The following is a 243,493-nucleotide window of genomic DNA, read 5'->3' as shown; positions in this document are numbered from 1 at the left end:
GGTAGAAAGAGAGAGAGAGAGAGACAGAATGGGAATAGCAGAACGTAGATAGGGAGAAAGAAGAAAGACAAGAAATGGGAGAAGAGCAGAGAAGGGGAGAAAGCGAGTGGGCGGAGCAAAATATTACGCGTTGCTATAAACGGCTGATAGCTTCAGCCGCGTTTTTTCCCCTCTGACGCGTTCATTGGTCGAGCCCTCTCGCGTCACTTCTTGCGTAGAAACTTGTTTTCGTTCGCTTGCTCCAGAGATTCCCGGACATTGTTGTATACGGGATATAAAAATATATGTTCATTCCTGAACACCCCGTGGGTAGTTTGTCTTGAAAAGAAGCACCAAGTACTGTATTTCATTAAAGTAAAAGAAATAAAATGACAAGCGGTTTGAAAGGGTGACTTAATCGCTGTCATGATACGTTTTCTGCTACCATGGTGAGAATCAAGATCCCATCCAGTTTCCTTTGATTTCAAGGAACTCAACGTTGTTGATAATCGTCCTACGGCTGACACTCCTGTAATGAATGCTGGGATTTAAGGAGGGGAACGTAGGAAAGAATAATGTTGACGGAATGTCCTTAATTGCTGTCAACAAGTAGGATACGGAAATGAAATCGCACAAAGGAGCAGAGAGCAAAGAGGATTTCATTTTAAGTGTGTCGGAGAGGAAGACTCATAGGAACACTGACTGGGGTAATAGGAAAAGGAGAACGTTACAAAAGCAGGAAAACGAGTGATGAAAAGAGAGCAAAAATTTTAAAAAGCCTATAAGGTGAAACGATCGTTATTAATTGCAGTGAAAATAAAATGTAAATGGATTTGTATCTTCTTAATCACTACCAAAGTGAAAAATAATTTGCCTTTCATACATTAGTACTTTCCTTTTTTTAAATGAGGCATACTTTGGCGCCTAAATTTTTAGTTTGGCGACTAGGTTTAATTTATTAGGACCGAACAGTACTTCGTTGCTACAGAAAACCAAGATGATGCGGACATTGTCTCCGATCTTAAGTCTTGTCGTTCTGCTGAAATACAAACCAAAGGTAATATTCGACAATTTGAGGTCAGCTTAAGATAGCACCGAGAGATCAGGAAAAACAAATATATAGCAACGCGAAGCCCTTTCTACCATATTTAAAAATCATGAAAACGATACGAGCACTCGCATCTTAAAGCTTCCATGTTATTTAAATTAGTAGCAAATCTTCGTAAGAAATATTACAGCACTGCATAACAGAAAGGTCCTTCACAGGCAAGTATCAGATTCGTAATGTAGAAGCGAGAATTGAACAAAGTAAAAACATGTCACATTCATCAAGATGATAGTTCTCCATATTAATACGTTCGGCAGGAGGTGAGTAAACAAGTATAAACAATTTTAAACATCATTAAAAATAATAATGAGGAATTACAGTGGCTCGAGCATGATCTCTCTCGCCAATTGCTAAATAAAATATGTGAGTTAAGGAGAATTCACACCGAAGAGACACGCGACACGCGAGTTTCACACCGAAGAGACAAGATGCACGCGACACGCGGCAAGCGACACTGGTTTTCTTGCTCAGTTTCCATGATGGTACCGATATAATTGCATTAATCAATTTATTAGTCACCCGAAAAAAACATAACAAGAGACATTGTTAAATTGCGTTGTAAAATTTGTGCAAGTTATTGAAACTTGGGAGAGGCATGTTGTGAATGGGAAAACTAAGAAATAATATGCACTGACCTCAAATATACCTCAAACTGTATACGCTAGACTTTTCAGCCTGAATAAAGCGAATACCTAAACACTAGAGAAATGGTTCTCAACCTTCGTGAAACCATGTCACGGTACTTTTTTTTTTGTAAGTCAATGCCCTTAGCCCAAGAATTTTCCTCGTAAATCTTTACAGTATTTAAGATTTTATGCATGAATTAACAGGTACCTATGAAACTAAATATTGATAATAAATTCTAGCATAATAGTTTGATTACGTGTGTAGGATTGTTGACAAATACAGTGTGTCCGTAAAATAATAGTGGGGTTTTAAACAGCTATTGTTTTGGAACAAAGCATGGTAGAGAGATGAACGATACGTCAAAGCAAAGAGAAACTCTCCAAGTTTATGTATGCGAAAACTTACGTGTTGACACCTACAAAAACTTTATCCACAGGACAAAGTTAAAAGATGTGATTATGCTAAAGAAATTCTGGAGAGGTTAGAGCAAGATGAGGAGTTTTTCAACAAGTTTAATTGTCAGTGATGAAGCAACGTTTCATGTTTCGGGATGGGTACATCGGCATAATGTTCGTATATGGGGTAGTGAACCTCCACATGCCGTTATGGAACATGAACGTGACAGCGAAAAAGTGAATGTGTGGTGCGCTATTGGACCCTTCTTTTTTGCTGAACAAACCTTCCTGGATATGTTACAAGGTATACAATGCCCCAAATATCGGAGAATTCCATTTTCCAGTTAGATGGTGCTCCTCCACATTTTTCCACAATCGTGCGGGATTTTCTTAACGAAACATTTCCTCAGCCATGGGTCGGACAAGGAGGATGGATTGCCTGGACCCCACGGTCTCCAGACCTTACACCCATGCAATTATTTATATTTGTGGGGTTATGTAAAAACAGAAATGTTTACCTGTCATGTTCGAAATCTGGACAATTTAAAAGCAAGGATCACTGAAACTGTTTCGTCTATCACGTCGGATGTTCTCTGCCGTGTATGGGAAGAGACTGAATATCGTCTTACGTCTGCAGGGCAACTAAGGGTTCACACATCGAAGTCTACTGAAGAGGTACGAAACTTGGAGAGTTTCTCTTTGCTTTGACGTATCGTTCATCTCTCTACCATGATTTGTTCCAAATCTATGACTGTTTAAAACCCCAACATTATTTTACGGACACACTGTATAAAAATATGGAAGACAAAGTGGTAGCGTCGTCTCCTTGTAATTAAGTGATCCCGGGTTCGATAACCGGGGAGGCACCAGTTCTTATTAGTCTATTTGTGCATAAAATGGACTTAAAAAACGAAAACTCACAACTCAAATTTGAAATTGGGATTATGATAGTTGTCAACCACTTTCAGCAGAACCTTTCGCTGCTCAGTATAGTTGATACGAGGGCACGGTATTGGGTCGCGGCCCGGCGTTGAGAAACAATTCACTATAGTACTTTACCATGTTTACTAATATATTTTGGACTAAAGTGGCTCCATATGCTGGCTTTTTCAAATAAAAGCAGTCAGATAAATGGCGAAAACACGGCCTTTTTACACGATGTTGAAGGCAAATTACAGCCGATAACTGAATCAAAAAACTTGATAAAGCTAAAAGAACGTTGTGTTTAAATCTTAAAACATTGTCCATATCGATACTTTATTATATCAGCAAATTAAAAGTTCAAATATGATCCCAGCTGGACTATCTTCCAGTCTAAATATAGCTCGTTGCAATGAAGCATTCACTGCACATATGCGAACAACAAACTGAAGCGACACGCTGTACGGTATGGAGAAAACGGCACAGTCCGAGAGACATGTAAGCGACACGCGACACGTGCATCTTTCCGTGTCTCTTCGGTTCGAAAGGTTGCATTGATTACTGAGTGTTGGCTTCCAAGCGACACGTGTCTCGTGTCGCATGTCGCGTGTCGCGTGTCGCGTGTCGCGTGTCGCGTGTCGCGTGTCTCCTCGGTGTAAATTCTCCCTTAAATGCAAGGAAAGGATACTTTCCTTAAAGAAATAATTATACCGAGCCATCGTCATCATTTGCAGTGCAATGTGTTAGGTCCCCTCACAAACATTGGGTGAAATAATCTGTGAAAATGTATTTCCATTCTTAAAGAGAGAGAGAGAGAGCACACTGGCAAAATAACAATATTGAAATATATTTCACTTGCACAAATTGAGTTTTTAGTAAGTTTCATTGAGATAAAGTATTGAGAATATGTACATTATATTAAATTAAAAATGTCCCCTTTTGGGCGAGCTGACTACCATTCACGATTTACGTCTGTTTAAATTTCAAAAAGAAAAAAAATTCAAAAGCCAATTGCACAATGTAAGAAAATGTAGTTTGCATTATTTGATGTTTATGTAAATATTTTAATATTTACATAATAATGTTTGATTACTGCATAACTACTGAACCTGAAAGTAATTTTATACGTTTGTACGAGTATATAAAATAATAATGCACGTTAATTCAAATTCAAATGTTATTTATTGACGGGCGAGTTTCAGCCTGTGGCTGTTCTCCCACCTAACCCAGTTTGAAAAATTATTTTTTTGAATTTTATTTTAAATCCCTAGAAATGGAAATAAACATGTCTGGAGCCCTTTCAAAACTATCTGCCTAAGCCCTTGGCATCCTACTTACATATCGCGTCAGAGGTGCCCATCCACCCCCCCCCCCCCTTCCCTTCCCCACAAGTCTAACGCAGTTGTGCATTGAACATGGGAACACCGCATGCGCTGTCGTTTCCGACTCGTAGTGACAGCATGGTTCAACGCTTAGCAGAGTATGATGTCGTTTACTGCCTTAATATTTTTGACTTGAAATTTTCGTTTTCACTTTTTTTATTTGTTATTATTTCCCGTGTGTTGTGGATTTGATTGTTCTGACAAATTAAGCCAACGGTCAAATTTCAAGTCAGTCAAGCAATAAATCCGCTGATCATACACAAAATAACAATAAGGAAATGTATTTTGTTTGCATAAATTGATTTTTGAATAAGCAATATTAAGACAGAGTATTGGGGATAGGTACGTTTAATTCAAATATTTTCCCCGGTTGGGCGAGCTGGACTACCATCAATGATTTCCGCCTGTTTAAATTTTAAAAAGGGAAGAAAACTCCAGAGACTCGTGTCAAATGTATATGATACTACTTGATGTTTATGTAAATATTTTAATATTAACTATTATTAATTGAAACACAGGGCATCATGTCACTAGTCGTTATCACGTTGATCTAGTAGAGATCAAAAAACGAAAATAAAGCGTTCCGTTTTGTGAAAATTTCCATTTCGAGCCCTGATTGTATTTAAAACCTTTGTGCCTGCACTCTATTCAAATTTCATCACGATCAAGCCACAAGTTTTATATATATATATATATATATATATATATATATATATATATATATAGATATAGATAGATTTTAAGAGAACAGTAGTTTGGAAAACACACAAAGACACAGCACTTTGGTTTTGTTCTCGCGACCATAAAAATTCGAAGGCATACTAAAAGAAATTAATTGGATTAACATAGAATTGAATAAGCAAAACTTTAACTTTGATGTAACTCGTTTTTGTGTAGGCCTACTGGCTAATTTTTGATTGAAGTCCAAACTCGAGTATCCATAATTTTTAATCGGATAGTAGTTCAAGTTCCCTCAATTTTTATAAGGCTACCTCGGTAGCATTCCTGTTAGGGAGTATTGAGTCAGGGGCGGCTCAAGATACAATTTTCACCAGGGCGAGATGGATTTTTTGGTTCCCCCTACTTTCCACCACCCCCCACAATCTTTCTACCAGGGTACTCCTACTTTCCACCTTTCTCCAATAATAAAAGCCGGCCCCATTGGTGGAGTGGTTAGCACATCGCGCTACGACGCCAGGGGTCCCGGGTTCGAATCCTAGCCTGGGCATGGATGTGTGTGAGTGTCCATTCATCAATTTTATCATATCATCACTCATCCCCATCTTCGCAAATTAGCCAAAAGTGGCACAAAAGGCGAAGTAAAATAAAGCAAATCAACCAATCAAAAAATCCAATAATAAAAAAACAGGACCATGTTATATATTTACAGTTTTAATGACGAAAAATAATACCCTTATTTTAAAAATACATTAAGTGTTACTGTTAAAGAACACGTTAAGTAGCGTTTACACCGAATGTTACCAACAAATGTTATCAACTTTTTTGTTACCAACACGGTTAACAACAGATGTTGTCAACAAATGTTGGTAACCAGAACACTAGTTTGACTTTATTTTTGTTAATAACTTTTGTTAACATTTTGTCTGCATGACCTCATTTCGCTGCAAGATGTCGACTGTGGAGGCCGACTCTGTGGCATTATGTGGAATTTTGACGCAAGAGAAAAACCCAAGAATCTGGATGAATTTGAATTTGAATTAAAATTCTTTGGGTGCGCCAGCACTGAGGCTATTTTGCACCCGTCACACTATACGGGGTCCAGCCCCTTATCATAACAAAAATAATAGTATGTATGAAAACTAAAATATCCTTACCTTGGTTAAAAGCTGAGGCTAAAAAGAGCGCTCAGCACAAATAAGGACAAAACACAGGACGACACAGAATTATACAGGCTATGGGGCCAGTCGTCAGAGCCTCGTTAGTTTGCAGTCCAGGGTGTACTACGTGGAAGTGAGGTTGACTATTGGGTGCACTACAGGGGTGCCCACAGGTGGGTTAATGGCGCGAATCAGGGAAAAATGCGCCCGGGAAAAATGCGCTCTCGCAATAAAAGTGGGAAAAATGCGCCCTCCCAAGAGTAACCACATTAGAAAGTGGGAAAAATGCGCCCAGCACACATGACCAGTCAGCAGAAGAAACTGACAGCGTTTCTTGACTACTTTGTGCAACAATGGCTGCAAAATCCAAATCTACCAATTGATGTGTGGCACTGTGGAATACAGCGGATACAAATATGACAGGGCTAGCATCGGTTTGGAAGGAACGAAGAGGAAATGAACGTACATAAAACTGGATGAACAGATTAGCAAAATTTTACATACTTACAAAACAAGCACACCCAAGGACCTTACCAAGTGCCTGAGAAGTCTGGTGTACATCCAAAAAATGGAGTAAAAGATAGTCAACGGAGGTCACAAGAAATGGAAATACAAATGTAAATAAAAACTTTAATGAAATAAAATAAAAATTACAACATATTAAATCAAAATTACAAAAGTAAAATTAAAAAAAATTATGACAACGGACATCATCTCCAGCTTCTAAACACGCCAGAAAAATGAATATTTTTACTGTACTTTAAAAACAAAATTATCTTTCCTGACAGTCCCAAACCTGTGTTAAGTGTGAGGAGAAGCTGCGTAAAGGTTGTTTTAATCAATATATTATCATATTGGTGAAGGTTGTGTGTGCTGGGCGCATTTTTCCCACTTTTCATTGTGGTTACTCTTGAGAGGGCGCATTTTTCCCACTTTTATTGCGAGAGCGCAATTTTCCCGGGCGCATTTTTCCCGACACCAATGGCGCAGGTTGCGCTATCCAGATTTTTTGGGGGGGGTGATTTTTCCCCTTCAAATAATATAAAATTCAACATTTATATATTTTCAAAAATATATGTAAAATTTTAACACCTTAAATGCACCATACTTAATCCATTAGATGAAGAAATGAAAGTGTTTAGGGCATTATCGAAAGGGAGGGGAATATCGAACTCATACATATTAAGCCTTAATTGACACGTGGGTTCTGAGGGGGATTCTGAATTAAACTTTGGGGGGACAGTATCCAACTCTATGTCTTAGATTATGGCGAGTACTTTAGTTAGAGGGGGATTGAGCATTAAATTGAGGGGTGTATCCAATTCTTGTTTATTAGTATTGTCTTAGACTGTTGCGGAAATTCTTATGTGAAGACTGGGAATTAATTTTTTGGAGGAGGCAATATCCACTCTTCAATATTAACAGTAAGTCTAAAATTGGCATGGAAATTTTGGTGGTAGGATTGAGTATGAAATTTAAAGGGGGAGATAAAGTGTTAAATCTTAGATTGTCAAGGGATTTCTGTAGTAGAGAGAGTTCGAACATTACATTTTGGAGATTGTATTTAGCGATAAGGCATGCACACGTTTTCAACCCCGAATGTGCGAAAGGAAAAGCTGGAAAAGGAAAAGACTAAATATCTCGGGATCTTAAGAAAGTATTGACACCCCATTAAATTAATATTCTTCAAAGCCTGCAAAGAAATGGGTGTAAAAATTTTCTTGCTCGCCTCTTTCTCAATAATTTGTTGCTACGATGTGTGTTTGGCTCTTTAATGAGATAAATATGAAGTTTTTATACTAAAGCTGCATTACAAGACAAGCGATATTCTCGATTGATTGATTGATTGATTTGGTGTTTTAAGTTCACTTTATGCACAGTAAGGCTAATCGGGACTGAACCTACAGTTTAAAGTGGGATTCACGCGATATTCTCGATTATGATGAATGATTTTAGGGGTGGTCATGAGCATGGCCGTAGGCAGGAAAAATTTTCGGGGGTGGGGGTTCATTCATAATTGTTCGCATGGGACTCGCTAGAAATTTGAATAATATAAATAATAACAATAATGATTATTAATTAAAATAATAATTAAAATTTCATAACTAATTGATTCCAAACCTATTATTATTATTATTATTATTATTATTATTATTATTATTATTATTGCTGTCCTTATATCCTTGACGAGACTTTTCTACTCTATTCATCAGAAGTGTGAACATGCAGCACAACTGTTTTTATTTTTTTTCTTACGTTTCATGCAGTGTGTACTGAAATGCATAGCTATTATATTTTGTTATTACATTTTACGAATACCTCAAGAAAAAGCTTTAAAAGTAAGAGAGATAAATTTTAGTCATAAAGTTTATGTTGTTTGACTATTCACATAAAACTTAATTTTGGGAATTTTGAGAACTGTGGAAACCAGTAATTCTTTGGATTAAATGGTAAAAGATAACCTGGTGCCTGTAATATAACCTCGATTTTTCGATCTAACGCGGTTTTTCTTTGGTTATTCTGTTCGAAAAATAACTAACTGGACTTTATTTCCGTTATTAAAAATAAAACTAGCAAACGTTCTGCAATTTTGTAACTTTCAATAAACGATGTCAATTCGGGGGGAGGAGGGCCTCCCCGATGGCGCAGTGGTAGCGACGTCGCCTTGTAATCAAGGGGTCCCGGGTTCGATACCTGGTGGAGGCACAAGTGGTTCGGATCCCACTTTAAACTGTAGGTCCAGTCCCGATTAGCCTTACTGTGCATAAAGTGGACTTAAAACAACATATCAACAACAACAATTCGGGGGGAGGGTCCTATAGACCAGTTCGATCCCATAGTCCGACGCTCATATTGTTCCTATACTTACCAAACAGCATTATAAACAACCACTATGCACACTATACAAGTATGTGCTTTATAGGACCACATATAGGTTAAATGTATGTACTATATCGACAACTGGGCGAAGGGTAGTGGATGTAATGCACTACGAAGCTGGATATCCTAGGTTTGAACTCTTATAAAGGTGGATTTAAACCCTTTCAAAAGTTGGAATGGGAATTTTGGGACAATCACAAAGGAATTTTCTGTCTGATCCAGGAACAGCACTGGAAAGAGGACAGCAGAAGTGAAAATGAAGGGATCGCAGGTGGGCTGCGATTCTGAGAATTAAACCTGTTTCGCTCAAATTTCAGATTCCAAAATGTTTGAAAATTCTAGCTCGACCATTTCAGAATTGTCTCTCTGTTGTATTTTTGTAAAACTGTGGATATTTTTTTTTGAAAATGTGTTACAAATTTTAGTTTCTGAACTCCCATTAATCCAACATGCTAGAAGTTTCGGGGGGGGGGGTTGAACCCTAAAAAAAACTCTAAATACGGCCATGGTCTTGAGTTTAGGGAGGAGGGGCAGATCAATTATAATGTTCAGTAAAGCTAAGCAAAAAGTTACTTTCAGTAGACACGCTGTCGTAATTAAATATTTTGTGGAAATTACGATATGCTTTAGGGCGCGAATGATATGATTTGGGGGGGACGCATGGCATGATTTTGGGGGGGATGCGCCATTGGCCTTTGGGAGGGGATGGACACCCCTGGTGCACTACGTGGAAGGAGCACCCCTTACACACCAAGATCTGGATGAGACCTTCACTGCGGGCAAGAGCTAATTATAGCGGAAGTGACCTGTTGTTTTTTGTCTTTAAATTGTGGACAAGTTTGGTCCCAAAGGACAGGTTTCTCGCGGAACATTTCAAGTAAGTTCAGCACTTGATCCTTTGACCACTCCATCTCACTCAAAAGATTTTCCATCATAAATAAATTACAGAACAAAACACACCTTGCACGAAACGATGCTCTCGCACTCGCTGGCTGGCTGTCACTGGCGTGATGGTGGCGGGAGGGAAGCGGGGGAAATGTTGCAAACATGGAAGTGGCTCTGTTAACATGTGTTGGTAACAAATGGTGCTAACATTCTTTGATCTTTACCGACTTCTTGTGGATAACAACATTTCTGTTGCCAATGTTGATAACATATTCACATGCGTTTTTCGAAATGTTACCAACATTTGTTGGTAACATGTGTAGGCAACCCCGGTGTAAACGCGGCTTTAGTTGTAGGTTTGTGTATATTTAATACCTATACAGTGACATGAAAATAAGAGTAATCTTAGCTTAAATTGCTACGAGATTTTGCAATATACTTATTATGTTATGCAGCAGTAACTTCAATTAATTCTACAAATGCAACTCTTATTACAACAAATAGCTACGCACCCGGTGGAGACGCATAGTGGTTCTTTCGCATCCCACTTTAAACTGTAGGTCCACTCCCAATTAGCCTTTCTGTGCATAAAGCAGACAGTCTTGTCCCCCCCCCCCCCGAGGAAGGCAGCCCGTGTAGTCGCCCTGCCCTTAAGCCACTCCTGTATTGAGTTGCATTTAGCTTAGTTGCTTTACGGCGTGATTTCCTTGAAACAACGCCTAGGAAACACACGGCATTCATTTGGGATCTTTCGACAAAAAAAAAAAAAAACTACGTGGAATATGGGTCACTGCGTACGTGCGACGTAAAACAAGCTAGAACTTGTTTCCCTGCGCGAACCGAATGGACGTGACGCGATGCCAGAGAGGCGATGCCATACAACACCATGCCGCCAATCATCCTGAAATCTGTGAATCAGTGTCGAAAAATGTATACTGCGATGTAACCATAGACAAACAGGATGTGACACTATTCTGTTTTGTATGTTCATGCTGCATTCTGCCTGCTTTATTTGTGATTCATGAGAACTAGTGTACATTGCACAATGAAAATATATTTTTACCTGATCTGGTGATTAGCCCAATTAAACTTAGTTCCTCACTTCACTGCCATTAGTATTTTGTAGTTTAAAGCACTTCAGTGCTATAATCGTGTACTCACGGTAGCAAGACTAACTAATTAAACTCTCTAGCCTTCTTAAACCCGAAGGTTCGTGGCTGCAGCAACACAGGTCTTCCATCTGTCCCTATCCTGAGCAAAATCTATATACTCTTTTCCATCCCTACCGATTTCCTTTAGGTCCATTTCAACGTTATCTCTCCATCTTCGTCTTGGCTTTCCTACAGGTCTCTTACCATCAGGTTTCCCAACAAGAATCCTGTAAACTCTTCTTTCCTCTCCCATTCGTGCCACATGGCCTGCCCACCTAAGTATTCTTGATTTAATCATTCTAATAATATCTGGACATGAATATAAATTATGTACTTCTAAATTATGTAACCTTCTCCACTCATCTGTCTCCTCATCCCTTTTAGGTCCAAATATTTTCCTAAGGATCTTATTTTCAAATACTCTCAATTTATGTTCCTCTCTTAATGTAAGGGACCAAGTTTCGCATCCATATAATAATACAGGCAAAATTATTGTTTTGTATACGGTACTTTAACTTTTAGTTTCTTAGATTTTAAACGAGAAGACAAAAGTTTATGAAGAGAAAAGTAACATGCATTTCCTAAATTAAGCCTGCTTTTTATTTCCTCTTTAATATCATTTTCATTTGTTAATATTACTCCTAAGTACTTGAATTTGGAAACTGGTTCAAACGGTAGCAAGAAAAGATGCTAAATTCTAACACAACACAACAAAGCTAAGCTGTACAGATCACTGGCGTGCACAGACCCTCTGATTAGGGGGGGGGGGAGGATTGATAAAAGATCAGTCAGTAAACAAAAACCTCAGTTTATTTCATTGTTTTGAGTTTCAATGCATTGATGTATACACACACACACACATAACGAATAAATAAATCAATTTTCTCTGAAATGTGCCGCGCTCCTTCAAACAATTGTGTTCATGCATTTAAGACAAAACTGTTTAGCATGAAGGGTCTGAAGTATACTTAGTAGTTCTAACTTCTCTCCCTGGTAATTTACAATGCATTACAAAAAACAACAAAATTGCGAGCGAAGTAAGCAAGAAAATTTTTAGATCCAATTTTTTGCAAAATCTGAAAACAATATTGATTTAATATGACACAACAAATATCATGGGGCGGCATGGCATTCTCTTTTATTTTTTTATTTTTCGTTTAGATCGTTCGGCGTCCAGGGCCAACTCCCGCCACCCCCTAGCTACGGCTCTGAACTTGGCATGACTGTAAGAAAAGCACATATTGCGAGCGAAGCGAGGAAGAAAATTTGTATAAAATTTTATATCGAGGGGAGCAATTGCCTATCTGTGATCCCCTGCAGCTGCTCTTGGCCGTTTGGAAGAAATAATGCAAGAAATACGTGAAAACTAATTCCATCTTGAATATCCTTTTGTCCTGCTACTCTTAGGTTCTACTAGTCTTGCGTTGTTTTACCTCAATGTTTGCCCCCTTGCCCCCCTAGAATTGATTTCCGTCCAAGGTTGGGGATGGGCCATGCTCATTGCCCCCTGTGGTTGCGCCACTACACCCCCTTCCCCCGTAGTTGCTTTGAACTTTAATCGGCTTGAAAATACTTTTTTCTTTAAGATTATAATATCGTTTAATAACGGCGATAAGATTCCACTAACTAAATTTCTCGGTGAAAGTAGCCTATACTATAGCTATATACTAAATACTATATAACATGGACCTCTGGAAAGGGGGGGGAAAGGATGCCACCTCCTCCTTAGAAATCGAATGTCAACCTAAAAAAATATATATTTCACACGTATAATTTGATTTCAGTCACAGTAATTTACATTAATGCGAAAGTTTCAAAATCAAGTGGTGTTTTTGAGGGAGGCAACCTATTATCGGGGAAATATGCCCCATTGAAAAATACCTTGCTGTCCCTCCATGGAAAAATCTGCGGACGTCCATGATTAGGGGGGCTGCCCCTTGCCCCCCCCCCTCCCCGTGTGCACGCCTATGGTACAGATATAATGTAATGAAGCATGATCACGCAGGCACACACAGCTACACCAGTCCAGAGACACGATTGTAAGAACGTAAATCTTTTCTACGACAAACCACCTTTACAAACAATCCACAATTATTCACTTTGCTCCAGGTGTGATGGGATTAACGAAATGAAAATATTGCACTTTCTGTAGTGTGCAACAAAACAGAACATCAATTTGACATTTATGTTATTTTTACCTGAACTACAGCGCCTTGAATAACGTAGTGTGGAAAACGACCCAAGAAACTGGTTCCCCGAGACGATGACAAGTAGATGGCAGTGCGATCGACCCAGGTGCTAATTTTGTTATGAAAGTAATGCGGCTTAGTTAGTTTTTGGAATATATTGTGTAGATTTGTTTCTCTAGAAAGGCGGTAAGTGAATTGATGGAAACAGTTATATTTGTGGAGTGATTTGCAGTCACGAAATGGCATAAATTTGGAAAGAAAAGTAAAATAAAATTAATAAATAAATAGCATGCGTAACACAAGAAGAAACATCGCAATGTGATTCCGGACGTCAGGTCTTGGACTGTGTATTAGAGTTTATTTTTCTATGTTATTAGAATATAAATAGTATCCTGAGAGATATTTCATACCGAGGCGACAAACCACAAATGTCGCTTGAAAGCGAGCAGTCGGAAATCAATGCAGCCTTTCGAACCGTAGGGACAAAAGCTCTGACTGCACCGTTTCCTCAAGGAGATTTTACACCAAAGCGACACGCGACAAACGATACGGGGATTTCACACCAAAGCGACACGGGTCATTTGGTCCAAGGCAACTTTCATACCGAAGTGACACATGTTGCTTGGAAAGGAGCCAATCAAGAGCAACATTTCACATCGTAGCGGCATGACGGGAAGCACAGGCCAGCGTTCGGTTGGTGAAATCCTCAAGCGATAAGTGTCGCGTGCCGCTTGTCGCTTTGGTGCGCAATCTCACTAAAGCAAGACACTCATTGCATCGCGTATGCGCGAACAACAAACCACGGCAACATGTTGCAAGCTATTGAGGAAATGACCCAGTTTGAGCGACGCAGAAGCGACAAAGCGACACGTATGGCTTATCGCGTCGCCTAGATCTGTTGTTGTAATGTGCGGTTTATCGTGTCGCCTATCTGTTGTTCGTAAGCAACGCTTGCTAATAGACTGAAGGCACCATGTCGCTTGTCGTTGGGAACTCCCCCTGTAGCGCGTCGCTTCGGTCTCAGCACCCTTCCTTTAAGGAGCTTTCCGACCGAAGTAATAAGTAGCACGCGAATACGCCATATGAACGTGTCGTTTGCTGTTTGGACCCTCATGTGCAATGAATACTGTTTTACAGTCTGGAAGTGTGTGTCACTAGTGTGACAGTGTGAACATCCCGTGTCGCTTGTCCCATTGGTTTGAAAGTTGCCTTACACTCATGTCGATGGCACTAAGAAAGTTTTGTGGGGTTCCCCTTGTCGTTTCATGCAATCATCATTATCATCATCGCCGCGATTAGTTTAAAGCGGAAGAAAAGAGACAGTAAATATCAAAAATACAAATGCTTCAGTGTGTATATCTTTACAAGAAATGATGATGATAATAATAATGAACCTAATTCACACACAAAAATTTAGTTGCCAAGAACATTCCACGCGTATTTTTTCTCCCGTATTATTAACGAAAGTATGACGATAACAGGACGTGGTCGACTGTCTAGAATGTTCGTTAATATCTTCGCGACCACTGTACCAAATATCATAGCAATTATCACATTCATAGAAATGCTTCATGTAAAAGAATCAGACGTTGCAGCGAAAACTCCATTTACTTCCATTATAAGCAGTCGAACACCAAGCACCGGGGTCAACACCAGCGCCTCTAGCGGATCATTTTCGAGTGGAACCAGCCTGAGAGCGCAGAAGCACGCCGTTTTCCACACTACGTTATTCTAGGCGCTGTACCTGAACTGATGATCTGAACGCAGGAACAACTTACACGAAATACGGGTATTTCTTGATCGATACACATGCACACGAACTTTTGCACATCACAAACATAATGCACACGGAGGGAAAATTATTATAGTCAATTTTGCTTAAGTCTTCAAATTAATGTGTAAATAGGGTTACCAGATCGCTGTAAGGGAAATGTAGGACATGCTGTCCCAAAATGCAGGACATTAAGTCAAAATGTAGGACACAAAACATTCTCAATAAATAATACATATTTCTATAGAGCACGTTAGAAAGTAGTTGAAAAATTACACTTTTCAGTTTTAAAAAAAATAACTCTTAATGAATTTTTAAATGCAAAATGTCAAGACTTGCAATCATACTAATCAATGCACCTCTTACCAAGGGCGCCGACTTTCCAAAATTTCTGTGGGTGCATATCAATAGCAGTTAGATCTGTAATTATCAAGTATTGTATACTTTAAACAACTTACATGCACAATGATTGCAAGAGGCAATGATATTATCAACACGTTACTAAAAAAGAAAATACCACATTCATACAAATTAAAATGAAAAAATCTGCATAAATACAAAAAATTTTAATTGTATTGCAGAAAGAACTATGCAAGGATTTTGTTGTGAACAGAAACTACAAAATGACTAACTTTATGTACCAAATAATAATAATAATAATCATGACATGTTAACTTTCAATATAAAACACATTCCTTCTTACGTCATTTGCACTTCTGAATTTGTTTGCAATTTTGGCAATGTCAATATTTTTAGTCATTTCTTTATGAACATGCAAAATTGCCAAATTATTCAATATTTTTTGGGTCACTGTTGACCGCAAAATCGTTTTCAATCGTCTAAGTGCTGAAAATGACCGCTCAGAGGTACAAGAAGTAACAGGTATAGTTAAAATCACCCGTACAAACTTCACAAATTCTGTGAGCATTTCACGCATGGGACCACTGTTTTCTCTACTTAAAATATTTGTAATGTCTGACAAGTTGGCCACTTTTTCTTTGTTCGTTCTGCACACATCTAGAAACATGTCCCTGTGCAATGTTAGCTTGTCTTTATCAAAGTCTGTCCCATCTCAATGTTTTAATTGCTTATTATTTTTTGATAATGGCAAGTGAGAAATATTTATTTTATTTCGTTTTTATCAAACTAAAAATCTTGTGGGTGCGGCGCACCCACAAGATTATTTATGTGGGTGCTCGAGCCCCGGAGCACCCACGTAGTCGGCGCGCATGCCTCTTACTACATGCATTAAGTGGTACTTCTCTGAGGAGACAATTTTTATCAAAATTTCAGGTTTAGTCAAACTATATTTATGTTAGAGTGGACAGTCAAACCCTTTGAAATTATAGGGACCAGACTTTATGAAAAAATAATTTCTCTCGTTAGTCTGTTGGGCTGATGGTAATAAAAGTACTCTCTGAACATTTGAATTATGACCTGTAATGTTAAACAAATATTCAGCAATTACCGTAATTTAAAATTCGAGAAGTTTGAAGTTCGAGAAGTTTCATCTTGGGTAGTCTTTAGTTCAATAACAGGGTGTCTACCAAAACAACACATCCAGAATTCTTGACTTTTTCTAGACTTTTCTAAATCTTTTTCCCGTCTTTCTTAACGTTTATTTATCCGACCCATACTTAGGTAAAATTGGAAATTAGTAATTAAGAAAATAAATATTTATTTATTGAAAACACCAACCAAAGGGCCAGTTAAGATGAAAACTGAAGCTTCATTTAAGAAGAGAATTAGATCTGCTTTCTCGTATTAATGCGTGCATCGTACTCACGCATGGAAGGGAGGGGTAGATTGGAACTGGCTTCGCCGTGGACCGAGTTGAAAGGATGAAGAGGAAGATGTGCAAAGGATTCGGTTTTGCTGTTCTCTGCCCCCCCCCCTTCCTCCCCATTCCTCCAGGGTAAGGGTGCACACTAGTTATTGCTTCATGGAAACACACCCCTACAAAATATGGTCGTACTCAAAAGAAAATTGGCGCGCTGCAACGCCGGGGTTTCGGGTTCGAATCGCCCGGCCTGGGGATGGCATTCTTTGCGAGTGTCCCTTCATCAATGTCATCATATCATCACTCATCCTCATCGTGGTGATTAGCCAAAAGTGGCCGAAGAGAGACATAAAAGAAGCCAAACCAATCAATCAAAGGAAAACACAATCACAGAACCTTCAGTGATCAAATTGGGCTGGTATGGCATACCGGTAGTAAATTAAGATGCCGAAAAGCATACCGGCGGCAAAATTTTAAAATTGGCATTTATTTATTGGAGCTGATCGCACAAGTAGCTAGGTCAGTGGTTCCCAGAGTGTACGCTGCGGCGACGCGAAATGGTCCAACATTCTCACTGAAATGACACTTATTCCAAATATGTGCTTATTTAGTAATTTTTACATATAAAATGTTTCTGAATATGAAATATGCGTTTATTTTTTACCTGATGCAAGCAACCTAACCACACTAACTGAGCTTTGTAAATGCTGATAGGCCTACATTCTGACTTGGGGGCAGCGGAAAAATCTCGAACACTGAGGGCACCGTGAAACGAAAAAGTGTGGGAACCACTCAGCTAGGCAATGGCCAACAATGTGCTCGCTCATTTCTCTCTATCTCTTCTCTTTCTTGCACGTTTGAGTTGTACCCTACAGAACTCTGCATTCTTCCCCCACCCACCGCCCTTGTCGATCATACGTCAACAATAGCGCCGCCAAGAATGTGCTAAAAAGTTCTAAATTGAACCAAAAGTAGGAATCAATTAACATAATCAAGAAGACATAGAATAAACCAGTGATGTGTTTAGGATTATGTATAATATTGGTAAGTAAGGACGGCCTTTTGCAGATTTACCACATGACATAATTTGCAATAATTAAACAGTGTATTAGTTGACAATATAAATCACAGTGATCATGCACGTTAATTTTGTGGCTGATTTTTGTGGTGTTAGGAACTTCTGCAGTAGTGTGTGGTTTAATGTCTAATACATTATTAGTTATTACAATTAATACATGGCAAAAATAAAAGAAAGAAGTGCAGTTTGTGGTGATAAAACAGAGAATGAGAATCGATGTAGCTATTATTTATTAATAAAAAAAATGATTGTATCAAGACAAGTCTGTGCATACGAAAGTAGTAGTAATTGATTGTTTCAACGCAATACTTTGTAGGTATTCTCTTTTTTTACCAATTGAATATCACTTTTTGACATATTTTGACAATTTTTTGTCGATGTTTTAGCGTTTAGCAATGTTTTTAGTACAATTTTCACTGCAAAACTTTTTCCCCCACTCATACTTGGTAGGTATATCACGATCTTACGTGATACAACTTAACCTATCCATTTTATTCGTGCTAAACTACACGAGAGCCTTTTTGACCTAGTTTAGAGAGTAGGTGGAATGCTTCGTTCTGGAGCTACCCTTTGACCTACTTTTTATTTTACGACGTTTTACGCACTAAACTAACCTACAATGAGAGAAAAATGGATAGAAAAAGCTCTGGCATCACTTTTTAAGCTTTTTTTTACCTCCTGCAAATCTTGCTCTTATGCTACCTCGCCTTTTGACCTACTTTTTATTTTACGACGTTTTACGGACTAAACTAACCTACAATGAGAGAAAAGTGGACAGAAGAGAAGCTCTGGCATCCCTTTTTAAGCTATTTTTTTACCTCCTGCAAATGTTTGCTCTTATGCTAACTCGTTCTTTGACCTACACTTTTGAAATGACTTACGACATTTTCCTATAAGTCTGTCTCCTCTTACTGTAAAAGGTCCCTCAGTGTAATATACTACGACCTTGTGCTCTCAGCGTAATCTGCTACGATGTTTTTTTTTTTAAAAAAAACTCATGTGTGTGATCTTCTGCGGTGTGTGTGTGTGTGTGTGTGTGATAATCAAAATTATTATTTTTGTTAAGGCCCTCAAAAAAAATAGAAAAAAATTAATATCCCCAGCCATAGAGAGAGTGGGGGGTGTGCGCGTGGTGCCCAACACAAAGTTCTATAATGGTCATGGCTATCAAAGCCATATGCCTCTGTAGAGAGTTTCATGAGTTATTATTATTTTTTTTATTTGCGCACCGAACTAACTTACATTGTATTTTATATAACCTTGTTGATTTTTTTTAGTATGTGGCAATTATTTTTTTTTTACGAATTATTTTTTAAAACTGCTCTGTGACCCTCTCGTTCTTCACGTCGTGGACGAAGGACTTCTCTGCGACCAGGATGACGCTGCATAGAGTATCCTCGGGCAACGGACTGTTGAACTCGCAGACGACCTTGATGTTGGTGCGATCGTTGACCACCACCTGCTTTCTTTTCGTGGTATTGATGACGAACATCGGCCTGCGGGTTTTGAATTCGCTGGGCGTGTAATACATGTCCACGCTTCCCTCGGTCACGCGTTTGTAAGCCGAGAACGCTTCGTAAAGTTTGAGGTAATCGTCTTTGGTCATGTCGAGGTTGTAATTCTCGCGCGGAAAGACTTCGTTCCTCCCATTCTTGAGATAAACGTTCTTGATCTTGCAGTCGTCGAATTTGCTGGAATCTTTTTCCTGATTGTTATCGCGCCCGGTCTGAAAAAGCACTACGACGAAATCTGGCATGTCGAACTGTATGTTGTTGAACTGCGTCGTCACGTCGAATTCCATGTGACTTCCCGACGCCATCTTCTGCACGCACTGGTAACCGTGAAAGTGAATCGGTACCTGCGGACTCTTCAAGATCTCCGCTTTGTACTTGAGGGCGTAGTTCGTTTCGTATTCCACGATCGGCATTCTCAACTCCATGCTCGGATGACGCACTTGGCTGCTTCGGGTAAAGTGTTGGCTATCGGCGTGCCGTCGGCGTTCAAGTTGGTGTATCGCATCAGTGCGTCGTTGTCGTTGGCCGCTCTTCGAAACGTGATCCTCAGTCCTCCCTTCCACATGATCTCCTTGTAGTCCGAGAAGAATCCCGGCAGCAGACGCATGGGAAAGAGTACCGTGTGACTTCTCGTCGATATTTTCGTCCCCGCTTCGAACCCCCCGGCCTGATAGTACGCCGCGTCCGTTTTGGATAATTTCAATGTTCCCACCGCCGTCGACGTGATGCCTGGATAATCTATTCTGTCGATGACGGTGTTGTGTGGTTCCTCACCTCCACCTGCGAGAACAGGTGAGGCACGAAGTTGTCCACGAGTATCAAGTTTGCTGCTGCTGGGGGGAACGCGTCTCCGCTTTCCTTCTTCACCACGTCGAATTGAAGGTAGAGGTCCGCTCTGTGAGGATGAACGAACCCGTCCCCTACGTCCACGTCGTATTCGATCTCCCGGTTCGCTTCGTTCAAATTTGCGAACGTGCGACGGTTGGGAGGAAAAGATTGCAACTCGTAACTTTCGATTTGCTCCATGATGTGTATGGTTATTTATTATACGTTGATCTCCACGATGGCAGTGGTCGTTGCACCTGCGAAATCCACCACCTCTCCTTTCTCGTTCGTCACCACCAACTCTATGTCGTCTATGCGGTTGCGACATACTGGAAAATAGATCGGCGAAGAGGGCGTGTAGATGATCGGTTCCATGAACTCGGAACTTGGTTTGAAAGTGGCTATGATTCCCGTCTGCTTGTGACTTCCCAGCAACCCCCCGTCCGAGGATTTCGTGATCATGCCTTCCGCTACGTTGCAGTGTACGTTCAGAGTCTCTATGGCCAAGAATTTAGGAATGTTTGCTGCCGTGTGCTTGATGCCAGCTTCGAGTTTTGTGTCGTTCTCGAAACCTAAAAGTTCTCCCATGGTGCCCAGGTCCACGGTCTCCGTAGCCGATAGGATTTCCACTCTGTGCGTGACCGAATTTTGAGAAAGGTACGTGCCTTTGGGTAATTGAGCTTGCAAAGTAGAAAGGTTGTATTGGCCTGGCGTGACGACGATATGTTCGCTTCCGACGCTAATTTTGTTGTTGTGATGCGTGACGTTAGGTATGAGGTACATGCTGTAGAATGCACGCAGAGCTACGGATTTAGGATAGACGATGTCGTCGTGCAGCGTGAGTTTCAAGATCGAAGATTCGCTCGTGAGATGGAACACGCCCATCGTCGTGATGCTGTTTGAGGTTCCACAGTGCTTTCTGGAAATCTTCGATCGTAGGGTTATTTATTTTAGAGAGAAACGCGAGCACGGAGAGACAGAGATGACCGCAGTTCACGTCTCCGAAATCTTGAATGCGTTCGTCGTTGTAGTATATAGAGGTTTTGTTCGTTTTCAGATAATGAACTAAATTTGTAGGTGGAACACCTCCGAAAGAATCGAAAACGAATGCTTTCTTATTGTCGTTTTTGTGGTAACATATCCAATGCGTGCCTAGATTTTCTTGACTGTCCAAGTTGACTACGCCGCATTCTCTATTTTTAACGGTTGAAGGTAGCGAGTCGGACATGAAAACTCCTCTGAAGTGTTTGATTCGTAACGGTTCGATCAGAGATTCAATGTCTCGGTTGGTGAGTGCTGCTGTTTCTTTTTTTAAAACTTCTTCATCACGCCCTTCCCCCCTTTCTTCTCCATGGCCAGGTTGTGACGTTTCTGTTCTTCCAACTCCGCCTTGTTCTTCTTCGAGTCGATGACGGTTTTCGCGATGGCGGCGCTTCCGCCGGCCAAACTTCCAACGGCCCCCAATGCTGCCAGGATGGCCGGGATGCTGAATATGAAACCTCCGATCTTTTGCTGTTTCCGCGAACGCTGCAAGCGTCTCAATTGAGGTGTGCTGAGAAGTAATTTCATTCCGTGTCCTTTCGACAAGCAAGAACGTTTCTTCTCGCGTTGTTTCTTGGTGAGTAACCCATCGAGGGCACCTAGATTTTTAAGATTCGAATATGGTATCTGGTACACGACACCCTTGGGCTTCATTTTTTTTTGATGCTATATGTTATCTGAGAAAGAGAACAACTTTTTTTTTCCCCGTTTGGTTTACGATGTGTGTTATTTATATATCGTCTCACTCAAAACAAACTGTGGCGATGTGTTATTTATATATATGTATTCTGGGAAAGAAAAAAAGTTTTTGCTTCGCCTAATGCTATCATGTGGTTTACAAGATCGTCAGTTTCAATGTTCGACGCGTACCATTATTTGGTAAATCTTCTTCTCCCCTGCCTACACTCGTGCAGCTCGTCTAATTTATCGTCAATTTTTTTGTTTGCGGCTCGAAAGAGAGTCTCTGGGGATCGGAACATTTTTTTCATTCCGCTTATTTCTCGGAGGTGATCCATGAAAATCATTTTGCACGGTGAACGAAATTCTGGCGTTACTTTACACAAGTCTATGAGTTTAGTTACATCCCCGTCGAACGTGAACGTAAATATTTTGTGCAATACTTCGGGAGGAGGTTGAGTTATAGAAGTTGACATTTTTTTTATGGTATGTTATTTATATATTCCGGGGGGTTGGGGTGTCCGTGATTAAACAAATTCTATTACGTGCTTCGTTTTCTTACCAAGAAGTTCCTTTGTCCCCTTGTACACGATTCGAGTTTTGTTCTCGATTAAAATAGATAGCTTCTCGTCCGATAACATGTTAGCGTATCGATCTGGTAAAAATAGACTGTATTGTGCGTTGAGCAACAGACGTACCTTGGGACCATACTGGGTAGAAACGATTGAACCGGAAGTTATCGTGTAAGGTTTGCCGACTTCCAATTCCTCAATTTTTACATACTCGACTGACAAATTTAGCATTTGTTTTAATGCTTGAAGATCACTCATTTTTTCAGTCGTCATATCGAAGAGATATTTCAGGGTGTGTGTGTTACAGAATTTTAATTTTTCACAATGTGTGTTATTTATATATACCGAAGAATTTTTTTTTGATCTCGTAGATTTTTTTTTCACGATGTGTGTTATTTATATATCAAGTTTTTTTTGTTTTGACTTGTACATTTTTTTTGGCACGTACATTTTTTTTGTCTTGTACATTTTTTTTGACACGTATATTTTTTTTGACATGTATATTTTTTTTAACACGTACATCTTTTTGTCTCGTATATTTTTTTGACACGTACGTTAAGGCAACTTTTTTTTTCTGACGATGATAATTTTTCCACGTCAACTTTTTTTTGACAAATTTTTTTTTGACGATAAAAATTTTTTACGATAAGGCAAGGCAACTTTTTTCTCACGATGATAATTTTTCCACGTCAACTTTTTTTTGACGAGACAATTTTTTTTGACGATAAAAATTTTTTACGATAAGGCAACTTTTTTTTCTGACGATGTCCACGTCAACTTTTTTTTTTGACGACAAATTTTTTTTGACGATAAAAATTTTTTACGATAAGGCAACTTTTTTTTCTGACGATGTCCACGTCAACTTTTTTTTTGACGAGACAATTTTTTTTCTGACGATGCCACGTCAACTTTTTTTTTTACGATAAAATTTTTTTACGATAAGACAACATTTTTCTGACGATGTTCATGGCAACTTTTTTTTGACATGTACATTTTTTTTGACACGTACATTTTTGTTTGACACGTATATTATTATTTTTTTACAGTGTGTGTAAGAGGAAGAAAGCTTTTGCTTCTGAAAACGAGATGACGTGCGTTACAATATCTGCCGCCTTCTGTTCAGACTTGCACCAATCATCCGTGTTCATCCTATCGTTTAATTTTTTCCCTGCGGCCGAAAGAAGAGTGTCGAGATCGCTGCACCTCAGACCGCTGATCTCCCGAAGATGGTCCTTGAGAACCATTTCACAAGGGATGCGAAATTCCGGCGTCGTTCTTGCTATGATTACAAGTTTCCCTACATCCTCACAATCTCCGTTTACTGCGTGTTTAAATATTTTACATAGTAGCTCGGGTGGCAAATCAGTTATACCAGACATGTTATTATTTTTTTTTTACCCTATGTTATTTATATACCCCACCCCAATTTTTGTTTCGTGTTCATAGCAATGGTGGTACCCAGTGCGGCGACCCGTTCACCCAACGATGCGTCTCTGCTCACGAACCTTTCGAAAGCTGCACGTTCCAATTTTTTGTCTGCTTCGTGACGTGCGTCCAGATCCGTCTGCGTGGTGTTGTAGGCGATGTCGTGATCTTTGCATGCCGCGTCCAACGGATTCACACCCTTGTCTCCTCTCTCCAATCTTTTCTCGAGTTTGGTACCCGGTCCGCAGTACTGGTAGCCAGGTAAATGCATCTCGAAAGGTAACTTGTTGATGATGTCGTTCACGAGTCCCTTTCCTTCGGCCACGTTCCAGAATCTCGGAGGCAGCGTGTTGATGATTTTGATGAGGTAACCTATGCCCTTGTCGTCGTTCACGATAAAGTTGGAAAGTTTCGTGCTGATCATGTCCACGATGCCAATCTTCTCGTTGTTTAAATTACGGTTGCCTGCATTCTCTTCGCCGGCTATCACCAACAATCGGTCCACGAGCTTCCTAACGTCGTCCACCCAAACGAATTCTTTGGGTAACGTGTTGTAGCGTTTGACGCCGCTGCCTGTTTTGACCTGGTTCCAAATCGGTTTGATGAGATTCCAGTACTTCTCACCGCTGCTCGATTTCACCCTATTCTGCGAGGCATCTTTGTTCTGGTACAAGGCATCCGTCATGATCAAAATTTCCTTGTAACTCTGGTAATCTTCGTCGGTGTAATCTTTCGGCTGCTTTTTGGCAACGAGTTCCCACAGTCCCACCGTACCCGGATACCTGGTCCAACTATCCTTCTCGCCTAAATTGACTTTAATGTCGTTGCCTTCGAAGGTCACCTTCGATTTTCCAATCTTCCAAACCACACCACCGCCTTCGTTGGTTTCCATGCTGGGATACAATCCGAACACTTCGTCCTTGTCGAACTTCCCCGTGCTCAGGTAGTCTCGTGCCAAAGGTCCCAACTCGATTTTATCCGAAGACGTGCTACCTATGGCTCGACGTCGTGCCGGTACGTCCTTCAGTTCGAACGGCGTCGAAGGAATGCTCGAAATGGGCGTGGGTACAGCGTAACTTTTAGCTGCGAGTGGTACGAGTTCGTTGATCAAATTTTTATTTTGTTCCGTGACACTTTTAATTTCTTTACCTAGACCGCTGATGGCGTCGATCACAGGTTGATTCTGACGTTTCTTCTCTTCGTAGGATCCGCGATTCTCGGATTTCCAACCTTTGAAGCGTTTCGCGAGGTAATCGCGAAGCTTGAGATTTTCGTCTTCGATTTTTCGTTTCGTCATAACGTTATTTATACACGTCGTTTCTCACAACGTTGCAACGTTTAGAAAGACGTTGATTTTGTTTCTGTATTTTCCGTCGTTGGGTTTCCTCGTCATGTCGATCGTCGCGAATCCGAAATCGTCACTGTTCCAGCAAGTAGAGCAGCAGCGTTCCGAAAATTGATTGTAGTTCATGTCTCCGCCTACGTAGTCATCGTACGCGTGCTTGAGGTTGGTGTGATCTTGACGAAACAAACATATGAAATTAGCGTTGTCGCGTAGTAACTGTTTTGGAATTTTGGAAAACGTTTGAGCTAGGTAAAAGCAATCCATTCCTTTGTGACGACCTTGCGTGAAAAAGTTGCGAATTTCATTTTGATTTTCCAGGATCATGTCGTCGAACACAACGACTGAATTTTCACGACAATCGTCCAGTGGAATGATTTCAGATGCGAACTTTGCAATGTCCAGACCATCGTACAGTTTCATCAGTTGCTGGTATTTGGATTGCTCCAAATTTTTCGAGAACACGTACAGGTGCCTGTTCTTCCAATCTAACCAATTCGGTGCGAGGAGAAAATTGTCCACGAGCAGTGTCGTTTTCCCACACCCCGAAGGACCTACGATCAGACAGCGGATGCTGTCGGGAAGCAACTCGCCGTTCTTTTTTTTTCTCGTTTGACTTTCCGGATCCGGTAGACGCTTCACCACGTTCCACGTACTCACAAGATCACTTCGTTCGCGTCGATCCAACTCTTTTCCGGAAGTCCCAGCCATTTGACAAACAGTTTGTCACCTTTCCTACGCAATACTTTCTCGATGAGGTACGTGTCGGGGTGTTTTGTTTTAGAGAGTTCCTCTTCGTAAAATCTTCCTTTCAAAATCTCGCTGCTACTATCTTTTATTATATACGTGTGTCGGTTTCCGGGTAAAACTCGAACCACCGTAAAGAGTTCCGTGCTCCATTTTTTTGTGAATCCCTTCTCGAAGGTGCGTTTGAATTTGCTGATCCTCACCTGGTCTCCAATTTTGTATTTAGCTTTTTTTGTCGTGGGTGTGTACTTTGGACAGTAAACGGTAGAAATTAAACGCTGCTCGTCGGACTTGGTAACGTCGGCTGGCTTCATGCCTATCGTTCTGTGCACCGTATCATTATAGGTGTCGACGAGTTCCGGCAGGATGTCGATCCATTTGTAATTTCCCCGAAGCGTGAATCGTTTCCACATGTGTGTTTTCAAGGTTCGATTAAATCTTTCCACGATGCTGGCTTTGATGTGACTGAAGGTCGAATAATGTCGAACGTCGTGTTTCCGAATAAACTTTTGGAATACGGCGTTGTAAAATTCTTTGCCGTTGTCCGTGTGCAAAAACCGTGGTCGTCTGCCGCCGCTTTTGCGAAAAATTAATTTGAATGCTTCCGTGACGCACGTCCCCGTTTTGGCTTTCAACGGCAGAGCCCATGCGAATTTCGAAAATGTGTCTATGACGGTGAGGAGGTACTTGTTGCCCTTGTTCGATTTATGTACGTTTTTTAACTTGCCGCTGCTCATCTCCACGAGGTCACTTTCCCAGAGGTCGTCGATTCCCTTGGTTACCACCGCCAAACGTTCGTAGTTGCGGCGTGCAGGTTTATGCAATTCTTCGACGATGGCTTGCCTAGACATTTCTTTCTTTTAGAGATTACGTTTGAAGAGAAGCACCAGCGTGATGGGATTCAAAGAGGGTGGTACCTCGCTCGTGTTTTGAACGATCAGCTTATCGCCGGCACTCACGTCGAAAACGGTAAGGTCTTCGTCTTCGTGTATTTCATATATGTTGCGCGTTTCGTTCCAACGTGCCAGAGGAATGTTTCCTGCTTTCTGGACACCACGATTCGATATCAAGGTCATGGTGGGAACGCTAGCTTTTCTGCCGTGAGACCAGTACGAAAATTCGTTTATCTGAATCGTGCCATCGAGGAGAAACTTGTAGTACGGATGATAAGGATGTAACATGTACAGTTTGTTACCTTCGACGAACGTGGAGATTCTCTGCTGATTGGGTACGCTGTTGATTTCGATGGCTTGCAAGGTGAACAATTTGGCGAATTTAGTGTCGACGCCGAGCAGATTACTGTGAACGTGTCCGAGTTTATTTTCGATGGGCAGCAAATGCTCGACTATGGTATCCGTTACGGCAGAAAACGACGGTTTGATTTTCACTTCCACGTTCAACTGCTTGTAGTTTTCGTTGAGTTCTTGCAACTTGACACCGAATGAGGCCAGCGTCGATTCCTGCGTGGATTCCAGCACTCCAACTTGATCTCTGATGTTGATGACAATGTTCTGAAGGTTCTCGACTTGATTCAATTTCGAACTTTTCTCGGTAAGATCGTTCACGATGCTTCGCATCTCGGTAAACTGCGTGTGTAGATCGGCGACGCTCTGCGAAGTGGGCAGCGTCGACACCAGCGAAGCAAGTTCGTCTCGAATCTGTTCCACGTTCGCCGTTTCCGTTTCCAGTCGTTTCAGCATTCGAGATATGTTTCTTTTTAAAGCGTGCAATTCTTTGGAGGTGGGGAGATTGGCCACCCTACTCTCGAGATCGCTCAACGAACTTTTGATGTCGCTCGAATCGGATAATGCCGTCACCACCGTTTTCAATTTTTCCAAATCTTCGCTCGAAGGCACGCTCGTCCGTAACGATTCCAAGTCACCCTGTAAGTTGTCCAGTACGTGATGAAAATGAGCAAGGTTCGATTCGACTTTCAAATTTTCCAGGTAGTCGATTTTATGCTGAACCGTGCTTAACGTGTCTTGAATGCTCGTCAGCGCGCTCGCTTGAACTCTAATATTTTTAATTTCTTCGTTGATCAACTCCAGAGACGCCTGAAGCGTAGCGATGGTGGTTTGAATGTGTTCGAAATCTCGATAAGCCTCCAATTGAATTTTTATGTTCGCGACGCTTTTACCGATGACCTGCAGTTCGTCCGAAGATGGTAGGTTCGTCATGGTATCTTCCAAAGTCTGTAACTTGGATTTGATTTCTTCCAACGTGCCGGTGAATTCTTCTTGTAATTTGGAAACGACGACGTGCAAGCGTTCTGCATCTATATCGTTCACGACGGTTTGAAGTTCAGAGAAATTCTTTTCGATTGCGGAAGTTCGCTCTTCGATTTCGAGTTTCAATTTTTCCAAATCTTCATTTTTCGATTGAAATTGCTGTAATTTGGCCAAATCATTTTGAAGCGAATCAACGCTCAACTGTATATTTTGAACGTTGTCGTAAGAAGGTACGTCGACATAATTTTTTATTAGCGTTTTCAGTTCGGAATCGATTTTCAGAATGGGATCGAGACATTGCGTTTGGAGCGTAGCGATCTCCGACTCTAAACTTTTTAAGGTCTCCTGCAAAGCGATCAAATCGCTCCTCAACTTCTTAACTCGAACGTCCAGCATGAGAATCTCTTCTGCGTGGTCTACACGCTTGGTGTTGCCGAAAATGTCGTTAGGCATTTTTTTGGTTAACGGTTATTTATAATAGGATAGACGATTCGTAATTCTACGAAGAGAGGAACGAGTTTGTCGTAATCTCCTAGGAGTTGAACGTAAAGATAATCTCCTGCAGAAACATCGTACGCCATGTTAGAAACCACCTTGTCGTGCTTCATTCGAAAAATGTTCTTGCCGGTAGAAATTTTGATTTCGCCTGCGTTCTCGGGATTCACGGTGATCCGATGTTTCCCGTCGATCGGAATTTCGTAGAAATGTAAATTGTTGTTGAAGACGTAAAAAATCTTGCCCACGTCCTCATCCAATTTCGTCCAAATACTGTTGAGATGAACAATCAGTAGACCGTTGAGTTTAGTTAACATGGAAGGTAGAAATTTATGATCTGTCGTCGTGCGGTGTACAGTCTCCATTGTTTGCTTTCGGAAACCAAAGAGATTCATTGTCCTTGCTAGTTATTTTATTGTGTATGTGAGACAGTTAAAGTTTTTTTTTTCATTTGCATTGCCTACAATTTTTACTAATTTCTAAACGATAGTGTCCCCAAGGCAACGTGTGGATTCCACAAGACAAAATACATCTTTTATCGTCATGCGGATCTAATGCTACTTTCCTAACTTTGTTTGTTGTAATCACATGGTCTACACTTTGGATTCTTTGTTCTATACTTAGTATCGTCGATTGTGAGTAAAGGCAATCGATGTAATCGTGGAAGGTGAGTTTGTTCTCCACCGTATTCTTGCCCACACCTTTTGCTTTCTTCGTGACGCTACTCTCTGTTCTCATGGCATACATCTTCGAACGCAAACCCGCGAACTCGACAATAATATCACCGTTACATTCATCTTTCAGTTTACCTAGGACTTTTTTGTTACGAGATGGAATTCCAAATCTGTTGGGTTGAGGATACGCAGAAGTATCGAAATACTCAAGCATGGAAGGATTTTTTATGTCTTCGTATAGGTTAGGTGTTTGTATGCTGTAAATGAAGCTGTCCGTGTCCGTGTACAAAAGTGATATTTTATCATTGTAGAAGGGTTTCATCACGTCGTAATGAAATTCGAACATGTAAAGTTTCGACAAGTCGAGAACCGTTGCGCCAACGTAAATTGGTTTTCTGAATTTCATCAATTTTATATCTAGATTGAAAAGTGCCAAATTCTCGTTGTAAATTTTTCTCGACTTGAATCTAGGATCGGCCACCCACTTCATGCATTTATTTTTATCCGAAACCAATTTCACGTCTACGTGATTCCGTACGTTTTCCATCGTCTTGCCATACACCGCGTTATTCATCAATTTAAAAAAATCTTTGTCTAAATCGGAAGTGGCAACCGTCCTATGTTGCGTGTTAGTTTCAATGTACGGTTTGAGCCACTCGGAATGTTTAAACCTGAGGACTCTTCTATTCTTCGCTACCTTAGCACCCTTCCCGATCAAGAATCGGAGATTCGAGTAATGAACAACGTATCTCTTTTTCCCCTCTAGAGTCAATAAAAGCTTGCATTGATTAGAATGAGGCGATGATTTGAACTCGGATGCCGGTGGTAAATCGCTGAACAGATCGTGTAAGTGGTCGGGGAATTCGATATCCACCTCTGCAAAGAAGCCATACTCACTATCGTCGAAATTTTCTATGTCTATTGATGCCCATTCGAATCCTCCGTAAGGAAGTTTCTGTACCATGGCATGTCCGTAGAGGTTATTAACGTCGGCGTAGAAGATGTAATTCGATGCTCGATTTGAATCATAATCTTCTTTCATGTGCACGTTGTTGGCTTTTGCATATCTCTGCACACATTGTACCATCCCGCCCCGAATCCCCCTCTCGATGAAAAGTAACATGTCAACGTCCGATATCAGTTCCAGCTTGACCTTTGTCTGGAATAACATCGCCGACCACGCTAATCCCGGTAGGCTGTAGAAATACGCTGGATCTAATTTGTAAATATTCGTTGCCGTTTTCCTGAACGCTTGAAAAACATCCGCGAGTATCGTCACGTCTAATTTTAAGTATGCGTCGTGGTAGTCTCCGAGTGTCCTACATTCTAATTTCTCCCACATGAGTTGCGCGTGTTGGTATTCTTCGTCCGTGATTCCTTTCTCTCTGAGTCTGCTGTAAAATTCTCTTGGAAGTGGGAGAGCGTCGTCGTTAAATTTAGAATCATCACTAACGTATTCGTAAGGATAAATCCCTTTACGTCTAACGAGTTCTATGTCTACGTTGGGAAAACTAGCTTTTGTAATTTTGAATTGTTCGTCTAAAAGTTTGCCGGCAAGAGCGTCCAGGCTGGCAGAGAGAAATCTGTACGAATCCAGAAACCTCATCTCGATGGTATTTTTAGTCTCGGGAATCATAACTTTCTTACTTATAGAGATGTATCGTTCTTCGTTTTGAGCAAGAATGTCTACTTTTTGAGTGTCGTATCCGAGTTTCCTAATTAAGGGATGAAAGTCGTAATTAGAACCATTGTGAAAGAATACGGGGACGAATTTTGGTTTTTGGATTTTGAGGTTGCATGCATTGCAGATTCCGCTTATGAAGCGACCGTCCGTATGCGAATGGTGAAACACTTTACGATTGTCGTCCGTGAAGTGGTTATCGCGAAAACAGGACACTTGACAGTGTCATAGTAATTTTGAAATTCGATAGCAGATAACGGAAGCATCGGTTTCGATGTTTGCAGCATGCATCCAATTTTCCCAACCTCCTCGATCATCTTTTCGAAGAAGCGTTCGATTGCATCGGGTCCTCGGTATACGTACGGTTCATCTATTTTATCCTGTCGCACGACAACGTAACCGAAACTGTTTGGTTCGTGAAGTTGGTAAGGTGTGGTGGAAGAAAGTTCGGGATCCGGATCGCAGTACGAGAGTGGTTTGAGGAACGCCTCGAAATCAGCAACGATGATGGCCGGATGTTCCAACAACGCCTTGTGCATCCTAAATTCTTCCACTTCGTTCTTTTCGGGCATCAACATTCGAACCGGTCTGTTGTTGCCGCAATATATTTTATGTTCGGCAAGTTTATCGGTAGCAATCTGACGTCCAGTGTATTTTCGATAATCGGATTGTTTTCGATCGTCGAACGTGGTTAGGCATCTCGGGCAAACTTCGATGTTGTTTGAATACTTGGTTGATTGACTTCTGACTAAGCGTGATAGTGAACGAATGAGACAGTAATGGTGAACACTGTCGTTTGAAATTAGAAGAAGATTAATCACACGAGCATCATCGTCATCGTCGACATCGCTTATCCTGACGGGATGCACGACATGTTTATCCAACGTATAGGAATACACGTTGATGATTAAGCGTTTTCCTTCTGCATCTCGTGCTCGTGTTTCGAATTTTGATATATCAGAAATGGTCACCGGGTATTCGATGCCAGCCATTGCATTTTCCAGTTCGGGTTCATGCTGCTTGTAATGATAAACCTGTTCTGGATGATTTGACCAATGAATCGGGTGAAGTTCCGCCAACACACACCAAAGAAAACACTTGTTATCGCTGTTCTGTATATTTAACACAGCCCTCTTGTGTTGAATGTTCGGTGGAAGAGGAACGTAGCTGGAAGCGCGAAGAGGCGAGAATCGGTTCACGTAAACGGTTAACGTGTGAGGACTTCCACACAGAGACCATCCCGACCCTTTAGCCTCAAAATCGTCATGTTTCTTAACCAGCTCGTTGGAAAGATCAGAATAAAATTCGTCCAAATTATCGACGTCCGCCAAATGAAGAGCCTGGTTTTTTGTTCGATGATAAAAAATACTTGTTGTACCATCGACTTTTTCGTATTCGGAAAATAGATCAACGTATACTTTTATGGAATTATTTTCCAATTTATTTTTTAGAATATTTATCACGGATGTTTTCGTTTCACGCAAGAAACTAAGAATGTCCCGGCCTGGTTCCGAAGTAAAAAAGAAATCCTGAATATGACGGTTGAATGCAGATCTAATCGGTTTGCGTTCATCAGATAATTTAACTTGTTTGGAAGTAGAAGCTTCGGTTCCTGGATCATCGATTTTTCTTTTCAATGTTCCTTGTTCGGTCGATGGTTTGCAAATTTTCAGGTGTTTACTTAAATTTGCAATGCTGATCATCTTTCCGCATCGAGCACAAGGCTTAGAAGGTAACGAACGATTAATTCTCGAACCTGTTTCGCTACATCTTGCCCTGTGTACCGATAAATTGTTCCTTGAGATTAGCTTCCCACAAGTAACACATTCAGTTTTATCATTTTTTCGATTGAAACTGATGGTGGATGCCATTATGCTTTCTCCAAAATCACAGAAATCAAAAAGTGTCTAGTATATATAGCGATACAATTTTTCAGGTATGTTATATTATATAGAATTTCTTGGGGGTGAATACAAAAAACTCAAGAATTCAATCTATACTGTGAATAGAATTTCAGGTATGTTATTTTATATAGAATTTTCTTGAGTGCGAATACAAAAAAAAAACTCAAGAATTCAATCTATACTGTGAATACAATTTTCAGGTATGTTATTTTATATAGAATTTCTGGGGGGGAATACAAAAAAAATCAAAATTCAAATCTACTGTGAATATAATTTCCAGGTATGTTATTTTATATAGAATTTTCTAGGGGTTCATGCGTCATGGTCGCAGCTGGACTCTCCCCTTTCAACGTGAACTTTGGGAGTGGCACGAATCCCACACCGGCTGCACGGAAGCAGATCTTCACGTGTATTTCTCACGGGACACGCTCAACGCCACGTGCATCCGCAAGATCATGGCCTTGCGTAAAAAATCAAAGAATTTAAAAACGATAAGACTTTACCGCCGGGCAAACTGCTCGAAATGGACGCCAAACAGAACACGGCTAAATTGATGATGAATAGCATGTATGGTCAGATGTACGAATTGAAAGACATTCCGGAAGAGATTCGCCCCCACGTCAATCAATTTTACGTTCGAAGGCCGTACGGAAAAACCTGGGGCTCGTTCGTTTCCAAGAACCCCGCTTGTGCTTCTCTGGTTACTTTTCTATCTCGGACCATCTTATTGAAATCGCGGGACGTGGTCGAAAATTTCCCCTCGAACCCACGTCCGCGCATGATGTACATGGATACGGATTCGCTTTTCATTCTCATGGAGAAGCACCATCAGGCTAACCTGATCGATTACCTGCATGAGCGGTTGGTTCCCGAACTGCGGGTGAAGGTCGAATTCGTGCTGAAAATTTTTTTCGCGCTAACCAAGAAAAAATACGTTGTGCAACTGGCCGACAGCAACGAGGTGCAATTCAAAGGGTTGAGGACCGCCATAGACGTGCGAGAGAGAAATTTTTTACTAACAATCTTGAAAAAAGCATGGGGCGAATACTTCAACACTGGATATCGTACCACGGACTCGGTGGAACAGATCGTCACGACAATTGTATGGCCCACGGCGAAGGTTTACCTGGAGTTCGTGGAAAGGCACGCAACGCAATTCGATCTGGGGAGGAAGCTCGATCTGTCCGCCCCGTCTGCGAGTTCAACAGTCCGTTGCCCGAGGATACTCTATGCAGCGTCATCCTGGTCGCAGAGAAGTCCTTCGTCCACGACGTGAAGAACGAGAGGGTCACAGAGCAGTTTTAAAAAATAATTCGTAAAAAAAAAATAATTGCCACATACTAAAAAAAATCAACAAGGTTATATAAAATACAATGTAAGTTAGTTCGGTGCGCAAATAAAAAAAATAATAATAACTCATGAAACTCTCTACAGAGGCATATGGCTTTGATAGCCATGACCATTATAGAACTTTGTGTTGGGCACCACGCGCACACCCCCCACTCTCTCTATGGCTGGGGATATTAATTTTTTTCTATTTTTTTTGAGGGCCTTAACAAAAATAATAATTTTGATTATCACACACACACACACACACACACACCGCAGAAGATCACACACATGAGTTTTTTTTTAAAAAAAAAAACATCGTAGCAGATTACGCTGAGAGCACAAGGTCGTAGTAGATTACACTGAGGGACCTTTTACAGTAAGAGGAGACAGACTTATAGGAAAATGTCGTAAGTCATTTCAAAAGTGTAGGTCAAAGAACGAGTTAGCATAAGAGCAAACATTTGCAGGAGGTAAAAAAAAATAGCTTAAAAAGGGATGCCAGAGCTTCTCTTCTGTCCACTTTTCTCTCATTGTAGGTTAGTTTAGTCCGTAAAACGTCGTAAAATAAAAAGTAGGTCAAAAGGCGAGGTAGCATAAGAGCAAGATTTGCAGGAGGTAAAAAAAAGCTTAAAAAGTGATGCCAGAGCTTTTTCTATCCATTTTTCTCTCATTGTAGGTTAGTTTAGTGCGTAAAACGTCGTAAAATAAAAAGTAGGTCAAAGGGTAGCTCCAGAACGAAGCATTCCACCTACTCTCTAAACTAGGTCAAAAAGGCTCTCGTGTAGTTTAGCACGAATAAAATGGATAGGTTAAGTTGTATCACGTAAGATCGTGATATACCTACCAAGTATGAGTGGGGGAAAAAGTTTTGCAGTGAAAATTGTACTAAAAACATTGCTAAACGCTAAAACATCGACAAAAAATTGTCAAAAAGTGATATTCAATTGGTAAAAAAAGAGAATACCTACAAAGTATTGCGTTGAAACAATCAATTACTACTACTTACGAACATACCAGCAGTAATTTATTCCCAATTCGGCCTCTGCTACGGACATGATTTTTACAGAGATGTTGAACTCTCCTCTTCTTGTGAATCATTGTGTTGCTTTTAGCAGAACCAGTGCTCGAAGTGAGGGAAGATGGTATTCCCACAGCTAGCAAAATTTTAGCGAAGCATCCCCCCAGCTAACACCAAGGCTTGACTAAAACCTTACACTTTCCACTTCAAGCCCTGAACACGACCTTGAAGAGTCCAAGCGCATTTAATTAGTACAAGTTACCTTCATAACCAAATAATAAATTTGGAAAGATGCAGTCTCAGTTTTTAGTGCTCGATGATGAGTAGAAGTCAAGTTTCCCCCACCCTACTCCCCAGTTCCTTGCAGCGTCCCTCTTCAACACCAAAATTCGCACACAATGTGATTATATGCTTTGGACACTTCCTCTTTTATCTCATCTCTCTGGGGAGGGGGGGGAGTAGGAACCCCTGCTAAACTCATATGTGGCAGACTATTCGTTTACATGTGTTAATTTGCTCTTTTTCCAATACTGGTATGCCAGAGTTTTCCTGCTTGCTTCTGCAGCAAAGCAGACAATGCATAGAATGCGTGGCAGGTAACCGACAGAGTTATGCCTGCCTAATGTTGTCCGTATAGTTCCAGAATTAACCACAGGCAATGCACGTATAGTTTCTGCACAAATAGTATCTAAACCATTATAGGAGTAACTATTCCCCTGGGGTGCCTGGATCCCTGTGCTTCTTGATGCACCTGTTTCACATTGGTGAATAAACTTCTGTTTGAATTACCCAATACCTTGAATTAAAGAGAGTTGACTGTATTATTTATTCTCATTAATTATTAGACAAAACTTACTTTTCTCTTTCTGGCATCTAAATGCTTGCTGATGTCATGTGGTGTCTTCTCCTCCTTGTAGCTTCTCTAATAGTGAAAATAAATTCAAAATTTTTGTGTCACGTTGATCGACTTGAAAACGGAATGTAATAAAATTAGTGCCCCTGTATACTAAAAAAAAACTTTCAGATGTAGGAAAAAATAGCAAAATATATATGAATGCTACAAGAGAAGAAGTCATAACACCCTTATTGTTAGATTCGTTCCTTGCAGAATTTCTGGGTATGGTACTGTATATAGCATTTACTCCTAAAACCACATGATGCAACTACCGTAAATGTGCCATTATCATACTGTCGTGTGTCTCATGATCATGATCCTCTCCACTTTCCTACAGCATGTCAAAATCTGGAGGCAGATTGTGAATATGCATACTCCTTCCTCTGGAATATGAGGATCTCACAATAAAACATGTTTTCTAGTTCCGAAAAATGCCAGTTTATAGACAAATAACTTAGAAATCTTGAATCCTTTTGCCAAATACAGATAAATAGTGTTTCACCAGAAATACAAAACATTAGAATTCAGTGATTATGGTCTGTAGTAATAGACATTCCTAAGTTAGTGTTCAATTCTCATTTACATCAGAACTTTTCATCAGTACATTGGCAACAAACGTAACTAACAATGATTATGTTACATATTCCCCTTGCCATTTTTGTGCCAAATCCTAACTTTTTGTGCAGTTAGAAAACTTAAATAAAATATGTACAATAAAAACCTGCAAAAGTACTGAAATATGGCCAATAACCCAAAAAAGGTTTTAAAATTAAATGCTACATTAGATATATTTTCTGGTTCTAAATCATGGGAACAGTGGAATCTCAATTTTACATTTTTCAGGAAACCAGGCTGAAAAACTTAAAATGCAGGAAATTGTAAAATTGGGGAAAATTTTATACCTTTCTATCACAATATAACACGTCTACATGGTTACCTAATATGGTATTCTAAATTTGGCTTAAACACCCCTCGTCTTGGAACCATAAATATTTAATATATAACGTGAAAAAATGTAAAATCCAAGAATATAAATTGGGGTTCTGTTGCATCATATTAAGCATCGTGTTCAAGCTTAAGAAACTTCCTGCATATCAGGTTACTTCATCAACTTCTTGGAAATGCCATGGGTTCAGGGTTCAAATCCCAGCCTGGACATGGGTGTCCTTTGTGAGTGTCCCCTTCATAAATTTCATCATATCCATTTCATCCATTTCATCATCATCATCCTCATCATTGCTATTAGTCAAAAGTGGAAGAAAATCAACGTTACATAACAAAAATACAAATACAACTTCTTTGTTGTTAAATACCACACAAAACACACAACCAGCATATGAAACACTTTAAAAGTTTGTCCAAGCTTTCGACTCCATCTCGGAGTCATCATCTGGGCTGGTCAAGAGACAGTGAAGAAGACACAGTTGACATTCCGATAATGCTGCTTGCTGTGTCTGTCGGAAGATGTCGTTGCAGTGTTGGTAAGTTCCTGGTTGTTATGTGTGGTTTTTAACAAGAATATTGCTGGCATGTCATACAACTTCTGTGATTGAAGATGTCACAGTAATACCATACCAAGTATAGGAAAAGAAAGAATAATATATTTGTTCATGTTTATTATGTCAATTTATAACAGATCAGAGAGCATGGACTTGTTATACACTATACATGCAATACAGGTTGCAGGTTTACAGTATCAGCTATCACATTCACTCACATACTCCTTCTTTGGGCATTTTGATAAATTTATTACTTGATATTATGCTAATTTATACTTCTTTGGTTAATACATACAGCAGCATTCAGTCCGAGTCTTTCGTGCTTTCATATTGTGCAGATGATAATATATTTGTACATTCTTTGGTAACTTCTTTTACAGCAGATACTGTACTAGTCAAAGTTCCAGTCTGCTTCACTTTGGTAACACACTTCACTTCACTCGTACCCGAGGTTTGCTGAACAGTGGACATGTGAAAGCATTCACTAGTCTGACTAGGTGCAGTGGATGCATCTCTTAATGGTAACGGTGGCAATGATGTACATTCCCCCAGTTCCAAGCTGTTACTTCTACTCTTGGCTTCCAAGATAGATGGTCCTGAATCACTACTAACATCTGTGGAGGTTTTGGTAACAGCTTCCTTTTCGGAATACAGCACAGACTTGCTGCCTTCGATATATAATGGACTAGGTCCTCGATGCTCCACTCCTCGATAGCATATTGTCTGCATTTTAGCTGCCTGTGCAACACTTTGGTATGTGCTTCTCATCCTGGATGAAGTGGTAACACTTTTTCCTGGCACTTGAATCTTCACTTTGTTCTCTTCAAAGCCCATCAGCTTCTGACCTTTTATCACAGATATTTCCTGACTTTCCTCAGTTTGAATTGTAGAAATTTTCGAACTTGATACTGACATTCCTTGACTCCGGACATCTGTGTGATAAGCTGGAATGTTGGTCAGGTAATCAGCATGGCCTGAAAATATAATTAATGTGAATGAAAATTATTCTAATTATTGTTTGAATTTTTGTTTTAATTCCACTTCATGTACAGATAGGCTAATTAGGACTGGACCTACAGCTTGAAGTGGAATCCAAATCACTAGTGCCTCCACCAGGTATCGAATCTGAGACACCTTGATTACAAGGTGATGACATTACCACTACACCATCGAGAGGCCCTTACATGTTCCAATTATTATGCACTTTAAAAAATATATATATTAAAATTGCTTACTGTACCTTTCGAAAAATTATGAGAATGTTAGGCTGTGGGTTGATTCTAAATTATGATTTTTCACAATTACATTTACAGTGGAACCTCCATTAAATTTTTTCAGATACCTATGGCTAAATAACTTGCAATCTGGAAAATGTAATATCCAGAAATGTAACATTTTAATTGACCTAGTTTTTAATGTATGAGTACAGATATTGTAAAAAGTGCAAAAGGAAAAGAAAACCAAGAACAGAAGGGCTAAAATATATTTTTAAAAAATGGGAAGCAAATGAAAAACATGCATCAGACAAAATAAAATTAAAATATTTCCCGGCATTGTATCACCCTTGATCCATAAAAGAAAGATACTCTTGGGTGAAAGAGCAGGGGTTTTTGATTTTGAGTTTTAAGAGTATGGATCATAATGCATATTTTGAACCATGGGTGGTTGCATCTATGGGTAGGAAGGTGATGGTTGAGAGCTGTATGATTATTTTAGACCAAAATGTTCCTTTGGTTAGAAAACCCCTCTGGGCCAGTTCAGAGGCCGAGCAAGTTAAATAGTAGACTCACAACCTTGCCACAGATATTCCCGAGTGTGAATACTGGCTTGGGCATGAGTGTTCTTTATCTCTCATCAATTTCATCTCGTCATCACTCATCCCCATCATTATCATTAGCCAAAAATGGCAGAAAAATGATCTTCAATAACAAAAATACAAATATACAAGAAAACTACTTGGGGCATATCCAGTAAACTGTCCATTGAAAACCTGGTCAATATGGAAGAGAATCTCTTCATCAAGAACTACAAGTTAGTTTTAAGAATCTACATTAATGTTATGAATGATGAAAATTTATTATAACAAGGCATGTTGATGTTCACTGAAGCTTAGTATCCATTTTTAGTACTGTATGTTCTGACATAGACTGCATATGACAACTTTACTGAAATAGAGCAGTTGGATCAATATTTCACTGCCCTCTTTTCTTTTCCATGAGACCATATAGGTTACCTTTCATCCAAACAATACCCTAAACTTGGTTGTTGTATTTTTTACAATGAAAAGGTCCTTTCCAAGTTGTGTCCACAAAATATAATTTTCCTGGTGTGTCAGTTTATAGATAAAATTACAGATAATTTTACCGATTCAATATATCTATAAATATCTTATACGTATTTAGTGCAATATTCTGCCATTTTGTTATAATTCTTATGGATATTATAAACATATAATCTCCATTCCATACTTTTACAAAGTAAATGTCTAAATATGCAGCATCTTTTGCATTGCAGTTATCTGGTAACATACATTTATTAAGGACAACAGTAAACCATTCACATTCTTCAACCATTTGAAATTTTATATCAGATCAGTAGAATATTGATTATCAGTATTGATAAATTTTATATCAGTACTTTATTGGTATCGGCCAAAATTTCATATTGGTCCATCCCTACAGTTTACTATTGTATCTTTCAAGAGAATAAACACAAATTTGCAACAGGAGAATACTGCATACAAAATTTTACCTGAGCTAGATCCAGTACTCGAACTTGTGGTATGTGCTGAGATAGATTTCCTCAATGAACCATCTAAATCATCAGCAGCATCACTCCCTTGGCTCTCATCCATAGAGTAGCTCAACGATGACGTAGGTGAAGTCAAATTGTCCAAACTCCTGGCAGCTGAAACCCGTTCTGAACCTTCCGATTCCCCCGACTCCTTCTGTCTTCCTGGCACTCCTCCCCTGATCAACCTCCTTCCTGATTGGTCCTGTTCTCCAATTTTTACACCTCCATCATCGTCATCATATTCTCTTGGGCTTCTGCTTTCTACGGAACTACTTGCATGAGATTCGAAACTGTAGTCTGAATCTACAGAACTTTCTGTTCTTCCTGCAAGTTTACTCATCTGACTCAACTTTGGAGAGTGTTTTCTGGACAGTAACAACCGACTTTCACTTTCTTCCGCTGCTGACAACTTGTCCTGTTCACCACCTCCTTCTTCAGCTGATGTTTTTTCTCTATCAAATGACATTTTCCCATCGCCAAATCCTGAAGTTTCACCTTCAATGCTAGCTTTTGCACTTACTGATTTTTTCAATTTTGTAATAGACTTAACAGAAAAATGTTCTCCTGTCTCACTAGCTAAGGTTTCATGCAAGGTCGTTCTGTCCTCTGTTACAAGATGCAAATCTGGTGTAATATCTGAAATGCTTTTTCTCAATTTTGGGTGTACATGTTCACTTGATTCTGTCGAGCTCATCATAGAAGCAAACTGTAAAACAAACAGAAAAGTATACATGACATTTCAAAGCTAAAACACTGCACACTAAATCACACAATTCTCCTAATATATTGAATATTATTTAGCTTAATTATAACCCACAGCTCATACCTGTAACACTGAATTAATGATAAATTAAAATTTCTAGTTCATAACTCTATCACAATATACATGACGAAAAAACAGTCTATTGCTTATTCATAAAATTAGGGTTTGAATCCCAGCCTGGGCATGGGTGGAGTGTCATAAATTTCATCATATCATCACTCATCCTCACGATTAGCCAAAAGTGACAGAAAAACTAGGTTAAATATAAAACATCAAATCAAACATAAAATTAGGTGCCCTCTAATCGACATTCCCTGAAGATGAGAGCAATGTGTGTGCTCAAAGTGTTGGAAGCTAATGCCGAATTAACCTAACTGGTAACCCAAGAACATTTGTTCAAAGGTTCTTTTCTACTACAATGAATAGGCAATATCAAGAAATACAGTCCACACAAATTGCTTTATGATACAATAAACAACTGGACAAGTACAGGAGATGGACAAAAATATGGAAACACCTGTAAAGAAAAGCCGAAATGTATTAGCTAATAAGGTGCAGGACCGCCTTTAGCTTCCAAAACGGCTGCAGTCTCCGAGGAATGGACAAATACAAGTCCTGGATGGTGGATAATGGGATGTTGCACCATTCTTCAGGCAAAACATGGTCACAATCCTCCTCAATGTCCTTCTGTCTCTGTCACTCGGTGTACATTTTCCTCCACGCTGGTATTTATCTGATGATGTCTTTCCAGACACACTATTGTGTCATCATGATCTTGGATAGAGTCCCTCTCGATATGCCAAAAAACATGGCTACTTTGGTAACAGAGGCTCCTGCAAGGCGGGCACCAACAATTTGCCCTCTTTGAAACACTGTCAGCTCAGACATGATTCAGTATCAACTGAACTGCATGCTATCTACAGCGCAACTGTCGACTCCTAGCAGTCCAACAGGCTCCTCTCTCACGGCGAAAAACAAAAGAATGTCGCACCGCATCCGATTTCAAGTGGAAAAATTGCATCAATATCATCCGTTCCGATGCCGTGGTGTTTCCATATTTTTGGCAATCCCCTGTATGTCTCCAAATATTGAATGGAAGTGAAAAGAAGACAAAGGAAACACAATGTCTTGTCTAGGATATTAATTAGAATGACTGAAAAGATATACGATGGGGTTTTGATAAGTTTCCGGCCTGACAGGGAAAGTATCAGAAAAGATGAAAATCCTTTCAGTATGTTGCGAGTCAATGTATCAGATCATGTTGTGCAAAATTTGAGACAGATACTTCAAGTAATACTTTTGTATTACAAGTTTAAAGTGGCCATGGCAACGCAGAGTGTGCAGTTTTCCAAAAAGGAGAACAGACTTGTCATCAAGTACCTCTTCTTGAAGAACATGGGAGGCAAGGAAATACAGGATGAATTGACACAAGCAATGCTCAGTGACTGTCCTTCATACAGCACAGTGAAATAGTGGGTGGCAGATTTCAGGAGGGGGAGAACAAGCACAGAAGATGAGGAAAGGCCAAAAAGACCCAGAACAGTAGTGACTGAGGAAACTGTAGATAGTGTCAACGACCTGATCCTTGAAGACAGGAGGATTGGTCTGTAATGTATAGCAGACACCCTAGGCATCGGTTTAGAGTGGGTGCACTACATTGTGCATGAAGAATTGGAGATGAAAATACGAGGGTGAATCAAATATGAACGAGCCTTGATTGGCTAAGCGTCGGAATGGGTAGCAGGGTGTGATTGGGCATGTGCGGCTGGTAGGTGGGGCTGCCGTGAGTCAGGAACCAGAACAGCCAGCGTGTCGCATGCTTCGTTTAGTAGCTCTCACAATGAGTGAGCAGTGTGTGCCAGTGTCTGTTGCGCAACGCATAATCATCAAGTTCCTCAATCAGGAAAACGTCAAACCGGCCGAAATTTACCGGAGACTGCAGGCCCAGTTTGGGAATGGTACCCTCTTGTAGGCAAGAGTGAAGGTGTGGTGTAAGGAATTCCAGCAAGGCTGTGAACGTGTTGCAAATGAAGTGCACCCCCGTCGTCCTCGCACCAGTGTGACGAATGACAACATGGCTCGTGTTAGTGAGCTTGTCGAACAGGATCGCCGAGTCACTGTGAAGCAAATTGCGGCAGAACTTGGTGTGAGTTATGGAAGTGTCCAATCAATCATCACAAAGCACTTGGGCGTCCGCAAAATCACAGCTCGGTGGGTTCCCAAGCTGCTGAATGTTGCTCAAAAAGATGACCGAGTTCGCATTGCTCGCCAGCTTCACACTCATTTTGACGTGGAAGGGGAAGCATTTTTGCATCACATCGTTACCTGTGACGAGACATGGGTGCATCATTACACCCCAGCATCCAAGCATGCCAGCATGGAGTGGAGGAGGAAAGGCGAAGGAAACCCCGTGAAGGCCAAAGTTCGGTTGTCTGCGGGGAAGGCGTTGGCCACGGTGTTCTGGGACTGGAGGGGGATCCTACTGGTGGATTTCTTACACGAACATCGGACCATCAACGCACCCTACTACTGCGGCCTCCTGGATCAACAACGCACCCTACTACTGCGGCCTCCTGGATCAAGTTAAGGTCCAGTATCGACGCAAACGACGAGGCTGTCCCATCTGCCAGGTCTTGTTCCTCCACGAGAACACCATACCCCATACAGCAGGTGTTACGTGGCAGACACTGGTGGAAATGCACTGGGAACTGCTTCCGCATCGACCGTACAGCCCAGACCTTTCACCATGTGATTTTCACCTGTTCGGACCCCTCAAAGAAGCACTTGGGGGCGAGCGATTTGCAACCAACGATCAGGTGGAAACCTTTGTGCGCAACTGGTTCGCTACCCGCCCAGCTTCATTCTACGAGAACGGCATCACGAACCTACCACAACATTGGGAAAAATGTATCACTAAGGGTGGAGACTATGTAGAAAAATAGGATGTGGCAACGTCTCTGTTTCCTTCAATAACTTTTGTTTTTCCGCACACGGTTCGTTTATATTTGATTCACCCTCGTACTTTCTGCCAAGTGGGTGCCCAAACTCTTGACAGCTGATCACAAGAGGAGAAGGGACAGTGCTAAGGCACTGTTGGACTGTTTTTCATGTAGTGCAGTCAGTGTTATTGAATGAATAGTGACAGTGGATGAAACTCCATTGCAGGTATGATCCTGAGACAAAATATCAATCCATGCATGGTCCTGTTAAATGAATTACATTCAGCTTTGAAGGAAAAGAGGCAGGGGAAACTGTCAAAAGGCATCCTCTTCCTCCAAGACAATGCTCTTTGCCACAAGCCAGGCATTACAATGCAGAAACTTCGTGATTTAAAGTATGAACCCCTGTTATCTCCCCGATCTGGCCCCCTAAGACTATTATATTTTCCACAAACTCAAAATGCACTTCAAAGGTACTGAATTTAGAGACACCAGTGACATCATTTCATCAGAAGAGGCAAGGTTTGCAGACCAAGATATAACCTTCTATTACCATAGGTTAGAATAGAAATGTTGTGCCAAATGTGTCAACCTGAAAGGGAACTATGTTGAATAAAATGACATTCATTTGCCACTGATGCCATTATTTCTTTATGAGGCCAGAAACTTAAAAACCCCCTCGTACAACAGTACCATGTACTCACGTGACTTAGCAGAAAACATGGAAGCCAATAACAATGATAAACAATGAAATACTCCTTTAAATAAAACTAAGTGATCTTTATGTATTCAGATGTGCTGATAACGAATATCGCATCCGTTTTCTTGTATCACCTAAATTTTTGGCAGAACGCCCACATTTTATAGATTTACGGTTTCAGGTCTCCGCACCCTGCTCCGCATCTGGCTTAACGTTTGGTTCCTAGCAAATGGATAAGAACCTTTTGGCGACCTTGTGTGTTTATGACTGGCACTGAATATTTCGTGGAGGAAACATCTGGCAGTAGAGTAATTTCCTGTTTCTCTGTTAAAATTTGTTCTTTTGTGGGTTAGTCGAGTCTTAACTTCCTTTCCGATAACTTTGCGAGTAGCCGTATTTTATGTTTGTGTATGTTCGTGAAATTGTGAATGTAATATTGTGTATAGTGAAGTGAAGTGTAAGTTGTATTTTAACAAAACGATCAGAGCATTGTTTTTTTAAAGAAATATATTATAACTCAATTAATGAGTTCGCCATGTCACGCAAATGTGTGAATAACCCGAACTTGTTTTGTTATGTTTGCGGGGAATTTACTCCGAAGTCACAGAGAAATATTATCACTCCTATAGTGAAAAAAGCATATGAGTATTTGGAAGTAAAGTAGATGAGGGAAAAAGCTGGACACCAGGTAAAATTTATTGTAATTGTTCGCAAATTTTACGTGGTTGGCTTAATGTCACTCACAAATCTATGCCCTTCGGAAACCCTGTAATATGGAGAGAACAGAAAGATCATACTACGGATTGTTACTTCTGTTAACAAACATAGTGGGATATACTTCTAAATCAAAGTATTCTATATTTTATCCTGATATTCCTTCAGCCAAGAAACCTATGAGTCATGATTTTATACCAATTCTTAAGCCTCCTAAAGAATGCACAGTGGATGAAACAGAACCAAGCAGTGCTGCTCCAGATGACGAACCTGGACCCTCATATTCAAACACCAATCCAAATTTTTCTGATCCAAATATCCCTCACTTTATTTCCCAATCCGAACTAAATGATCTAGTCAGAAACCTCAACCTTTCTAAAGTTCAAGCGCAATTATTAGGTTCTCGTCTCCGAGGGTGGAATTTATTACAAGATGGTGTTAAGGTGTCATATCGGAAACGCCAACAATCACTGACACATTTCTTTTTTTTTTTGTTAGTAATGAGTTAACTTACTACAATGATGTAGAAGGCCTTCTGCAAGAACTTGGAAGGAGTCACAACCCAAACGAGTGGAGACTATTTTTAGATTCATTTAAGAATAGTTTAAAAGTAGTATTGTTGCGTAATGGGAATATATACCCATCAGTACCCCTTGCCTATTCTTCCACCATGAAGGAAACATGTGAAAATATGGATACAATATTAAAAGTTATAAATTATGAAAAATATGGTTGGCAGATATGCGGAGACCTCAAAATGATTGTTATACTGTTAGGCATGCAGTCTGGGTTTACAAAATGTTGTTGCTTTCTTTGCGAATGGGACAGCCGGGCGAAAGATAAACATTACAACATTGTGGATTGGCCCATATGAAAAAAACTTAATTCCTGGAGAGAAGAGTGTTAGGAATCACCCTCTACTTGAGAAAGGCAGATTTTGTTACCACCGTTACATATAAAGTTAGAGCTGATGAAAAATGTTGTTAAGGCTTTGGATACACACGGTGAGGGTTTTGGGTACTTGAGAAAAACATTTCCTAAACTCAGTGATAGCAAGTTAAAAGAAGGCATATTTATTGGGCCGCAAATCCGTGAGATCATTCATGATGACAACTTTGTGGAATTGCTAACAGAAAAAGAGAAATGCGCATGGTTAGCTTTCAGACAAGTATGCTGTAATTTTCTTGGAAATGTGAAAGCTGACAACTACAAGGAACTTGTTAAGAACTTGTTGAAGTGTTATCAGCGCATTGGGTGCAATATGTCCTTGAAAATTCACTTTTTACATTCGCATTTGGACTTTTTCCCCCCTAACTTGGGCGCGGTTAGTGACGAATGCGGCGAGAGATTTCACCAGGATATTTCTGTCATGGAGAAACGATATGCAGGAAAATCGGTACAGAACATGTTAGCAGACTACTGTTGGAACCTCAAGGAAGAGGTTTCTGGTGGCAGTTACAAACGCCAGAGTTCAAGAAAGAAATTTTGAAAATGTGAGTAAAAATGTGTTTTTTTTCCTTTTTTTGCATGAAATTTCTTCATTGAACAGTCAAAATCGGCCCTATATATTTTTTTTAATTGTTTTATATTTCATAGTTATTCATTTCAATATTTAAATCTTATTTCATGAGCAAACAAACAAAAATAATTTCAAATTTCGATGTATTATTACAAAGGGAATTAAATTTTTATTAAAAACAAAAAATGAAAATCCAGGGAAAACGATAGGTGATACAGCATTTCTACTTTCAGATTTGGATTCAGCGGGGTCGAATTATAAATAATCACCTACTTCCGTTCAAAGGAGCAAAAAAAAGTTTGAATTTGTTCATCAGTGTAATTAGATGATGTTGCATGCATAAATATTTATCACAGTGAAGTACACAGATTCAGGGAGGTCATTACTATCTCGTGAAGAATACCCTCAAAGTCCACTTTAAGAAGAAATGATTCAGTGGAGTTCATTTTGAGCCATAGGATAGTCCCTGGAATGCAACACTTGAAGAAAGATAATTGCAGAAGATGAAGGAAGGGCAGAACATGTGGCACAAATGGGAGAGGAAAGAAGAGTTCACAGGATTATTGTTGGGAAAACTGATGGTAAGAGGCCAGTAGGTAGGTCAAGACAAAGATGGAGGGATAACGATGAGATGGACCTAAAGGAAACCGGTAAGGATGGAAAAGATTAGATTGACCTTGCCCAGGATAGGAGCAGATGGACGGCTTCTATTGCTGCAGCCATAATTCTTCAGGTTTAAGAAGGCTAGAGAATGAGTGAGTGAGTGAGATGATGAAGGAAATGATCTTTATATCTAACTTCTCCATGATGAATGTTGCAAAATATTTTGATGAAGGAAGAAAATGTTGGTTGGCTTCACAAAATCAGGCCCTGTACCAAATGTACCCGACTTAGCTTTGGCGAATGTAATAGCTTCAGAAACTGTAACACATTACCAGTCTAAGACTAGATTCATTTTATTTTTATTTTTTACCTTCGCTTTTCTGCTACTTTTGGCTAATCACAACAATAAGGATGAGTGATGATGGGGTGAAATTGATAAAGGGGCACTCACAAAGAATAACCAAGGAGAGGTTGAGATTTAAACCCAGGACCCCTGACATCGTAACATGCTATGCTAATCACTTGACCATGGAGGTTGGCATCAGTCTCAGAGTCAGCCAATCAGGTCGCAACACAGGTTCAACAAAAATCATCAAATCTCACTTGCCTATAGCACTGTGCCATGAAGACAAATTTAGGAGATGTTGGGGGTAGAGCCCCACACATTCTCGTTGTCAGCCATTTTGGAGGTGATATGATCAGGACCATGCTCCAGCTGCCTTTACCCCACACATACTTATTGATTTAAGGCTGGGAGAGCCCCACAGCCACTTTATGCGGGAACAAGGCTGGAAAAATTCCAACCTTAGATTACCCACCCAGGGAATTGAACCCGGGTCTCCCACATGGCAGTCAGATGCCCTACCAACTAGACGACAATGGAGGCAGTTTGATCACAAATGTTATGGTGTTTGGTAAATCAATATTCACATTCTCTCCTATACCTGTAGCATGTAGAAACAAAAATTTTGAAAGATGTCCTTGTTTTATGAGCTTTTAACACAGAGATTACTCTTATTCAGATCTCTGATATAACCATTAGAACCTTTCCTTGTGAGAGCAAACAAACATACTGAGGCAAATGACAACCTTTTCCCACTAAGATAAAATGATTAACAAACTGGTTCTTGTAAGGTAAATCAGTAAATCAATTTTCTACTCTCTATTAGGTGTACAAATAGACTCATATTTTAATCACCAAAGTAATCTCCATTGGAATTTATACACTTTTGCCATCTTTCAGGCAGCTTGCAAATCCCTTGGTGATAGAATGATTGCAGTTTAGGCTCTAAACTCAACAATGTTATTTTCCATCTCTTGAAGGTTTAGGTGGTAGCCTGAAAGGTCCAGGTCAGGGGAATAAGTTGCACGAGCCAGAACTTTCCAACCCAATAAACAGAATGTCTCCTTAGTTCCTTTTGTCATGTGCAGCCTGGCATTATCATGCAGCAATATCATCTGCCTAGTCCCACTGTCAAGAATTAATTTGTATGCCTAATAGTTTAACAAGTAGGGAAAATAATCCATCCCAAAATTTTTAACATATTTTCTTGGAAAATGCCATGGACCAATAAATAATACAGTGAAACCTCGATTATACATTTTTTTTCAAGAGGCTGGGGCTAAACAAAAAATGCATGAAAATGTAAAATTAGGGAAACACTTATCATGATTTGTTGTATTGCAACCAAGAAGAATAAGTGAGTAGTTCTGGAGTAAAACTTGATAAAGCACACTCCATTGAATTATTATCATTGGATTAAGTTGCTGTGGAACTGTGAATGAAGTACATTCAGTACTCCATAATTCATAGAAACAAATGAGAACATTTGGTAACCCATAAGTCACAACATGATTGACAAACTTTCTCTTGTGTTTTTCTCGCTTGCATACTTTTGTGGGTTATTAAGTTTTACTCCTGAACCATTCAAATGTTACATGTGAGAAAATCAGGGTTCTCTTGTACATATTAACCATGTGACATATAGGGATGGGACAGATTAATCGGTACTCTATCGGTATCGGCCAATATAGGCAGTGCATCAGTTTATCAGTAAGATTACAGACCATTTTACCAATCCGATATATCTATTAATATATTATAATTTAATGCAAAATTCTTCCATTTTGTTATAATTTTTATGGATAATCTCCACACCCTCCTTTTCAAAAAAGTAAATGTCTAAATATGCAACTTCTTTTGCACTGCAGTCACTTCGAAACATGCATTAATTAAGGAGGTCAGTGATCAACTCAGGTTCTTCAAGGGCCATTTGGAATTTTATATCAGATCGGTAGAATATTGGTTATTGGTATCAGCAAATTTTATATCGGAGCTTTATCGGTTTCAGACAAAATTTCATATCGGTCCAGTACTCAAATACTGTAACCTCCTGCACAATATCATCATCTTCCTTCGCAGTTTCCTACCTCTGGCTAGGTCGGCATTTTATTCAATGTCCCTATTCGTAGCCCATGTCGTCTCCAATTTCTAGTTTGGCTTGCTTCTTTTCGTATCTCGTATTGTTTATGTTTTCAGCTGTTGGCTAATCAGGTCTGTCACAGCCTACACCTGAGTGGTGGGGCTGCCACCTGTGGGTTCTCAGGTACACCCTTGTTTTCTGTCAGGGTTGCAACTCGCTTAGCCTTTCTGGATCCCTACAGGCCCGGTTCTAATGTATCTATTATTCTCACAGCTATAATACAGTGAAACCCTGATTTTACATTTTCCTGCATTGCACACTGAAACTAGAGCTCAGCCGATACCAATGCTGGTGTATCGGTATCAGAAAGTATCAGTTGGATTCTGCTTGCTGATACCGGCTGATATTTTTCCAGCATTTCGGTCTTTTACATTCGGGTCCACAAAAATCTTGTGCACACTTTTGCAGAGTCTAATTATCCTGGGAATTATGCAAAATTTAAACTTTCAATTAAATTTGCACCAATATTGTGTGGGGAAACTGTATTTTGTGATTACTCGAGAGTCAGATGTAATTCTTGAATATTTTGAAGCAAAGCTCTGATAACTGATGCTTATAATTGGTTTTTCATTGATTGATTGAGTGGGTGTTTTAAGTTCACTTTATGCACAGTAAGGTTAACCGATACTGGACCTACAGCTTAAAGTGGGATCTGAAATACTATGTGCCTCCACCAGATCTCGAACCTGGGACTCCTTCATTACAAGGCTACAATGCTACCACTACACCATCAGGGACGCCCCACTTATAATTGGAGTGGAATATCCACACACTAATATTAATTAATTTGAACAGCTTTTAATTCCTCCAATCTTCAAGCATCAATATTGGTATTGGTGCGAATCAGTACAAGTATCGGCATTGGTGTGTGTATCAGTTCAAAGTTGTATCAGCTCAACCCTAATTGAAATGGGTCTCCTTTGTTGCACAACACTATGGCAACTTTGCGTTCAGATGTCAGACGAGGATTGCCTATGTTGTTAGGTTAGGTCTGTTAGGTTTGCTTCTATTAGCATAAATACATTGCAAATTTATTATTTATGCTATTAGAACTAAATCTAGCTAGCCTAACCTAACAACTCAGGCATTCCTCATCTGATGTCTGAACACAAGGTTGCTGTAGTGTTGTGTGATAAAGGAGACCCATTGAAACCTTATGGTCCCAGTAGAGCAAAATGGTACAAATTTCTCTTGGATCTTAAATTTTTTTTTAACCTTCCCCCACTGAGAAACGTAAAATTGAAGTTCCACTCTGTTAGGGATGGACCAATATGAAATTTTGGCTGATACCAATAAAGTACTGATATGAAAGTTACTGATAACTGACATTCTACCAATCCAATATAAAATTCAAAATGGTTCATTGATTACTTTAATAAATGTATATTACCAGATGAACTAAGCTTTTGCAATGCAAAATAAGCTGCTTATGTAGACATTTACTTTTAAAAAAGTAGACTGAAAATTACATGTTTATATCCATAAAAATTACAACAAAATGGCACAATATTGCACTAAATTGTGAGATATTCATAGATAAATCAGACTGGTAAAATTATTGGTAATTTTACCAATAAACTAATACACAGATATGCCTATATTGGTCGATACCAATAGAGTACCGATTAATCTGTCCCATCCCTACATTATACATGTTGTTGCCATTAGATGAAAAGAAACACTTACTCCTTCCAAACCTTGATAATCCCTCAACGATCCTTTAAAAATTTTAGCTGGTACTGACACTCCTCGAGACATGAGAGGAGATTTCTTGGTATGAGTCGAGTCATCAGGTAAAAGAAAATCAGGAAGCTCATCATCAGATGTTGGGCCAGATAGAGGATCATCGCCTAAAAAGAAACCAATGTAAATTGTTTGCTATTACAATGATCATCATGTGAAAAATTTTGAATTTTATGTCAGACAAGTTTCAGTCAATTTTCTTTAACATTTGCAATTGCAAGAACATACTGAAAAATGAATATTGAAATAGATTTTAATATAATTGTACCAGATGCATCCACTGTAAAGTCATTTACTTTTTCTATTCTTTCTATTTTGGTTATTTACTTAATTTTTCTAGCTCTTGGGTGAATCAAAATGAGGATGATGATTAAATGGATAATGGGACAAAAACAGATACACCCAGTGTTCAAAGTCATAATTTCTGACTTTGCTGAAGTTTTAAAGTCCACTTTAGGTACAGATAGGCTAATCAAGACTGAACCTACAGTTGCAAGTGGAATCTGAACCACTATGTGTCTTCACTGGGTATCTAACTCTGGACTACTTGATTACACTATGCCATCAGGGAGGCATATAACACATTATGCTGACCACTGTACCATTGGGGCTGATGTAAAGTAATTTACAATTGTTGAACTCCATATTAAGAAATCTATTAATGTAATAAGGACAAAATAGACAAATCACAAATCCTCAAGAAATTGAGGATACCAACTATAGTATGAGGAACACAATAATGTGAAAGTAGTTTGTCATCACTTTTTAGAAACAGGGAAGTTTGGATTTCCCAATTTTGAAGATCAACAATTTTGTGAAGCATGCAAATTTTGGGTGATATGTCATTTTTTAAAAAATGCACGGACTGGACATCTAGTACCAAGCAGGTCTCAGTCATTAAGAGTGTATTTTAACAATATGTTGCCATCTAGTTGTACAATAATTTTGTTTAGTGTGTTTGCATTTGGTTATTTATCATCATTTCTACTTCTTGAGATTGGTTACACTAATGAGGATGAATGATGATGTGTATTCATATTTGGTTATTTTACATTGTTTTCTTACCTAGGTTAAGCATGATTATGTGGATGAATGATGAAGTAATGAAATAGATAAATAAAACCACAATTAAATGTCCATGTCTTAACCAAGATTTGAACATTCGACCCCTGGATTCATAGTGCACTATTGTTAATCATTCCATAACAGAGATTGGCTAGAATAAATACTGTTTAGATGGAAATAAATTAAATAATGAACACAATGAAACATAAATTCCCTCATCAGGACTCTAACCCAAATTCTTTGGGCATGTGGTTGAGTTGAGAACTACTGAACATACTTAGCTTCAGAGATTGTAATACCACAGTACATCACACATTCCTACAACCTATGTCTGAAGACTGATTTTATTAATATGCATATCAACACAGATTATTTTCCATTCTTTCATTGTGTAGATATTATCTGTTAGTCCCACCAGAAAAGTCAAGACTGGAATTCTATGCACAAAATTTTAATTGATACCTACCTTTGCATTAGACTCTCCAAATTATGCAGCGTTAAAGAAAAACAATGTGGTAAAATTAGAATTGTTACGACATTGAACTTCAAATGCAATTCCAGAAATTTACTATTACATAAATTTAACAAGACATCTCAATTTTGACAATATACCCGTGATTCAAATTGTCTATGAAATAATGTTGTTGCCTCAAAATGCTGTCCCCTTTTATCACTCTCTAATACTTGTACAAAGTAAATAAATGTGAAAAAAAAATTCAACACTGTAGATTGATAGATAATTGCAACAGGAAGATAATTCTACAGCAATCAATTTGAAGTTATGTTTACAGAAATTCTGTAAAAAAAACTATAAAAAAACAACTTTGTTCACACTTTCTCACCAATGAATGGTATAAAGAATAAAAACATTTTGGACAATTCTAGAATAGTTTAGGAATCCGAAATCAAAAGTGATTTTGCAAGTTCTTCTAATGGCAATGGTGTTCACGGTGCCCACAAAAACTGTGTTGTGGACTATGAACTCTCATACTTTCCACTCTTCCACACCTACTTAAGGATGAAGCTGCAAAAGCTTCAAAAATTCTAAAAATATTGTTGTTTTTTAATTTGGGTTTTTACAAGGTAAGCCAAATATGGCTTTGTCAGCACATTGATGTTAGATACATTTTTAAAAATGTAAAATAATGAAAACAGAAGTTATTTAAAATATTTCTCTTGAACAGACCACAATAGGTCAGGTGGATGATGTAGAACATTGATGTGAACCACAAGTGCAAGTGCCTGAGCCAGACACAACTGATATGGAAATAGACACTAAGAGCCTAAGGAACAAAAGAATGATTGATTGATTTGGTGTTTTAAGTCCACTTTATGCACAGTAAGGCTAATCAGGACTGGACCTACAGTTTAAAGTGGGGTCCGAACCACCATGTACCTCCACCAGAAAATGAACTCAGGACCCCTTGATTACAAGGCGATGACACAACCACTGCACCATCGAGTAGGCCCCAACAACAAGGATGACACTGTATTACCGTATTTACTCATGTATAATGCACACTTATTTTGCAAAATTTTTGCTCCCAAAAACTTTGGTGTGTATTATGCATGGAATAATTCAGAAAGTCAACATGAAACCGTACAGGGTAATTCCATGATTTTGTGAATCACCTTACACCTTTCAGAAACATGAAAAATGAACATTTACAGCATATTTGTTCATATTTCCTGTTTTCATCAGAAACGAAATTTGCATGCCTCTAGGAATTACCAACTTGGTTTTTCATCATACGAGGGCCACTATTTATATTTTGAGCCTTGGCAACACTGATTGAAGTTAGGTGCGATTTGACGTTTGCACGGAATCGTCTGGCATTATTGACCATAACGTACTTGTACTTCAAATGTTTGGTCAATAGCTTCATTTGTGTTGTTTATGTTGCCTTGGAGATTGCGCGACAACAATAAAATGGAATTAACTCGTGAACATTTTCGTGCGATGATTGTTAACGATTTTTGACGTGGATTATCAAGACAAGAGTGTATCGATCAACTTACTCCCACATTTGGCGATGAAGCCCCATCCTTTGCCACTGTGAAACGCTGGTATAACGAATTTTATCGTGGCCGCCATTCGCTCACCAACGAGATTCGCGAAGGTCGTCCAAAATCAGTTGTTGTTCAAGAAAACATTGATGCTGTGCAAAACCTAATACTGCAAGATGGTCATGTGACATACTGTGAGATTGAGGCAACCATAGGCATTAGTTCCACCAGCATATATAAAATATTACATGATCATTTAGCTGTGAGAAAGGTATGTTCTCGTTGGATCCCACATAATTTGACAAAAACTCAAAAAGACGCTCGCGTCAATTGGTGCAAACAAATGCTCAATAAATACAATCGTGGTGCTTCAAAAGACGTATATAAGATTGTAACAGGTGACGAATCATGGATATATGCATATGAGCCGGAACGTAAACAGCAGTCGACTGTATGGGTGTTTCAAGATGAACCCAATCCAACAAAAGTTGTTCGCGCTCGAAGCACATCGAAACAAATGGTTGCCTGTTTTTTCGGGAAAACTGGTCATGTGGCAACTGTGCCTTTAGAGGAACGTAGAACGGTCAACTCTGAATGGTACACAACAATTTGTTTGCCAGAGGTCTTCGGTCAAATACGGAAAACAAACAAACGCCGTCGGATCATTCTTCATCAAGACAATGCCAGCTGTCACACATCTCGTCTAACAACCGACTTTATGAACAGTCAAAAAATCGAATTGATGGGTCATCTGCCGTACAGTCCTGATTTGGCACCCAATGACTTCTTCTTGTTCCCTAATGTCAAGAATAAATTGCGTGGACAACGATTTTCGTCGGCTGAAGACGCCGTTGATGCGTTCAAAAACCATATTATGGAGGTGTCTCAAGAAGATTGGAAAAACTGCTTTGACAAATGGTTCGAACGAATGCAAAAGTGTATTGACCATAAAGGAGAATACTTCGAAAAAGAATACTTCGAAAAACAATAAAGCAGTTTTCAATGCCAAATTCCTGTTTTTTTCATTGTTAGGCTCAAAATATAAATAGTGACCCTCGTAACAGATTCACTACAGATATTTTCACAGTTCAAAGTCTTCTGGAGAAGTGCTATGAGTTGAATATCTGTGTACATTGTACAGTATTACAGTATTATGACTAAGTTTGGAATCCCAAACAAACTTGTAAATGTAGTGAAAGTAACACTTTACTGTATTACATCGCTTTTCTGCCATTTTTGGCTAATTGAAAAGATGAGGATGAGTGATGATATGATGGAAGAACACTCACAAAGAACACCCATGGCAAGGCTGGGAATGAAGCTGGTACCCCTGTCATTGTAGCATGGTGTGCTAACAACTCTGCCACAGAGGTCAGCTGGAATCAGATCTAAAACAGCTGGGAGTGAAGCACCAAAGATGGAAGCTTTTAACAAAGATTCGGCTATGAGGACAAGCCTCTTCAAGGGCTGTAGCAGGGTTAGGGAAGCTTAGAAAACTGCATAGCTCTTACTGCTTTTGTTGACTGGTGTACACAAGTAATCAAATAAATCCACATTAGTTTTGTTTGCAGTGTTTTCTTACCTGGTATTTGCATGAATTCAGATTCTTGTGGAACTGTAACACCCTTTTCACCAATATATCCTGGCAGTGTTATCTCTTCCTGAACTTCTCCTCGTCTATCTGTAGGAGTTGATAAAATATCTTGTTCCATTACTTTCTTTGATTTTTCTGACATAAAAGAGAAGGATCTGGAAAGAATGACATCAGTCTTCTGGTACTTTGTACTGTATTCCTTGATGCTGCTAATAATCTCTGGATTATTAAAAATATCATCAGAGTAGTTAATAATCAGTTCAATAGCACGAGTTTGATGCACTGTATCAACCAATGAACTTAGAGATGCACTTCCTTCAGAAGTCCTTAGAAGGGTTGGTCCAAACACAATTCCCAAATTGCTTGGTGGCATGTTATTCACACTGGAATCCTCAGACACTCGTTTCAAATGCTGCATCAAAAAAGCTAACGTCAAGTGATGGTGCTTTGGAAGTTTCTTCGTCAACTCTCGTAATTCGGTAACAGCTTGTTTTGTTTCATATTCACTAATGGAAGGATATTCTTTAGCAATTCTGAAATGATAACAATAATAAGAGAAACAATTGCTTAAAATACTAATAACATATGAATTAATACAATTTATTGAGAACTTATATTTAAGTATATACTAGAGATGAGATAGGATAATAAATACACTATCAAAATCGGCCAATATAAGCACATATGTATAGTGGTAAAATTACTGATAATTTTACTGACATGATCTATAAATAGCCTGTAATGTAAGCCCTGCGTCAGGTCAACCTTGCAGCAGGTTTTAGCATATGTAGATCCAAACGTGCGCGCAAGAATATAGTTCCACTGAGACGGGTTCTATTCCGACACAACTGCATACTTGCAAGAAAACAGTTATTTAATTTGTAATATACAGACAAAATAATACATTGATTAGCAGGTATGGACTTAATTGGTTGCAATCACTGTGCAGACGAACTTAGAACCGCAGATTCGCCAACTCGAATCTGTATTGCGTTGAAGAGACATTGAAACTTTAGAGCGAGTCGAGCGAGACTGAATGCGTTGCAGAGCGCGTGAAATCGCTGATGCCAGTGTTGCACCTCCCACTATTTTAACCCTATGTTTATTGTAGAGCGGCGAGAATGGCTGAATCTCCTGTTCAGCGCGCGGTTTTACCCGAATGTTATTTTGGGCTTCATCCGAAAGGAAATGTTCTTCAAAGTCAAGCAAGTTGTTTTAAATGCATAATCCTCCTTGCGGCAACAAGATCAAAGTAAAACAGGGCGTGAGGTGATTTGCCGTCAATGTGCACACGAATTGTATCACGGGTGTTGAATGATTTGCGGTTTGAGTTTAGCAAGAGGAAACGATTGTTTGTTGTTTGACGACAAAAGAATCTCCGCGGTATTAAAATATATCGCAGTGAGAAGAAACATGTTTATTATTTGGACGAGACGTCCTTCAACTCGGTGAGTGGGGGAAGGGGGAATAAACCATGGAAGGATACCACCATGCAAAACCACCGCCAGGGCTGAAGAAACCGACGATGAGGGGAAGGGGGAGGCTTATTGTTTCACCCACTGGCGGCAATGAAAGCTTTGTTGAAGGCGCATATTTACTGTTCCGCGCAAAGAAAGGGAAGGGTGATTATCAGCAACAAATAGACAGACCAAGATTTGAATCCTGGTTTAGTGAAGTGATTCATAAATTGAAACCAGAGTAATAGCGACAGACAATGCACCTGATTGTATATATCACCAATAACAAATCATGCTTTTTTGGTGGTACAACTTGAAGTGCGTGTGTCTTACAGTAACGGATGTATTGCGAACGAAGCAACCAAGTTTTTCATAAATCTATTTCTTTCTAAACCAAAAACAATAATTTGTCATTAAATTCAAGAGGGGCCTATCGTTGTTTACTTTTATCTTTGTTTATTTTTATTTTTGCGTGCTCGAAATATACACACATGCTCTCATGTTTAGAAGTTGTTTCGCTCTTATATTAATGACACATTTATTAAATAATATATGCGCAGAAAGTACTTTTAAAATGTTATGTTTCAGGAGACAAAGAGAAGCAAAAATACAATCCACTTGACATGCATGCGGGTTTTGATGTGTTGTGCGGTTGGCAATACTGTAGATTTTCTCAGTGTCTCCGATGTAAGCAGCTCGGCGGTTGAGGAAAGACTGGCACGGAAGATTCTGAGCTCAGTTCTCGCGCGGATTGATACATAAAACCTGCTGCAAGGTTAACCTGACGCTTGGCTTAGTGCAAAATTCTGCCATTTCATTATTATTTTTATGGATATAAACATGTAATTCATATGCCCTAATTTTGTAAAGTAAATGTGCGTAAATACACAGTTTATTTTTTAAAGTAAAAATCATTGATGACAGAAACTGGTTAGATAAATTAATTGAGAAGGTCCATGAACCATCATTATTCTTCAAGGACATTTGCAACTTTATATTGGATTGGTAGAATATCAGCTCTCTGGAAATGTTGTCAGTACTGGCAAAAATTCCATGTCAGTCTATTCCTAAGTACTATATAGTTTGAAACTTGAGTGTATGTTCCCAGATATTACATTTTCCACATTATTTCATTTTACTTATCTAGTTCCAGAAACACACGACACAATTTTCATAGATTTTACATTTTCTACATTATAATTTCCTAGACAAAAGCCTATGAAAAATAAAAACAACTAGGTTCCACTGAGCAGATAAAAATATAGTGGGATCAATCCAGATTTTTGCATTCAAGACCTGTGCATGACCTAAGATTTATTTATCATAAGTTTTCAACATATTCTGTGGTTAAATGGTTTCCAAAGTCCTGTTTCAGTACATTATCTTCTGAAATCGAGTTCAAGAGCATATTTCAGAATTTAGTCAATATCTTCGATTGCATTTGCAATTCAACATCAGCAGTTTACAACCAGGTATGTATTTTTTGGTGCATTTTTAAACTACTTGAAAACAGTACCTCAACAAAATCAGACACACTCTACGTTCCCTCCTTCCCAGTGATCCTGACACCAGAAATATCTTCCCCGACAAGCCCAGAGTTGTCTCTTCAAACGCCCTCCCAATCTCCAAAACATCCTGGTCCACCACAATCCACCTACTCACAATCAACTCGCACCTGCCCACAAATGCAACTGCCCAAGGAGCAAAACCTGCCCCATATTTGTCACTTCCCACACCCTCCAGATCCACACTGCCACCGGCAAATTCACCCTCTACCCCAAAGGAACCTGCAACAGTTCTAACCTAATTTATATCCTCATGTGAAACATCTGTGGGAGCTTCTACCTGGGGGAAACATCCACAGCCCTGAACCTCCGCATCAACAACCACCGCTCCTCTACCCAAAACCTGGACTTTGCTCTTGCCATTCACACCAATCACCACAATATTCCTTTTAATGACTGCTTCCAGGTAGCGATCGTCCACTCCTTGCCCCAATCCACCAACACCTCAATACGTAGAAGATGGGAGAGGGCCTACATATCGACCATGAATGCAACCACACCTCCAGCCCTGAACAAGGCCACCCAGTAATGCCCCTCATCCCCTATCCTCACCCTCACCACCACCTTTTCCCAACCAACCCCCCCCCCCCACCACTCACAGTTTTCGACAAGCCAGGCGAAAGAACCATATATATATATATAAATCAAATAAGGTAAAAGGAAACACTCACCGGACAGTAGGAAAATTCAAAATTTTCGCTAATTTATAGCATCATCGGTGTGAGAAGAAACAGAAGACGGAACCGGAAGTTGGGGTCCTGCAGAGTTGCCAGGTCCCCATTGAAGAAGAAGCGGTGCGTAGAACGAAAAAAACACTGTTTCGTCACCAGGCTCGTCGTAAACTGTGAGTGTGTAGGATGAGTTGGGAGGGAGGGCGGGAGTGTGGGTGAGGGTTGGGCATTACTGGGTGGCCTTGTTCAGGCCAGGTGGAGTGGTTGCACTCATGGCCGATATATAGGCCCTCTCCCATCTTTTGCGAACAGAGGTGTTGGCTGGTTGGGGTAGGAGGTGGATGATCGCTACCCGGAAGCAGTCGTTGAAACTGATGTTGTGGTGGTTGGTGTGGACGGCGACAGTGAAGTCCAGGTTGTGGGTGGAGGAGCGGTGGTTATTGATGCGGAGGTTGAGGGCCGTTGATGTTTCCCCCAGGTAAAAATCACCACAGATGTTGCAGGTGAGGATGTAGATAAGGTTTGAGGCATGGCAGGTTCCTTTGGGATGGAGGGTAAATTTGCCAGTGGCCGTGTGCACCTGGAGGGTGTGAGAAGTGATGAGGATGGGACAGGTCTTGCACCTGGGTCGGTTGCATTTATGGGCAGGGGGGTGTTGGATGTGTGGTGAAGGAGTGTTGTGGACCAGGATGTTTTGGAGGTTAGGGGGGCGTTTGAAAACCACCCTGGGTTTGTCGGGAAATATGTTTTTGGTTTCGGGATCACTGTGGAGGATTGGGAGAAGAGAGTGCAGTGTGTGCCTGATTTTGTTGAGGTGGGGATGATATTGGGTGATGAGTGCAGGTGGGTTGGTGGCAGCAGGTTTCTTGGTGGTAGTGGTATGTGAGGCAGCTCGTGATATTTGCTTGGTGACCAGGATGGAGGGATATCCACGGTTAACCAGGGCCTGGTGTAGGCGGAGGTTATAATTCTGGCGGGAGGTGGGTGAAGTGTTCAGGTGCTGTCCCCTGAGGGCCAGAGAGAATGGAATTGCTTTTTTGGTGTGGAACGGGTGGGAGCTGGAGAAGTGTAGGTATTGCATGTGGTTGGTGGGTTTTATGTGGATGGAGGTAGTCAGGTGTCCTCCCTCGATGTGCACGTCCACATCCAGGAAGGTGATCTGGTTGGGGGAGTGTGTCCAGGTGAATTTTAGGGAACGGAAGTGGTTAAGTTGGTCCAGGAAGGCTGACAAGGATGGTTCTCCATGTGTCCAGAGCATGAAGATGTCGTCGATGAAGCGGAGCCAGAGGAGGGGTTAGAGGGGTTGGGTAGCCAAAAACTCTTGCTCAAGTTGGCCCATGAAGAGGTTTGCATAGGATGGGGCCATTCTGGTACCCATGGCTGTACCTCGGATCTGTAGGAAATTTTGGTTTTCAAAGGTGAAGTTGTTACAAGTGAGGACAAGGTGGGCTAGGTGGGTCAGGAAGTTGGTGCTGGGGTTGTGAGGTTTGGGTCTGCTATTGAGATAGAATTCTATGGAGCGGAGGCCATGGGAGTGAGGTATGTTGGTGTAGAGGGAAGTGACATCAATGGTGGCAAGGATGGTATTTGGGGGCAATGGTGGGAGGGTGCTGATTTTCTGGAGGAAGTGGTTGGTGTCACGGAGGTAGGAGGGCAGAGCTTTCACAAGAGGCTGGAGATGGGAGTCAACAAAGGCTGAGATTCGTTCTGTAGGTGAGTTATAGCTGGACACAATGGGTCTGCCAGGGTTGCCAGGTTTGTGGATTTTGGGCAATAGATAGAAGGTGGGGGTGCGGGGATTGTCGGGTATTAACATGGCGGTGGTACGAGCTGTTAGGCCTTCAGGTGGGCCGCGGGTGTGGATGAAGTCCCGGATTTTGGTGAGGTGTTCGGCGGATAGGTCAACTGTGGTGGGTTTGTAGGTGGAGGGGTCAGCCAGCTGGCGGTTGGCTTCCGCCAGGTAGTCTTGAGAGTTCAAGACCACCGTGGTGGACCCCTTGTCAGCTGGGAGGATTTTGATGTTGTGGTTGTTGCGGAGGTCTCTGAGAGCTTTCTGTTGGGGGGATTGAGGTTAGGTTGGTTGTGAAAGTTATTTAAGAATGAGCTGTCAGAGGTGGTGGAAATGACGGCAGTGATGTATCTTTCCAAGGGGTGGTTGGTGGGCAGGGGGGGTGGATCTTGGGAGGAGGGGGGGCTAAATTGAAGGAGGCTCGGGTGGGTTTCACTGGTAGTAGTTTGGAGTGAGGGATTTTTGGCCCAGAAATGTTGCCATCGGAGGCTGCGAGCAAATGTGTGTATGTCAAAAAGTAGGCGGAATTGGTTGGGGGGAGTTGGGGGGGGAGAAGGTGAGGCCTTTGGATAAAACAGCTATTTCATCAGTGCTCAGTTTATGGCTGGATACATTGAGTACAGTCTGGTTGTTTTTGAGTGGGTTAGGGTCATTGGTGGTCATGGATCTGGTAGGGGTGGGTTTGTCCGTGGACTGGTTGTTTCCCAAGGTGCGATGTATGGGAGTGCAGTTTTGGTTTTCAGGGGGGGTCTGTGGTGGTGTGGGAGGGGTGGGCAATGATAGAGGGGGGTCGGGTAATAGCGGGCATGTTGGTGTGGGACTGAAATTGGGCGGCATTGGAAGGGGAAGGGTGCAGCCAGTCTGAAAAGCTTGACGGCAGAGATTGGAGAGTTTTTGGAGGTGTTTAGTGTTAAGATCACTGGCAATGGAATGGGCGGTGTGCCAGAAGGAGTCTATTTTGTGATGGTGGTTACCTGGGGTCAGCAACAGGATTTTGGTAAGGGATTGAATAGAAATGGACAGTTCTCGGGCGCGATTTAGCTGGGATCGGTACATGGCGTGGGTCAGTTCAATAGCGAAATTTCTCGCTAGTGGGAAAATCGTGGGTTCTATGCTTGGGGGCATGGCGGAAAATGGCAGTTTGGGTGTGAGGCTTTTGGGTGTTAGGCCTAATATCAAACATGAGTGCAGGAAGCGTGCATGGGACGTAGCTTTGGTGTAGGAAACAATAAGAGATCGCAGGCGGTTCAGTTGATAGGAGTTATACGTGAAAGGATTCATACCAAAAGTGGATAATAATGGATAAAAGCAAGGAGGGCCAAAAAGGGCTAAGTAAAAATCAAATAAGGTAAAAGGAAACACTCACCGGACAGTAGGAAAATTCAAAATTTTCGCTAATTTATAGCATCATCGGTGTGAGAAGAAACAGAAGACGGAACCGGAAGTTGGGGTCCTGCAGAGTTGCCAGGTCCCCATTGAAGAAGAAGCGGTGCATAGAACCGATGATGCTATAAATTAGCGAAAATTTTGAATTTTCCTACTGTCCGGTGAGTGTTTCCTTTTACCTTATTTGATTTTTACTTAGCCCTCTTTGGCCCTCCTTGCTTTTATCCATTATTATCCACTTTTGGTATGAATCCTTTCACGTATAACTCCTATCAACTGAACCGCCTGCGATCTCTTATTGTTTCCTACACCAAAGCTACGTCCCATGCACGCTTCCTGCACCCATGTTTGATATTAGGCCTAACACCCAAAAGCCTCACACCCAAACTGCCATTTTCCGCCATGCCCCCAAGCATAAAACCCACGATTTTCCCACTAGCGAGAAATTTCGCTATTGAACTGACCCACGCCATGTACCGATCCCAGCTAAATCGCACCCGAGAACTGTCCATTTCTATTCAATCCCTTACCAAAATCCTGTTGCTGACCCCAGGTAACCACCATCACAAAATAGACTCCTTCTGGCACACCGCCCATTCCATTGCCAGTGATCTTAACACTAAACACCTCCAAAAACTCTCCAATCTCTGCCGTCAAGCTTTTCAGACTGGCTGCACCCTTCCCCTTCCACTGCCACTCAATTTCAGTCCCACACCAACATGCCCGCTATTACCCGACCCCCCTCTACCATTGCCCACCCCTCCCACACCACCACAGACCCCCCCTGAAAACCAAAACTGCACTCCCATACATCGCACCTTGGGAAACAACCAGTCCACGGACAAACCCACCCCTACCAGATCCATGACCACCAATGACCCTAACCCACTCAAAAACAACCAGACTGTACTCAATGTATCCAGCCATAAACTGAGCACTGATGAAATAGCTGTTTTATCCAAAGGCCTCACCTTCTCCCCCCCCCAACTCCCCCCAACCAATTCCGCCTACTTTTTGACATACACACATTTGCTCGCAGCCTCCGATGGCAACATTTCTGGGCCAAAAATCCCTCACTCCAAACTACTACCAGTGAAACCCACCCGAGCCTCCTTCAATTTAGCCCCCCCTCCTCCCAAGATCCACCCCCCCTGCCCACCAACCACCCCTTGGAAAGATACATCACTGCCGTCATTTCCACCACCTCTGACAGCTCATTCTTAAATAACTTTCACAACCAACCTAACCTCAATCCCCCCAACAGAAAGCTCTCAGAGACCTCCGCAACAACCACAACATCAAAATCCTCCCAGCTGACAAGGGGTCCACCACGGTGGTCTTGAACTCTCAAGACTACCTGGCGGAAGCCAACCGCCAGCTGGCTGACCCCTCCACCTACAAACCCACCACAGTTGACCTATCCGCCGAACACCTCACCAAAATCCGGGACTTCATCCACACCCGCGGCCCACCTGAAGGCCTAACAGCTCGTACCACCGCCATGTTAATACCCGACAATCCCCGCACCCCCACCTTCTATCTATTGCCCAAAATCCACAAACCTGGCAACCCTGGCAGACCCATTGTGTCCAGCTATAACTCACCTACAGAACGAATCTCAGCCTTTGTTGACTCCCATCTCCAGCCTCTTGTGAAAGCTCTGCCCTCCTACCTCCGTGACACCAACCACTTCCTCCAGAAAATCAGCACCCTCCCACCATTGCCCCCAAATACCATCCTTGCCACCATTGATGTCACTTCCCTCTACACCAACATACCTCACTCCCATGGCCTCCGCTCCATAGAATTCTATCTCAATAGCAGACCCAAACCTCACAACCCCAGCACCAACTTCCTGACCCACCTAGCCCACCTTGTCCTCACTTGTAACAACTTCACCTTTGAAAACCAAAATTTCCTACAGATCCGAGGTACAGCCATGGGTACCAGAATGGCCCCATCCTATGCAAACCTCTTCATGGGCCAACTTGAGCAAGAGTTTTTGGCTACCCAACCCCTCTAACCCCTCCTCTGGCTCCGCTTCATCGACGACATCTTCATGCTCTGGACACATGGAGAACCATCCTTGTCAGCCTTCCTGGACCAACTTAACCACTTCCGTTCCCTAAAATTCACCTGGACACACTCCCCCAACCAGATCACCTTCCTGGATGTGGACGTGCACATCGAGGGAGGACACCTGACTACCTCCATCCACATAAAACCCACCAACCACATGCAATACCTACACTTCTCCAGCTCCCACCCGTTCCACACCAAAAAAGCAATTCCATTCTCTCTGGCCCTCAGGGGACAGCACCTGAACACTTCACCCACCTTCCGCCAGAATTATAACCTCCGCCTACACCAGGCCCTGGTTAACCGTGGATATCCCTCCATCCTGGTCACCAAGCAAATATCACGAGCTGCCTCACATACCACTACCACCAAGAAACCTGCTGCCACCAACCCACCTGCACTCATCACCCAATATCATCCCCACCTCAACAAAATCAGGCACACACTGCACTCTCTTCTCCCAATCCTCCACAGTGATCCCGAAACCAAAAACATATTTCCCGACAAACCCAGGGTGGTTTTCAAACGCCCCCCTAACCTCCAAAACATCCTGGTCCACAACACTCCTTCACCACACATCCAACACCCCCCTGCCCATAAATGCAACCGACCCAGGTGCAAGACCTGTCCCATCCTCATCAGTTCTCACACCCTCCAGGTGCACACGGCCACTGGCAAATTTACCCTCCATCCCAAAGGAACCTGCCATGCCTCAAACCTTATCTACATCCTCACCTGCAACATCTGTGGTGATTTTTACCTGGGGGAAACATCAACGGCCCTCAACCTCCGCATCAATAACCACCGCTCCTCCACCCACAACCTGGACTTCACTGTCGCCGTCCACACCAACCACCACAACATCAGTTTCAACGACTGCTTCCGGGTAGCGATCATCCACCTCCTACCCCAACCAGCCAACACCTCTGTTCGCAAAAGATGGGAGAGGGCCTATATATCGGCCATGAGTGCAACCACTCCACCTGGCCTGAACAAGGCCACCCAGTAATGCCCAACCCTCACCCACACTCCCGCCCTCCCTCCCAACTCATCCTACACACTCACAGTTTACGACGAGCCTGGTGACGAAACAGTGTTTTTTTCGTTCTACGCACCGCTTCTTCTTCAATGGGGACCTGGCAACTCTGCAGGACCCCAACTTCCGGTTCCGTCTTCTGTTTCTTCTCACACCGATGATGCTATAAATTAGCGAAAATTTTGAATTTTCCTACTGTCCGGTGAGTGTTTCCTTTTACCTTATTTGATTTTTACTTAGCCCTTTTGGCCCTCCTTGCTTTTATCCATTATATATATATAATGTGTTGACAATACCACAATACCACAAAATATATATATATATATATATATATATATATATATATATATATATATATATATATTTTTATTTATTTTGTGGTATTGTCAACACTTTTTTTCCTTCGGGACCTGGCAACACTGCGGGTCATGCTTACTCTTCCCTCTAGTCACTTAGTTCTACAACGTCTCTCTACTCCTGAAGATGTGACATACCATCACAAAAATTTGAATTTTTTCTTTGTCCGGTGAGTGTTTCCTCTCTCCTCTTTCACTTTTATATATATATATATATATATATATATATATATCAGGGTGGCTACAAACAAGCAGAAATGAAATTCCCTGACTTTTCCAGGTTTTCCAGGACAAAATTTACATTTTTCCCTGACAATTACAAACTAAACTAAATCGATGTTTTTGCAAATAGAAATAATAAACTCACACAGATCCACGTATGGTTTTGTTAAGTACCAATATTATATTCTATGAAATTGACTTAATTTCTCCATTCGCTATGATTTGAATTCAAACTGCAAAATAGTGAATTTGGAAACTTATTACAATTCACAAGCTAGGGAAGGATTACGGAATTTTGTCATACGCAGTAAGTTTAAAATAAAATACGTGATTATTTTTAAAGTTAAGACTAAATGAGATAAGAGTGAAGAGTGATTGATTAAGAAATACAACTTGTAATTTATCAGTCTCCTTATACATTCTCGGTATTATATGTTGATATTTCCACTGAGGTTTGGAACCCTCTGCTTGCAAGAACCATGAGTGCGGACTCATTTTTCAATGCATAAAGCTACTTCTCTCTTCTCTATAAAGCAAACAACTTAACTCTTGCATATAAGTGAAACAATTGAATCGAACAAAATAAAGTGTCATATTCCCTTACATTATCAATGGGATTTCTGCTTCAGTACAGTATATCCAAGTGAAGTACTGTGAAACTGACAACATGCAGTTATACCACTAATGCTGACGAAAAGGGTATGAAGGTATTAGAAATTTAACGCAAGGAATTTATAGAATTGCATTGTATAGGTACCTGATTTAGCTAACCACACATTAAAACAGGAACACTTTAATAATAAAAGCTTCTGAAAGTTCATATACGAGGGGCATCCTGAAAAAAGCTCCAATGGTGCCTATACGCAGCACTAGTGGTCGGAGAGCGACACACACACATGCAGGCAGGAAGAAGTGGCATGTAACTGTAATCTGGTACAGTTGCAATGCAACAGTTTTAGGACAGTTCTAGGTTAAACATTTCAGCTCTCATACAGTCTCCCACCGACTGCGATGTAGCCTACATTGCACGCTCAGGATTTGGCACAGAGCCACCAGCAATCGTGTGAGGTGTGCAGATTGGAAGTCGTGAGTGATAGTAAGGTCAGACGATGGTGTAGACAATTCATGGAAGGCCGATAGAATGTGCACAACCCCATACAGCTGAGTACACACGGACCCTTTGCATCACTTCAGGTGAGATATCTTGGACCACTCCCTGTACAGCCCTGGCCTTGAATGTACCGACTTTCATCTCTTTGTTTAACTGAAGAGGTTTCTGGTAGGGATGGCCAGATCAGGATCCGAAATCCGGATCCAGTTTGTTCCGGATCCTAAAATTTTTCGGATCCGGGATCCAGAACTTTCGGATCCGGATCCGTTTTGCCATCCCACATGCGCTTCTTTGGAAAGTAAGAAAGTGCTTATAACATATTGTTACCTGCTAATATACATATAATATACATACATACACATATATATATAGTGTGTGTACCCGCGTGCGCGATTTGTAATTAATTAATACACTTACAAGGGTGGTCTAAGTCCCCCCCTCCGATCTCCATGAAACTTGCCAGGTGTATAGAGCCCCCCCCCCCCTCAAATGTCAAGATGAGGAGAAACTGAAGTGGGGATCTTACCCCGAAACCACGTAAATATGGCATAGAAAGAAACAGGGGGCAAAAGGGCCTCTCTATACACCTGTCAAATTCCATGGAAATCGGAGGGGGACACAGGGGTCAGATGATCCCCACGTCAATTTCTACTCATCTTGATATTTGAGGCGGGTTTTGCCCCCTCAAACAGTTTTTTAGCCGAAACAAAAAAAACACGTATTTCTTCCATTGGGCCCTACTATACACCTGCCAAGTTTCATGGAAATCGGAGGGGGACACACAGGTCAAATGCACACTTAAATTTGTCCTCATATTGACATTTGAGGGGGGGTTGCCCCCTAAAACAGTTTTTTAGCCGAAACAAAAAAAGCACGTATTTCTTCATTTGGGCCCGTTTATACACATACCTGCCAAGTATCATGGAAATCGGAGGGGGACACAGGGGTCAGATCCCCACTTCAATTTGTGCTAATCTTGACACTTGAGTGGGTTTTGCCCTGTAAAACCGTTTTTTAGCTGAAACAAAAAAACACGTATTTCTTCCATTGGGCCCTACTATACACCTGCCAAGTATCATGGAAATCGGACGGGGACACATAGGTCTTATGCACACTTAAATTTGTTCTCATATTGACATTTGAGGGGGGTTGCCCCCTAAAACAGTTTTTTAGGCGAAACAAAAAAAACACGTATTTCTTCATTTGGGCCCGTTTATACACATACCTGCCAAGTATCATGGAAATCGGAGGGGGACACAGGGGTCAGATCCCCACTTCAATTTGTGCTCATCTTGACACTTGAGTGGGTTTTGCCCTGTAAAACCGTTTTTTAGCTGAAACAAAAAAAACACGTATTTCTTCCATTGGGCCCTACTATACACCTGCCAAATATCATGGAAATCGGACGGGGACACATAGGTCTTATGCACACTTAAATTTGTTCTCATATTGACATTTGAGGGGGGTTGCCCCCTAAAACAGTTTTTTAGGCGAAACAAAAAAAACACGTATTTCTTCATTTGGGCCCGTTTATACACATACCTGCCAAGTATCATGGAAATCGGAGGGGGACACAGGGGTCAGATCCTCACATCAATTTGTCATCTTGACATTTGAGGGGGTTTTGCCCCCTAAAACCGTTTTTTAGCTGAAACAAAAAAACAAGTATTTCTTCCTTTGGGTCCCACTATTCGCCTGCCAAGTTTCATGGAAATAGGAGGGGACACTTAGATAACCTCCCTTGTTAGTCTTACACTTTGTAATTATATAACACTGCATATATTATAATGTTTTATTTTAATTTGTAAAACTGTAACTGTAGAACAATTGTATAATTTTTGTATAACATTTCTATCTTGTTATATGTGTTAAAGGTTTCATCCTGGAATTGAATGTCTCACATTTATGTATGTTTTCATTTCCAATACAATCGAATGAATACATATTCGTTTCAATGGCATTTACAAAATCACCTCTGACATTTTATGTTAAACAAGTAAGATTATTTTTGTGCACGACTGTGTTAGCCGATGCGTAGCAAAGTATTTTAGGAACAACACTTGAAAAAATTCTTGTAGGACTAACTAATGAAAAATTTCTTTGTAATCGAAGATCATAATACCTTTTAAGGTGTGGTAATATTATAATGGGATTGAGATACGAAACTCTCGGATCCCGATCCAGATCCGGAACTTTCGGATCCGGATCCAGATCCGAAACTTTCAAACCCAGATCCGGATCCGGAATTTTCGGATTCGGATCCAGATCCGCAACTTTTGGATCCGGATTTTTCGGATCCGGATCCGTTTGGCCATCCCTAGTTTCTGGCAGGACAAGGATTTGACAGCTACACTGCGGTAGAGATAGTTCCAGTCTTTGCTGTCAGACACATATACCGTGCGTCCATTTCGATCTGCAGCCGAGAGATCGGGAGAAGCGTGGCGGGCGGCACTGACGGAGATGCCGACATTTGCGGCCTGAAATGCCCGCTTATTTTTATGGACATATGCAGACATTTATATAAATATTGCAAAACGAGCACTAACCTGTGTTATAAGAGTATGGTTTTAATTTTAGTAGCTTAGTGACTGTATGTGCCGATGATTTTGACACGCCCACCTCTTGTGAAACACGGCGTAGAGGTTTGTTTGGAGAACGTTCTAACGCTGCACCAATATCATCGAGTTTTGCTTCGGTTAGAATCCGTCGTTTTTGCTTAGGTGTTTTAAAATTTAACGATACAGTTTCTCGTAATTTAAGGACAAGATGTCTAACCGTATCTCTGTGTGGAGTTGAAACGCATGGGAATTTCTGTACAAATTACCTACACACGTCTCGACACGAGTTTGTTTTCACGTAGGTACGTGTCATACATAAAAAAATCTTTGTTCTAACGTGAATCTTGCGGCTGGCATTCCAATCGTCTCACTGACACGTCACACATACACACTACAATAACACAAACAAGTAACTGCAAGTAACCAAGAATAACACTCTTGCGCACAGTACGAAATTAACACGCTCTTGGTTTACATTGCTTGCCACTATATTTACAACTCTGTCTTCATCTAGTCGCGAAGGAACAAAAAACTCGAGCTCGGAGATTTCGGATTGCAAGGAAGCTCACGAACACTATTGACTTTTAACGGTTTCTTCTACAGCGTAATCTTGATACAGTGTTGCACATTCAAAACCTCCAAACGATCCCCATCGGCACAAAACTCTTTCAAGGATATAAACTTAAGCAGGACGTTACTGGTCAAAACTATGATTAAAATGTTTTATTATCTGTGGCTCTTAACATCGTTTCTAAAGCGTATTTTTTTGTGTATATAAGAGCAGAACTTGGATGAATTACAGAAGAACTTTTGCGCGTTATAACACAGGTTAGTGATCGTTTTGCAATATTTATATAAATGTCTGCATATGTCTATAAAAATAAGCGGGCATTACAGGCCGCAAATGTCGGCATCTCCGTCAGCGCCGCCCGCCACGCTTCTCCCGATCTCTCGGCTGCAGATCGAAATGAACGCACGGTAATATGGGCATACAGAAGTTAGTGCCATGCTACGACAAATGCCAGAACAACGGTGGTGATTATGCCGAAAATTAGGTTAGGACTCACTGTTACTAATGCAATAAATTACAACTGATATTCTTGTTTTATTTATGCCTAATAGGTAGGGACCTTGATATTTTGTTATTATTTTTAAAATTGGTGTATTTTCTTATTTTTTATTTTCTACTATATATTGTTATTTTTCCCAAAATCACATTTTCATTTTAACGCATTTTCTGGCAAATATCTGAAATTATACCTTCATGGTGTTTTTAAACTACTGTTTCAAATTGTAAGTCACATGGCCTACGCCTCTTCGTGAGAGTTTGATATCTTGAAAGTTCTTTTGGGAAAGTTATTTTCCATACCCCTTTTTTAATTTTAAGGTAAGGATTTTAGATAATGGAATTTTCTCCGTATATACTGAAGAGTGCATAATGACCATAAGTGGCGACGCACCCAAAAAATTAAAATCAATCAATCTCACATGGCAGATACCGATATATTATGGCACCAAAAATTGGCATTATCTTTTTTTGACTTGTTAGTGTTACGTTTCCCAAAATTCGTGTTTTTGTTTTAGAACATTTATCTGCCAAATATACCGACACTTAATACTCCATTGTGCTTTTAAACTATTATTTAAAATAGTCAACTATCGGATGGCGCCACCCGCTCTTATCCCCTCCATCTGTTGACAAGTCCCCTTACTACTCTCATATGGACAACAAAAAACGATAATTCAATGCATTTTCCACGTAATATTTAGAGGCTTAACCTTTGCTCCCCCGATGATACCATATGGTATCATCAGAGTAAGGTCGTACTCGCCCGATGATACTATATGGTATCATGGTGCTGATTACGAAATTAATGTGCTTTTTGGACCTTCATACTCTTAAGTTTGGGTGGAAACTCTGACACAGGTCTGGAGCAAGTATGGGAAATTCATATTGATGACCAACCTCCCCCCTCTCCCCGCAACATATCCATGCCTCATTTCCGAACAGAGTTTCACATTTTGGCTCATTATTCATGAAACATGTTTCAATCTCTTTGGAAACGTCCATTCTTTGAAGAGAATACTAAGGTTTGCGACTTCTCCCCAAAATAGCGGGAGAAGACGGGGCAAACTCCAGATTTTTATGTTTTCTTCATTGAAATTCGGTGGTCGCGCCCTCAAACCACCCTTCCTCGGTTCGGCGTTCTGAATTATACACGGTTGCATGCTATGATGTTTTAGCTGCAAAACAAAACTTATCCGAAGTAGATTGCTCCCATAGTGCATAGTGGCCGAGTTATAACAAGTTTCTTCCAAAAATGCTAATTACCTATTTTTATTTTTCGTAAAAAAAAAATCACATTTTGGCTTATTATTCAACTTGTATGGCACCCAAGAACATGAAACATGTTACGTTCTCTTGCGAAATGTCCATTATTTGAGAAGAATACTAAATTTCGCGCCCTCTCCCCAAAATAGCGGGGGAAGAAGGCGCAAACTCCAGATTTTTATGTTTTTCCATTGAAATTCGTGGTCGTGCCCCCAAGCCCCCCTTCCCAAGTCCGGCGTTCTGAATTGTACACGGTTGCATGCTCTGATGTTTTAGCTGCAAAACAAAACTTATCCGAAGTAGATTGATCCCATAGTGCCCGAGTTATAACAATTTTCCTTCAAAAATGCAAATTACATATTTTTCGTAAAAAAAACAACATATTGGATTATTATTCAATTTGTATGGCACCGAAGAACATGAAACGTGTTTCATTCTCTTGAGAAATATCCATTCTTTGAAAAGAATACTAAAGTTCGCGCCATCTCCCCAAAATAGCAGGAGAAGAGGGGACAAACTCCAGATTTTTATGGTTTTTCTCTTTGAAATTCGGGGGTCGCGCCCCCAAGCCCCTCTTCCTCGGTCCGGCGTTCTGAATTGTACACGGTTGCATGCTCGGATGTTCCTGCAGTAAAACAAAACTTATCCGAAGTACACTGCTTTCATACTGCCAGTTATAACAATTTATATCCAAAAATGCAAATTACCTATTTTTCGTAAAAAATATAATCACATTTTGGATTATTATTCAACTTGTATGGCACCCAAGAACACGAAACATGTTTCATTCTCTTGAGAAATGTCCATTCTTTGAAAAGAATACTAAAGTTCGCGCTTTCTCCCCAAAATAGCGGGAGAAGAGGAGCAAACTCCACATTTTTGTTTTTTTCCATTGAAATTCGGGGGAGCCCCCCCCCCCCTTCCTCGGTTCGGTGTTGTGAATTGTACACGGTTGCATGCTCTGATGTTTTAGCTGCAAAACAAAACTTATCCGAAGTAGATTGCTCACATAGTGCCCGAGTTATAACAATTTTCCTCCAAAGAGTGTTCAAATTTAAAATTCCCGCCGAGAAGCCCGGGCGAGAGAAATTTATCTCTCTCTCACTCACTCACTCACTCACTCTCACTGGTTGTGTTGCGCATAAAAGATGCCTAAAAGTTCAGGCCGAAACTTACGAACGACATATCCTGTTCCCGTGCAGAGTTCCATAACGATATCTTTAAATAAATAAAAAAAAATTTTAAAAAAGTCAATGAAGACGAAATTCCCTGACATTTCCCTGACTTTTTTTCACACCTCAAATTCCCTGACTTTTCCCGGTTTTCCAGGTTTTCCAGGTCTGTCGCCACCCTGATATATATATATATATATATATATATATATATATATATATATATATATATATATATATATATAAATATTGAGATTTTCAAATTATCTGATTTCAGCATGATCCATTGACAGATTTTCAAATTAGATCAGATGAACACCATCTGTTGGACCATCTAAGAACTACACTCAACGTGTGTCATGAATGGAGCAATTACCAATTTTCAAACTATTCCACATACCGGTAAGTGGCAATTTTTTAACCATTTGATGTCAGCACCATCATCAATGGAGTTTTTAAATATGCGAGCTCTTGTTTCATTCACGACCAATTTTCAAAACAGTGATCAGAATGCTACATTATAAAAGTAGCTTCGCTACAGATACAGCTACTCTTCCAAAATGTAGCTTACCAAAAAGTAGCTCACTACGCTACTCCTGTTCGCTACTCGCTACTTTGCACTACTTCTGCATAAAAACTTAACACAATCATATGGATATTCAAAAGAAGACCCTAGTATGATAGCTGTACTTACTGGAAAAATAGATCCTGTTATTTATTATCATGATTCCCATCATTTGATAATTTTGATAGAATTGTTACTTCAGTTACTTATTTTTACTATAATGTTTGAGAATAACTGGCATATCAATTCAAATTTGATATATGAGTATTGCAATTAGGGTGTTATTCAAATTAATGATTACACCTATACACAACTACACCATAGAAACCTGACCCTGCGCGATCTCGAGCTTCTGTCCGTTCAATATAAGGTAAAAAAAACAAGACATTCAAAGTTGCAAAGCCAATGAGGCACTCAAAACACAATCCACTATGTTGGATCCACTGGTTCCTGCCTGTTTTGTCATCTGCTCTTTAAGAGTCCATTTTAATTATGTAAGCTTATCTGTGCATAAAGTGAACTCAAAAACAAAAAGTAGAAAAGACACCTAGTTGGGAAGATGGGATCCTCCTGCTCCTCCATTCCCCACACTGGTCATCATCATTCATCCTCATTCTCACAATTAGCCAAAAGTGGCAGAAGCGATTATAGTTAAGAGAATTACTAAAGAAACAATTCATCCTCATTGTCATGATTAATGAAAGTTACAGAAATGTGACATACAAGTAGGAAAATACATAAATTTGGAAACTCTACATTAACTAAAGAAAACTGTCGTCTCTGTAGGAAAATCAATAACTTGTACGCACTTTTTACAATATCACAAAATATATTGAGGAAACTGAAGTGCAAACCAGTGTTCTAAAAGTAGTGTAATTTTAAAATCTGTGAACAAACATTATGACGAAAATTGTAATTCCAGAAAGTGTATGTTATCATTAATTTATTGCTGGTGAGATCCTGTATAATGACAATGATCAATGCTGTTAATGTACTGAGACATTCATTGCTGGCATTATTGCTTTGTCATTCTAGTGGAAATGAATCACTCGTTTTTGCACTGCATGTTGTGTTTTACACAGTAATTAATGACATTTTGCTGTCTCTTGGCACTATGAATATCCACAGGATTTGTTCCAGGCATGGCACAAACAAGGCATTTTTTTTTCAGGGATGCCACAAACGAGGTATGCCTCTTCCCAAAATAGTGATACAGCTCAAAAAACATAGCTGTTAGCTGGAATATATTCATATATGTCAGTTAGTTATTTGGATATATATTTGGGAATTATTCAGATACTAATGAAATAAATTACACGGATATCTATAACTGCGATATCAAGATATTTATAATCTAGATTATCCATATATCTTTGTCTTTATGAACCTTCTTTAAAAGTAAACGTTATTGTCAATTTTTTTACGCTCTTGCCACACTCACTATTTTCCTCAAAATTCTAAGAAGAAATGTAGCTGTAGTGAAATTTTTGCTACAACTACAGGAATTTTGTAGCATCGCTACAGCTACCTACAATTTTCAAAATATAGTGTTACAAATTGTAGCTAACTACAGTAGCGATGCTATAAGTAGTGTGCCACTTCCGCCCACTGCATATGTAAATTCAACCATCATGATTTCAAGTGATTTTTGAACCATAAGATATACTGACTGATTTTAGAACTAATCGACATCAGCACCACCTAACAACCAAATTTCAAAATAGGTAACACCAGCACCATCTCTGTCAATTTTCAAACCACATCCCTAAAAGTGTTTTGCCAATTGCCATGTGTCACACAAACTGTTCACAATAAATTGGCATAATAAGTGTTTCCTTAAAGCAGACTGAGTTAGAGATTTTGTTTGCTTCAAGGATGTGCCCCGGAATTGTACATTATTCCCTTTTTAGTTAGTTTTGTTTTGGCAGTCTCGTCTCACTCATTCTGCTCAAATGGCCGAACCATCTGAGTTGATTACGTTCAACTGTTTCTTGTAGTGGCTGAGCATTTAAAGATTGCCGGATGGTTTGATTCCTTATCCGATCTTTCCTGGTTTTCCCACTTATTCTTCGAAGGTACCTCATTTCCATTGTTTGGAAGCACGTCCACAAGGAACAAGACCAAAAGGAAGACCAAGAAAGACATGGAATATGAGTGTCAAAGAGATTTTGGAGAAAGGAAGCATAAGATGGAAAGAGGCACAGGAAAAGGCGATGGACAGAAACGTCTGGAGAACTCTCTGTAACCCCTCGACACCGGCAGGTAGAAGAGGACGCGACTAAGTAAGTAAAGTAGTTAGTTTTGTTTCAGTCTGACATTTGCGTGCAAGATGTGGAAAAATCATAAATTCCTCGCTGGAAGTTTGTTCAAAACTAGGTGTGGCAATTTGCAAAATGTTAACAATTCGTTAAAATACTATTAAATAAGTTTTGTAACTTATGTTTTACTCCAATCATTCAATGCATTCATCAACTCAACACTTACCTGACAAATTCAGAATATAATCTGAAGGTTAAAAGTGGCTCAGGTAACTGTCGAAGATACAACTTCAAAACATTTGCTATTACATTGGGATGTATGTCAGTCAGATCAACCAGTTCAGCGCCATTTTCAAAGGCTTGACATAATTTTTCCACTTTAGATTTAACACCTGAAACTCTGTAAATACCCTGAGAAGAAAAATAAGAAATAAATATAAAAAATATAAGTTGTGTAGTACACATGAGATTTTACAAAAAAAAAAAAAAGTGGGGGAAATCATAACATCAAAAATTGATCATTGATAAGTTCAGACATTTATTCAATGTAAAATTAGAAAAGGCATGTGTGAAGAACTGGGGACAATATGAACTGTGAAGAAATTTAAAAAATTCCATAATATGTCACATATCTTTCATGTGTTTGGTAATTTCTGCATAGAGATATGGGAAGTACATTTCACTGCATCATGAACTTCTGAAGATGTATGTGTACAGATGTTGACTCAATTCCATCTGGACAAGTTTCAAATGTGGCACTGTGCCGCAAGCGAATTGCAGGGTTGTGAAACTTACACCACACATGCATTAGTGCTTGTTGTGTCTGCTAGCAGAGTGGCCACTGAAAGTGAATCCTACATTGTAGCATAGTTAAAAAGTGCCAGGAGCATGGACTTAATGTGGGAAAACCCACAGTTGATGCCACAGTGTGGCGATATGCAGGGCAGCCACCCCTGGAGTATGTATCATTGACAAAGCCCAATCTAAAATGGACCTCAGTGAAACTGACAACCTGGCGCTGCATGGAATTCACAAACTGATTTTCATTTTCCCATAGTCTATATTTTAAGTGCCAATAACACTGCAACATTTAGCAGATAACTGGCACATACAGTCCGGCTGCCTTAGCCAAAACCATGGACAAAAGTGCGCATGCGCCAACTGGACTTGTTCAGTGTCAAAATAGGGGTGACGGCAGAAATCACATACCTCTAATTAAGACTGAAAACGATGAGTTTTTATTTGAAACCATGCATAGTCCTGGGGCTAAAAATATACACATTAGAGCTTGTTAAGTTTTCATTTTTGTGAAGAAATTATTTGTACTCACTTGCGGAGTGTAATATGTAGAGTTATATACTTTTTAGTAAACTTAATAATTACAATTTTGTGTGGTGCAATGACTCACAATCTTCAAAATAGTTGTAGAAATACGAAGGTATGCTCGCCGCCATGATAGTATCCCCCTCTACAAAATGTTTGGCTTAAAGTTGACCCATAAAAAAAGGCTCATGTTTATACCTGGAGGTCTGTGGCAGCAATGATATTTTGAGAAGGAAGGGGTTCGATGAAAATAGTTTGCTGTGAAAATATCAATTAAGTAAGTAGAAATATGTTTCAAATTATGGAAGGGTTCAGAATGAAAATAAAAACAAGCAAATCTATATCAACGAAATATCACAGCGTAGTTTGGCTGGTGCTTCTACCTGCTTCCCCTCTCACATTTGGAATATACCTTTCCAGGTAGTTTTGTCTTCCCTGGCTGGACTGTACACATACTGTTACCACACGATAGCAATTAGCATGTCATCTCCCCAAAACTACAGGTGGTATTTCAGTTCTGTATTTTTTGTTCACACACAAAGGTAACAAATTACAACACAATACAAGTATTGTATGTTTGTCAAATGTGCAGATATGCTTTTAAAAAATCATAGAATGAGAACTATATGTTGTGAAGACTTGAAGTTTGTTTTACTTGAGATGGAATAGCCAGGGCTTTCACAGGAAGTAAAATGGTGCATTGGTAGCGTCATTGCCTTGTAATTAAGGGGTCCCAGGTTTGATACCCGGTGAAGGCACATAGTGGTTCGGCTCCCACTTTAAACTGTAGGTCCAGTCCCAATTAGCCTTACTGCGTATAATTTGGACTTAAAACACCAAATCAATCAATCAATTAATCCATTGATGGATTTGGTTTATTTGCTTCCTTTTTACACTTTTGGCTAATTGCAAAGATAAGGTGAGAATGAATGATTATATTAGGGATGTGCCAAAGCTGATTACTGATGTATGAATATCGGCAGAAATTGACATATTGGCATCGGCAAAAATCCAATATTTAAATCGGTACCGATAATATCAGAGTTCCACCTTCTAATAAGTTTTATATTCTAATTTTGTAAGATTTATTGAAAATTAGGTTATGGATCTTCATCACTATGGAGTTTTGGTGATAAAATTATTGTAAACTCTCATTCAGAGGATACCTCAAAATAAGAAATAGAACAGTACATTGCTGAACCGACTATTCCATGTGACCAGGATTCGCTGTTGTATTGGAAACTCAAAAATTAGTATCCAAACCTGAAGCAAGTGGTGAGAAAATACTTAGCCATACCTGCTGCATCAGTATTCAGTGAACGAGCGTTCAGTGTTGCTGGACAGATTTGCGATACGAGGAGAAGTAGATTACTTCCACAAGTGCTTCAAAAACTTATGTTTCTGAAGTTGAATCTGCCAGCATTAAATTTACAATATAAAGAACAAGAATTCATTTTACATTTCAAAGAACTACTTGTGTACTAATGTTATATCTCTGAAAATATGTATGTATATATACATATAATATGCAATAGAAATGTACATAGCAAATTTATTTTTGTCATGCTGAAAATAACATTCATTTCTTTTTTATGTTTAGTAACTCACTTACGTCTTATATTCCATTTCTGTTGAATAATCTTATGTATCAGAATCGGTATCAGTAAGTACATCGGCATCAGTAAATTTTTCAGCTTCGTCACATCACTAGATGATATGATTAAATTGATGAAGGGACACTCACAAAAAACACCTATGCCCAGGCTGGGATTCAAACCCGGGACCCCTGGTGTCGTAGCATGCTGTGCTAACCACTTCGCCATAGAGGTTGACACATTCTATTTTGATACAGGTGCATTTAGAAGAAGGAAAGGGTACTTAACTCAAAAAAAATCTTTTCAGGGAACCACTGCAGCTCACATAGACTCTCCAAATAGGATTTTTGTGCAAAATTTAAATTTTCTTCTTCTACTTCTAATTTTGTTTCTCATGAAGTGGATACTGAAACTTTTCTTCCCACAAGCTGTGACTCCCCACTGTCTATGATAAATAGTTGCTCTCCTACAACTTTTTGTGCATCACTGCATGATTGAAAAACATACCCTTAAAAACCTCTCATCTGAGAAGGATTACTTGCGTAAGCTAAAATTTGATATCAGATGTATCAAGGAACAAAATCACTGAAAACAGTGTTTGTAAAAACCAACAGTAAATATTGGGCAGATATTTAGATATACATACCTTAATAAGCTTCCCCCTGGAGTCAATTTCATGAACACACTTGCACACAATGTGAGGAATAGAAGCTTGAGTTTCTGCCAAGTGCTGACCTAAATCCACACCAAATGTTGTCATTTTACGTGGTAACCTTTTGTGCCCACACTGAATTGCCAATGTTTCCAAACACTTCTTATGACAAGCAAGGCCACACTATGGGTAAAAAGAAGGGCATTACTCAGTAATTTCATTTTAGGTAAACATTCAAATGTACATAATGAACATGACATCAAATAAATCTGGCATACCTGCATATCTACAGCATTTACGTTATGCCAGGACACTAATTCATTGTATTGGCAGTTAAATAATAGCTACACCAATGGATGAAGTACAAATGCCACAATTTTGTTCAAACATGGTCAAGTGGTGGAAAAGGGAAAAACAAATAATGTGTACATAAATTACTCTTAGATTTAATTATATTATATAGCATACGCTCTTACATAACAGGGTTAATTTATTGTCATGGTAATATTTACTTCAACATAAGTTAATTCCGACAACAAAATTTCTCATGTGAAACTCTTGTTTCCCAGTTACGCAATATTCCTTGAATATTTATAAAATTGCTTGATTTATTGACACTTATTTTGTGTGGATAAGGAATAACTTACACCATATGCCATCATTTCACTAAGTGATAAAGACCAATTTGGCATGTACTCTTCGCAACATCTTATTTGACCGCCCCGAAAGAATTCTAAGTCCCGAATTCGTAAACTTAGCAAAATTGCACTTCGGGTCCAGGTGAGAGTAGCCAACTTTGAGTTGGTCTTTCTACTAGAAGAAAAACTCTGCGGTGAGAGGCTTGAAAGGTCGCGGGTTCAAATCCAACCCTCTCCTCTCATTTTTTTTTGTTTGCTGAACAGAGACCATTGATATTAGAATATTTAAAAAATGAATCTGATGCACACTTGAGGGATGTCCCTTCTGCGCTTTTTCCCCCTTAGAAGTTGCACATTTCCAGGATTTAAGGTTACATTTTTTTTAGTTATTGTTCATATGTTGTGTTAACACACACATCATGATTAATTCACAAATCACATATATGTATTCAGGATGCAAAATGTAATGTTATTTAATTTATGTATTGTTTATTTTCTTCACTGACACCTAAAATATTGATTATTTCGATATACTAAAAAAAAGATATACAGTTATGTTAAGTAGTGATGTAGTGCATTACTGTAACAAAGGAGAGAGTTTAATGAGTTCAAATTGCTAAGATTGGTAATCTTATGATCATTCCTTTGTTGTCAATCCCCTAACCACCATCTTACCATGCATCTAAAACTAAGAGTTAATCGACAATTAACATAAGTAAATGGTTATTGCGACGGAGGCCCATGCGATAAGAAACTACTACGTAATAAGTATTTATATAGTGAGTGACAAACAAACAATTCAAAACCTCATAATGATCGTTAATTCGTCACTACTTTGTATCTAAAATGTTTGTCATATTTCAGCAGAAAGTATGAGTATCAGATCTTAACAAACTTTCCCCACTAACTTTGCAATATTCGAAACCACCATCACAGACTTAGCTCTATGTAACTTGATTCTGTGCATTCCACGTGGCATGTGACTTCCTCCTATCATCGAAATAACTTCCTCTTACTATTTCCTTTCACCTCGTGAAATACAGAGATCAATGTTAACTTCTTAGCATGGTGGATAAACTTTACACCCAACGATGTACTCTTGAAAAAAATCCTGCCTAGGTTGAGAATCTAACCTATGACCTATCTCGTGAGAATCAAGCATGTTACTTCTTTTCCAGGGAGCTCATATTAAACTTTGCTACCAGTTTGAAGAAGCCAATTCACACATAATGTCATGTCTATCTATAATTTCCTCATGGCAATTTTTATGAGGAAACTAATTCAGAAAAATTGAGAAATGCTGAAAGGGAAAAATGATGAACATTTCTATTGGTGTTTTGTCATATTTTGTAAATTGTGTGAAAATTCTGTGTTTTGAACAAGCAATCGTTTAGTTATAAAGTCTTTTGTTGTTTGTTTAACCTTTTGGGTCCCAAGCGTCTCAGTCGAGATGCTGTGTCAAGGTCGTAGTTTTTACATTATAACTTTTCTATTTTTGGCTAGAATTTCGATTTTTTTTTTTATATTGTTCCTAACACATGTAATTAACAGAAATGTTTCTTGCACTTTTTTATTCTTCATGAAAATGGAGGGGAAAAGGCGGGAAAAGGGACTTCTCTTTCGCGTCTCTTTTCAAGGGAAAATTTTTGCCGACAAAGGAAGACCGGTTTTGTTGTTCTAAAGCAGAGGTTTCCAACTGGCGGCCCGCGGGCCGCATGCCATTTTTTGCGGCCCGTGAAGCCAGTTTGCAAAATACATTAATTTTATGTATTTTTATTAAAATATGTTTTATTTTTACTGAAGAAACAGTTTCAGAGTATGGACTTCCTTAAACAACTGGCGTTTATAACAGATATCACAGGTCATCTGAACGAACTGAACTTGAAACTGCAGGAAAGAAACCAGCTGGTGTCAGATTTAATGGGAAACATAGATGGGTTTCGTAATAAACTGAAGATTTTCAACGTTACTTTGGAGAGGAATAACCTGGTCCATTTTCCAAGCTGTCGGCGGCTAGCAAATGATGAAGAAACACTTGACATTTTTTTTAATTCAGTGCAAATATTAAAGAAATAATGGATTAGTTTGACTACAGACTAAATATTTTGAAGAACTTAAAGCAGCATCCAGCTATTTAGCAATCCTCTTGGCGTTAACATCGAAGAACAAGAAGCTTCTCTCCAACTTGAATTGTGTGATTTGCAAGGCGATATGTTCCTTCAAACTAGCCAAGAAAAGGGGCCAGAGTTTTTCAAATACCTTTCAAAGGAAAGCTTTCCAAACCTTCGTAGTTTTGGACAAATAATGACATGGATGTTCGGCAGCACATACACGTGTGAAAGGGTTTCTTCTTCAATGAAGTTCATCAAGAACCGCTACAGAAGTCGATTGGTAGATTCTTCACTGCTTCATCTTCTGATACTTTCAAATACAGAAATTGAAGTGGACATTCCAACTTTAATAAAAGAAGCAGATCGGCCTCAATTTTCACATTGAACACTTACTATGAAGGATTCTTATTTGTATGGTGTGTTTTTCATTTCTTTCAATTCATCCATAAGTATTGGGTTTTTGTGAAATAAATTGTAATTATACAATTTTGATTTGTGATTCCATTGTTTTTAATGCCTTATTTTAGAAATTTAGGTCATGCGAAAGTAAGTACTACATTCTCAGTTCAGTACTTACAATTTTTGTAATTTTTAACCCCCCCCCCCCCCAAAAAAAATGTGGCCCGCCAATCAACTGCTGGATATAATTTTGGCGCTCAGACCTTTTGAAGTTGGAAACCACTGTTCTAAAGCAATGCTTTTCACTCCCGCCTGGTAACTGCATTCAAAGGAAGCTTGTTTATCAGTATCCGATGTCAAAATGAAAGTTTTCCGTGCGGGCCCAAGCAGGGGGTGGGGGTGGGGGAAGACTGGTTGTTGAATCTGCATTGAGAGAGTGGAATTTCGAGGTGCGCTGAAGGAAACCTTTGTTTTTGAGCACAAGTGTTCCACAAGTTGCACCACAGGTTACCTTGTTTGTCTAGAAATAGAATTTCAAGCAGCTGCAAGAATCAGCACTCATTTTTCACTGCATTCTAGCTTTTCATCCGTGAAAGTTGTGCGTAGGTGTGTGTCGTTTTGTGCCCAAGTGCGAGGATATTTTTTGAGTGAAGTGACAGACTTCCAAGGACTTTTTTGTCATCTACGTGTTTTTCTTGTGGTGTGAAAAGTGTGCTAGTGTCGTTTGTGCCTGCTGTGTCCCCAAAAGGCTTATAGTCGACCATGGCTGCCCCCGGTGATCTCCGTTCTGATGAAATTCGAGATGAGCTGGAGGATATGGATACAGACTCCGAGTGGGATGAAGAAGAGCTTGACATTCCCTCTGATATATCATCAGAATCTGATTCTGATGATATGTCACAAAGACATATCATCCCCTCCTCCTGCTCCATCTGACTGGCAAACCCCTTCTCAAACTGGTAGAACTGCTCCCAACCCCCAACCTTTCCTAGGACAGACTGGACTGAAGGTTCGACACATTGACGATGCATCCTCTTCCTTGGACTTTTTTTCCTTGACTTTCTCTGAAGAAATCTTCCAGCATCTGGTGACTGAGACCAATAGGTACTACCAGCAACATATCACAAAGCACCCAACGACAAAGCCCGAACGTGACGTGACCATTGACGAAATGAAGACTTTCGTTGGTTTGACAATACTGATGGGACATGACCGCAGAATACGTTGGCGAGACTACTGGTCCGGAAAACCCCACCTTCACACACAGTTTTATGGACAACAGATTTCACGTAACAGCTTTTATCACTTGCTCAGATTCCTACACTTTGAGGACTACACGAAGAACCCCTCTCCCCAAGATACCGATTATGACAGGCTGTGGAAGATGAGGTTTGTCTTTGACAATATCAATGAGCTTAGCTCTAATTGCTTCTATCCTACAGAGCATTTAGCAGTTGATGAAGCTATGGTCTTGTACAAAGGGAAAGTCATCTTCAAACAGTATATTCCAAAGAAACACAAGAGGTTTGGGATCAAGATCTACAAATCTGTGATTCTTTGGGATACACCTATGACATGACCATATATCTGGGCAAGGACAAGAACAGAGCGACTGCCACGACATCAGCGACGCATGGTTTAGTTGTAGCGTTGATGGAGAAGGTGAAGGGAGTTGGTCATAAATTATTTATAGACAACTACTTCTCTTCTCCAGAGCTATTTGATGATCTCGCAACAAGAACTATCTATTGCTGCAGGACCGTCAATCCCCGATGAAAAGGCATCCCACCCAACTTTTCAAAGACTGACTTGAAGCTGAAGAGAGGTGACCTACATGTTCGGGTGAAGAATGACTTGACTGTGATATGTTGGAAAGACAAGAGAGAGGTGTACCTGTTGACGAACATCCATCAGTCACCAGCTGAGGGAAATTTCTTGGATGACCATGGCAACATACTCAAGCCAGCTATTGTATGCGAATACAATAGCCACATGGGTTATGTTGACAAGGCCGATCACATGACTAATTCCTACGGTGTCCAACGAAAATGCATGAAGTGGACTGTCAAGCTCTTCTTCCACCTACTTGACCTATGTATCCTCAACGCCTACCTGTTCTTCAAGACATTTCATCAGAACGTGAGGCACTGTGAGTTCCGTGAGAAGTTGGCTATAAGTCTTTTAGGGACAAGTGGCAGGTGAGGCACTCGAACCCCAGCTCCGCAAGGTGCGGCACAACTAGGACCATCATCAAGTTCGTCTCCATCCACCAACATGCACTACGAGGTTAGTGGCTTCCGTCACTTCCCCACCATGACACGGGAACAATGGAGATGTGTGCTGTGCGGGCCACAAACTTCACAGCGAAGTAGATGCCGCTGCATTACCTGCAAGGTGCCCCTGTGTCTGGAGCCATGTTTTATGGACTACCACCAGAAGTAAGGCATCATGGCTCCAGACCAAGCCTGGGAGCTGGAGCAGGAAAGGTAAATACGAAGAAACCTTCTTATTTGTACTCTTCTTCCTACATTTTTTTACAATTATTTTTGGGGGGTTTCCTCCCTTCCTCCTCTGTATATACACCGAATTTGCATAAATTTTGCATTTTGTGCATTTTGACATCCTTTTTTTCGAGGGATGGGTGGGGGAAAGAAATATTTTTCAGGGGATTTTCCCCCTTTCCCCCTCCATATATATGCCGAATGTGCATAAATTATATATCGTCTGAATCTGTGATTCATTCTGCATACAATGGTATATCTTTCATATCTCTAGGGCATTTAGTTTCTGAGCTATAGTCATCTCAATGTAACTGCATTTCAATCAATTCTGAAGCTTGAGACAGTGGCGTACAAGCCTTTCGTTTCAGGGGTACAACTCGCGTTACATTGGTCATATGACAATGATGCAAATATTTTTCTGTTTCTTACATGCCAGCGATAATTTCTATGTGTATTTTGAACTTTTAACATCCTTTTTTTCATGGGGGGGGATAAACCCTTTTTTTTTTTTAAAAAAAAAGTATTTTTCAGGGGACTTCCCCCCTTTCCCCCTCCATACGTACGCCGAATGTGCATAAATTATATATCTTCTGAATCTGCGATTCATTCTGCGTACAACGGTATATCATTCATATCTCCAGGGCAAATAGTCTCTGAGCTAAAGTCATTTCAAGGTACTGCTGCATTTTGAAGCTTGAATCAGTGGCGTGCCGACGATTCCTTTTGGGGGTACAACTCATGTTACATTGGTCATATGATAATAATGCAAATATTTTTGTGTTTCTTACATGTCAGCGATCATTTCCATGTGCATGTCGACACTGTCATGTACTTTTTTCTTGGAGGGAGGGGGGACCCCATTTTTTCCCCGAAATTTTGGAATTTTGAGAGTTAGCCCCTCCCCCCACCACATATATGACGAATTTGCATAAATTTCATATAGTCTGAATCTCTGGTTCATTCTGCGTACAACTGTATATCACTCATCTCTCTAGGGCAATTAGCCTCCGATCTACACTCATTTAATTGAAACTCTGCATTTTGCTCAAAATCGGCTCTGGACCAAGGGGGTTACATGTGAAAATATACAGGAGAGTGAAAAGGAGTCAGTTGAACCAGACCCGCGTTGCCAAGAAACTTCAGCTTTTTTCGAAAGACTGTAGGAAAAGAGAGAGCAAAGGGATATTCAACATATGAAATATAAAATATGCGTGAAATTAAAACAACGGGATACCTTGCAAGTGCATCCTAACGAACTTCAAACTATGAAAAACATATTTTTGTGGTGGAAAACTGCAAGTCATTTTCGAAACGCTAATCGGGACTGGACCTACCACTATGTGCCTCCACATGAAAGGAGATGAATGATTTATAAAGAAAAACCTTGAGGTATATTTTATGTAACCTTGAAGTAAACAAAGAAAACTACATTATCACTTAGTTGCTCTCTTCCCCTTTGCTTCAGTGGTTTCAACCATCAAACAACTGGCTTCATCGACTTATTAGACTACTTACTCTCTTGTAATTTATAAAAAAAAATAAGCTTTCATTTTTACAGGGAAAATAATTTAATTTTTTTTTATCACTTTTAGGCATTTTATAGGTCATCTCTTGAACTTTTTTCTAGGTTACCAACTTCCGAGCCTTAGTATATTTTAGGTCCGCAGTGAAGAGCAGAAACAAAGAACACCGTATTTGTGTGTATGTGTGTGTTGTTGTGGTTGTTTTAAGTCTACTTTATGCACAGATAGGCTAATCGGGACTGAACCTACAGTTTAAACAGGAATCCGAACCACTGTGCAATGAGCCTCCACCTGATATAAAACCCGGGACACATTGATTACAACATCCTGTTTAAGAACATATATTTATGACACATAAATATTTAATGTGTGTTAACATAATGTTTGGCAGCTGAATGAATAGAAAGGTCTTGCCAAAAATACTGCAATTCACTGAAAAATCAAGAAGTTGAGTAGAAACATTCCTGAGGTATGCATCGCATAAATATTTACAGTGATTTAATATAATCTTATATTACATTATTACAACACTTCATACTTGGTAAATAACAATAAAAAAATCAGGAGTGGGTGAGATTTGAACCTACAATGTTTCGTTCTTTGACAAAAAAGTATAACAAGACAACCATCTAACCAACTACTCCAGGAGAGTACTAACGTGAAACTCTGTAAAACAAGTTGACCTCAGTTGAAAGAACATTTTGCAGGAGTTCTGAACCATTTTTCGCCACAGATCAGGGAAAAGACTCACTTTGTAGAATCTTCCGGTATTGTGCAATTTTCTTTATTGTAATTTTGCCTAAAATCCAGATAAATTTGCTTCATTGCACTGAAATGTGATGTCAATTCTCTCCAGGTGGTGGAGAACCGGATCAGTGTTTCTACCTGCACATAAATTCCCCTATTTTCAATTTCAGGACCAATACTCTTAAAAAAATATCAATATTCATATTTCCAATTTACGATTTTTGTTTAATTACATATTATATTACTGGTTGCCGTGGTGGCTCAGTCGGTAACGCGTCTGAGTACCATGCTAAAGGTCCCGGGTTCGATCCCCGGCCGGTTCAAATCCGGGAACTTTTCTAACGATGGAAGCGGCCCCGGTGCCTACCCAGCGTCGAATAACATGGGTATCTGGGGGAAACCCTGGGGGGTAAAGGCGGTCAGGGGCGTGATGCTGATCACATCACCCCACTCACGACCGGATCAAGAAAGTGTGGGGCGTTACCCCCACACCCCCTATACGCCTTCATGGCGTGGTGCTATGCACAGGGGAACACTTTACCTTTATTACTGGTGTAGGGTTTCTAACCTCATGGAATGTGAAAGAATGAAAGAAATTCACAAGAGCGTTTTCGTTTAGAAAGAAAAACTGTTGCTAAGTTGGATACTATTTCTGGACTCTGAAGCGCTATGTTGCCAAATTTACGAATTCAGGACTTGGATTTTTTTCAGGGGGGTCAATTAAGATGTTGAGAGAGTACTTACTTGGTACTCAAGCTTTCACCACATCATGTGGCTTCCTCAGGAGATAGGACAAGTATAGTAAAGATTTAAGACATGGGAAGGTAAGTTAAGGTGAAAAAAGGTTAAAAAGATAAAAAGACAATAAAATGTAAAATACAAAGCAGTGCTCAACTCAACAAAGAGGTGCCAGCCACAGTTGGAGTAGAAAGGAGTGACAGGGCACTGCTTTGTCCTTTACCTTCTATCGTCCTTTTATCTTTTTAACCTTTAAAAGTCTTTAACCTTTTTAACCTTCCCATGTCTTAAATCTTTACTATACTTGTCCTATCTCCTGAGGAAGCTACATGATGTGGTGAAAGCTCGAGTACCAAGTAAGTACATGCCAAACTGGTCTTTATTACTTAGTGACTTATTTTGTGTGTTCTAACAATTACTAGGTTACTTATTCTAAGTTCATCTCACCATCGGTGACAGTGCAACAAGGGGAGCAGAGGGAAGGGGGTCTGCCTCCTTACAAACACAACAACTACATGAACATTTTTTTTTTAGCCCAAACATTCATTTTTGTATCATATTTAGTGGTATATTATATGTGACTGACCCTGCAGAAAATATCCCCCCTCTCCTGCCCCACTTTTTCTTTTTTCTAGCACTATCACAGCTCAACATTATCATCAATATAAACAGGCAGTGCAAAGAAATTAAGTAGGGATGGGCCGATATGAAATTTTGGCCAATACCGATAAAGTACCGATATAAAATTTACCGATACCGATAACCGATATTCTACCGATCCGATATAAAATTAGAAATGGTCCCTGAAGAACCTGAAATGATCATTGATCTCCTTAATAAATGCGTGTTTCAAGGTGACTGCAATGCAAAGAAGTCGAATATTTAGACATTTACCTTTTTAGAAAGAAGGGCATGGAGATTATCCATAAAAATTACAACAAAATGTTAGAATTTTGCACTAAATTATAAGATATTTATCGATATATCGGATCGGTAAAATAATCGGTAATTTTACCAATACACCGATATGCCTATATCGGCCGATACCGATAGAGTACCGATTAATCAGTCCCATCCCTAAAATTAAGTGTTCAGCACTGGCATGATGTTTTGTCACAATAATGCATTTCTTTTCCTTGCATTTTCTGTCCTTGGAAAAGCCATTGCTATCACCCTGTGCAAGTTTCAAAGTTTTACTAGTACAAATATGTACTTGAAAGCACACAAGACGAGATACTTTTTATTTATTTATATCTGCACTTCATCTTGATTCTGTGCATGTGTGTGTGTGTATCTCCATGTTTCACCTCTGAGTATAATCATAATTGATTACTTTAATTACTTAACTGATTCATTCAATTTTGGTTTCGAATATTAAAGCTCTGTTTGGCGCCCTTTCCACTGTCTCTTAGGAAGTTCTTAGAGTCTCCTTACTTCTCTAATGTGTTGTGTTTGTTCTGTGCAGGTCTCTTTACAACCTTGCACTTTTAAACCCCTCAGGGGACTTTTACACCCCTTTTTAACCTTTAGGTAAGGATATTAGATAAGAGGATTTATCCTCATATACGTTGGAGGGTGCAAAATGGCTATATATGTCGACACACACAAAAATTTTAACTCATTCATTCATTCTAAAATTAATGCTTTATTATCTTGACTCAAGAAATCCAAGGGAATAAAACAATATAATTAACAATAGCAGATTATGTAGCACAGATGAACTCAAAAAAAAATAATTAAAAAATGCAACACAAAAAAATCATACCACAATGTCCTGCTCATGTCACTTCATGTGATCTCTAAACCATTTCCAACGAGGTACAAGTTATAACTTTGCCCTTGCTTATGTGTAAAGATCATGCACCAGCAATAATCAGGTATTCAACCTTTTCTTTATTATCCATCACGTCCACAAATGTAGAATATAATTTCATGTCATTGTACAAAGAAAAGTACAACATGCAGGACCGCTTTTATTGGGAAAATACCAGGAAACTGTGGAAGTTTGTTTGGCGAGTGGTGGCACTAGTTTGCTTATAAACAGAAATAACATCTCTGCAGGAGAATGCAGCGTGTGTGTGTTGGGATTATGGAATTAAAATATCTCCTGACATTGTCTGACTACCATGAGAGATCCAGGTTCGATCCTAGGTGGGGGGAGAACTGGGATTTTTTTCCACCTGTTCAAGCTGCTTTGGTGCCCACCCAGCATCGTATAAAGTGGGTACCTGGAGGAAACGGGGGGGGGGGGGAGGGTAAAGCTGGCCAGGGACATGGTAATAATCACATCACCCCCACCTTCAGCCGTGATCAAGAAAGTGTGGGGCCCCAACTCCACATCCCCTATACGCCTTCATGGCATGGTGCAAAGCACAGGGGAGCACTTTACTATTTTTACCTGACATTGTTCTGGGCAGTTTCTTTATTTGGAGCTTCATCATGAACATTGTCTACATGAAAAAAGTGATGTCCACCATAAACCTCCAAGAAGGCAAGAATGCATATTTCCTACAGGTAACACCTGATATCCTACAGGGTACCATGGAACAGAAATATTCTGGACATTCTGCAGACAACATATAGAGTCCACATTGTAGAGTGCACGTATTTCAGGAATAAAAGTTCCTTCTTCACTACAGTTTTACTTTCCATGTAACTTGCAACTGTATACTTCACTTACAGACACCCTGTATAACATTAGACAATTCTCAACTGCTTACCTCACTGCACTCTGCTCCCTGAAAATACACATATGAATCACATTCTCTGCACCTTGAAGGTGTCTTAAGCTTCCTAAATGTATGTGTGACTGCTGCCTTTGACATACATGGTCTTTGGTTTGAGCTGTAACTGAGATAACCTCCATCTGCAAAAGAAATTCAACAAAATCAAACTTGAGAAACACAGAAACATGGATTTTATTTTGTTTGAACTCTCCCCTTTTCCCTGATTATGCAATTAATCTTTCTCGTCATTTCCAATAAAATAATGTTACAAAGTTTTCCTATTTACATTTACATAGGACAGTGTTATGAATCACCTCAATAACCTAATGTAATTGAGTAACAGAGCAGCACCTTTATTCAAACAAAGAAGGGGGATCATTAAATAAATCTGACATTACCATAGTCAGCCTCCATGGCAGAGTGGTCACAGTAATGTGCTATGAGGTCAGAGGTCCCAGGTCTGAACCCTGGTCAAATTTTGGATGTATCATCACAATTAACACAAAAGGTAGAAAAGTGACATAAAATAATTTAAATAAAATAAAAAGATACTACCTTACAAACCTATAGTGCATTGAATAACATAACATCACAACTCAAACTAACAACATTTGAATATTAATTTTATCACAACTCAAACAGGGCCTCCCCGATGGCGCAGTGGTAGCGTCATCGCCTTTTAATCAAGGGGTCCCGGGTTCGATACCCGGTGGAGGCACAAGTGGTTCGGATCCCACTTTAAACTGTAGGTCCAGTCCCGATTAGCCTTACTGTGCATAAAGTGGACTTAAAACAACAACTCAAACAGATAACAAAATCTGAAACGTCAATTTTTCATTATTCCACACTGAAATTACCTCCTACTACTAATTCTGCACTATGGCACACAAAAATGTCACTATGCTGCCATATTTTAACTGTCTAATTGTCTCTGCCACACCTTGAATTATATGTACTGATAGTACAACTCCTTTCCTGGAGAAAATGCTCATGTATCCTTTGCAATTGTGGGTTATGAAATAGCTTACTTAATAACAACATCAAGCATATACCTACCAGTATCTTCAGCTTCCAGTTCATCTCCAGATGACACTGTTACAATTTTCCTTGCTGGGATCATAGGGCTTGCCGTAGGAGATGTGTCTCGACTCTTGTTGCTGTGACTACTGGAAATGCTATCTGTATCGCTTCCTAATACCTGAGCAGATGGGCTCCAAGCTTTCATGTGAGGGATGCCACTGGGTTTATCTCTATCTGCAATAAAAAATAAATTTAATTTATGTAACTAATTTGGCAAAATACATTTGTTCTACTGAACATTTCCACTTTTTGATTTAGTAGATCAAAGAAATTACAATATACTTCTAGACACTTCAAACTGTACTTGCAATACTGCATATTGTCATGATTTTCTGATGAAATTCAAAACATAATATTTTTTGCTGAAAAGATAAACAAATGAAACACACACTGGAAAATACTAAAAAAAATACTCCATTTCATAGATCTAGTAATTTATAAGAAAAAAAATAGAGATGTGAATTACTTCAGTTTCAATAATGTAACATACTAAAAAAATCCTAAAGTGTTCCCTGAAAAATGTATAAGTGCAGTTCCATTGTGCATATAAATAATATTAAGGATGGACTAATATGAATTTATTTATTTATTTATTTATTTATTATGCTGCGCACCATAGGCATCTGCCCTTTTACAGTGCACAGTGCAATTTGGGGATTTAAACACATAAAAAGAATATTTATATACATTTTCAAATATAAAAAAAAATACATATAGAAGTTACACATATCATACTTATACATTACCGTGGATAATAATTAATCAAATTTTACACAATTACATTCATAAATGTATGTGTATATATATGTGGGATATTTAGATTGAAGTGGCAACACTGCTGTGGATCGCATGTTGTTTGGCCGGGAGACAAATGACGAGCATAGTGTGTTCCTGGGCAGTGTAGCGATCGGATCAACATGTTCGTGCTCCTGTATTACGGTGTGTGTGGTCAGTGTTAGGTGTTAAAGTGAGGTGTGTGTGTGTGACATAGCACCCTAAAGAATGTGAAACAAGAGCCAGTGAACGTTAAGGTCATGATGATAATGGCCTATGACCACGAAGGCATTATCCTCTCACATCAAGTGCCACAAGGGGTTACCATAAATGCTGCATACTATGCCTCGTACCTGAGTCACCATTTGCAGCCAGATTTGCGACACAAACGACCACATCTCCTGCAGTCTGGACCAATTCTGCTTCACGACAATGCCACATGTCATACTGCCCATGTGGTACGGACTCTCTTATGACGATGGGGTTGGGAGGTACTGGAGCACCCGCCATATTCCCCAGATACGAGGCCCTGCGATTTTGATTTGTTTCATTTGTTCCAAAAATGAAAGAACCACTTCGGGGCCAACGTTTGTGATATTCCCAGCATTGTTCGTGCCATAGGGTGCTCTCTCAACAACCTCTCACAAACTGGGGCTCTCAACGGTATCCAATGTCTACCACATATCTGACAATGTGTTCACTGGGAATTAGGGAATGTAACCATCTTCACGTGAGTAACAAATTTCATTTTCATTTCCCAGATATGTTGCCACTTCAATCTAAATGACCCTCGTATATACACATAAAGAAAGTAAAGAAAATACAAAAAAATAAAATTAAGTAAGAATGTTGTCTATTAAATTGCATTTATACTCAGGAAATTTAGCAAATATGTCCAAGTGCCCTACTCTAAAAATTCATTATACAAGCTACACATTCTTCGCAGGGGAGCCATTTCTGTGGATCTTGTACAAGTGCGGGAAATTGCAAAGAGTTGCTTTCTTGATCACAATTTTGGATGGAGGACATAAAAAGCTATTTTTGAAAGCAGAGAGGAAGAATCCAATTTGCCGTTAAGAAATGTGAAAAGAAAAACGAGTTGCAAGGGAGGTAATGTCTAATCTAATTAGTAATTCAATATAAGGTGTCATCTTTGGATATGCACCATCTATCCTAAAAACTACATAATGGGTGAATTTATTTTGAACTTTTTCAATAAGATTTATTTGTTTACTGGTTTGTGTACTCCACATTATAGATGCGTACTCTAATTTGGGCCTAACATATAGGTTAAATAATGATAACAGTGCTTCATTTTCATTGAATTCTCTTGCAGTTCTCGTAATGAACCCCAGGTTCTTACTAATACTGGTAAAGATCCAATATAAAATTTGCAGCTACCATTAACCATTATTCTATTAATCCAATATAAAATTGTATATGTTCCATGAACAACCTGAATGGTTCATTCATCTCCTTAATCAACATACTGGCTGCAACAGGGAAAGGGGAACTGTGTATTTAGATATTTGCTTATTTAAAAAGGTGGTGTTAGAATTATGCCTTTACATTCACTATTCACAAAAATAATAAGAAAATGACAGAACTGTGCACTAATTCTTGACATATCAGTTTGGTAAAATTATCAGTACTTGTATGAACTGTCTATATTGGCAGTATCAATACAGTGCTGATTAATTTCAATGTCCACTCGTTACACCAATCCACCAACACCAGTATGAAAATATTTGGAGGGGGTTGACATACCAACCATGAGTGCAACCATTTCCCTTGGCCTGAACAAGGACACTCAGTACCTTTCCCACCCTAAGGCAGTGTCCAAATTGGCAAGGGCCATTCAGTTTTCTCCTGATGCTTTCCTGTGCTGTCAAAATCGTCCGAATCAACATACCGCCTTGCAGTATGGTTGCCATTTTTCCCACCAGGTGTCAGCTTGAATGTCACCCACTGTACTCTGGGGCGTAGGCACAAAGTACGGAAGCAGAAGGCAGGCGCCAACCAAACATCACAATGATTTCCACCTATTTACTACTCATATTAAAAATGTGGTATGTGATTTCTTGTTTTACAATTTTTCTGCACACAGTGTTATTGATAAAATGTCCATGTAGCATTGAGTTTTTAATTGTCTCTTCAAAGTGAAAGTTGCAATATGGCTGCCAAGTACAGGATTGCAGTGAGTTGAAGTGTGCACTTTTTGCACCTTCCACCTCTCTCCTCCAACTCCACCTGTGCCGCAGATTCAGGCGTTGTCACTAGGCAGATTCTGCAGGGAAAACGGTGCTGTAGGTGACAGCTTCTGCCGATTCGAACATGGCCAAAATCCCAACCTCAGCCAACTTAAGTCTACACCCCTCCCACATGCTGTTCACCTTACCCCATCCCCTGAACACTCCCACTTTGCCACACACTTTTCAACATGCCTGGCTGGAGGACCATGTTGTTTTGTACCAACTTCATCCTTACTCTTGATCTGTCAATTTTGCAGGGCAACACTGCCTTCCATGTACACTGTATTTTGCCTATGCCTGATAATGCAGCTCGTCACTGCAAACATTTGTGTCTGGCACGTGTTTTCTACTTGCTTCACATTATATGTGTGTGCGTGTGTGTACAAAGAGAGTTAAAAATATAGTTAGACTGCTCATAAAGAAAGAAAACAAAGAGTCGAATGTGTGTTTGTGTAGTGGTAAAGCAACATGGCTGCAATTGTTTAGTCATGTTACAAACATAGTTCAATGATTCAGTTTTCCATTCAAGGTTATCAACTGATCGCATGTAGATTGTATCAAAACGTGAATTTGAAACAGAAGCAAAGGACAGCTATCAAGCTTTGCATCAAACTCATGAAACGTGGAAACCCATCACCACCCTTGATTACCATTCCCAACCCTCCCTTCTTCTTACACTGCACCCCTTCCCCCACCCAACACACACGTGGACTTTGGCTAAGTATTGGCCAGTATCAGCGATTAAATTTGAACCGATAATTTCCAATACCGATACCAGTGATATCAGCTCAGCCGTAATATATATGTACGGAAAAAGAAAACATTCACCAGACACTGGAAAAAAATTTAAATTTTCACAGCCACAAGCTGCATCTTCAGATGTAGAAGAGAGAAATATGGTGGAAATGGAAGTGCAAGTTCAACCTGCATAGTTGCCAAGTCCAGATCGAAGTTATAGATGGTACAGAAAAATGTGGTTGTTCTCTGAATGTTAGTGACAATGGTTCTACATTAGCATGCAATGTTAATTAGACATTGTCTAGTGCTTTAAACTATACTTACTCTAACACTATGATTTGGGGGAGCACCTCTTCTCTCAAAACTTAGAATTACAATGAGTATAATTTTAAAGCACCGTTGTTTATTGATTTGATTTATTTTACTTTGCTTTTCTGCCACTTTTACTTAATCATGAAGATAAGGATCAGTGATGATATGATGAAATTATGAAAGTGATGAAGGGACACTCATGAAGAACACCCATACCCAGGCAAGGATTTTAACCTGGGACCCTGGCATTGTAGCATGCTGTGCTAACCACTCTACCACGGAGGTCGGCACACACACTAGAGGCTGGCACTTGAGAATGGATAATATCCAATTAGCATTGCATGCTAAAAATGTGGTTCTCTCACAAGACTTGTTGTTGGGTTGTGTTGAGTTGATTTGGTGTTTTAAGTCCACTTTATGCACAGTGGTGCCATCGGGGAGGCACAAGGCTTGCAAACTGGGTGGTATGGTATGATGTGGGGGAAGGTAGGGGTAGCGATGGAGATGAGGGAGTGGGGAACATTACTGGGTAGCGTTGTTCAGGCCAGGGGGTGTGGTTACACTCATGGCTGATATGTAGGCCCTCTATATTTTGCAGTCTGGCTAAATGTTCATGGGAGAAAAATGATCGAAGAAGATAGCAACTATGAAATCCTTGCTCAACTACTCACTATGTGGGGCATCACAGACTTTGCTTGTGTACTTACAATGTTCAACTCTTGCAACAACGTCAAACAAATAATAACCCAAATTGACAATTGTTTGCCATCATCATGATGTGGCAGATCACAAAGAGACTGAGTATTTTATTTCCACATTACTTTCTCCAATGAGGCCATTTTCCACACACATGGAAAAAAAAAGATGTTAGCTAGTATTGCTGTTTAAATCTCATACATTCTGATACCTATAACACAGTCAGATTATGGCACACCGTTAAAAGGTCCTGTATTTTCCCTTTAAGTGTTCAATACTAAAGAATGAATATAAGTACTTTTCTTTATGTCAAGTGTATGGAACTAACACAACACTGATTTATCAAAATAAAACTGCAAAACTGTGCAAAAATTAAAATCTTACCCCCTTGTGAGAAGTCTTCACTTTCAATGGAGCCTGTAGATTTTCTCTCTTTCTCCAAAAGACTAGTTGAGCCCTCTGTGTAAGCTTCAAAACTAAATGGAAGTTGGCCGGAGTCTTTTCTCTGCACAGCTGGAATTTGCAGTCGCTTCACAAACTCCATGTATTGGGATCCAGGTTCATATAATCTGCTACTTTCACATAATGTTTGGAACTAGAAAATAAACAACAAAGTTGTAACTACAAAATTAAATTAAAAGAAAACAAAAAAACAGCGGAACCCCAATTTTACAAATCTTGATTTAATAGTACGATTAAATTTAAATTATTAATATTCTCAGCAGTTCCGAAAAATAAAATGTTAGAAATATATTTCTCAAATTTTACATTTTCCTGTATTCTTGGTGTTTCTCGCCATAGGTCACTGGAAAATGTATAATCAAGGTTTCGTTGTATGTATGCTTTAAATATATATCGGGTTGATTAGTAGGGAAAAAACAAGGAACTTTAAATATTCAAATGTATATATATGAAATTAACACAGATTTTTTCACAAAAAAGCACATTTTTTCCAAAAACAATACATATTTTGGATATAGTTAGTAACCTAATTATAAGATGTTGGCATGGCCTGATGCTGTTGAATATATTACAACATACCATAAATTCAGGATGTGCAGTAACATTTGGTGACATATGATTCTATTTCAAACAATATGTAAAAAAAAACAATAAAAATACATACAGTTTTGTATAATATTGAAGTATATAGTAAATGTTTCTGCTCTCCAGTAAATAGCCTCCTATCCCTTTTGCCTCCCCACTCACTGTTTTTCTGGCACCGTCACTGTCACACAGCAGATATTAATGTGAAATGCAGTCTTGCATGATCGTTAAACATTTCATTGAAACACCACTTGTCGGTATCTGGTTTGTAGAAACGTATAACACTGAAACAAAATTGCTACAGCAACAAAGTTGAGAGTACTCATGTAATAAATTTTTTGGGTGTGTCAACACTTTGGTTATTCGCACCTGTCACATTATATGGGGCCAAGCTGCTTACCATAACTAAAATCACTACCTGTCTCTTAAGGACCAAAATCAACTTACCTATTTAAAATCTGAGGCTCTAAAAGGGTGCTCGGCACAAATAAAGACAGAATACAGCCCTACAAAAGATTATACTGGCCATAGATGCCACCTCATTAGCCTGCAGTAGCAGTTACGGGGGTGTGCTATGTGGAAGTGAGGTTGATTTTTGGATGCCTTACCAACCAAATTCTATGCTACTTGGAAGTGAGGTTGATTTTTGGATGCCTTACCAACCAAATTCTATCTGTAATATTTTGTGTTGTCAGTGGCTACTGTTGAAAAGACATTCTTTCCTGTTCATTTTTCTGTCCAGTGAGGCCAATACTAAAAAGTTTATATGAATTCTTCACAAATTTTCTACACATTCTCTATACATAGAGGCATGCACATTTCGTTTTTGACGAAAACACGAAATGTGAAATAACACATCGTAATGTTAATCTTTCATGGTTCTGAAAGATGTGAGGTGCATTTTCCTACCCTGTTTTGTTACGAAATAATGCGAAATGAACTGCAAAATGTGAAATGGACTCTTATTAAACACAATATGTAGAGTTTATTTACCGACACGACACTTTCTGAAGTCAGAATTATCCTGTGAGTTATGCAATTCACGGAAAATTGATTAATTCTGCTGTAAATATTTGAGAAGCAAAAATGGACCCCTTTATACAGGAATAAACTGAATATTCTGATAATGACATAAATGTGCTATTAGAAGGAATATGATTATTTTGTGTAGTAAGTTCAGTTTTGAAATCAAATTTGGGATTACAGTGCACTCTCTTTAATTCAAACTTGGATAATTCGACCAAAAGCCCATTCCCCTTGAAATCCCTATCTAAAACAATGTTAAGAATGACTACTTAATTCGAATTTTGAGGTTAAATTTGGATAATTGGAAGTCAGGTTTCCAATAATTTAACATAAATCTTTCCAAGAAATATCAAAGTGGTTGCTACATAAGAAATTCAAACAGATGACTCGTCTGCCTTTTCTTCTTGAAAAGGTTGTTTTATGGTTAACAGATGTGCCGACGGCAGATAAGAGAGGGCAGCGGGAATCATCAGAACTTTTGTTTGTAGGAATGTGACCTTCACCCTCTCAGAAACAAGTTGAGAGGAGAGCGGATAGCCAGACAGAAGGGGTCATTTGTCTGTGTGTTTTAGTGGAGTCACAATGTCGAAACGTGGTGCGTACAGTAGCTTAACATTAGATTAAGAAAGTTGAAGTGCTTAGAGAGGTAGAAAGAGGAATGAAAAACAATCACGTGATGCGAATATTCAATAAGTGATGGTTCCTGGATGGAGATATGGATAAAACATAGCAGTTGTAAGGTAAGGTGTACTGTTTGCGTATTAATGCAGTTTTATGTTTAATACAGTGTGTTATATCATTGGTGCGGGTTTTTTTTTTAAAATTATATTCTGGATATTCTGGTTAATTCAATTTTTTTTTCGTAGCCCCTTGGAGTTCGAATTAAAAAGAGTCCACTGTATATTCACATTTTTTAAAACCAAAATGTAATTTTATATACTACTTTTTCACTGCTATAACAGCAAAATTTTATTTTATTTACTGCTTTTGAACCCGAAATTGACTATTTTTTTACCAAACTTTTGCTTTTTCTATTTACCAAAAATATGTGCCTCTAGCTATATGGCATTAGGCATAACTATGTTTGTTTCCTGTCACTAAGTCACATCAATGGTGTATGCAGGTGGAGCTGATGGGCTACAGCTCCCTTCAAAATTTTGAGAAAATGATTTTTTTTAATGAAAGCAGTAAAGAACTTGGGAAAAACCAAATTGTAAATACAATCCCCCTTAAAATAACCCAATTACTAGAGGCATGCATATTTCTTTTTTGACGAAGATACGAAATGTGAAATAAAACATTGTAATGTTAATTTTTCATATTTCTGAAAGGTGTGAGGTGCATTTTCCTACCCTGTTTTGTCACGAAATGATGCGAAATGAACTGAAAAATGCGAAACACACTCTTAAACACGAAATTTGCCATTTATATACTGACGCGACACTTCCTGAAGTCTGAAGTATCCTGTGAGTTATGCAATACACGGAAAATTGATTAATTCTGCTGCAAACATTTGAGAAGCAAAAATGAACCCCTTCATACAGGAATAAAATTCATATTCTGGTAATGATTTAATGTGCTATTAGAAGGTATATGTTTATTTTGTGTAATAGTGCACTTTTTAAATAAAATTTTGGATTATATTCACATGTTTAAAATCAAAATGTCATTTTATATACCGCTTTTTCACCGGTATAACAGCAAAATTTCATTTCATTTACCACTTTGAACCCGAAATTGACTCTGTTTTTGTACCAAAATTTTGCTTTTTTATTTACCAAAAATATGTGCCTCTATTGATTACCATATTTGTCTTTGAAGAACTTTCAAAACAAAGGTTAGAAATGGTAATTATGAAATATTTTATTGTGTATCCAACTTAGAGGTCTGCACGGGCCTAAATTGTAAGGCCCGAGTCCGGCCTGGCCCGAGGAAATGAAACCCGAACCCGACCCGAGTCCGATAATAAGTAAACTTGAGCCCGGCCCGAGCCCGAAAACATAATTAAAATTACTTTCCAATTCAGCATTTGAAAAAAAAATGGGCACTGTTGTACTTCGTGCTCCTATTCTCATTCTCGAAGTAAACCATAATTTCAATAATTAAAAAATATTTTTCGATGACAATATTCGCTAACAAAATAGCCACGATGCCCGGACCCGACCCGAGCCCGAGAAGTTCTGGTTATTTATGGCCCGAGTCCGGCCCGCGGGCCGGGCCGGGCCTAGGCCCGAGGGCCTGGCCCGAGCCCGTGCAGACCTCTAATCCAACTCCCCCTACAGTGCAGCCCCATCCAAAATAAAATCCTTTATAGGCTGGTGCACTCACGTTGTCTGCTGTTGAAGCAAGAAGAGAACAAGAGTTGTGTCTCTTACCCTATAATTTTAAAGGTAAAATATTTTTTTGTTAATTCTGGAAACTGCCTTTTTTAAGAAGTAACAAAAGAAAACAATGTTCAACACAAAGCGAGATTGACAAAATTGAAAATATGCAAAGTTCCTTCCTTAAATTCCTAAAATTGATAACAGACCATGTTTATTCTAGGTATATTCCACATGAGGCATTAAAAGCTAATTCCACTCTGAATCCTTACACAGATAAAGACATATTCATCAGCCACTTTTCAACAGAAACTACTAAAAAGTAAAGTGCTCCCCAGTGCTTTGCACCACACCATGAAGACATATAGGGGGTGTGGAGTTAGGGACCCTCGCTTTCTTCATCATGACTGAAGGTGGGGGTGATGTGTTCAGCACCATGCCCCTGGCCGCCTTTACTCACCCACTTTATACAATGCTGCGTGGGCATCGGAGCTGCTTGAACAGGTGAAAAAATCGCCGGGGATCGAACCTGGGTCTCTCGCATGATAGTCAGACACCCTGATGACTGAGCTACCATGGCTCCTACATAAACTACTAAATAAAACAATAATCCAATTTTATGTCTTACTTTACTATGTGGAACATAAAATTGGTTCGAAAGTAATTGCAAGGAGTGTATTATGACCAACCAAAATTTGGCAATACATTCCCTAAAGCATATTAGGATCATAAACTCTCCAATTTACACAAAAAAGACAACAGCCCTTTGCAAAGACTGTAGAATTTCTCATTAGATGCCAGTATGGCAGCCAAAGCAAACATGTGGCTTCCACTAAAAATTCACAAATTTAATTATTTCAAGGAGAACATTGGAAATAACATTTCCCCATGTACTGTGTAACTCACAGAACTCAAAAATCATATCACAGAGCCCAATTTTACTAACATTCTTTTTCACTGTTTATCAAATGAATATTACCTTCATGCTCATTTGTTACATCCAGGAAACCAACACAAACAAATGCTAGGCAAGGGCTGGCTAGCAGGCCTAGCAAGGCTCGAAAGCTTGAAGGTGAGCTTCAAGGGTGCCTTGAGCTCACAGAAGCTCTGACGTAACAGGAAACCACCATTCCTTTATTATTCTGTGGACGGCAGTCCTCAGTCTGAGTCAGAAAGCAGCTTTGGTGCAGTGCATTTCCATAGATAGTGAGTGGGTGGATCAAGGCACCATTATTCTTAGACCAAGTGGTCCCGGTGGAGATTGGAATCCAAGCATAAGTGATCCAAACACTCCACAAAAACAGATTGAACTACACAATGTGCATGTAATAGTGACAAACAAGGAGCAAGCAAATTCCTGCCAAAAATGTGTGTTGCCATATGGGCCACCATAAGGCCTCCTTTGTGTGTCAAATAGTGAAGATGGGAATCCATTTGGATCAAATCGCCTGGTGCCAATCCAAACCCAATTTTGTCAGCATGACACGTAGGTGACTACCAGCCACTCACACCCCCAAGATTTTCAGCCATCCACCCATGTTAGTGCCATTTTGGAGCCTGCAACAGCAACTTATCTGTCCATACCCCCATGAACCACACGTTTTGCAAGTGTAAAAAAGAAAGTTCTAAGTGTATGACAAAGGTATGCCCCAGAAGAGTAGTGTAAGAGCCATAAATGTGTAAGTACCATAGTCTTTTTCTTTTTTATGTGGGAATTTAAACACTGGTGATTTATGTGAATTGTGCACAAAAAAGGTGTTATTATAGAGTGATCTGAATCTGGGTTCTATCATTTTAGTGACTAGACATTTGCATTGCCCCAACTGCACTACCAAGTAACGAGGCACCTGCTTCTCTTGATACCAGTGTGCGGAGTCTCCCACTACTGCAGTTCGGGAACCCATTGTATGGGTAGTTCAGTGCTGGAGTTTGTTCATGCTAGCTGAGCAAAAACGAACTGCAGCAGGAACCGTCATAGTATTGTACTACATAAACTACTGAATAATACAATATACTCCTTGCAATTACTTTCAAATATCCAATTTTATGTTCCACATAGTAAAGTAAGACTGCGAAAAAGAGCTCAAACCAAATCCATTTGGAGAATGTGTAACTCATTTAACAACATTACGAAATCAAAACACATGGTGGATATCTTCCAAATCACAAAATCAAAACTACAGTTCAAAACTACTTTAAAGTAGGGTAAAAGCGGTAAATAAAATAAAATATCGGTGTTATAGCGGTGAAAAAATGGATGAAAAGTGGTATATAAAAAGACATATTGGTTTTAAAATTGTGAATATAATCCTAAATTTGATTTAAAAACTACATTTATTCCACAGAATTAACATTTCACTTCTAATAGCACATTTATGTAGTTATCAGAGTATTAACCTTTTCCACCCAAGCGTCTCGAACGAGATACCCAAATGTAACCCTAAATGTCCCAAGCGTCTCGATTGAGACGCTGTGTCAAGGTCGTAGTTTTTACGTTATAAATTTTCAATTTTTGGCTAGAATTTCGATTTTATTTTTTTATATTGTTCCTAACACATGTATTTAACAGAAATGGTTTTTTGCATTTTTTTGTCTTCATGAAAATGGAGGGGAAAGGCGGGAAAAGGTATTTCTCTTTTGCGGCTCTTTTCAACGTCAAATTTTTGCCGACAAAGGAAGACCGGCTTTGTTGTTCTAAAGCAATGCTTTTCACTCCCTCCTGCTAAGTGCATTCGAAGGAAGCTTGTTTATCAGTATCCGATGTCAAAATGAAAGTTTTCCGTGAGGGCGCAAGCAGGGGGTGGGGGGAGGGGGAAGACTGGTTGTTGAATCTGCGTTGTGAGAATGGAATTTTGAAGCACGCTGAAGGAAACCTTTGTTTTTTTTAGCACAAGTGTCCACAAGTGGCAACAGGGGTTACCCAGCATTGTCTAAAAATAGAATTTCAAGCAGCTGCAAGAATTGGCACTCATTTTTCACTACGTTCTAGCTTTTCGTCCGTGAATGTTGTGCTTAGGTGTCATTTTGTGCCCAAGTGCAAGGACATTTTTTGGGTGAAGTGACAATTTTTTAAAATAATTTTTGGGGGTTTTCTCCCCAAAATTTTTTTCCCCATAATTTTGGAATTTTGAGAGTTAGCCCCCTCCCCCCATCACATATACGCCGAATTTGCAGAAATTTAATATAGTCTGAATCTCTGGTTTATTCCGCGTACAAAGGTATATCACTCATCTCTCTAGGGCAATTAGCCTCCGATCTACACTCATTTAATTGAAACTCTGCATTTTGCTCAAAATCGGCTCGGGACAGAGAGGCTTACATGTCAAAAAGGCCTTGGGCGGCAAAAGGTTAAGTTTATTTCTGTGTACAGGAGTCCATTTTTGCTTCTCAAATATTAACAGCAGAATTAATCAATTTTCTGGGAATTGCATAACTCTCAGGATAATTCAGACCTCAGAAGGTGTCGCGGTGGTGAATAAACCCTGAATTTCGAGTTTAAGAGTTAATTTCGCATTTTGCAGTTCATTTCGCATTATTTCATGACAAACTATAGTCACAAAATGGATCTCACACCTTTCAAAAACATAAAAAATTAACACTACAATGTGTTTTCTCAAATTTCGTTTTTTCGTCAAAAACTAAATATGCATGCCCCTACCGATATGCCTATATCGGCCGATACCGATAGAGTACAGATTAATCGGTCCCATCCGTACTTTAAACATAAATAAAAGGTAAAAAGTATGTCAATGAAAGTTTATGTAAATACTGTTTGCCAGTTTCGTTATTTTCCACTATAAAACTTGTCCATTATTTCAATTTTATTTGCATTTCCCTATTCTTTACTCTTCTTATATATTTTGTAAGATTTGATACTATTTGTCAGTTTTGCTGTTTTATTACCATTCCATCTATTCTTCATTCATTCCATAACTCGTAATATTTAATGTGATTTGTCAATTTTGCTATTTTCTGTATATGCACTATTTCTATGTATTTCTATTATTAGGTTTTCTAGTTTTCACTCCTCTTATACTGTGTAAAATTTAATGTAACATGTAGGATCCTATAAATAGGCATTAAAATACAATATGTAAAATAAATATGGTGCTCAAATTACTTCACCATTACTGTCTACATACAATCTGGTTCCCATAGCATAGATCACATCATGATCTATTTTGTAACAACAGAGTTGCATCTCAATGGATACAATATGTGCACAATTATTGATTAATTTTTAATGCACCCAGCATGGCAATGTGAGATTACCTGAATTGGTGCTGGCGTACTTAATGTATGCTGTAACTGGAAATAACTAACTGTCACTGCCTTCATTGTCTGGTCACACTGAAGGATCAGCTCTCGGACTTGTCGTAGAACATCTGCTTTTACTTCCTGCAGTTTCTGATGTCGTTTATTAGCATCTTGTACAAAGGTTTTGTACGTTATTTCAGCATCCGTTGCCTGTTAATAGGAGGGGAAAATGTTAAATCACCATAATTTGGCAAAACTCTCAATGTGATTTAGGAGAATAGAACAATTGAACAAAATGTAACACACGGCAATTAATGACACCATAGTAGTACAAGTTTCAGATTTTCTTGTACATAAGTAGCATAATGTATTCAAAATTTAGTTTCTTTATATTTTCATATGGGTGCAAAAGACAATAGTTTTGGAATAAGTGTGAACTATCTGCACAGAGCTTATTCATGTCTAGTCATATTTCGAATTAATGAAATGTGTACACTTACTAGAAAACAAAGGAAGAGTGCATTGATAACAATCTGACAGCTCCAAATAACAGTCCATCAAAAGGACAAAATATTACAGTAACAATGCTTTGAATCCACTGCAGTAACAATTTATAGACAAATTATGCTTTGAACAATCAGAGTATGAATAACCAAAGTTGTAGAACTGCACGTCATACTCTGCATTGAAGTTTTTCACAAAATTGTTCAAAATGAAAATATCTAGAAATACAACGATGAAGACCAACTAAATAAAACTCCATGGACCAGGTGAAAAAACTTAAAATCAAGGAAATTTTTATAATATTTTGCTCTAATTGGACCATGAAGATTGAATGTCTAAAGCAGGTAACTGTAAAATACGGGAGCATAAAATCAGTGTTCACTGAAAGATAAGATGGTTAAGGAAGTGTGTCTGGTGTCCATGGACAAAATTATCAGGCTAATCAGCATCAAGGAAACTTCCGCTTTTGCGAAAACAGGTTTTGTACCCATGATTTTGTTTCATTATTAATCAGTGAATATGTCCAGAGGAAACCTCACAAACTTTACTAAATGAACTATGAATTTTCTGAAGAACAAGTCCTTTACAAATGGCTTGGTTGGTAATCAACATTATAATTTATAAATGTACAAAGTACATTGGTTCTCCAGGTTAAAAAGGAAAGGAATAGAAGTGAAAATATGAAAAAGACATGGAAATTGTGGTTGTTAGTGGTAAAATTAATATAGATAAAAAAATTTGTAGGAAAAATAATAACAAAATACTCTGTTTTTCCTTTGTGATAAACACACTACAGTCAGAACCACTTAACTGAAATAAAAATAATGGAAAACAAACAAAACTGCAATTAGGAGCTAAGAAATAAACTTCTATGAAGAGCAAAAAATTCTGATGAGTATGATGAATTACACAACACACCTGTAATAAAATCATAAAATACAAACCAATGTCACAGAAATATGATGAATTCCTGAAAAACAGAATGGGTGCATACCCTAAAAAAAACCTCTACCACATTTGGATTACCAGTTCATGATTGTTCTCTGGCGACAGAGATATGATCATACTCCAAAGATCCTGCAACAACTAACAGAGAACCAGTAGGACAATTGTAGCCTTTATCAATAAAGACAAAGTGCTAAAAGAGAGCCTAATCTACATTCAATACATCATAGCCTTTCTCCTACACACATGAATGCATGCATGCAGTAATAACGGAAATTGAAACTACTGCTTCATCAATCATATAACTGTAAGAAATATCAAAAACAACATAAAAGAAGGAACTATGTTGCACAATTAGAACATACTTAACAAAAATATATGCTTCATTACACACAATTGAAATGTACAAGAAAAGATTCCAAGAAGTAAGATAGCAAATGTCCCTTGATATCATACAATCTCTAGCTAAGGAGAAATAAGTTAGTATTTCAAAACACATATTTCACATGAGTCACAGATAGTAAAAACCCAAACCTAGTGTCCCCTCCCACTTTTTCCTTTTCTTCCAACAGACAACTTTAGGAGATTTTACACTGAAGTGACAAGTGGCATATGTTGCTTTCCACTTGCAGATCGGCCAATGAAATGCAGGCTTTTGCAACAGATCATGCTGCTATGGTCTGAAGCATTCTGATTGATTGGTTCTTTACCAAATGGCATGTGTCTCTTGTTTCTTGTCTCTTCGGTGTGCAATCTCCCTAAAGTTCAACAAGATTCTGGAGAATTCACTGACCAATATTAAAATTTAATTTAAACAAGTTTATTTTTATATTATGTCACTTTTCTCTGACTTAAATGATTTCTACATATTATCATTTTGATCTAGGTGAGAAAAAAGCACTAGTTTGTGTGGGGAAAATGTATTTATACACTCAGCCCTAGATACTTAACTCTAAGTGTAACAACATGGCAATGGCCATCACAAATTATCATGCCATGTATGTTCAGCAATCACCAGGGCTACAATATTTTATCCTGGTAAATTTTAAATGAACTTGAATTCCGACAATTATATACAATGAATATTAAATATGTGCTGGCCTTGCTAATTAATGAAAAATTCACGAAATTTGAAAGGACACTAATAGTAACTGGAAACATATTAGGCTCACAAATGTTTATGTAATGAAAATAAAAGCACCTCATAAATTGTTTTTAAAAAAGTATTCAGGAGAAATGCAAGCAGATAACAAAAACATTTACCACAGACAGCTCAAGCATAGCAAACAGTTAGTGGAGCGTTACTTCTTTATTTACAAAATAAGGTTTAATATTGTGCATTTATATAATGTGAAAAAACTGAACTTTAAATAATTGTCTTGCAACATTCCATTAATGACCTAAGAATCATCTGCTCACTAAAAGAAGTTCTGTTAATTTGTTAACACTGAATATGTTCTTCTTCGTGAAGTACAACTTGAAACTTGCAACAAGTGCAACTGTACTAGCACTTGTAGAGTATTAGTATGGAAGCATGCACTTCATGAAAAGCACAAACAGTACTGAGAAACTCTAAGGGTCTAAAAGCTTTTTGCAATAAAGGCAAACTGTGCATTTACTTTGATCAGTTCACCACAGAATCAATCAAGAAATTACATGAAAATTAATAATTTCTTTAAATGGTTCTGTGCAACAATCACATACTATAACTTTTGGGATGTTTCTTGAAACTGCTCCAATTTTTTATTGCACTCAGTATTGTAGTAACTGTGAAAATAGTTCTGTAATTTCCCATTTTCACTTCACTGATTACAATATTCCTTCCAGATTTTTTGTAACTGGCAGAAATTTGGAACAAACTATGGTGTATCAAATGAAAGCCAAGTTCTCACCAGAGTAGCTAATTATTACTGAGTAACAAACAGTAAAAAGTGCCAGGAAATTCTGGACATAATGTTTTGATAGAAATTACATAAAGTTGCCAATAAAATTCCTGGTTCCAGAAGCTAAGTTGAATAGCTTATACAAATAATAACAAAAAACAATGGATGCTGGTAGTATACACAATGATAAGACCAGATATGTAACAAACAAAGCACATAATTTATACCTTCAGTCCATAGAAAATAACAAGACCAGAAACTTATGATGTCAGTAAAGTTGGAAATAGCACATGTGGAAATGTTAATTGAGTAAATACTACATTTAAACTCAAAGTTCTGTGAAAAGGTTTCCATATGTTCACAACTCTACCTACTATTACAGCATAAAGCTCCACATGTACATGAGATACAGCCAGATGTTACATATGTAGCTTTGAATTGGTATTTACAGCATATATCTTAACTAGCGCACGTACGATAGATCTTTATATGGATTAAAAGTTTTCTTTGCTTAACACAAGAAAGGAATTTAACAGCACACAGGAAAAGCATTTAACAGCAAAGAGCCTATGGAATACTTTCTCTCCTGTGTCCAGCAAAATAAAAATTCATCCACTTTCCATCAAACCAAATGCAATTTAAGCTGCATTGTTGTTGTTTGAACAAGTTGCTACAGCGGTAGTGAACTTTGTAGTTGGAAGTCACCCACCAAATAAATACAAAAATGTAAAATATAATTATTAAACTACCATAGCAATGATAAATTAACAAAGATTGTGATGTTGCCCTCTATAAGATATCTGTGTTGTGTGCATATGTCCAAGGAAAGGAGAAGAACTCACAGTATATACACTATAAATACAAAATTCATGTAAGAAGCATTCTCCGAATACAAACCGAATTGACTGAATTCATTACTGTTTAAAAACAGTCACTGTTGTGTTTTCTGTCCTAACACCTGGTTTAAGTTTGAGATGTGAAACATTTTCACAGTATCAGTAATGTTAAAATGCAACAATTTTGGAAACAATGCAAAAAGAAACAAAACCAGACAAAAGAAGGGGTGAAAGCTGAAGACTAAGGTTCTAATACTAAACTAGCACACTTGCTTAAAGCCATGGATACACACTAAGAGTAACCTTTTGCCGAGCATCATCTTCAAGTCGTTTCCTTTTGTCCAATTTGGCTGGATCCAGACCATCTCCACTTACTCCGGTACTTGCTGCCGCACGCTGAGCTGCTTCTCGTGCTCTTTCGTACTCCTGCTGCCTTTGAATGTAAGCTGCCTTAGCTTTCCGTAAACTTGATACAGCTTCATGCATGTGTTTTAGTTCTCGATGCCAAGTTTCTTTCAATTGCTTCCTTGTTCGTTCATGCTCATTTCTTCGTATTGTCAATGGCTATAAAATATAAAAAGAAAAAAATATAGAAAATTTAGAAAAGATAACAGAAATGTAAAACTGAAATCACTGACAAACCAAATCTAAAATGAACAACAGTTTTTTTTTCTTTTAAAGTTCTGCACACCTGTATAAATATCTTTTTGTGTTTGTATTTTTTTTATATAATGTCACTTTTCTGCCTCTTAGGCAACAATGAGGATGAATGATGATTAGATGAAAGTGATGAAAGGACACACATCAGAACTTAAACCTGGGGCCATCAGTGGCAAGATTACGAGTCCAGAACACACCACCACTGACGGGAAACTTTTTAAACTTGCATTTTCCAGCAAATCAAAGTACATCTGATCACAGTATTTTACATAACATTTCCAACTATTAATTGCCATGTACATAATTCTGTTTGAGAAAAAAATTACCAGTGTGTTCAAGAACTAGCAAGGTGTATTACATACCAATTTTGACCAACGCATCAGAAAAAATAGTTTTGCAATCTATTTCAGTGTCAGCCTCTCACAATTCGCTATGATTATTCCCATATTAAAATAGTTCATATACACCAAAAATCTCTTGTTTCTGTAAATAATTTACCTCACTCCTATCAAATGTACATATTTTTTTTAAATAATAAAGAGTGACAATAAAATTTACCATCATACTTGAATACTTTGTTATGCATAAATTCCTACTTTTTCTGCCTTACACTTTCACATATATATACACATAAAAACAGCATTACCCACCTCAATAAATTTATGACCAAGAAGTAAGCTGCACGTAACTTGACTGGAATTGCTGTTATCGATATCTTGGTCCAAAGCAGTACAATAAATTGACTGAAAAGGCATAAATCCCTGAAAAAAAAATACTACATTTGTAACTTCATAGCAGTATTATTTTAGAAAGGAAACACCATGTTTATATATACATGCAAAATAAGTTACTAACTTACCTACCTTAAAAATGACCCATAAAGCAATACACCCACACATCAAAATTGTTTAAATCATACATTCACATGTACATAAAACTGTGTTCTTGACATGTATGGTTGCAAGCGATTAACATTTTTTGAATGTTACAAAAATGCAATAGACCGATATGAAACTGTGCACTTAGAAATTTACTTTTAAAACCAGTATACATGAATTACCCTTTTAAATATATAAAAACTATAGCAAAATGGAGGAATTACAGATAAAACCAATACATAGATATGCCAGCAACAGCCAATGTAGATCAATAAATGTTGAAGTTGTCCTGTGCTCTTTGTGCCATGCCATTAAGACATGTAAGGGGGGAGATGTGGAGGCAGGGCCCCACACATTCACAATGTGAGCCATTGTAGAGGTGATGTGAATAACACCTTGCTCCTGCCACATAAATTCCCTACAGAACCCATTTATTAGAAGCTGGGTGACCCCCTGCAGGGATAGAGTAGGAAAAATTCTCACCTTAGATCAGTCACCTTAGAAATCAAACCAGAATGTCATGCCTACCACTGTGGCTCCAGCAGATATAATCTGTCCCTTCCCTAATGCAAGTATTGATAACTAGTTCTTCCTCTATCAGGCACAAGGGCCTCCCCAGTGGCATAGTGCAAATGATGTTACCTTGTATTCAAGTGGTCACATGTTGTGGAGGACACATCTCAGTGGTTCGGATCCCACTGGGAGAAGCATGACAACTTTTCCCCTGAAATTTCGGCCTATGTGTATGGAACAGCTGGCCACCCACCATCATGAGGAAATTGGGGAGCTATGAATGAGTAGCGTAACCCAGTCATAGAAAACCTACAACCATGACTGGGGGTTTTTCGTGCTGATTACACGTCACCCCGTAACTGGTTGGATGATCTACCACCTCTGGAGGGAGTGAGGTGGCACTGGCCCTCACAGGCTGTAACACCATGGGTTGTTGTTATTATTATTATTTTATTACATTATAATAATGCATATATTCAGCCAGGTGGAGATCATCAAAATGTACCTCTGTAAGCAATTTTACCTTGGGGGTAAAGGCAAGCAGAGCATGATGTTGACCACATCACCTCCACAAATGGCTGAGATTGTGAAAGTGTGGGACCCTACCTCCACAGGTTTACAGACAGGAGAGGTTACCATACGCTAAAGATTAAATTGAATTAATACAACTGCAAGTGCTTTGATTCTCATGGCATTTTTTGCTATTTAAGTGAAAAATGTGTAATATATATATTTTGTACTTTGCAAAAGCCAATTTAATATTTACATCCACAAGCCCAAGTAATTGTCCACTTCTAGAACAGCATTATAAGATTCATTCATGCAATAAATTTCACTTAACAATCATGATTTTGCTAATCCACATCAAAAAAACATATTACAACAATTTCCATGTTAGAAGGTATTTTAACCAAATACACATTTTATTTTTATTGTGTGTTTGTTTTGTACACATTGCCTCAGTTGACTAGACTAGCTTCACTTCCTCCACTGCAAATACTAGCACATGCATGAACACAGAAAAAAATAATCAAAAAAGTATTATCAAATTACCTCTTCTTTCAACAAAGGACGGACAGTCTGTGCTAGCTTTGTTAAATTTTTTGAGTATTCCATCTCTAGGTGGGCTCGTTTTTCAATATACATCATAACATCTTTGGCATATTTTGACCAGAGTTTAGCACGGTGTAAAGCATACTCCACTCCCTGTTCTAGCTGATGAAGTGTTCCATCGATCTGCTGTGGTGTCAGGCTATCAGGCTTTTTCTCATCACGAACTTCCCCTGAGCTCTCTACGTCGGATGCAAGGTTTTCACAGGACTGGAATTAGATGAAGGCACATTAATAAATAAAATTAAAAATCAGGTTTGAGCCCAAACATTTTTGAACTCATTTTTATGCTTATATTCTAACAGATTTCTGCCAATACCATTAATTAGGGACAATGAACTTTAGTGATTCACAAAAAGGTAAAAAAAAGGTAAAGTGTTCCCCTGTGCATAGCACCGCGCCATGAAGGCGTATAGGGGGTGTGGGGGTAACGCCCCACACTTTCTTGATCCGGTCGTGAGTGGGGGTGATGTGATCAACATCACGCCCCTGACCACCTTTACACCCCAGGGTTTCCCCCAATTCACAACTGAAGCAGCTTATCAATTTAAAACTGCTTTTGTATGTTGTTTAGCCATGCAGAAGAATAAGTAATTTCATTTTCACAGTTTACATACCACTGAGCTATTCATTTACCACCACACTGAAGACATATAGGATTGAGCTGATAACAATGTATTGGAATTCAAAAGTATCATTCTAAATTATATCACTGATAAGGACCATTACTTTCCCAGAATTCTGATATCCCACTGTGCACGCAAAAAGCCAACAGACACTTCACAGAATCACAATATTATCGAAATTGTACCAAATTTTCAATTACCATCTATCTGCGCCAACATTATGCAATACACAGTGGATTTTATAATTAAACAATAGCAACTTTAATATTCCGATTATATGAATCTCTGGATATTTTAAAACAAAATTGGTGCTTGGTATGAAATTGTTGCAATCCTGTTCCATCATTAATTCAATAATTGATCTGTACAACTAAGTGATGTGACGAAGCTGAAAATTTACTGATGCTGATGTATTTAACATAAAATTATTCGACAGAAATGGAATGTTATTTTCAGTATGCCAAAAATAAATTTGCTATGTACACTTCTGTTCACAAAAAGTGGCACACTCGTTTCAGTTGAAGTCCAGCTTCGTGGCCAGAAGTACAGCCAAACTAAGGGTTCGGAAAGCAGCAGTGTTGCTTAGTATCAATCAATTTAACCATATGCAGGGAATTTTGTGTCTCTCAGACTCAAAGAAAAGAACTATCGGAAAGATTGCAGCGTAAATATTAATTAACTGGAATTTCTACTCTACAATCAAAGTAATGTAAATGTGAAATATTCCTGAAATTTATTTTAGAAAGAAACGCTTTTTAACGTTCGTGATGAAGTAGTTATCACAATTCATTTGAATGTGAGGGCCCCGGGTTCAAATTTGGTCTGAGCATGGGTGTTTTTTTTTCAGTCTCTCTTCATCGTTGCGAGTAACCAAAAATGGAAGAAAAGCAACACTAAATAACGAAAAGAAAACAATGCAATAAGAATAAGCGAGACAGAAATAGTCCTGTTGCAATTCCTGAAAATGATGAAAAAATAAAAATCTTTCGGAAATAGTGTTATCCTAGTCCAGGAGAAGGCTTGAGGAATAAATAAACTTCTTCCCCATACACTTTGGCAAACAGAATTGCAAAGTTGGCACTGAATATGAGATGGGAAAAATAATAGAAATCTTAAAGGAAGAAGAGTTTATGTCACAACCAGGGGGGCACATGAGAGGAGGTACCCCCCCCCCCACATCAGTCATCCAGGCTATTAAAAATTAGTCATTCTAAGGAATTGTGATAACTACTTCATCACAAATGTCAAAAATTCGTTTCTTTCTAAAATAAATTTCAGGAATATTTCACATTTACATTACTTTGATTGTAGACGTGGAAATTCCAGTTAATTAATATTTACGCTGCAATCTTTCCATTAGTTCTTTTCTTTGAGTCCGAGAGACACAAAATTCCCTGCATATGGTTAAATTGATTGATAGTAAGCAACACTACTGCTTTCCGAACACTTACTTCGGCTGTACTTCTGGCCACGAAGCTGGACTTCAACTCAAAAGAGTGTTTAACATAAACAAACTAAATGTTAATTTCTCGAAGTAAATGGTGATTTGTATTATCATAAGTTCACCATGATGTTCCATCTTTAATGGAATCATGGAAAATACTTCAAACTGAACATTAAATTTCATACAATTAATGAAACATAACTGAGGAAACAATTGACAGCATTTATTAAGAGCTCATTACTCCAGAAAAGGTCCTCTTCGAAATCTTATGCATGGATTTTATGAAATGGAAATTACACTGAACTTTCAAACAACTTGACAGTTATCCCTTTATGTTGGAAATACAAACCAGTGGCAATATAAGCTGCTTCTTTTATCATAAGCACATTAAAAATCTTAATAGTATAACAAGAAATTCCAACTACACAATAATGATGCATACCTTCGTCTTGCTGGAAACTGAACTTGATAATGATATGTTTGTATCTAAATCTCCCATAAGATATTCTGAGACCCTGTAAGAAAACAATTAAATATTAGCCCATTATTTTTCACCTATTTATGGAATAGCTCACATAAGAAATACAAAACATACATACTTTTCTTGTCTAACTCTAAACAGGTAAAAATATGTGCTACATCTCAATACACAATATAATATTCACCTTTACCAAGAGAGGATGTTTTACAATTACAAGTTAACCTCTAAAGCACTTTTCCAGTATCTCATATTTAGCATTAAATATTATATTAAATATTAGGGATGGGACCGATTAATCGGTACTCTATCAGTATCAGCTGATATAAGGCATATCAGTGTATCGGTTTATTGATAAAATTGTCGATTATTTTACTGATCTGATATATCAATAAATATCTGATAATTTAGTGCAAAATTCTGCCATTTTGTTGTAATTTTTATGGATAATCTTCATGCCCTACTTTCTAAAATAGTAAATGTCTAAATATGCAATTTCTTATGCACTGCAATCACCTTGAAACACACATTTAATATGGAGTTCAATGAACCTTTCAGGTTCTTTAAGGACCATTTCTAATTTTATTTCAGATCAGTAGAATATCGGTAAATTTTGTATTGGTACTTTATCGTTATCGGCCAAAATTTCATCTCAGCCCATCCCTATAAATATTCATATTTGTTTAATTTAATTATGCTACAGCACATATACTTCACAATACTAATTGAAACATGCCCATAGATTTATAAAAATATTTTTTTCAACTAATCATGTTTTCAAAATAAAATTTTGACTGATTAGCAGTCTGTCTCGCATCAACTACTTGAGGACAGCTGTGACAAGTGTTATCCCAGAGTTATGTAACTATAGTATTCACAGCATTTCTCTGAAGCAATTGTTGATATTCATTTCTGTCTATGCAAAAATGTCTCTCCTATATCAAGCAGACTTGGACAATGAAAGATGGCAGTAGAGATGGAATTTTCAAGGAGCATTACAGGCAGGAGCAGAAGAGATGGAATAACCACTGAGTGGAGGTATGAAGCTGCAGGCCAAAGCAGATCAGGCACAGACAACAGACAAAATAGTTTGGGCATATGAAGAGGAAGGGGCCAAAAAGACAATCAGTGAGAGCATGCAATGCACAAGGAAATGCGTAAAAGCCCAAAGGGAAGACCACAATGTCGATGGAGAGCTCAAGTAGTGAAGATTGATTGATTGATTGATTTAGTTTATTTTACTTCACGTTTTGTGTCTCTTGGCTAATTTGCAAAGATGGGGATGAGTGATGAAATTGATGAATGGACATTCACAAACAACCAAGCCTGAGTGGGATTCGATCCCAGGACCCTTGGCGTCGCAGTGCGATGTGTTAACCACTCGGCAAGTAGTGAAGAGAGTGAGAAGAGAGCATGACTGGAGCAGAGTGGAAAGATCAGATGATGCTGAGGAGACTCATGCAGTGATGACTTACCTAGAGATTGAAATCAATGAAGGATGATGATGATGACGCATATGATTACAAGACAATTTAAGTATTCTATGTTTGTCAGAAAGTTGCTGATTGATTGAATTAGGTTATTTGAAGTCACATTTCTGCCACACCAATGAGGATGAAATTTATGAAGGGACACTCATAAACAACACCCATGCTCATGGTAGGATTTAGACCCAGAAACTTGGGTGGCGAGATCGGAAATCAACCACTTAACATTCTTGGCCACTGAGCTGGAAACACTGTAGTTACAAACCACACAAATTCAGTATGTACTGAGCAAATCGCCAGCTGAATACTGTTTTGTCGTATCTCCACTTTTTGTCAGAGATGAGTTGATGATGTTATCGTGTTCTGTATATGTTAGTGTGTCACATCACAAAGCGACGAATCTGGTTGTCAGGTGGTGCAAAATATCAGCAATAAAAAAATGTTTATGCAAATCTTATAGTGTATTCCAAATCCACGTAAATCAAACTTTAATCAGCTCTCCTGTGAAGTTAGTGCAGATGGACATACAACAAAATAGTAAAGCCAGGATAAAATTTCCATTGTTAGGGACTTATTGAAGAACATGTTGAAATTCCAACAGCTTGAAAATCAATCTTTCATCATGTATTGCCTCTTCATTTTTAATATAATCTGGCTTCTCTCTTAATACAAAATATAAATGGTAGGATAGGAATTTTAGGGTGTATTTAAATGAATGTATAACAGTGGCAATTTCTTCCTAACTATACACTATACATACAATATACTACAGTAATTTACATGTGATAAAAATTCAAATTAAAATGCTATGTTTACCTGCTACTAAAAGCCAATGCCAATTGATCGATTGATTCAAAAAATTCCTTAGGATCAGACTTTTCATCGTCATAGCTGTATCCTGAAACAGGGTACAAATAAATTAAATAACTGACACATAAACATATTTATTTAGGATGAGAGCCTAATTTTACAGAGTACATATAGTAAATTTTACTCTGAATCTGTAAATAACCAATAATTAGAGACATCCATATTTCATTTTTGACAGAAACACGAAGTGTAAAATAACATGCTGTATTATTCATTTTTCAGTGTGGAAAGGTATCAGATACATTTCTCTACCATGTTTTGTCACAAAATGAAAAAATATGAACTGCAAAATACTCTCTTAAACATGAAATTTGGAGGGTTCTTTTACCAACATAACAGTCTCTAATGTCTGAATTATCCTGCAAGTTATGGAAAAGTGATTACTTCCATTTAAAGATTTGAGAAGCAAAAATTGACTCCTTTACACAGGAATAAACTTAACACTGATAACTACACAAATGTGCTATTAGAAAGGAAATGTTTATTTTGTGTAATAAGAATAATTTTCAAATCACATTTGGGATTTTATTTGCCACTTTAACACCTAAATGTCATTTTATATACCACTTTTGATCCCAAAATGTGCCCAGTTATTATGCTGAAAATTTTCTTTTATTCACAATAAACATGTGGCTGTACAAATCATACATTATCTAATACAGTGGTTCACAACCTTCTTGACTTGCGAAGCCCTCTTTAGAATCAATTTCTATGGCGGAGCCCCTTAGGCCTATCGTACCCTATGTCTTACAAGTTAATGGTGTTTAGAAGTAATGTTACCGAGCAGAGAATAAGGGGGTAGATAGTAAGGGAATGTAAATAAAGAGATATCTAAACAATTGTGCAATGTCCATGCAATGAAAGTATATTTTAAAAACTTTGATTTTTTTTTTTAAAATGTGATTTTAGTTTGCTGTGAGATGTCAAACCTATGAGGAGCGTATTCCGCTGAGTTTAAGCTGGGTGGTTTATTGTTCACACTGAACACATTCAGTACCCATTTAAAGTCATCAAGCACCTTCTCTTGAGCTGTTGGGAAATAATGTTCAAGCTAGTCTTTTAAAGCTTCGAGATGCGCCTGAATATTTTTCTGTATATTTTCTTGAACCTTGATGTTATTTTCATTCAAGAAGCTTTATGTAAGAGGGCAGCAATCGATATCTTCCTTCTCCACACACTCCAACCAATGCATAAGTTTCCTCTTAAAAGAAGACATTTTGGCGTTTGCATCAAAAACTGTCCACCAAATACACCAGTTTGCACACCCTGTCTTCATCATTTAAAACAGTCGCCAATAGAGCATTATGGTCCATCAAAAAATGCTGCTACCTTTGCATGCAGTTCCATCAAACGTGTCAAGACTTTTCCCCAAGGCAACCACCTTACTTCAGTGTGCAGAAGGGACTGATGGTGGCTTCCCATATCTTCACACATTACTTTGAAGAGCTGGCTTTTTGATTGATTTGGTGTTTTAAGTCCACTTTATGCACAGTAAGGCTAATCGGGACTGGACCTACAGTTTAAAGTGGGATCCGAACCACTTGTGCCTCCACCGGGTATCGAACTCGGGACCCCTTCATTACAAAGCGACAATGTGAAGAGCCGGCTTTTAAAAGGTCGTGATTTTATTTAGTTTATTATTTTTATGGCATCATTCAACACTATCATAAGCTCAGAAGGCATTTTTCTCGAGGCTAATAAAATTATTGCAAACTCTCATTCAGAGGATCAAAATAACTATAAATCGGAAATAAAACAGTGCATTGCTGAACCAGGATCTGCTGTTGAATTGGAAATTCAAAAATGAATATTCAAACCTGAAGCAAGTGCAGCATACCTGCTGCATCAGTATTCATGATTGAGTGTTCAGTGTTGCTGAACAGATTTTCGATAAGAGAAGAAGTAGGTTACTTCCTGAAGTGCTTCCAAATCTTGTATTTCTGAAGTTGAATCTGGCAGAACAGGAATTCATTTTGCATTTCAAAGAACTGCTTGTGTACTAATGTTAAATCTCTAGGTTCACATAACCTTTTGTAGATGCAAATGTACGTACATTCACATCTCTTGAGAATATATATGTATATACATAATTATGATATGCAATAGAAATGTACATAGCAAATTTATTTTTGTCATGCAGAAAATAACATCCCATTTCTGTTTAATAATCTTATGTATCGGAATCGGTTAAATATCGGCATCGGTATCGGTTTCAAAAATTATCGGTGAGTACATTGGCATCGGTAAATTTTCAGCTTCGTCACATCCCTACGTTTCAGCATTCAAATTTGCACTACTGACTATGTTTCTGTTGAAAGATAATTTTCAGCACATGAAATGGTCCTTAGACAAAAGGCGGAGTTTGACGGTGGATAACGTGCAAAAAGATTCATGGTGGTCACTTTAGGACCATGATAAAATTCAAGTATAATTCCTGGTTTTCAAGGCAAACTTTCAAAAAATTAAAGAATACAAGCAGATGTTTTCTCTATTCCAACCTTACGTATTACTGATTCTCACCCCCCCCCCCCCACCAACCACACACACACAAAAATATTAACAATATAAAGGGTTTGTGTGATTCCAATGGACCGAAAGATTTACCTAATCAACTTCAAGATATCTTATTTTGCAATAATGTTCCATCTGTCAGATAGATTGTTCTGCAAAAGACACTAACAAAATAAACGGATTGAGAAAATTTTGTTTTATTTTCCATGTAGCTTTATTTTTCTTCCTAAAAAAAAAAGCTAAATTGAGAGAAACTTGCCTCAGGGTATTTATAAATATGTATAAATTTAATGGGATTTGGATTAATAAAAGTTGCACGTTTTCACGTCTACGGAGAAAAAAATGGGAATAGAGAAAACATCCACTTGTACCTTTTTTCATGTTTTACCAAAATTCATGAATAACTTCCAGAGCCAATAATTCACGTGTCATTCCTGGATTACAAGGAATTCCAAGTGAGTAGCTACCCTGATATTGTGCAGCAAATTATGCATACATAATTCATTTTTCATATTAACAAGTAACTTTTGCTAACAGCACAAGTGTAGTATTATAATAATTTGTAGATAATTTTGAAAATGATATAAAGAAATTAAAATTTGTTTAGAAAACTAATATTTGGTTATTAAGATTCTTGTGAAGTTTTGTTTTAATCTGTTGTATCTAAGCAGTATTTTACTGGAATTCGTACCAATTTAAGTTTTTTTGCAACATACTTCAGGATTTTTCGAGCCTAATTTAAGATTTTTAGAGCCTATTTTAGGATTTTTAGAGCCTATTTTAGGGACCTAAAAGCGCACTTTTTAGAACCTAAAAATCCGAGGTCTAATTATAACTAGGGCTCGGAAGTTGAGGAAAAATCATTTTTTCTTCCTAGTGTCCGAAGACGAGGCCCAACATAATATATGTTCATTTTGGGTCCTTATAGACCAGAAAAAGATGGGTTTTATTTGTCCTTTTTTGGCTTATTGGTACCTTTTTAGCCTTTTTTAAGGTCTTAACGGCTTTTTTTTGCAACTTCCCCTTCATTCGACTACGATTTTACTGCCCAGTCTCAATTCGAATCATCATCAGATCACCACCTCTTAAACATCCCTTCTGTAGTAAAGAAATAAAATAAAAATAAAAAAATAAGAAGAAGGAAAAAATATGTTTGAACCATCCCTGAAACGAGAGAAAAACATTTTTGGAGGACTGAAGCAGGTACGGTACAAGGTCCTTTAACCGTAACTTGTCTGGAAGATCGCGCTGTAAGTGGCAACTTTCTCTTGTTTTGAAGCTTTCAGTTTTTTTCACACTGTGTGTTCCATACCACCAGAATTTTGTATTTTTTTATTCATTAAATATATAATTAAAACTAAAGTTATTAATTAATTTGGATCACATTTATACGTCCTTTTTTCCATATTTAGGTCCTTTTTTTGATATTTTTAGGTCTTTTTATAGGTCTTTTTTTTGGCAATTTATAGGTTTTCAACTTCCGAGCTCTAGTTATAACCAATCCCCGTGGAGGTCAGCATTAAAAATAAATTAATACTAAGTGACGATCATGTGATATATTCCTTTAATGCGAGAAACATTTATGAAGTAGTAAATAATTTTTACAAGCAGCTTTAATAAAACAAATGTAAGAGGACTAGGGACTGCCAGAGTGGCTTATTTTATTGGGTGATGCGTGGTAAGCACATCGAGTCCCATCGCCACTGTTTTTTGGCCTTCGAGAAAGGAGTGCCTTTATTCTCAGATATCCTCATTGATACTAGAGTAAAGTAGAATCGGAACCACTGTCAATATGCCTCTATGGGGAATTAAACCTTCTACTTCTTGATTATAAGGCAAGAGCACTAATCACTACAATATCCTTTTCAATCCCTATCCCAACTTTATGCTATATATTAACATACTACTACTTAAAAAATTCACAGCTCCACCCCCCACCCATGCTGTGCTTAGGTTTTCAAAAGTAGTCAAGGAATCATGTACATACCTTTAACATGCTGAATAAGTGTCCCTGCTGAAACAAGAAGTTCTGTTGACTGGAGAGCTGGATACTTGTCTAAGACACTCCTTAATATCCTAAGTACATCACCTAAACGTTCATGAGCAGCTACTTTTAAGGTTTCTTGTTTATCTAGTTAATAGAAAAATAGAAGCATAACTATCTTAAGTGAAACAACATTATGAAATAAGTTACACTTGTTTTTATATTATAAGAAAAAAATGCACATCTAAGAATCATATAATTGCTTATAACCAGGGAAAGGTTTATATGTAGCAAAAATGTGCTAAATATGTAAATACATATTTAGTTATTTTCACCAAACTATGGAGTTAAATATGGACTTACAATTCTAAAAATTTACCTTTTTAATAATATATCACACTACACAAGCTACATAAAATACAGTTTCGGCATTGTAACTATTACAGCGACTGTCTTGAAGAGAAAATAAAAGCAAATCCTGTACATGTGCCACAAAATCGTTGCTTCTGATGCTGCTGTTGGACACACAACATATGGGCTGCTCGACTTGGGATTCTCTTCCAACACTGTGAAAATAATGTTTGTAACAACCAGAAGCCGATGCTTGAGCCCTCATTCTCTATTGTTGACAACAATTGTAAATAAACAGGAAGTGTTTTACAATAGGAAAAGCAAAAAGTTGGGAGGTGTAATGTTCGGATGACAGAAAACTTGTTATTAATATAATTGGAGGGCATAAAAAAGGTCGTAAACTTTCATTTGATTAACGTCGCTTTGGACTTTGTCAGTTATTCGCAAGAAATTCACCCAACTCTTTCGGTCACACGGGGACATGTAGTTATTGCACGAATATGGAGTATATGTTCAGAAATATGGAAAATAAAAACTTAATTTTTCGAGTTTACATGTCATGATGCACAGACAATGCAAAATATAACTAATTTCAGCTTCATACATAAATATGTAATTACATATAAATCCCTTCCCTGCTTGTAACTTTTCATGTTGTGTTGTTAGTAAGGCTGAGCCAATACTCATGCTAATGTGTTGGTACAGGCCGATACCAGTGGTGTTAATATCAGAAAGATATTAGTTATAATTTATTCACCAATACCAGCTGATAATTTCCTGGAGTGCAGGCATTTTGCAAAGACTGCAAAAAATGGAAGGCACTTCTACAGATTATAATTATCTTTATAATATCCTCCACATTATTCCCGCAACAGGGTTGTGATTAGGTGCATCATTTTCTGTAACATACGAGGTGTATCCAGAAAGTAAGTTTCCCCATTTTTTTCCCGTGAAAGTAAACATAGTGAGCCATGTAAATTGCGCATGCGCTGAAGAGCTAAGACGTATCAATCATATGCCAGGCGGACAGATCCCGCCCGGCGCCAGTAGCAAGGTAGCAGTGGTCCGAAGTGGAAGCTCGTATTCCTTCTCCCACCGCATGCCAGTAGCAAGGCAGCAGTGGTCCGAAATGGAAGCTCGTATTCCTCCTCCCACCGCATGCAAGGTTCGGTCGGTGATAAAGTTCCTGAATGCACAAAGCATTGCGCCAATTGATATTCATCGTCAGCTCTGTGAGGTCTATGGGCCAGATGGTGCGTCGCTGGTGTCGGCAGTTTTCAGAAGGTCGTCAAATTGTCCATGATGAAGAGCGCAGTGGGCGTCCTTCCCTCATCACTGATGAGCTGGTGCGGAAGCGCATCGCAGAGAACTGTCGCTTCACGATTACGGAGTTGAGTAGCCTTTTTCCGCAGATATTGCGATCCATGTTGCATGAGATTGTCACGCAGCGTCTGCTGTTCAAAAAATTGTGTGCCAGGTGGGTGCCGAAAAACCTGACACCCAAACACAAAATGCAACGTTCAGGAGCAGCACTGACATTCCTGCAACGGTACCATGATGACGGTGATGATTTCCTTGACAGGATCGTCATGGGCGATGACATGTGGATTTCGCACTTCACCTCGGAAACCAAGCAGAAGTCAATGCATTGGTGGCATAGTGGATCTCCGGTCAAGAAGAAATTCAAACAGACGCTGTCGGTACAGAAAGTGATGTGCACCGTGTTTTGGGACAGGAAGGGCATTTTGCTCATTGACTTCCTCCCCAGAGGTGAAATGGTGAACGCTGACCATTACTGTGAAACACTAAGGAAATTGTGACGTGCCATTCAAAACAAGAGGCGTGGCATGCTTACTGCAGGTGTTGCGCTCCTCCTTGACAATGCTCGTCCACATACGGCTCGGCGCACAGCAGCTGTTTTGACGGAATTTGGCTGGGAGTTGTTTGATCATCCACCTTACAGTCCTGATCTGGCTCCCAGCGATTTTCACGTTTTCTTGCACCTCAAGAAATTCCTGTCCTCCGGTGAGCGTTTTGGCAATGACGAAGAGCTGAAGACGTCTGTCACACGCTGGTTCCATTCACAGGCGGCAGAGTTCTACTACAGTGGGATCCAAAAGTTGATACCACGATACGAGAAGTGTCTCAATTCTGGTGGTTGCTATGTTGAAAAATAGCTGAACCTTTGCTGTACCTGTTGCCAATAAATGGTTTCCTGAAACTGTGTTGTTGTTTTTTTTAAAAAATAGGGAAACTTACTTTCTGGATGCGCCTCGTACTTAGGCACATGGGGTACACCTGTCCCTCAACTCTTTAACCCTTAACTACTATTGTCTCTCAGACTGCTTTGAATTTATCTTTTACTTTTATCCCCACACCCCTCCAGCCACAAGTGGACCCTTCTCCATACCATTCAGTTTGGATGTTGGCTACACACTGTCAAGGTCATGCCTTAGTTTTTTTTTTCAAATTTTATTGAATTTTATTTTCAGTGAGCGGTCTGACAGACATACCATAGTAGTTCCATTTTTCTTGTTATGTTGTGTTTCAAATGGCTCATAACTCATTTTCAATTTCAGCAAAAGATTACATATTACTTTGAATTACCTCTCCTTTGACAACATAAAAATGTAGAAATTTAAAAAATTTGGAATTTCAAACAAATAAAATAGCCATTGTTGTAATTTTTTACTGTTTTTCTTCCTCTTTGCATAAATTAAGTTATGTATCTTTAATTAAACAATAACGATTGAAAACTGCTTTACAATATTCACATGAAACACATCAGAAATTGAAAATAGCAAACAGCTAGTTCACAGTTCAAAATTAAAACAGCGGTCTGACAGACCTCTCCATAGTGGTTATGTGATTATCAACGGTAAATTTCTCATATCGGACAAACGGCTGAAATTTGTTAGTTCTTTTAATGTCAATATTCGTACGTACGTATTCTGCATTGAGAAACATTGTTGAAGGTGGCACTTCGCTTATTTCACAGAAATAAGCTCCATTTGCGACAAATCGAGTAAGTTTCCTTAGTTTCTTTTTGCCTTCGGTAACATGCAAAATGGCAGTCATAGATTCAATACCGTACTCGGCATGCAGTGTTTCCACCCTACTGCACCCAAAAATACACGAACCATTTCTGGTAAAGTTAGGTTAGTCATGTTTAGGTTACAATAGTTAAAAATTGTTACAAAAACACGTGTTTGGAAACATTGACCGGCATTGACCATGATTATGTCATCACACACAGGCAACATCTGGCTGGAAGGAAATGGATGCAACAGCTTTCGTGCATCGGTCACACATTTATATCGAAAAAAATAGATGATTTACCGGCAAAATTCAATGAACAATGCGAGAAAACACTCACTAACTCACTTCCATATAACATCTGAATCTGCTGTATGGTTGGTCTTTCAACTCTTTCATATAGTTCTCATCATGTATTTAGGTTTGTGGGGGAAAATTGCCAGATAAGCATGCGACTGACATTAACTTCATAATATTACATGGCTTAGAAGTGCAATACAGCTTAGCTTAGAATAAAGACAAAGAAAGAACGTTTAGTTACACAAAAACACACACGTGCAGTATAGTTCACAGTGTTGCAATCTGGCAATGAATATCAATGGGGACACTGGTACCCACGTGCCTAACGAAGGGTTAAATATTTATCTTGTGAGAAATTATGATATTTTAAAGCAAAATTCTCATACACTGACCGGACATAGTTCAAATGGAAAACTTTTATAAAAATATTCTGACCCACTTTAAATTGTTGCATTGTTCAAGTATCAGTGTCGGTATTGGTGGTATTTGGTAAGAGAATCGGCATTTGGTAGCTATCAATATAAATATTGTCAAGACCAGGGGTAGACAAACCTACAAATAATTCAGACACCAGTCCCTTTTTTCAGAAGCCACCTTTTTTTTTTCAAATACAGGCTTAGAAAGCCATGATTAAAACATTTAATTTATTAATTAATTTGAGATTTAATTAAAAGTAATTAATTCATTATCCACAGTGGCCTTCCTAAAGAAGGCTCAACTGGTAACAGCATGAATAACTTCGTAAATACATTCTAATACATGGCTGACTTTATCATACTGTTGCAGATTTTAAAATTTGGCTAGCAACAGTATAAAAATGTATACTGGCATGTTTATTATTCTAATTTAATGATACACGTGACACAGAAAACAATAAATATTGAAAAAACACATACTATACTAATTGAGAAAAAGGTAATGGAAATTTCCATAACCAAGTTCAAAACATTAACAAAAAATATCTTTTAGAACTGAATTTAAAAATTCAAGTGCCAGATAAAAATTTTCAGGTGCCATGGTAACTGGGCACCCTGTATTTTTCTACCCCTGGTCAAGACATGTATTTTGTAAATTGTTCCAAAGTTTCCAATGAACAAAAAAATTAATTATGCATACATAAAGTTGAAAATAAGTTAAAGGTAAGTAATAAAATATTTAAGAACCCTTTGTTGCCAAGAGTTCATGCCCAGCTATGTTCTCTTCCACTTGCATAAAAGGTTCAAGCATGTAGCCTGCTGAGTAAAATTGAGCTAGTGTATATATTGAACATATATTTCAAGTTAAAATAAGGAGAAAATCCATCCACATACCTCTATCGGGATTAAATATCCGTCTAAGTTTTCCTAGAGCCTCCTTAAAATTGCGAACATCGTGTGTAAGAGCTGCTATTTCTTCTTGTTCTACTAAATGACTTTCGGTACTTCCCTCAGAGCTGATGCTTGCCATAGAAATTGATCGTGATGAATTTACAGCCAAGTTCAATGCAATTCCACTTAAAGGTCCTGCTCCTGAAATGCTGTTACCTCCCGTGCTTGACATGGAGATGTTCCGCTGAAGGACTGGGCGAGTTCCCTCCATAGTTAATGTCTAGGATTTCAGACCAGCTTCCACGTTGCATCTAGGAGAGAATAAACATCTCAGAAGACTTGTTTGCTTTATTGATCTTAAAACTACAAGTTACAACAAAAGTATTACAAGAAATTACAAGGTTAATATGTAATAAACACGAAGAAAAACAAATGTAACAAAAATTTCATAATGTGACAAAATTATGGTATCATTTAAGGTGACTGAAAGATGTCGGGAATTCCACATTCAAATACATTTAAACATACATCTACGCAGCACTGCATTTTGGTGTAGAAAAGGCCTCCCCGATATGTAGTGGTAACGTCATTGCTATGTCACCAAGGGGTCCCAGGTTCAATACCCGATGAAGGTGCATAGTGGTTTGGACCGCACATTAATCTGTAGGTACAGTCCCAATTAGCCTTTCTGTGCATAAAGTGGACTTAAAAAAAATGTAGAGAAATAATTCTCGAAGCTCTCCTGGCGGTGAATGATGAAGAGGTTTTATCGGGATATCAATGAGGTGATTTCCGGATAAGCAGATTGAAGTGCAGAGATGTGTCAGGGTAAGGATATATGTATTTGGTGAGGGAGGGGTACATGGAGATGGCACATAATGCTCGACCTCATCGGGCACAGCTGGTGGACAACATGCTTGACGAGGAAGGTATTGAGCTGATGAACTGGCCAGCATGCTTGCCTGACCTGAATCCTATTGAGCATGCGTGGGACGCACTAGGGCGACGTATTGCAAGTCTGCAAACACCTCCCGGGACTCCCCAGGAGCTTGAACAGGTCCTCATTGAGGAGTGGCACAGAATCCCCCAAGACCTGTTGGATAACCTGATTCTCTCTATGCCACAGCAATGCACAACAGTTTTGGCAGTTGCTGGACACCACACACCATATTAGAGGTCCATTTCCATGCAGCGGCATTGCTCCCTCAGAATCCATCGTTGGTGAGTCCCATGTCACATGTTGTTGTTGAGCACTAATTTTGCCTTCATGTTCCACAAGTGGCCTTTGCCTTGCCTGTTTGGCATGTGTTAGCCTCCCATTGACTGGCATTCTTGGTTTTCATACCTATCTATCGTCTGGCTGTCCATGCAAAGTCTAAACTCAAATTATCCCCTAATTCTTTCGAGCAGTGTATATAGAACAGAGATAAATTTCAGGTAAAACAATTCCTCGAAGGTTGGAGGATGTGACCCATTTCTCTTGTCTCCAAAATGCTGCTCGTGACACTACATACCCCTGCAAGAATGTGGCAATTTATATTAACATTTGCTGTTGATTCTAGCTTGTGGAGATGCATTGTAGGGAAACAAATAAGTTTCCATAGAGGATATGTATCAGGTTGTGTTTCATTTCACACACTTTGTAAACAAAAAATGTCATGAGCATCAAACCTAACCTACTAAGTTTTTTTTTTTTATTTTCTTATTATTAAAATTAAACTTCTGCTCACAAGAATCCCTAGGTCAGGTTTTGTGTTCTTAGCAGTGCTCGAAGTGAGAGGGGACGATATTTTCCCAGCTACCAAATTTTCTCAAACATTTTTCCAGTTGTCTCATTGTCATCATCAGGGAATGGATTTATATGTAGTAAAAATGTGCTAAATATGTAAATACTTATTTAGTTTTTTTCACCAAAATATGGAGTTATATATGGACTTAAAATTGTATAAATTTACCTTTTTTAAATAATATAAGACACTACACAAGCTACATAAAATTCAGTACGCTTACATTGGCATTAATTACAAAACAACAGAAAATGTGTTTTCAATGAGTAGCGAGGGTGGGGTTAGGAATTTGCTGCTCAACTTGGGGCTCTCTTCCAACGTTGCCAGTATAATGTTTGTAACAACCAAGAGCCGATGCTTGTGCTCTCATTCTCTATTCTTGACAACAATTGTAAATAAACAGGAATATCAAGTGTTTTACAATAGCAAAAGTACACAGTTGGGAGATGTAAAACTGAAAAAAAAAAATTGTTAGAATGACAGAAAACTTGCAAGGTATAAAAAAGGTCATAAACTTTCATTTGTTTAACGTCACTTTGGACTTTTGTCAGATATTTACAAGAAATTATTCACCCAACTCTTTCGGTTACGTGGGGACATGTAGTCATTGTGCGAATATGGAGTATATGTTGAGAAATGTTCTGAAATATGGAAATAATAAGTAAAAATAACTAAAATATGTAAAATATGAGCCAAAACCTAGTATATGGAAAATGAAAACTGAATTTTTTGAGTCTGTATGTCATGATGCACAAAGATAATACAAAATATAACTGATTTCAGCTTCATTCATAAATATGTATTTACATATAAATCCATTCCCTGGTCATCATGTTAAAACCATAGGAGCATCCCTATAGCCAACCCCAAAGATGCCGTAAACCCACTGTACTACCTTGAGAATTATGTCGATTTTATTTTTTAATTGGCAGATTTTGATGTTTTACGTTAACATAAAATTGGTTCCAGCATGCAGAAAACACAAATAATGGAGATATTTGATCCAAAAATATGGCCTGCATATGTAAAAAATCTACCATCTTGGAGTACCTTCACTGCTTTTTATTAGTAAAACCATTTGCATGCACACTAAAATAGCAAAAGAACATGTTGGAATTTGCTATCAACTCCAAACCTAAAAAGGTAAAATTATAGCTGCTGCTGTGGGATTTTGTGTTTGGTGCTATTTTCACTTGCATGAAGCAATTGGGCTACTCTCCTTTGCAGTAAAGAAACACACTAGGGTAACAGACGTACTTTATTTCACAATAACACATCTCTGCAAGGTAAAAACAATGGAAAACATTCATAAACAAAGTAATCTTCATAAACCATGCAAAATATTTGGGGGGTGGGTAATAGGGTCAAGGGTACCACCCCAAAAGTTGACCAAGCATTTTCCACTAAAGGTGCTGATTCTGTCTTCCCTACATGTGGTCCAAAAGTTGCAAAGACATGAGACTTTATACAGCTAACTTGAAATATACTTAATTACCTAAGTATGTAAAGGCTATCAAATTTACATCAATCTCTCGCCTTACTTGCAAATCTCAAAAATTTATGAACCATTGCAGTTTCAAGTCCCACTTTTCCATAATGCACACACGCACATACATTCGCAATGTTCTAGCATGTAATTTGCCTGCACATCACACAAAAACAGGGTAGCACATTTTAGCTCACTTGTTGCTCACACATAACAAAAAAAGGAGAGCTAAGAGCTATATACACAGCTTTCATAACTTACTCCTAAATGCACAATTATCATTATGAGCAAATAATAAATTGTATGTCAGTTAGGCAATCCACAGTTGGTGCTCTTGAGGTCCAGAATATGAGTATATCACACGTCCTGCATGGAAAAAATATGATACCACACAAAACCACTCAGTAGTACTTTGTTTTTATTCATCTTTTAGAACTTAAAAAAAGTAAATAAATAAAATAAGCCTTCACATTAAACAGAATATTTACAAACCATGCAAACTTTCTAGCAGGGGTACAGAGGTTGTCAACAGTTCCAAATGTTTAACGATTTTTGCAAGTTTTATTGGAGCATTACGAAGTGCTTTAGAATATTAGAAATACTGTGGGGATAAGTTCAAACCATGGATAAACTAATTAGCACAGTTAAAAGCTTCACTAAATATTAGTTACTGGAGAAATTATGATATGAAATGTATGAACGCTTGCAGGCGTTCTTGGTACCGGTTGACTCTGATACAAGATTTTGTAGATTTTTCATGCGAGGTTCAAAGGGATTTTATGTTTGAGACCAAATTTTATGTGGTCAGGTGTTTAAAGCATTAGGGGCATTATTTTACTGCTAAGAGCCCTAAACCTGACCAACCTAACCTAACAACAAAAGCATTTAGCAACGAAATACCCTTTCCCAACCAATGTACATGAAGTGGATGGATTAAAGTTCCAATCTCCGGGAAACCTTTTGAATTCATCTATTTTGTTATTTTTCACATTCGTACTTACGTATTCTGCATTGCTAAGGATTCTTGAAGGTGGGATTTCACGTTTTTCACAAAAAAAAACAATCTTCCACATATTGAGTAATTATTGTTCGTTCGTTTTTCACTTGCGTTACACACAATATGGCAGGCAAATCTTGACTAGCGTTGTCTATGATCAGTGGGTATGCAGTGTTTCCAACCTTCTTCACCGAAAAATACCTACTTTCGTGTTACTGATTTCGTATTTTTTTCCGGGTTCGAACCCCACGAAGTAGCCCCACACACCATTTACAGATAGCCCCACAAACCATTCATAAATATCCACATGAACCATGCACGGATAGCCCCACGAACCATTCATGGGTAGCCTCACGAACCATGCATGGCAAGGTTAGGTTAGACAAACATAGTTAAAATTGTCATCTTCAAAATTGTCATGTTCTTGCAAAACAACGGTGTGGTTGGAAACACTGACCGGGAGTTACATCATCAAACGCTCACAACATTTGGTTCACGTAGTGGAAGGACATAGAGGCAACAGCTTTTGTGCATCGGAGAGACATTAATCTTGAAAAATACATTATTTACAGGCCAAATAAATTAAACGATGGGAAAAAACACTTCCACGACCTTCCAAAAGCCTACAGAAACTCAGTTCGGTAAGTACTTTCTCCTGTAAAATTGAAGAAATATGTTTCCCGGAGATCACAATTTTACTGTAGATGGCACTAGCAGTCCATATTCAAGACAACATTAAATGAAAGGCTGTTCTCAATGAAAGAACCATATAGGAGTGTACGAAGAGAGAAAAATCGTTTTCCAGAAAAGTTGCAGTACGTAATCACCAAGACTCTGAAGTATGTGTTAACAGACATAATTAGGAATCAAACCATATAAAAAAATATATGTGCACCATAATAAATTCGGAATTAAACAATCGGAACTTGGGCCAAGAGGTCACCAGAACCACTTTCAAGTTCATTTGAAGTAAACAAAATTTTATGGAAAAATGAAAATATGGGAAGCTAATACACTATGTATGATAGCGTACTTAGGCAAAAAAAAAATTAATGCTTTTGATTATACAACATATAAAATCAACTCAAGTACAAATGTAATTATTTATGAAAACATACCTGAGATGTGTATATCCCACACTGTTGCTTCTTGTGGTCTTTTTTTGCTCATTTTACTTTTGAGTTCTGGAAAATGTGTACGTTCATTGAAGCACTTTTGTGATGTCATGACTTACAGTACATCTACCTGCAATGAAAATTAGGTACAAAGTTCGTATTAATGTTCCACTCCAACCAGAATCATTCATTAGCATATTAACATCCATTATTTATTTTCTTGAATTATCGTACAAAGCTTGGAACTGTCTGGAAATATGCAGTAACAAAACTGTACGCACAGGACCTACATATCGTTACATCCGAGATATAAAATACAAGGATGATTCTTGGTAGTTCAAAAATCACGTAAATCCACCAGTAAGAATGAATATTTGATTAATTGAAATCAAGCGGTGATATGCAGAACAAACTATTAAAACATACCTAAGGTGTAAATATAACACAGATCGTAAGTTGCTTAAAAATTAGGTGTCTTCTATAATATATAGGTTATCTGCTGTCTTTGGTTTTCACTTAGCAAACAAAAAATAAATATTGACTTCTATCTTTATCCTCTAATATACGTCCTTCTATATATTAATTTATAATCACTACTCACCTTAAATAAACATATAATACAACCTCGTAACTGTTTATATCCTTTGTAATGCTGTGTGTGTAATACAAGTGCGTTGTTTTTCTTCGCTGAAAATGAGCCACATCATGTATGTGCTCAATTAAATCAGTGTAATTATTTCAGACTCTAGCCAGATATATAAAAAATCCTTTATAAAGTTTCAGTTCTAAAATACATAAATGCGATTGAAACGATGATTCAATCCAAAAGTACGGTCACGGTACTTCCGCTATTCGCTGACGTTGACACTGTTGTCTTGTCTATTCACATTGATGCAAGCAATCCAGCATCCTTGTATGGAAGTTATCACTTGTTTATCGCCATCTGTAGGGCGGTGAGCTTTCATGTAAGAGCAATATTGGAAATACGAGTTTTTATGTAGGTGAGAGTCGAGCTTTATGTTTTGAAATTATGATTGTAGCTGGGTGCAATCTCTTACCTTTCAGTGACCTCAATGAAAAATAAAACAATGTTCATGGTAAAATAAATTATATATTTTTTAAAAAAAATAGTTAATATTGAGGGTGTAATTGTTGAAAAGTTATTTTAGTCTCCCAGGATTCAATGTGTGTGTGTATACTATACCACCAAAACACACATTACAAAACATCAAAGTGTTAGAAGACACTTGAACCTTCAACTTCAGCACGTTTGTAGAGTGTAGACTTCTCGTGCATTGGGTGACCAGCCCGTCAAAGGATCCCATTGTCGACGGTCAAAAGATAGGGAAGTCGCAACTGTTTGGGTATTGTTACGAAAGCACAGGAGGCAAGGCGCAAATAAAAGTTTCTCTCTCTCCCCCACTCTCTCTTTCCTCAGCTGCTCTTTGTGAGTGCTAATCCCCATCATCTTTCATTTTCTCTCTCATTCTCTCTTGGCCGCTTCTCGCTTATTTCTTTCTTTCTACCCCCTCTTTTCCATCTCCCCCTCTCTCATCTTTCATTTCTCTCTCCCTCCCCTCTTGCGCGTTACTTTCTCTCTCTCTCTCAGTGGCGGAGCGTGACCTTTCCAACAGTGTAAGCCTAGCATGACGAAGGCTATTTCCCGTTGTGCTTATTTTTAGGCTGACATGGTTAGTGATTTATCCACACACATCGCCCCCCGTCCCCCCCCCCCAATTTTTCAGAACACTTCCCTGGAATTTTTCACCAAATTAAAAATTCTGGATATCTGATAATTAAGTCAGTGTTATTCCTATCACAATGAGTAACGTAACGATAAAAAATATGCAAAGTTAGATAAAATTAATAATAATAATAAATAAACGAAAACAGAAGGAAACAGAAAAGTGCTGAATACTTTTTACAACCGCATAACCAAGTATCAGCTCCGTATCATTAATCGCAAAATCGGCGCACTTTATTTTTCGTTTCTGTTACTATGTCTGCTAGAGAAGGAAGGGGTGGGCCTACCTATATCCACAAGTTTCTTCTTGGCAGCAAAATCCTTGCTGGACAACGGCGTCTTCAACAAGTTCTCCACCCCACCGCACAATCACACTCATTTTATTCCATAATGCACTTCACTACTGTATTACACCACAGCACAGGGACGACAGTCCGCTTTTCAATAGATGGAATTCGCAAAAGCAATATCTCGAGACTTTAACAAACACACAGCAAGAAGGGGAAAACAAAAAGAAACCAGATCCAAAATCGGTCACTGCTCAAAGCAGTGATCTTTCGGACTGTGAGGGGAATATCCCTTTCGGATATAAATAAATTCCCTCTCTTGCCTTAAAATTCCCTATATTTAGTAAGAAAAAAAATACAATATAAAATATAAAAGAAATGCTCACAAATTGGAGGGATATATCCAGAAATTTCTATCAAAGGACATGAAAGTGTTTTCTTACGATAGTGTAAAAGCAAATCTAGCACCTAAAAGATCAGAAACAGGCTTTTCGTACGTTGTTCGAAGGGTGTTTGAATCACGGACTATGTAATTAATAATATTTGGTTCACATTTGACATGAAATTTGTAAAATTGGTTCAATCTTCAGTTTTCATTAACATTTATTTATTTATTTACTTATTTATTTCACTTTTTAGCTCAATTATTACCAGCTGAGTTCATACATAAACGGAAAACAGAGTCTTAATATGTCTAATGTTTATGCTCTCCTACAAGCGAAAAACAGAAACAACAAGAATTTAGCACATCAATGTGTATCTAGTTTTTACGTATCCCGCTCATTTCTAGGTCTTAGGTTTCTCCTTTTTCCCCTTCCTGTTAGTTTTTTGCTTCAGAATTCCCTGTTCCTGGAAAAAAAAAACCTCCTTGAAGCACCACCGGCTCAAATTTCCTTTGCAGTCAGCCATTCATACCCGACAACGCTGGAGCCCCTCCTCTTGCAGGACCTGTGTCTCGCTGCCGCGTATTCAGTGAAGCCAACCCAAGCATAATGGTGCTAAATCTCGCACAAGTTTAAAAAGTCGTTTGTAAGTTGGAGATATAAATAAAACAACAGGGCCGCTTTTCGTTGTGGTTGAATTTTCTCAAACTTTTCACATAACGTGGAACCCATGTCGTTGGTTGAACCATTCAAATTTATATTTGTTTTTGTTATAAATTAAATATTTATAATATGAAAATCCCAGAACAATTTAGTAGTATGTAGCATAATTTCGGAGTTTAAACGACACCATGGATGTCCAGAAGGGGCAAGGGGAGGAGGCACTTCCTGAAAAATGAATGTCAACCATTTTCGCACATATAATTTCATTTCAGTCACATCAAATTGTTAATTATTGTAAGGGCGTTGCAGAAAAATGTTAACTTCAAATTGAATTAGTATATTTTGAGAAGGGAAATATACCTAGTTTACCCCAACCCCTGAAAAAATACTTTGCTTAATCCTCCCTGGTGGAAAGAAATACTGCGGACGTCCATGAACAACACTTTTTCTAAACATGAGGTTTGCAACGCTGCTGTAAGCCTCTGCCCGTAGGTTTACACACCTAGGGTTTCGACGCGCTCTTCTCCCTATATTCCTTGCTGCTCTTCTTCCAGATACGGTGGGCGAGGGTAGGCACTGCTCCTTCGCGGTCAGAAATTTGTAAGGCAACATTCAGACGGCTTACAACTTTTCCCAAGCAAAAGGCGGGAGTTCTCATGTGCCATCTGGTGTGAAGTGTTGCAATCTAACAAACAGGATCTCGAAGACTGGTATCAGGCCGAGATGAACTTTGAAGTTTTTACGAATTTTGCCATATAATTACATACATTTTACTAGAATTAATAAAGTGTAAGCCCGGCTTACACGGCTTACATGGACGCTCCGCGCCTGCTCTCTCTTATTTAATTTTCTCTCCCTTCCTCTCTTGCGTGCTTCTTTATCTCTCCCTCTCTCTCTATCTGTTTCTCTGTCATTTATCTCTATCTCTCATTTCTTTATTTTCCTTTCTCCCTCTCGTTACTTTATTTATCCTCTTCTCTCGCTTACCGTCTCTTCTTATCTCATTTCTGTGTTTTCCTCATTCTTCCTGCTGTTTACAATGTCTTGCCAAGATCTTAAAACGTCTAAAGATCAGTGGCGTGTTCAAGGATGCATTTGGGATTGCTATTTATCAAATAGGATGTAGGACTACCAATGTCCTGGTAATTATCAAAACACTTTTACAAGAAACATGACTTGTCTGTGGCATCGGCATCTTCAAAGCGCTTCTTTTCTTCCCGGTCCATGTCCCGACACGGGTTCTATTTTCGGAATGGGAATTTTTCCGACAATGCCCTGCATAAAGCAACTCTGGGGTATCCTGAGGCAACCGAGAGCGTAAAGGCGGCTGAACAGCGGTGCTGATCACATCACCTCTATTATTGCCTGTATCGAGAATGTGTGTTACATTCATGGTTCAACGCGCTTATTTATGTTCCCAATGCAGTAGCGTGCCCAGAATGAAGTTGGTTGGTCTCATACCCCCCTCCCTTTGTCCCAGTATTCCTTTAAGCACGTAACATGCAGGAAAATGTGGTAAAATATTAAAAAATATATTTCTTTAAAATGGGAAATCCTGGGTACGTCACTCTATTTTCGTGTGAGAAATGCAACACAATACGCAGGGGTGCCTATAACCAATTTTTTCAGAAGTCTAAAAAATTCAGAGGTTTTCGTTTCTTAGTCTGAAGTACATGTGTCCTATAAAATCACATTATTACAATTAGTAAACAATTACTTACAGCTATTACTTAAGCTGAAGAAGACCCGGCCTCTGTGGCGGATTGGTTACGACATCGCACTCCGACGCCAGCGGTCCCGGATTCGAATCCTGACATGGGCATCGGCGTTCTTTGTGAGTGTTCCTTCATCAATTTTATCATATCATCACTCATCTTCTTCTTCGCGATTAGCCAAAAGTGTCAGAAAAGCGAAGCAAAATAAGGATATTGCACATTTACATCTTATTCTGTTAAGAAGGGGAGAACTCTCGGTTCACTATCGGGGTGTAAGGGGTGTTCCTTTCCGAAGACACCCAAATATCAACCTACCTTCCACGTAGTACAACCTCGAGTGCATTTTGCAGACTAACGAGGCTCTGGCGTCTGGACCCGCGGCCAGCATAATCTTCCGTGGAACTTGCTGTGCATTTGTGTTTGTGATTGTCCTTTCATCTACTTCACCTTATCACTAGGGCTAGGATTTTGATGCAATGCATCTTTTTTTTTGGTAAGGCAGAAACATTGCATAAGTAGATAGGAACGTGTTTTACACGTAAGTGAATTAATTGGGATGCCTTTGTTAGGACATTTTTTTTGCATTTTTTGATCCTTTTAGGAGAAAATGTCATTATTTTCAACTTTTTAAACTGTTTATGTCATTTTTTGGCTTTTTAAAAGTAATTTTATGCATTTTTCTACATTTTGGTGAAAGAAGGGGCATTTTACATGCAAATGTAACCCTTTGAAGGAGAGAGGTTCCCGACTCTCGTCTCATTGCCTTGAGCACAGTTCTCAATGACAGTGTTTTTAGAAGAAACAAAGAAATTCTATGCAGTATTGTTGACACAAGCTGTTGTGTAACAATCCAGCTCAGGCAATGTGATTTCCCCCTCTATCAGTAAATAAATTGTCGCCAGATGGATTATTGTTAAAAAACAAGGGGTACAAAGGTTTGTGCTCTGTATTGTCAGGGAAGCAATTTGCACTCTATGGAATTGAAAGTGACTTACAAAAGTAACAGCAAGTGATATTGTTCATTTAAAGTTCAGCTGACCGCTCAGGAGAAGATCCCTGACGGAAGTGAAGTGACAGTAGCCGCAGGCGACTTCACTATTAGGGTCAGGGGTGTGCACCCTGAGTGAAAAACACATGTGGGCTCGCTGTAACCGGTGCTGCAACGCATGTCGTTTAGGGTTACCAGAAGTTCTCTTTTACCCGGACAAATTCTATTTTTCGGGTACTAAAAATGCTCCGGGCGGGTATTTAGGAAAATTTGGAAATATCCGATTATTTGGGGTATAGACAGCTGCTTAACTTCAAGATTAGTAACAAAATGTTATTTGTAAACAATTGTTAATATTGTTTACGTTTTCAATTTCAAAGTAAAGAAATACAACTCTCTCAGTTGCAAGCGCAAAGAAAATAAACTTTTCTTGCAACAAAGAAAAATTGTTGGACCTTTGCGTCTCTTCTGTTGTCACCGCCGCGCCGCGTGAGGTTTTGATTTCAAACCATTTGTGACATCTACCGCGGCTCTTGGTGAGCAGCAAGTTTCTGACAATAGGTAAGAATAGGCAATTCGCCGCGGCTTTCTTTGATTTGAGTCTCATGACAGAATTCAGAAATAAACAGTATTTTTTAACTGCCGTACTCTGGTTGTTACATGGCAGTGGAGAAGTGAAATTCTGTGGATCAGCGATCTGAACCATGCCCAAATGTGTTTTTAGTGACGTCTTACAAAAACGGTTTCCTGACTTTAGGCCTGGAAGAAAAAAACTCCGAGGCAGAATGTCAATTTATGCTATTTTTTTAAAGTAAGAGACCAAGCTTCACAACCGTATAATATTAGGAGCATAGTGAATAAATATTAGAATATTAAGACATTTACCTACAATGAGGCCTATTATTAGTTATACGGAAAAGGTGTAAAATTATTTTACAGGGGTGTGTGATCTACAAGCCCACCAAAACACCAGTAAGCACAAAACGTTTGTCTTCGTCTAAAGTTAACAACATTTTGCAATCTAAAAATGTCCTCTTTTTAAAAAGTTTATCATCTGGTAACCCTAAAGTCGTTGCCGCATATTCTTTCTAAAATTCTTTGAAATACAGTCTAAATAATGCACAGGATAAGCAATACAAAAGTATTCTGGCCACTGAAAGAAAAGCAGCAAACTGTTGCTGCGGACACACGCTCTGCGTGATTGACGCAAATCAACTCCCACGCACTTCGAAAAACCGCAGCGGAAGGCTTTCTGCTACCCCTAAAATCTGTAAATGAACCGGTCCTTTCCTTCACACCCGTTCCCCGTCGACCCTCGTTTGGGGATCTTCTCGTGAGCGGTGAGCTTTACGCTCCTCTTGTGTCGGTCGAAGTCGAGAGACATTTTTCCTTGTACAAGGCTCTCTTGTCCGAAAACCGACAATCATTCACTTTTGAAAATTTGCATATGATTTTCGTTGTGTACTGCAACTCAGTACTTAAAGTGTAAACGATGACAAAAAGTGAAGTTTTTTGCTTATACTACAATACGCAATGAACATGTGATAGATACTGTAACGTTAATTTGTAATTTGAATTTCTTTTGGTAGTTTATAAATCTTTCAGAATTTTTGTCATTTTTCTAAGTTTATAGGGCATTTTCTTGCATGTATTAGGTCATAATGCATTTTTAAAGGTCATTTTTTGACAATTTTAAGGTAATCAAAATCCTAGCCCTACATATCACCATTCATCCTCATCTTCGCAACTAGCCAAAAGTGGCAGAAACGCGAAGTAGAATAATCAATCTATCAATCAATCAACTTCCTCTTAATGTAATAATAAGAATTTATAGAATTATTAAAAATTATTTCACTTGGTTAACGTATGAGGACCCCTCCTGAAATATAGATCCAGACAGTGGGGGCGATTAGGGGGGGGTGCCCACCCCCAACACTTTTTGTCACTTTTGACCCCGTACTAGGCTGAACCTTTACCTAACAAGGGAAAGTGAACTGTCCTGCCCCCCCTCTTCCCCCAGCTTTGGCACATTGCATCCGCAGTATCAGTTTTGGAACCCAATGGCCGCCACTGGTTCCAGATACTTGTCTGATTAGAAGCTGGGAAATGTTACTGGGAAGAAAAGATATCAGCTGATATCTTATATTAAACTGAATGGATCCTACGCTGACATGAAACGTAAGACATTTGATCGGAATGCCCGAAGATTGTAATGAAAAACCAACCTACCCATTGAAGAAAGAAAGAAAGAATGAGTTGTTGTATAGGATACTGAGAGAGGCAGTACCAAGACGTTGGTTATATTGCATCAACGTTGTATTACTTAATGGATCTTGTGAACTTTCTGAGGACTTTAAAATATATTTTTGTTTTCATTTTTCATTTTGTCAAAGTCTAGGGCTAGTAGAAGAAAGTTGCTTTGTATGCATAATATTCAAAGCTGAATTCTGGATAACGATAAATGAATACGTTCGTAAACCCATTGCATTGCTGATAGTCTAGTACGTGTTCTGCGTCATTCTTAAGGAGACAGCAACCCGTGTCTACAACAGACAGATGGATTCACGTTTCCACTGTCTGTTTCCACAAACTGAAAGGCAGTAGGAAATGGCAGACGAGAAGAAAGCTATGGGTACAGGAAGTTTTCATCGAGGGACTTAAAATAGAGTCAAAAAAACAACCATTCCGACAGATGCGATGCTCGGATGAACTACGCAACAGGAAAACGTCACACGCAAGAAGAAATGAGGCAGCTCAGTTTGAAAGAGATTGGGTTCTTTTAATAGAGAAGACAATCGTAAAAATCGATCTGCTCTAATATTCATTCCTGGCTTAATAATTAACTATTCAAAGATTTGCGGGGCTAAAATCGATATCAAGCCACCAAAAGGTTTATCTCATACATCGAAAGCAAGTCAAGTAACGAGCAGGGACTTGCATCTCATCAATAAAGCCATCATTAGTGTTCACTTAAATATTCTGTTACTGTACAGTAGAAATCAAATAGAAAATGTCGTACGTTGGATAACGTGTATCAATTAGAATCCAATTAGAATTGGAAGGCTTAGTTATTTTTTTTTTAACATGGAGGCATTGTTGGTGTGCTAGTAAAGTACTAGAAGAATAAGGTAAGACGAAAGACTTTCTCACGAGACTTGTATAGAATAATTGGCAATACCTATAAAACTCATAAACATAACTATGATTGGAATAATACTGCATGTACTTTTGATAAACCGTCTAACACTGAATCATTTTTACAACAGGCCTCCCCGATGGCTTAGTGGATCTTCGTCACTTTGTAATTAAGGGGTCCCGGGTTCGATTCTCGATGGAGGCACATAATGGTTCTGATCCCACTTTAAAACTATAGGTCCAGTTCCAATTAGGTTAAGCATAAATTGGACTCAAAACAAAAACTCAATCACTTTATCTTCATTCTCGTTTCTTTTCATGTGTGACTTCAAGGAAAGGAATTGCATTCGTGCTGGAGCGAAGCTTCTACTCTACTTCATTGGATTTTTTTTCATTCTTGGAACTTTGCCTTGCGTAAAGCTAAGTGAGTAAACACATCCATGAACTAGTAGCTATCTTTGCAAGCGACTATACATAGTCATATGGGAAAGGAAAAAGGCGTACTTGAGCTTATTAAAGTTGTATCCTTGAAACCGTTCAGTACAAGAAGCAGAATTCAGATATCATTAAGCAACTAAGGTAAGAAAGTATGCGTAAGTTTGAGTTTACGAACCCATAATTCGTGCCAATTTTTTACTCTTGTTCCATGAAAAATAACCTCGGCTGGCATCTCCTTCCGTCAAGAGGCTGTGTAGAGGTTTTGCTATCTTCACGTTTGCTTCTGTTCAGAGCGTTTTTTAAAGTCAAAAATGTTTGACCTTGGTTTAAATTTGCTCTATATTTCTATTTATGCAATCGCACCGAGTATAAATCTCCCGTATTTTTTAATTATTACAATAGCGAATTTTATGCCTCAAGAAAAATGCTTTAGCTGAACATAGAAATACTTTTTTAATATCCATCGTCAATTTTATCTTCAAATACATAAACAGTGCAAATTCTCCACTTTATATACCCAGTATAAAAAGGAGCAATAAATTTTAACGAGAGATAAGCTATCAGACCAAACGCCTTTCTAAGGGAATAAAATTTTGTACATATAAGTTCACATGGAATGTGGAATGCTTTCTTTATAAAAGTACCTATACTTCCCTTCTCTTTTTTATTTTCATCCATTTTATCCTTCCGGTTCTCTCTCCATTTTCACTTGTTGTAACCAGTTTCTAACCTTCTTTCATGTCTCACGACTTTCTTCTTCTTATATGTTATCTCTGTTCATTTTTCTTTTTATTCTATATTTCCTTTCTCACTTTATGTCCGGTTTTCTACCTTATTCCCCATACCTCTCTTTCTAATTGTATTCTAATATCTCTCTCTCTCTCTCTCTCTCACACACACACACACAGGCATATACATACATACCGTAGAATATATATATATATATATATATATATATATATATATATATATATATATATATAATTGTGAGTGTCCATTCATCAATTTCATCACTCATCCCCATCTTCGCAAATTAGCCAATAGTGGCAAAAAAAGCGAAGTACAATAAAGCAAATCAATCAATCAATATATACCAATAAATTTCGGGGGCTTCAAACCAAGTATCTCAGAAATGACAATAACAATAATAATAATAATAATAATAATAATAATACACGTGTTTACATTTAAATAATTATATTAACCTAAATTAAAATATTATTAATTAAATATGTAAATTAATTAATATTGTATTGTTATTATTACATGAATAGGTAAAAAGACGGTATAAAAGTAGAGATATAAGAACAGGTATTCATTGTGAAGCTTATTACGTGTAGCTAAGATCGCCAAAATTTGTATGAAGATTATTGCCCTGGCAAGGAAATTAAAATCAAATATATCACGAATTAAATATTTATTGAATAACAAAAAAGGATATTAGATCCAGTTGACGAAAGTACAGTTCCTGATTAATATTTTACGCATATTAATATAAGTAGTAATGTGCCTAAATCTTCTTTGGTACTGTCCTTCAACAAAGTTCTATGATTCCAATCTAATCCTTGATTATATAACAAATTCGAAAGCAATTATATTTTCATTATTAAATTTTAATACTATGTAACTCTTTCGGGGGGGAGGAGGGTCCGGACCCCCTGGACCCCGCCCTAAATACGTATTTGATATATACTATATATATATATATATATATATATAATGACAGCCTCGCTGGTGGGATGGTTAGGTTAGTACATGGTGTCTATGGTGCCAGGGGGCACCGGTTCGATTTCTTTTCTCTTATATTTGGTATTTAGCGTCAGTTTTCTGCCGCTTTGCAGGGATTCGAATGCGGGACTTGTGGCGTCGTAGCACGCTGTGCTAACCATCTCTACTCGGATTTCAGCAGGGGTCACGGATTTGAATCCCAGCCTGAACATAGATGTTATTTGTGAGTGTCCCTTCACCAATTTCATCATATTATCACTCATACTCATCTTTGCGCGTTCATTGGTCGAGCTCTCTCGAGTCCTACTTGCGCAGAGGACTTATTCTCGTTCGCTTGCTCCAGAGATTCCCGAGAAAGAGTGTAGTTACCATTGTTGTTAAAGGTCCAGGAACTCATAAATTCTAATGGGTTATATTGGGTTCCGCTGCAGGATTGGTACCTTTTTCTTGCACAATTTAAATTTGGTACAAGTTGCGTATTGTTTCATCTAAAAAAAAGGTTCCTGGACTGTATTTAAGTTGATCCGAAAATGAAAGGTTCCTGGACCGTACAGGGAGTCCATAAAGTCCTGCAAAAAACTAAAACTCTATAACTTTTTAGCTGTTGGGTTTAACAATACACATTTTTTGGGTGAGAAGGGTGGAAGTTCAAAGTTTTGTTCTGCCCACACTGCTCAGTGACGCTTGCACTGGTAATCACGTGATCATGTGACTTAAGATGGCGTCCATCCAGGAAAAGGCACAGTGTGTTCTGTGGTTTGCAGAGATAAAATCTTGTGTTTCAGTGCAGAGAAAGTTCCAGACAACATATGGGAAACCACCCCCAGCAAATTCAAGTATCAAGAGATGGTATGAAAAGTTCAAGGCAACGGGAAGTGTGTCAGATTTGCCACGCAGTGGAAGGCCAGGATCGAGTGACGATGTGATTCAGTCAGTGCAGGACAGCGTGCATCGGAGTCCAATGAAATCGCTGAAACGAAGATCACTGGAACTGGGAATACCGAAGTCAACATTACACAAGATCGTACGCAAGAAGGTAAAGGCCCGTTAAAATTTGTACACGATCTGAAAGACGAAGACTGTGACATGAGAATGCAGTTTCTTTACGAACAATTTCCAGGTAGATGGATTGGCCGAAGAGGGCCCACACCTTGGCCTGCAAGATCACCAGACTTAACATCTTGCGATTATTGGTTGTGGGGACATGAAAAGACCGAGGTGTATTCACAGAAACCAGCTAATCTGGATGACCTAAAAGAAAAAAATAAGAGATGTGATTCTGAATATCCCAGGAGAGCACCGTCAGCACGCAATTCTCGGTTTCACAAAAAGACTGCAACAGTGTTTGGACGTGAATGGTGCACAATTGGAGGTTTGGCGATGAACATAACAAGCAGGAAATAAACTTTGAACCTTGCTGTAAGTACACACAAAATATTTTGTTAATAAACTTAATAGTTTTCAAGTTATAGAGTTTTAGTTTTTTGCAGGACTTTATGGACTCCCTGTATTTAAAGTGATTCAGAAAAAAAGGTTTCTGGACCGCATTTAAATTCAGACGGAAAAATGTTCCTGGACCGAATTGAAATACTTTGCAGATAAAAAGGTTCTTTAAGGTCCAGATTTGCTGATTTTATCTCCTGGACCGGAATTGAATTTATTTAAAATTCCTGAACCTTTAACAACCCTGGTAGTTACTCTACAAGGATGAAAGTTTGCACAATTTGTTTAATTATTTATTAAATGTATACGAGTACATTTTGAACAATTTTTCAACTAAACGTTCAGTTTTGTGTCCCGTGTTACGTACTTAATCTCGTTGTTAATTATGTATTAAAATTATAACGTGAATTTAGGTTAATTTCTTCTCTAAAATCAATTTACGGGACACTATTTTTTGTAATGTTTATGTGATTAGGAAAACTATGCTTTCTTGTTCAAAGTTCCTATGTTTTAAGTCCACTTTATGTTCACATAGGCTAATTTGAACTGGACTTACGGTTTGTTTATTTTGTTGATTAGTTTTTAGTCCACTTTGTTCATACATAGCCTAATCGGGACTGCACCTACAGTTTAAAGTTGGAACCACTGTGTCATGTGCCTCTACAGAATATCGAACTCTAGCCCCCTCGATTACAATGCGATAGCATTACCACTACACCAGCAGCGAGGCCCATTTGTATTAGTGTGAACAACTCTCCCGTATTTCCCTGGAACTCCTGTACTAGAGCTTTTTATTTTCTTATCATCCCGGTTCCCGTATTGACATTCTATTTTTCCCGTATGTTTCATTTACAATCAAGAACGCAAAATTTAAATTCATTCAGATATAATACGAGTTTGGAGAGCCACACAAGCAATTAATATTGATTATAGCTGCAAAGAGTTTTTGAAATTTGCACAATAAGATTAAAAAAAAGTACTTGGTTCTGCAACATCTGTGAACAAATACATGTAGGTCAGGACTTAGAAACAAGCAAAATTGTAAATTCTTATTTTGTTTTGTGACCTGTACATTATATAAAATATGAATGAATTCTTTTGTTTAATATTATCCCTCCCATGAACATCTGCTGGAGTGATGCCTCACTGCTGGAAATTGGAAATGCACAAAATTTGTCGTGACTAAATTTCCTGTAAATTCAGTGCCGAAAGTTGGAATATTTCTTCAAATTCATGGTCGAAAGTTGGTCACCCTACTTTGTACATCCTTTCTCGGTGATTCCGCCCTGTAATGGAATTTTGATCTAGTATGAGAAATATACCCCAATCATAATCATCTCTAATATCAGCCGAAGTTTTTAGTTATTAATTTTACGCTTTATTGTTGAGGGTCTAAGTATTATAATGATGTAATATCATTAACAATCATAATAATTCCAATGGAAATGACAAGATCCTTTATAATTGAAAATTTACAACTACCGCTTTCGCTTTCGTATATATTGACTTTTGTTGCAGTGGAGTGTCGTCGTATTGCCTGGCTACTACCAAAAATTTTTCCTCCTTCTAATGGGATTTCTATTTGAATAAATTGTGACACTTATCAATAACTTATTTTCTGTGTGAGTTTCCCCTTTATTTTCTAATCTTAGGTTCTATATTTAACATACATGTTGATACTCCAGTTTCTTTTGGCTTTAATGAACTTTTCTCTCCCAACAATGTGGGTAAATTTATATGTAGCTGACGTTTTGTGATCAACGTATTATTGCTGTATGGAACCATAGGGTTGTTCCGTAACATTTTTTAAACAACTCAACTTGCAAATTAACTTTTTTAAACGCATTGGGGTATTTAGAAGGAGTCATAGGGTCACGTGCCACTCAAAAACGATGACTAAATATTATGACAAGTTATGATAACATTATATTTATTTATTTATTAACGCCTTGTTTTAAATGGCGGAGTTAAGGCCGTACAAAGCCCTTTCTTCCACTCAACCATACACATAAAATTATACATTATTATATTATACACAAAGTACATTAAGTCATTTCACATAGGTCCAGACACACACATTATACTCATACACGCAAGTCTTAACGCCCTGAATATAACACACATAATATAACATATATAATACACAAAATACGATATATGGAATGCAAAATTTACAATTGTATATAAGTAATTACAAAGTATTTTAAGAATTCATGCACTTGCATATGCCCTTTAGTCTGCTTGACAGGGGAAGATCTAACGAGTACTCTGAAGAGAGTGGCGAACACGTCTGCTAAAGGAAGCGACGGAGCTTACTGTTCTCGTACTTTCTGGCAAATGATTCCATAGTCTTACAGCCGATACGGAGAAAGAGTTGGAGAAGAAGTTTGATCTGTGGACGGGGATAGAGAGAGAGATGAGGAGCTGCGTGATCTGGTGTCGTGATCGTGAAATTCGTGAAGAAATTGGAAGTGAGAGAGGAGATAGGAAGGTGACTTGAAGTTGAGAACTTTGTAAAGTAAGACCAGAGTGTGCAGCGTTCGTCTTTCTTGCATACGTAGCCAACCCAATTTGAGAAAATAAGGTGATAGGTGGTCCCAATATTTTAAATTAAAAATGTATCGTACGCAGGCATTTTGAACACTCTGCAGACGTCTAGCTGACTCACCTGTTAAGCCGGAATACGCTACGTCACAATAATCTAAATGACATAAAGCTAGGGACTGACATAGTTTGGCCTCGATAGAGGTGGGGAGGAACTTGCCCATGCGTCTTAAAGAATACAGAGATGTGGAGGCTTTTCTACACGCCGAACTTGTGTGAAGTGACCATGATAAATTTCCGTCTAATACAGTGCGATCGAAAAGTCCCCGCACTCACTTTTTAAGAATTTATTGTGTAGAAAGTAATACACATGGGAACGAAAGGAATACATATATAAATGCTTTAGTCCTTGTACTACACAGAAAAATAAATGTAAACGAAAAGTGAGGTATATTGTAATGGCAACGGTCGGTAAAACACAAACAAGATGACATATAACTTTAAGACAGCAATAGTGTCAGAAATTGCTTGTCGGAGTTCATCCAATGTGCGAAGGTTGTGTGTATTGGGGCTATCCACCGGAAGGAAGTGCCTTCGCGCGGACGCCATACTTGTAGCACAACAACTTCCGGTTCGTAGGCTCACAACATGCCGCTAAAGGGAGCTGAGATTGTGTCATGTATGAAAGGAACGAATGAGTGTGTACAAGGAGGATGTAAACTACGATCAGGGCTAAATAATCTTTCATGGATCTCTCTTCATCCATTTCCTCGAGATCTAGGCGCCAAATTATTGCATTCAAGCTGTCAGGCGTGAAAATTGGAAGACCATTAGATGGAGTAGACTGCGCAGTAATGACAACGGAACGAAAAAAAAAACACATTTCGATCCAGACTTCGGAAAAAATGATAGTTTAAAAGTAGTTTATTCCTTGCATTTTTTTTGTACTAAATGTCCGAAATTTATTGAAATTAGCAGTTTTTATTCCAGAAATGCAAAATAAATCATCACCCGAGGGTGAAATTGTGTGTATAATTATTATTTTTTTTTTTTAAATATTTTCCGCTCCTATAATCTCCCGATTTAGTCGGGAAATAACATTATTTTTCCCGTTTTGAACGTCAGGACTTTAAAAATACCCCGTCCTGTTTCCTTCCCAACCAAAAATTTTGCATCCCGCACCACTTGCACTTCATTAAAAGTAGAAGAGAAATCATTCAAATCTCGATTTTCTCTCTGTTTTAGTGATATGAGCAAAAATATTACTTTTCCTTTCAAAAGATGCTCGGTCATGGCCAGATAGGTTACACGTTAAGTTCTTGAAGTACACACAAACTGTATTAAATTTTTGTGTAACCAGATTGTTTTTTGTGTGTGTAACCAGAGGAAATATTTTTTTTGTGTAGCCAGAAAATTAAGTGCGGGTACTATTATTAATTTTCGTCTTTTGCAATGGAAATCTTTTCAACATTGATAGATAGAGTGCCTCCCCGATGGCGCAGTGGTAGCCTCGTCGCCTTGTAATCAAGGGGTTCCGGGTTCGATTCCCGGTGGAGGCATATTGTGGATCGGATCCCAATTTAAACTGTAGGTCCAGTCCCGATTAGCCTTACTGTGCACAAAGTGGACTTAAAACACCAACTCAATCAATCAAATCAACATTGAGGGAGAAGAGGTCCTAGGTTTGAACACCATGGTGAGGCAATGGTGTGTCATTGTGTTTGTCCCATCATTAATTTTTCCAGTTTATTATTCATCTTCATCGTCATGTTTAACACAAATAGCAGAAAATTGACTTAAAATAACAATGAGCGTTTTGTATTTCTGCGTTCAAACGAGAACGAAATCAGCAAGTGTGCATTATCGCATCCCTGTGACTCGTCCTGACTGAACAAAGAAGAAAAGAAGCTCCTTTTCCCGTTTTTTATATGTCCGTACATCTCGCACTTTTTCACTTAAAACATAAATGTATGCATTTAAGCGCTCTCGCTCTGTAGGAAAAATTACTTTCTATTTAATATGTAGGCTACAAATATCGCCAATGAAACGACGATCAGCAAATGGATCTCATCTTGGAATAATGCCGTATTACTTCCTAGTTGCTCATCCAATTGATATGCAAAGGCCTCTACTTTGCCCTGATATCTCTTATTCTCCTCGTCGTCAAGTGCTTTTATATGATCCATTTCATCCGGTATACAAAACGAGAAGAAATGCCACAAGTACGCGCTTGAATTGCCCGGCCGCCGTGAACCGGAAGTTGTTGTGCTACAGTTCGACAATCGATTGTGCCGTTCGATATGTTTTTGTTTACTCGTGGATAGCCCCTATATACTCTTTCTTTCAGGAACCCCCAAAGAAAGAAATCGGGGGACGTGAGATCGGGGGAACGAGGGGGCCATAAATTTTTGGAGATGATGCGGTTCCCGAAAAACTCGCGCAACATAGCCATTGTGTCGTTTGCAGTATGGCACGTTGCCCCATCTTGTTGGAACCAACATTCTCGCTCATCCTCTTCCAACATAGCCACGAATTGTTGCACCAAATCCCTGTACACATCGCCATGCACTGTGTCCTCAAAGAACAGGGGTCCAACAATCCTTCGTCGCGAAATGGCACACCAGACACCGACCTTTGCAGAATGTAGCGGTACTTCATGCAGGGCGTGTGGGTTTACAGTTGCCCACATTCGGGTGTTTTGTGAGTTGATGTATCCACTGAGATGAAACCATGCTTCGTCGGTAAAAAAAAGTTTTATCGAGAATGGCCACATTGTTGCGTGTGAAAGCACGGAACCACCGGCAGTACTTGATACGCTTATCTTTATCTAACGCTTTCAGCTCCTGGACGACTTTCACACGATATGGGTGAAACTTGGCTACTTTCAGTGCCTTCTGTGTGGATCCATATGATACTCCAACTTCTTGTGACAAACGTCGTATATATTTTCTTGGAGATTGCACCATTCGCTGACTCACGTTCTCTAGGAATTCGTGTGTGACGACCTTGGGTCTTCCACTTCGTTGTCGATCATGCACTGAGCCTGTTTCACGAAATCGGCGAACAAGATCATACACTGCACTTTTTCCTGGCACCGGATCATCAGGGAATAGACGTCTCCATTTATCCACACAACCTCTGTATGTCTTACACTCAAAATATGCTTCTAACAAAGCGATTCGCTGCGCTCGCTTAAAAGGCATTGTCGACCGACTGCACAATAATGACTCACACCACTGACTGTAATAGCAGTGCAGCTCTCCCGGGACGTTATCGCATTCTTCAAGGTCATACCAGTCACTACTAACAACGTTGCCAACTCATGTTGCCTACTGACCTCGTAGCATATTTTCAAAGTATGAGTGCGGGGACTTTTCGATCGCACTGTACAATTCCCAGATCTTTAACAGTTTGGTTAAATGGAATGTGAGTCGAATCTACAAGAATGGAAGGCTGATTGTTAAGATCTACGTAACGTTTCAGTTTATCGGAAGCAATCAAAATTGCTTGTGTTTTATTAGGGTTAATATACATGGCATTGTCTAGCGAACCCGTTAACAATCCTCTCTATATCTTCATTAACCTTGGAAATACCATCTCTTAACATTACTGGGGTGCAGAATAGTACAACTGGAGGTCATCGGCATACAGGTGATAACGGCAGTGTTTTAAGATATTTGGCAGGTCATTAATGTATAAAGAAAATAATAAAGGGCCGAGTACACTTCCTTGCGGAACGCCACAAGTGATCTCAGATAGCGCCGAGTACTTGCCATCATAAACCACCCTTTGTTTACGTCCAGTTAAGTAGAATTTAACCCAGTCGGTTGCAGAGGTGGTGAAATTAAAAAATGATTTTAGCTTGGAAATGAGAATATCATGGTCGAGTGACTGGAAAGCTTTTGTGTAGTCCAATAAAACTAAAACTGTCGCCTGTCTGCAGTCCATAGCTTGTCTGACGTCGTCTGTTATGTGAGTCATGGCGGTGCTAGAGCTGTGATTTGGTCTAAATCCCGACTGAAAGGGAGCCAGAACTTCATTTGTATGTCGTCTGATTTGGTCGTGAGCAACAAACAAACAAAAATAAAATAAGATCCTTCAAGTAATATCTTTATCCACAATGCCAAAGAAAAAAGAATCATGTGCATTAGCAGAAGTCAGTATCGGATTGCTTTTTGATGAAGCACTTAGTATATACTTTTGATATTTAGGAATGATATGATGTGAAGTTCGTACCGTCCAAGCATTCTCTTGTCATAAATCCCAGTCCATTTCCCGGTACTTGTATTTTCGTTATCTAGCGTCGTTTTTCTGCCACTTTCAGCTAATGGTGACGATGAGGATGAGCGCTAATTAGATTAAACTTATGAAGGGACACTTTCAAATAAAACCCATGTCGGGATTCGAACCCGGGAACTTCGGTGGTGAATCCGAAAGTCCATCTGCCCTCGGCCAGCGAGCAGATAAAATTTCCCGGTATACAGTCACGTCGGTATAGTGTAGTTACGATGGTTCTATTGCAGTGGGTTCGCTCCAAATTTTAAATAGTAATTGTAATTCAGAAAGAAAATAATTATTGGGTGCTCCCGTACGGAAATTATATTTTGTTACCGATCTAACGAAAATTTAGACACTAAACTCGCAACTTCCCGCATCACATACACCATTAGTTACCCTACAAGGATGAAACTTTACTTAATTTATTTAATTGTTTATTTATTAAATGTATGCAAGTACGTTTTAAACGCTTATTTTCAACTTAACATCCAATTTTGAGCCACGTATTACGTACTTAATCTCATTATTAGTTGTTAAAGTTATAACTTGACTTATGTTAATTTCTTCCTTAAATTCAATTTACATGACCCTATTTTTCTGTAATGATTATGTGATCAGGAAAAAAATATGCTTTTCCTACTAAATTGTTCCTTTCTTGTTCAAAGTTCATACGTTTCAAGTCTACTTTTTCAGGTAAACTAAGTTGAATTGGACTTAAAGTTTAAAGTACGATCCTAAGCATTGTGCCTCTAACAGATATTAAAATTAATGTAGCCTGTACGGTCGTGTACAGTCACGGACACTTCTGGGTTGTATTGATTCCATTGAAAGTCAGTGGGTTAGTTACAACCCAGAAATGTACATGACTGTACAAAATTACGTTGAGCCGAGTGTCTCCACCATGATGTGTGACAAGGTTTCTGACGAGGTACAGCCAACCGCAGATTAAATAGTAAGAAAAAGATTTTCCCGACGGAAAATAAGTTTGCAATGCTGCGAACACCAAGGCATTCTTGATAAGACGCTTGAGGAGCGTCGAACAAACTTTCCTGAAAAGCACAACTCCAGTATCGAAGGTCATGCTACACGTGGATTGGCAACTTTCGGGAGCATACTGTCTGTCTACACAATTCTCCCCAAATGCCTGTTTGAAGACGAATCTTCTGCTCGCATTTAATTTTTCAAATGTAGATCTGACATTGTAGTCATTTTACAATTATTTTTATTTGTTCTTATTTTGCTTTGCTTTTATGTCACTTTTATAATTAAACGAAATTATGAAGATGGATGATAATTAGATTAAATTTATGAAGAGACACTTAAAAAAGAGATTGCCAGGCCAGGACTCGAACCCGGAACTTAAAGCGGATAGGTTGGGGAAGACCGTCAATAACTCCCAGACATGAACTGGCTTATAACATTTGTAATTCCTCAGGAGTATTTTTTTTATTCTGTTCATGCCTAATACCTGCTTTCGGACAATTAATTTATAAGTGACATTAATCTACACTTCGTTTCGTGGGGACAAGCCACGTATTGTTTAAGAGGAGGGACACATCTCGTTCATATAACAGATGCAATCATGGCCTATACTTGAATTGATGGATTGAATTGCTTGGTTTTATTTCGCTTCTTGTGCCACTTTGACTAATTTGCTAAGATGAGGATGAATGAGTGATGATATGATGAAATTGATGAATGGACACTCACAAACATTCATGCCCAGGCTAGGATTCGAACCCGGGACCCCTGTGCAAACCACTCTGCCACGATGGCCGGCACGTGCTAAACACGTGTTCTGTTCATGTTCTGTTCATGCCTAATACCTGATTTCGGACACTTAATTTATAAGTGACACACTTCGTTCGGTAGGGACAAGCCACGTATTGTTTGAGAGGAGGGACACATCTCGTTCATATACTAGATACAATCATGGACTATATTTGAAATGTGACGTGCTAAACACTACTTTCGGAGATCAGTTGGACATGGCAATTTTGATATACAAGTTGCATCTTCTCTAGTTAGATTCATTATGTCCAAATTTTATCCTAATAGATAATCTCGCAACAACGCAAAAATTGACTCGAATTCACAATGACTAATATATACTGGACCTACTGGACCTACATTTTTTATATGATAATCTAGGTGACGAAAATATGCCTCAACACGAAATGAAAATGCAATATTCATTCAATACACTAATAATGCTAACCAAAGCAGACTTTATTATATATTATTAATAACACTGCACACGTAACGTTTCCATCCTCTAACAGGGTTTTCTTCGGAGTAAGATTCACAAGGCTTAATAGGATTATCATTCACTACAAAGCAATAGCTATAAATATTAGATAAACCTGAAATGAGGGGTTAGTGATCACCATAAGAGAGTTGCAGCAGGTAAAACAAAATACATATGTAAGGAAGAGGTGTGTAAGTGTAAGTTTCTATGTGAAAATTGACTGAGTGGTAGCATTAGACGATTTTTACGTCAGGGGTCCTAGGTTCGAATACCAGTCTGGTCATTGATGTTCTTTTGGAATGTTCTATTTATCATATCTTCACTCATCTTCATCATCGCGATTGTCCAAAAGTGGCAAAAAGCGACGCTAAATAACAAAAATAAAAATATATGTCAAAATTAAAAGGTGAATTAAGAGCTGATAGGTAAAATATATTTCATGAGCGATGTTCGATAGAAGTTCTGTTAAGATGTCGAACCTGTAGCAAGCAAATAGCGAAGTTGTGTGAAGGATTGAAGATAAGCTTCTATCACATTTAATCTAAGTTCACACGAAGAGCTAGAGCTCTGTGTGAGCTAGAGCAATGCAAAGCACAGAAAACACTTAATTATTGAGAGAAACAATGAATTTCAAGGCTGCAAATTTCTGCAAATGTCAGAATTTGAACGCTAAAATAATAATTCTTATGTGACGAATAGTATCATGTTGTAAGCCAGTGGGGATTTGACTTTGAGGTGCATTGCGTATTGTTGCTTTTCGAAATTATTTTCGTTGTTACCATTCTTGATATAGGCAGCATTTTGCGACAAGTACTTAATTAGTTTAGGTTTTTGTTTCAAGTCCATTTTATGCACACATAGGCTAATCGGAACTGGGCCTACAGTTTAAAGTTGGATCCAAACCTTTATGTGTCTCCACCGGGTATGGAACCCAGGGCCTCTTGATTGCAAGGCTTGACGTTATCACTACGTCATCGTGAAGGCCCTCCGTAATGTGTTACATCTGCATGGATTAACATAAATTTATTTTAAACATATTTCGCACACTAAATAGAGTTCGTTATCACCACAGACTGGAAATTAGTTTCTTGCGAAAATACGAGTAATGCTATCGCTCTTCTCTTGTCACTATTCATTAAAATAAGAATAATTTCATTTCTATCGTTGCTATTTATTGACGAAACAACAATGCTTCAAATTCAAGCCAATACCGAAGATTATATTTTGTTATTTCACGCAATTGTTCTACCACTCTCCGTTAATTGTGATGATAAAGATTAAATATGTAAGTTAGAGGTGGGTTAAACCCAGCTATACGACTTTGAAACGCGTTACGCTAACCAATTTGTCACGGGGTTGGCTTTTCGTGTATGTCAGTTCATCAAATCAATCTATTCGTCATTCAAATTCCAGAGGTAGCAAAAGCAACGATAACAGAAAACAATAACATATACACTTATCATCACCCAGCAAATCCACACACAAACCTCTTCTGGCATTCGTTTTGCAGAATGGCCTTGGGGCATGGGCGGAGTTTGAGATTTTGCTTTGGGGGGGGTGCATACTCTGAGCTGAGGGTTGTTGAATATCCCCTAGTTTATAAGGGGTCCGGAGGCCTTCCCCCGAAAATAAAAAAAACAACTTAAAAACACTGAGTTTTAGGCCTTTTAGATTTGAAAATGTTAAATTTCCTCGCTTAAGTAAACAAATATTAATTAGTATATTTTTTGTCAGTTTTAAAAGAAGCAAAACAGTACCATTATTGCATTTTGCATTTCATTATTTTTTTATTGATACAATACTCGTATTTATTTTAAAAAGTTACGGTACAATAGTAAGCTTCAGAAATTTTAGAAAAAATAAATTGAAAAGTTCTTTTGATGCCTCAACAGTAACTACTGACTCAACACAAAGTCATTTTACGTTTTTCTTTCTTCAAATTGTAAACATCAATCAAATCGTCTAAGTTAATTTTTTTTAACAACATCTGATTCAGAGATCATTAAATTCTTCAATCTCTCTTGGCCCATTGTGCAACGTAACCAGTTGTGGATTCGCCTCATAGCAGAAAACGTCCTCTCACAAATGACACTATTTGATGGCAGGGTAAGAGCAATTTTCAGAAGAATGCTAAAATTTTTGCATGTTTATATATGTTTGCTAAAAACTGTGTCCACTATCTTTGGAACAACATTCTTCAAAGGCGCACTTATCAAACTCAAACCTGAACTTTCCATTACATTTCTTAAAATGGTAATTTCTGCCTTCAACATTGTTGTGTCAATACCAGGAATGGAGTAAATCTCAATCAAACGTGCAGCTCCTTCTTGATCAATCAAAATATCCAGCAATGGATAAAAAAAATCACACTTGTATTTTTTCTTCCAGTTTTCTTCACTTTGAAATATAGAAAGTGTTTCAGCAGATGTCTCTTCTCTGGTTCCCTGACCAACTGAAGAAAAACCAGATTAGTATCTAATTTGTTTGATATCAGTCTAGGCCGTTTTGGATTTGTACCTTCTTTCATCTCACCTCCACCTTCAAAAATGTTTAGACCTAATTCCTTGTCAACACCCTTTATTCCATTCCATTCCATTTTCTGTCCCAAGTGTTTTCGTTTCGCTGGGACTCAAGCTTCTTAATCACTCCGTTGGCTACACTGAAACTTTGAGCTATTGAGGTATCAGCTTTCTGAAGGGACTGGGATAAAACATTTATGAGGGGGAGATATTCAGAAAATACTGATAAACAGACAATGAAATCCAACGATTTTATAGCTGAAAGCAGGCCTTTGGCTTCAGGGTTTTCACAATGTCTTAAATCAGACGCTGTCGCAGTGAGTACAGCAGCAAGCGCAGGATAATTTCTCTTGACACTTAAAACTGAAATAGCTCTGCAAGACCAGCGAGTGTCGCTCGACTTATGGAGTTCATGAGGTCCAGGGCTAATTATATTTAGCTCTTTTTGTACTTCATGAGGTCCAGGGCTAATTATATTTAGCTCTTTTTGTACTTCTTTGAATTCAGCATGGGTGTCAGGATAACAAAAGTATTGGTACAAACACTGCATGACATTAAAAAGTTGCAGCTTAAATCATTGTCCTTGCACGCTGCAACAAGCACTAAATTAACTTTATGAGCCAAGCAATGAATGTACATTGCATAAGCATTACTTTCCCTAATGACAGATTGTAAACCATTCTTAACTCCAGACATCACGCTGACTCCATCATATGACTGTCCTACCATCAAAGCATTTACATTAAGTTCCTCTAAATGTTGCTGAATAACGCTGGCTAAAGAATGTGCAGACCTTGAAAGGGACACATCTTCCATTGCTAGTATCCTTTCCTTCATCTCTTGACCAACTAGGTAACGTACACAAATACAAAGCTGTTGTACCCTATGGGACTTAGCTTCATCAACTAAAAGTAATTTTTTTTTAGTCTTTTTTAAGTTGGGGGGGCCAGGTCCCCCTTGGCCCCTCCAGAACTCCACCTATGCCTTGGGGGATTAAAGATCGTCCATTTCCTGGTTCAGCTCGAGACAATTCAGGTGCCTTGCGGCTCGTGCCTAAAATAACAGGTGAAGAAGTATATTTATAGGCAATGAAAACAAATAGTAAGTGCCAGTGCCCCCCCCCCCCAATTTAAAACGTCTTTTTTGTCTTCATCCGTCCATCTGGAAAATGGTGTCTGCAACAAATTACACACTAAGTCATTTACTGGGTTCATTGTAGAAACCACAGCTCAACACATGAACACAACACACGATAGGAAACGCGAAACACACACGCGGAACAAGATCTCGCGAGAACGCGAAGATTTTGCCACAAGCACTGGATGCGATGTTTTCTCCGACGAGAGAACTGCTTCATCTAGAAGGCGACACCCGTTCAAGGCCAACGCTAGGTGACGTCACCGTTGCCATGACAACCGGCTAAGTTTTCCGCAACCTAGCGGTGTTTGCTCTTGGGTTGGGACGAACTCAATACGTGCGTAGCGCCGAGCGGCGTGTTATTTGAGTATTATCGTGTGCGTTCTGCTGGGAAATAGTTAAATTTAACAAGCAAATGAAAAATGTCAATATTAATTTGAAAATTAGGTGAAAACATCTGCACTTGTTGCACTTGGCCAGCCGCCACTGGGCCTTGTCAAAGCTGCCCTGAAGCACGCAGGGTTTCTAACCCACTTCGCCGTGAGGTCTACCATTACCTTTGTAACAGTACGAGGGATGTCACTTAGGGATGTACGTGCAGTAAAACAATGTCCAAGTGGGTTTTACAGGTTGTGGATATCCCTCCTTGACTCGGCGAAGAGGTAAGGAAGGCGGACGAGCAAAGCACACTCACCTAATCGGGCAGCGACCCTCTGGCGTCTCGGACTCTGGTGACGACGACGGCACCAACGAGGCAGTCACCCCGGACAGCAGGCGTTGGCTGTCGACCGCGCGACCACGATAACGTTTGAACACTCCTGATGTTTCCCAAAAGTTTGGGGTTCTTATCCGACTCGCCACGTGTCGTGTTGCTGATGAGCTTGCAAGCTACAGTGTCACTACTTCCCTCTTTCAATCAGAAAGAGCGACCCAGTAGTTGCAAGCTGGATTCTGTCAAGCCAGAGGAATTTTGTCATTGTCACCGCCTTCATTGAGTCAGTGTGCTCGAGTTAGACTTGGTTTTTACTATTAGCTTTTACTGCTCGTTCGCCTTCTATATACCATATATATACCATAACGTTTATATGCTTACAATACATGCTGTTCGCCCAAAAATCTGGATCCGCCTATGAACATCAGTACCGCATTTTTTTAAAATGACGCTGTAGCCATTTTACCGATCCGATATATCTATAAATATATTTTAATTTAGTGCAATATTCTTACATTTTGTTGTAATATTTACGGATAATCTCCATGACCTTTTTTTTTTAAATATGCAGCCTCTTTCGCATTGCAGTCATTTGGTAACTTACGTTTATTAAGGAGGTCAACGAACCATTTGTAATTTTATATCTGATCAGTCAAAATCTCATGTCGGTCCAACCAGGAATTTGTTTATGCGTTTGAAGGGAAACTAGGGGATGTAATGAGAAGCTAGGAAGGAATCGAAAGGCGTCTAAAATACGAGGGGGTATTCAAGTAAACACTACGATATACATAAACAGCCCCGAAGTGCAAAACAGCCCAGGATAAAGGCCTGCCAAGCGTGGTCAACGCAGTTTTCTAGATTTCGAGATCGGAGTCCGCTACCATTCTTTCCATCCTTTCGATGCTGGATCAAAACTGACATTTTGGAGCTCCATCGGAAATCGAACCCGAGACTGCTAGCACCATAGGGGAGAGCGCTAACCAACTCCCGATATATGCTCTGTCCCAGCTGTGGATAATAGGATAATAAATCGTTTCGAGCAGGCCTCATCTCTAGGAAGCTATCAACTCGGGGCAAGCCCCGGCACCTAGCGACCTGTTGGGTGAGATGAGTCGAGGCAAATGGATAATAAACCTTTTCCTACTCCCACAAAAATAGGCAATAGTTAGGCTGGAGAGTTCAATGAACTAACCGATCTCCAACTACGCACTTGGAGTTTACTTCTGAGCGTCTCTGTCCCAGCTATCCTCTGGAGCAAGCGAACGAAAACAAGTCTCTGCGCAAGCAGTGACGCAAGACGGCGAGATGAACACGTGAGAGGGAGTGGGATTGCGTGGAGGGGGAAAGCGACTACAGTTACCAGCCTTCCCAGCAGCGTGTACTACTTCGCTCTACCCACTCGGTATCTCCCCTTCTCTGCCGCTATGCGTGGCCTTGCTCCAGAGATACCTGGGACAGGCTATACATCCTATGTATATTGGTAGATACACACATCCCACCCGTTGGCCTCCAAGGTTCAAACCGTGGTTAGGCATATGACGGTATTATTGTGTTCGTCCTATCACCTATCACCTATCTTTGGGCATACCACTGTATATGAGCATACGGATTTGTCATGTTCATACGTCGGGTATAAAATGAAGAGCTATTGCACGTGTTTATCACATTAAGACTTGTGAGTTTAACTTATTGTATGGGATTAAATTACTGATACAAGTAATGAAATCCTCTCTATTTTTCTTTTCTGATAAAGGTAATGCAGTGCAATATTTTAGAATGACAGTTTTACTTTTTTTCTCTTTATGTCGTTAACAAGGCAAATCTCAACTATTTTAAAGAACACAAAGTGTTGATCTCGTTCCGTTATTTTCACAGCAGTCTTTACTGTTGCATGAATATTGACAAGCTGGGTTTGTTTCTTAGAAACAACGCACTGGTATTGTATGTAGGTTAAAAAGCGTAACATTTAAGACATAACTTCATTAAGGCAATCCATAAGAAGGGGAATCTACTACAATGTGCAGGTGACTCGTTTCTTCTTTCAAACATTAAGTACTCACATTTATGCTGGAATGGTACCTTGAACCCTATCGCGATTATCCTAACGACAAGTGAAGTTAATTGACTCAACCAACCAGTGAAGATGACATTGATGAATTAATTCTGGAGTTCATACACAAAATTTAAAAAAATGTTCATTTTTTTAAAATCATGATTCATCATTTTTTCTGCAAAGAAGTGCCTATAATAATATAAAACTAGCAAAATACAATAACAAACAATGAGATAAAAATGATCGAAAAACTATGCATGTGACGAAATGAACTGTTAGTTATGCATTTTCCTTATCATGTTAATATACACCGAAAACGATTGAATATTATTGCTAACACAATGGGGTGTAAGGGGTGGCGCTTATTGGGAAGGCACTTTGGCACCCGCATTTTGCAGACTAACGACGCTCTGGCGTCTGGACTCACAGTCAGTATAATACTGCGTGGCAATTTGGTTCTGTTTTGTCCACATGTATTTGTGATGGTCCCTTACCAATTTCATCTTATCACCACTTACTTATATATATATATACATGTGTGTGTGTGTGTAGTTAGCACAGCGCTCTACGACCACAGGCTCGATTTGATTTTTATATTTTTCTTATTTAGCGTCGCTTTCTATTACTTTTGGATAATCGCGACGGTGGGAATTAGTGATGGTATGATGAAACTGATGGAGGAACACTCACAAAGAACACCCACGCCCATGCCGGGATTCGAACCCGGCACCTCTGACATCGGAGCACACTGTTCTAACCACTTCTCCACAGAGGTCGGAGGGGTCATCGGTTCTAATCCCGATTTGGGCACGGGTGTTCTATGTAAATGTCCCTTCACCAATTTCATCACATTATCGCTCATTGTCATATTTGAGCGTTCATTGGTCGAGCCCTCTCGAGTCCTACTTGCGCCGAGAAATTGTTTTCGTTCGCTTGCTACAGAGATTCCTTGGACAGAGTGTAGTTATCATACAAGGATATAAACTTTGCATAATTTGTTTAATTCTTTATTTATACAGTGTGTACGAGTACGTTTTAAACATTTATTTTCAACTAAACATTCAATTTTGTGCCACGTGTTACGTGATTAATCACATTCTACTAAAATTATGATGCGACTTAGGTTAATTTCATCTCTAAATTCAATTTACACGATCCTATTTTTCTGTAATATTGGTGATTAGGTATTAAAGTTTGTTGGCTTTCTTAGTTGTTGTTTTTTAAGTCCACTTTATGCACATATAGGCTAATCGGGGCTGGACCTACAGTTTAAAGTTGGATCCGCGCCATTGTGCAATGTGTCTCTACCGGAGATCGAACGCGAGCCTCCTTGATTACAAGGCAATAGCATTACCACTACACTAGCCCCTTCATATATCCTTTCTTGGTGTTTCTGCCCGGGAATGAAACTTTGATCTAAGCATGAGAAATCTACCTCTAATGTCAATTCCAAGAATAATCGTCTGTAATGTCAGTCGAAATACTAGTGATGCACACTTGTGACGAACCCAGGACCTATCTAGCCTGGCATGCTTCTTGATACATTGGTCTTCTGTCATTTTGGCTTAGTGGTTAGTGTGCAATGCAGCATGTATCTCTCCTTTTCGATACTTTCTCAAATGCCTACCAACGAGCCTGATCAAAATTAGGTGGTAAACTAACTTTCATATTATTTTTAACTGTCATTCCCCCTTTGAGATTTATGTCCTCGCTTCGATTTGAGGTTTAGTTATTAATTTTACGTTTTATTGTTGAAGTTATAAGTATTTTAATTAATGATGTAAAATATATCAATCATAATAAATCCAAGAGAAATGACAAGATCATTGACAATTGAAAATTCACAACTTGGAAGAAACTCTTTCTCATTCTAAAGCGTTATATGTTTCAATCTATTGTGATAATTGGCAATAATTTATTTTCTGTGTGAGTTTCATCATTGTTTACTAATTTTAGGTTCTAAATTTTACATTAGTGTTTATACCTAAAGTTCTTGTGGCTTTTATGAGCCTTTCTTTGACAAAAGTATGGGTAAACTTACATATATCTAACATTTTGTGATCAGCGCCATCTATTATTGCTGTGTGGAACTACGTGCCCGTGTGGATGTTCCGTAACATTTTTTAGACAATTTGCATTCCTGCATGTGGAAATTTTAACCTGCAGATTAGCTTTTTCGAACATCAGCATTGGTGTATTTAGAGGGGGGTTACATATGGTCACGTGCCACTTAAATGAGATGATAATGTATTATAAAAAGTTAAAACATCACATTAGTACACATAATAAATGTCACTAGTAACGGTACATTTTTTAATTAATGATGTAAAATATAATTAACAATCATAATAAATCCAAGAGAAATGACAAGATCGTTGACAATTGAAAATTCACAACTTGAAAAAAACTCTTTCTCCTTCTAAAGGGTTATATGTTTCAATCTATTGTGATAATTGGCAATAATTTATTTTTTGTGCGAGTTTCATCATTGTTTGCTAATTTTAGGTTCTAAATTTTACATTAGTGTTTATACTTAAAGTTCTTGTGGCTTTTATGAGCCTTTCTTTGACAAAAGTATGGGTAAACTTACATATATCTAACATTTTATGATCAACGCCATCTATTATTGCTATGTGGAACTACGTGCCCGTGTGGATGTTCCGTAACATTTTTTAGACAATTTACATTTTTAACCTGCAAATTAGCTTTTTCGAACATCAGCATTGGTGTATTTAGAGGGGGTCACATATGGTCACGTGCCACTTAAATGCGATGACAATGTAAAAAGTTAAAACATCACATGTCACTAGTAACGGTACATTTTTGTCACGTAGGATAGAAAATTTTGCTTCCCGGGTGTTCCTAGCATCAACATGAGCAAATACATATTAAGAAAAGTTTGTGTTTTTTTTATTACACCTTGTGAATAGTTGTCGGACGATTTCCTACACGCATAATACACGTGCTCCTTGCGCGCGCGTATTTGTATGTATGTATCGTGCGTCCATTTCGATCTTCAGCCGAGAGATCGGGAGAAGCGTGGCGGGCGGCGCTGACGGAGATGCCGACATTTGCGGCCTGTAATGCCCGCTTATTTTCATGGACATATTCAGACATTTATATAAATATTGCAAAACTAGCAATAACCTGTGTTATAAGAGTACGTTTTTAATTTTAGTAGCTTAGTGGCTGTATGTGCTGATGATTTTGACACGCCCACCTCTTGTGAAACACGGCGTAGAGGTTTGTTTGGAGAACGTTCTAACGCTGCACCAATATCATCGAGTTTTGCTTCGGTTAGAATCCGTCCTTTTTGCTTAGGTGTTTTAAAATTTAACGATCCAGTTTCTCGTAATTTAAGGACAAGATGTCTAACCGTATCTCTGTGTGGAGTTGAAACGCATGGGAATTTCTGTACAAATTGCCTACACACGTCTCGACACGAGTCTGTTTTCACGTACGTGTCATACATAAAAAATCTTTGTTCTAACGTGAACCTTGCGTCTGGCATTCTCACTGACACAACACACATACACACTGCAATAACACAAACAAGTAACTGCAAGTAACCAAGAATAACACTCTTGCGCACAGTACGAAATTAACACGCTCTTGGTTTACATTGCTCGCCACATATTCACAACTCTGTCTTCATCTAGTCGCAAAGGTACAAAAAAAACTCGAGCTCGGATATTTCGGATTGCAAGGAAGCTCACGAAAACCATTCACTTTTAACGGTTTCGCCTGCAGCGTAATCTTGATACAGTGTTGCACATTCGAAACCTCCAAACGATTCCCATGGCCACAAAACTCTTTCAAGGATATAAACTTAAGCAAGACGTTACTGGTCAAAACTATGATTAAAATGCTTTATTATCTGTGGCTCTTAACATCGTTTGTATAGCGTATTTATTTGTACATATAAGAGCAGAACTTGGATGAATTACAGAAGAACTTTTGCGTGGTATAACACAGGTTAGTGCTCGTTTGGCAATATTTATATAAATGTCTGCATGTGTCTATAAAAATAAGCGGGCATTACAGGCCGCAAATTTCGGCATCTCCGTCAGCGCCGCCCGCCACGCTTCTCCCGATCTCTCGGCTGAAGATCGAAATGGACGCACGGTATATTGTATATATACACAGTGCCTTTTTCGGTCGATTCGCCAGCGGAACTGCGGTTAGCGCGGCGGAAAGTAAGATCGCGTCTGCCGGCAAAACAGGATTCAATATCCGTGTAAGTGGAGCCGCTAGCTATGTAATGATAGAAGCTCGTACAATTACATTCACAGTTACAGTTGAAATGAGCACGTACCTTGTTACACGAGGTGTTGAAAATGATGTCCTCCTGCATCCACCCATGTACTGCATTTTTATAGGAAATTTTCACTAACGCGTATCAGTTCTTCTTCCAAAATTGCTTCGATTTACCTCCTGATATTTTCCTTCAGTTCTTCTAATGTATGGTTTCAAGTTTGAAAGCTTGGTAGCTCGCCACGCAGACGCCATCAAAATGTCTGTTTCTTGTGCAATGCGCTTGAGGGATTTTGGATCGTACTTCAACGTTTCTCCTCATTAAGTACATGCCGTTTTACTCTTTGCTTCTTATCAAGAACAGACCCTGCTTACCTAAATTTGTTCACACTGTCTCTGTGTGAAATAGGAACAACTTGGAATTCTGCTGCAAAACGTATTTTAACTTCCTTACAAGAATTCCTAATGACGTAAGAGTCGTGCATGCGTTGTTTCAAATTGAACGGATAGCGTGGGCATTATTAGACTGCAGAAAAGCATCAGTAATACGCAAACTAAAGCAAAACAATCTAAAACACTTGTTAACACCTTATCATTTCACAAACACGTGTAAACTGAACACCAGCTATCTGGATAATGAAGCACTGACGCATCCACTGGCAAGTCAGCGTACAGCTGTGGGTCTAAATGCCGACAGATGCGATCTTACTTCCTGCCCAGTTAGCCGCCATTCCGCGGGAGACTCAACCGAAAAAGGCACTGTACTTTTACAAACTTTAAGGACTGGTTCCTCAAACCAAAATAAGAAAGCATATGTCTAAAAATCCTTAGTTTCTTAGTTATTAATGAAAGTTTACGTTCAACTCATTTCAAGATACAATTCACCAACTTAAGTTTGTAACCAATAATAAAATTAATTATTTGTTAGATAATCGAAGTCTGCTGACATCCTAGATGGCGATGTGTTGCCAAGGAGACTTGTTTACATTTGACTCATGTGTACATTCGTGGGCAATCTGTTTCTTTTGTGTTGCAGGTCAGGTGAACCATGGCAGGATATTCATATCGCGAGCAGGCAGATGTGATTTCTATGTTCGGTCGCGCGTATGGTAATTGACGTGAGGCTGCACGGTTGTATCAGATGGCGTTTCCAGACCGAAATCAGCCGAGTCATCCAACATTTGCTGCTGTTTATCGTCGTGTTGCTGAGACAAGATCCGTACAATGACAAACTATGGATCGAGGAAGACCAAGAGTTGCTCGTACTCCTGATCAGAAATAACACATTTTACAGGTTGTTGCAGAAGATCCGGGTATCAGCACACGATAAGTGGCCCGAGTATGTGGTGCATCTTCTACCACCGCATGGAGGGTATTTCAATACCAGTGCATGTATCCGTATCATCTTCAACGTGTGCGGGGTCTTGCGCCTGCCGATTACCCACCACAGGCAAATTTTTACCAGTGGTTTGTTGCACAAACTGCCAATTCGTTGTTTGTCTCGTCTGTCTTGTTTACAGATGAGGCAACATTTGGAAGAGATGGAATAACAAATTTTCACAACCAACATTTGAGGGCGTTTGAAAATCATCATGGTACAATTCAGGCTAGACACCAGCATCAGTTTAAGATTAATGTATGGGCTGGAATTGTAGGTGACTGTCTAGTAGGTCCATTATGTTCTCCCAGCACGTCTTATAGGCGCTGTCTACAGGGACTTTATTCAGAACACTCTTCCAGCCTTGCTATAGGATGTGCCCTTGCAAATAGGAAGAAGCATGTGGTTTTTGCATGATGGGGCTCCAGCACATTTCAGTCACATTGTTCGAGATGCACTGGCTGATATCTACCATGACAGATGAATAGGTAGGGAAGGACGAGTTCCATGGCCTGCACGTTCCACCGACCTGAATCCTTTGGATTTTTATCTGCAAAACCGTTCGACATCGTGTGGGAGTCAGGGCCGCATTTACGCGCAGGGTATCTAGGCTGCAGCCTATGGGCCCGCACCACAAAGGGGCCCGCACAACAACAACAAAAAATAATTTTGAATAGACTAAGATAAAAAATGTCTTTGTTTTAATAATGTGGTGCGGGCCCTCTTATAATCATAAAATACGTCGACGCAGTTATTTTGTGTGTTGTGTGGGCTAATTCGGCTGAACTCTTCAATGGACAGCTGATATGAGTTGAGTCAGTATTCAGGAATCTGGATCGCTTGGCGTGGCGTTGTTACATTCCTTTTTTTATCTTGCATTTGCCTAACATGTTTACTTAAAATTACAATGTTATTTTTAAAATTAAAATATTATTTTCAATTGAAATATTTCAAAAGATTTGCCTAACATGTTTACTTAAAATTACAATATGTTATTTTTAAAATTACAATATTATTTTCAATTGAAATATTATTTTTCAAAAAATTCCCCCCGGTAGGGCCCGCATCACAGGTTCAGCCTACAGATCCTAAATACGGCCCTGGTGGGAGTATGTGAAAGGGTGCGCCGGTCCATGATCCGACGAGTGCATGCTTGTGTGGAAGCAAGAGGAGAACATTTTAAACATTTATTATGAGTTTCTGAGTTGATGACAGTTTAAACACTTGGTAATAAGCTGACAATGTCTAACAGATGAGCCTCACCCATGGCGCAGTGGTAGTGTCATTGCCTTGTAATCGAGGGGTCTCTGGAGGTACAAGTGGTTCGCATCCCACTTTAAACTGTAGGCCCAGTCCCGGTTAGCCTTACTGTGCATAAAGTGGACTTAAAACACCAACTCAAACCAATCCAAAACTCTAACAGATGTGTAATTATGTTCTTTTATTAATAACTGAGAAACTAAGGATTTTCGGACATATGTTTATATAAACATTTTTTCTTGTTTTGATTTGAGGAACCAGCCCTCAAAGTTTGCAAAATTATTTTTTTAAACACCCTGCATGTGTGTGTGTGGGGGGGTGCATTGTTGAACTGCCTATTGGCAGCCCGGGGACGTAACAGTAGAGACACTCGCTTTTGATTCTTTTTAATATTTATTAAAACACCTTGACCATGCGGACCCGGATGTGGACTAGAAGTAGACCCCTCTCACTTACCTAATACTTTCTCTCTCCGGTTCTGGTACCTCCTCACTTCCAGCACGTCACTTACTCCTCAACACCACCTTCTCCTCACGCCTCCCCAAACGTTACTGTCCCGATCAGCCACGACTTCCTCCCGGCCAATGTCTCCCAGTTTCCATTACATATACCATAGCGTCTATATGCTTACAATACATGCTGTTCGTCCGCAGAAAAAAACAAAAAACATCTGGATCCGTCTATGAACATCAGTACCGTGTTTGGTTAACTAACGCTTTATAATGTGTTCTGTTTTATCCATATGTGTTTGTGATAGTCCCTCATCCATTTCATCTTATTGTCATTCATCCTCATCTCCTCGATTAGCCAATAGTGGCAGAAAAGGGAAGTAAAATAAATCAAATCAATAAATCACTGAAAGTAGTCACTAGTCACCCCCCGAAATTGCATTCTCCAACGTTCTGACGCCTGGATCCACAACGGTTTGTGTTTTGTGTCTTGTCCATAAGTGTTACTTCTCCCATTTCATCTACTAGCCACTCGTCCTCATGATCACCAGAAATTGCAGAAAAGCAATGAAAAATAAAACAACTAAAGAATTGATTGATTTGCTTTATTTTACTTTGCTTTTTGTGCCAATTTTGGCTAATTTGCGAAGATAGGGATGAATGATGACATTATGAAATTGATGAACGGACACTCACAAACATCCATGCCATGCGCAGCGCGATGTGCTAACAACTCCGCCAGGGGGGCCGGCAACAACTAAAGAAAAACTATTCCATTTAGTAGTAGTAAAGTAGCAAAAAATTCAATTTGCACACTGGTTAGGAAATCCCCCCTCTCCCCTTTTCCAGTATTTTGTGCAAGTGGCTGTGTGAACATGAATCTTAAGTTTTCAATTAATTTACTTTTTTCGTGTGAAAAATCTATTACTTTTGTACTTTCCCTCGCATCACAAAATCTTAAAAAGTATGAAACAAAAGATAACCGGAAATGAGAGGATCAGCTCAGTCCATAGTATCATTTGGCGCAGCACACATAAAAGATTGCCGACTCCTGGTGTGTACATAATATATAATCGCCTGGCCAGCTCTGTCAGTTGTGATGAAGAAAGATTTATGGATATTTGTACAATAGCAAAGCATTCTTTGTTCACACAGAAGACACGGAGTATATCATTCATAGATAGAATTGGGTAATGAATCTTCATCGCCCACACTCGACCCATTTACATACAGATAGATCCGGCAGACAGATGTTCGCCAGTCTCAGCTTCCGCTTTCTAAAAGAAGCACATTCACGTAAACCCTACTTTCCATCTCACCTCGACCCAATTTCCCACGAACGAGACTCTTTATTTATATTGTATCCTGCCTATGTTTGGAGAATGACGTCAATATTCAGACGAAAATACGTTAACAGTGCACCATACTTATCTTTCACTACGCTAAGTAAATATCAATTCAAGTCAATTATCTTTTGGAAAAAGAAAAATATTTCTATCTAAAGTTTAAGACTTAATATTAATTTACAGTTGATCCTAACGTCTTATTATTAAATGCATCGATTTTGTCATATCTCATCTTCATATTACTAGGACCATACAGCTTTCCCGATGGCCTAGTAGTAACATCGACGCCTTGTAATCAAGTGGTCCCAGGTTCGATACCCGGTGGAGGCACATGGTGGTTAGGATCTCACTTTTCAACTGGAGATCCAGTCCTGATTAGCCTTGCTGTGCATAAAGCGGACTAAAAAACAAACTCAGACTCAAAAACTAAAACCATTCATAAAGTAAGTTATTTCAACTTAGGGACTGAATGGTATGCAAAGGAGATGCAAAAAATGTTGTTACTTCTAAAATAAATGCCAGATTCTATTTATAATTTGTATCTAGTTTAACAAAGTTTTCTACTGTACTGTAAACAATAATTACAACAAGCCAATCGAAAGATATCAGAGACATAGAAATATGCATATTTTTTTAAAAAATGTCGCCACATATATAGGAGCTTTTCGAAATTATAGTACCCCGAAAATACAAATATTTCCAACATTTTAGCATTAATTACATTGCACCACTACATCATAAGTATTCTAGTCAAGATGAAAAATGTCAGCATATATTTAAAGACATGCGGTTTGGAATGTCTTTTATATCTTTAAATATCTACTGACATCATGCTTCACAGCTGGAGATTCATAATGCAGATGGAAAAACAAACTCACGCGCTGATGGAGCCCAGAAACAACTTGTGGCGAAATGAAGGAGCAGAAACCACCACTTTGCTCCACATCCAATGGGAAGTTCAAACCTTGATGTGCCTGAGTGTTATCATCAGAAGATCTTTGAAAATCAGATGTAACCATTTATAGAGGCTCTTACTTAGCTATATGGTTGAAACTGAAATGTACACAGTAGCTTAACTGTAGTTTTTGCTAATGTTTCACAATCCTGTAAGACCATTAATCTTTCACGGTAGTTGAGTATTGAATATACATGCAAGAATCAGGCAAATAAAGCCGACGTTGTGGCCCAGCTAGAACTCAATGGGTACTGACTGGGTGTCGGTACACAGCTAAATTATAATGTTAGATTGACACAGTTGTAATTATTCCATTCATATTCTCTGATTGATTGATTTGGTGTTTTTAAGTCCACTTTATGCACAGAAAGGCTAATCGGGACTGGACCTACAGTTTAAAGTGGAATCCGAACCACTGTGTGCCTCCACTCATATTCTCTGAAGAGACAGCCTTCGAAGAACTGGAACATTGGGCATACCCTAACTTCAAGGTGAGTTTATACTTAACACGAACTCTTCAATACTGAAATCAGCCTAAAACATTGCCTGAACTTGCCCGAATATTCTCGAATGTTATCGAGAGAAAAAATAAATGCCTTTGTCGACTACGTGGTGGCATACATACAGGCAATTAGGGAGGGGCATGGGTGAGTATTTCCCTCTCCCCCTCACACGTTTTGCCCCCACACTATGGCCTCTCAATGCTAAGCCTTGAATACCAAGAAAAGTAAACGTTCCTTGCCCCTTCATCCCCTCTCCATTTGACACCTAATCGCCGCTATTGTGTGCACACCTTTTTTAACATGTAACAAACGCAAGAGATCGAAACACTGCAGAAAAAATATGTTAGGTTCTCACCAATATCGCAAGAAATGGATCACGTAAAATATAGGGAAATACACGACTGATTTAAACTAAATAGCCTACCTATATCCACAACCTCTTACTCTACAGGCACGAAACAAAAACATTCTCTAGAGGAAATCATGAATTTAATCCAGTGACTTTAGGACGTAAATTACATAGTTTGTTGCCTATTTGCTGTTACTTGTGTCGGAAACCAACTTTTACGCTAATTCTAAAAATTGAAGAAAATATTTTCTTCTTCTTCCTCTTTCCCCTTATGACTCATAGCGTCGGGGTAAGAAAGAAAATATTTTAAGCTTTCTAATTCAATTAAGATTTATGGTAGCTGTATCAAACAAAACCCAGAATTTAAGAAAGTTTAGGCTCTTTTATTTTGGTCAAGGTGAATGTTTGGCCCCATTTTTTCAAGATAGCGGCAGACCTACAGGTCAGAGAGTGGTAGACTCTTCAAAATCGGATTCCTCACATTTTTTTCACTACAGAGGCTGTTGGTTTCATTTCTGTTCTAATTAGTTCCCCAGACGACATTATCTTTAATCAACTATAGTTCCACACAACAATAATAGATGGCGTCGATCACAAAAGATAAAATATAGATAAATTTACCCATATTTTTCGTAAAGAAAGGTTCCTTAAAGCCAAAAAAATTGAAGTATAAACACTTTCGTTAAATACAGAAACTAAAACGATCAACCAAATACGAAACTCACAAATAAAATACATTATTGGCAATTGTCACAATAGATTGAAACTGTATAACCCTTTAGAGTGAGAAAAGGTTTTTTCCAAGTGAATTTTCAATTGTCAAGGATCTTGTCATTTCTATTCGATTTATTATGATTATGATTGTTAATGATATTTTACATCATTAGACCTTCAACAATAAAACGTAAAATTAATAATTAAACCTCAAATCTCAAACGGGGAATGACAGTTAAAAATAATATGAGTGCATATGTATGTATGTATGTATGTGTTTATATATATATATATATATATATATATATATATATATATATATATATATATATATATATATATATATATATATACGTATATCCATATGTATGACGACCTCTGTGGTAGAGTGGTTAGCACAGCGCTCTATGACGCCAGGGATCATCGGTTCGATTTGATTTTTTGACTTTTGTTATTTATAGTCACTTCTCTGCCGCTTTTGGCTAATCCCGACAATGAATATGAGTGATGATGATGAAACGTATGAAAGAACTCTCACAAATAACGCCCATGCCAAGGCCGGGATTAGAACCCGGGACCCCTGGCGTCGGAGCATGCTGTACTAACTACTCTCCCACGGAGGTCTGCAGGAGTCATGGGTTCGAATCCACACTTGGGCATGAGTGTTCTTTCAGAGTGTTTCTTCAACAATTTCATCATATCATCACTCCTCCTCATATATATATATATATATATATATATATATATATATAGTGCCGGATCTACAAGCCGCAAAACCCCGCAGTGCAGGGGGGCCCAGAGACAAGTAAGCTTTCATAGGGCCCTGAGCCATTGACACAGTAGAGGGTTCACGTATGTAAAAAATAAACGTCGTTACTCAGGGGTATAGAAACGAATACAATTAAAGTTAAATTTCCCTGTGCATATAGCACCGTGCCATGAAGGCACATTTATGGCATGTGGGGGTAGGGCCCCACATATTTTGTATGTTGGCCATCTTGGAGGTGATGTGATCAGCACCACGTTTTGACAACCTTTATCCATCCGGTACCATTTGATTTGAGGCTGGGTGGGCCCTGGCGTTGCTTTATGCGGGTACAAAGCTGGAAAAATTCCGACCTTGAGGTCACCCACCCCACGTGGCAGTCAGGCTAGAATTTCACGAGAAATGCAGTGGTGAAGGTTTCTTCAACCTGAATTTAATCAGATAAAAGTTGACTGCATGATTGTAACATATGTAGCATTTTCCAGGTGTGAGAAAAAAAGTCATCACATCCACCCCCTTCCCATTTAAAAATTTTGAGTTGAATTCAATATAGCAGCCACCAATATGTGTTCCGCTTCGAACACAACAATTTGGTTCCCCCTAAGCATAACCTGTTTCTATCATGACCAACTGTACCCAGCCTAACTCCTTTACTTCTTATAGGGGTGTTAATGGACTTTTGAATCACCCTGTAGGCCCTTGACTATGTCAACATGAAATCAAGAATTACACACACACATTAGTATATGAAGGTAGGTAGAGAGGGGTCTTTGATAATATTTTGCGGGGGGGGCAAGATTTGTAGATCCGGCACACTGTATATATATATATATATATATTTGAAAGTGCGTTCAAACTATGTTCATACAGGAAAAGGTAGTCAGGAGTAGCAGCTTTAGGTCAAAATAAATATGCAGTCAAAGAATGTATGGTCTGAAAGATTAACTCGACGGTTTGCTTCTAATATAAACAGCACGTTGTGCACGGATTTCTTTATGTGGGTGAGCAGGAACTTATACACTGTGATACATGGACGTCCGCAGATTTTTTTCCAGGGAGGTGCAAGGAAGGTATTTTTTTCCAGGGGGGGGGGGCAAACATGGCACATTTTCTCCAAAAATAGTGTTGTTCCCTAAAAAAAAACATTGCTTAAATTTGAATTTATGACGTTCATGCAATAATTAACACATATTATTGTGGCTAAAATGAAATTTTCTGTGTGAAAAACATAATTTTTGGTTGACTTTCATTTTCCAGGGGGGGCACAGTCCCCTTGCCCCCCTTCCGAACGCCCATGCTGTGATACACGCTTTCCTCGACCATGAGAAATCCTGAAGACATTATGCGCAATCAAAGCTTCCGATTGAAGAAAGTCAAGGAACGTTATGTCTCTCGAGGTCTTCCCGTGTGCATATACCCCAGTGGGCGAGCCGGCTAGAGAGAGAGAAAGAAACAGAGAGAGAGAGAGAGAGAGAGAAGCAACATTACCAAAATAGCACAACTTGAAACAAGAGTTGACGTAACATCCCTCTCAGTTGCTGCCAAACTTCTGAAACTGTGTCAGGTGCAGGACAGTCGGCAAGTTAAAGAGTCTCGTGACTGTAACATCAACAATGAAATTCGGACACTCTTTTGTGCATTGCACCGCTGTGTCTTCTTACAGACAAGTCCGGATTTATATATGTGGGCCCCCGAGGCTAACAGCATTGTGCACTTATCCCTCACTTCTTAATGACAGCTGACACACACAATTTTAGCTATAACTGTTAATCCAAGTTGTCAAATGGCTGGTAAGTTTCTAATAATTTGCAAAGCTTTACTACGTTTCAAGCATGACTGTAGTCAAGGGTATAAGAGTACGTGTGTCGCTTGTCGCTTCAGTGTGAAATCTCCCTAAATAATGTTCTTTCTTTTTCCCAAAACAATTGGCGTCGAGTTATAAAGACTCTTATCGTTAAATGCAACGATTGAGGTTTGTTGTATTCATAGGCGTGCGCACGGGGGGTGCTAGGGGTGCCTGGGCAAACCCTATCGTGTCCTCAAAAAATATAAAATGTTACAAACTACCATTAAAATAATGAAAATAAATAATATCCATGTTCAAGAGGGTAAGCTATTTCGTTTCATTTGAGATATATTATTTACTATAATAATCAGTAATCACGTAGCAAAGAATAGTGTTCTTCACTTTCTAAATCGCACAGACTATCAACTATCAAGTGGCCAGGTACAATATAATATTTTATGAAGTAATGCGCATTAGAAAGCTTGCAATTTAGCTGTAAAGATACGGCCTTGTATTATATTACATATGTTCAAGTTGGATATTCTGTACCAATAATAATGTTCAATTGCTTACTTTCTCAAATAATATAAATATCATCACAAAGATAGGAAAACCTGTGCTAAAGTGATAACGAACACTCAGAGACTATATTAAAATATTATCTTTCTACACATCTATGTTTTTTACTTTTACTTTTTTTTACCTAGATTTTCACTTTTAGTGTACTTAGCAATATTATTAAAATTGTTAACGGAATGAAACTGATATTACACAAAACAATATATAATGCTATTATTTCCTATGGCTCGCCCCTGTGGGCCATGGAAACCAGTAAACAGTACATTAAAAACAGATTGAGATCTTCACAACGCAAAGTGATAGTTCGTCGTACGGGTGCATTCAGAACAACCTCAACCCTGGCTCTTCTCATGATTGCGGGCCTACAGCCTATTGAAATCGTTATTAAAACTAGAGCATCAAAATATTACTTTAGAAATGGACAAGAGGACGAAATCTATAAACTAATTGGAATACGCCCTGCCACGGTACCAGAAATTTACCACCACTTGTTTAGCGTCTGGCAACAGGAATGGACACAAGCTACGCAAGGAAGGAGACTTCACAGCTTCCTTCCAAACATAAAAGAACGACTTTCGATGGACCATTTCCATCCCACGAGAGGTCTCATACATTTCCTAACGGGACACGGTCCCTACGGTCAACACCTAAATAAGCACAACCTCAGCAGACTGATAAATGCCTGAAATGTACAACCGAGAGGGACACACCGGAACATAAAGCCTTCTTTTGCCACACATCGAACAAACAAATCGAAGATTTAAGACAAAAGCTACCAAACTTCAACACGCACCAGTTAATAAGAAATCCCGAGCACTTTACGTTACTAAACGACTTAACAAACCTGGTGTCGAAAGAGGAACTCTTCAAATCCGGCATTACTCACCTCCCCATTCAACCCCTACCTCCGGAATGTAATATACCCCCCAGAAGATCACAAAGAATCCACCTTCGACAAACTCAACAACAGGACATCCCTCCTTAGGACTAAGATCACCAAGAGGATAAGGAAGCAGAACCTCCCACAGGAACATCAAGAAGGACACACTAATACACAAGACAGTGATACGCCAAAACGAAAAAAAAGGTTACGCCTCCCCGGAGAAAGGTAAAGGATAACATTGCAAGGATTCGACCCAGGAACCAACCGAATTTAACTCAGATTTTTCTTTTTCGTTTCTTTCTTAAACTGTAATCTTACACCCCCTTCTTTATTCTTGTTACTAAACACTCTGCAAACTTCTCTCACTGATTCTTGACAATTCTCCATATTTCCACTACCGAACGTACTAATGTACCCGATACTTCCCAGGAAACTCCCTACTTCTTTCCTTCCTGATGATGTCCCGGGTACCAACCGTCGGACCGATGTTCATCCCAGTTCGACCAACTCTTGCTGGTCTCCCGCAAGTCTCCTTGCATCAGGTACCACTCATTCTTTCATATCCCTTCCTAGTATTAATACGTACATCTCAAAGCCAATAATACTCTCACTATCTCAAACATAACATACTAGAACATAGACCCTGCTTAACATTCATAGAATCGTGTTAATTTCTATTCCTCATCTCATCCATCAACACTAATGCACACGACACACAATAAAACTTATCCTAAGAAAACATTACCCACCCAATTACACACTTATGTAATTTCGTATCTGTGATCATAAATAATATTGATGTTAAACACTAACACTTATTTACTTCCTACTATTTATAACCTTTATCTTAATCTTCTTACCTTGTAGAATGATGTAAAACCAACTTTGTTCAGGAAAACCGAACAAATTTGGTTCTTCACACTGGGACATTCTTGCCAATGTCACAGTGAATTATTGTAATAAAAAAATGGAAAATAAAGGATGAATCAAAGAAAAGCGGGGGAATCCGTAAAAAATTCGCGGAACTGACGCCCTGGGTTAATTTTCAGGTACCAGGGCATAAGCGCATACCTCCGAAAGTAGTTTGACTACTTTTATCCGTATACATAAAATAATAATCCTTCTATGTAACCATATCTTGTATACTGTTTAGGAAATAAAATTCTTTGTAAAAAAAATGTTCAAGTTGGATATTCTGTACCAATAATAATGTTCAATTGCTTACTTTCTTAAATAATATAAATATCATCACAAAGATAGGAAAACCTGTGCTAAAGTGATAACGAACACTCAGAGACTATATTAAAATTTTATCTTACTACACATCTATGTTTTTTACTTTTACTTTTTTTACCTAGATTTTCACTTTTAGTGTAATTAGCAATATTATTAAAATTGTTAACAGAATGAAACTAATATAGCACAAAACAATATCAGGAAGAAAATATAATACAATAACATGCTGTGCTGTAGTCTATAAAACTCTGCTGTAGCCTTTATGTTTAAATGCAATCATTAAAATAGCCGTTCATATTATTCTATTTAAATAAATACTTTCCCTATTGCAACATGCCTCTTTTATGTCAATTATGGGTATATTGACCTCATCAGTATTCTAACATAAATTACATTATTTGTAGAAGTTAATTGACTTCATCCATATATTTAATGGAAACATAATTCAAGAAAATGGAAACATGATCTCCACTCAAGGTTTCACGAACTTAACGCATACCCTGTGGGAATTTTGATTAAAGCACCGATTTCAAGTAATATCTCGCTTTTATTCATTTCGTTGTCAACCTCCGTGCGTTACGACTTGCGTTCACAGCGCGCTACAACGCCAGGTGTCCCGGTTTGGAATCCTGGCCTAGGTATGGGTTCTTTGCGTCTCTTCTTCAATTTCATCATAGCATTACTCATTCTCACCTTAGCGACTACACAAAAGTGGCAGAAATGGGAAGTAAAATTAACCAAATAGCTAAAACCTTATTCCTTTCGTTGCCCTTTTCAAAGCATTTTCTCGGTGGAGGCCCCTTTTAGAGGTAAGGACAGAGATCTGTGGCTCCCGCAAATACTCCCTGAATCTGTGCCCAGTGGCGGCGACTGGGTTCCAAAACTGGGGGGGCAAGGTGACAAAACTAAGGGGGCAAGGACAGTTTGCTTTCCCTTGGTACATAAGGTTTAGCATATTAGCAAAATTGGGGGGTATTTGCCCCCCACGCCCCCCCTAACAGTCGCCACTGTCTATGCCTGTACAAAAACAACAACGTTACCTGGTGGAGGCACGTAGTGGTTCGGATCCCACTTTAAACTGTAGGTCCAGTCCCGATTAACCTTACTGTGCATAAAGTGGACTTAAAACACTAAATCAACAACAACAAATCAACAACATAATGAATGGTTGTCTCATATTTAGCGCTATCAAGGAAACATATGGAAAGTGCTTGAAATCATAATTATGTGCTTCAAACAAACAAAGTCAATACACCTTGCCATTCTTACACCCGAAGGTTTACTGTCGTGGCCGCCCGGAGCAAATTTTCCAAGTGGGCTCAAAAACGGACAGTTGTGTGTTTAATTATTTATTTATTGATTTAGTTTATTTTACTTCCCGTTTAGTGCCTCTTGGCTAATTTGCGAAGATGGGGATGAGTGATGAAATGGTGAATGGACATTCACAAACAACCAAGCCCGAGCTAGATTCGAACCCGGGACCCTTGGCGTCGCAGCGCGATATGCTAACCACTTTTTTTAAAAAAGGAATACAGTATTTATTTATTTAACTCACCATGTACATACCTAATTACAGAGCCCATATGAAGGATACATAGTCAATACAATTACATATATTTCTGTAATATAGAGATAGAAATTTTATATATATATATATATATATATATATATATATATTAAAAATATTTATTTTATATCCCTATTCGGCAGTATCCCCCGTCATTCACACATTCGTACACTTTCACACCCGTCAATTTCCACTTTATTCACATTGTTTCTCATTATTCGGACGAACATAAACATCCAAGCCCAAGCGGGTTTCGAACCCGGGACCCCTAGCGTTGCAGCGCGATGAGCTAACCACTCGGTCACAGGGTCCGGCAGTTGTGTGTTTAAGTTAGATATATTGTCATAATGTTTGCATGTCATCGTAAGATAATTGTTTCATAGCAGGTGAAAGAAGTAGCAGAGGATAAGAGAAAGGAAAATAATTAAAAAGTCAGGCAGAGACAGAGAGAGAGAGAGAGAGAGAGAGAATGAAGAAGATAAATATAGGTGAGAGACAGATGAGAGAACTAAAGAAACGAGACAAATGCACAAAGAGGGGTGGAGAAATAAAGATGCGGCGGAGAGAGAGAATCAAATAGGGAAAGAGAGAGATTGAGAAAGAGAGAGATTGAGAAAGAGAGAAAGAAACAGAGAAACGCGAGACAGATATAAAAGAGAAGAGAGAAATAAATTGAAAAGAGAGAAATAAATAAATAAATAGATAACCAACACAGTGCACCTAGCAATGCCCAAACATTTGAGAAATTAGAGTATGAATCCATGTGTTGGTCATCAATCTTTCCCCCGTCGGCGACCAACTGTCCCCTGACTCAGCTAACAAGAGAGCAAATAGTAACGTAGCTGCCTTATAATGAAGGGGTCCTCAGTTCCAAACCTGATAAAGGCACGCAGTGATTCCGGCCCCACTTTAAACTGTAGATCCAGTCCCGATAAGCCTATCTGTGCATAAAGTGGACTTAAAACAGCTCAACGTAAAAAAACCATTTTGGTTTGTAAATGCTGCAAAATTAATACCAGAGTTAAAAATTAATCAGCGAGTATATGACCAACTCAACACATGGTTACCTATCTTTGTATAATCAATACACTTCGGCAACGACATTCTAGCAGATAGTCAGTTTTAACATAAGGTCTCTGCGATATGTCTGGATTTACGACTGTACCAAACTCTCCCTCGGGAATCTGTGAAGCAAGGCCGCGCATAGTGGTATAGAAGGGGAGAAAGCAAGTGGGGGGAACAAAACAGTGTGCGCTGCTGCAAAAGGCTGGTAGCTGCAGCCGATTTTTCCCTCCATGCACTTACTTCACCTCTCTGTTCATTCTGGAGCCGAGCCCTCTGGAGTCACTACTTGCGCAGATGACTTGTTTTCTTTCGCCTGCTCCAGAGATTCCCGGGAATCAATGTAATGCAATATACTAATGCAATTGTCGCTCAGTTCGGCCGATGCAAAATACAAAAAATGTCGACATTTTTGCGTAAGTCATTGGCTAGCATTTCTTCCTCATCGCAGACACATTTAAGAGTATCTAACTTGAAAACTGAAAAATGCATGTACCGTGGAAAGAAGTACATGCCCAATTATACTGAATTTTTCGATAAATATAGTGATTTGTTCCTTTTCTTCCATTCATTTTTTTAAACTCCAGACTACTGCCACTTAGGCTTGCGCGTAGCCAGATGGTTAGCGCTCTCACCTTTGATGAGGGTGGCCCCGGGTTCGATTTCCGGTGCGAGCTCCCCAAAATTTCGGCGTTGACTTGCCTCGCGAGGACAATTGAGGAGCTACTTGAAAGGAAGAAGTAGCGGTCTCTGTCACGAAAATCAGAAAACAGCGGCGATGGTAATGACCACGCGTCACGCAATTAAAAGGCCCCTCTGGCTTTTTAGAGGGCACTTGCACCAAAGAGTTTAGTTTTAGTTAGACTACTACCAGTGACGGCGTTAGCCTAAAATAAGTGGGAAGGCTACAGGTTTCGGAGTCAAATTCTCGGGGGGCTAACTAATATCGGCTAAAAGGTAATTACATAATACTTTACTACACTGTAAAAAATGTTGGTGTTAAAACGACACAGAGTGTGGTCCCTGGAGGTCTACACCACATTTTGGTCAACATTTAAACTCAGTGGTGTCAAAAAGGTGTTGATTGCAACCATTTGTCTGTGCTATTTCAACACCAGTGAGGTTAAACGTTGACCAAAATGTGGTGTAGACCTCCAGGGACCACACTCTGTGTCGTTTTAACACCAACATTATTCACAGTGTACTGTATAATTTTACCAGTGACATACTTTACAGTCAGATCCAAAGATAAATCACTGAGATGTTATGTTGCATTTTGTTCCACAGGCACGAATCTTTTATGTCAAATAAAATGCAATAATTGTATTGTTTTCTTTTCCTAAGCTATTATCGAGAGGAATAGTATCACATACTTACTATTCATATATGAACAGTAAACAAAATACACAATAAGAAACACACTCATTATCAACTCGCTGGATATATGTATAAATACTACACGGAACACTCTTTATAAGTAAAGAAAGTGAGTACTTTTTTGTTCAAATAAGAAAATAACCACAGCAAGAAACTTCGATAAGGTACGTCTGTTTTTATAAGCAGCTACAACCTTGTTTAAATCCAATGATTTTGCAAGCTCTTTCTCAAAGGACAGAATAGATATAGCATTCAACCTCTCATTACTATTTCGATTATGAAGGCAACACTTGATTTACCGTAAGCAGTCGTTGATGTGGGTGAGCACATTTCAATAACACAAAGCTTATAAAGTTCGTTAAAGGCAATTTGAAATATTTCAACCATTGCAAGCAGCTGCTAAAGGGTCTTTATTTTGAGTTCCTTTCTGCCTCAGTGTGCCATAACTCTAAACTGTTCAAATTACAACACTAGCGAGCTGCAAAAGATCGTAGCTTTTTGTACATCAGAAAAGCGACACTAACTTAATAAAGTAGGCATCAAATAAGCAAACCACCCTTGAATAGAAAGTATGTTAATGATGCCATTTTCTCTGCCATGATGAAATATCTTACTTTTTATTGTTCAACGACTGAAATTCAGAACTTAGGGCACTCACAAGGAACAAGAATGTTTTTACTACAAATTCACTTCCACTAGGAGACAAATACATTGACATAAAAGCAATGAATATAGTTGCAACTCTTGGACTGGGCATTTTTATTGGTGAAAATAACTGCTGCAGATTTTTTTTCCAGAATATAATGTGCATAAATACTGCACAGAATTGGATCAATAGTTATAGATTTGCTTCAAAGATTGATTCTTCTGCACAGAATCAAGTTTGTCTACTATGGTGGTACCGCAGAAATTATTTCCTAACCTCACAAATTATAATTAATTAACATGTAGGACTAGGACTGCGAGCAAGAAAATTGCCCAAGCTTGCTGATATTCGCACCGTATTTCAATGATTACTTGATTGAATTTGTATTAAGGTATATTATATGCACAGAGGCTAATCAGGACGAGAGCAACAGCTTCTAGTGGAATTGAATTGAATTTTGTTTTTTGAATAGGGATAGGTTAATCGGGACTGGACCTACAGTTTAAAGTGGGATCCGAACCACTGTGCAATGTGCCTCCACCGGGTATTGAACTCGGGACAAGTTGACGACGTTGCCATTACGCCATAGGGGAAGCCCTTCTAGTGGAATCTGAATGGCTTAATGAAATGTTACCTTCACTGGGATCGAACCTGCGACCCCTTTATATGAAGGCATCAATTCTATCGCTAGACCATGGGGGCTGGAAGGAGGCCAATTTTAATATTTCCAATGTTTTAGCGTTTAGGAATTAGGTAGTTTGTGTACTCTTTCATTATTTAACTTCGTATTTCTCCCTAATATTTGCAGTGATAAGGTAGGAAGGCTTGTGATGCTGCCGCCATAAACCTTCGGGTTTAAGAATGCTGGAGAATTAGTTACTTAAGAATATATATAACGATGAAACCAATGAGAGAACATTTCTAACTCTCATGCAATTGTCGGTACTCCAATGAGGAACTAACAAACAGAAAGGAATCATAAGCCCCCTAGCCCCCCCCCCCCCGTAGCGCCGTCCCTGACTATTACTAATTAAAGTATCGCAGTATATCTTACTGATGTGCCCTGAGATATCCTTCAGTAGCTATAGATTTCTATATAAAAGATCCTCGAACATTTATGTCATATTTCCTCTGAAGTAATGTGTCGACCACTGCATACAAAGGTTGTAGTTCATGTAGCAGAGAGCCGAATCTTAGTTAATCTTGAAATACCATGTAACTATAATTTCATTGCTACGTGCTATTTTCTGAAAGCCATTTGGAGAGCTGCCAGCGATTCGCTCTCTTTTATAAATGACGTGCAGTTAAGGTTTGTGGCGTTTCTTCGGAAAATCTAGAAGCAGTTGATATTTTGTAATAAAAGCCTAGCATGAGTTCAACATCGAGATCGAAACAATCATAAACTTTATATTTGCTACAACAAGAAAAAGGGCTTGAAGATTGTGTCAAGGCGTTTGATAAGATATTTCTCGCACTTATATGTACATACACACATATACATCCACACCTAACAAGAGACTTATTTAGTGATTTTAACTTCCGCAAATATTAATAATAAACTTTGAACATTTTGGTGTTTTGTTTCCTTAACGAAATTTTACTAAAAGAAGAAACTATAGTCAATAAGTATCAAAGTACATCCCTATTTTAATAACAATATGATGTTTTAATTATCAATTGGGTTCTCTTTCGAATGGGAAAATTTTGACAAAATTTATTCCAAATCCATTGTACACATGATAACCTAATCTGAACTGTGACCTCGCCGGCACCCGTGACGGAGTGGTCACCGTTACAGGTTTGAACCTTGATCATAGGTTCTTGTTTATGCTACCTCTATATATGGTAAATTTAATAATAAGCACTGGTAGTACGTACCATACCATAACGTGGTAACGAACTTTGTCTCTCTAGATGATGTAGTCACGCTGTCTATCTTCTTTAAAACTTGAAAACTTGTAAGATGTTGTATTGCAACGTATTATATAGTAGGCTATTAAAGGAACATCCTTTCAAATCCAAAAGAAAATCTTTAGAAATAAAAAATGGTAGATTATTTGTTTATATTAATGAATCGAAAAGTACACAAATTCCCAATTCATTTGATCCGCTTTTAAGAAATACTTTGTTTTAACTTTCCAGAATCCTGTATAATTGATTGATTGGTTTCGTTTATTTACTTCGCTTTTCTGCCACTTTTGTTTAATGACGAAGACGAAGATGAATGACGGATAATATGATGAAATTGATGAAAGGTCACCTACAAAGAACATCCATGCCCAGGCTGGGATTCGAACCCAGGAACCCTGCCGTCGTAGTGCGTATAATCATTCATAAGTATTGCAAGAAAATTACCAATTCACGGATTATTATAGTGTCATACATTTTTGCTCATTGTTGTTTATTTTTAACTTATATTTTTATTTTTGTTATTTAGGTTCGCTTTTTTGCCACTTTTGGCTAATCGCGACGATGAGAATACGTGATGATATGATGAAATTGATGAAGGGATACTCACAATGAACACCCATGACCATCCTGAAATTTCTACCTGAAATTGCTCATCCTGGGATTCGAACCCTTTTTGTAAGCTTCTAAATGTATCAAACGTTATTATTACCAAGCATGAATTTATTAATAGCACTTATTACATATGCTGACACGAGGGAAAAAAATAAATATGCGCCATATTTCCGCATTTCTAATGCATGCGGAGGATAAAAGTGGAAATAGCTCCAGATGGTAACAGAGACACAGAGCGTTGTGGGGTACAGAACCTATTTATGGCCACAAACCGTTTCAAACCGAACTGGAGTGGGAGTTCAAAGACTAAACTTCTGGTTTCGGAAGGATTGTTTAGGGTTGATTTTACGTTGGATTCCAGCTGGTTCCAGGTGGTAATATGTGAATAAAGGTCATTGAGTCATTGGAATCTGAATTAGACTTACAAAGAACTAGAAGAACCACCTCTAAAGGGGAAATTACATACAGTAATTTTTCCACATTTACGTACTTGATATAGTTTGCATCAGACCACATGGAAATTAATTTTCATTGAAGTTGCCAGAGAATCGTAATATAATAGTACTTGTAATGGATGTAATTTACATTCTGTTACTATGTAGCATACTGAATTCAATTATTATGGCACAACAACGAATCGAAATATAATAGTATTTCTAATGCATATGCCACACATTCTCCATTTCGGCAGTAGAAGAGATAGTGTAATCAGCATCATGCTCTGGGTGCTTCCACCTATCTGGTCGAACCCGAATAGAACTTTATACACCGAGGGAGAGAATAGAATTTCACGCCCACATTACTTGAAATAAATATTTTTATTCTACAGGGTGGGCCATAAGTCACGAAGTGATTTCAAGAGTCAATAATGTCTCTGTTAATAATTGTCGACATTTAGGTGAAATTACTTTTCACGCATGTGTCCCTATGTAATGTGCATAAGAACAAACAGTCAATATATTGAAACAATATACAGGGTGGTCCATATGTCTTGTTACCCCCTCGAATCAATATCTTGTTATCTGTAATTCAGTGTTTCTTTTGAAGAGATGGCTGACACAAGCTCCTACAATGTAGAAGAGCGCCTTGTTATCAGTGTGTGGGCCCATGAACGTCCACATACCGGCAAGACCATGGAGGATGTGCGACGAGATTTCACAAGACGATTCCAAAAAAATGCACCACCAAAAGTGACAATACTGCGTTGGGAAAAGAAACTGTTTAGGTTGGGATGTATCAAAGACAAACCGAGGCCTGGCACCAACCAAAAGACAGAACACATGTGCAGGAGGGGAGGCATTTGTGCTTCGGTCACCACAGAAGTCACTGCGCAAACGGTCTGCTGAGCTTGGAATCCCAAAAACAACAATGTTACAACACACGAAGAAGGATCTTCGATTGAAATCCTTTAAACCAGCAAGCGTCAACGAGCTCAGTGTTGATGACATGCGTAGACGACATGCAGCATGTGGAAGAATGTTGGAGGTATTTCCGACACTCCCGCAGCGGGTTGACCTTTTCTTCTCCGATGAATGCGCAATATATCGAAGTGCACATGCAAGGAAGGTGTATTTCTGGTCCAAGGAAAATCCGCATTATTACGAAGAGCTGGAAAACAACCCCCCCCCCCCCCCCATGTGATGCTCTGGGTCGCAATGTCCGCTAACCACTTGATAGGTACCTGTTTCTTCGATGGCATAGTCAATCAACACTCCTATCTCGCCATGTTACGGGCATGTTTTGTTCCACAGCTCCAAAGAATGAATCTCCTGGGACGTTCCTGGTTTCAACAGGATGGAGCAACGCCTCACTATGCCATCGCTGTCCGGGAATATTTAAGTGAAGTGTTTCCCAATAGGTGGATAGGACGCGGATCGGTACATCATCCGGCGCCTCTGGATTGGCCTCCCAGAAGCCCTGATCTCTCGTCTTGTGACAATGTCCTCTGGGGCATTATTAAGGAAAAGGTATCACAACAACGATACCAAAAAAACAAAACAATTAAAGGACGCTATTAGGGCAGCCTTTCAGACAAAAATCACGAAAAATTTGCTTCGTAAAATCTCACACAGGTCATGGCGCTGTGTCATTTTGTGCCATGAAAATAATGGTGGTCATAGTGACCTTTTGGATGCATGAACAACATCCTGGTTTACGCTGAATCCATACGTCTTACAAATTGTTATATTGTTATTATCATAATATAAAATTATGTAAAATTGTTGGTGTCACACGACATGTGGAATGAATGGCTACCTTATACTTCATTATATTATATTGTATTATTATAAAGTTGTATTATTATCAAGTTATGTAAAATTATGGGGGTTACAAGACATATGGACCACCCTGTATGTTAAAAAGTTATGAACTGTTGAAACCCTTTTGTGACTTGTCGTCTATCCTGTATTAGTTTGCACTACTTTTTAATATTCACGCGCAACAGTGATTTAACGATTCCCTAAGGACTTCGTATCAAAAAATGGTATAAATTTTCTCCCAAGTGCGCATGCTCGAAATATTTTCTCTATTAGAACAAAAGTTCGAAATATGCATTTAGCATTATTTTTCCTCCTCTGTTCTATTGAGTAATTTACATTCTGTTACTACTGAGTACAATTACAATGGAACCTTGATAATTCAAACCTCAACATCTCGAATTCCTTGATAAGTCGATTTTTTTGTAATCCCCTTGAATTGTCCATAACACTCAATTTTATCTCAACACCTCGAATTTAACCTTAATAAGACGTATTTTTGTACAGTTTATGGGATGCCGTTCGAGCTCCATAACTCGAAGGTAGAGTATGAAAACCTCTATGAGTTGAAGTTAGATTCTAATCACCTCTAGAACTCAAAGTTTTAGTCGAACGGACCTCAATAAGTCTAAGTGTAGGGTGCGTACGTACAATGTCAGGTGATTAACAATCGTGTCGGGGCTTGAACTCCCCCACCCTGCCGTGTATGCAGCCATTATTGTTAACTTGCTTAGTGCTTTAGACCTCTATAACTCGAAGTCGGCGATTTTGGACCTCAATAACTCGAACCTTGGTAAGTCGAAATCCTTGATATCTCGATTTTTTTCTTTTCCCCCTCAAGTTCGAGTTATCAAGGTTGCACTGTATTATGACATAGCACAGAATAGCAATATAATAGTACTTCTAATTGAACAATATTATAAAAATGTTACATATGCTTTCAATAGAACAACAACACGATGTATTATTGCACAACTGACATAGCGAGAATATTTATGTCTCGTAATGCAGTTATAGCATATAATATATTCATGATCACCATCAAAACAACGAGCATATTTGACCTTTTCATATTCTCAAACGTCCCGGAACACTCCCTTTATTCATGACTTAGATTTAAATTTGAGTTTAACATAGCAGTGTTAGATGATTTGTACACTTCCATGTATGTATTTAAATGAATTATATGTTATGTAAATTAGTGTATTTATTATCACGTAACAGAATGCAATCGCCGTTCTTCACCTAACACACAGTCTTTGCGACTGTCCCTTCATCAATTTCATCATATCATCCTCATCTTCGGGATTAGACAAAAGTGACAGAAAAAGGAAGTATTAATAAGACAAACCAACTCAACAATCTATGTACTCCCACTGTCCCATAATTATTGTCCGGTACACTTTTGTTTGTTGTCACAAAATACTTGTCCGATATTCAAACTGTGAGATTTGTATATACAGAAGAAGAAAATGAAACACGGGAATGAGTCATACAACGTTATTACTCAAGGATCAGTATAAATTGGCCGATCAAGTATCCAAAATAACATAAATAGAAAGTTACCATTTTGGCACACCGGACTATAATTATGGGACAGTGGGAGAACATAGATTGTTGAGTTGGTTTGTCTTATTAATACTTCCTTTTTCTGTCACTTTCGTCTAATCACGAAGATGAGGATGATATGATGAAATTGATGAAGGGACAGTCACAGAGAACATCCATGCACAGGCCGGGATTCGAACCCCCTGGCGTTGTAGCTCGCTATGCTAACCACTCTGCCATGGAGGTCGGCAAAGTCAGTTACAGATACGGTTATTGTTCTTTCTAGAATTTAACTGAAGAAGGAGGGATAACGTTGAGATAGATCTAACGGAAATCGGTAAGGATGAAAAAGATTGGATTGATCTTGCTCAGGATAGGGACAGATGGAAGGCTTGTGTTGCTGCAGCCAGTGGGTTCCAAAACTGGGGGGAAAGTCAGTATATTTCCCTTTGTACATGTAGATAAGGTTTAGCATAGTGCGGGGGCAAAAGTGACGAAAAGTGGGTAGGCAATTGCCCCCTCGCCCCCCTATAATCGCCGCCACTGGCTGCAGCCATGAACCTTCGGGTTTAAGAATGCTAAATAATTAGTTATTTTAGGTAGTTGGAATTCGATTGAAGCGTACTATCTAATCTCATTCTCCTGCTGCTCTGATCTTTCGGCAAAGACGATGTATGAAATATTTTCCTCCGTGCCAGCGTGGATGGCGGAGGTTCAGCTACGAAGCGAGTTTCGATATGAGCAGTGTGCCTGTGTACGCTGGCCAACTGAACTATTTGAGCCACAGATGCCGAAGGATTTATTGCAAATGGCTCGCAACGAGCGGGAACTGGTCCAAAACTTTCCTCAGCTTGAATACTGATTCATGCGGAGCAAAAACAATTATTACGCATATTGACACCAACATTGTGTTTGACCATATAGGTTAAAATAACAGTTATTAAAGAGCTTAAGTTACCGCCAAAATGAAGTTAGAAATTGGTAATGTTTGAGGAAAATGGCCGGGAAAGCGTCCATTCAAACCCTTCCCTGAGAATTGTTTGACAGTTTGAAGCTATCACCAGTGGCGAAGTGTGGTGTCGCTGGAAGAGTAGGCACAATTGTGTGAACGGGGCGGGAGGAAGAGATGATGTGGCTGCGTCTGTGATTCTTTTAGAAGCAGCAATATTTTATTTGTTAAAATATGAAAAACATAGCTCATACAAACTAAAAGATGCCATGTTGCCTCAATCTCCTCATTCATTTCCCACCGGTTATTCATTCCTCAACTATCGACGTAACACGGACTAGCAGGAGCATGAAATAACTTAAATATCTTCCTTCCATGTTGAAATCAATGTGGTTTACAGATTCGCTTCACAATTTTATAGGTTCAGCTGAGGCCCTCGCAAAGATCTGGTACCGGGCAGGGATAGAAATTTGAGGTAATTATCGTAAGATCTAAAATGTCAGTTTTCATGGATTAAACGTCATTGAATGAAACTATAAGTAATAAAGTAATCCGTGATAGATAAACATAGTATTAGGATAGACCCAGCCTCCGGGCATCTTAGGACGCTTCGCCACTGGCTATCACGTACAGATAGGGTAATAGAATAGGGACTGGACCTATAGTTTAAAGTGAGATTCAAGTTACTGAACTCCACCACTGGGAGTAGAACCATGGACCTCTATATTACCAGGCCACAAATATATAATATTGCGAGTCATTTCAAGTAATATCATGGCACTCGAAAAATTAGGATAATTAAGTACTTGGACAGGAAAATACAAACATACATTCCTGGATTATATAGTAAAGTTAAATACGAACTTTCTTGTAAATTATTTTGCTTCAGGCCAACCTCCGTGGCGTAGGGATTAGCACAGAACGCTACGACGCTAGAGGTCCTGAGTTCGAATCCCAACCTGGGCATAGGTGTTCTTTGTTAGTGTCCTTTCATCAATTTCATCATGCCATCACTCATCCTCATCGTCGCAATTAGCAAAAAGTGGCACATATTTTATAGTTATCTTTATATAGCAATTTGGAAAATAAATTAGTAACTTTCATTTGAAATTTGCACTATATAAACTTAAAGGGAACACATGCCTTGAGATGTCCGTGTGGATTTGTTTCTTACGTCATTACCACCGTTATATTATCAATGTATATAAATTCATCTTTTGAAACAGCCAATACAATATAAAATAAGTGACACGTTGTGTCAACAAAATGTATATTTTCCTTGTTCCTTATTATTCTTAATTTATCACATTTCATGTACTCGACCGGCACAAACCTCAAAGTTACATTTGGGCCTCACCGATGGCGCATTGGTAGCGTCGTCGCCTTGTAATCAAGGGGTCTTGGGTTCGATACTCGGTGGAGGCACATAGTGGTTCGGATCCTACTTTAGACTGTAGGTCCAGTCCCGATTAGCCTTACTGTGCATGAAGTGGACTTAAAGCACCAAATCAACCAACCAATAAAAGTTACATATTCCTGAGCGCAAAGACTTCTATTTCATTTTACCTCCAGCGATAACATCTTGCAGAAAGCGCTTCACTACTGGACTCATATGTTGGTTGGGTTGCATCGTGTACAGGCCAAAATACACTTTTCATGTTTTAACCTAAACTTATTCTCTAGTTAATCCGAAGCAGAAATATAGTCTCATACTTCATTTTTCTGCAATGAAATAACAACAGAAATCACCGACCTCCGTTAGCACAACGCGCTCAGGTGCCATCGAGAGCTGGACGTGAGTGTTCTGTGTGACTCTCCCCTTAATCATATCATCCTCATCGCCACAATTAGCCTAAAGAGGCAGAAAGCGACGTAAGATAACCAGTGGCGCAGCATGGACATTTCGGGTGGGAACGCCAAGTCCGAAGGAAGGGTCGGCCCTTTCTTGCTTAATAACTTACTTATGGTATTAGTCGCCACAGGTATTGTTTATTTGCCTGAAGTCAGCTGGCTTTTCAATAAAACATCATCCATGCATATTTTAGCTAGACAATTAGATGCCTCACTATGCCACAAATGTTTTGAACTCTGGTGTTTTATACCTTTCTGCATGACGCAAGTCATTAGAAAACCTACCTGAATCACAAGCGCCTTTGAACAACAGCAGACGTCATTGTTGTGGTTGATCCAACTACTCATTGATTTGGTTTATTTTACTTCGCTTTTCTACCACTTTTGGTTAATCGCGAATATGAATATGAGTGATGATATTGATGAAGGGACACTGACAAAGAACACCCGTGCTCACGCTGGGATTTGAACCAGGGACCTCTGTCGTCTTGGCGCACTGTGCAAAGCAGAGTGGATGATCCAAATATCGTACACTCTACTGACGTAACAGTGCCGATTAGTAATTCAGACCACTGTTTATTACATCTTGAGAATTCTGATAAACATTTTAAAATAATTTTGTCCAGAGACCATTCGATGTTAAGAGTTTTCAAATGAATGCTAAACATTTCCATTGACACAATATTAAGCAGTTAGATAATAACGAAAAAATACAATAAAAAAAATTAATAGTTTTGCGGGTTAAGTGGTAGAGCAGCAACACGCTGAATTTCTACCACGAGGACTTCACCAACTTACTTCACAAAAACTGTGTTGATCTTTTAGTTCTAATGCACATCGCTGTTCGTGCGATAAATCATACAATGCAGTGACCATTAAGAAGCAGTATATTTGAGATTGGTAAAGTTACGTCAGTCAATATTGCGTATTGTAGCATCACATAGCACGAGTTGCATGAGAGCGAAGAACCGGGTAGGAATGCTACTGCTGTCGTCTGCTTCAGAAGGCAGGAAGGGTCACATGAACCAATCACGGTAGACCTCTCGTACGCCAGCGTAAGAGAGCCCATTTACGCGCGTGCTGTAGAAATGGAAGCTTTCCCTCCATAAAGGCAGCAAGGAATATAGGAGTCCTGTACGCCGAACCTGCTCGGCGTCCGGCCGGGAAAGGCATTGAAAAGAGATGCTAGAACGAGTGTTGAGAGTGGAGCGTTGCAAGCGGATCGCGAAAAATAGCTATTATAATGCCATGAAGGTCAAACATATTTGAAATTAGTCACGTTTTACTTTATAATCACAGCATTTTAGTATTTTTGAAATTTTAAATCTGGGAACGCTGGGCGTACGGGCGTACTATAACGCTACGCCACTGAAGATAACCTAATGCAATCAATCAAATCAAGAAGCAAATGCCGCTACTGTGTTCGAGAAATGTCATTCTACGACATACGACATGAACTGCATATATTATTAAAGCCTGAAGGTGCAAACACAATATTCGTAGGCCTCGCCCACATATTAATTTCTTCTTAAGTCTCGGCCGACGCCAGCGAAGAATCCATTCCAGAGCATTCACGTGAATTTTCTTGAAGCTTGGGGGCCTCCCCGATGGCGCAGTGGCACTGTTGTCGCCTTGTAATCAAGGAGTCCCGGGCTCGATACCCGCTGGAGGCACATAGTAGTTCGGATCCCACTTTAAACTGTAGGTCCAGTCCCGAGTAGCCTTATTGTGCATAAACTGGACTTAAAACACCAACTCAAACAAATTTCTTGTAGTTTGGTTTCGCTGTTGTCTACATTTCTGTGATGGACACCAGAATAGGCTCGGAACGTCCGTGCAGGCGAAATCCATCAACAACCAAACCCCACTAAACCACCTCATCCCATTACTCAACCCCAGCAGCGGCTTCTGCCTATTCGCACGTGCACACCCAAATAAATCCATAATGCAATCATTATTATTATACTTAAGACCCAATCACAAAGAACTGGCTGTCCAGTTAGTTGGCGCTGAACTGGCTACCTGACCGGATGTGATGGCTGCCTGGCTGGCTGCTTGACTGGTTTGGAGGAATAGGACATGTTCTAATTGCTACTGGCTTTCCTCGACTGGATTCTGTGGAACAGCCAATCAGAATAAAGTTTGTCCATGCGAAGATAATCTGTGAGTTTGCAAAGGGAAGTTTTTGTCTGCGGTTTCCGAATGTTGGCTGTTTTTGTTAGTTTCTCGATAAAAAAATGGAAACAGCTGACGTGGAGTTCTTTCGTGTTCAGTTCATTAATATTTAGGTATTTTTGCAAAGCGATGAGATGTGTACAGTCTTAGAAAAAAATACCTGGGCCACGGGACGTAGAATTTCGTAACGTCTTAAAGCCTGTTGTTTATGCAACCCAAATAACAAAATATTCGCTTAAGTTTGCCTGGTGATTCTGAGTTCTCGGGAAGGATTGAGCTTTGATAGCATGAGTCACATGACTCGTGCCCCAGCCACAACAAACAGCTGGGTGCTACGATGCCTCCAGAAGAAAATTTCAGGAACTGGTTTCTTGACAAGAGCTACTCGTAAGGAAATACTATTCTATCAAGTGATATTAGAGTCATTGTCAAGAAGGTTCGCTGAAATGATGGTTCTCATCACAGACCACATGCCACACGTTAATTGTTTAAGTCCAGTTCATGCACTGGACCTACAGATTAAAATGGGATTCGAACCAAATGCCTCTCTATTTGGTATTGAATTCGGAAGCCTTTCATTACATGGCGAAGACGTTACCACTACGACATCACAGAGGCAATGGAACCCCTTGAGAAAGAGATAAGCGAAAATTGCTACGTGACAAACCATATTTGCCCGCAAATTTTAAAAATAAGACAATATTTTGTACTGACAGTTTCGAACCGTGGGAGAGGCATATATTTTTTTGTACCATCGTCCATTTCACGAGTTTATAATTCTTCCTCACCGACACGAGTAACGCGAATGGTAGAGGAAAAGCGAAGTAAAATAACTGAAACAGAAATAAAAGGAAAAAGCGAAATAAATTTTATTCATAATATTCTGCAGTCACTTGAGTTGTATTCACGGGATGCTATCTTTAAAGAAAGCCGTGGTCTCTTCCTTGTCTTTTTCGCTTTCTTTGTGCTCTTGCTTCCCCCGTCACGATTGGTCTAAAACTAATTAATGCGACGTTAATTAAACAATCCCAACAACGAAACAATGCACAATCAACTGCACAAAACAACATTCCAAATGTTTTCGAATCGGAAAACAATTGAGATGCTGTAAAATGACTTAAGATGCAGTAATAAAGTGGGAATTCGGTACCGTATAGAATTAAATCGGTAGAGATGTTCGATTTGATTGGATGTTTGTTATTTAGATTTGCTTTTCTTTCACTTTTGGCAAATAGCGACGATGAAGATGAGTGATGCTATGATGACATTGATGAAGGGACACTTACCAAGGACACCCACGCCCAAGTCGAGATTCTAATCAGGGACCCATGGCATCGTAGCGCGCTGTGCTAACCACTCCTCCATGGAGTGGACATTATACCATATTTTGTGTGCTCAATTGGGATCAATCAATGGAATGAATAGGCATATTATATGATTAATAAATTCATATCATAATACCACGTCATATTATTCGGCACGAAGTAACATCAGAGACATTCAATCTTGCATGTTTGCCTTTCAACTAATTCTTTGAATTCAGGTTAATCACAACAATAAGATAAATTATGAAGAAAATGATAGTGAATGTGGGATATTAACAGTTATTACGAATTACCTGACAGAAACAACATTAAGCAGGCTGGGTGGTCAAGCTCATTAAGTGATTGACATTCGATATCGTCGCCAAAGTTCTCGGGTTTGAGTACCGTCCTTGTCGGGGGTGTTTGACTATTTCGTCATCAATTTCATGTAATGGTCACTCGTTCTTATTGTCGCGATCATCGAACAGGGAATAAAAATTATAAAAATAAATACGATGGAAGAGTACTTATTTCATCTCTCACGAAATCTCCTAAAAAACCGGAATATATAAAATACATGTATATTCATTCACATACATTTTCGATTTCTATATTTAACTAATCGAGACCGAGAACGGAAGAGCAATTTTCAGTTCGACAAACCGAGAGACGGAGAAACTGTCAAGTCTCGTTTCTTCTTGGCATCTCCGTAATCGAGTTGTTCTGTTTGTCATTGGCTTTGTATTGGCAATTATTGTCATTATTCTTCCCCTGCAGGTAAACCATAACGATGAATTATGATGAAATGAAGCAGATAAAAGGGCAATAACAAGAAAGTCATGCCTGTTCGGGACTCCAACCCAGAACCTTATGTAACGAGATTTGAAATTCTGGAGAAGGCGTCCGTGTTTCGCTTGGTTTTCTCTTTCCTCTACTTCTCTTATATTATCATACATGTATAATAAAAATGGATCTCATACGATATGTTGCGATTCATAATTGTGCTGGTTAGATGCTACAGATGTGAACTCCAACCTGCAATATATTATTCCCTTTTGTTTCGTATCTGGTTGAACATGAAATTTTCTTACAATGTGACAATTTCTTTCTTAGTTTTGGTTTGGTGCACAGATATGCTAATCTGGACTCGACCTTCAGTTTAAAGTGGGATACTAACCACTATGTGCATCCATCGTGTATCAAACCCGGGATCCACTGATTACAAGGCGACGACGTTATCACTACGCCATCGAGGAGGCCCCATGACAAAATGTTATTCACTCGATCTCTACCATAATTTATTTCAGCATTTACATTTTCGTTTTCTTCTTCTTTTTTCCTTTTGTTAACTACTCTTATACAACTCTTTTTGCGTCTTCGAATTTCTTCTTGTTTCAGGAAAAAATAATACATGCAGGCTCTATAAAAATCCCCCGTTCAAATAGATAAAACGTTCACTCTCGAGAACTAATTTACATGTTTATCACTAACGTAACCATTAGAAAACTATTGAAATGTTAACTGATATAACTGCAGATGAAACAATACTTACAGCCACTAACGAAATATCTATTCTTGTGTAGCCTCACAGACAACAAGTATCTGGTGAGTCATTCACTCTTGCTGACTACGGGCGAAGGTCACTGAACTAAAGGGTGGTGGTAAGCAAGCAGGCTTCTGCTCTATCAAAGACGAGGTCGCGTGTTCCAGTATTCAATGGCGTACGAAATAAGGAGGAACACAGCTATCTGACGTATGTTTTGGTCCCGTCATTGCACTAGAACACTTTATCGTCGTGGCCTTGAAGTTCCCTCAGGACACTCCTACGTAAAGGCTTCTCAGCTAGAAGGATATCTTCCCCATTGAGTGGAGGAAAAGTGGTTGCGTATAGAGGTCCTTCAACTTTCGTATTCTTTTTCATTTCAGAACCTGTGCTGTATCGTCGACTTAATCCAATCTATCCGATGTAGGTTTTAGGTTCTGTTTCTGTTCGGTTATTTCACGTTGTCTTCCTGCTTATATTATTCGCGACGAAGGCTCTGGATTCGATAATCTGGACAATAACAGGATTGTGTTGGTTGCTTGATTTGGTGTCTTAAGTCCACTTTATGTCCTGTTAGGCTAATCGTGAATGGACCTACAGTTTAAAGGGGGATCCGAACCACTATGTTCCTCCACCGAGTATCGAAACCCGGGATCCCTTAATTACAAGGCGCCCACGATCCCACTGCGCCATCGGGGATTGTGTTCGAAACGAATGAATCAAATTTGAGTGATATGATATGCAACCATTGGAAGACTATTGAAAGAAAAGCTATGGGAACCTGCCAGTTTTTCTACTGCAGGCAGGAAACCATAAACATGGAAGAGAAGCTTATATTCTATGAAACCTGATGCTATGTGCTCGAATACTGGCTAAATATAATCGATAGAGGCATAGCAACGTTAAACAACCTCTTATATGATACATATAGGTTTAAAAAGGTCGAAATAGAAAGATTGTGTGCGCCTCACTGATGGCGTAGTGGTAAGGCCTTGTAATCAAGGGGTCTCGGGTACGATACCAGGTGATCGCACATAGTGGTTCGGATCCCACTTTAAACTGTATGCAGTTCAGATTAGTCTATCTGTGCCGGTGACTCAGTCGGTAACGCGTCTGACTACCATGCTTTAGGCCCCGGGTTCAATCCCCGGCCGGTTCAAGCCCGGTATCTTTTCTAACGTTGGAAGCGGCCCCGGCGCCCACCCAGCGTCGAATGACATGGGTACCTGGGGGAAACCCTGGGGGTAAAGGCGGTCAGGGGCGTGATGCTGATCACATCACCCCCACTCACGAACGAATCAAGAAAGTGTGGGGCGTTACCCCCACACCCCCTATACGCCTTCATGGCGTAGCGCTAAGCACAGGTGAGAACTTTACCTTTTTTTTGCATAAAGTGGACTTACAACAAAATTTAAAATTGCGATAAAGATTATGATAAGGTATTAAAGAATTGGGTCTAACACATTTTTTTTATTGTTTACCAATGACATTGTTAACTAATATTCTTAGTTTCAGTTTCAAGATGAAATCGGCTACGAAATATAAGGAATGGGTTCATATTTCTGTTACGAAATTCCACTTTTGTAGTAGACCTGTGCCACACTAAGATGTGACATAATAAACAAATCTGAGACACTTTCAAAGTATTAAATTGCTATCTACGTATTTGGGAACAATCTTTCAATATAATACTTTTTTGGACGCGTCAAATCATAGTATTTAATTCCTGTTTTAGCAGCTTTAAGAAACCTGATTTGGGGGGGGGGGGGTTACAAATGCCCTTTCTGCTCCCGTCAAGTTACGCCTATGACAAACAGGAATTCAAAGTAAAAGACTGTCCCGACTAAATCGGGAGACACGTCTGATAGATTTACAATTGGGAAAATTATAATTAAGCGTGTAGTTGAAAACAACCTATTTTCATATATTGCATGCAGCTCTACTTTTTCTGCAATGTGGATCAAGAACTGGGGACGTGGAGAAGCACAACACACCACCTAACCAATAGTCACGTGACCCTCTTTGCTTTCCTGTCATGTTGACCTTCGCGTGGAACACATTTCTCGGTGTTAAGACAGGCAAAATCACCCGATCATCGAAGGGTGCAATATGTGTTGCCTACCCTCCTGCATTACTTGCTCCTATTAAAGCCTTATGGGGAAGAACTTTTTTCCATGACTGTACGTGACAAATATGATTAGCCGAAAATGAAAATCCTTGTTATTACAACTTACAAGTGTATTAAATTAAATATTTGATTTTTTAAAAAAATTGTGAATGAATCCTGCGAATCTCATGTATGAATATGCATACCCGAGTTAATTAAAATCTTGTTCGGTCCGCATTGATTACCATAATTTTTTTCGTCCCAATCTATGGACCATACTTTTCTTTTTTTAATTTTTATTGATATCACAAAGCATAATTCTCCTACAACATTCTTCAAATTGTTCGTCCATCTTTATAAATTGTCTGCTCTGAGCAATGTCTTATAGGAACAAAAGTCTATCGACAAGTACGTTAACAACAACTATCGTGTGAGGTAAAAACTAGCAAATGGGAAGCCAGTCCAGCGCCAACTAGGGAATTCCTACTAGAAATCCAGTTCCGTGTGATTCAGGCTTTATTTATTGAACTCTATCTCCCGGTGTTCCCACGCCGCTTCACCAAGAGACATGGTGGAGAAGCGTGCGATCAGTGATATCAACCCGCGTAGACCGAGTTGTGCTCGGGGCTCGCACAATGCGAGTTTCGCTACTTATGACGCTGTTGCAGCAGTCGCGTAGAGGACGCTGATTGGGTCTTTTGGCTTGGGCGCCGTACAAGGGGAGGTTGCATCATTTAGGAAAGCCGTGAACGCAGCGATCGGTGTGTTCGCAAATGTAGTGTTGCAAACCCATTCCATTGGAGATCGTGTGACGGAGTCGAGGCAACCCATACATCATTGCAAATTGAGGGATTTTATTATTTTTTAGAAAAGGGAAATTTCGATGGTATATCGTCCCTCCCATTCTGTCCCGAGCATGACAGGGGAAGAAAAGGGGAAAAGGGGGGAGGGCAACTGAAACCGAAACGGGTGTTTTAAACATGCCTTTGCTTAGTGCATCTTGGCCAAAATAAACGGTCTCTGTGGCGCAGTAGCCGAATTATCAACCCTCCCGGAGGGAGCGTACACCACTCAATCAGCTGTTTTGCATTGTGTGTCGTCTGTTACTGCGTTGCAAAATTATTTAGCGCTGTCAAAAGGTCGTACCTGTTTCAGTGCATGAATAGGGAAACTGTATATAGCAAAAGCAGAGGCTTAATATTTAACGTTGTTGAATTTTTGGAAGGAAGTTAGCTACAATGCCTGTAGCAACTGCAGCAATATATGGATATGGCGGAAGGGAAGGGAAAATTTTGAAATATGAAGCAGGGCAGTGTGGACTGAGTGAGTACTGTAATTTTCTTTAAGATTTATTTTCTCTTGATTTCGCTTGATTTGCTTGGTTCGATCAGTCTGTCATTAGAAATAAACAACAGCTAGATAGATTACAATTGATTTCCTCCATGTGGTAGTTGGATCGGCTTCTTTGGCGTACGCCAATGTTATTATTTTCCTTGTTCATTAATATCAGCGGAGCAGAGGAGGAAGTTTTTATGAAATATTTTACAAATCGACAATAGTATTGATATTGTAGATCGGTATTTCTATGTTTTGAGTGATTTTGTCAGATTATCGATGCTGAATTAAATATTGCACAATAACATCGCTCTTCTCGTGATTGGCTGGATAATTTCCGAAATATTTGAAATTTGTAAAAAATCCGTGTTAAAAAAATCATGAAATATAACTCTGTCATAGCCTCATTTTCAGTGAAAGGTGATCAAAACTTGGGTTGCCAATATATTAAGCATCATTATGTACGCAAAAACGGGTGCGAGTATTTGACAGGGGTGGTATAACACATCTGGACGCGAGATTGAAGTGCCTACCCGTAATGTCAAGCCACCAGCCGCCACTGCTCAACCCCCCAATCCCTATTTCCTTTAACTTTACAAACCTTCCTGTTCTTTATCCCAGAACAGTAACTAAACTTAACAATAACATTAGTTAACCTATTAATTAACTAACTGCTACTCTAGTAGATCTTTTCTGGACACCTGAATTTATCATACAAAAAATATATTTGATTTGAAAAATGTGTATATTAAATTCAGTTAAATAAATTAACCAGTCAATTATATAACAAATGTTCTTTCGTTATACTTACACAGTATACATTGCATCATTCATTTTCTCATTTTTCTCTTTCATTTTGTATCTTATAATGTATACTTTAAATAATAAAGAGTAAAGAAAGAATAAAAAGGCGGGGGGAAAGTTTAAATTCAGCGAAATTGACGTCCTGTTTTATTTAAAGGTACCAGGACACTAAGTGCATACACTCGAATGTATGGGGTGGAGGAGGGCTTACTTCGGGGGTTCCACCCTTTTTACATATCTGTGATGGAAAATAGGATTATGTAGCCACGAAACTATTGCGAATACATAGACAACAGGGAAACAAAGCTCACGAATATCTACGTGAATGCTCTTAAGGAATTCTAAGCACATGTATTTTTTTTTCAGAATTTAGAACATCACTGGTTTTTTGAAAGGAGAGGAAATTTTGAAAACTGCTTCGCTGGCGTCTGCCAAAAGTCCAACCGAGCCTTAACGAACATGACTACCAACCGCTATTAGTTGTTCTGGCATCATTGTCAAACGAGAAGTGGCAAAGGAGGACAACTGTGACGTGATTTGTGAGGCCATATTGTTTTGGCCCATGAGCAGGGTGTAAAAAGAGTAATGGAGTAGGGAAAACCTCATATATTACCATTTTCATTACTGTATTCCCAGAAGTCTTCTGCCTCGGCCTTGAAAAATGCTTAAGGAAGCACATAAACATCGTAGTGTGGAAAACATCGTTTCTTCTTCTCTTCAATTCAGTTACTTAATAGAGGTTTGCACATAAAGTACTCGGCGATGACAGTGAATAGAGCCGTGCAGCTCGTAACTTGTGCAGTCAGTGATGGCCGTAACAGTCTGCAGAGTGCACCAAAACTGAAATACACTTCCTTTCGTTAATTCCTCTCGTAGGAAGAGTTAATCCCGGTGGCCTAGGACTTTCTGCGGTTTCCTCATGTTACAAGGACAAGTGCCACCATAAAGCTTGGTTGATATTCGAGCCACTCCTGGGCATTTTTCTTTCCACTCAGTCACCTTCTTTCGGCAATAAAAAGGAGTATAAATCTTACTCTCCAGTTGAGTTAATTTATCTTTATCCACTCCTGATAACCTGCTCCATTCGTATCAACTGATGTGGATATAATGTTCTATCCATTCCTCTTTTTGGTTAGTGTACATTTGTCCTCCAAATAAAGGTGCTGGCTCTAAATAGTTGCAAGCTCAAACCTATGATACACTCTGACACATTGAGTTTTCACCGTGTTTTCAGGAAAATATCTCAACGATATTTCTTTTAAAGTTGAAATCAAGATATATATTGATCATATTCCTTCTGGCTAAATCAACATTCATTATCTTATGTTGCATTATAATATCACAACAGTCATATTATTTTATTATAATTTCCGTGATCAAAATATAAAAACAGAAAACTAGTCGCATGTTTCTACAATATTATTAAATTAATGGTTTATTCGAAGGCACCCAATATACACCGTGAAAGATTTATTCGTATTTTGCTTTATGATGAATCGGAACTATTAGAGTGGACTTCGAACCTAGTGTGCAATGTGCCTCAACCGGGATTTCAACTCGGGATCACTTGACTACAAGACGACAGCGTTAGCCACTATGCTGTTGGGGAGGCCTTCGTTATGTGTGTGTACTCCGTATGTATACACGCACACACATTCAGTAAGAGAGGGAGAAAGCCGTTAACCATTGTCCTATCAGTATTTTTATGGACATGATCTTATATCTTTTTCGTTCGTCCTGAGTCTACAAACAAATGTGCAAGCATACGTCATGCACATTCAATTAATAATGCAAATAGATTAAATTGTAATTTTAAAAGTATGTGGTTCTGTGTTCCAATCCAGAGGAGAAAATAACGCAGTTGCTTAATAACAAGGGAAGAATGTATGAATTATAGATACTGTACATCCAGTACTTCATAATATGATCGTTTTTTATATTTTTTTATAAAAGTGGAATTAATTCTTAAGTGAAATAAAGTATTTAATGGTAACTAAAGCCATTATTCCAGTGCGAGTGTGCCTGTTGAAATGCTAGTTAACATTTACCTTATCCATAAGAATGTGTGTACACATTTTCTGGACAGAATCGTTCCATGTCTTGAACAAAATAAGAAAAGTGTGTGCTCAGATAGACTAATTGGGACTGGAATCCGAAACATTCTACCATGTGACTCAACAGAAAATTGAACCTCGGTCCCCTTGATTACAAGCCGACAGTGGTAGCCACTACACTGACGGTGAGGTGCTGAAAAGTGAGAACACTGCTGAGCAAGATATTCAACACTCCAGGTAATCTGTTTACTTGCAAGTCTCTTAAAAACTGTTCAAATTACTAATCATATTTACAGGAACCACCAAATCCTGACGGGGTCCATGATGTAGCACCATTTGGTTATTGCTTCAAGCTTAACGCTCATAAAATTCGCAGCCAGTGGTTCAACGTTTGGTTCACTTTGAACCAACACGAGTTACAGCATATTGTAAACTATTTAGACTTCTTATTTGTCCATGTATTCAATCCTCCATAAGATAAACGCTTTAAACTTCAAGCATTTGGCTAGTGCTCCAATGGGGCAGTGTATATTTTGCCACGTCATCAACTCACCACGAGATATAGGTAATGGAATCTAAGAAGTTTGCTCGCCGTTCGTTGCACTCTGCTCGTTGAAAGTGACGTCACTTCCAATAAAAGAAAGGGATAAAAGAGTCTGAAGCATGCATTGTTTTATGTAAAGAACCCTGTAGTTCCTAAACCTTGAAGGAGAGACTGCCACTTTTTCACAGACTCAAGAAGTGTTTACATGTTTTATTCGCCACCCACCGAGTTTCAAAACACTTGTCTCTGCCGTCACTCCTATTTTACACGTCTAGTTTTCAATGGATTACTTTTGTCTTAGGGATTTCGGCTTTCGCTGCAGATGTTCAGATCCTTGCCGCTTCCGCGTGTTTTGAAGCTGATGTTTTCTTCCAGGCGTCTTGCAGTCGCTCCTTTTTTCCTCAGGAATTTTATCTTTGTGGAGTGCCATTACTGAAAATAGACTTCTATCCTCATTCAGTTCCTATATAATGAAATCTCTTCTTTGAAGCATTAGATTAACGCAATACGTTTCCAAAGTCAATCGATCTTACAAGTCAAATGCTTATTGTGTTTGTATATTTTTGTTATTTTACGTCGCATTTCTTCCACTTTTGGCTAATCGAGATGGTTGCAGCCGACCTCCATGGCGGAGTGGTTAGCACAGCACGCTACGCCAAGAGTGCTGGATTCGATTTCTGGCCTGGGCGTGGGTCTGCCTTGTGAGTGTCCCTTCATCAATTTCATCACGTCATCACCCATCCTCATCTTCGTGATTACCAAAAAGTGACAGTAAAGCGAAGTAAAATAAATCAAATCAATCAATCAATCGAGATAAGAGCTGATTAGATGTATTTAATGAAGTAATTGATTGATTGGTTTAGTTTATTTTTCTTCACTGTCTCTTTTGGAAGATGAGGATGAACGGTGATAAAATGGATGAAGGGGCAATCACAAACGTGTACGGAAGACACAACATTAGTCCCACAGCGGATTTTACTGGCTGTGAGTCCAAAAGCTAGAGCCTCGCCTGTCTGGAAAATGCAGTTCGGGATGTGCTACGACGAAAGGAGGTTGACATGTGGGTGTCCTTGGAATGGGTGGCGTCTTACACCCCTACACTCACAAAGAACACCCGTCCCCAAACAGGGACTCGAACCCGGAAACCTCCGTGAAGAGATAGAAAATCGACAACTAAAATGTGCTCGACCACCGAACCAACAGAGAGAGAGAATACAAAGGTCCATATTTTTGGGGGCGCCAAACCAGGGTGTTCTCCTTGAGTAGCGCCAAACCCTTAATTTTGATTTTTTTAATAATCGTAGCTATTTGTTTCAAAAAGAGTTATTACAAACCAGATATTTAATATTGGAAACAATAGCACGAAATGGAAAGAAAGGCGTTTAAGAGAAGAAACATAGATGGCAGCACAAGGCGAAAGAATATAAATAAATTGTTGAAGGATAAGTGTCGATTTAGTGAAAGTAAAGATATGATACAAAGATGTAGAAAAGATGAAAGCAATGTATAAAAAACATATAATAGATGGAAATGAAAACAGAAGTGGTTTTCATCGATCAACAAGTTAAAGTCTGTAGTAATTTGTTAGGTACGCATAAAGAAGTATTCAACGAAATAAAAGTTTAGGGAGATCAGAAGCATAACACTGTAACATTTGGTTGATTGATACAATTTTTCCAAAGAGGATTTTTTTAAAATTTACTGCTGCATAACATAATACATACATTGCATAATCTTGTAGCAATTTAAGCTAAGAGATTACAGTTATTTTGATATCAATATAGGTATGATTTGCCTTGTTTTATTTTACTTCGCTTTTTGTGCCACACTTGGCTAATTTGCGAAGATGGGAATGAGTGATGTTATGATAAAATTGATGAATGTACACTCACAAACATCCATGCCCAGGACGGGATTCCAACCCGGGACCCCTGGCGTCGTAGCGCGATGTGCTAAACACTCCGCCACGGGGCTGGCTCAATATCCAGGTAGGAAATATATGCATTGCTTAAACCTATTCTTTAACAGGAACACTTAAATTATTTCAATATACGGCTATTATTTTTCTTATTTAATATTTGTAACAACAAGGTTTCATTCGGAGTGGAAGGATCCAAAAATTCATCTCGCCCGGGTGAAACGTTTATCTTGAGCCGCCCCTGGAGACGGCCAAGGGGTTGAATTTCCAGAAGTTTGCTAGTTTGCGGGATACCATCTCCCCCTCACTTCCAAACCTGCTCACATGCCATATTTTTCCTTCCCCTTAAAACATTTCTTCGTTCTGATAACAAATAAACATGACGTCAATGTATTAAGTAAGTACTAAAATTTTCGATTTTGACCCCTCCTTTAGAAATTTCCTGTGGTTGCTGTATTTTTTAATAGTAGAAGACAGGTGATGGAACTGATCACAGCTATCTCAATTAAAACTTTCTAAGCCGGCCTCCGTGGCGGAATGGTTAGCACAGCGCGATACGACGCTAGGGGTCCCGGGTTCGAATACCGGCATGGGCATGGATGTTTGTGAGTGTCCATTCATCAATTTCATCATAATATGCTACGGTTTTGTTTTTATTTATTGTTAGTTTGTTGGTGCTGAACCACTCTGAAAGTCTGTTTGTTATGTGTTTGATGTTCGATTTAAGTGCTTGCTCATTCTTGCCAGTCAGCACTATACTTGTATCATCTGCATACAAAGTTATTTTGATTAGATCTAAGTTTGATGACAAGTCATTTATGTATACACTCATCCCAATCTTCGCAAATTAGCCAAAAGTGGCACAAAAAGCGAAGTAAAATAAAGCAAATCAATCAAGCTTTCAAAGACTTGCAAGCTGATTAGGGCTTTCCTGTCTCATTTTGTAAAATATCTGTTAGGATCGCTTCTCCAGAGCTCCATTCCTCTTTTTGCAATCACCATTTTTCCTCTTGCAGACGGACAGTTCCACAAATACTGAATGACGTTTTTTTCCCGAGAATTCATCTATCTCGAAATGCGTTACGTTCTGATTACGACGCTCGCTCCAATGGTCGCATCGGAAAGCTTCCTCCTACTGGTGCGTACACTTGGCTGATCGAGACACAAATGCCTTCTATAAAGGGTAGATCCTGGAAGAGAGCCAACTTTTGTGCAGAGATCACCAAATGAAAGTTGGAACTGTCGCCAGAAAGGAAAGGAAAAAAGCGTAGGGAACTCGAGGATCGTGCTGCACTTGTTACATGAAGAGATTTAAGTTCATCTTGTTTAATGGAAGGCTAATTTCAAGTACGTGAACAATTTGATAACCATATGCTTCACAATGGTTCGTTTTCTAATTATATTACATGAAAAAATAGTAGTAAGGAAACAGAAAATATATGGAAAGAATCGATAAATAATTGGTGCAACTTTCTCTCACATCTACAATACAATATACATAATAAAAGAAACTTCAGATTGGGGTAGAGGATAAAGAGAAAATTGAAGGAGTTTTCGATAATCCTTATTTGAGTCTTCATTAAATCACCTGATGTGAAACTTTTGAGCGATATTTATATCAGTACTGAGTTTAGTATTTAAAGAATGATAAAAGGAATATAAAGGTAAAGTTCCCCATACATATAGCACCGTGCCATGAATGCACATTTCGGGGTAGAGCCCCACACATTCTCGATCTCGGCAATTTTGGAGGTGATGTGATCAGCACCACGCTCCGGCTGACTTTGCCCCCACACTATTGCCCCCAGGTACCCACTGATATGAGGCTGGGTCCCGAGCCGCTTTATGCAGGGACAAGGCCGCAAACAATCCAACATCAGATCACCCGCCACGGGAACCGAACCCGGGTCTCCCGCGTGGCAGTCATTGTTATTGGATTGGATTGATTTGTTGTTTTAAGTCCACTTTATGCACAGTAAGGCTAATTGGGACTGGACCTACAGTTTAAAGTGGGATCCGAACCACTATGTGCCTCCACCGGGAATCGAACCCGGGACTCCTTGATTACAAGGCGACGACGCTACCTACCACTGCGCCATCGGGGAGGCCCTTGTTTGTTATTATTTCGAAACTTATTTGGTGGCGGCCATTATTCTTATTCTTCCTAGTGCTCACAGATGTGACCAAAGTAGTCCTCAAATTCAAGGAGTATCCTATTATTGAGATGTAAAGTTTCAGTTCAGCATGGCTGACTAAAAACTATGTACGAGTACCAACCATCACAGTAATTTCAATTCAAAAGCCATCAACGCACAAACACACACACACACACACACACACACACACACACACACACCAAAAAAAACAGCAAGAAAGCCGAAAGTTCGCTATTCTAAGCGATATGAACAGTCCTTACCTATGTACACAAAAGTTACTAATACTAAGTATATTTTAGTACAGTGTGAAGGTGTATTGGACCGATTTGTAAGTACAGCTTACTAAAGTATATGAAATCACACTTACAACTTCCTGTGCTTCATAAATTAAGGAACAGCAAACTAATAGTAGCTTTTCTTAGATAAAAAATAAAATTTATGCACTAAAATTTTGATTCATTATGTGCAGAAACTGACACTATAATAGATACTCTCTCATGTTTGGGACTTGGCTGCATGTTCAGCTTCGATTTTGTGAAATGTTGAATATTGACATTATTATTATTGTTATTATCTAAATACAATTTCCATGTGTTTGTTATTCATCGTTGTGTAGGGCGACATTCATGATCGTCCTTGCATGAACTTTTTGGATAGATAAATTATGATGTAAGAAAACAAAATTAGTATGAAAAATAAGAGCATCATCATAACATAAGTTTGCTTATGAATAATAATAACTGAATGATTTAAAAATTTAAAAGTGCTTTGAAATTCAGTTTTCTATCGCATTTTTCTGATAATTTTAGCGGTTTCAAGTACACGATGGAAAAAATGGAAAAAAATATTCACAAATATATAATTCTGACTGTCTAAAATCTTGTTAAATAACTTTATATTACTTTCCAAACTGTCCCATGTTGACCTTATAACGAAAATGATTACATCAAAAGTATTATATTACTGTGTTACAGTTCGTAATTTTGTAAAATTACCTCCGCTTCTAATAATCATTTCATTCATGTGAATCAGGATCAGAAATTCTCCATTTTTGACACATGCATACACACGTACACCGTGTAGTTTTGTTTTGCCTCATCGCAACGATGAAGATGAATCATAATTGACAAAAGATGAAATTGATGAAGGAACAAATACAAACGAAGACCCATGTTCAGTCCGAGACTCGAACCCGGCACCTTCGGTGGTGAGATCCAGTATGCGTGCTCTATCACGGAGACGTACAGGGCGGGCAGGCGCAGTGCATTTTTCCCTACTCCCCTCAAGGCAACAATCATGTGACCTCAGTGGCGTGCTGAGGATTTTCGAAAGGAGGGGGTTAGGTATGCATTTATTAGTAGTCAGCCCTCATTTTGCCATCTTTTCCTGCATTTGATGTTCTTTTTTTAGGAATACTGGGCCAAAGGGGTGGGGGTTATAACCCCCACATCCCCCCCCCCTTGGGCACGCCACTGTGTGACCGCCTTTTTAACAATGTTCAAATTCTTTACTTTCTTTTCCGCTTCATTTCTGAATTCATTCTCAACCGGAAAGAAAAAATGCTTCTTTCATCTCTATTTTCTCATCAAACATTAACAATTTGTAGATTTAGAGGTCATTTTATGGAGGAATATAACATCTATGTCTAAGAACATGATAATTCTTGAACTAGAACTACAAGTATTTTTTAAAACAAATAGGGTGTTGCTTTTTATGATCATACCTAAAACATGACACGTACTTTGCTATTGTTATTGCTATCAGCTCTTACAATAGGAAGAAAGTTTGATTTAAAAGTTCACTACATCGTTTAGCAATTCCTGGAGAAATGGCGTTTTGTCATTACTCCTTATCTTAGGCATTGAGAAACGAAATAGAACTTATATATAGCCTGTGCTACTGTATTCACGATATGGTTGACTTCAGTTAACCTCAACATTGTATAAATTAACATTATGAGCAAAATATAAATATGGCAGTGTAGTTTATAATTGAAATATTTGTATTTTTTAATATTTTAGAACTTATTATTCTGTCAGTATTTGATTTCAGAATCACTTGCAAGAATTTGCAGTTGACTTCTATTAACTAGTATTAACTAGTTAACTCCTATTCAAAGGATGACCGTAAAATAATTATCGAGTGTTATTGCATACGTCTGGGTGTGTCGTGCATGTCACTGTGTAGCAAATTTTTTTCGAAGCTGATGAATCACTCAAACTTAATCTCTAAATACACTCATTAGTTTCAAATTTATGCAGGGCTGGATTTAGAGGGGGCTTGGGTGAGAGTTAGATCCTCGTTCTCCACTAAGAAAAATGTTTTGAAAATGAAATCATGAGATATTTGAAATCCGGTAAAAATATGAGTATAACAAAATATAGACAATCTGATATAATTTGACTTGACTTTAATTTAATTGAATTGTTGTTTTAGGTCCACTTTATGCACAGAACGGCAAATCAGGACTGGATCTACAGATTAAAGTGGGATCCGAACCACTATGTGCCTCCACGGAGTATCGAACCCGGGACCCCTTGATTACAAGGCGACGACGAATTTGACTTGAAAGTTGTAACTGAACTCGTATATAGGGGGCTCACAATGTTGTTAGGCCCGACCCTCCACATACCCCAAAAACTAACGCGCAACCTGCAACTCTTCCACAACCCAACCACTAGGCTATCCCTTCTACAACGCTCCTTGTTTTACAGGCTCCCAGAAATGTACAACAAACTTCCCCTGAATGTAGATATTTTTCTTCCAGAACGTAATTTTTGTATATTACTGACGAAGAACATGTAAATCTATCCCATCTTGTTATTGTTTTTATCTTTTATTATTTTTTATTTCTACTTTATGTTGTTTCAGTGTAAAATGGCCAAATAAGACTGTATCTGAAACTGTGAGTAAATAAATAAATAAATAAATAAATAAATATATAAACACGGGTCTGCTTTTATGTAAGAAGCTCAATAATCAGACAATCGTTCACATAAGCAAACTAAGATCACAATTATTTGCATGCATTTACAAGTGCTAAACAATCAGAAATAACCACAAAAGACCTTACGGTTATACACGAAATTGTAAAAACGAAAAGGGAATCAGTCTTAACGACAGACACAATTCTTACCTTATTCTGCTCTGGTAGTTCCGTCGAGTAAGATTCTATGAGACGGGTCGAAATTACACTTTTCGGTCCACGGAATGTACAGAATTTAACATAAACCGCTCGTACAGCTTCGCAAAGTCACATTGAACACTGTCTTCGGTCATAGAGAGGATAAAGATCGGTCTGGCGCTTTTGTGTAGGTTAATCCGAGAACCGACGCGAACTACTACATGTGTGTGTGTGGAACAGAGAGTATATTGGACGCAGTTCGCAGTGCTATCTTTAGCTGGAAGGGCGGGCGCTGTAAGAAGCCTTCCAAGTAAGAGAGCGAACTGTTTGGAACATGCCAACTTTCTGGAGGCATCAGACATGCATTCCATCTTTTCTGACCTCTCTATATCATATTTTCAACAAGCCTGGTAAGATCTGTTCAAGCAAAGCCAAGCAAGCTCTGAGACATCGTTGACGTCACTGACTTCATGCGGTACACGTTGGTCCTTTGAAAGATATACTAGCACATATTCGGAGACAGCCCGATAAGTAAAGACGTGAAAAACGAAATGGAAGCTCTTATCAAGAAAATGTAAAAAGGAACGATCACAATTTCTAGGATGAAGCTAATGGTCTAAAGAAATAAAGCATGCGCCGACCCCCGTGGCGGAGTGGTTAGCACAGCGCACTGCGACGTCAGGTTTCCAGGGTTTGAATCCCAGCCTGGGCATTCGTGTTATTTGTGAGTGTCCCTTCATCAATTTCATCACTCATCCCCATCTTCGCGGATAGCCAAAAGTGGCAGAAAAGCGAAGTAAAATAATTCAAATCAAGCAGGATACAGGTTTGGAGACATTCAGGTTCGAAATTTGAAAGTGAAAAACTCAACGATAGGAATTCAAGTGTGGTTTTGAAAACATAATGATGAATGTGCTCCGCTTACCACAGTGGTGGTTCCAGAGGTTTCAGTTGGGAGGGGCGAATTACGGTCGGGCACCTCACTTCACCGAGAATCAATTCTAATCTACACTTGCACTATTTTATAAAAATAATATATAGTATTGTAAACAGGGACCAAGCTAACTTCCATATTCTAGAGATTATTGTGGTGCAAGAATATGGATCCTAGACTAAAACAGATGATTATTATTGTTGGTGGCGTCGTCGCCTTGTAATCAAGGGATCCCGGGTTCGAATCCCGGTGGAGGCACATAGTGGTTCGGATCCCACTTTAAAACTGTAGGTCAAGTCCCAATTAGCCTTATTGTGCATAAAGTGGACTTAAAACACCAAATAAATCAATCAATGATTATGTCGTTATCATAATTCCTTCCATTACTACGGTAAACTCAACGATCACATAAGGAGTAAAGTGAAGAAAGAAAGAAGACAAAAAAAAAAACACAATTCTTTCAAGAAGTCTCGGGATTGATCACCTTTTGAGGCATATTGCACAGTGATTCGGATCCAAAATTAAGCTGAGCATATTATCGAGTCTGTTAAACTTCGTGATAAAAGGCAGAACATTTAAGTCTTCAAAAATGTTAGTCATAATAAAATATCCAAAAACCTGGCAGTTGGGAGGGACGACCGACCCTATCGCCCTCCCGTGGATCTGCGTCTGGCCTACCAGTGAAGTTTATGATATGATGAAATGTGTTTCATAGGTATTAAACATTGTAAGAAACATTGATAGGGGATTAGAGGGTATATTAATAATATTATTACTTCCGAACTACACACAGAAAACTAAATGGATCAAATGTAGTTGATGCACTAATGAATTTCCTTGCAATCAGCAAATCTTGGAGACGATCCCCTGTATGTAAACAGCTCAAAGTAAATAATGCATAATTAAGTGACGTTATAAAATAGGAAATGCATTTCATTATGATTGCTATTTCTTTAAAACAAATACGTCAGTTTGAAATTTGAGAAACGCAACAGTCGGTCCAATCGCATTGCTTTGTGTAAATTGAATTTAAAACAAATGAATTGTTTTTTATAATGTAGTAACTCGGAATCGGGTACGTTTTTCTCGCAAAACTACATCTCTCTATGATATCCTTATATAACTGTCTGTGTATATGTTTAATATCGCAAGGGGTAATGAAAATTTATCCTTTTTCCTAATATTGTGACATGGATTAACCAACGTGAAAGTAACTAGTTACAGTTAGAATTCCACAAAAAGTAACTATTACTTGTTTGTTTGTTTAATTGATTTACAGTATTTGGCTTATTTTACTTCGCTTTTCCGACACTTTTTGGCTAATTGCAAAGATGAGGATGAGTGATGATATGATGAAATAGATGAAGGGACACTAACAAGAACACCCATGTCCAGGCCAAGATTCGAACCCAAGACCCCTGACGTCGTAGCGCGATGTGCTAACTACTCCGCCAGTGAGGCCGGCGGGATGAATGATGATATGATGAAATTGATGAAGAGACTCTCATAAAAAATACCCTTGCCAAGAGCGGGATTCGAACCCGGGAAACCTGACAACGGTTACTTCCAAACACTGCTGACGTTTAGTACAAATCATGGCAGTAGATGGCAGTTCAGTAGCCACCGAATAGATCTATTTAATTACACATGCCTCTTAAGTTGTATTTTCTCAGAAATGCAATAGAAAATTTGAAAGATATTGTAAAAGATTATTCTTTGAACAGTGTTATGCTATTAGTTTCAGCTTCATGTAAAATTTTGCAGGTGTCTATAAACAATCATAGAAGAAACTAATAGTTGCCGATATATAGGGAAAGTCCTCGTCATCATCTATTAAAGTAGAAGAATCAAGAATATATCAATAAATTATCACAAAATTTTAGGAAAGGAGTCCTTGAGACTCCGCATAAAATAAATCAAAACTTCCTTAACTGTTAGCACTGACCTTAGTGGTTATATGGGCCTCCCCGGTCGTATTGGTTATATCCAGGGCTCAAAATGGAGCGGAGCAGATCAGAACGCCTTTCCGGTTCGTGAATATCTGGAACTTTCCGTTCCGTCACGTCACATTTGGCAACTGACTGTTCCGTTTCGTTTAATCTTTTACATTTGTCTTTTCAGTGTGAACTAAATTTATTAATACTCTTTAACAGTACGCCGGGCCCCGTGGCGGAGTGGTTAGCACATCGCGCTACGACGCCAGGGGTCCCTGGTTCGAATCCTGGCCTGGGCATGGATGTTTGTGAGTGTCCATTCATCAATTTCATCATATCGTCACTCATCCCCATCTTCGCAAATTAGCCAAAAGTGGCACAAAAAGCGAAGTAAAATAAAGCAAATCATTCAATCAATCAATCTTTAATAGTACATATCATAGCATTCATGCAAGCCTCCCCTCTACGTGGAGATCAGTTGTTGCCTCGATGGGGCTTAGCAGAGTATGATTCATCCTTTTGTGCCTTGTGGCTCTCGTTTTCACTTTTCTATTTGTTAATTGTTATTACTTGTTAATATTATTTGTCATGTCTTGTGGATTGTTCTGACAGAGGAATCGTCCTGCATGAGATCTTTACAAGAGTGTTTCTCAACCGCCGGGCCCTGCAGTCTGACGATTGGATTGATTTGGTGTTTTAAGTCCACTTTATGCACAGTAAGGCTAATCGGGACTGGACCTACAGTTTAAAGTGGGATCCGAACCACTTGTGCCTCCACCGGGTATCGAACCCGGGACCCCTTGATTACAAGGCGACGACGCTACCACTGCGCCATCGGGGAGGCCCTGCAGTCTGACGAGTTCTATGGCATGTGTATACGTTACGTACAAAGTGGGTTAATTTCAAAATTACGCCCACATATTTAAATAGAAATTATGTTAATGAAAGTATAGCCTTAACTATTTCCAGTTAGCGAAGGCGAGCGAGTGCAGCTGTGTGCAAGGCATGCCTAGGTGTACGATAGTGCAGTTTGATCGGCCAGGATCATCACGCTACTGCAGACTGGCATGTCACAATGGGCTGTAGCTAGGGCTGTTGGAGTGGAGTGGACCGCTATGTACGACTCTCAGCTCGGCGACAAAATACCATGACGGCAAGGAACGTCACTCATGCCCTCCAGGCAGCCTCTGCTGTGCATGTGTCAAACCAAACTGTCTGTAACACACTCCGAGGAAGTGGTTTACGTTCCAGAAGACCTCTCCGGCGCCAGTACCTATTGCCACGACATCGGCGCAACCGTGTGCATTGGGCCCGTGCACATCGAAATTGGGGACCCGGTCATTGGGCTCATGTGCTCTTCACCGATGAATGTAGGCTCTGTCTACGGCCAGATTCACGAAGAGGACGGGTGTGGCGAGGCCCTGGACTGCAAGAGGGGCTTCGTGGTGTCCATTGAATCCGTCCATATCAAGGAGGAGGAATCATGGTGTGGGCAGGGGTCATGCTCGGACGTCGAACGCCCCTAATTCCATTTAGAGGGACTCAAACAGCTGTTCGTTATGTCAGGGACATTCTCCAGACGACTGTCGAACCATTTCATCAGGAAATTGGTGACAAATTTGACTTGGTGGATGACAATGCCTGTCCACACCGCACACAGATGGTGCACGATTATCTGCAGGCGGAGAATATCCGTCGCATGCTCTGGCCAGCGCAAAGTCCCGACATAAATTGCATCGAACATGCATGGGCAATGCTAAAAAATGCCATTGCAAACCGTCATATGGCTCCCACCAATCTTCGTGAAGTTCCTCTTGCGGCACAGGACGAATAGGATTCGCTTACCGCAAGATCACCTTGATCGTCTCATCCTCAGTGACCTTCTTGCAGCCAGGGGAGGACACACCAAGTGGTAGGCAATGTTTCTGATGGATCCGCTATAACGAACAGTCTTCTTGTGACAGTTCTTTGTTTTTTCGCCTCCATCATGAATTGTGCCATTTTAGTTTTAAAAACATTTCTGAGAAAATTGTACGTTTTTTGTTCCCTTTTCATTCAACATGTCTTGTTCTTCATATTTTATTTTGTATTCCCACTGTCATTGTCAATAAACTTTGTGCTTCATATATATTTTGTCATTTTCCGTCCTGATGCAAAACTTTTTTGACTGTGTTATATATATATATATTTCGGATTTTGGAATATCATAGCGGTTTTTCGAAAGGAGAGGAGAATTCGGAAAAAAAAGTGAATAGCAAGGGATATCCGTGGAATACCATAAGGCATTGTAGCTAGGATCTCTTGCATGATAAATTTAGAACATCCACGCTTTATTACAATTCGTCATTTCCCGAATTTTAAAAATAAACTCTTTATCAAGTACAATATTGGTCTGACCAAGAGTGCTGCAGTCGAACGGATGTCAAAAGTCGAACCAAGCTTTGTTCCGGCGCCGCATCCGCCCTTCTGGCACTGACTCGCTGTTGCTGCGTTTACCTAGGAAGAAACTTACAGCTGATTGGGCCTACCACTCACGGCCTGTTTCTGCAACAAGCGGCAACCTTCGAATCCCTCCTCCCCGAGGCGGCCAGTAGGGACACGAGATTTTGTCGACATAACCGTTCTACGCTGTGAATGGGCGCCGGAAGTTAGCTTGCCCTGGGTATAGTTCAGGGAGGAATTGCCCTGTCTCCGCACTTGTCAAGTGACAATTTTAAAGTTTAGTTGCTTTTAAAACTAAATTTCACGTAATGGAAAAAGAACTTGATTGAAAGCTGCATTACTCTATCCCGGGAATCTCTGGAGCAAGGCCGCGCATAACGGTAGAGAAGGGGAGAAAGCGAGTGGACGGAGCGAAGCAGTAAATACTGATACAATCGACAGTCGAGTTTCCCACTTCACACGCAATCCCGTTCCTTCACACGTGTTCATTGGCCGAGCTGTCTTGAGTCACTAATTGCGCAGGCTTGTTTTCGTTCGCTCGCTCCAAAGGTTCCCGGGATAATTTTATTGTGAAATGAATCTGTCTTTTTAATATTTTTTGTTATAATTTGTGTATGGTTATCTCGACATCATAATTATAAAGAATGATAAATACGTAACATAAGTTAGAGTCTATTTAAAATACATGTTCAATAAAAATAGATTTGTGGTTTCATTAATGAGAAATTAAAAGTAAAGCTCATAACTAGTATTTTGCATTGGACCCTGGCGTCGTAGGGCGCTGTGCTAACTACTCCGCCACGGAGGTTGGCTCCCTGGTTCGAATTAGGGATGGCCAGATCCGGATCCTGGCGGATCAGAAATCCGGATCCGCGGATCCGGAATTTTCAGATCCGGATCCGTTTTGCCATCCCACATGCGCTTCTTTGGAAAGTAAGAATGTGTTTATAACATATTGTTACCTGCTAATATACATATATATATATATATATATATATATATATATATATATATATATATATATATATATATATATATATACACAGGGTGACTGGTAATTAGATGTATTCCCTGAAAGGGGTTAAAGTAGAGACAATTTGCAATAAATTTGAGCATATGATACCCCGTCCGAAAATTAGTAGTTTTCGAGATAATCGAATTTCAATTGTTTTTTTTAAAATGACAATTTTCCACATAAAAAGATGAATGGAGAAAAAACTGCTCATTGTATGGAACTTATTTCAGCATTTTCTGATAGCTAACAAATAAGTGGTTCGTTGAAAAAAAAAGTTTTTCCCAAATAACAATCACATGTAAGTAACGGGTGGGTCTAAACTTACAAGTGATGATAAAAAAATGCACTCTTAGTTTACTTGGCAACGTATTAATAACAAAAATGGTACGACACGAAGCGTACAAATTACTTAAATTACTTCCTTGTGACATCTGCTATCCAACAAGGTACAAATGTTGCTAACATTCACATTTGTGTACAAGAAATAATACTGCATTCATCTTCATGTGAGTGGAATCAATGAATAATACAATTAAAGAACATTACACGTCTTGATCAAAGTGGGCACCTCCGTTACGAATGCAGGCACGCAGGTTTTTTCGGACATTTGGTCTCTTAACTCGTGATGTGATGGTCTCCTTGATGTGTTGACCAGCTGTTAAGATCCTCTCCCTGAGCTTTTCTTGCGAGTTTACCTGTGTCTTGTCATGTGGCTCCAAATGTAAAAGTCGCAAGGCGTCAAATCCATCGGAGGATTGAGCTGGGCAGTCATCATACTGATAAATCATGTCATGTCTTGTAGCTAGAGGCACATCCTCCAACAACATTGCCATCCCGTTCCTCAAAAAATGTTCATAAGTGATGCCATTTAAGATTTGGGGCAGGAAAAATGTCTCAATCAAATGATTGTTGATGACGCCCATCCATACTTCTTCCTGGGCGTGCGACAGTGGCTGGATGAAAATTACCCAAAGAAATGGATTGGCCGAGGCGACCCGATTCCATGGCCGGCTCGATCCCCGATTTTAAGCCTTGCCACTTTTACACTTGGAGCCACATGACAAGACACAGGTAAACTCGCAAGAAGAGCTCAGGGAGAGGATCTTAACACCAGGTCAACACATCAAAGACACCATCACATCACGAGTTAAGAGACCAAATGTCCGGAAAAACCTGCGTGCCTGCATTCGTAACGGAGGTGCCCACTTTGATCAAGACGTGTAATGTTCTTTAATTGTATTATTCATTGATTCCACTCACATGAAGATGAATGAAGTATTATTTCTTGTACACAAATGTGAATGTTAGCAACATTTGTACCTTGTTGGATAGCAGATGTCACAAGGAAGTAATTTAAGTAATTTGTACACTTCGTGTCGTACCATTTTTGTTATTATTACGTTGCCAAGTAAACTAAGAGTGCATTTTTTTATCATCACTTGTAAGTTTAGACCCACCCGTTACTTACATGTGATTGTTATTTGGGAAAAACTTTTTTTTCAACGAACCACTTACTTGTTAGCTATCAGAAAATGCTGAAATAAGTTCCATACAATGAGCAGTTTTTTCTCCATTCATCTTTTTATGTGGAAAATTGTCATTTAATTAAAAAAACAATTGAAATTCGATTATCTCGAAAACTACTAATTTTCGGACGGGGTATCATATGGTCAAATTTATTGCAAATTGTCTCTACTATAACCCCTTTCATGGAATACATCTAATTACCAGTCACCCTGTATATATATAATATACATACATACACATATATATAGTGCGTGTGCGCGCGTGCGCGATTTGTAATTAATTAATACACTTACAAAGGAGGTCTAAGTCTGCCCCTCAGATTTCCATGAAACTTGGCAGGTGTATAGAGAGGCCCACAGGAAGAAATACGTGTTTTTGTGTTTCAGCTAAAAAACTGTTTAGGGGGCAACCCCCCCCCCCCTCAAATGTCAAGATGAAGACAAATTGACGCCGCGGGGATCTGACTCCTGTGTGCCACTCCGATATCCATGAAATTTGGCAGGTGTATGGAGGGGCCCAAAGGAAGAAGTACGTGTTTTTGTGTTTCAGCTAAAAAACTGTTTTAGGGGGCAACCCCCCCCCTCAAATGTCAAGATGAGGAGAAATTGAAGTGGGTATCTGACCCCGAAACCAACTAAATATGGGATAGAAAGAAACAGGGGGCATAGGGCCCCTCTATACACCTGCCAGATTTCATGGAAATCGGAGGGCGACACAGGGGTCAGATGATCCTGACGTCAATTTGTCCTCATCTTGACATTTCAGGCGGAATTTGCCCCCAAAACAGTTTTTTTGCCGAAACAAACAAACACGTATTTCTTCCTTTGGGCCCCTCTATACACCTGTCAAATTTCATGGAAATCGGAGGGGGACACAGAGGTCAGATCCTCACTTCAATTTGTCCTTATCTTGATATTTGAGGGGGTTTTGCCCCTAACACCGTCTTTTAGCTGAAACAAAAAAACACGTATTTCTTTCATTGGGCCCTACTATATACCTGCCAAGTTTCATGGAAATCGGAGGGGGACACTTAGATAACCTACCTTGTTAGTCTTACACTTTGTAATTATATAACACTGCATATATTATAATGTGTTATTTTAATTTGTAAAACTGTAACTGTAGAACAATTGTATAATTTCCAATACATTCGAATGAATACATATTCGTTTCAATGGCATTTACAAAATCACCTCTGACATTTTATATTAAACAAGTAAGATTATTTTTGTGCACGTGTGTGTTAGCCGATGCGTAGCAAAGTATTTTAGGAACAACACTTGAAGAAAATCTTGTAGGACTAACTAATGAAAAAATTATTTGTAATCGAAGATCATAATACCTTTTAAGGTGTGGTAATATTATAATGGGATTGAGATACGAAACTCTCGGATCCGGAACTTTCGGACCCGGATCCGGATCCGGAACTTTTGGCTCCGGATCCGGATCAGTTTGGCCATCCCTAGTTCGAATCCCGGCCTGGCCATGGATGTTCTTTGTGTGTGTCCCTTTATCAATTTCATCATATCATCGCTCATCCTCATATTCGTGATTAGCCAAAAGTAGCAGAAAAGCGAAGTGAAGTAAACCAAAGAAATCAATCAATCGGATATTAACTTTATGTTTGTGTTATCAGAGGAAGAAATGTTTGTAGGAAAGGAGGAGAGACGAAATAGAGAGAGAGAGAGAGAGAGAGAGAGAGAGAGAGAGAGAGAGACAAGAGAGAGAAAAAGGAAAGAGAAGATAAATAATAAAAGAGAAGAAGGAAGGGAAAGAAATAAACGAAATGGAAAAGAGAGAGTGGAAGAAAGAAAGAGATGTGTAGAAGGAGACAGAGAGAGAGAAAGAAGAAAGAAGAAAGTGACACAGAAAATGGGAAAGAGAAAGAGAGAGGGTGGAAGAAAGAGAAAGAGAGAATAGAGCAAAAATGACACAGAAAATTGGAGAGAGAAAAGAAAGTGGCGTAAACTAATTTTAACCTGTGGGACTTAAGCCCACCCAATAATTTACCTGTTATTATATTTTATTTTAGAAATAAATGCCCCGTGCTTAAGAAAACAAAATATTTCATCATTGTACACTGAAAGGATTTTCACAGCTTAATTACTGAATGTTATCAAAATATATCATAATAATTTGTCATATCTCCAATACGATACTTTTCAGTGTCCTATATTATTTACACTGTCCGTGGTCACATCGTTATGAGGAAAGTAAATTAAGATAACGGCTTAAAACCAGGATGAGGATCGATAAACACTAAAATCTCTCAAAATAGGCAGGCAGAAAAGCACGGAAAAATACAAAATAGGCGCTAAAATTGATGAACATCGACAAATTTTTCACTTTCCCGGATTAGGCACTGCAGTAATCTTTGAAATAGGTACTTATTACTAATATATGCAAAAGCAGCTATAAAATTCAGAAATGGCCTAAAATTGTTTCTAACGCCAAAGTCTACATTTTCTGGCCAAGCAACAAACAAGAGGCATATTAGGGCAAATTCTCAGCCTACCTATGACATATTATTGCATAAAATTATAAAACAAAGCCCGCTGTTCAGCAAACCCAATTTTTTTCAAGAGAATGCGCCACTGATTCGTAGACAGGTATAATCACGAATACAGGGGTTACAAATAAATAAGGGGGAGTGTTTCCAAAATTAGTCAGATGATATGAATTTATCCATAAATAACTGGAAGATATAATTGTAGATTTTATATTTTACTTTAACACAGTGGCGCAACCGGGATACTTTCTTGAGAGTATTGGACAAACATCATGTAGCCAAACCAAATACCAATCCAAATTTGAAATATTTTTTTTTAAAAAAAATCTACTGGTATGGCTATATTTTTGACCCAACCGTAATTTAGTCTTGTTTTCCAGAGTTCTCGTGAGTGATCGCGGGTTCTATTCTAGGTTGACTCCTGATGCTTTGAAATTATAGTTGTCTGGGACGTAAATCTTTTGGTCGGGGGTGTAAGCGGTGACCTTTTGAGAAGGTACCCAAATGTCAACCTCACTTCCACGTTGTACACCCCGGTAACTGCCATGTTGCACTCCTATCCAACGAGAGAATGGCGTCTGGACCTATGGCCCGTGTAATCATCTGTAGGTTGTGTATTGTCCTGTGTTTTGTCCATATGTGCCGAGTGCCCCTTTGATTAGGTAAGAAGATTTTATTCCTTGTTCTCGTTATTTACCCTTGAGCTTGAAGTTGTTGATTTTTGCAATGCTGGAAGGAAACGGCGATTTCGAGAATTAACCACTTTTAAACACGGTCATATGGAATTTCCCAACCGTTCAAGATCGGTAGAACCGCAGAACATTATCACGTGATACGTACGACAAACAAATAAAATACAATGTACTAGGATGAGGTCAGTCACAGTCACATTGGCGGATTATCTTCTCTTAAGATCTCGAAAATGGCTCTGTCACGCACTGTATTCATGGAATATTTTGTGTTTCAGTCTTTTTGGTAAAGTTGGGGGGGGGAAGAGGGGCTGGAACTTTTTCAAACTCAAATGGCTCTCTGGCTGTGTCCAAAAGGTACAAAGTACAGACTTGAAGTATGGTCTTGACGGAAATGACGTCACCTATAGCATAGAGGAGTTAAGGAGTAGAGGATTACCCCACATTTAAACCTCGCTGCGCTTTGAAATTGCATATCCATCGGTGGCCAGTAGATGGCGCGGCCGTCTTCTTTTGCTGTTTCCAGCACAAATTGGGGGGAGAGCTCTTTCGGTGACAGTCACGTGGGTTTCAAACGTCCTTATTGGTCAGATCTCTTGCATCCCAGCAAGGCTGTTACCAATGGCAAGGGCAAGGGCTTTTTCGCTGGTTCCCTTCCAAGCACCGCTGTTAGGGGTGGGGTGAAGAGATGGGATGGGTGATGCCTGCGTTTCCGCCACCGCAAAGTTCTTCGGAATCTTTTACTCGAAAGTAAGGTTGCCTTTCCTATGCAATTGTTAACAGATTCTTTGAGTGTTTATTTGAAGGCGAAATTGGGAATGTAAAATGTAGACATTTTCAACTGGCGCCTGAATTTTCAAATTCAGTTCTCAAAAAATATATCATTTTCGCTTGTTGAAATAACGAGTACAGTGTGTGTTTTTTCTATATCGTGTATCATTAAATCAGAATAACAACCATACCAATAAATTCTTCAGATTTACTTGAAAGAGGCCTCCCCGATGGCGCAGTGGTAACGTCGCCTTGTAATCAAGGTGTTCGGGGTTCGATACCCGGTGGAGGCACATAGTGGTTCGGATCCCACTTTAAACTGTAGGTCCTCTATGCCTATAGTGCACTTCGAAACAGCCAAGTACGCAAGCAATCAAGACCACAGATCGGGGCACGGATCGTTGCAGACTTGATCACGTGACTTCTGCACTCGTTGTTCAGTTGTTTGAAATCACGGAGGTAGAAAGCCAGCAACACAGGTTTAATGTACATTATAGCAGTGGCGTCTCGTGGCCTCAAATTTGGCCGGGGCTTATTTTTTAAAGAATTTAAAATATAATGACAATTCACATGAATTACAAAAAATAGGTATTTTTTCTTCTAGACTACAAAACTGGACTTACTTTTTTGAAAGAATTTAAAATGTAATGACAAATTACATGAATTACAAAAAAACGGGTATTTATCTTCTTTTAAACTACAAAACTGGACTTATTTTTTTAAAGAATTTAAAATATAATGACAATTCACATGATTACAAAAGAAACAGGTATTGTTGTGAAACATACCTTTCTACGAACGTTGACTCCTGTTCTTCTGCTCAGCAAATTTTGTTATTACTTTTTCGTTGAAGCCCTCTATGTTTGAAAGGTATTCTTTCCCTATTGTGAGCAAGTGCCAAGGCATTTGGTCTGTCTTGTCCCATTGCATTTCTTCAGTAGGTTTTAATACGCTTCAATGTGCTGAAACATCGTTCAGATTCAGCTGTTGCCACTGGAGTTATTAAAACTATGTTTGTCATTTTTACTGTTTCTGAAAAGGTACCCTCTAAATAATTTTAAATAAAAAATGAATGCAATCTACTCATAGAGTTTATGTTTTTCAACTCTTCACTACAATAAAGAACACAAAGTTCCCTCTTTAGTTTTCCCTCTTCAATGAAGGGATAATAAATCTGGGAAGATGCTTCTGTTTAAAGATTGTTCTCTTTCAATATGTCCTCATAGAGCAAGTTCATGTCGACCACAGAATTTTAAGCAATCGATAATTCTATTTAATATATGCCTATTTTTCCGGACAAATTCATTGTGTCTTGTAGTTGACATCCTATGTCCTTCATCAATTTGTGTTCGAACATCAACCCTGCCAAACTCACTCAAACAAACATGAAAGCCACCACAACACTACAGAACAACACGCGAGATCGAACGCGACGCGAAGGAACTAGCCCCGAATCAGCACTCAAATCCATTGGACTCTCCCCTTCTCTCTCTGCTAGCATGTGACCTTCACTGTGGCATAGGTGGGTGTAGGCCACACCTTCCTTTGCGACGAGCCCCGGAAAGCGATAATTGACATCAATGCCGCTAGGAGCGCTGTCGTATCCATTGCAGCAGACGACGAATTTACGTGGGTAAAAATCGCCTTTAAAAAGACTGTGTGATAGTTATGCGTTATGGTGATGGATAATTACGTCAATACGTCCGTTTTTCTTTAGGGGCTAAGCCCCGGAAGCCCCAAGGGACGAGAATCCACTGCATTATAGGCCAGCAAGTTGTTGCTTCAAGTTCTTCTAATGTATGGAAATTTATGTTAAGAACATTTGAAACTGCTATGTGAATTCTATAGTGAAAAACAAGTGTTTAAAACGCGAGAAAAACAACGTGTTCTCAGTTTTATCTACTTGATCGTATTTGACGTTGCAGTCGAAGTGCAATTCGAAAGACTTTTATGTTCCAGTCCACGACTTCAAGACCATTCTCGGAGGATGCTCGTTTCAAGTACGGGAATTTTTTTAAATCCCGACATTCGGGACGGGAAAAATTCACAATTTCCCGAAGCTCTGGAGATCTAGAATTCTACACGTCATTTGCACCTTAAGTGATTGTTTTTGCATTTCTGGAATAAAAACAATTTCCGACAAGTTACAGACAGTTACAATACAGAAAACGTCGAGAATTAACGACTTCTTAAATTGACCATTCGGTATTTCCCGACTGCTCTGGATCCCGAAAAGTCGGGAAATCATTTCCCGAAGTAAGGATCGAGACGGGAATTGTTTTCCCTATCCCGGTCCCGACTTTTCGGGATCCCGCACACCCCTACACCTTTCGACACGACCTCTCTTGCGATTTTAGCCTTTCAGTCTGCCGGAGAGTACGTATATAAAACTTTATTGATATACCGTGCGAGAGTATCACACAATTCGTCTCATGATGAAGTAATGGCACATTTAATACTTCCCAATATAAATATCGCGTAAGTTACATTGTTTTAGGCTACATAATATCTAAATCAGGTTATATTGTATGCAATGGTGTTCATTTCAATGGTCTGGGCTAATTATTCTTAATTAATACGAAATATTTCTATTTCTGTTGTTGGGAGTGGGCAATTAATAAAACCCGCATGTTGTTTGTTGATACTTACCGGTTGCTATGCGAATGAAACAAGCTTGCACGCAACAAGACCGGGAGAGCAGAAATTTTATTGTTATTTTATTATCCATTGAAAATTCCTGAAAGGTAATATGTGAGGAAATATTATTATGGTACTAGTTTACTATCCTTCGGACACCTATAACTACTTAGTTTCTTCAATTTTTGACATTCGTACTTACGTATGTGCTTCGCGGAACATTCCTGAAGGTGTATCAACGTTGCTTTGATGAAATTAATTGCAATTTTTCACATTACCAGTAAGTCTTTCTGATAGGCCTTTTCGCTTGCATGAGACAAACTAACCTAACCACGCGCCAATGGTTCGCAATTATTTCCAATTTCTAGATCCTGATACTAACACAACACCAAATTTTAACTATGTTTCCTAACCTAACCATGTGCCAATGGTTCGCAATTATTTCCAATTTCTAGATCCTGATACTAACACAACACCAAATTTTAACTATGTTTCCTAACCTAACCATGTGCCAATGGTTCGCAATTATTTCCAATTTCTAGATCCTGATACTAACACAACACCAAATTTTAACTATGTTTCCTAACCTAACAGAACTAACCTATCCACGTACCAATGGTTCATGGGGCTAGCTATTCTCCATCGGAGAATTAATTTTCAACAAACAACATGAATTTCAGCTATGAAACATTCCCGATGGTCGACAATGCTACAGGAACTTATTACGGTAAGTAGTTTCTTCTGTAAAAATAAATAAATGTGTTCGAAGGATAGTAAACAAGTACCATTCCTTAGCATACCTGTTTTTGCAAGGTGACATGAAATTTTATATTACATTTCTCTGGGAATTTCACAATATCAGCTCAGAAGTGAACTTGCTGACACATAACCCTTTGAGAGAGTGCTGTACCAGAATCACCGAAATAAATAACAACAATGACAAATGAAAAGAAAAGTGAGAATCATTTAGGAAGGAAGACCAAACCTAATATTTATCATACTAATAATAATAATAATAATAATAATAATAATTTTTATTGTAGAAACATGTGAGAACATCACATGTATTACAATCGTCAGAAATGTACAAATAAAGTATCTATAGATCTTACAAAAAAAAAAAAACATCCAAAAAGCATTTTAGAAACGTAACACCACTTACATAAAGTTAGTTGTTAACATTATTGTTTTACAATCATAACTATTTTACCTAATACAATTAATTTCAAAGAATTCTTCTACCCTATATATACAGTTATCGGTTAATATTTTTTGTACTTTTCTTTTGAATTCTAAAAAGGGCAGTTGCCTTAAAGACAGAGGGAGAGCATTGTGAAACTTAACTGACATGTAGTAGAAGGTTTTTTGTGTCTTCTTGTAATTACATCTAAACAATCCTAAACAATCCCTATTTCTGGTTTGATAGGCATGTGAACACCCTAACTCCTCATAAATGTGAATGTTCTCTTTTATATAGAGTAGGCATTGGAATACAAAGATAGCAGGAGCTGTCATAATACCTAGTCTAACAAAACTTAACTTACAGTGGCCACGGCTTGGAAGACCACACATTAATCTTACACATATTTTTTGCATTTTTAATAACCTTTTTATTGAAGGCTGATGACCCCAAAGTAAGGTACCATAGCTTAAGTGACTGTGTATCTGTGCATAATAAACAGTTTTTAGAACCTTCAAGCTTACAATCTTAACCTACGGATTAAATAAACCCCTTTGCTAACCCTGGATTCAACTCTACTGATATGATCCTCCCATTCCAAATGATGATCTATTAAGAATCCCAAAAAGGTGACAGAATTCTTTTCATGCCCTGTATTATGATTATTACTATAATATGTAAGTTCCAAGTTTTGGATCTTATCAGTGTTTATACAAAGCAAGTTAGCAGTACACCAGTCCTGTACAATATCGGAAGTAGATTTTAATGAGGACCTTAAAAGATTATTAGAATCAGAGTTCAAACAGATATTGATATCATCAGCAAATAGGTAACTACTGACCAAGGGTGTTGAAATGTTATATGGCAAATCATTTATGTAAATAATAAAAATAATAGGACCCAGAATAGATCCTTGAGGTACTCCATGTTTAACAGGTAACAAGTTTGACTCCATTTCTTCAAAAACTACTCTCTGAGATCTCCCACTTAAATATGATTGCAAAAGTGACAGCGCTCCATCCTCAAAACCATAAAATCTTAACTTTTTTAGCAGAAGAGAGTGAGATACAGTATCGAATGCTTTGGACAAATCATATAGTTTCACATTAACAACTTTCTTACTGTCTAACCCTAATATACAATTTTTCAAGAATGAGACAGCAGCCTTAACAGTCCCTAGCCCAGTTCTATAGCCAAATTGAGAGTTACTAAATAACTTATTTTGTTCAAAATAATCAACAATCTGATTATTTAGGACAATCTCAAAAACTTTTGATATGACTGGAACCAACGAAATAGGTCTGTAACTATCAGGAAAAGACTTATTACCCTTTTTAAATATGGGTATCACTTTTACAAGCTTGAAGTCTTCAGGGAAAACGCACCCAATAATACATGAGTTTATAATGTGAGTTAAAGGTTCCTTTATAAAATTTACTCCATATTTCAATATGATAGAGCTTAAGTTATAAATATCCTCACATCTACTACTACTCATTTTAATGATTGCTCTTTCAATGTCTTTTACTTCAACAAGATGAAAATTAAAAGTAGTTGTAGGTTTTAATAATCCATTTAAATAAAAACTTGAATCATTTTTACTTGGGCAAGATGAAACTTTGTTCAGGATTTCTTCAACTTTATTAATAAAAAAATTATTGAGTTCAGACGCGCTAAGTTGGTTATTAAAATCTTTTCTGGTCACATGTATGGAATTACTCTCTTTTTTTACAATATCCCACATTGCTTTTGACTTATTACTAGAGTTGTTTATAAAATTATCATTAACCTTAATCCTAGTTTCCCTAACTAATCTATATAATTTCTTCTTACTATTTATATACAGATTCTTCATGCCATTTGAACCAGTACTAATATAATAGTCATAAAAACGTTCACATTCTCCTTTGAGTTTGTCAATTTCTTTACTTCTAACCCTTGTAGGTTTGGGTTTAGTAAGTTTGCCTACAACATACTTTAGAGGAAATGCCCTTTCAGCTGAATTAGACATTTCAGACATTAAAAATTTTACTTTGCCATTTATATTATTTACAGAACGATACATAATTTTCCAGTTAACAAGTGATAGTTCATCGTGAAATTTTAAAATATTTTCCTCTTTCATTAGTCCCACTCTTAACTTGCAGTTTTTGGTATCAATTTTAGATGAGACTTTAGGAAAATTAACCTGAGACTTAAGTAAAACTGCCCAATGATCAGACACAACAGTTTTAACAATTGAGCTTTTAATTAACCCATCCATAACAGTAACTATGTTATCAAGGCAACTTCCAACTCCGAGTTTGGGCCTAGTAATCTCAGTTGTAGTTATAGCTAAGTTGAACGAGGAAAATAGATTATTTAACATAACACCGTGGCTCAGTCGGTAACGCATCTGACTACCATTCTAAAGGTCCCGGGTTCGATCCCCGGCCGGTTCAAATCCGGGAACTTTTCTAACGGTGGAAGCGGCCCCGGCGCCTACCCAGCATCGAATAACATGGGTACCTGGGGGAAACCCTGGGGGGTAAAGGCGGTCAGGGGCGTGATGCTGATCACATCACCCCCACTCACGACCGGATCAAGAAAGTGTGGAGCGTTACCCCCACACCCCCTATACGCCTTCATGGCGTGGTGCTAAGCACAGGGGAACACTTTACCTTTTTTTTTTTTTTTTACCTTCTAGATTCTTTCCTAACCGAAAGTCAATATTGAAATCTCCACATAAAATAATCTTAGCATTAAATGTACACACATGTTCTAAGAGGTTGTGCATTCTATCAATAAATAATTTAAAATCTTTACACTCAACATTCGGCCTATATACTGCAACTAAGATAGTGTTTATTTCTACAAGAAAAGATGCCGTAACCTCAAATACCATTTCAATAGACATGCTGTTTACACTGTGGACAGGCCTGTGAGAAAAGGTTTTCTTGATGAAAATAGCACATCCTCCATGTTTTCTAGTGGGTCTACAATAACTACTACTCAAGTTGTAGCCCTTAAAACCGTAAAGATCAATTTCGCTGGGACGTAGCCAGTGCTCAATTATACATAAGAAATCGGCATTCAATGTAGAGACATAGTCTTCAACAATGGTATATTTATTTGAGAAGCCTTGGATATTCCAGAGAAGAGTTACAATTTCATTAGGCTTATATTGATTATTAAAGCTACTACTAACAACTTCCGCAAGTTTGACTTTTGTATTTATTGGATGATCTTCAAGGATATTAGACATAGGCCTATTATTAAAACTACTAAGACTACTAATAACTTCTACCGGCCTGACTTCTGAATTATTTTGATGATCTTTCGGAGTATTAGGCATAGGCCTACCTAATGATCTAAAAAAGTATCATTATTGAAACTTAGAGGGATAGGCTCAGAAGGAGCACACTTATTTGCTAATTCCAATATCTTATCACTAACAAATTTTTTACCTAACCTATTAAGATGCAGACCATGTGCAGTATGAAACCTATTTCCTAGATTACTTATGTCTATGTAAAGAACATTTCTAAAACGGTTACATATCTTGTACATTTCACTATTTGCTTTGTCTACTTCTCTATTGATGATGGACCATTGCGGCAGATCATGTCGTCGGGGCACGGAGAAGACACACACTTGCCTGGCACTTCGAAGTTCCTGAAGTTTACTTCTTATGGAAAACAGAAGATCCTTGGTTTCATTTCTGGCAACATCGTTTGTTCCTGCTAGCAGAACTGGAATGTCAACTGATCTGTTTACTAATGCCTCGGCTGTAGCATCACAGAATTTTGCCCCGGGCTTTACAATACTTGTAATTTTATGATTACTATCTCTTAAGATATTGGAATAAACACCTCTTCCCTGACTATCAGAATATATGCAAATGTTCATAGGCCTAGTTTTGTTTTTAGTCTGTACTCCGTATTTTTCACTCAGAGATTGTTGTTCACTTTTTTCTTCTTCCTCTATATCAGTGGGCAAACCTGATAGAGGCTCAAATGTATTTTTTAGAACCGGAAACGTCCTATTGTTAAAAATAATTTGATTGTTCTTTCTGGCTTTATAGCGGACAGTTTCCCATTGTCTTGGTTTACTTGCTTTGGAGTGGTCAGCTTACCTTCATTTTCCGCTTGAAAAGTAGTGTTCTTCCTTAACTCTTCATTTTCAATCTTCAGAACTCGTAAGTCATTTTCCAATATTTCAATAATCTTCATTAGAGATGCTTCATTATTTTTACTAGCGTCATCGGTCGCCATCTTGCCGGTTTGGGCGTCTGTGTAGCAACGCGGACAATTCCACTCCACATTTTCATCTGGTAAATCATTTTCGTCCACTCCGACACATCGAAAATGGTTCCATTTATCACAGTTATCACAAATTATACCATTCCTCACTGTTTTACAACATTTGGCACACCTAATATCTGAAATAATTCTACTTTTAGCGGGAGCTGAACTAGACACAACTACATCGATCGGCGCCATATTGACTATCAAAAATGCACAAAATAACATCACTAATTAAAAAAAATCTGTGATATAGAACTGTTGCAGACAAATTCAGCAGTCATAAACTGCTACTGGAAAGGACAAAACGGAGAAATAAATATTTTGCACTTTATCATGATGCTAAGTATTGCAGATAGCATCTCAATCTAATGAGATTTACAAATGTAACTTTATATTTGTTTCAGATTCCATTGCCATTCTTACTGTTCTGATGGGGTTGTTAGACAAACTTGCAAGTTTCCTTGGTTTCCGCAAGAAGGAAGTTAATGTGCTTGTGGTTGGTTTAAATAATAGTGGAAAGTCAACTGTTTTGAACCACTTTAAGCCTGAAGAACAAAAGTCTGCTGAGATAGTTCCCACTGTAGGCTTCAATGTAGAAAAATTTAGAAGTAAGTATTGGTATGCTGTAGACACATGTATTATAAATTTAGATTACTCTTTTTAACTTTGTCTCCTGTCAAGTTTTCTTCCAAGTGCAGTGAAACTTCATATTCAATTTATCTTTGAATGAATAACATGCTATCGTCAATGCATGTAGGTTGTCTTTTTATTCCATTCTATCTTCCTTTTCATTTTTATGTATTTGTCTTCTTTGCACCATTTTTTTGTCGCTTTTTAAAATAGTTTCCATTTAATATGTATAGCAATTATCTGAACAATAGTAATAGAATTTAGCAAAACTGTAAATTTCATATTATATTATTGCACAATATTAGGGATGTGCCAAAGCCGATTACAGATGTATGAAAATCGGCCGAAATTAACACATCGGCATCAGTATCGGAATAGGCAAAAATCCGATATTTAAACTGGTACAGATTATACTAGAGTTTTTACCTTCTAATAAGTTGTATAGCTATTCTAGTTTTGTAAGATTTATTGAAAATTTGTTTATGATTCGTCATTATTGTAGAGTTTTTGTAATACAATTATTGCAAACTCTCATTCAGAGGATCAACCTAACTATAAATCGGAAATAAAACAGTACATTGCTGAACCAGGATCTGCTGTTGTATTGGAAATTCAAAAATGAATATTCAAACCTGAAGCAAGCCCTGAGAAAATACTTTGGCATACCTGCTGCATCAGTATTCAGTGATTGAGTGTTCAGTGTTGTGAACAGATTTGCGATAAGAGAAGTATGTTACTTCCTGAAGTGCTTCCAAATCTCGTGTTTCTGAAGTTGAATCTGGCAGAACAGGAATTCATTTTGCATTTCAAAGAACTGCTTTTGTACTAATGTTTAATCTCTTGAGAATCAATGTTCTTCTTAAAGGTTAACATAACATTTTATAGATGCAAATGTACATTCGCATCTCTTGAGAATATATATGTATATACATATGATATGCAATAGAAATGTACATAGCAAATTTATTTTTGTCATGCTGAAAATTACATCCCATTTCTGTTTAATAATCTTATGTATCGGAATCGGTTAAATATCGGCATCGGTATCAGTTCCAAAAATTATCGGCGAGTACATCGGCATCCGTAAATTTACAGCTTCGTCACATCCCTACACAATATTGTAACCTCATATCAGAAATGTAAGTTTAAATGTGTTTCATGACAGGAGTTAGGTGGCAGAAGAGCCTCAGGTTGAACCTTGCTCACACAATAAAGAATTATAATTTCTCTCTCACTCTGTGTGTGTTGGTCTGCACACATAAATTTTGGTGAATATTTTGTTTGCAATTGCAATCAAGACTTACACAAACACATCGATTTCTGTTATTGGTAGAGGCATGCATATTTTGTTTTTGACGGAAACACAAAATGTGAAATAACATGCTGTAATGTTCATTTTTTCATCTTTTTGAAAGGTGTGAGGTGCATTTTCATACCAACTTTTGTCATGAATTGATGCGAAATAAACTTTTAAACATAATTTTTAGAGTTTATTTACCAATGCGAAACTTTCTGAAGTCAGAATTATCCTGCGAGTTAAGCAATCCATGGAAAATTGATTAATTCTGCTGTAAATATTTGAGAAGCAAAAATGGAATCATTTACACTTGTGACTACATAAATGTGCTATTAGAAGGTAAATGTTTATGTTGTGTAATAAGTATGGTTTTTAAATGAATTTTAGGGTTTTATTCACTATTTTAACACTGAAATGTCATTTTATATACTGCTTTTGATCCCGAAATATGGCTATAGTCTTGTCTTGTCCATAGCTATGGTTCTGTAGGAAAGTTTGAGTATAAGAGAAGTTTTTTTTTCATCAATGCTATTTGTTGTTGGTATCATATTTTTTTTTTATATATCAGTGATTTATTGTAAAATTTTGTTTATGTTTTCACACACATAGATGTACAAGGCTCATTCAATATATAACCAGAAATATGTTGTAACAAATATTTATTACAAGCACCAAAAGAACTACAGTACTATGTTTCAACATAGTCCCCCCTTAGTTCAATGTACCAGCGCTTGATAAGGGCACTGATTCCACAAGCAAAAAATCTTTTGGATACATGTGTAACCACTTATGAAACGCTGACTGGACTTAATTATTCTGGAACCTCGATCCACTTAGTGCATCTTTCAGTGGGCCAAAGGTATGTAAATTGGAAGGTGCAAGATCGGGCGAACATGGAGGGTGGGTAAGCACTCAAACTTTAGATCCTCGATGGTAGACAATGTGATATTGGCTGTGTGTGGTCTCACATTGTCATGGAGCAAAAGCACACCAGTGGACACCAGACCACGTCATCTCTGCAGAATGGCTGGTTTCAGTTTTTCACACAAAAGGTTGGAGTAGGTGGTACTGTACATTATGACCTCTGGGCATGTAATGTTCAAGAATTGACCCCTTGTGGTCCCAAAAGAAAGTTAATATGACCTTTTCGGCACTCCGTTGAGCACACACGTTCTTCGGTCTGGGAGACGAAGGATGTCGCCATTCCATTGTTGTCCTCTTACATTCTGATTCATAGATATGAACCAAACTTTCATCTCCAGTGACAATACGATCAAGAAATGCCTCACCGTGAGCTTCATAATGGCACAAAATCTCCCTGCACACATCAACACGTCTCTCCTTCATTTCCGGTGTCAAACGTTTCAGAACCCACCTCACACACACTTTCCTGAACCTCAATATGTCATGACTGATATGGTGGGCTGATCCTACACTTATTTCCATCTGGGAAGCAATTTCACCGACAGTAATACGCTGGTTCTCCCGTATCAAGTCCTCCACTGGAGCAATGTTGCTTTCCGTGACTGCAGTAACAGAGCGACCTGCCCTGTTTGAACTTCTCAGCCCACTCGTACACTTGTGATCGACTCGTACAGTTGTCACCGTACTGAACTGTTATGCCGCGATGAATTTCTATCGGTTTCATGCCTTCACTCAAGAAAAATCTCTTGACACTTCGCTGTTGGAGCACTCCTGCAAGGGTGCCGCCATCTTGTGTAAGTTTTCCAGCATCCCGTGCATGAGGCAGGCGTGCCAGCTCCAGCTATGAATAGCTTACAGATGCCTTCACAAAATAACAAACATATAACAATCACGGTCGTATTTTAGATTTTTTATACTAGTTTCCGGTTATTTATTGAATGCACCTTGTATATGTATGTATTATTCAAAGTGTGTTATTTGTGTGTAATAAATTTGTTTAATATTTCAGATAAGAATGTAGGCTTCACAGCATTTGACATGTCTGGCCAAGGCCGCTACCGAGATTTGTGGGAACACCACTACAAGGATTGCCAGGGTATCATTTTTGTTATAGATAGCAGTGACCGATTACGTTTAGTTGTTGTACGAGATGAACTGGAACTTTTGCTGCAACATGATGATATCCGTAACCGACGCATACCAATACTTTTCTTTGCCAACAAGATGGACTTAAGAGAAGCCCTTTCCAGTGTAAAGATATCGGCTGCTTTAGGTTTGGAAAGGATAATGGAAAAACCTTGGCATATTTGTGCAAGTAATGCTTTAACTGGGGAAGGACTTCAGGAAGGTGTAGAATGGCTGACAAATCAAATACGTGACTTAGTAGATCATAGGCGGTAATTTTGTTTACTTTTATGATCTTGAATTGCATGTTATTTAATTCCGCTTACGATTATCTGCATATTACTTTTGTGGAAACATTACTTTAGGTTTCTTGCTCATTTTATCTATTGACAAATTTTATTTTCAACCAGTCTGTCAAATGCATGGATTAGCTAATCCATTTTTCTAAAATCAATCGCAAGTAGATACAAAATGAAGTTTTTTTTTTAATATTTGAATCCAATGTATGATTTATTTGACTGGAGATTTTTCAAGATTTGAAAATGAGAATTTGAATTCCTTTGATAAGTAAATAAATTGGTACAACTTCTAGTGGAATATTTTGAACATAGGAATATGTTTACATATTAGCAATTTTTCATTTAAATCATGCAATTATTGACAATATGTATATCATAAGAAGCCTTTCATTAGAAAAAAAATGGATGTCAGTAAATTTTGCCTCAATGCTCTTGCTCATAGACGTAAGAAATTGATGTTCATATTGCAAATTGTTTATAAATTTATTGCCACAAGTTAATTGGAAATGAATTGGTTTAAGGTGTCATACACACAGTTTATTTGTATGTAGATGATAGATATTTACTAGTTTTGCGACTGATGAGTTAGGTTATGTTTTACTTCACTTCTTTTATACATGGCCAAGTATTGTTACGAAAATTAAGTCCCAAATGATATAAGTGCAGAAGCTTGATTTTATCAAAAGCTTTTAGCTTTTCTTTGGTGCATTTTCTGTTAATTATCTTTACAATAGCAGGCCTAATGATAACACAGATACTTGGATATTGAGACTGCACTGTTGCTGATTAAATGCAATTGAAAAATATCCATTAAATGTTGCAGACCTTAGTATTACTACCCGAAATTGTGTGCTTGTTACTGCATAGTTGCCAGGATCATGTAAAGATACATTCTGCTTAAAGCAGAGCTGACCTGATACAGACATTTGAATTCTTAACAACTTAAAACTGTTGAGAATAGCTATGAATGTTACAGCATAAATAATATTTTGCATCCATATCATTCACATTAACCTAGTAGATTTTAATTTAAAATATTCCTAAATTCACTTGTGAGCCAATTAAGATATTTAAGAAACTGTCATTTAATTATGTAATTTGAATTTGCCCCTGGTTTCGACTCTGAATTAATGTATTTTTAATATATTTACCATAATTCCATGGATATTTTTACTCCATGAAAGTGTCCATTATCTCCTTTCTTACTTTAAATGGTACCTGGACTCTATAAAAATATCAATTCAGATCTAGTTGAATCCTCTTTCAATGTAAAACTTTGTGTCAGGCAGTCAGTGACAATATCTTTGATAAATGTGCAGATTAATATATTCAGTTTCCCTGTAAATTAAATTTAGAAGCCTAGCCACTTTTCCAATTGTCTCCTCAGTTTCTCTAACAATAACGTTTAATTTAACCATACAAATGGTTATCAGTTAGGACAGTGCTTGTCTACATTTGATCCAACATTCAATATAGTTACTACCCTGGGAAGTTGTGAAACTTTATGCAATATATTATTTTTGTAATTAGTGCTAATTGATATTTCTACTTCACTTTTGCTTTAAAACCCATCTCCTATGGAAGTGTTGGCAAATTAGTTCCACACAAGTGGTTTTTGTGTCACAGCAGTGATAATTTGAATTGGATGTATTAAAAGAAATGCAAACTAAAGTTGTTTCTTTGTTGAGAATTTCAACAGCGCTAAATTTGTTAAATTGCCAATTACTAGAGCATATTACAATGTGATATAATTTCCATAGACATGTAGATAGATAAATTACAGCCTCACGTGTTCTTTAGGTGCAAACATCTTTTGTGACTGCACAACAAAACCAAATGTTACATATTCTTTTCTGTACATCCATGTATCTATTCCGTCCATAAAAGTGTCCTTTCATTTTTGTACACTAAAGTTAAACGTTGCATATTTATAATTTTATGTACCTGTTTTCGAATCTCCATGTATATGTATAATCCGTCCATTTATTCTGAATAATAAATTGTATGTAAGGCAGAATGGAATCTTTTTTACTTTCAGAAACCCTAAATTTCACATTTGTATACAAATTGTTGTTCGAAATCCAAGATAATGTGAAAAATAGGGATGATATTGTAGAAAAGAATTCCTGATTTTTATGCAAAAATATTTTATTTTGTAGCAGCAAAAATGTGAAATGTGTCAAAATACTTACAAGTGTTGTAAATAATCCAAGCCTATTTTAGGTATTGTCCATCACTTTGTATACATATCTGCCATTTTTGAACCCAATGCTGAAATCCATTTTTGGAAAGATTCCTGTGGCTGTCGTTTACCTATGACTTCACGTTTTCCACATCATCGAAATGTTCCCCAAGAAGGGTGTTTTCAAATGAGCAAACAGGAACATCATCTGAGGAAGCCAGATCAGAACTGTAGAGTACACCCTATTTTGGCATGTTGAGGTATGGGGGGAGGGCATGCATTATCATGATGTAATACAACACTGTCAAGTGGAATTTCACTTTTTTTACTTTCTGATAGAACCTTTAGCTTCTTCAATGTCTGCACTTAGTGAGCACTGTTTCATGTTACACCTCATTCAAAGAGATCGGTTAAAATGACACCAAGTCTGTCGAGGTGAAGAAGCGCAGTGTCATTTAATTGACTTATGTTTTGTTTCTGGTCATGCAGAATGTCCAGGTTTCATCCATCACAACATTAGAGAAAAACACCACCCATCCTCTTGTAATAGTCCAAGAGGTTCTAGCCCATGTCCACTGTTTGCTCACATTGTTCATGGGTTAGGTTTCTTGGGATCCACTGTAACGAATTTTTCTGTAGCCAAGATCATTAATTAATGCTTCAAAGCACTACGAGAACTGCATCACACAACTCCTGTATGGCCACATGACGATCAGCTCTAATGAGGTCATTCATTCATCTGTTCACATCTGTCACTGCAGGTCTCCCACTCAGATGATTAACTTTCCCTATCTTGAAACCTCTTCATCCATCTTCGGACATTACTGATGTTGATTGTTGCATCTCCGTACAATGCCAGGAGTCTTCTGGGAATCTCTGGAGCCTGACATCCCTATTCTTTCCAGGAATTCAATCACTACTCTTTCCTTTCCTCTGTCATCATTCTTTATTTGTGAATGTGAAAAAATCTGCACATTCATAACATATCATAGTTAGAGCCATGCATACTTTGTTTTTGACAAAAAGGCGAAATGTGAAATAACACATTGTAATGTAATTTTTCGTGTTTCTGAAAGATGTGAGGTGCATTTCTAGACCCCGTTTTGTCACGAAATAATGCGAAATGAGCTGCAAATTGTGAAATAAACTCTTCAACACGAAATTTAGAGTTTATTTACTGATGCGGCACTTTCTGAAGTCAGAATTATCCTGCGAGTTATGCAATTCACAGAAAATTGGTTAATTCTGTTGTAAATATTTGAGAAACAAAAATGGACGCCTTTATACAGGAATAAACTTAATACTCTGGTAACTACATAAATGTGCTATTCGAAGGTATACATTTATTTTGTGTAGTATGTGCAGTTTTTAAATCAAATTTGGGATTATATTCACATTTTTAAAGCCAAAATGTCATTTTATATTCTGCTTTTTCACCTCTATAACAGCGAAATTTTATTTTATTTACCGCTTTTGAACCCGAAATTGACTCTGTTTTTGTACCGATATGCTGTTTTATTTATCAAAAATATGTGCCTCTAATCATAGTACATGTTAGCGCAGTTTCACTAAAATCAGTTAAAAATTACAAAAGTTATCATGGATGAGACATTACTTTCAAGATGCCCTTTATACTAATACAATGCTGAAGGGAAAACAACTAAGAAGTTTAGATATTCTTGTATTTACTCTCACACAGGACTCCTGCTTCAGTAATACATCATTCCCAACACCTTTCTCTCTTCGTTACAGGGCATATGTTTAAAACTTTTTTTTTTTTTAAGAGATTCTACAGAAGGTTGTTTCACGTTGATGGTAACGATTTCGATCACCAGGGAGCAGCACGTAGGCACAACACAGAGCAGCCAGAGCCAGAAGGACGAAAGTACTGTGTGTTGACTTGCAAAGACGATGGTTGGTGTGTGTGTGAGTGAGTGTTTATATGGCAGCAAAAATTCTAGTCTTTTGGGAGGGGTACATCTGTGCCCTTTCCGACGTTGGTTATAGTTATAGCCAGATAATTAAACAGTGCCACATGAAAGCATTCCATGTGTCAAAGAAGGGCATCAATGCAGTGTTGAATCGCCATAAAGCTTGCACCGTACCTGTTGCTGGAACCAGTCAAAGTGGGCCTCGGACATATCGGAAGCCCAAGCGTTCCTCCGATGTTGTGCGGAAAGTGAGATCCTTGGTGCGATGTGAAAACCCTGCAACGCAAAGAGTGATTGCACAGGCAGTGCAATGTTTCCCTGCAACCGTAAAACGCATCATAGCCCAAGTTTTACAACTTGTGCGGAAGCACTAGGCTCAAGTTCATAAGTTGCGTGGCTCACATGTCCAGAAGAGGAAGACCAACAGTCGGAAGCTCTACGAACGCCATCTGGCAGGGGACTGCTGGAAGTATGTGGTGTCCCTGGACAAAGCATGGGTGTACCTGTCGGGATGTGGTAAAAAAAGGGCCATCTACTATCGTCCACGTGATGCAAGAGGTCATCTGAGTGGGTACGTGAATGTGCTGAAAGTTTTCCACGCAGGTTCATGGTTGTTGGTGTTTACTGCCATAACGGCAAAATTCCACTGCGCAGAGTGGGAAAATAGGCTAAAATAAATTCAGCTTATTACCAGATGAATATTTTGAAGCCACTTTACAGACATGATATTCCTTCTTGCTATGGCAGCGACACATCTCGTGTTGTCATCCACCAGGACAAGGCTTCCAGTCATAAGGCAAAGTCCACGCAGGCATACATGGATCGGATGGCACGTGAAACGGGCATTCATGCAATCTCTTTTACAGACATCCCTGTGAAATCCCCCGATGCCTCTTAAATGGATTTTTGTGGGTTTCCGTTGTTGAAACGAGCCTTGAGAAGCAGACGGCTCCGCACAATTGAGGGTCTTTGGAAAGCTTTTCAGGAGGAATATGATCGTTTGGACCAATGTGTTCTTCAACGCAGTCTCCTCCAATGGAAACTCTGCTGCAGGGCCATTGCTGCAAGACAGGGGTATCACGTGGAGCACCACCGCACGTGGCGTCACTGTTTTTCTTAAGGTGAGGTGGGGTCTAACTTTGTTACCATGGACGAGGAACGACCTTCTGTAGTTCATGGATCATAAAATTAGGTGCAAAAATATATCTTTATGTTCCACCCAGGAGGTTTTGTGAAGCACAGCACTGAATTGCAACTGTCCTTTGTAGGTTGCCATATACTGGGTGCGGCAATGAATTGACTGATTTTGCAACACTGGATATAGCTAGTTGTTGCATCCTAGGTCACGCATGACTACCACCTTCTTGCAGAGCCTGCTTTGCCATTTAGTTATGATGGAGTCATAGAACAGGATACAGCACGCATTCGCCGTACAAGTGTACGAGGGTGGTTTTAAAAGTTCTCAGAATCACCACCAGATGTCAGTGCTAGGACAACGAGGTTCCCGCATAGTAATAGGCCATCCTTTATTAATAAACATGTAGCGCATCAGTGTTCTGGGTAGAGATCTGTGGTGTGGACGTCACTTTGTAGTTGTTCCCGTACAGTACTTTGTGAAGATGGAAAAAATCGAGATTCGAGCGGTGATTAAGTACTTCGTAAAGAAAGGTATGAAAGCAAAGGAAATTCATGCCGATTTTCTGAACACACTGGGGGACTCTGCTCCTTCATATTCAACTGTTGCAAAGTGGACAAATGAGTTTAAATTTGGTTGGGACAGCTTAGAAGATGATCCACGTAGTGGTCGCCAAAAATGTGCTACTACCCCAGAAATTATTGAAAAAGTGCATAAATTGGTCATGGAGGATCGCCGACTGAAAGTGCGTGAAATTGCTGAAGCTATAGGAATGTCATCCGAATGGGCGTATCACATTTTAACAGTTGAATTGGATATGAGAAAATTATCTGCAAGATGGGTGCCGCGACTTTTAACACAGGACCATAAACGCATCAGAGTGGACATTTCCGAACAATGTTTGACTCGTTTTAAGAGAAACCAAACAGATTTTTTGCGCCGGTTTGTGACGACAGATGAAACGTGGGTCCACTACTATACCCCAGAGACAAAACAACAGTCAAAGCAGTGGAAACATGTTGATTCACCACCACCAAAGAAAGCAAAGGCAATACGGTCGGCCGGAAAGGTAATGGCGTCAGTGTTTTGGGATGCGAAAGGGATTCTGTTGATCGATTATCTTCCCACTGGTCAAACAATTACGGGACAATACTACGCTAATCTCCTCGACCAACTAAAGCATAAGATACGGGAAAAGAGGCCAGGTTTGGCAAGAAAGAAAATCATCTTGCATCAGGACAATGCGCGCCCTCACACAAGTGTTGTTGCCATGGAAATTCATGAACTTGGTTACGAATTGTTGCCACATCCACCTGATTTGGCTCCCTCAGACTTCCATCTTTTCCCCAAACTCAAAAGTTTCCTCGGTGGACAGAGATTCTCTTCAAAGGAAGAACTAATAGCCGAAGTTGACACGTATTTCACAGGTCTGGAGGAATCTAATTTTCGAGATGGGATCAAGGCATTGGAACATTGCTGGACTAAGTGCATTAGTGTACAGGGAGACTACATTGAAAAATAAAATAAAAATCACTGTTGTAAGTCGTTTCTTTCTATTCCATTCCGAGAACTTTTCAAACCACCCTCGTATTACAAAATCAACAATGGGGATATTCCATGGCCTGCCAGATCACTGGATCTGTCCACGTGAGATTATTTTCTTTGAGTGTAATTGAAAGGAAAAACTCTTCCAAAATTCCTTCCTTACTGGAATGAAATGGAGGTCATTGTAGTAATGTTATTTTCAAATAAATCACAATGTAATTGGAATTTCTTTTGGTATTTCTTCTTCAGCCGATGAATTAGATCATTTTCTTATGTATGTTTTGTATGAGTTATGCATAATTTTGTCTTAACTGTGGATTATTTAAAATCACCCAATTCATTGTCACACCCTTTACTAATCTCATATTTTCCACTCTCTTGAATTTATGGGTTATTGACCCTTTGCTTCTTTGAAGTATCTTTCAGACCAAAATAACACATGATAGGTGACAAATGGCAAGAAACAAGCAATGCTTATTGCTTGGGAATTAATCTTGGGACACCAGGGGGTCCCGGGTTCGAATCCTGGCTTGGGCATGGACGTTTGTGATTCAAAAATTTCATCATATCATCACTCTATTCATCAATTTCATCATATCATCACTCATCCCCATCTTCGCAAATTAGGCAAAAGTGGCACAAGAAACGAAGTAAAATAAATCAAATCAAATTACATGCAACCTTTCGTATCACAAGTGATACGACATGCTGCTTGTGTGTCACTAGCTTCTTTAACAGACTGGAGGGAAATGCCTTTTACTCCAGTGCAAGCAGTTTGTGCTCTTTGTTGCTTGTTACTTCAGTCTGAAAGCTCCCTGAGAGAAAGACTATAGGAAGCTACGAGTGTGGGCTTTACCAAATAAGTCATTATACTGGTGAACAGGCTTTGGCAGTGTTTCTATTAGGAATGAGCTGATATGAAATTTGGTCAATACCGATAGAGTGATGATAGAAAATTTACTGATACATTTCTGCCAATCCGATATAAAATTCTAAATGGTGCTTGAAGAACCAAATGGTAAGCTAATTGAGACTGGACCTAAAAGTTTAAAGTGGGATCAGAACCAATATGTGCTTCCAACAGGTATCACACACGGGATCCCTCGATTACAAGGTGACAACATTACCACTACACCATCAGGGAGAACTTGTTAGCTGTCCTGAGGGGGGGGGGGGGGGACAATCATCTCTGTGGTGCCTCTGTATCTGTGTTTGACAGACTTATATCTGTCATTGAATCTTTGTGCATTACACTTTTTACTCTAGTGGGATTAATGGATACAGA

The 243,493-nt window shown here is 38.8% G+C and overlaps 2 protein-coding genes across 4 annotated transcripts; one reads left to right on the top strand and one right to left on the bottom strand.

Annotated features, from left to right (window-relative positions):
- Nucleotides 1-37,967: 37,967 nt before the first annotated feature.
- Nucleotides 37,968-211,402, bottom strand: LOC145984280 (rho GTPase-activating protein 45-like). 2 transcript variants are annotated; one of them, XM_083117917.1, is made up of 19 exons: nt 211,229-211,402; nt 133,902-134,028; nt 128,517-128,824; nt 123,523-123,666; nt 118,971-119,052; nt 116,632-116,704; nt 114,063-114,329; nt 112,269-112,379; nt 111,262-111,522; nt 106,806-107,000; nt 98,524-98,734; nt 93,344-93,541; nt 92,282-92,427; nt 80,899-81,087; nt 77,561-77,745; nt 56,766-57,310; nt 52,055-52,218; nt 40,606-41,353; nt 37,968-38,828 (listed from the first exon to the last, which is right to left on the bottom strand). In XM_083117917.1, exons 3-19 carry the CDS (start codon nt 128,782-128,784, stop codon nt 38,158-38,160), a joined length of 4,458 nt encoding a protein of 1,485 aa, XP_082974043.1. In that variant the 5' UTR covers nt 128,785-128,824; nt 133,902-134,028; nt 211,229-211,402; the 3' UTR covers nt 37,968-38,157. The 2 variants fall into 2 exon arrangements, with proteins under 2 accessions (XP_082974043.1, XP_082974042.1); XM_083117916.1 differs by lacking the exon at nt 211,229-211,402 and adding an exon at nt 134,500-135,139.
- A 14,004-nt stretch (nt 211,403-225,406) lies between these two features.
- Nucleotides 225,407-237,426, top strand: Arl6 (ADP ribosylation factor-like 6). 2 transcript variants are annotated; one of them, XM_083114178.1, is made up of 3 exons: nt 225,407-225,515; nt 231,545-231,748; nt 235,001-237,426. In XM_083114178.1, the coding sequence occupies exons 2-3, from the start codon at nt 231,571-231,573 to the stop codon at nt 235,390-235,392; spliced, it is 570 nt and encodes a 189-aa protein (XP_082970304.1). In that variant the 5' UTR covers nt 225,407-225,515; nt 231,545-231,570; the 3' UTR covers nt 235,393-237,426. The 2 variants fall into 2 exon arrangements, with proteins under 2 accessions (XP_082970304.1, XP_082970295.1); XM_083114169.1 differs by lacking the exon at nt 225,407-225,515 and adding an exon at nt 225,671-225,781.
- The last annotated feature ends 6,067 nt before the right edge of the window (nt 237,427-243,493 follow it).

Source organism: Lepisma saccharinum, chromosome 2, assembly GCF_977018435.1.
Source record: "Lepisma saccharinum chromosome 2, izLepSacc3.1, whole genome shotgun sequence".
Taxonomy (NCBI): Eukaryota; Metazoa; Arthropoda; class Insecta; order Zygentoma; family Lepismatidae; genus Lepisma; species Lepisma saccharinum.
Note: the sequence above shows the minus strand (reverse complement) of the source record. Positions and strands in the feature narration are given on the sequence as shown.

Bases quoted from the DNA above. Each gene is read 5' to 3' on its own strand.
- LOC145984280 (XM_083117917.1), bottom strand. From the start codon at position 128,784: ATGGAGGGAACTCGCCCAGTCCTTCAGCGGAACATCTCCATGTCAAGC. The intron at 112,380-114,062 runs GTAATTTGATAA...TTTTTTTTTCAG, and splicing joins GTCCTTTGTTGAAAGAAGAG to GGATTTATGCCTTTTCAGTC. The intron at 81,088-92,281 runs GTAAGCAGTTGA...TTTTACCCATAG, and splicing joins AGGGAGCAGAGTGCAGTGAG to TGTGGCCTTGCTTGTCATAA.
- Arl6 (XM_083114178.1), top strand. From the start codon at position 231,571: ATGGGGTTGTTAGACAAACTTGCAAGTTTCCTTGGTTTCCGCAAGAAG. The intron at 231,749-235,000 runs GTAAGTATTGGT...TTAATATTTCAG, and splicing joins CAATGTAGAAAAATTTAGAA to ATAAGAATGTAGGCTTCACA.